A 288,358-nucleotide genomic window follows, 5' to 3' on the forward strand; every position below is an offset into this window, starting at 1 on the left:
TCACCAGTCCCTCACCCGGAGGCTCCGTGCCCTGAGGTGACGTTCCTTTGCTTTTGTGTCCCTTCCCCACCTTGGTAGTCGCTGCTGGGACCTTGGCACTGTCCTCTTTGGTTCTGGATGAGGCCTTGCTGGGTGGGTGGTGCGGCTTTTCTCTTCTGCATGCTGGCCCCTTCTTTACCTTGGCAGGTGGCGGAATCGGGTGGTCCTTGACTTCAGTAGGTGGCACACTGGCATCCCTGATGGATGCCTACTTCGATCCTCCCGGACTTGCAGGGACCACAGTGGACGACAATTTGGTGGCTGAGGTGCTGGTCTGGGCTCTAGACATCCTGACCCTAGGGGAAGGATGTGAGGGAGGTGTAGGGAAGGTGTGGGTTAGCCAGAAAATGTTTTAAAACACACTGGGACGGGAAGATGGAGGGGGTTTGTGAGTGGAGGAAGAGGTAGTGGCTGTAGGAGGTGTACGTCTGCTGAGTTTGGGTGAAAGTGCATGGGTTGGAGGCTGTTGTGAGGTGGATGGTTGATGAGTGAGTATGTGCCGGTATTTGTGTACTTTGGGAGGAGGGCTCACAGACACACTGGGAGAGGACACAGGGGACGTGTGAATGGTTGTGGGGGTGGTGATTGCACATGAGTGGTGTGTAGTGATGGGCGTGCTGGTGATGGAGGTAGTGGCTGAGGATGTTGTGCATGCAGGTGTGGGTGGAGACTAGACAGGGAGGGAGATGGAGGACTTGGAGGAGCGGGACACTGTGGAGTCAGTGGATGTTGTTGTGTCAGCATGGGTATGGTGCTTGTGTGAGTGCCTGTGGGATGTATGGTGCTTATGTTTGCCTGAGCCACTTTTGTGTGTTGATGTGTGTGCATGCTGGTCTGATGGTGTGCTTGGGATAGGCTGAGGTAGAGGGGATTGGGTCTGGGTAGTGGAAGTTGGAGGGGGGAGGCTGGACACAGGGACAATGGCTGCCATCAGTGCTGAGGCCCGAGCCTGAAATGCTCTCTGTTGGGCCGCCACTCCAGAATGAATGCCCTCCAAGTATGCATGTGTTTGCTGCAAATGCCTCTCGGCACCGTGGATGGCATTCAGAATGGTTGACTGCCCAACAGTGAGGGATCTCAGGAGGTCAATAGCCTCTTCACTGAGGGCAGCAGGGCTGACTGGGGCTGGGCCAAAGGTGCTTGGGGAAAAGGAGCTGCCCACCCTCCTGAATGAGCGGGCACGGGAAACACGCTGAGGGGCTGCTGGGAGGGCAGTGCTGGTAGGGGGTGGCAACTGTACCTGTTGTTGCGGTGGGCACAGAGGTACCCGCCACTGCAAGGGAGCTCCCATCAGAGGAGGAGTCGCTGTTGCTGGTGTCCCCTCATGTCCCCGTCGTGGATCTCCCCTCTTCCGCTGTCCCACTGGTGCCTTCAAACCCCGTACATTCACCCCCCTGGACCATGTGGGATGCAGATCCCTCCATCTCGGGTGCCTCTGCTCCTCCGCCAGATGATGCTAATGCAAACAAGGACAGGGTGACAAAACAAAAAGGGGGGGAAAGACAGAGGAGACACATGGTCAATGCCAGCAACACCACTACCGTTGGCGGACACAACACACAGGGAGCAGGCCTATGCACTAGGCCATGCACTAGCAGTTAGTAGGAAAATCACCTGCCTGCCCATAGGGGACTGTGCCTAACCCCATTTGCTGCACACCTGGAACCCAAAGGAGGCTGACTAGTTGTATATGGCCACTACCACTATTGGGGTTGGAGTGCCACAGAGCCAGCCTAACAAGGGACCTACCCTACCAACTTCGCCTGGCCCAGGGGAACATACAGCTCACATCCCCCACCCAGACACCTCGTAAAGCACGATGAGTCAGCTGAATGAGACTGTACGCATCCCTTTGTGGCTGCTGTGATGCCCTCAAGTGCCCATCCAACTCCGGATATGCCATTGCCAGGATCCGGAACATCAGGGGGGTCATGGTGCGACGGGCACCCTTTCCACATTGGGAGGCCATCCCCAGCTTGGCCTCCACTGTCTTCTTGCTCCAGCGGCGCAGGTCCTCCCATCTCTTGCGGCAGTGGGTGCTCCATCTATGATAGACCCCCAGGGTCCGCACTTCCTTGGCGATGGCACGCCAAATACCCTTCTTCTGGTGGACGCTGACCTGGAGGAATGGTACTGGGGGAAAGGAAATTACTCCCCCGTCTGGTTCCTCATACTCATTGCCCAGCAGTTCCCACCCATGCCCTGACACACATACACTCACCATCCTCACATGCAGGCCTCAGTCCCCCTCAAATGTATTTTCCATCCACCCAACTCCATACATTTGTGTCCCATGCATCATGTTCACAATTTACTCACCTGTTTGTCTGCAGGACTGTAGAGTAGCGTGTACTGGGGAGGACCCCATCCACTAGTCTCTCCAACTCCTCTGAAGTGAAGGCAGGGGCCCTTTCCCCAAACACTCAAGCCATTGTCTCTTCCAGACACAGGTCACAGCAGCACTTGCAGTGTAGGTCCTCGCCTATTGAAGGTCAGGTATCAAGTGAGTGAACTGATAGAAAATGGCGGTCATGTCTGTGGCGGTGTGTACCGTCACCGTCGGCGCACATCGTCATTGGCTCCTGGAACCCATAGGGCCCAATGATAACCAATGCTGAATTGCGCAGTGGTCTTCGACCGCCTACCGCGACGCTGCACAATGCCAGTGCAGTTACCTCATTTCCCCTTGTCCCTCCTTACAGGTCAGGCAGCCGCCATTTCAGGGTGGCACAAGGCAGGGCATCTGACTGCGTCACAGCACATTTGGGCAGAAATATGGACAGACAACGCCACACACGGATTTACTCACATTAGTGCAAAAAACACTTGAGCAACTTATTTGGTACATGACCCTCTGCTCACCATTCTCCTCCATAGGGCACATACGCTGGGGCAGATGATGAGATGGCGTCATCCTCCGGTGTACAGAACCCTAATGGACCTGTCGACAATGGAAGACAGACACATCATTTTTACCTACAGACTTGATCGTGCCACAATCCAAGAACTGTGTGCCCAACTGGAGCCAGACCTGATGTCAGCTATTCGCCATCCCACAAGTATCCCCCCTCTAGTGCAGGTCCTGGTCAGTGTTTCCTTTCAAACAACAGTGTCCATGGCATCAGGGATGTCTCAGCCAATGTTCTCTAACGTGTTATCCAGAGTGTTATCTGCCCTGCTGAAACACATGCGCAGCTACATCGTTTTCCCCCAGCTGGAGGATTTGACCACAGTGAAAGCTCTGGGACATATCCCCAACATCATTGGTGCCATTGATGGTGCACATGTGGCATTTGCCCTCCCTCGCAGAAATGAACAGGTGTTCAGAAACCGTAAAAGCTACCAATCAATGAATGTGCAGATGGTGTGTTTGGCAGACCAGTACATCTCGCATGTGAATGCCAAGTATCCTGGCTCTGTGCATGACGCTTACATTTTAAGGAATAGCAGCTTCCCTTATGTGATGCGGCAACTCCAGAGGCACCGTGTTTGGCTAATAGGTGAGCCCAAGGTCCCCACACAGTATGAATAGGTGTCTGGGTATGGGGTAGTCCCTAAGGGTTGGTGTATGTCTAGCAGATATCCCTCGACATTTGCAAGTGACTCAGGTTACCCCAGCCTTTCAGGGCTACTGACTCCAGTGAGGAATGCCAGGACAAGGGCAGAGGAACGCTACAATGAGGCATATGGGCGAACTAGGCATATTATTGAGCAGACTTTCAGCCTCCTGAAGGCAATATTCCGGTGCCTCGATCTAACAGGTGGCTATACTACTCACCAAAGAAGGTGTGCCAGAACATCGTGGCATGCTGTATGTTGCACAACCTAGCTTTGCGACGCCAGGTGCCTTTTCTGCAGGAGGATGGGCCTGATGTTGGTCTTGTGGCAGCTGTGGAGCCTGTGGACAGTGGGGAAGAGGAGGCAGAGGAAGAAGATATTGACAACCGAAACAACATCATCATGCAGTACTTCCAGTGACACACAGGTAAGAGACTGGCACTGCTCATCTCGTATCTGACTACTGTAGGACATTGTATAAGTCAGCCTTTTAACCTCTGTGTATGGACCCTGTCAGTTCACTTTGGCTTTCCTTTTCAAAGATCTGGGTACCTCATTCTGCTTTCTGCTATGTTTACTGCTGCCCAACAACTGTCATACATTGGTATGTGCAAAAGAACATTTACATTGATATTTGTCGAAGAAGATGTAATAATACATTTGTGAAAGTACAAACTGACTCCAGATTGTTTTGTGATTCAAGGGTGTTTATTTAAGTGCTAATAAGTAGAGGGGGATGTGCCATGGGCTGGGGTGATGGTGGAGGAACATCCATGGTAGAGTCCATTCTCTTTGTATCACAGGTGCATTGTCCAAGGGGGCATAGGTAGTGGAGCAATGGCAGTTCAAGGTGGACAGGGTGATATAGTGGGACAGAAGGGTGACGATCAAGAGAGTCTTATTTCCTGGCGGGGGTCTTGGCAATGTTCTCTGTCTTGTGCCCGGATCGCAGGCACCGTTTGCGGGCTGGTTCTCCTTCTGCAGTGGGTGGGGTGCTGGTGGCCTGTTGGTCCTGTGACTGAACCTCCTGTCCACTAGCGCCAGTGGACGTGGAAGGCTGTTCATCGTTCGGGCTTGTGTCAGGGGCCCGCTGGTGTGCCTCATGGTCTCCCTCACGGTGTTGCCCATGTCTGCCAGCACCCCTGCAATGGTGACCAGGATGGTGTTAATGGACTTCAAGTCCTCCCTGATCCCCAGGTACTGTCCCTCCTGCAGCCGCTGGGTCTCCTGAAACTTGGCCAGTACCGTACCCATAGTCTCTTGGGAATGGTGGTATGCTCCCCTGATGTTGGAGAGTGCCTCGTGCAGAGTGGGTTCCCTGGGCCTGTCCTCCCCCTGTCGCACAGCAGTCCTCCCAGCTTCCCTCTTGTCCTGTGCCTCTGTCCCCTGAACCGTGTGCTCACTGCCACTGACCCCAGGTCCCTGATCGTCCTGTGTTAGTGGGTTTGCCTGGGGGCCCCTGTAGTGGTGAACACACTGCTGATTGACGTGTCCTGGGGACAGAGGAATGGGCCCGCTGGGTGGTTGCTGTGGTGGTGTTTCCTGAGGGGGGAGGTTCAGTGGTGGCTTGGGCCTGTGGCAGGGGAACCGACTGTCCAGAGGTCCCTGATGGGCCGGGCTGGTAATCTTGATCCAGGCGTGCAGAGCTGCTGTTGTCACTGTGGGCCTGTTCTGTGGGGGGACTGGATATGGCTGGCACCTCCTGTCCGGTGACGTTGTGTAGGGGTCCTGTTGGGGTGCAAATGCATTGTTATTGTATCTGTGTGTGCCATCTTGTGCAATGGGTGTGTTTCCCTCTACTACTGTGCTTGCAATATCACCTTGGCCCTTATGTGAATGGTGATTGTGTGCCCTGGGTGAGTCTCTCCCTTGGACATGCTTTGGTGATGGGTGTTCATGCAGGTCTGTGATGGGTGTCCATGCATTGGTGTTGTATGCAGGGCTTGGTATTGGGATGTGTGGGTTGTGATAGTGGGGTATCTGTGAGGTGTTGGGGTGATGGGTGTGAGGGTAGGGGTAGAAGTTTGTGATGGCATGCAGGTAGAGTGGGGGGGATAAAGTAGTTAAGATTTGACTTACCAGAATTCAGTCCTCCTGCTACTCCTGCGAGGCCCTCAGGATGCATGATCGCCAAGACTTGCTCCTCCCATGTTGTTAGTTGTGTGGGAGGAGGTGGAGGTCCACTGCCAGTCCTCTGTACAGCAATCTGGTGTCTGCATACCATCTTCCTGGCAATGATTCGAATAGCTGTGGCTCTACCCGGATGATTTCCTCCACCATGACCCTGAGCTCCTCCTCAGAAAACCTGGGGTGTCTTTGAGGTGCCATGATGTGGTGTGGGTGATGTGTGAGGTGATGGGTGATGTGTGGGCTGATGTGTTGGGGTGTGTGGTGTTTTGTGCGTGGATGGTGTATGAGTGATGGTGTTGTGTTCCTCTGGATGCTGGTGTTGTCTTAGCTTTTCTGTCTCTCTTCTTCCAAAAATGTCATTGTAAGGGGTTGTGGGTGATGTGGGTGCGTGTTTTATCGTGGTGTGAGTGTGTGGGTGTGGTGTGTGTATGTGTGTCAGGTGTGTGTATTTTGAATTGTCCAATGTTGTTGTGTTTTGTAATTCAGTGTGTGTATTTTGAGCGCAGCTGTGTGTACCGCCAATGGATTACTGCGGTTGAAAGACCGCCACGTTAATTCATGGATCGTGGAACTGTGGGAGTATTCCTGTTGGCGTAACGATGTGGGTTTTGCTATTGCCAGTTTATCACTGACCTTTGTTGTGGCTGACTTGTGTGGGTGTCTGCATCGTGGAGGATTTCTAAGTGTGGGTCATAATACCCGTAGCGGATTTCCGCAGCGGACACGGTATGTTGGCAGCTGTCAGCACGGCGGTCAGCAGACTTTACCGCCAGGGTTGTAACTATACCCGCATGTTCGGATGATATATAGCGAGGGTCTGGCCTACTCGTCCTAAAGCCCCCAAGGAGTTAATAAAACGTTGATGACACCCATTGGTATCTATTGGCCACAATAACCACCCGCCAGGATGTGTCAGTGATGCATTAAACATACCATTCTGGACCCATTTGTTAAGCTGATCTTCAGTTGCATTGATATATTGTTGCCATATAGAAAACTTTGCCGGGGCAGGTATACTGGGCATGTTTAATTCCCTAATTTTAGCCAAGCCTAAACAACTTGTTTGTTGTACAGTTTCATTTAAAAAGATAATTTGTACAGGAATAAGGCATGCTCTAAACAAAGCTTCCTTTCCCCTAATTTGCCAATTTTTTGTTCCCCATCTACTTTTCAGATCGATCGATTTCAGCCAATATTCATAGCCTTCCATAGACAACCGGGAAACAAAAGATTCGGAATTTATAAATTTCGTATTGTTCATTAACATATGTATATCTTTAGTAGGTGGTACCCTAAACAATATGACTCAGCTTTTTTCACATTGTGCCCAGAAAAATATGCAAACTTTTCAGAGTATGTTTTAGAGCTCTCCTGTCGTGGAGTTGGACAATGTTCCCATTGTGTATAATTAAAAACACTTTTGGGGCTGCTCGCTCTATGTATGAAATGGTGTCCATAATAATTATTGCAAAACATACCACCATAATTTTCTTTAAATTGATAACATCTTCGTTTTCAAAGACAGTATAATATTGCAATTCAGTCATCATAAAATCAACTCTTTTCACTTCCCGATCATCAGAAACAATGTCTGGTATTACTATATCATTCATTGATACTTTGAACACATACGTTATTTGAATGACTTCCGTGGGACCATATATATCAAACATTACTTGTCCCATCAGGAATTGGTACTGTGGAAATTTTCACAAAGGATAAGTCTCTTCGGACTTTATGTGATGAAAAATGTGGTTTTAAAACCTCCTCCACCAGTTCAACTGTTGGTTTTTCAGGAAGAAAGTGACCAAGTATTAATAAGAAAAAGGTGATGACAAAACCAATCCAAAGTAGAAAGGCTAGGACAGTCAAAGAGAGCCATAGATAGTTCCATGGAAAAATAAAATATGTTTCTTTAAGCCAGTTTTTCAGCTTACGTGCACTTGACAAGTCAGCTGTCGAAGAGGCGAATGAGTCTGAGAAGTCATCGTTGAAATCAGCAAAATATCCAGAAGCAGTTCGTGCAAATGGTGGAGCCATTGTGAGTGGTGGAGTTGGTGTTTCACGTGGTGGCACACTATAGATAGCACCATCCGTCTGTGTTGGAGTTGAGTCAACTTGGTCAAATATTTCTAAATTATTTGATGCTAGTGGAACTAATGCAAGATCATCTTCCACCCTCCCCAAGCTCGGAAAGGTGTCGGTGTTGGTATAAACAACTTGTAGGGGAACTTCTTCGCCAGTAGTGAGAGGGATTCGGGAGCTACTGGATGTTCCTCTTGGTCGGCTGTGCAAGATTGGCCACATGGTGTAGTTTGACATTGTCGACGGAGACAAAACAATTTTCTTTGGCACCTGCCAACAGTGGTAGAATTGCAGTTCTGGTGCCGTGTATCCCTAGTACTGGGACTGGTGCTCGATAGGAAGGGCCAAAATCCTATTTCACAGCAACTTTCTCACGTACAAGATCCCCAACTTTGGGAATCCAGCTGGTAGATGTTACAGGCACATCCTTGATTCCTGTGGAGGCGACACTGTTAGAAGAATTATCATCCCAGAACTGTTGCAATTCCTGTAAAACAGTGACACGTTCATTTATGTCAATGGGTGTTTCTGCTGCCTCCACGCCAGGACCATCAAGATCCGGAACATACATTCCAGTTCCGAACAGGCACTCATATGAAGTACGATCCCCCAGAGACTTTCTAGGCAGATTATTTAGTGCTCCCTGGGCTCCATATAGGTGATTAAGCCAACTACGACCCGTAGCTAAGACTGGCTGTTAAGGATTGCTTTAAATCACAGTTTAATCGCTCCACGACACTATTTCCCTCGGGATGAAATGGAGACGAGTACTGGAGTTGGACCCCCAACGAAACCATGGCGTCTCTGAATGCCCTTGAGGCGAAAGCAGGGCCCTGGTCCGAATGGAAGGCCGCAACCGCATATGTACCGATAAAGGCTCGCAAATCTTTAAAAACAGTCCGAGCATCAGCCGAGTGTTGTGGCCACACCTATAAAAATCTGGAGCATGAATCAACAGCTACCAAAATATATTTGTATGCACTATCAGGTGTTAGGGGACCACAGTGGTCCAAGAACACACATTGTAATGGTTTGTTAGAAAATAAGAGGGGTGTCTGCGGCGTGCGCTTGGCAGTGGAAACTTTAATTTGTTGATAGATGTCACAACAAAGGACATACTGCTTGGTTTCTTTGTAAAGACCTGACCACCAATAACGGGCCTGCAGGATAGAAATTGTAGCCGCCACGCCAGCATGGGCAGATGCCAACCACTCATGCACTGCTTTAATCAACCCTGGTCTTATGTCTTTGTTGGGAATGTCCCTTACACCTACATCTGGTATTCTAACTTCAGCGTTCAGGCGATCTCCCATTCGGTAGGAATATTTATTAGGAAATCCTTTAGGATAGGGCACACCATCAGCCGTAGCTGTCACGGCAGCCCAAATGTCTGGGTCTGGTTTTGAACTCAAACGAGTCACTGCAGCTACAGCAGCCACTGCAACTGCTGACTTTGCGACTTCACCAGCCAATGTATTTCCAGCAACGTGTATTCCAACGCGCTTGCGTCCAAGTGTATGTACAACGAGGACATTTGGTAGCGTCTCTTTCAGATCTGCTACTTTCCCCCACAGAAGTCTGTGTTTGATGGTGTTGCCTTTCGAATCTCTGAACCAATTCTGGCGCCTATAATGCAGGTATTCATTAAAGGACTGGACACAATAATATGAATCACAAACAATCAGCGTAGGCTGTACAGGATCCGTGTGTTCCAGTGCCATCAGCAGAGCTTTTAGTTCTGCCGACTATGCTGTGCAATCCCCTAGGGGATTGTGTAAAGGTATGTAGAGGACAAAATGTATCGCCCTCCATGTAGCCACTTTCGACTGCGTAAGCAGCGGAATATTGGTGTTTAGTACCAATTGCAGGTTGTGCTGAGCCATCGGTGTACATGACTCTATGATATTGTTCAAAGGGCAAAGTATTGGTGGGAACTGGGTAAACTATTTTGTATTGTAAAAATTCTTGCGTTTGTAATTTTGGGTCAAAAATGTAGTCTACATCAGTGGCTGTCAGAGACGTAGCCCATTGTATCCAACGTGGATGTAATGCTTTTGAGTAGGGAACACTAAGGGGGTCATTACAAGCTTGGAGCGGTAACCACCGTGCGGCCACCAATGTGGCCGCACTCCCGCGGACCCCATTACAACATCCCCGCTGGGCCGGCGGGCGCAAACCTAGTTTACGCCCGCCGGCCCAGCAGGGATGCGGCCGCAACATAGGAGCCGGTTGCACCCGTCACGCTTTTCACTGTCTGCTATGCAGACAGTGAAAAGCTGCACGGGGCACTGTTAGGGGGCCCCTGCACTGCCCATGCCAGTGGCATGGGCAGTGCAGGGGCCCCCAGTGGCCCCAGGACTCCCCTTACCGCCAGCCTCTTCCTGGCGGTGCAAACCGCCAGAAACAGGCCGGCGGTAGGGGAGTCATAATCCCCAGGGCAGCGCTGCTTGCAGCAATGCCCTGGCGGATTATCACCGCCGGGGCTAAAACGGCGGGAAACCGCCGGCCCAGGCAGTGCGACCGCGGCGCTACCGCCGCGGTCGTAATACGGGTCTCCGTACCACCAGCCTGTTGGCAGTACGGACGCCACATTACCCCTGGCGGTCGGAGACCACCACGGTCGTAATGACCCCCTAGGTTTTGTAACAGCCTGTAGGGCTAGTATCAGAAAAATGACAATAATGTGTTTTCATTGGGCAAGAGGTCTTTTTTAAATGACAGCATCTATCTGCACAGCAGTGAGAATTTTCTCAGTGGGAGTAAAGCGTTGTTCTGCCGCTGAATATAAGTGTAATTTGTATGCAATCAGGACTGTCTCACCTTCATTGAATGTCACATAGGTGAAACCGATGGCCCCAGCTATTACTCTGATGACCAAATGTGTTTTGTTGTCCCTCGTGTGTAGGTGTTGTGCTGCAAGCATGTCTGTTTGCAACTCTCGATGAATGTGTGTATGTTCAATTGTCCAGAATTTACTTGAAAAATCTGGACATATTAGATCATATAAGGGTTTTATGTGTGTAGCATAATCTGGAATGTAAGTTCTGCCAAAATTTAGGAAACCCAATAAAGATTGGAGTTTTCTTATTGTATTTGGGGGTTGTAACTATGCACATTTCTCTAACAATTGTGGTGTTAGGCTCTTTCCTTCACTCGACAGCTCATATCCCAGGAACAGGACGCTGAGGAAGGCAATGTTTTTTTTTTTTAAGATGAATTTGTAACCAAATTCAGCAAATCCGACAACAATGCGGGCTACCCATCTTAAATGTTGTAGCAATTCATCATCTGTAAGATCAATATCATCTACATAGGACAATGCTTCAGGGTCTATCTCGTGCAAAATTGCAGTAACACGAGCTGCAAACAGTCCTGGGCTGTTCTTATACCCCTGAGGTAAACAACAGAATTTTTTCTGGGAGCCTAGTGCACTGAAACTTGTTAAGTCTCTACTCTCAGGCGCTATATTCTGGCAGAAAAACTATTGGAAATGTCCAGTGTTTTTATTTTTTATTTTTCACGCACTATATTGTACATTAGTGCTATGCTATGCGAGTTTTGGATAGCATAAGTGTGTGTATGACTGTTTAAATGTCTGTAGTCCAAGACTATTCTATATGAATGGTCTGGCTTAGCTACTCGGAGTAATGGATTATTCATTGGTGAGACACAGGGTTCAATTACGCCCTGGTACTCTAATTGCGTGAGTATTTCTCTCACCGGTGCTTTTGCTCATTGTTTTATAGGATACTGGGGTTGCGGTTAAGGTTCACTTTTAATTGGAATTACATGGTAGAGTGATTCTTTATCCCCTCCTACATGATTTCGGTATAATGCAGGTGCTTGTGCCAAAGCCCATTCAATGGAATAGGATTCAGCGAGTTCCTCTGGAACAAGGGGCGAGAAGGAAGGCTTAATGACTTCTTCTCCATATGGGCAGGTACGGACAAATTCAGGTGGCCAATCTTGTTCTGCCAACAAAACATCATAGATGTTTACTGCGCAATCCCAAAAGATTGCGTCTATTATATGTTCAAAGTCACCTTCTAACTGTAACGTTACTTTATATACCCTATCAGGCTTGGAGACACGCATGTTCCCAGTCTCTACTTGCATAAAGTCATCAGTTGCTTTCACCTCCAGATGCTCTAGAATATTTTGGCAAACTATTGTGACCTCTGCTGCACTGTCTAGGAGTGCTAGAGCCCATTTCTTGTTCTTCAAGAGGACCATCTTCCTGAGTGGCATGTCGGACTGTGACTGCTGTCACTTTTTTCTTTTTGAATTGTGTTTTTTTTGGGCGGGTTTCTCTTCCTTTTTAACAGAAACCTCTGAAGAGCGTTGTGATTCCTGTCTCGGTTTCACGTACTCTGTCCTTCGCTCTGATCGCCCACCTCTCTCATTTTGTTTTTCCGATGAGTCCTGAAAGGAACGAGATTGGCCTGTATCAGTATATTGATATCTATCAGGCTTTTTTATATTATCTCTGTTTCTGAGATTATACCTATTCTTGGTGGTCTCCGTACGCGGAGATTCTCCCATCTCTTTTTTAGGAGTTTGTTGCTTTTTATCCCAGTGCTTCTTATTACCCTCAGGTGCTTGCTTAGGGGAATCTTTACTTGATTTACCCTGAAATTGTGGTTTAGATGGTCTGGCCCCTAGACTATCTCGAACGGTACTAGAATAGGTCTCTGTGATTATTTTAGGCAGCTCTCATTCCTGATCCTGTTGAGGAACATCACGGAGCCGCATGCGCACTGCAAGCGCCACTGCTTCCCCTTTAAGATTTCTTAAAATTATTGAGGATACTGTCGCAAAATTGCCCATCAATTGCATCCCTAAATCTACGACCGGGGCAGCCCGTATTCATCTTGAATTTGTTTCAACACCTCCGGTAAATTGGCAAGTGTCGGTGTACCATGTGCGATTGTATAGAGCGCGGCAAACACCGTGCCCCAGGTATTACAGTTATCTACTGTAGGGACCATCCAAAAGGGCAAGCACATTGTTAATATTCTATATTTATCCTGACGTCCCGTATGGGGAAATACTGCCTCCAGCGCATTAATCTTTTGTGCTAACCAAAACGGAGTTTCCTCTCGTTTGGCGGGTACTTTACCCATAATCGAATGTACAGTCGCAGGATTTATACCTGGTGTTGCTGCATGTGGATGTTCTGGAGCAGCATGTGCTGGGTTTGTATTTAATGTTTCCATTACAAATTGTACTAATCGTCTATATATCGCTGTTAGTTCAATAAATAAATGACGAACCTCAGCTACCGCTAAATTTGCAACCGCAGAATGTGGTGTATAAGTGGACAATAAAGGCCAGGTAGTACGATCATTACTTAGAGGACCTAACCTTACTGGTAATATTGTGTGGAGTACGGCGCCATCAAGCCAATTATTATGTTCTTGATAAGATAAAGGTATTTCTAAATATGCGTATGCTCTGTATTGTCCAGGCACATTTGCAGGTGTATATTGGTGAAATGTATTTGTGTTCCCATCAACTGCTGGAAATGTGACCCAACAATAAAAAAGTTCTGTTCTATAAGCTGCATGAGCATCCACCACAAATGTGACTGGACCCCCCTGGGCCATTAGGCCATTCGTTAATAGATATGCAGTTAGAGGTTGTCTCATATTAACCACTATTTGTACCTGCTGTGGATTTGCTACTGTAGTGAGAACATAAGTTCAGAGAAGGCACAATAAATAGGGCTTTCCTTTTAATGTTCAAGCTTGAACAACCTCCAGCTGCAGGTAGGATAACCTACGCACCTGGGGTGGAAATCCTCAGTATCACGGACGTCTCCGCATACGGTATTGAGGTGTCATTATGTATAATGAGACAGAGATAGTCTGGAGTACCCTAAAATTAGAGCCTGACCAAACGTTGGCGGCACCATGTCGCGTAGGCTCTCATTATTCTAATAAGACTACTGGATTTTGAGCAGCAGAAACGCCTGCGGTTTGGGAGACTAAGGGGGTCATTCTCACCTTGGCGGTCCATGACCGCCATGGCGGAGTGCGGCGGAAGCACCGCCAACAGGCTGGCGGTGCTTCCTTGGCGATTCTGATGCCGCGGTCGGAAAAGGGGAGCCTGCGGTCTCCCGCCAGTTTCCCGCTGGCCCAGGGAACCCGCCATGGCGGCGCTGCTTGCAGCACCGCCATGGGGATTCCAACCCCCTTACCGCTAGCCTGTTTCTGGCGGTGTCCACCGCCAGAACCAGGATGGCGGGAACGGGTGCCGTGGGGCCCCTGGGGGCCCCTGCACTGCCCATGCCACTGGCATGGGCAGTGCAGGGGCCCCCTAACAGGGCCCCACAAAGATTTTCACTGTCTGCTTAGCAGACAGTGAAAATCGCGACGGGTGCCACTGCACCCGTCGCACCCCTTCAACTCCGCCGGCTCCATTCCGAGCCGGCTTCATTGTTGAAGGGGCTTTCCCGCCGGGCCGGCCGGCGGTCTTCTGGCGGTCGCCCGCCGGCCCAGCGGGAAAGCCAGAATGACCGCTGCGGTCTTTTGACCGCGGTGCGGTCTTTCGGCGGGAACCGCTTGGCGGGCGGTGACCGCCGACCGCCGCGGTCAGAATGACCGCCTAAGTCTAACCCACTGCGGGTGACACCTGTCGCTCCATTCCGGGTTTTGCTCCGGCCAACTAGCAGTGCCTCATCCCCACCAAAGGATAGTGATGATTGGGCAGCCGAGCGCATGACATACTAGGCTTCTCAGGAAAGTCGTGGTCACTCAGATCGCATCCGGTTCTCTCATTTACTATTCAGTCTCATAACTAAATGACAAACAGAGGCAGTATATGTTTCAATAATGAGTTTAATAAAACGACTGCATCTTAAATAGCAAAGCATGAGCTGCAATAACCAGGACGACACAACATGACAGTATTAGAATTGTGAAGAGAAGAGTGAAGCATAAAAACAATGCTATCATATTGTCATTATAATCAAGGGACTATTTCCTATCTAGGTTGTAATTTGAGCACAGCAGGTTAAGCTCTAATTCTGCCTTTCAGGTTTCCCTGGGAAGACATCAACCCCCATACCTGAGCAAAGTCCTGTGGTCTATGTTAGCATCTGTGGCGAAGCATTCAGCAATCAGCATACAGTCATGGTTCCCTGGCTGGAATCTCCCTCTAACGTGTAAGGGACAAGGAAGTATTTATATAATAACAAAGCTGATGTTCTGAGAAAATGTCCCTATGTAAGGATGTGTATTTTCTACGAACGTTGGAGACTAAACTTCTACCACGTTCACCGGCAATGTACCAAACTGCAGCCTTGAATGAAGCACAGAATGATCAAGAATGTCTTGTTTGAGAACAGACTGCTAGCCTAGGCAAAACAGTTAGATAGATGAAAATAAACAAGACCATAAAAATGGTTATTATAATAATAATAAAGCAAAGCTGAATAAAATATATCTAGGTTAGGGTGCACAGTGGCCTAGTGTGTTAAAGTAACGTGCATGGAGCTATAGCTAAAATGGCTACACAACAGGACAAAGTTGGTAAGGGTTTTGCTTCAGTGGGAAATCGGCTCAGCAACATTGGAAAAGGAATCTTATTGAAAATTATACAGGGGATATTGATTATTGTGGTTTGCCTAGTTGGAATATGGGGAATGTGTAAATTGTGTAAAATAATACACTTGAAAAGGACAAAGAAGAATCAGAGGAGGGAAGAAAAGAAGAGGAAAAAATTGTTTAGAGAAGATTCAAAAAGGGAACAAAAGTATGAAGGGATTGAAATGACAGAATTTTCGCTGATGCAAAAATTTGTGAGTGATAGTTTAGTGTGATGACATATTTAGTCATCAGCAGAGGGATTGCTAAAGCAGGTGTTTTAATAAAAATATTTATAAGTACTCATGTATTCTGAATAATGGATTTGCGTAGAAAATGTAATAATACAGAGAAAAATAATGCACGGATTTGAAAATGTGATGACGATGAGTGTCCGTTAATGTTCACGAAGTATAGTTTTTAATGGCTTATTAATATGAAAAATGGAGCTCATGTTTGATTAATGTAGTAATACATCATATTGAGGGTTATGCAGTATATCTTAGCTTTAAAAATTGTAGGCCTTAACTTTGCCAAGGGCCTGGCCTAGGTGCATGACCTCATGTCAATCTGTATTTCTAAACTGATTAATAAAATGTTTGCTTAGAGAACTAAGGTGTGATTTTCCACTGTGCTGATCAAATATGCTCTAGCTAAAAGTCTTTCTCATGAGAACCGCTTTCTAGAAGATGCTGTTCTTGCTAAATGTAACATTATAAGTGTAATGTGTGTGTAAGGCTGACTTTCTCAGGAGGACAACAATGAAGACACTGACCGGAGTACAAGCTGCAACAATATTGTTACCTGACGGGCCGGAGAATGAGGACATTACAAGAGAAGCCAATCAGAGACATGGGAACCAAGTACTAGTAGAAATTATAGATTTGAAGTCTTAGTTTTATGGGGCAAAGTGTGAACATGCGATCCCCTGACCAATAGGGACTTGAGAAGTAGTTTTAGGAAATCTAACTTAGCCGGACTGCACTGATGAAAAACAGCGCATTTGCCCATTTTCTTCTTGCCGAAAGGCCATTACTTTCTTGAGTTCTTGACAAGAGATGTGCTTAACTTTACCACTTAAAGACTTTGCCTTTTCTGACTTTGATGCTGAATCCTGATGCCTTGCTGACCGAACTGATGTCCTGATGACGAAGATTATCTTATCTTGCTGATTCATTTGAGGAGAGATATATTATTATTGATGCGTTTCTTAAGACTATTTGATTTTCCTTTCTAGGTACCAACCGCACTATTATGATAGAGCCATAGTTAGATGTTTTCCAAATTTGTGTTTACTAAATTGTTTTGCATGAAGCCCAACATGCTGATGCTAATCTGGTGTTAGATAAGGATCCTTACTAATGAAAGTCCGCTATAAGGAGTAACATGCAATGTATTTTCTTTTCTGAATCTAAATGTATGTTATATAGTTTGTGTAATTGTTCTTATTATTAATTTGCAGAGCATTTTTAGAATGTGTAGTGGTTCAAACTTTTACTAGATTACATTTCTTCGTCGCTTTGGACAGCCAGTGTTGTTTCTGTATGTTTCTCATTTGATTTTGAGATTATCTTACTTGGCATTAGCATTGTTAATATAGGAAAATACATATTCTAACTTTTACTAAAAGGTGCGGTCATTCATGACTGAAAGGCCATGGTGTGTGATAATTACTGACTCCAATTGATTACTAATGTTATTGATTATCATTGATTATTGATGTTAATGATTGGTTATTGATTATTTATCTACGTGTACTGAAGTTATGGTGATAACAACTTAAATGCGAGTCAAAAGGTTCATCGACCTATTTGCGTCCCCTTGTAAGTTTATTTATTAAGGTCAGGCGTGCTATCAATGTTGATGGCCCATCAGTCACACCCAAGCTCCCTTTGTGTGCCGCTGTCTAAAGGGAATGAACAAAGTCCTGCTGTCTTCCAGCCCAGACTATATTGGAGATAGGTTGCAGACATACAGAGCAAAAAGGAAGAGAATGCCAACTTTCTAATAGTGGCATTTTCAAAATTATAACATTAAAGCCGACTTTACTATTAAAGAGGATTTATCATTAAAAATTCCATACGTACTAAACATGAGATATCTACCCCTTCCCAGTCAGGAATTACAGCTTATTGAATTTGAAAAGGAATCCCCAATTGTATCCTTTGAGAGGGGAAGGCCTCACAGTAGTGAATAATTAATTTGAGAGTTTTTCACTACCAGGACATGTAAAACTTAAATGTATATGTCCTGCCTTTAAATTATATAGTGCCCTGCCCTATGGGCTACCTAGGGCCTACCTTAGGGGTGACATATATAAAAAGAAAAGTGATGTTTAAGGTTTAGCAAGAGGTTTTGAATCCCGGTCAACATGGCAGTGTATACTGCACATACAGGCTCTAACATGCTTTAGGGCTACCTGAGTGGGTGGCACAAGCAGTGCTGCGGTTGCACTAGTAGCAATTAATTTTCAGGCAATGGATAACTTTAGTGCACTTTACTATGGACTTGTAAGTAAATTAAATATGCCAACTGGAAATGTAATAATTGAACCATGTTTAGGGGAGAGAACACATCCACTTCAGCTTTGTTCAGCAGTGGTAAAGGTCTCAAAGCCTTAAGGCCAACAAAAACTAGTTCAACAAATAGTGGAAGTAAAACGTTTGGGTGTGACTCTGAGGAGAGGGCCATTTCAAACACAAGTTCTAATATTTGAGTCCTTAAATATAATAATTAAAATGAAAATACACATCCTAGGATGCAACTAGTTTTAAATAACACCCACTCTCTAACACCTCTAACTCTAACACCTACTCTGCCCCTTGTCTAGTTTTCACCTCCCTTCCTTCCTAAATTCCTTTTTTGTAACATTTACTCTAGACCTACATTTTTCTGCTCTGCTGCAGGCCAGCCGAGTCAGATTTTAGAACAATCTCAAGGACTGCTTGACAGTTCAGTTCATAATGACGGATGATTCTTGAGTCCTGGGACAGTTTTTGCCTTCCAAAAGCAGACAGGTAGCCTAAAATAAAATTTAGCAAGTTGCCTTATTCATCAATGAAGGCTGTGGCCAAAAGATGTAAAAATTCCCACATACCGGGCAGAGATCTGTGTGCATGCAATTGAAGGCAGTAATCCTTTGCCTAGCAGGAACCATCTTCAATTTGAGCACTTAGAATTAATATGTTGTTCTTCAAGAACAAACTCTGAAAGTAGGAGTGTGTTCTAGTAGACCAAAATAACATTGACCCCGACATACAGAGTTTCTGCATGCTGTTGGGTGTCATTTTGCAATTTTCTTGGGGCTAGCTACCATGTCTCGTCTAATGGTCACAGGCAAGCAAAGCAAGTGCACCACGCTTGCCCTCATTAGTGCAAGGTAATCAACACTGTGGTTCAGCAATTCTATGGTGGACAGACCGTTGGATGATGGGCTTCTGCCTGTGGCACCAGCTAAATCTTTGTTGGTTGAAACCAGTTTTCTCCTCACCTCTGAATAGGAAAATTGGAGTGCAATTTTGGCAAAGCATTTATATACTTTTCATGGCTAATATACCACTACATCAAGCACGAAATGACCCCAGTATTTTTAAACTTCCTTAAATGCTGTGGGAGACATAGAGAATCTCTGTTGTGCCGGATGCATAACGATCAAAAAGAAAGAAACTTATGCTCCCACATGCTGGACAAGGTTGCTGTAATGTTGCTGCTATCTAGTGATAAACTATAACTACAAGTGGTGATGTTGTTTTTTTATAAACCCTCACCATCTTAGGACAGAATGGTTCTGTATTAATAAAATACATTACACCATTTCATGACTATTAATATTTTACCATATATAATATGATAATATTTACCCTTCAGTATCATCCACTATGAGGCAAATTGTGTCTTAGCTCTTAGTAGTAGGAATCCAAATAAATGGTACTTCTTTAATCAACATTGGATAGACAAGGCTTTTTCGATCACACCATTATTTGATAATGCTCAACATCTTAATCTTCTTGGACCCACGCTGCTTATACCTTTAGGGGGAGAAACAATGTGATGGGCATGGTTATGATTTGGATGATTGTATAAGCATAGAGAGAGCCATCCTAAAGGCTATCTGCAGGTCACTTAACAGAAGATGGACAATGCAAGGACCCTGGGAGGCCCTTTGAGTAACCATGTGCTTTAGAAATGGCAAGAATATAATATAATAGGTTCCTTTATTTATGTGAAAGAAGTGCTCAAATGATCATGTGGTATAGGTTCACTGTACACTTTGGCCCTCATTACAACCCTGGCGGTCGGGGATAAAGCAGCACTAATACCGCCAACAGGACGGCAGTAAAAAAAATGGAGTTATGACCACGGCGGAAACCGCTCGGACAGACAGCCACTTTTACACACCGACCCCCACAGCGGTAGCAACAAGAACCGGAGCTGTAACCGCCAACAGCCAGGTGGAAGGCAATGCACTGGCAACACTATTATGACACACCTATCCGCCATCTTTTCCGAAGCGGTACCGACAACATCAAAATTACGGCGGAAACAGTACACAGAAGGCAAAGGACTCACCCCTGGAGACACAAGGAAGAACCATGACGCAATGGAGCCCGAGTTGCAGGTGTTCCATTTGCTCGTTTATCTCCTTCACTATGAACACCATCGCTAGCAAAGAAGACCACGGTGAGTACTGCCAGCTAGCACACAGGGCTGGGAGGGAGGTAAAAAGAGAGTGACACACACATGCAACACGCAACACCCCCGCCCCCAACACCATACACATAACCAGATTACATAACATAACATATTCACCCCCTACCCCTCAGGAATAATGCAAGGACAAAAGGAATTGATTAATGTGAGTGTAATAAGATAAAATTGTAGAAAATTGTGCTTCAAAATCAAAACAGTATATACATATATACAAATGGAGGGACACTCCCCAGTCCACAATGTCCGTGGGCCACAGGGCCACATCACTTAGACCAAGGCCCCACTTGACTCCTGCAAAAACATGGAAAAAACACCGCAGGGGCATCAGGTTAAAAATTCACAGGCACCTCAGGGGGACGGGGAATGGGGGGGCACGTCAGCTGGAAGATGGTACCACACCACTGGTCCTGGAGGGGGCTACATGCCCTGAGTGATGTCCTGGGGAGTGCAAGGCCACAGTCTCTCAAGTGGATGGTCTGCCCACTGCTTGGTCCGGGGGAGTGCAAAGGCACAGTCTCTCAAGTGGGTGGTTTGCCCACTGCTTGGTCTTGGGGAGTGCAAAGACATAGGGGGTCATTCTGACCCCCGCGGGCGGCGGGAGCCGCCCGCCTGGAGGGAGCCGCCATGGAGGCCATTCTGGCTTTCCCGCTGGGCTGGCGGGCGACCGCCAGAAGGCCGCCCGCCAGCCCAGCGGGAAACCCCTCCCCACGAGGAAGCCGGCTCCGAATGGAGCCGGCGGAGTGGGTATGTGCGACGGGTGCAGTGGCACCCGTCGCGTATTTCAGTGTCTGCAAAGCAGACACTGAAATACAAAGTGGGGCCCTCTTACGGGGGCCCCTGCAGTGCCCATGCCATTGGCATGGGCACTGCAGGGGCCCCCAGGGGCCCCACAACACCCCATACCGCCATCCTGTTCCTGGCAGGCGACCCGCCAGGAACAGGATGGCGGTATGGGGTGTCAGAATCCCCATGGCGGCGCAGCAAGCTGCGCCGCCATGGAGGATTCTGCAGGACAGCGGAAAACCGGCGGGAGACCGCCGGTTTTCCTGTTCTGACCGCGGCTGAACCGCCGCGGTCAGAATGTCCTGAGGAGCACCGCCAGCCTGTTGGCGGTGCTCCCGCATCCCCGGCCCCGGCGGTCCTTGACCACCGGGGTCGGAATGACCCCCATAGACTCTCAAGTAGGAGGTTTGCCCACTGCTTGGTCCTGGGGAGTGCACGCCACATTCTCTCAAGTGGAAGGCTTCTCCACTGGTTCTGGAGTGGGCCTTGTGCCCAGTGTGCTTCGTCCTTGCAAGGATGGGGTGAGTGGATTGCTTCTTCCACTGGTTCTGGAGGGGGCCTTGTGCCCAGTGTACTTCATCCTGGCAAGGATGGGGTGAGTGGATGGCTTCTTCCACTGGTTCTGGAGGGGGCCTTGTGCCCAGTGTGCTTCATCCTGGCAAGGATGGGGTGAGTGGATGGCTTCTTCCAATGGTTCTGGAGGGGACCTGGTGCCCAGTGTACTTCATCCTGGCAAGGATGGGTTGAGTGGATGGCTTCTTCCACTGGTTCAGAAGGGGGCCTGGTGCTCTGTGATGCAGCACTTGGTGAGTGTAAGGTCACAGTCTCTCACCTGGGTGTCACACCCACAGGATTTGCAGGGTCCAGGACGCACTACAGACCATGGAGGCAGGACTACGCACTGCCCGCCGGTGGTGACGGATGCTCAGTGGTGGCAGTGGCAGGGGCAGGGGTGTTTCGGGGATGCCAGTGGTGGTGGAATGCTCCAGCCCTTCCCCTGCAGCCTCGGACGGCTGCCCACTCGGGCTGCTGCTGATGGCAGTGGTGCTGGTGGCAGTGCTGGCAGTGGTGCTGGTGGCGGTTCTGGTGGCGGTGCTGGTGGCGGTGCTGTGGTGGTGCTGGTGTTGGGAATGCCAGTGGTGGGGGGAGGCTCCATCCAATCCGCTGCAGCCTTGGACGGCTGCCCACTCGGGCTGCTACTGCTGGCAGTGATGCTAGTGGCGGTGCTGGTGGCGGGAGTGCCAGTGGTGGGGGGAGGCTCCAGCCCTTCCCCTGCAGACTCGGGCAGCTGAACCGCCATGGTTGGTGTTGGGGGCTCAGTCCCAGCACCAGGCCTCCTGTCCTTCCTGCCTACAGGGGCAGGCCTCTTGCCCTTCCCAGCTGGTGGTGCACCCTTGACCTTGCCCTTGGCAGCTGGTGGTGCCTCCTTGCTTTTCCCCATGGCAGTTGGTGGTGCCTCCTTGCCCTTGGCAGTTGGTGGTGCCTCCTTGCCCTTGGCAGCTGGTGGTACCTCCTTGCCCTTGGCAGCTGGTGGTGCATCCTTGCCTTTCCCCTTGGCAGCTGGTGGTTCCTCCTTGCTCTTGGCAGCTGGTGGTACCTCCTTGCCCTTGGGAGCTGGTGGTGCCTCCTTGCCTTTCCTCTTGGCAGCTGGTGGTGACTCCTTGCCTTTTCCCCTAGGCAGCTGGTGCAGGCACACTGTCAGTGCTGATGGCTGGTTCCCTGGATCCTCACACACCTTCAGTAGCTGCCGACACTACTGTGGCCGTGGGCTGAGTGGCTGAGGTGCTATGCTGGGTTCTGACCATCCTGGCCCGTCATGAAGGACGGGGGGAGGGGTAGGAAAGAGGTCAACAGTGGAGAGGAAAAGCTTCTAGGGACAATGGGGCGGGAAGAGGGTGAAGGCTTGGGAGTGGAGGAAGAGGGAGTAGTAGTAGGAGGGGTCTGTCTGCTGTGTTTGAGTGTAGGTGCGTGGGCTGGGTGCTGTTGTGAGGTGGATGGCTGTTGGGTGTCTGAGTTCTTGCATTTGTGTTTGTGGGAGGAGGGGGCACAGACACAGTGGGAGAGGACACAGGGGACGGGACATGGATATGGGGGTGGTGACTGCTAGTGAGGGGTGTGTAGTAATAGGTGTGATGGTGATGGGGTAATGGATGATGATATAGTGCATGCAGGTGTGAGTGGAGACGCTATGGGAGGGTGGTGGACGAGGAGGAGGAGGGGGACACAGTGGAGGCAGTAGATGTTGTTGTGTCTGCATCTGGGTGGTGTTTGTGTGAGTGCCTGTCGGATGATGTGTGGTGCTTGTGTTTGCCTAAGCCACTCCTGTGTGTTGTCTTGGGTGCATGATGGTCTAAATATGTGCTTGGGATAGGTTGGGGTTGAGGGGAATGGGACAGGGTAGAGGAAGTTGGAGGGGGAAGCTAAAGACAGGGACAATGGCTGCCAACAGGGAGGAGGCCAGAGCCTGGATTGATGTCTGTTGGGCCGCCATGCCAGAGTGAATGACCTCCAGGAATGCATTTGTTTGGTGCAAATGGCCTGCCAGCCCATGGATGGCATTCACTATGGTTGACTGCCCAACAGATATGGATCGCAGGAGGTCAATAGCCTCCTCACTCAATGCCCGAGGTGCCTGGGGCGAAGGAGAAGCCCACCCTCCTGGGTTAGCCGGCACGGGAAACTCGCTGAGGGACTGCTGGGAGGGCGGTGCTGGTAAGGGGGTGGTGGCTGTACCTGTAGTTGGAGTGGGCACAGAGGTGTCCGCCACCAGCAGGGAGCTTCCATCGGAGGAGGTATAACTGTCAGAACTGTCCCCTCCTGTCCCCGCCATGGTGCTCCCCTCGCCCTCCATCCCACTGGTGCCCTCACCGTCGGTGGATTCTGCCTCATGGGCCATGTGGGATGCAGCTCCCTCCGTCGCCGGTGCCACTGCTCCTCTGCCAGATGATGCTAATGCACATAAGGTCATGGTGACAAAACAAAAAGGGAGGGGACAAAGGATACACTTGGTCAATGGCTGCCCCAACAACATCGTTGGTGTACACAGCACCCTCACACGCACTATGCAGTGCACTACCAGTCATAATGCTAGTCAACAGCCCAAGGACAGGAATACCTAACGCCAATAGCAGCATACCTGACACCAACAGACCCCTGCCGGGTAGTGAATGACTACAAACTTTATAGGAGGTTGTGTTCATCAGCCCCTGCCAAACATGGGACCTACCCTGAAATGTCCGGCCTGGCATAGGGGTACCCACAGGCCCACATCCCCCACCCAGAGACCACCCCACCATGCGCAAGTAGTAGATTTGGAAACTGTTCTCACCCCCTTGTGGCTGCTGAGATGCCCTCAAGTGCCCATCCAGCTCCCGATAGGCCACCTCCAGTGTGCGGAACATCAGGGGGGTCAGGGTTCGACGGGTACCCCTTCCTTGTTGGGAGGCCATCCCCAGCTGGGTCTCCGCCATCTTCCATGCCCAGCGTCTCAGGTCTTTCCACCGTTTGCAACAGTGGGTGCTCCGGCTGCCATAGACCCCCAGGGTCCGCACGTCCTTGGCAATGACACGCTATATACCCTTTTTCTGATGGGTGCTGACCTGTATAAAAATACACATAGAAAAAGGTATCAGCCATACCGTCCAGCCTGTTACACTCATGTCCCACTATAGCCCTCCCATCCCCTTACACACAGACATTGCCCACCATACATGCATCATGCTGCCCAGTACCCTTCCACCAACCCCCCCTTACACGAGGCCCTCACACACAGCACTACATTCATTCATGCCCCATGCATCGTGCTCACAGTATAATCACCTGTTGGTCTGGAGGCCCATACAGCATTGAGTACTGGGGTAGGACCCTATCCACCAGTCTCTCCAACTCCACAGCGGTGAAGGCAGGGGCCCTTTCCTCAGTGAATCGATCCATGGTCAGTTCCAGACACAGGTCACAGCAACACTTGCAGTGTAGGTCCTCTCCTGTTGAATGTCAGGTAGCAAGTGAGAGAACAGATAGAAAATGGCGGTCACGTCCGCAGCGGTGTGTACCGTCACCGCCGGCGTTCTGCGCCATTGGCCACTGTAACCCATAGGGCCCAATGACAACCATTGAGGAGTTACACGGCGGTACTCAACTGTCTCCCGCAACAGCGCACAACGTCAGTGGCATTACCTCATTTCCACCTGTCCATCCACACTGGACAGGCGGACGCCATTTCAGTGGGGGGAGCAGGCCATGGCACCGAACTGCGTCACAGTACACATAGGCACCATTTGGGCCTATCCAAAAGCATACTGTTACTGTCACAATATGCAAAACAGTGTACAGTTTGGAAATGTAGAATACTGACCAGCTGCTCACTCTTTTGGCCCGTAGAATACAACCGCTGCCGATGAATAGGAGATGGAGACATCCCGAGGACAGACCCCTGGTAGACTTGGCATTAATGGAGGACAGGCACATTACCCTCACCTATTGGCTGGACAGGGCCACAATCACAAAGCTGTGTACCCATTTGGAGCCAGACCTGATATCTGCTATCTGTCACCCCACTGGGATACCCCATCTTGTGCAAGTCCTATCAGTGCTCCATTTCTTGGCAACTGGTTCTTTCCAAGTGAAATTGGGCTTGGCAGCAGGAATGTCTCAGCCAATGTTCTCAATAGTGCTGACCAGAGTGTTGTCTGCCCTGATTAAAGACATGGGCAGCTACATCGTTTTCCCCCAGGTGGAGGGTTTGGCCACAGTGAAAGCTGACTTCTATGCAATGGGACAAATTCCCATCATTATTGGGGCTATTGATGGTACACATATTGCATTTGTCCTCCTCCGGAGAAATAAACAGGTGTTCAGAAATCGAAAGAGCTTTCACTACGTGAATGTGCAGATAGTGTACCTGGCGGACCAGTACATCTCCCATGTCAATGCAAAGTATCCTAGGTCTGTGCATGATGCCTTTATCCTGCGGAATAGCAGCATCCCATATGTGATGGCTCAACTCCAGAGGCACTGAGTGTGTCTAATAGGTGAGCCCATGGTTCCAACCCAGTATATGTTGGTGTATGGGTATGGTGTTGGCCCTAAGGGTTAGTGTTTGGCTAACAGGTATCCATCAATATTTGCAGGTGACTCTGGTTGCCCCATCCTCTCATGGCTACTGACCCCAGTGAGGAATCCCAGGACAAGGGCAGAGGAACATTACAATGAGGCACATGGGCAAACAAGAAGAATAATCAAGAGGACATTCGGCCTTCTGAAGGCCAGGTTTCATTGCCTCCATCTAACAGGTGGTTCCCTGTGCTACTCATCCAAGAAGGTGTGCTAGACCATCGTGGCATGCTGTATGTTGGATAACCTTGACTTGAGACTCCAGGTGCCTTTTCTGCATGAGGATGAGGCTGGAGATGAGTGGTAAGCACCAGTGGACCCTGTGGACGGTGACGAAGAGGAGGCAGAGGATGAGGACAACAGAACATCTCTCATACAACAGTACTTCCAGTGACACACAGGTAATACACTGTTACTTCACCTTCCATTGACAGTGTTGTGTTAGACATTGTACATGACAGGCTGATTTTCCCACTACTACGGCCACTTACTGTACCCTTTGGCATCTCTATTTCCAGATATCTCTGCCCCACTATCGCTCCTGGTGTGTTGACTGCTGCCCACTACAGGTCTTACCTATGTATACATTACTGTACAGTTGAATTGCAATGTTTACAGTTTGTTCAACGAATACATATTTCATTCAATTGACAGACTCCATAATTGTAATTGTTTCAAGGGTGTTTATTTAGGTGCTTATAAGTGGAGGGGGTATTGCAATGGGCTGGGTTGCTGATGGAGGAAAGTCAAGGGTAGAGTCCAGTCTATTGGTATCACAGGTGCATTGTCCAAAGGGCATAGGAAGTGGAGCAATGGCAGTTCAAGGTGGACAGGGTGACTGAGTGGGACACAAGGGTGACATTCAAGAGAGTCTTATTTCCTGGCCGAGGTCTTGGCAATGTGCTCTGGCTTCTGCTTGGATCGCAGGGACCGTTTGCATGGTGGTTCTCCTTCTGCAGGGGTAGGGGCGCTGGTGGCCTGTTCCTGTGATGGGGCATCCTGTCCACTAGCGGCAGCCGAGGTTGAAGGCAGTTCATCGTTTTGGCTAGTGTCAGGGGCCTTTTGATGTGCCAATGCCTCCCTCATGGTGTTGGCCATGTCTGCCAGCACCCCTGCAAGGGTGTCAAGGGTGGTGTGGATGTCCCTCAGGTCCTCCCTGATCCCTTGGTACTGTTCTTCCTGCAGGCACTGGGTCTCCTGCAACTTGTCCAGTTTCTGGCCCATTGTCTCCTGGGAATGGTGGCATACTCCCACGATGTTGGTGAGTGCCGTCTGGAGAGTCGGTTCCCTGGGCCTGTCCTCCCCCTATCGCACAGCAGTCCTCCCAACTTCCCTGTTGTCCTGTGTCTCTGTCCCCTGAACTGTGTGCCCACTGCCACTGACCCCAGGTCCCTGATCATCCTGTGTTTTTGGGGTGGGTGTGGCCTGGGGTCCCTGTAGTGGTGGACACACTGCTGATTGACGTGTCCTTGGGACAGTGGTATGGGCCTGCTGGGTGGGTGCTGTGCTGGTGTTTCCTGAGGGGGGGTGGCTCTGTGGTGGTATGGGACTGTGCCTGAGTTACCGACTGTCCGGAAGTCCCTGATAGGCCAGGTTGATCATCCAGATCCAGGCGTCCAGTGCTGCTGTCTGTGGGCGTCTTCTGGGGGTGGACTGGATGTTGCTGGCCCCTCCTCTCCAGAGACGTTGGATGGGGACCTGTGGGGATGTAAATGCAGTTTCATTGTTTCTGTGTGTGCCATCTTGTGCATGGGTGTGTTGCCCTCTATGGTTGCTATTGCCCTGGCAGCTTAGCCTTGTGTGAGTTGTGATTTGGTTGGCTAAGTGATTGTCACTAGTGTGCATGCTGTGGTGATGGGTGTCCATGCAGGTCTGTGATGTGGGTCCATGCATTGGTGTTGCATGCAGGGCTTGATATTGCGATGGGTGGGTTGTGATAGTGGGGTATATGTGAGGTGGTGGATTGATGGGGTGATGGTAGGGGTAGGATTTTATGATGGCATGCCAATAGGGGGGGATAAAGTAGTAAACATTTGACTTACCAGAGTCCAGTCCTCCTACTACTCCTGCCATGCCCTCAGGATGCATGATCACCAAAACTTGTTCCTCCCGTGTTGTTAGTTGTGGGGGAGGAGGTGGAGGTCCACCGCCAGTCCTCTTTACAGCTATCTGGTGTCTTGCTGCCATGGAACACACCTTCCTCCATAGTTCATTCCACCTCTTCTGGATGTCATCCCTTGTTCTTGGGTGCTGTCCCACGACGGTGACGCTGTCCACGACTCTCCGCCATAGCTCCATCTTCCTAGCAATGGACGTCTACTGCACCTGTGATCCGAATAGCTGTGGCTCTACCCCGATGATTTCCTCCACCATGACCCTTAACTTCTCCTCTGAGAACCTGGGGTATCTTTGTGGTGCCATGGTGTAGGAAAGTAGCCTCTTGCTAGCATGGTTACTCCCACTTTTGGCCTATTTGTGATTGTGTGTCAGTGTGTTTTTACTGTGTCACTGGAATCCTGCTAGCCAGGACCCCAGTGCTCATAGATAAAAACCTATATGTCAGTGTGTTTTGCCTGCCTCACTGGGATCCTGATAGCCAGGACCCCAGTGCTCATAGTTTGTGGCCTAATGTGTATGCCTGTGTAGTGCCTAATTGTGTCACTGAGGCTATGCTAATAAGAATCCCAGTGCTTATGCTCCCTCTGCTTTTAGATTTTGTCCCTGTAGGCCAGTGACTGCATTTAAAAGTTTTAATTGGCATACTGGACCCCCCTTATAAGTCCCTAGTATATGGTACCTAGGTACCCATGACATTGGGGTTCCAGGAGATCCATATGGGCTGCAGCATTTCTTTTGCCACCCATAGGGAGCTCAGACAAACCCTTGCACAGGCCTGCCATTGCAGCCTGCATGAAATAACGTACATATTATTTCACGGCCATTTTTCACTGCATTTAAGTAACTTAAAAGTCACCTATATGTCTAACCTTCACTTGCTGAAGGTTAGGTGCAAAGTTACGAAGTGTGAGGGCACCCTTACATTAGCAAAGGTGCCTCCACATAGTTCAGGGCCATTTCCCCAGACTTTGTGAGTGCAGGATGCCATTACATGTGTGCACTACATATAGGTCAATACCTATATGTAGCTTCACAATGGTAACTCCGAATATGGCCATGTAACATGTCTAAGATCATGGAATTGTCCTCCATTCCAAATCTGGTATTGAGGAGCCAATTCCATGCATCCTGGGAGCTCCACTATGGACCCCCAGTACTGCCAAACAAGCTCTCTGAGGCTTGCAGTGCAGCTACACCTGCTGCCACCTCACAGACAGGGTTCTGCCCTCCTGGGGTCTGGGCATCCCAGTCCCAGGAAGGCAGAACAAAGCATTTCCTTTGAGAGCAGGGTGTTACACCCTCTCCCTTTGGAAATAGGTGTTACAGGATGGGGAGGGGTAGCCTCCCCCAGCCTCTGTAAATGCTTTAAAGGGCACAGATAGTACCCCCTTGCATAAACCAGTCTACACCGGTTCAAGGACCCCTTCTCCCCTGCTCTGGCAGGAAACTGGACAAAGGAAAGGGAAGTGACCACTCCCCTGTCCATCACCAACCCCGGGGTAGTGCCAAGAGCTCCTCCAGTGTGTCCCAGACTTCAGCCATCTTGCTTTGCAATGTATGTGGGCACTCTGTAGGGCTCTGAGTGGCCAGTGCCAACAGGTGATGTCAGAGACCCCTCCGGATGGGTCCATACCTGATAAGGTAGCCAATCCCCCTCTCAGGGCTATTTAGAGTCTCACCTGTGAGTTCTGTTCCGATTCTGCTTACAAGTTTCCTTCAGGAATCCTCTGCAACAACTTCAGACTCTTCTGACCTCGGATCAACCACAGCCTGCTCCAAGAAACACTGTAACTGCAACAAAGTATCTACAAGAGACACTTTTCTTCAGCAACCTCAGCTGCAAGTCAGCAACTGCAACAGGTTCCATGGTATGCACACTCTGGGGACTCCCATTCTTCATCCTGCACCAGAAGAAGCAAAGAAATCTCCTGTGGAGTGACGGAGTCACTCTCCTGCTCCATGCAGGCACCTTCCAAGGTGACGACGGGTACACTGGGACTCCTCTCTTGGTAACGAGCATGCTCCTAAGGACACAGAGGGTGGACATCATTGACACAGACTGTCCTGAGGTCCTGCTGACACACTTTGGAGGAGGTAAGACCTTGCCTTCCCCTAGAACGACGGTACCCCTTTGTATTGTGTCTTCTTCGCCTCCTGAGGCCTCTGTGCACTCTTTGCAAAATTCCTTTGTGCACCGCCTGGCCCAGGTCCCCAGCACTCCACCCTGTGATGATCAACTCACTGAGTTGTTCTCCGGCGGCGTGGGACCTTCTTCTGTTGTGCTGCATTAACTGCGTTTTGCACCTCCTTTGAACCCAGATCCAGTGGCTTCGGGGGGTGGTGGCTGTAATCCCGAGCACTCTCTAAAGTGCTAAGAGCCCCCTCTTCCTCCTCGCAGAGAGTTAAGTCCCCCAGCACCCTCCTAGGTCCATCCAATGCTGTTTTGATGAAAAATGAACTTTTGCTGTAGCCAAGGCTTTTTGGCACCTTCCCACACGAAAGCTCATCTGCAACAATATTCTCGCCGTGGGACATCTTTAGCATCATGCAGGAACCCACTGGCATCTTCCTAGGGTGCATTTCTGCAGTCTTCAACTAACCAGGGACTCTTCTTGTGCACCCTCTTCTGGGTTGGCAGGGGCTCATGTCCTTCCTGGAACTTCTTTTGACTTCTGGACTTGGTCCCCTTCCTTTGCAGGTCTTCAGGTCCAATAATACAGCAGTTGTTCTTTGCAGACTTGGTTGGCTGCTGCAAAATCACAAAAACGAGGTGTAGTGTGTCCTAAGGAAACTTGCAGTATTTTACTCCTGCTTTTCTGGGCTGTGGGATGGGATAATTTAGTTACCGTGACTGTATTCTTACTCTCCCAGCGATTCTGCACACACTACACTTGTCTTGAGGGGAATTCATGATTCACATTCTACTTTTTTAGTATATGGTTTGTGTTGCCCCAGCCCTATTTTCTCCCATTGCATTCTATAGGATCTCCTGCTGTTTGCATTGTTCTATGACTATTTACTTGTCTAATTTTGGTGTCTAGTGTATACATTGTGTATAATACTTACCTCCGGGAGGAGTATTGGCTCCAAGATATTTTTGGTAGTGTGTCACCCAAATAAATACCTTTACTTTTGGTAACACTGAGGCCCATATTTATACTTTTTGACGCTAAACTGCGCTAACGCAGTTTAGCGTCAAAAAGTTTTGCGCCGGCTAACGCCATTCTGAAGCGCCATGCGGGCGCCGTATTTATTGAATGGCGTTAGCCGGCGCAAGCAGACCGGCGCTGCCTGGTGTGCGCGAGAAAAACCACGTACACCAGGCAGCGCCGGCGTAGGGGGAAAATGGCGCATGGGCGTCTTAAAATGGGGCAAGTCAGGTTACGTCGAAAAAATCGTCGTAACCCGACTTGCGCCATTTATTTTCGACGCCCATCCCCCATCAACATGACTCCTATCATTGTAAAGATAGGAGTCATGCCCCCTTGCCCAATGGCCATGCCCAGGGGACTTCTGTCCCCTGGGCATGGTCATTGGGCATAGTGGCATGTAGGGGGGCACTAATCAGGCCCCCCTATGCCAAAAAAAATTATTAAAAAAAAATAAAAAAATACTTACCTGAATGTCCCTGGGGTGGGTCCCTCCAGCCTTGGGTGTCCTCCTGGGGTGGGCAAGGGTGGCAGGGGGGGTCCCTGGGGGCAGGGGAGGGCACTGTGGGCTCATTTTGAGCCCACTTGTCCCTTAACGCCATGCCTGACCCAGGCGTTAAAAAGCGGCGCAAATGCGCCGTTTTTAGCCACGCCCACTCCCGGGCGTCTCTTTTGCCCGGGAGTATAAATACCACGTAAAGGCCTGGGAGTCATTTTTTAGACGGGAACGCCTCCCTTGCATATCATTAACGCAAGGAAGGGGTTCACGCTAAAAAATGACGCACATTCCGGGAACTTTGGCGCTATTCGCCTCTAACGCCATAGTATAAATATGGCGTTAGTTGGCGTTAGTTTAGCGTCGAATTTGCGTCGAAAAAAACGACACAAATTCGGCGCAACCAGAGTATAAATACGGCCCTGAGTATTGTCTTAACTTGTGTGTAAGTACTGTGTAACTATAAGTGGTATGGCATGAGCTTTGCATGTCTCTTAGTTCAGCCTAAGCTGCTCTGCGATACCTACCTCTACCAGCCTAAGCTGCTAGAACACTACTACTTTACTAATAAGGGATAACAGGACCTGATATAAGGTGTAAGTACCCAAGGTACCCAATACAAACCAGGCCAGCCTCCTACACATGGGGGTAGTGTGAGTGGTGTGTGTGATGATGTGTTGGGGTGTGTGCTGTGAGGTGCGTGGATGGTGTATGGGTGAAAGTGTTTTGTGGCTCTGACTCAGTGGGTGCTCCTGGCTTGTCTCTCTCTCAGGTGTCAATTTTTTTTCCATAAAGTGTTGTGGGTAGTGTGTGTGTGTTTTATATTGGTGTGGGTGTGTAGGTGTGGTGTGTGTATGTGTGTCAGGTGTGTGTATTTTGAATTGTCCAATGTGGTGTTATTTTGTATGTGTGTGTGTATTTTGAGCACGGCTGTCTGTACCGCCAATGGTTTACTGCAGTTGAATGTCCACCGCGGTGATTCATGAGTCATAATGCTGTGGGCATATTTCTGTTGGCGTAACGGTGTGGGTTTTGGTACCGCCATTTTAGCACTGACCTTTGGGCTGGCGGACTTGTGTGTGTGTCTGTATAGTGGCAGATTTCTATGTGTGGATCATAATACGCGTAGCGGTATACCGCAGCAGTCGTAGTATGTTGGCGGCAGTCAACATGGCGGTAAAATGAGGGCCCAAGTTTTTCTACATTCAGCCACATCTCCTTGCAGAGCCTCTGCAGCTCTAACCTCCTGAGGCTGTCAATGTTGCTCTGATCTAGCTCCACTGTAGCAAAAAGGATGTGAGGCAAGACTTAGGGGGTCCTTATGAACATGGCGAGATGCCACACTGACAACCATGCTGACGGTTGATGGAAGACCACCAGTGGCGGCAACAGGCACCCAGCCATATAATGATGCCTGGAGCCTCATCGCCATTGATGGCAGTGAGGGCCACCATGCGGCATGCTGGCGGTCGGTGGGGGCTGGATGCTGCTCCACCCTCACTGCCAAGTCAGTCCAGACACCGGCACGACTATAATGATGCAGTCATAGGCGTGGCAGTGTATGGAGACAAGGATGCCGGTGCAGCAGCATCCTAGGAGCGCGGTCCCTCCCGGAGAAGTGCCACAGAACAGGTAAGTGCTGCCCGATAAGTAAGGGGGGAGTGGGGTGTGTGTTGAGTTAGTGAGTTTGGACATGGCGGTGTGCGTGTGTGTTTGTGAAGGGGGATGAGTGTCTGCATGTATGAATGTGTGTGTATATCTGTGCATACATGCATGTGTATTTGGGGGTTTGAGGTTGGGGAGGCCTGAACGGAGGTGGGGGGGTGTGGGATGGTGAAGGGGGTTGAGGTGGGCCTACAGGGTGATCGGGTGACGAGGGGTAGGGTGGAGGATCTTGGGGTTTGGGGGTGGGGGCCTGTCCAGGGGCTTTGGGGAGTATTTGGGGTTGTGGCAGTGGGGGAGGGCTAGCGTGTCACATACTGGTGACTGGAATGAGTATTCTTTTCACCAGTATGCTTTCCGCCAGGGATTACCTGGCGGGGTATTTGACCAGGAAATCACTGGTGGATATGCAATCATTATCCACTGGCGGTCCAGGCTTGATCGCCAGGTCGAAAGTGGCTACCATCGGCCTGGTGGTTGATTCAGGCATGGCGGTGAGTAGTAGTGAACTGGCTGCTTTGCAGCCAGTTCACTACTGTTACCTCCATATGGCGTTCTGCACCGCCATGCCATCAGTGGTTATTACCGCCACCACCCGTGGTGCGGTCATTACCGCCATGTTGAAAATGAGGGCCTTAAATTTAAAAAAAAGAGAAAAAATAGCTAAATCACAAACTAAGGAGGATTCTGTTTAAAAAGCGAATTTGATTTAGATTTTTTGTGAATTTTTAGTTTTGCGCAAATCACTAAGTGGCATTGTACAGACTGCAAATACTGGACCCCTCCACTGAAAACCAATGTGAGAAATTGGGTTATTGGTTGGTGGGGTCAGTCTAAGTCCCACTCAGTCAGCAACCACAGTCCTTGTCAGAGAGAATCATAAAAGTCTATACATTAGCTTGTGCTTATCCCTCTGGTAGGTTGGCATGAAAGCAGTCAGGCTTACAGGCACTGAGAAAGGTATTTATGCAACACACCAATAGTAATGAAGTGAAAACACAAGACATAAAAAAATTCTAAACCAATTAAGAAAAATAGAGTAAATTGGAATCAATTAAATGTTAGCAGAATGTCATTATCTACAAATAATGCTTTCTAGAGTAGTTTATTGGTTGGATTACTAAACGCTTAGATATTCTGCTTCCTTACTCTACCAAAGCTGGGGACATTGCATAAAAGGCACTCCTTGGTTTTCCCCACACCTCCTCCTCCAAAAAAAAGAATGCAAGCGCCTGGAAAGGAGATTGAGAAAATCATATGAGGCCTCATTAAAGCAGGAATATAGGAAAGCAATAAAACACTTCCATTCGGAAATCAAATCAGCCCAATCTATCTCCAATGCCTCTAGAATCGAGCAGGCCTCAAGCTCTCCAAAGGACATCTTTCAAATACTTAAAGAAATCACACAGCCTAACACACATAGGCCCTCATTACAACCCTGGCGGTCGGTGTTAAAGCGGCGGTAACAACGCCAACAGGCCGTAGGTAAAAAAAAAATTGAATCATGACCATGGTGGAAACAGCCAACACATACAGCCACTTTGATGGTCTCTGACCGCCACAGCAGTAGCAACAAACATCACTGCGGTAACCACCAACAGACAGGTGGAAGATAAGGTTCCGCCCACTGTATTACAAGAGGCCTATTCACCAGCTTTTCCGGGGCGGTATAAATGCCATCAAAAACATGGCAGAAACAGTGTTCTGAAGGAAATCGACTCACCTCTTGACACTCAAGGAAGAACCAGGATGCCATGGAGTCCGAGCTGCAGGTCTTCCCCATGCTGGTGTATCTGTTTATATACCAGGAGCACCAACACCGGCGACGACAACAACGGTGAGTACTTCACCTGGCATACAAGGGAGGGGGGGGAAGAGAGTGACACACACACACGCAACACTTAACACACCGACCTCCACCCTCACCCCAACACCACACAAACAGATGCAACAACATTACATATACACCCCATAACCCTCAGGAATAACGCAAGGACAAAAGGAATGGAGTCAAATGAGTGTAATATTAGAAATACTTAGAAATACGTTCAGAAAGAAAAAGCAGTATTTACAATATATACAATATATAAAAAAGGCGGGACAATGCCCACTCAAAATGTCCGTGGCCCACAGGGCCAAAACACATAGGCCAAGCCCACACTTGACTCCTGCCTCAATACGGAGTGAACACTGCAGTGGCATCAGGTCAGAAACACACAGGCACCTCAGGAGGAAGGGGGGGCACCTCAGCCGGAAGATGGTACAACGCCACTGCTCCTGGAGGGGGCTCCTTGCCTACTGCTTGATCCTGGGGAGTGCAAAGCCACAGTCTCCCAAGTGGGTGGTTTGACCACTGCTTGCTCCTAGGGAGTGCTAGGCCACAGTCTCTCTAGTGGGTGGTTTGCCCACAGCTTGGTCCTGGGGAGTGCAAAGCCACAGGCTCTCTAGTGGATGCCTTCTTCCACTGGTTCTGGAGGGGGCTTTGTGCCCAGTGTGCTTCATCCTGCCAAGGAGGGACTGAGTGGATGCCTTCTTCCACTGGTTCTGGAGGGGGCTTTGTTACCTGTGATGCAGCACATGGGGAGTGCAAGGTCACAGTCACTCACCTGGGTGTCAGACCCACACGATTTTCTGTGGGCAGGATGCATGACACTCCATGGAGGCAGGACTACAGTCCATCCGCCGGCAGGGACGGCTGTACAGTGGTGGTAGTGCCGGTGCTGGTGTCAGTGCTGCCAGTGGTGGGGGAGGCTCCAGCCCTTCCCCTGCAGCCTCTGATGACTGCCCACTGGGGCTGCTGCTGGTGCCAGTGGTGCTGCTTGCGGCGGTGCAGGTGGCGGTGCAGGTTGTGGTGCTGGCCGCAGTGCAGGTGGCAGTGCTGCCAGTGATGGGGAGAGGCTCTAGCCCTCCACCTGCAGGCTCAGACTGCAGCCCACTGGGGCTGCTGCCAGTGGTGATGCTTGCAGAGGTGCAGGTGGCGGTGCTTGCAGCATTGCAGGTGGTGGTGCTGGTGTTTGTGGTGGTAGCCTCCAGGCCTTCAACTGCAGCCTCGGATGGCTTAAGTGTCCTGGCTGGTGTTCTGTGCCCCTTCCTGCCCTTGGCAGATGGTGGCGCCTTCTTACTTCGGCCAGCTGGAGTCTTTGACTTGGCCTTGCTGTCTGGTTGTGCCTCCTTCTCCTTGCTGGATGCTGTCCCTTTTTGCCCTTGACAGGTGGCGGAACCTTCTTGGCCTTGGCAGGTGTTGGTGGCACACTGGCTGGGCTGACGGGTGCCTCCTTAGAGCCTCTCACAGCTCCAGATACCACAGCAGATGTGGACTTGGTGGTTGAGGTGCTGGGCTGGGTTCTGGCCAACCTGGCCCGAGGTGAAGGACGGGGGAGGGGTAGGGAAAAGGTCAATGTTGGCTAGGAAAAGCTTCTTAGGGACATTGGGGCAGGAAGAGGGTGAAGGTTTGGGAGTGGAGGAGGAGGGAGTGCTTGTAGGAGGTGTCAGTCTGCTGTGTTTGGGAGCAGGTGCCCAAGCTGGATGCTGTTGAGAGGTGGATGGCTGTTGGGTGGGTCTGTGCTTGTGTTTGTGTACTTTGGGGGGAGGGGTCACAGACGCAGTGGGAGAAGACACAGGGGATGTGTGCATGGAAGTGGGGGAGTGGTGACTGCCAGTGACTGCCAGTGAGGGGCGTGAAGTGATAGGCTTGCTGGTGATGGAGGTAGTGGATGAGGATGTAGTGCATGCAGATGTGAGTGGAGACGCTGCTGGGAGGGAGGTGGACCACGAGGAGGAGGGGGACACAGTGGAGGCAGTGGATGTTGGTGTGTCTGCATAGGGTTGGTGCTTGTGTGAATGCCTGTGAGATGAAGGGTGGTGGTTGTGTTTGCCTGAGCCACTTCTGTGTGTTGATTTGGGTGAATGCTGGTCTGAAGGTGTGCTTGGGATAGGTTGGGTTTGATTGGATCAGGACTGGGTAGAGGAAGTTGGAGGGGGCAGGCTGGAGACAGGGACAATGGCTGCCATCAGTGCGGAGGCCAGCGCCTGAAATGCTCACTTTTGGGCTGCCAAGCCAGAGAGAATGCCCTCCATGTATGCATTTGTTTGTTGCAAATGCCTTTCGACACCCTGGATGGCATTCAGTATGGTTGGCTGCCCAACAGTGAGGGATCTCAGGAGGTCAATAGCCTCATCACTGAGGGCAGCAAGATTGACTAGGGCAGGGCCTGAGGTGCCTGGGGCGAAGAAGATGCCCACCCTCCTGGGTGAGCGGGCACGGAAAACACGCTGAGGGGCTGGTGGGAGTACAGTGCTGGTACGGGGGTGGCGGCTGTACCTGTTGCTGGGGTGGGCACAGAGGTGTCCGCCACAACCAGGGAGCTTTCAATGGAGGAGGAGTGGCTGTCTGTAGTGTCCCCTCCTGTCTCCGTCGTGGTGCTCCCCTCGCCCTCCGTCCCACTGGTGCCCTCACTGTGGGTGGATTCGGTCTCATGGCCCATGTGCGATGCAGCTCCCTCCATCGCCTGTGCCTCTGCTCTTCCGCCAGATGATGCTAATCCACACAATGACATGGTGACAAAACAATAAGGGGGGAGAGACAGAGGATACAATTGGTCAGTGCCAGCAACAACACTGCCGTTGGCGTACACAACACACAGGGATCAGCCCTATGCACTAGGCCATGCACTACCAGTTACAAAGCAAGTCACCAGCCCATGGGGTACATTGCCCAATGCCATTGGTGGCACAACTGAAACCAACAGTACCCTGCCCAGTAGTAGATGCCCACTAACACTATTGGGGTTGGAGTGCTTCAGAGCCTGCCCAACAAGGGACCTACCCTGCCAGATCGGCCTGGCCTACGGGCACCCACAGCCCACATCCCCCTCCGAGGTACAACCTTAACACGAGCAAAGTCATGATTCTGAATCTGTACTCACCCCCTTGTGGCTGCTGTGATGCCTTCAAGCGCCCATCCAACTCTGGATAGGCCACCGCCAGGATGCAGAACATCAGGGTGGGTCAGGGTATGACTGGCACCCCTTCCTCTTTGGGAGGCCAGCCCCAGCTGGGCCTCCACTGTCTTCCTTGCCCAGCGGTGCAGGTCCTCCCAGCAGTGGGTGATCCACCTGTCAAAGACCCCCAGGATCCGCACCTCCTTGGCCCTGCCAAATTCCCTTTTTCTGATGGGTGCCGACCTGCAGGAAAATATGCATAGAAAAAAGGTATTAGTCATACCGTCCAGACTATTACACTCATGGCCCACAATATCCCTCCCATCCACCTTATGCACAGAAATTGACCACCAGACATGCAGCACTCTGCCCAGGACCCCTCAGCCCCCCCAACACAAGGCTTACACACACGGCAATCCATACATTCATGGCCCATGCATCATGAACCCAGTGTACTCACTTGTTTGTCTGGAGGACCATAGATTAAAGTGTACTGGGGTAGGACCCGATCCACCAGTCTCTCCAACTCCTCCGAAGTGAAGGCAGTTGCCCTTTCCCCAGACACTCGAGCCATTGTCCCTTCCAGGCACAGGTCACAGCAGCACTTGCAGTGTATGTCCTCTCTTGTTGAAGGTCAGGTAGATAGTGAGTGAACAGATAGAAAATGGCGGTCACGTCCGGGGTGGTGCGTACCATCACTGCCGGCGTACATAGCCATTAGCTCCTGGAACCCAAAAGGCCCAATGATAACGAATGCGAAGTTGCGCGGCGGTCATCAACCGCCGACCGCAACGGCGCACAATACCAGTGGAATTACCTAATTTCCGCTTGGCTGTCCTCACAGGTCAGTGAGCCGCCATTTCAGCGGGGCACAGGCCATGGAACCTAACTGCGTCACAGCAGACATTGGCACATCAACTGACTTTCGTATTCACATGCAGTTTCTGTAAAGGGAAAAATGCATTTTTAATTTTACATATGTGTGAATATGACCCGCTGCTCACCGTTTTCCACCCTAGAGTTCAACCACTGAGGATAAATAGGAGATGGAGACATCCCCCGTGTACAGACCCCCGGTGGACCTGGCGACAATGGAGGACAGACACATTATCCTTACCTACAGACTTGATAGAGCCACAATCCAAGAACTGTTTGCCCAATTGGAGCCAGACCTGATTTCAGCTATCCGCCAGCCCACAGGTATCCCCCCTCTAGTGCAGGCCCTGTCAGTGCTCCATTTCCTGGCAAGTGGTTCCTTCCAAGCAACAGTGGCCATGGGATCAGGGATGTCTCAGCCAATGTTCTCCAACAAGGTGACCAGAGAGTTGTCTGCCCTGCTGAAACACATGCACAGCTATATTGTATTCCCCAGGTGGAGGATTTGGCACAGTGAAGGCTGACTTTTATGCCCTGGAACATTTCAATGGTGCCATTGAAGGTACACATATAGCATTTGCCCCCACTCACTCTCTGAATGTGCAGATGGTGTGTTTGGTGGACCACCACATCTCCCATGTGAATGCCAAGTATCCTGGCGCTGTGCTTTATGCCTTTATCTTGAGGAATTGCAGCAATTCCAGAGGCATTGGGTGTGGCCAATAGGTGAGCCCATGGTCCCCACTCAGTTGATGTAGGTATATGGGTGTGGGGTTGTCCCTAAGGGAGAGTGTGTGTCTAACAGTTATCCCTCAATATTTGCAGGTGACTCTGGTTACCCCAACCTCTCATGGCTACTGACCCCAGTGAGGACTGCCAGGACAAGGGCAGAGGAACGTTATAATGAGGCACATGGGTGAACAAGGAGGATAATTGAGAGAACCTTTTGCCTCCTGAAGGCCAGATTCCGGTGCATCCATCTGACAGGTGTATCCCTGTACTACTCACTCAAGAAGGTGTGCCAGATCATCGTTGCGTGTTGCATGTTGCATGTTGCACAACCTGGCCTTGAGACGCCAGGTGCCTTTTCTGCAGAGGATACGCCTGGAGATGGTCTTGTGGCAGCCTGTGGACAGTGAGGAAGAGGAGGCAGAGTAAGAAGATGTGGACAACAGAAATTTACTCATTCAACAGTACTTCCAGTGACACACAGGTAAGACATTGTAACTTCACTTTCCATTGTAGTTTTGTGTTAGACATTGGACATGGCAGCCTGATTTCCCTATATCTATGGCCACTTACTGTACCCTTTGGCATGTCTATTTTCAGATCTCTGTGTCCCACTCTGGCTTCTGGTGTGTTTACTGCTGCCCACTACAGGTCATACCTATGTATATATAACTGTATATATGAATTACAGCTGTTTACAGCTTGTTAAACTAATACATATTTCAATCATTTGACCTAATCCATACTTGTATTTGTTCCAAGGGTGTTTATTTAAGTGCTAATAAATAGAGGGGGATGTGCAATGGGCTAGGGTGATGGTGGAAGAATGTCCAGGATAGAGTCCAATCTATTTGTATCTCAGGTGCATTGTCCAAGGGGTCATAGGAAGGGGAGCAATAGCAGTTCAATGTGGACAGGGTGACAGAGTGGGACACAAGGTTGACAATCAGGAGAGTCTTATTTCCTGGTGGGGGTCTTGGCAATGTTCTCTGGCTTCTGCCTGGATCTCAGGGACGGTTTGTGGTATGGTTCTCCTTCTGCAGAGGGTAGGTTGCTGGTGACCTGTTGTTCCTGTGGCGGGACCTCCTGTCCACTAGCGGCAGCGGAGGTGGAAGGCTGTTCATTGGTTTGGCTAATGTCAGGGGCCCGGTGGTGTGCCACTACCTCCCTCATGGAGTTGGCCATGTCGGCCAGCTCCCCTGCAATGGTGACCAGGGTGGTGTGGATGTCCTTCAAGTCCTCCCTTATCCCCAGGTACTTTCCTACCTGCAGCCGCTGGGTCTCCTTCAAGTTGTCCTGTATCTGGCCCATCGTCTCCTGGGAATGGTAGTATGCTCCCAGGATGCTGGTGAGTGCCTCCTGGAGAGTCGGATCCCTGGGCCTGTCTTCCCCCTGTCACACAGCAGTCCTCCCAGCTTCCCTATAGACCTGCGCCTCTGTCCCCTGAACTGTGTGCCCACTGACCCCAGGTACCTGATGGTCCTGTGTTTGTGGGGTGGCCTGGGGTCCCTGTAGTGGTGGACACACTGCTGATTGACATGTCCTGGGGACAGAGGAATGGGCCAGCTGGGTGGGTACTGTGCTAGTGTTTCCTGAGTGGGAAGGCTCAGAGGTGGTATGGGATTGTGCCTGAGTAACCGACTGTCCAGAGATCCCTGATGGGCCAGGTTGGTCATCCTGATCCAGGCGTCCAGAGCTGCTGTCATCACTGTGGGCCTCTTCTAGAAGGGGACCGGATGTTGCTGGCACCTCCTCTCCGGTGATGTTGGGTGGGGGACCTATTGGGATGTAAATGCAGTGTTATTTTTTCAGTGTGTGTCATCTTGTGCATGGGTGTGTTGCCCTCTATGTTTGTTATTTCCCTGTCAGCTTTGCCTTGTGTGAGTATTTAATTTGTGGGCTAGGTGATTCTCTCTATTGTGCATGCTTTAGTGATGGGTGTCCATGCAGATCTGTGATGGGGGTCCTTGCATTGGTGTTACATGCAGGACTTAGTATTGGGAGGGGTAGGTTGTGATGGTGGGGTGTGTGTGAGGTGGTGGAGTGATGGGAGAGAGGGTAACGGTGAGGTTTTGTGATGGCATGCAGGTAGGGGGGGTGATAGTAATAGAGATTTGACTTACCAGAGTCCAGTCCTCCTCCTACTCCTGCCAGGCCCTCAGGATGCATGATTGCCAAGACTTGCTCCTCCCATTCTGTTAGTTGTGGGGGAGGAAGTGGGGGTCCACCGCCAGTCCTCTGTACAGGTAGTTGGTGTCTTGCTGCCACTGAATGCACCTTCCCCCATAGGTTGTCCCTCCTCTTCATTATGTCATCACTTGTTCTGGGGTGCTGTGCCACGGCATTGACCCTGTCCACGATCCTCCACCATAGCTCCATCTTCCTTGCAATGTATGTCTGCTGTACCTGTGATCCGAATAGCTGTGGCTCTACCCAGAAGATTTCCTCCTCCATGACCCTTAGCTCCTCCCCTAAGAACCTGGGGAGTCATTGTGGTGCCATGGGTGTAGTGTGAGTGATGTGGGTGAAGGTGTCTGGGGTGATGTGTTAGGGTGTGTGGTGTGAGGTGCGTGGATGGTGTATTAGTGATGGCAGTGTGTGGCTGTGGTCTTGTCTGTGGTCTTGCTATATCCTTTGTGGAAATAGTTTTTAATCGTAAAGGGTTGTGGGTAATGTGGGTGTGTGTTTTATAGTGGTGTGGGTGTGGTGTGTATGTGTGTCAGGTGTGTGTAGCTTGAATTGTCCAATGTGGTGCTGTTTTGTTAAGTTGTGTGTATTTTGAGCGCAGCCCTATGTACCGCCAATGGTTTAGCACCATTTAATGTCTGCCGTGGTGATTCGTGGGTCATAATGCTGTGGGCATTGTTCTGTTGGCGTAACAGTGTGGGTTTTGATACTGCCCATTTTTCACTGACCATTGGGCTGGCGGAATTGTGTATGTTGCTGTATAGTGATTGATTGCTATGTGTGGGTCATGATATTGTGTCAGTTATCCGCTGCAGCAGTATGTTTGGGTCAGTCAGCATGACAGTAAGCAGTACTCACCGCCAATGTCATAATGAGGCCTTAGTCTGTTGGTTGTTTGAGCTTGAAACTTAAAAGGATAGCCCATTTGGTATTTCTATCTCTGAATGCCTTCTATAGAGATGACAACCCACAGCAGTAGTAATTCCAGTAAAATGTAGATAAGCAGTGACACAATATTTACCTGCAAATGAGCTTGCTATTGGGGATGCAGATGTTACATTGGTGGCAAAATCCCACAATGCATACAGAACGGAAACAATCTATTTCTGGGTAAATTTTCCTGCAGTCAATGCTAATTCAAACACTTTCAATACATACACTGTAGCTAACACACCTACGCAAAAAGATCTTATCAATATCTAGAAATACCACTGACATATGAAGAACACTAAAATTGGTTTCAAGGCGTCCTCCCACACATATTTCAACATGTAAGATTAGGTCCTCTCAGCAATGAAGGACCATCATGGCTAGCATTGGTAACATACACACCACACCCAAATGTACAAAATATGCAAGCAGCAGATTTATGTCCCTTAAGTAATCAGAGAATACAATTCCTAATGCAGTCTTTTGAACACTGCCCTTGTGAGGGCTGCTCAAGGTGCCCAACAATTGGCGACACCAGAGATAAACCTTGTAACTATCAATGCAATTATGGGTAAGGTTCACATCAAACATTAAGAAATTGAGGGGCATATTTATACTTTTTGATGCAAAACTGAACTAATGCAGTTTTGCATCAAAATGTTTAGCACCGGCTTGCCCCATTGCTGAGCGCCAGCCGGGTGCCATATTTATGGAATGGTGCAAGCCGGTGCAAAGGGTGGGCTAGCATTAACAAAAATGGCGTTAGCCAGGTGGGGGTGGAGGTATGGGACATGTGGGTTTTGCACCAAAAAATACACAAAAAATGCCTCTAACCAGCCTAGTGTAATTTTCTGATGCAAAACCATTCATACCATATGACTCCTGTCTTAGAAAAGACAGGAGTCATGCCCACCACCCCAATCACCAGCACAGGGGACCAGTGTCTGCTGGGCATGGCCATCACATTCTGTGCCATGCAGGTTGGGCCCCAATGGCACTTTAATTTAAAAAAACAAATACTTACCTATACTTACCCTACTTACCTGGGATTGGGTCCCAAATCCTCTGGTGTCCCGCTGGTGTGGGTGTGGGTGTTCCTTGGGCTTCAGGAGGGCACCCGTGGACCCATTCAATGGTGTTTAATCACAGAAATGGCTCCACAGGTCCCCTAACGCCTGGTCTAACCCAGGCATTAAATATTTGTGCAAAGCAAGCTTTGCACCATTATTTAGCCCCTCCTCCCACCCTGCATCATTTTAGCCTGGGGGATTAATTTGAGGCTATGGGGTTAGCACCATTTTTAGATGTGAACACCTACCCTGTATCTCATTGATGCAAGGTAGGTTTATGCATCTAAAAAATGGTGCAAACTCCAATATTTTGATGTTAGATGTGTCTAATGTCAAAATATAAATATGGAGTTAGTGTTGCACCACATTTGCATAAAGAATGACACAAATTCAATGTAAATGGTGTACAAATATGCCCAGAGTTTTGGATTGCACATAAAGAAAACGAGCTAGAAGCAGTGTTTCCCCATAGGGGACCCCAAGAGATGGATCCCTTTACAGATGACTCTGCCATTTAGGGCACTTTATCCGCTGCAATGTATACCATGACACATGGTACACCAACACTTTTGAATCCTCTGGAAGTGTTAAAGTATTAAAATGAATATGAAACAAATACAAAATGAACACCGGGCTGTTTATGCCCTGGAATTTGGGAAATACATTTATGGGCAATTTTGCCACAGCCTCCTCAATTATTTCAAGTAATTTTGAAAGGGAGGCAGCAGCATTAGCAATATACCAACCACTCAAAGACATTCCTCAAATTGACCAGGAACATGAGCTACCAAAGAATAGTTCTGAGACTTGTACTAGTATAGGTTGGGATATATCAGAATCCTCTCTTGCTTTCCACAGGAGCAAGAGGACGACAGGATGCTGGCTCTCAACTTCATTCTCAACCAAGGTAGCCCAACAATAGTCAAAGCTACCTAAGGAGAATGTTGAAGTGGGGAATGGAAGAGAGAAGAAACAAGTGTCCCACAGAGACTGTGCTGTGGTACTAATGTCTACCTTGAGCAATTCAAGACTCCTCCTAATAGAAAAATAAAGACAAAGAGGGAATCAGTGACATCGCCTTTTTTGGTAAGTGTAAATGTGCATATATGTTTCTATCTGTAATTATATACATGAACAACTCCCCTCTTTAGTTAGTTTATCAGTGGGAAAAAAAGTAAATGCCAGCTGAATGAGGGTTTTTGTGTATATACGGGGGAAGAGATAGACTGCAGGTATATATGGCAAGGAACAACAGGAGGGAATAGAAAATGCACATCCTCTAGTAAAGCATACCCTAGTTTTTATTGTTCTTTTTTGTAGGAAGGCTCAAAATACTGACTACAAATTTAGACAAAATAAAGAAATGAAAAGAAAGGAGAGAATTTACATTGCTACCTATATATCATTTCTAGTCATAAGTAAAATAAATAAATAAATAAAGAGCCTTAAAAAGTGCACAGTTATGAGAACAATGTGTAACTTATTTCAATCCATAGAAACCATTAAATTCATGATGTGTTTGTTCTTTTAGTTAACCCATCAGAGACTAGAGATCATACTAAAGACTCCTCAGACAAGTTCAGATAAGTATAGTTCTGTTATTACTTTAAAGATGTGAGCGCAGAGAGCGCATTGCCCCCAGTTTGATATTTGGAGAGCATCAATGCTATGACAGGTTTTCTTCTTCTACTTTTCTGGATATCCAGGAATGGCCAACAGGAGCAAGCAAGAGAGGAAACCCACAAAGTGAACAAAAGAATTCACAGTGTGAGGAGGACCTGACAAGGAGCTGCTGAGGATGCCAGAGCAGCGTGAATCCAATGGTAGGAAGCTTCAGACAGGGAACTACTAGAATGCTAAGCAGCTTCCTGTCTGCTCCACCCCTACTGCAGCCAGAAAATGGAACACAGCTGGCATGACAGGATCGTCTGGGGGCCATTCAAAGAAGAAGAATACCAAGCAAGCACAAGAGGGTTCTAAAAACACTGGCACAAACAACAATCTAACAAAGAAAAAGTTAGATAATGAGGAGAATCTCTGCATTCAGAGACCTCAAAGAAATGTTATAACCTTAGAAATCGTGTCAATTTGAAACCCCCTGACAAGTATTAGTGCACTGAAACGTGCACTTTGCATACCTTTCAGGACTCATCCAACAAATGGACCGAGAGAGGTGGGTAGTCAGAACACAGAAACAAGTATGCAAAACCAGAGGACTCACAACGCTCATCTGACATCACAATAAAAAAGGAAGAGAAACGTCTACAGCACAAACCGCAGTGACTTTGATTAGGAATGCTACACATATCGAGAATATTACTGAAGAACAGGACGTGGGCAGTGACTCTGCGAGACAGCATGGCAGAGGTCACAATAGTATGCCAGAATCTTCTTAAGCTTCTGGAGGTGAAAGCAACTAACGCCTACCTTGAAACTGAAACTGAAATTCGCAGACAGGCATTGTTGTAATTTAGTAGCGATTAGATTAAGCATTAGCAGAAGATATCTTGTATTTAGCAACTATTGTGAACATTTCGCAGAATCCATTTTGTATTCATGGCAGCCATTTTCTCTGCCATGTGCTCGCCATGTGCTCTGTCCTACCTTTCTGTTAACTACTCTTGAAAATCTGTCTAGTGACAAGTTATATTTAGCATCTCCCACTTTCGCACATGCCCAGTAAGATCTGCAGCTGTTAGTAATCAGTAACAGACAGTAATGTGTCAACTAGTCCTTGAAAACTGTAAGCCCCCCCCTACCTGTCGACTGTGCATTTCCATATGAATTTATATGTATGTAAGTCTTGCTTCTATAATTGTACCACCTTCTTTTAGCCCCTGCGTGGGTATAAAAGTACCATGCTCTCTTAGTTCAGTGTGCTACTTCAAACATTACCGAAGGGTGCTGTTTGAACTGTAGTACCACCTCAATAAACTTTGGTGGTCATTACAACCCTGGCGGTCGGTGTTAAAGCGGCAGTAAGACCGCCAACAGGCCGGCGGTAAAAAAATTGCAATTACGAACGTGTTATCGGAAACCACCAACAAAGACAGCCCCCTTAACACTCCGACCGCCACGACGGTACAAACAAACAGCGCGGCGGTCACCGCCAACAGACAGGCGGGAGACAATGTGCCACCCACACTATTATGACAGCCCAATCCGCCACCTTTTCCAGGGCGGATTCACCGCGGATAAAAACACGGTGGTAACAGGAATCCCGAAGGGAAAACGCTCACCTCTACACACCCCATGAGGAACGAGAACGCCATGGAACCGGAACTCTAAATTCTACCTGCAATAGTCTTCCTGCTCCTCTACCACGAGCACGAACGCCGGCAGCGAAGACCACAGTGAGTACTGCACCTACGACACAGGGGAGGGAGGAAGGAAAAAACAGGGACATACACATGCAACACCCCCACCCTCACCCACTACAACACACACACTAATGCATATCAATACATCACAGTTACACCCCCGCAAACCCCCTGGAAGAATGCAGAGACAATAGAAAATGAGTGTAACCATTGTAATATATTAAAAGCAAGTAGGCAGAAATATATATATATATATATATATACACCATGTACAAAATATATACCAAGCATAGTAGTCCAGGTAGTGCTCTAAGAAAGTCTGTGGAACACTGGGACCACACGGTATGGGCGAGGCCCACACAAGATCCCCGACCATGACGGAGAGAACACTGCTGGGGCATCAGAGAGCAACTAAACAGGCACCTCAGGGGGAGGGAAAGGGGGGGCACCTCAGCCGCTTTAGTGCACAACGCCAAATCCACGAGGGGACCACATGCCCACTGTTACATCCTGGGGAGTGCAAAGCCACAGTCTCTCAAGTCTCTACAGTGGGTGGGTTGCCCACTGTTCAATCCTGGGGAGTGCAAAGCCACAGTCTCACAAGTCTCTACAGTGGGTGGGTTGGCCACTGTTCAATCCTGGGGAGTGCAAAGCCACAGTCTCTCAAGTCTCTACAGTGGGTGGTTTGCCCACTGTTCAATCCTGGGGAGTGCAAAGCCACAGTCTCACAAGTCTCTACAGTGGGTGGGTTGCCCACTGTTCAGTCCTGGGGAGTGCAAAGCCACAGTCTCACAAGTCTCTACAGTGGGTGGGTTGCCCACTGTTCAATCCTGTGGAGTGCAAAGCCACAGTCTCACAAGTCTCTACAGTGGGTGGTTTGCCCACTGTTCAATCCTGGGGAGTGCAAAGCCACAGTCTCTCCAGTCTCTACAATGGGTGGTTTGCCCACTGCCATATCCTGGGGAGTGCAAAGCCACAGTCTCTCAAGTGGATGACAGTCTTCACTGGTTCTGGAGGGGGCATGGTGCCAAGAGTGCTTCATCCTGCTAAGGACAGAGGTAGTGTATGGATCTCTCCACTGGTTCTGGAGTGGGCTTTGTGCCCAGAGTGCTTCATCCTGCTAAGGACAGAGGTAGTGGATGACAGTCTCCACTGGTTCTGGAGGGGGCATGGTGCCTAGACTGCTTCATCCTGCTAAGGACAGAGGTAGTGTATGGATCTCTCCACTGGTTCTGGAGTGGGCTTTGTGCCCAGAGTGCTTCATCCTGCTAAGGACAGAGGTAGTGGATGGATCTCTCCACTGCTTCTGGAGGGGGCATGGTGCCAGAGTGCTTCATCCTGCTAAGGACAGAGGTAGTGGATGACAGTCTCCACTGGTTCTGGAGGGGGCATGGTGCCCAGAGTGCTTCATCCTGCTAAGGACAGAGGTAGTGGATGACAGTCTCCACTGGTTCTGGAGGGGGCTTTGTGTCCAGAGTGCTTCATCCTGCTAAGGACAGAGGTAGTGGATGGATCTCTCCACTGGCTCTGGAGGGGGCATGGTGCCCAGAGTGCTTCATCCTGCTAAGGACAGAGGTAGTGGATGACAGTCTCCACTGGTTCTGGAGGGGGCTTTGTGTCCAGAGTGCTTCATCCTGCTAAGGAGGAGGCAGTGGATGGATCTCTCTACTGGTTCTGGAGGGGGCATGGTGCCCAGAGTGCTTCATCCTGCTAAGGACAGAGGTAGTGGATGACAGTCTCCACTGGTTCTGGAGGGGGCATGGTGTCCAGAGTGCATCATTCATCCCGTGATGGACTCAGTTGCGTCAGTGCCCTTGTGGCTCATGGGCCAGCGGTGCTTGAGATGGCGGTGCCCTGTTCAGCGGTGCTTGAGACGGCGGTGCCCTGTTCAGCGGTGCTTGAGACGGCGGTGCCCTGTTCAGCGGTGCTTGAGATGGCGGTGCCCTGTTCAGCGGTGTTTGAGACGGCGGTGCCTTGTTCAGCGGTGCTTGAGATGGCGGTCTCCATTGCAGGGACTCAGCTGCTAGCGGTCCTTCATGGCCCAGCGGGGCTTTTGCTGGAGGTCCTTCATGGCCCAGCGGGGCTTGTGCTGGCAGTCCTTCATTGCCCAGCAGGGCTTGTGCTGGCGGTGGCCTCCTGGGCAGGTGGGCTGGTACTGGCGGGCCCCTCCTGGGCAGGTGGGCTTGTGCTGGCGGTCCTGTCCTGGGCCGCTGGGCTTGTGCTGGCGGGCCTGTCATGGGCAGCTGGGCTTGTGCAGACAGGCCTGTCCTGGGCAGCTGGGCTTCTGCTGGTGGGCCTGTCATCTGCAGCTGAGCTTGTGCTGGGGGTCCTGTCCCGGGCAGCTGGGCTTGTGCTGGCGGGCCTGTCCTGGGCAGCTGGGCTTGTGCTGGCCGGCCTGTCCTGGGCAGCTGGGCTTCTGTTGGAGGTGGCCTCCTTGGCAGCGGGGATGATGGTGGTCTTCTCCGCCGTGCTGCTCTTCCCAGACTTGCTGGGTTTCTTGTGGCCCTTCCCCACCTTGGAAGGTGTCACAGCTGACTCCACACTCCCACCGGGACTCCTGGGAGCGGCTTTGGTGGCTGCAGTCTTCCCCCTCTCCTGCCGGGCACTGGCCAACTTCTGATGCTTCACAGGTGGGTGACTGTCTGTGCTGTGGCTCCGTGCCACACTGGCTGCCCCCCTGGTGGCCGGTGCACTCCAGATTCCGGTGACTACAAGCACCACTGGTCCCGGAGATGTTGTGGCTGAGGTGCTAGTTCGAGACCTATGAGATGGACGGGGTGGGGGAGGTGTGGGAAAGAGGTCAAGGTTGGACAGGAAAAGTTTTTTGGACACACTGATACGGGTAGCTGGAGGGGGTTTGGGAGTGGAGGAAGAGATGGTGGTTGTAGGAGGTGTACGTTTGCTGACTTTGGGTGAAGGTGCATGCGCTGGAGGCTGTCGTGAGGTGGATGGCTGTTGGGTGGGTGTGTGCCTGCATTTGTGTATCTTGGGAGGGGGCGTCACAGACACACTGAGAGAGGACACAGGGGACGTGTGAATGGTAGTGGGGGTGGTGACTGCACATGAGCGGGGTGTGGTGGTGGGTGTGCTGGAGAGGGACGTAGTGGCTGTAAAGGTAGTGCATGCAGGTGTGTGTGTGTAGACGAGAGTGGGAGGGAGGAGGGAGACGAGGAGGAGGGGGACACAGTGGAGGCAGTGGATGTTGGTGTGTCTGCATGTGTGTGATGCTTGCGTGAGTGCCTGTGGGATGTGTGGTGCTTATGTTTGCCTGTGCTTCCCTTGTGTGTTGAGGTGTGTGCATGCTGGCCTGTAGGTGTGCTTGGGATAGGCTGAGGTAGAGGGGATTGGGTCGGGGTGGAGGAAGTTGGAGGGGGAGGCTAGACACAGGGACAATGGCTGCCATCAGTGCTGAGGCCAGAGTCTGAAAAGCTCGCTGAAGTGCCGCCTGACCAGAATAAATGCCCTCCAGGAATGCATTCTTCTGTTGCAACTGCCGTTGTACACCCTGGATGGCATTCAAAATGGTAGACTGCCCAACAGTGAGGGACCTGAGGAGGTCAATGGCCTCCTCATTGAGGCCAGCAGGGGTGACTGGGGCAGGGCCTGAGGTGCCTGGGGCGAAGGTGATGCCCACCCTCCTGGGTGAGCGGGCACGGGGCAAAGGCTGAGGGGCTGCTGGGAGGGCGGTGCTGGAAGGAGGGGTGGCGGCTGTACCTGTAGATGGGGGTGGCACAGATGTTGCCGCCACCACAAGGGAGCTCCCATCAGAGGACGAGTCTGTGTCACTGGTGTCAGCTCCTGTCCCCGCCGTGGAGCTCCCCACGCCCTCCGTCCCACTGGTGAAGTCCGAGTCTGTAGTGTGGCCCTCCATGGCCATGTGGGATGCAGCCCCCTGGTGCTCCGGTGTCACTGCTCCTCCGTCTGATGATGCTAATGCACACAAGAATAGGGAGACCACAAAAAGGGGTGGGACGACAGAAGAAAAACATGTTGAGTGCATGCATTACCGCTACTGTTGGCGGACACGACAGACACAGAAGCCCCCTGCACTACGCCGCGCTCTTGGGCTCCACTGTTCAATTCCTGGGAAATGGCCTACAAGGCTATGGACGACATCTGCACACATAGATGACACAGGAGCCTGACTAGGTGTACTTGACACTCTACAGAGGTGGGGTGGGGTGCCACATGGCCTGCCTTACGGAGGGGCCTTGCCTACGGAACTCGCCCTGGCCTAGGGAAATCCACAGCCCACCTCCCCCACCCAGACACCTCCACTGCGCGCAAAGTCAGCAGAATGAGAGTGTACTCACCCCCTTGTGGCTGCTGTGATGCCCTCAAGCGCCCATCCAACTCCAGGTAGGCCACCGCCAGGATCCTGAACATCAGGGGGGTCATGGTACGACGGGCACCCCTCCCACGTTGGGAGACCATCCCCAGCTGAGCCTCCGCCGTCTTTTTGCTCCAGCGGCGAATGTCCTCCCATCTTTTCCGGCAGTGGGTGCTCCGTCTGTGGTAGACCCCCAGGGTCCGGACGTCCTTGGCGATGGAACGCCAAATATGTTTTTTCTGGTGGGCGCTGACCCACATGAAATGTATAGGGGGAAGAGTAAGTAATTACCAACTGCACCGTCAAACTGATTGGCCCACATCCCTACCCTTGCCATGTGGCCCATGCATTCACCATCTTTCATGCACACAGCACTCTCCCCTCTTCCTTCTTACATACAGCCCTCTCCACACAGGCATAGCCCATACAACATGCTCCCTGTGTACTTACCTGTTTGTCTGGAGGACCGTAGAGTAGCGTGTACTGGGGGAGGACCCCATCCACGAGTTTCTCCAACTCCTCCGATGTGAAGGCAGGCACTCGAGCCATTGTCTCTTCCAGACCGAGGTCACAGCAGCACTTGCAGTGTAGGTCCTCTCCTGTCGAAGATCAAGTATCGAGTGATTGAACAGATAGAAAATGGCGGTCACGTCCGCGGCGGTGCGTACCGTCACCGCCGGCGTACATCGTCATTGGCTCCTGGGACCCATAGGGTCCAATGTTAACCAATGCAGCATTGCGCCGCGGTCTTCGACCGCCTACCGCGACAATGTACAATGCCAGCGCAGTTACCTCACATCTCATTGTCTCACTTTAGAGGTCAGGCAGCCGCCATTTCATGGGCCCACATGGCTTCATTTTCAACTGCGTCACACATCCCTAGGCCTAGACTCAACACACATACAGGCCACCTTTTGTGTATGAATGGTGTTCTGTGTAAACTGTGGGTACGTACCTCTGAGTTGTTTGACTCTGTGCTCGCTGTTGTCCTTCATGGGCACCGTCCGCTGGGACATGTGAGGAGATGGCGGAATCCTCCGGTGTACCGACCGTTGGTGGACCTGTCAACAATGGAGGAGCGACATGTGATTATCACATACAGACTTGACCATGCCACAATACAGGAACTGTGTACCCAGTTGGAGCCAGACCTGATGTCAGCTATCCGCCATCCCACAGGAATCCCCCCTCAAGTGCAGGTGCTGTCAGTGCTCCATTTCCTTGCAAGTGTGTCTTTTCAAACAACAGTGGCCATTGCATCTGGGATGTCCCAGCCTATGTTTTCCAACGTATTGCCCAGAGTGTTGTCTGCCCTTCTGAAGCACATGCAGAGCTACATCGTTTTTCCTCAGGTGGAGGATTTGCCTACAGTGAAAGGTGATTTCTATGCCCTGGGACACATCCCCAACATCATAGGTGCCATTAATGGGACACATGTGGCTTTGGTCCCCCCCCACAGGAGTGAACAGGTGTACAGAAACCGGAAGAGTTATCATTCGATGAATGTACAGATGGTATGTTTGGCAAACCAGTACATCTCCCATGTGAATGCCATGTTCCCTGGCTCAGTGCATGACGCCTACATCCTGCGGAATAGCAGAATCCCTTATGTGATGGGTCAACTCCAGAGGCACCGTGTGTGGCTATTAGGTGAGCACCTGGGAGCAATACAGTGTGACTAGGTGTCTGGGTATGTCCCTATGAGTTAGTGCGTGTCTAACAGTTGTCCCTCGACATTTGCAGGTGACTCTGGTTATCCCAACCTGTCATGGCTACTGACCCCAGTGAGGAATCCCAGGACAAGGGCAGAGGAACACTACAAGGTGGCCCATGGGCGAACTAGGAGGGTGATCGAGCGGACCTTCGGCCTCCTGAAGGCCAGGTTCCGGTGCCTCCATATGACAGGTGGATCCATATTCTACTCACCAAAGAAGGTGTGCCAGATCATCGTGGCCTGCTTTATGCTTCACAGCTTGGCTTTGCGACAATAGGTGCCTTTTCTGCAGGAGGATGGTCAGATGGCAGTGTTGTGGCAGCTGTGGAGCCTGTGGACAGTGAAGACGAGGAAGCAGAGGAAGAAGACATGAACAACAGGGACTCAGTGATCCAGCAATATTTCCACTGAGATACAGGTAAGAGTACAGACCTGCCTACTACATGTACTTTAACACTACTACCTCTCTTCTGTCTGTTGTTTTCACCCAGTGTATCGTCACTGAGTTGTCACTTTCCCTTACGATTTCACAGATGTGGGTCCCACTGTGTGACATCTGCTTAGATTCATCATGGACTAGAGCTGTGTGACATAGGTATGTTGACATTACAATTGAAAGAGCATTTTGTCACTGTAATTGCTAATACACTATTTCAAAATCACAGACAGACTGCAGATTGTTTTGTGCTTTAAGTGTGTTTATTTAAGTGCTCAATATTGGAGGGGGTAGTGAAATGCTGAGGGGTGATGGCGGAGGAATGTCCATGACAGAGTCCAGTCTATTAGTGTCACAGGTGCATTGCCCATATGGGCATAGGAGGTGGAGCTGGGGCAGTTTAAGTATGGACAGGGTGACAAAGTGGGACAGTAGGATGACAATCAGGGTGGTCTCATTTCTTGGCGGGTGTCTTGGCATCGTGCTCTTTCTTGTTCCTGGATCTCAGGGACCGTTAGCGGGGTGGTTCTCCCTCTGCAGGGGGTGGGGTGCTGGTGTGGTGGTCCTGTGGCGGGACGTCCTGTCCACTAGCGCCGGCGGAGGTGGTGGGCAGTTCATCATTCAGGCTAGTGTCAGGGGCCCCTTATTGTGCACAGTGTCCCTCCTGGTGTTCACAAGTTCCTTCAGCACCCCTACGATGGTGCCGAGGGTGGAGCTGATGGTTCTGAGTTCCTCCCTGAAGCCCAAATACTGTTCCTCCTGCAGGCGCTGGGTCTCCTGAAACTTGGCCAGTACCGTTGCCATCGTCTCCTGGGAGTGGTGGTAGGGTCCCATGATGGAGGAGAGGGCCTCGTGGAGAGTGGGTTCCCTGGGCCTGTACGCCTCCTGTCGCACAGCAGCCCTCCCAGTTCCCCTGTGTTCCTGGGCCTCCGTCCCCTGGACCATGTGCCCACTGCCACTGCCCCCAGGTCCCTGTTGTTGTTGGGGTGGTGGGTTAGCCTGGGTTCCCTGTAGTGGTGGACACACAGCTGATTGACGTGTCCTGGGGACGGAGGTATGGGCCCGCTGGGTGGGTGCTGTGCTGGTGTTTCCAGAGGGGCGAAGGTCTGTGGTGGCCTGTGACTGGGTGAGGGCAACCGACTGTCCCGAGGTCCCCGATGGGCGGGCTGGCCATCTAGATCCAGTTGGACAGAGCTGCTGTCATCACTGTGGGCCTCTTCTGCTGGTGGTGTAGACATGTGTGGACCCTCCTGTCTGGTGACGTTGGGTAGGGGTCCTGCAGGGGTATAAAAGGATGGTTATTACATCTGTGTGTGGCATGGTGTGCAATTGGTGGTTGATCTTTGATCTTTTCCCCAAAATGTATATAATTGTGCACTTAGGGGGTCATTCTGACCTTGGCGGTCCATGACCGCCATGGCGGAGTGCGGCGGAAGCACCGCCAACAGGCTGGCGGTGCTTCCTGGGCGATTCTGACTGCGGCGGTAAAGCCGCGGTCGGAAAAGGGGAGCCGGCGGTTTCCCGCCGGTTTCCCGCTGGCCCAGGGAACCCGCCATGGCGGCGCTGCAAACAGCACCGCCATGGGGATTCCGACCGCCTTCCCGCCAGCCTGTTTCTGGCGGTGTCCACCGCCAGAACCAGGATGGCGGGAACGGGTGCCGTGGGGCCCCTGGGGGCCCCTGCACTGCCCATGCCACTGGCCCCACAAAGATTTTCACTGTCTGCTTAGCAGACAGTGAAAATCGCGACGGGTGCCACTGCACCCGTCGCACCCCTTCAACTCCGCCGGCTCCATTCCGAGCCGGCTTCATTGTTGAAGGGGCTGTCCCGCTGCGCTGGCCGGCGGTCTTCTGGCGGTCGCCCGCCGGCCCAGCGGGAAAGACGGAATGGCCGCCGCGGTCTTATGACCGCAGTGCGGTCTTTCGGCGGGAACCGCTTGGCGGGCGGCGACCGCCGTCCGCCGCAGTCAGAATTACCGCCTTAATGTCCCCCCTGAACACGCTGTCGAGGTAAGCCTCAGCAAGGCCTACTAGTGCAAGGGGTTCGCCCTTCTCTGCACAAAGTCCTCAGACCATAAAGGAAGAAGTTGGCACAGAAACTGAAATAAAAGACAAAGGCACTCATTACAACATTGGCGGTAAATGCCGCTTACCGCCATGCAGAAGACCGCCAACACACCGCAGCGGAATTCCACCACAGCTATTATGACCCACATTTCAGAATCCGCCAAAATTCAGACACCCACACAAGTCCGCCACACCAAAGGTCAGTGATAAACTGGCGAAAATAAATCCTCCACCGTCACGCCAACAGAAATACGCCCACACTATAACGACACACGAACCCACGCGGCGGTCTTTCAACCGCGGTATTCCATTGGCAGTACACATCGCCGCGCTCAAAATACACACACTTTTACAAATCACAGCCACATTGGACAATTCGAAATACACACATCTGATACACATACACACACCACTCCCACACACCCAATACAATATAAAACACACACCCACATCACCCACAAACCCCTACGACAAAACATTCCAAAAGAAGGCCAGAGAGAGACAGCACCAGCAAGAACAACAGCATCCACAGGCACACTACACCATCACCCACAGAACTTCCACACACCTCACACAACACACCTCTACATATCGCACACTTATCACCACACACTCCACCCCACACATCACCTACACCACCCCATGGCACGGCAAAGACACCCCAGGTTCTCGGAGGAGGAGCTCAGGGTCATGGTGGAGGAAATCGTCCGGGTAGAGCCACAGCTATTCGGATCACAGGTGCAGCACACCATAATTGCAAGGAAGATGGAGCTATGGCAAAGAATAGTGGACAGGGTCAACGCAGAGGGACAGCACCCAAGAAATCGTGAGGACATCAGGAAGAGGTGGAACGACCTACGGGGGAAGGTGCGTTCTGTGGTCTCAAGACACCACCTGGCGGTTCAGCGGACTGGCGGTGGACCCCCACCTCCTCACCCACAACTAACAACATGGGAGGAGCAGGTCTTGGTGATTCTGCATCCTGAGGGCCTCGCAGGAGTAGGTGGAGGAATGGACTCTGGTAAGACAAATCTTAACTATTACATCCCCCACCCTACCTGCATGCCATCACATACCCCCACCCTCACCCCCAGCACTCCAACTCCTCACATATGTCTCAACATCACAAACCACCCATCCCAACACCAAGCCCTGCATGCAACAACAAAGCATGGACACCCATCACTAAAGCATGGCCACTGCACATACCCATACACCCCCCTAAACCATCATCACACAAGGTCCCACACAGGAATGCAAGCACTGGGGTACACGGTCACCCACCCATTGCACACCATGAAAAGATCAAACGCTGAGCTATGGCATTCCTCTGGCCGAAAAAGATTGGCCACTAGGGTTTGTAAGAATGCTCCCACAAGGGGAAGATGTCAATCAGCCATAATTTTCAGTCCTAGTTTTAGATACAGTAAAAGAAGCCTATTCTGCAGATTAGGCCCTGGTACAGCCTCCAGTGCTTTACCATAGCCAAGTGGGTTGGGATAGGGACTCTCCTTATCATGTTCTACCTATATGGTCTAATCCGCCAATACAACCTCAATACCCAATAAAACTTGATGCTAAACCCCCAGTGAGGGAGATTCGCTCACAACTCAAGTACCACGGAGAAATTGAACTCTGCGTATCAGCTATGAATAACCATTTGTTTCCTGTAGCTAAGCTAAACCATTCTTACAAAATAGTATTAGATTATAGACACTAGGGCCATATTTATACTCTGTTTGCACCGAATTAGTGTCATTTTTGTTTACTCTAATTTGGTGCAAAACTAACTACATATTTATACTTTGGTGCTAGACTCCTCTAGCACCAAATTTATGGAGTTAAAGTAATTTTTTGAAAGTGGAGACCTACTTTGCCTTAATGAGATGCAAGGTAGGCGTTCCCGTGCAAAAAATTACTCTATGGCCTTAACGCCATATTTAGGGCCATATTTATACTCCGCAGCATATTTATACTCTGTTTGCACCGAAATAGTGTCATTATTTTTTTACTCTAATTCGGTGCAAAACTAACTCCATATTTATACTTTGGTGCTAGACCCATCTAGCACCAAGGCCCTGACTGAAACTTTTTTTGCACCGCATTAACGTCATTTTATGACACAAAAGAGGCGCAAACTTACAAAATATTGGCCCTTATTTATACTTTTTGCTGCAAAACTGCACTAACTCAGTTTTGCACCAAAAAGTTTAGCACCGGCTTGCACCATTTCTGTGCACCAGCCGGGCACCATATTTATGGAATGGTGCAAGCCGGTGCAAAGGGTAGGCTAGAGTTTAAAAAAATTACTTTAGTCGGTAGGGCTGGCAGTATAGAAGAAGAGGGTTTAGCACCAAAAAATGGCTTTAGGCAGGTTAGAGTAAAAAAAAATGAATCTAACCAGATTAGCATCATTTTATGGTGCTGAACCTACCATGCCACATGACTCCTGCCTTAGAAAAGGCAGGAGTCATGCCCACCACCCCAGTGGCCAGCATAGAGGACACGGGTCCCCTGGGCATGACCATTGCACCCGGTGCCATGTATGGGGGCCCATTTCAGGGCCCCCTATGGCACTTTCAAAAATAAAATGCACTTACCTGTACTTACCTGGGATGGGGTCCCCCAACCTCGCAATCCCTCTAGTGTGGGTGGGGGTGCCCCTAGGGCCTAGGGAGGGCACCTCTGGGCTTATTCCATGGTGTTCCACCATGGAAATAGGGCGACAGGTCCCCTAACACCTGCCCTGACCCAGGTCTTAAAAAATGGGGCAAAGCAAGCTTTGCCCCATTTTTTGACCCCTCCTCCCTCCCTTGCACCATTTTTAGATGGGAGTATAAATATGGTGTTAAGGCCATAGAGTCATTTTTTTGCACGGGAACGCCTATCTTGCATCTCATTAAGGCAAGGTAGGTTTCCACTTCCAAAAAATGACTTTAACTCCATAGATTTGGTGCTAGACAGGTCTAGCAACAAAGTATAAATATGGAGTTAATTTTGTACTGAATTAGAGAAAAAAAAAATGACGCTAATTCAGTGCAAACAGAGTATAACTATGCCCCTTAGCGTCAAAAAATGATGTTAATCTGGTCAGAATCATTTATTTTGACTCAAAACTGCCTAACGTCATTTTATTTTAAGCTAGCCTACCCTGTGCACCGGCTTGCACCATTCCATAAATATGGTGCCCAGCTGGTGCTAAAAAATGGTGCAAGCCGGTGCAAAACTTTTTGGGGCAAAACTGCCTTAGTGCAGTTTTGCACCAAAAAGTATAAATAAGGCCCTTAGGGGGTCATTCTGACCCTGGCGGTCGGTGACCGCCAGGGTCACCGACCACAGGAGCACCGCCAACAGGCTGGCGGTGCTCCGTCGAGCATTCTGACCGCAGCGGCTCAGCCGCGGTCAGAAACGGAAAGTCGGCGGTCTCCCGCCGACTTTCCGCTGCTCGGGAGAATCTTCCATGGCGGCGGAGCGCGCTCCGCCGCCATGGGGATTCTGACACCCCCTACCGCCATCCTGTTCCTGGCGGGTCTCCCGCCAGGAACAGGATGGCGGTAGGGGGTGCCGTGGGGCCCCTGGGGGCCCCTGCAGTGCCCATGCCAATGGCATGGGCCCTGCAGGGGCCCCCGTAAGAGGGCCCCACAAAGTATTTCAGTGTCTGCAAAGCAGACACTGAAATACGCGATGGGTGCAACTGCACCCGTCGCACCTTCCCACTACGCCGGCTCCATTCGGAGCCGGCGTCCTCGTGGGAAGGTAGATTTGCCCTGAGCTGGTGGGCGGCCTTTTGGCGGCCGCCCGCCAGCCCAGGGCAAATCTCAAAATACCCTCAGCGGTCTTGCGACCGCGGAGCGGTATTTTGTCGGGGGAAGACTGGCGGGCGGACTCCGCCGCCCGCCAGTCTCAGAATCACCCCCTTAGTCTCACACACACACACAGACACATATTTGCCATTTGAAGTTCACATAGCACAGTTCTTATGAGCGACATTGTGTGTAAAAAATTCAAAACAACCCTGGATATTTCCAACAGGTTTTTCCGCCAGAATCTAGTTCCTGAAAGCCGAGTTTTAAACGTCTTTTCAACATTAGATTCTCAATGTTGCCTTTGTTGACCTCCTCAAGGGTATACAAACAGTCCAGGATTGCTCTCAGCCTGTGTGATATCAATTATACATAATATTGATCGTCAGGCATTGTCATATGTAGATTGCATTTATGTGACAGATGACAACCTCAACATACATCTGGCCAGGCTAGATCACATTGTAGTGGGATTTGCTGACCATGGTTGTTAGAAATGGAGTCTCTAGTTGGTGGTGATTTTCACCCTGTACAAGTAGGGACCCTCACTGTTGTCAGGGTAATTGAGTCACACAGCTAGGATAACCCCTATGCATCCCCTTGGTAGCTTGGCTCAAGTAGTTAGGATTATCTCAAAGGCAATGTCTAAAGTATTTGTACACTAGTTTAGAAAAGTAGACAATATTTATCTTAGTAAAACAATAATAAAATGACAAAAATCCAACATACACAAGTTGAGATACCAATTTTCAAAGATTAAGGCCCTCATTATACCCCTGGCGGTCGATGATAAAGCTGTGGTAATACCGCCAACAGGCCGGCGGTAAAAAAAATGAAATTATGACCATGGCGGAAACCACTTACACAGATAGCCACTTTAATACACTGACCGCCATGGCGGTAGCAACAAGCATTACGTTGGTAACCGCCAACAGCCAGGCGGAAGACAATGTACCGCCTACACTTTTACAACAGGCCTATTCGCCACCTTTTCCGGGGCAGTACCAACGACATCAAAAGCATGGCGGAAACAGTGCACAGAAGTGAAATGACTCACCCCTGGACACTGAATTAAGAACCACGCTGCCATGGAGCCCGAGTTGCAGGTGGTCCCCATGCTTGTCTATCTCCTTCTTCACCATGAATACCAACGTCGGCGAAGATGACCACGGTGAGTACTGCCGCCTAGCCCATATGGGATGGGGCAGGAAAAAGAGAGTGACACACACACTCAACACGCAGCACCCCCACCACAACACCCTACACACAAACAGATGCAGTAGCATTACATATCCACCCCGTACACCTCAGGAATAATGCAAGGACAAAAGGAATTGATTTAAGTGAGTGAAATAAGATAAAATACTGGAAATATATCCTTCAAAATCAAAACAGTATATACATATATAAAAATGGAGGGACACTGCCCAGTCCACAATGTCCGTGGGCCACAGGGCCACATCACATAAGCCAAGGCCCCACTTGACTCCTGCAACAACATAGAGAGAACACTGCCGGGGCATCAAGTCGAAAATACACAGGCACCTCAGGGGGGCAGGTAACGTGGGGCACCTCAGCCGGAAGATGGTACAGCACCACTGGTCCTAGAAGGGGCTACATGCCCATCACACTGTCCTTGGGAGTGCAAAGCCACAGTCTCTCAAGTGGGTGATCAGCCCACTGCTTGGTCCTCGAGAGTTCAAAGCCACAGTCTCTCAAGAGGGTGGTCTGCCCACTGCTTGGTCCTGGGGAGTGCAAAGCCACAGTCTCTCTAGTGGGTGGTCTGCCCACTGCTTGGTCCTGGGGAGTGCAAATCCACAGTCTCTCAAGTGGGTGATTTGCCCACTGCTTGGTCCTGGGAGTGCAAAGCCATAGTCTCTCAAGTGGGTGGTCTGCCCACTGCTTGGTCCTGGGGAGTTCAAGGCCACAGTCTCTCAAGTGGAAGGCTTGTTCACTGGTTCTGGAGGGGGCTTTGTGCCCAGTGTGCTTCATCCTGGCAAGGAGGGGATGAGTGGATGCCTTCTTCCACTGGTTCTGGAGGGGACTTTGTGCCCAGTGTGCTTCATCCTGGCAAGGATGGGGTGCGTGGATGCCTTCTTCCACTGGTTCTGGAGGGGGCTTTGTGCCCTCTGATACAGTACATGGGAAGTGCAAGGTCACAGTCTCGCACCTGGGTGTCACACCCACAGGATCTGCATGGGCCAGGATGCACCACAGTCCATGAAGGCAGGACTACACACTGCCCTCTGGTGGTGACGGCAGCTCAGTGGTGGCAGTGGCGGGGCTAATGTCGGGGATGACAGTGGTTGGTGGGGGGAGGTTCCTGCCCGTCCCCTGCAGCCTTGGACGGCTGCCCACTCGGGCTGCAGGCGGTACTGGCAGTGGTGGGGAGAGGCTCCAGCCAGTCCCCTGCAGCATCGGACGGCTGCCCACTGGGGCTGCTGGCGGTGCTGGAGGTGGTGGGAGGAGGCTCCAGCCCATCCATCGCAGCCTTGGAAGGCTGCCCACTGGGGCTGCTGGCAGTGGTGGGGGGAGGAGCCAGCCCATCCCCTGCAGCCTTGGACGGCTGCCCACTAGGCAGTGATGCAGGTGGTAGTGCTGGTGGTGCTGCTGGTGTTGGGAATGCCCATGGTGTGGGTAGGCTCCAGCCCATCCCCTGCAGCCTCAGACGGCTGCCCACTGGGGCTGCTGCTGCTGGCACTGTTGCAGGCAGTGATGCTGGTGGCAGTGCTGGTGGCGGTGCTGGTGGTGGGAATGCCCGAAGCGGGGGGAGGCTCCAGCCCTTCCACTGCAGCCTTGGACAGCGGAACCTCCATGGTTGGTGGTGGGGGCTCACATTTAGTCCCTACACCATGCCTCCTCACCCTCTTGCCTGCAGTGTCAGGCCCCTTGCCCTTGCCCTTTCCAGCTTGTGGTGCCTGCTTGCCCTTGACCTTCACAGCTGGTGGTGCCTCCTTGCCCTTGTCCTTCACAGCTGGTGGTGCCTCCTTGCCCTTGCCCTTCACAGCTGGAGATGCCTCCTTGCCCTTGTCCTTCACCTTGGCAGCCGGTGGTGCCTCCTTGCCCTTGTCCTTCACAGCTGGCGGTGCCTCCTTTCCCTTGTCCTTCACAGCTGTTGCCCTTCACAGCTGGAGGTGCCTCCTTGCCCTTCACAGCTGGTGGTGCCTCCTTGCCCTTGCCCTTCACAGCTGGTGGTGCCTCCTTGTCCTTCCCTTTGGCAGCTGGTGCAGGCACACTGTCAGTGGTTATGGCTGGTTCCCTGGAGCCTCTCACACCTGCAGTAGATGCCGACACTACTGCGGCCATGGACTGGGTCGCTGAGGTGCTAGCCTGAATTCTGATCACCCTGGCCCGACGAGAAGGACTGGGGGATAGGGAAGAGGTAAACAGCAGAGAGGAAAAGCTTCTTAGGGACACTGGGGTGGGAAGAGGGTGAAGGTCGGAGAGTGGAGAGTGGATGAAGAGGGAGTGGTTGTAGGATGTGTCAGTCTGCTGTGTTTGGGTACAGGTGCAGGGGCTGGATGCTGTTGTGAGGTGCATCGCTGTTGGATGTCTGAGTGCTTGCGTTTGTGTACTTTGGGAGGAGGGGGCACAGACACACTGGGAGAGGACACAGGCGACGTGTGCATGGATGTGGGGGTGGTGACTGCCAGTGAGGGTTGTGTAGTGAGAGGCGTGGTGGTGGTAGTGGATGAGGATGTAGTGCATGCAGGTGTGAGTGGAGACACTACTGGGAGGGTGGTGGACGACGAGGAAGAGGGGGACACAGTAGAGGCAGTAGATGTTGGTGTGTCTGAATCTGGATAGTGTTTGTGTGAGTGCCTGTGGAATAATGTGTGGTGCTTTTGTTTGCCTGAGCCACTCCTGTGTTGTCTTGGCTGCATGCCAGTCTGAATGTGTGCTTGGGATAGGTTGGGGTTCAGAGGAATTGGACTGGGTAGAGGAAGCTGGAGGGGGGAGGTTAGAGACAGGGACAATGGCTGCCATCAGGGAGGTGGCCAGAGCCTGGATTGATCTCTGTTGGGCCGCCATGCCTAAGTAAATGCCCTCCAGGAATGCATTTGTTGCAAATGGCCTGCCAGCCCCTGCATGGCATTCACTACGGTTGACTGCCCAACAGAGATGGAGGAGGTTAATAACCTCCTCACTCAGGGCAGCAGGGCTAACTGGGGCAGGGCCTGAGGTGCCTGGGGCGAAGGAGAGGCCAACCATCCTGGGTGAACGGGCAAGGGAAACTCACTGAGGGGCTGCTGGGATGGCGGTGCTGGTACGGGGGATGGTGGATGTACCTGTAGTTGGGGTGGGCACAGAGGTGTTCTCCACCAGCAGGGAGCTTCCATTGGAGGAGGTATCACTGTGAGAACTGTCCCCTCCTTCCTCCTCTGTGGTGCTCCCCTCTCCCTCTGTACCACTGGTGCCCTCGCCGTCAGTGGATTTGGGCCTCCCGGGCCATGTGGGATGCAGCTGCCTCTGCTCCTCCCCCAGATGATGCTAATGCACACAAGGACAGGGAGACAAAACAAAAAGGGGGGAGACAAAGGATACCCTTGGTCAATGGCTACCCCAACACCGCCTTTGGTGTACACAGCACCCTCACACAGGAAACAGGCCCAGGCACTATGCAATGCACTACAAGTCGCAATGCTAGTCACCAGCCCTAGGACAGGCATACCTAAGACCAGTAGCAGCATACCTGAGACTCACAGACCCCTGCCCAGTAGTGGAGGCCTACTAGCTTGGTTGGAGGACTTTCACATCAGAACCCTGCACAACATGGGACCTACCATGTAATGTCCTGTCTGGCCTAGGGGCACCCACAGGGCCACATCCCCCATACGGAGACCACCCGACTATGGGAAATTTGCTTCTCACAATCAAAAGAAGCCATGGTGTTATTTATGTAAGAGTAAAGGCAATTGGGCAAGTGATTCCACTTGTCCAAAGAAAAACAACAAGGCTCCCACTACCACTACCATAACTGCGCCTTCTAGTGCCCATAGTAATAGCAGTGGTGGTGGGAAGTCTACTACAAATAGCCAATCAAAGGGTGTAGCTGGGCTCACCATTGGTAGTGTAGTTGGGGTTGGGCTTGTTAGGGAGACCACAGAGGCTGTTTGAGTCTCTGATGGTGGTATTGACTTTGCTACCTTGGTTACTTGTCTCCTTAATATGGGTAAGTAAGAGCAACTTCCCCTAATAAATGGTGTTGAGGTTGAGGCCTACAGGGATACAGGAGCCAGTGTCACTACCAACACCTACTTAGTCAGCAATACCAAGTGACTGATGCTCATAACAACACTCTTAGCCACCCCATGGCTGTTGTGAATCTCAACTGGGGACGGGGGGGTTACTGACCTAAAGAAAGTTGTGGTAGCCACTGATTTACCTGTAGACTGCCTACTAGGCAATGATTTGGAGAAATCAGCTTGGGCTGAAATGGAGTTGGAGGCTCATGCAGCAATGCTGGGCATTCCAGGGCATATCTTTGCTCTCACAAGGGCTCAGGCCCAGAAGCAAAGAGGACAGGGAAGCTTGGATCCTGGAACAATGGACCAAGTGCTCCCAAAAGCTAGGGGTAGAAAGTGTAAATCCTTGCCCACTATCCCTCCCTCTCCAGAAGATTCCCCTTTCGAGGAAGAGGAATCCTCTCCCTGTGCAGAACCTACACCAGATGAGCTGGCAGCAGACACTGCTGAGCTTTTGGGTGCAGGGGGGCCTGCTAGGGAAGAGCTGAATGTGGCACAGCAGACCTGTCCACACTAGAGGGCTTGAGACAGCAAACTGTCAAACAGCAGAATGGGGATATAACTGATAGCCATAAGGTCTACTCGGAAGATAACCTCCTGTACACTGAGTCAAGGCACCCTAAACATGGGGCTGCCAGGAGATTGGTCATCCCTTTGCAGTTTAGGGAGTGCCTTCTGACCTTGGCACATGACATTCCTTTTGCTGGGCATTTGGGCCAGAGTAAAACTTTGGACAGACTTGTTCCATTGTTTCACTGGCCTCACATCTCAGAGGACACCAAGGAGTTTTGTCGCTCCTGTGTGAACAGCCAAGCCAGTGGCAAGACTGGTGGCACACCTAAGGCCCCCTTCATTCCACTCCCTGTGGTTACGGTGCTCTTTGAAAGGGTAGGGGTTGACATAGTTGGCCCCCTTGACCCTCCAACAGCTTCAGGCAATAGGTTTATCCTTGTGGTAGTGGACCATGCCACTAGGTATCCTGAAGCAATTCCCTTAAGGACCACTGCAGCTCCTGCAGTGGCAAAAGCCCTCCTGGGAATCTTTTCTAGAGTGGGTTTCCCTAAGGAAGTGGTGTCAGACAGAGGTAGGAACTTCATGTCTGCATACCTCAAAGCTATGTGGAAGGAGTGTGGTGTAACTTATAAGTTCACTACTCCTTATCATCCACAAACAAATGGTCTGGATGAGAAGTTTAATAAAACTCTCAAAGGTATGATTATGGGACTCCCTGAAAAACTCAGAAGGAGATGGGATGTCCTGTTGCCATGCCTCCTTTTTGCTTACAGGGAGGTACCCCAAAAAGGAGTGGGCTTTAGACCCTTTGAACTCCTCTTTGGACACCCTGTAAGAGGTCCCCTTGCTCTTATGAAAGAGGGTTGGGAACAACCTTTAAAAGCTATAAAGCAAGATATTGTAGACTATGTACTTGGCCTAAGATCCAGAATGGATGAGTACATGAAAAAGGACAGTAAAAATGCCCAGGCCATCCAACAGCTCCCAATGCAATGGCATGACCAGAAGGCTGTCCTGACCCGGTACCACCCAGGACAGAAGGTGTGGGTATTAGAGCCTGTGGCCCAAGAGCACTCCAGGTAAAATGGAGTGGACCCCATCTCATTGTTGAAAAGAAAGTTGCGGTCACCTACTTGGTAGACCTGGGCACTGCCAGGAGTCCCTTTAGGGTGCTCCATGTCAATCGCCTGAAACCTTTCTATGACAGGGCTGACTTAACCCTGCTCATGGCAACTGATGAGGGGCAGGTAGAAGAGAGGGACCCTCTCCCTGACCTCTTCTCCACCACTGAAGCTGATGGCTTAGTGTAGAGAGTGGTGCTTGCAGATTGCCTTACTGCAGAGCAGAAGGAAAACTGTATGAATACCCTAGGCCAATTCTCTGACCTCTTCTCACTGACACCAGGTACCACTACCTGGTGTGAGCACACAATCAACACTGGAGACAGTTTACCTGTCAAAAGTAAGATTTATAGGCAGCCTGACCATGTCAGAGATTGGATAAAACAAGATGTACAGAAAATGCTGGACTTAGGAGTGATCGAGCCTGCAGAGAGCCCATGGGCTAGCCCAGTGGTGCTTGTCCCAAAACCTCACAGTAAAGATGGAAACAGAGAAATTAGGTTTTGTGTTGACTATAGAGGACTCAATCAGTTAACCAAAACTGATGCTCACCCTATAACCAGGGCAGATGAGCTCATAGATACACTGGCTCCGGCCATTTATCTAAGCACTTTTGACTTAACTGCAGAGTATTGGCAGATTAAGCTGTCAGAAGATGCTAAACCTAAAGCAGCATTTTCTGCCATTGGAGGGCACTAATAGTTCACTGTTATGCCCTTTGGTTTGAAAAATGCACCTGCCACTTTTCGGGGGTTGGTGGACACAGTCCTGCAAGGTTTGGAAGCTTTTAGTGCAGCATATCTAGATGATATAGCTGTCTTTAGCTCCACCTGGGATGAGCACCTGGTCCGCCTATGGAAAGTTTTGGAGGCCCTGCAAAAGGAAGGCCTCACTATCAAGCCTTCAAAGTGCCAGATAGGGCAGGGGAAAGTGGTTTATCTGGGCCACCTGGTAGGTGGGGAACAGATTGCACCACTACAGGGGAAGATCCAAACTATTCTGGAATGGCCTTCCCCTACAACTCAAGCCCAGGTGAGAGCCTTCTTGGGCCTCACAGGGTACTACAGGAGGTTCATTAAGAACTATGGCTCCATTGCAGCTCCTCTTAATGACCTCACTAGTAAGTAGATGCCTAAAAAGGTATTGTGGACAGCTAGCTGTCAAAAGGCTTTTGAGGAGCTAAAACAGGCCATGTGCTCTGCACCTATCCTAAAAAGTACTTGTTATTCCAATAAATTAATAGTACAGACTGATGCTTCTGAATTAGGGGTAGGGGCAGTTCTATCACAGCTTAACACTGAGGGCCAGGATCAACCTGTTGCTTTTATCAGCAGGAGGTTGACCCCTAGAGAAAAGCGTTGGTCTGCCATAGAGAGGGAGGCCTTTGCTGTGGTCTGGGCACTGAAAAAGTTGAGGCCATACCTGTTTGGTACTCACTTTATTGTTCAAACAGACCACAAACCTCTATTATGGCTTAAACAAATGAAAGGTGAAAACCCTAAATCGTTGAGGTGGTGCATCTCCCCACAGGGAATGGACTTTACAGTGGAACATAGACCTTTGAGTATCCACTCCAATGCAGATGGAGTCTCCAGATATTTCCACTTAGACAATGAAGACTCATCTGGGCAAGGTTAGCCTTATTGTCCCTCGTTGGGGAGGGGGGTTGTGTAGGAAAGTACCATCTTGCCTGGCATGTTACCCCCATTTTTACTTGTGTGTCAGTTTGTTTTTGCCTGTCTCACTGGGATCCTGCTAGCCAGGACCTCAGTGCTCATAGTTGTGGCCTAAATGTGTGTTCGCTGTGTAGTGCCTAACTGTGTCATTGAGGCTCTGCTAATCAGAACCTCAGTGCATATGCTCTCTCTGCCTTTAAATTTGTCACTGCAGGCTAGTGACCATTTTCACCAATTCTAATTGGCACACTAGAGCACCCTTATAATTCCCTAGTATATGGAACCTAGGTACCCAGGGTATTGGGGTTCCAGGAGATCCCTATGGGCTGCAGCATTTCTTTTGCCACCCATAAGGAACTCAGACCAATATTACACAGGACTCCCACTGCAGCCTGAGCAAAATAACGACCACATTATTTCACATCCATTTTTCACTGCACTTAAGTAACTTATAAGTCACCTATATGTCTAGCCCTCACTTGGTGAAGGTTAGGTGCAAAGTTATTAAGTGTGAGGGCACCCTGGCACTAGCCAAGGTGCCCCCACATAGTTCAGAGCAATATACCAGTACTTTGTGAGTGCGGGAACACCATTACACGCGTGCACTACATATAGGTCAACACCTATATGTAGCTTCACAATGGTAACTCCGAATATGGCCATGCAACATGTCTAAGATCATGGAATTGTCCCCCCATGTCAAATCTTGTATTGGGGTGCCAATCCCATGCAACCCCGGGGCTCCAGCATGGCCCCCAGGTACTGCCAAACCAGGTCTCTGGGGTTTTCACTGCAGCTACCGCTGCTGCCAACCCACAGACAGGCTTCTGCCCTCCTGGGGTCTGGGCAGCCCAGTCCTAAGAAGGCATAACAAAGGATTTCCTCTGAGAGAGGGTGTTACACCTTCTCCCTTTGGAAATAGATGTTAAGGGCCTGAGAGGAGTAGCCTCTCCTGGCCTCTGGGAATGCTTTGAAGGGCACAGATTGTGCCCTCCTTGCATAAACCAGTCTACACCGGTTCAGGGAACCCCCAGCCCTGCTGTGGCGTGAAATTGGACAAAGGAGAGTGGAGTGACTACTCCCCTGTCCATCACCACCAAAGGGGTGGTACCCGGAACTCCTCCAGTGTGTCCAAGACCTCTGCCATCTTCAATCCAGAGGTGTGAGGGCACAATGGAGGCCTCTGAGTGGCCAATGCCAGCAGGTGACGTCAGAGACCCCTCCTGATAGGTGCTTACCTCACCAGGTGGTCAATCCTCCTCTGAGGGCTATGTAGGGTCTCTCCTGTGGACTTTTCCTCAGATAACAACTTGAAAGAATTCACCAGAGTTCCTCTGCATCTCCCTCTTCAACTTCTGCCAAGGATCGACCGCTGACTGCTCCAGGACGCCTGCAAAACTGCAACAAAGTAGCAAGAAAACTACCAGCGACATTGTAGTGCCTAATCCTTCTGGCTTTCTTGACTATTTCCTGGTGGTGCATGCTTTGGGGGCTTCCTGCCTTCATCCTGCAATGAAAGCCACGAAGAAATCTCCCGTGGGTCGCAGAATCTTCCCCCTGCTCCAGCAGGCACCAAACTTCAGCATCACCGGTTCTCTGGGCTCCCTCTCATTCTGACGAGTGTGGCCCCTGGAACACAGGTGGTGTACCCAAGTGACCCAGACTGTCCAGTGGTCCAACTGACGAAATTTGGAGGAGGTAAGTCTTTGCCTCCCTTCTCCAGACAGCAATCCTGTGCCCGACGTGAACTGCATCTGCTAGGGCTTCTGTGTACTTTTGCAAGGAATGCTTCAAGCACATCCTAGCCCAGGTCCCCGGCACTTCGTCCTGCATTGCTCAACTCCCTGAGTTGAACTCCAGCTTCGTGGGACCCGCTTTTGTAGTGTTGAGATGACTGCCGTGCTCAGTCTACTTGAACCCATGTTCAAGGACTTCTGCGGATGCTGCCATCTTGTGCATGGGCTCTGTGTGTTGCTGAGGGCCCCCGTCTTCTCCCAATTGGCGACATCCTGGTCCTTCCTGGGCCTAGGCAGCATCCTTTTTCTTCAACCATGACCTTTGCAGCTAGCAAGGCTTGTTTGCAGTCTTTCTCCAAAGAAACAACGCTGCATACTCCAGCACTCCGTGGGACATCTTCTACACAAAGGAGAAGTTCCTAGCTCCTTGCGTTGTTGCAGAATCTTCAGCTTCTTCCATCAGGAGGCAGCCATTTTGCACCTTCATCCAGGGTTTAGTGGGCTCCTGCCCCACCCGGACACTTGCACGACTCTTGGACTTAGTCCCCTTCCTTTGCAGGTCTTGAGGTCCAGTAATCTGTCTTCAGTGCTTTGCAGTCTGTTGTGGTCTCTGCAGAATCCTCTATCAGTTTAGTGTGTTTCTGGGGAAGTAGTATCACTTTACTCCTACTTTTTAGGGTCTTGGGGTGGGGTATATTGTACACCCTTAGTGCTTTGGTAATTTTGCACCTAACCTTCACTAAAAGAAGGTTAGACATATAGGTGACTTATAAGTTACTTAAGTGCAGTGTAACATGGCTGTGAAATAACGTGTGCATTTTTCAAACCAAAGGGCATAACACACACACACCCAAACGAGGGACAATAAGGCTAACCTTGCCCAGATGAGTCTTCATTGTCTAAGTGGAAATATCTGGAGAGTTTTTCTGCATTGGAGTGGGTACTCCCAGGTCTATGTTCCACTGTATAGTCCATTTCCTGTAGGGAGATGGACCACCTCAACAATTTAGGGTTTTCAACTTTCATTTGTTTAATCCATAATAGAGGTTTGTGGTCTGTCAGAACAATAAAGTGAGTACCAAACAGGTATGGTCCCAACTTTTTCAGTGCCCAGACCACAGCAAAGGCCTCCCTCTCTATGGCAAACCAATGCTTTTCTCTAAGGGTCAACCTCCTGTTGATAAAAGCAACAGGTTGATACTGGCCCTCAGTGTTAAGCTGTGATAGAACTGCCCCTACCCCTAATTCAGAAGCATCAGTCTGTACTATGATTTGTTTGGAGTAACAAGGGCTTTATAGGACAAGTGCAGAACACATGGCCTGTTTTAGCTCATCAAAAGCCTTTTGACAGCTAGCTGTCCACAATACCTTTTTAGGCATTTTCGTGCTGGTGAGGTCATTAAGAGGGGCTGCAATAGAACCATAGTTCTTAATGAACCTCCTATAGTACCCTGTTAGGCCTAAGAAGGCTCTCACCTGGGTTTGAGTTGTAGGGGGAGGCCATTCCATAATGGTCTGGATCTTCCCCTGCAGTGGTGCAATCTGTTCCCCACCTACCAGGTGGCCCAGATAAACAAGTTTTCCCTGCCCTTTCTGGCACTTTGAAGCCTTGATAGTGAGGCCGGCCTTTTGTAGGGCCTCCAAAACTTTCCATAGGTGGACCAGGTGATCATCCCAGGTGGAGCTAAAGACAGCTATATCATCTAGAAATGCTGCACTAAAAGCTTCTAATCCTTGTAGGACTATATTCACCAACCTCTGAAAAGTGGCAGGTGCATTTTTCAAACCAAAGGGCATAACAGTGAACTGATAGTGCTCTCCAATGGTGAAAAAGGCTGTTTTAGGTTTAGGACCTTCTGTCAACTTAATCTGTCAATACCCTGCAGTTAAGTCAAAAGTGCTTAGATACTTGGCAGAGGCCAGTGTTTCGATTTGCTCATCTGCCCTGGGTATAGGGTGAGCATCAGTTTTGGTTACCTGATTGAGTCCTCTGTAGTCAACACAAAACCTCATTTCCTTTTTACCATCTTTACTATGAGGTTGAGGGACAAGCACCACTGGGCTAGCCCATGGGCTTTCAGAAGGCTCAATCACTCCCAGATCTAACATTTTCTGTAGCTCTTGTTTTATGCAGTCTCTGACATGGTCAGGCTGCCTATAAATCTTACTTTTGACAGGTAACCTGTCCCAAGTGTCGATTGTGTGCTCACACCAGGTAGTTGAACCTGGGATCAGTGAGAAGAGGTCAGAGAACTGGTTTCAGAGATTTATGCAGTTGTTCTTCTGCTCTGCAGTAAGGAAATCTGCATGCACAACTCTCTACACTAAGCCATCAGCTTCAGTGGTGGAGAAGAGGTCAGGGAGAGGGTCACTCTCTTCTTCCAGCCCCTTACCAGATGCCATGCGCAAGGTTAAGTCAGCCCTGTCATAATAAGGTTTATAAGGTTTTAGGTGATTGACATAGAGTACCCTAAGGGGACTCCTGGCAGTGCACAGGTCTACCAAATAGGTGACCTCACCTTTCTTTTCTACTATAAGATGGGGTCCACTCCATTTGTCCTGGAGTGCTCTTGGGCCCACAGGCTCCAAAACCCATACCTTTTGTCCTGGGTCGTACTGGGTCAGGACAGCCTTCTGGTCATGCCATTGCTTTTGGAGCTCTTAGCTGGCCTGAAGGTTTTTCCTGGCATTTTTCATGTACTCATCCATTCTGGATCTTAGGCCAAGTACATAGTCCACAATGCCTTGCTTGGGAGCTTTTAAAGATTGTTCTCAACCCTCCTTCACAAGAGCAAGGGGACCTCTTACAGGGTGCCCAAAGAGGAGTTCAAAGGGACTGAAGCCCACTCCTTTTAAGGGTACCTCCCTATAAGCAAAAAAGAGGCATGGGAACAGGACATCTCATCTCCTTCTGAGCTTTTCAGGGAGTCCCATGGTCATACCTTTGAGAGTTTTATTAAACCTCTCAACCAGACCATTTGTTTGTGGATGATAAGGAGTAGTGAACTTGTAAGTTACACCACACTCCTCCACATAGCTTTGAGGAATGCAGACACGAAGTTACTACCCCTGTCTGACACCACTTCCTTAGGGAAACCCACTCTGGAAAAGATTCCCAGGAGGGCCTTTGCCACTGCAGGAGCTGTAGTGGTCCTTAAGGGCATACCTTCAGGATACCCAGTGGCATGGTCCACTACCACAAGGATAAACCTATTGCCTGAAGCTGTTGAAGGGTCAAGAGGGCCAACTATGTCAAGCCCTACCCTTTCAAAGGGCACCCCAACCACAGGAAGTGGAATTAAGGGGGCCTTAGGTGTGCCACCAGTCTTGCCACTGGCTTGACAGGTCACACAGGAGGGACAAAACTTAGTGTCCTCTGACATTTAAGGCCAGTGAAACAATGGAACAAGTCTGTCCCAAGTTTTTTTCTGGCCCAAATACCCACCCAAAGGAATATCATGATCCAAAGTCAGAAGAAACTCCCTATACTGCAAATGGATGACCAATCACCTGGCACCCGCCGGGCGGAGACCGCCAAAAGACCGCACCGCGGTCAAATGACCGCGGCGGTCATTCTGACTTTCCCGCTGGGCCGGCGGGCGACCGCCAAAAGGCCGCCCGCCGGCCCAGCGGGAAAGACCCAGCAACGATGAAGCCGGCTCCGAATGGAGCCGGCGGAGTTGCTGGGGTGCGACGGGTGCAGTGGCACCCGTCGTGATTTTCAGTGTCTTCAAAGCAGACACTGAAAATCATTATGGGGCCCTGTTAGGGGGCCCCTGCACTGCCCATGCCAGTGGCATTTTGTGTTGTAGATACACAAGTTCATATAATTTGAGTTTCATACTTTAACGATATGGTTTCAGATAGGTAAGCACATGGAGTGATTGACATGAATACATTTAAGGCAATAAGAAAGCCTATGCCAAGATGTATTATACTAAATAATTATTATTTACTGTTATGCAGATACTAGAACCATTTAGGACACAATTCTGGATAACCTGCACAGCAGGTACTTTTTGGATAGGTCACAAAGGCAAGGGTGTTAATATGGAGACTTCACTTGTGTGTGCATGCTAGTCGCACAATATATGGATTTGCAACACTAAGGTGATCTAGTTATCGTTTAGGACCGGTTATTTTATAAGGGGATTTCCACCTAATAAACTATGGAATAGACTGGATATGAGCACATACTCAAGTTTATATATTCGGTATTGATAAAGAGTAAGAAGTAAGCAATGATAAATGGGTTATGTATTCAAAGTTGAATGATTAATGTGTATTATTGACAGCTGTTAGAAGCCCTAAGGAAGTCTAAGGGGAAACACATCCCGGATGAAACATGTGTTGGCTTGGCTGTAACTGTCTGTTACGAAGCATTAAAGAAGAACATTAAGAACACATCTTGGAACGCGTACTGAATTATTACTCATCTGTGTATTACAAAACGGACTTGAGTGCTTTCTGTTGTTTACCTATATGATATAACTGGTACAGTAGGAGCTTTGCATGTCTCCTAGTTCAGCCTAAGCTGCTCTACAATAGCTACTTCTAACAGCCTAAGCTGCTAGTACACTACTAATCTACTAATAAGGGATAACTGGACCTGGCACAAGGTGTAAGTACCATCAGGTACCCATTATAAGCCTGGCCAGCCTCCTACAGTAAGACACTGTAACTTCACCTTCCATTGACAGTTATGTGTGGGATATTGTCACTGGCAGGCTGATTTTCCCACTACTATCGCCACTTACTGTATCGTTTGGCATGTCTATTTTTGGATATCTGTGCCGCACTCTGGTTCCTAGTGTGATGACTTTAGCCATCTACAGGTCATACCTATGTATACATTACTGTGCAGTTGAATTGCAATGTTTACAGATTGTTAAACGAATACATAGTTCAATCAATTGACAGACTCTATACTTGTATTGTTTACATGGGTGTATATTTATGTGCTAATGAGGGGAAGGGGTATTGCAGTGGGCTGGGGTGGTGGTAGAGGAGAGTCCAGGGTAAAGTTCTAGTCTACTTGTACCACAGGTGCATTGTCCAAGGGGGCATATGAAGGGAAGCAATGGCAGTTCAAGGTGGACAGGGTGACAGAGTGGGACACAAGGGTGACATTCAGGAGAGTCTCATTTCCTGGCGGGGGTCTTTGCAATATCCTCTGGCTTTTGCCTGTCTGCCAGCACCCCTGCAATTGTGACCAGGGTGGTATGGATGTCCCTCAGGTCCTCCCTGATCCCCAGGTACTGTCCCTCCTGCAGCCGCTGGGTCTCCTGCAACTTGGCCAGTATCTGGCCCATCGTCTCCTGGGAATGGTGGTATGCTCCCAGGATGTTGGCGAGTGCCTCATGGAGAGTCAGTTCCCTAGGCCTATCCTTCCCCTTTCGCACAGCAGTCCTCCCAGTTTCCCTGTTGTCCTGTGCCTCTGTCCCCTGGACCATGTGCCCACTGCCAATAACCCCAGGTCCCTGATCATGCTGTGCTTGTGGGTTGGCCAGGGGTCCCTGTAGTCGTGGACAAACTGCTGATTGACGTGTCCTGGGGACAGTGGTATGGGCCCGCTGGGTGGGTGCTGTGCTGGTGTTTCCTGAGGGTGGATGCTCTGTGGTGGTATGGGACTGTGCCTGGGTAGCCGACTGTCCAGAGGTCCCTGATGGGCCAGGTTGGTCATCCTGATCCAGGTGTGCAGAGCTGCTGTCATCACTGTGGGCCTCTTCTGGGGGGGGACTGGATGTTGCTGGCACCTCCTCTCCTGTGACGTTGTGTGGGGGACCTGTGGGGATGTAAATGCAGTGTTATTGTTTCTGCATGTGCCATCTTGTGCATGGGTGTGTTGCCCTTTATGGTTGTTATTGCCCTGACAGCTTAGGCTTGTGTGAGTGGTGATTTGGTGGGCTAGGTGATTGTCTCACGCGTGCATGCTTTGGTGATGAGTGTCTATGCAGGTCTGTGATGGGTGTCCATGCATTGGTGTTGCATGCAGGGCTTGGTTGTGGGAGGGGTGGGTTGTGATGGTGGGGTGTGTGGGAGGTGGTGGAGTGATGGGAGTTAGGGTGAGGGTGGGGGTATGTGATGACATCCAGGTAGGAGGGTTGAAAGTAGTAAAGATTTGATTTAACAGAGTCCAGTCTTCCTGCTATCCCTGCCAGGCCCTCAGGATGCAGTATTGCCAAGACTTGCTCCTCCCATGTTGTTAGTTGTGGGAGAGGAGGTCGGGTCCACCGCCAGTCCTCTGTGCTGTTATCTGGTGTCCTGCTACCACGGAACTTACCTTCTCCCGTAGGTTGTTCCATCTCTTCCTGATGTCATCCCTTGTTCTTGGGTGCTGTCCCACAGCATTGACCATGTCCACTATCATCCTCCATAGCACCATCTTCCTGGCAATGGATGTATGCTACACCTGCGATCTGAATAGCTGTGGTTTTACATGGATTATTTCCTCCACCAGGACCCTTACCTCCTCCTCTGGGAACCTGGGGTGTCTTTGTGGTGCCATGGGTGTAGTGTGTGTGGTGTGTGTGAGGGTGTGTGGGGTGATGTGTTGGGGTGTGTGCTGTAAGGTACGTGGGTGGTGTATGGGTGATAGTGTTTTGTTGCTCTGTGGGTGCTGTTGGTCTGTATCTCTAAGTTGGCAATATTTTTGAGTTGTAAGGGGTTGTGGGTAGTGTGTGTGTGTGTGTTTTATAGTAGTGTGGGTATGATGTGTGTATGTGTGTCAGGTGTGTGTAGTTTGAATTGCCCAATGTAGTGTTGTTTTGTTAGGTTGTGTGTATTTTGAGCATGGTGGTATGTACCACCAATGGTTTACTGCGGTTGAATGTCCGCCACAGTGATTCGTGGGTCATAATGCTGTGGGCGTAGTTCTTTTGGTGTAACGGTGCAGGTTTTGCTACCACCAGTTTATCACTGACCTTTAGGCTGGCTGACTTGTGTGTGTGTCTGTATAGTGACGGATTGCTATGTATGGGTCATAATATGGATAGCGGTAAACCGCTGGCGCGGCGGTATGTTAACGCAGTCGGCATGGCGTTAAGCGGGACTTCCCTCCAATGTCATAAGGAGAGCCTAAATGCAGTATATCGTTTAGAATCACAATAGCTCCAACTGAGGCTATCACACCTGCTTGATAGGGTCGCTTCCAACAGTCCATCACCAACTGTGAGGGAGTGCAGGCCGGCTACAAAGTCGTATAGAACCTGGTTACAGTTGTGAGAAATTAGCCTCTTTCTAGCATGGTTACCCCCACTTGTGACCTGTTTGTGAGTGTTTTTCAGTGTGTTTTTACTGTCTCACAGGGATCCTGCTAGCCAGCACCCCACTTCTCATAGTTAAAACCCTAGTCGTCAGTATGTTTTGCCTGTCTCACTGGGATCCTGCTAGCCAGCACCCCAGTGCTCATAGTTTGTGGCCTAATGGGTGTGTTGTCAGTAGTGTTTAACTGTGTCACTGAAGTTCTGCTAACCAGAACTCCAGTGCTTAGGCTCTCTCCACTTCCAAATGAGTCACTATAGTTTGGTGACTTCATATTCCAATTCCAATTGACACACTGAACCCTCTTATAAGTCCATAGTATATGGTACCTAGATACCGCAGGTGTTGAGATTCCAGGAGATCCTTATGGGCTGCAGCATTTCTTTTGCCACCCATAAGGAGCTCAGACAAACCCTTCTTCAGGACCGCCAGTGCAGCCTGTGTGAAATAGTGCACACACAATTTCACAGCCATTTTCACTGCACTTAAGTAACTTACAAGTCACCTAGATGTCTAATCTTCATTTACTGAAGGCTAGGTGCAAAGTTACTAAGTGTGAGGGCACCCTTGCACTAGCAAAGGTGCCCCCATGCTGTCCAGTGCCTATTCCCTGGACTTCGTGATCACTGGGATACCATTACACGCGTGCTCTGCATATAGGTCAATACCTATATGTAGCTTTACAATGGTAACTCCAAATATGGCCTGTAAGGTGTCTAAGATCATGGAATTGTCTCCTCATTCCAAATCTGGTATGGGGGCAGTCCCGTGCATCCTGGGGCTCCACCATGGGCCCCCAGTACTACCAAACCGGCTCTCTGAGGCTTGCACTGCAGCTACAGCTGTTGCCACCTCACAGACAGGGTTCTGCCTTCCTGGGGTCTGAGCAGCTCAGTCCCAGGAAGGCAGAACATAGCATTTCCTTTGGGAGGAGGGTGTTACAGCCTCTCCCTTTGGAAACAGGTGTTACAGGCTTGGGAGGGGTAGCCTCCCAGAGCCTCTGGAAATGCTTTGAAGGGCACAGATGGTGCCCTCCTTGCATAAGCCAGTCCACACCAGTTCAGGGACCCCCAGTCCCTGCTCCGGTACAAAACTATACAAAGGAAAGGGGAATGACCACTCACCTTTCCATCATCACCCCAGGTGTGGTTCCCAGGGGTGGTTCCCAGAGCTCCTCCAGTGTGTCCCTGGTGATAGCCATCTTGTTTTCCAAGGTGTGGGGACATTCTGAAGATCTCTGAGTGGTCAGTGCCAGCAGGTGATGTCAGAGACCCCTCCTGATAGGTGCATACCTGGATAGGTACCCAATCCTCCTCTCAGGGCTATTGAGGGTCTCTCCTGTGGGTTCCTCTTCAGATTCATCTTGCAAGACTTCTGCAGGAAACCTCTGCATCCTCTGCTTCAGCTTCGGACCATCGGATCAACTGCAGACTGCTCCAGGAACCGCTATAACGGCAACAAAGAATCCAGGACCACTCCTGTGACCTGCAACTTCAGCTCCAGCCAGCATTTGCAACAGTTTGCAAGGTGTGCATGCTCTGAGGACTCCCTGTCTTCACCCTGCACCACAAGAGCCGAAGGAATCTCCTGTGGAGTGAAAGAGCCATTTCCTTGCTCCTGCAGGCTGCAGGCACCTTCCAAGACAAGGACTGGCTCTCTGGGATTCCTCTCCTGATGACGAGCATGCTCCCTGGAACACAGGTGGTGGACCCATCCGACCCAGACTGTCCTAAGGTCCAGCTGTCCAAATTTGGAGGAGGTAAGATCTTGCCTTCCTGGTTTGCGACAGTACCCCTGTGCAGCATGTCATCTCTAGCTCCTTGGGCTTCTGTGCACTTCTTCCAAGAATCCTTTGGGCACAGTGTAGCCCAAGTCCCCAGCACTCCATTGTGCAATGCACAACTCACTGAGTTGTTCTCCGGCAGCGTGGGACCTTCCTTTGTTGAGCTGCACCAACCGCAATTTGCACCTTCTTTGTCCCCGTGTCCTGGAACTCCTGTGGGTGCTCCCTGGTCATCTGTGGGCTCTCTCCAGTGTTGGGTGCCCCCTCTGCCTCCTCAGTCTTAGTTGAGGCCCCCAGGTCCCTCCTAGGTCCAGGCAGCACCAGTTTGACGCAAACCGCAACCTTGCTTGAACCAAGGCTTGTTGTATGAATCCAGCAACGCAAACAGCCTGCGTCCAACATTGTGACGTGGGACATCTCCTGCACCACATAGGAACCCACAGCCATCTTCTTTGGTGCTCTTCTGCTGACTTCTTCTAACCGGGAGTCCACTTTTGCACCATCTTCTAGGTTGGCAGGGGCCTCTTGTCCTTCCTGGAATCTTCTGTGACTTCTGGACTTGGCCTCCTCTCTTCACAGGTCTTCAGGTCCAGGAGTCCACCATTTGTTGCTTGCAGTGTTGCTTGGTCCTTGCAATCACTCTAATCACGACTTATAGTGTGTCCTGAGGAAACTTGCAGTACTTTACTCCTATTTTCCTGGGCTCTGGGGTGGGCTATTTACTTACCTTTGGAGTTTTCTTACACTCCCAGTGCCCCTCTACACACTACACTTGCCTAGGGGGGAATTCGTGATTCGCATTCGACTTTCTTAGTATATGGGTTGTGTTGCGCCTAGGCCTATTGCATTCTATTGTATTTTCTACTGTTTGCATTATTCTGTGACTATTTACTTACCTGATTTTGGTCTCTAGTGTATTTATTGTGTATATTACTTACCTTAAGGAGTATAGCCTCTAAAATATTTTTGGCCTGCTGTCACTAAAATAAAGTACCTTTATTTTTGGAAACACTGAGTATTGTCTTTTATTGTGTATGAGTTCTGTGTAACTATAGTGGTAATGCAGGAGCTTTGCATGTCTCCTAGTTCAGCCTAAGCTGCTCTGCTACAGCTACCTCTCGACAGCCTAAGCTGCTAGAACACTGCCTATATTTCACTAATAAGGGATAACTGGACCTCGTATAGAGGTGTAATTACCTAGGGTACACACTGCAAGCCAGACCATCCTCCTGCAACAGTACCTTAGAAAACAATGTGGAAACAGAGATGCTGTACTGTGTTGGGGTGGTGAAGCATCGCTAGAGCAGGTGCAGTGTTGGTTCCTTCCTGCCACCGGGAGGTGATGCATTGGTTCCTTACTGCTCGGCAGGGGAGGTGAGGCATCGGTTCCTTACGGTTGCATGGGAGGTGAAGTGGCGTTGGTGGCGAGGCACCAGTTTCTCACGACAAGGAATGGTTAATGAATCCAACAGATCAAGACATGAGGCACCTACTTTGCCGTATTGTGATTACATCACAGGACCACAGGTGTTTCAGCAGAGTCAGGTGACATGGCATTCTGGAGTCACACTGTGGTGATGCTAAGCCTGTGTTATAGGTCACGGTCATTGCACTCAGTGGTGACCCCCATTCTGGTGCAGGTAGCGGTGAGGGGTCAGAGAGCAGTACCGGTTCCAAAGTCATTCAAAGTTGATGTACTAGTTTCTTCCTTGTTGTATTAGAACTCACTACCAAGGGATCTAGCACCACTTGGCAAGTCAGGGCTCTCAGTAAGAGATCCCAGTTGCGGACAGATTAAGGCCCTCATTTTGAACATGGCAGTAATGACCGCACCGCCGGTGGTGGCGGTAATTTCCGCTGATGTCATGGCGGTGCAGACCACCATGCACAGCAGCCAGTTCACTATTACCCACTGCCAGGCTTGAATCAACTGCCGGGTTGACGGTAGCCACTGTCAACCCGGCAGTCGAGCCAAGACCGCCAGTGGGATAATGCCAGGTAATCCCTGGCAGAAAGCATACTGGTGACTGGAATACTCATTCCTGTCACCAGTATGTGACACACTAGGCCCCCCCAAACCCCTGGACACCCCCCAAGCCCGTGGACACCCGCCAACCCCCACCCACGAACCCTGAAATCCTTCACCCTATCCCTCCTCCCCGATCACCCTGTAGGCCCTCCCCAACCCCTGTCTCCATCCCCCACGCATACATAGACATACACAAACGCATTCATACACGCAGACACATATCCCCCTTCATAATCAAACACGCACAGCCCCATGCATGCACTCACTCTCTCAACACACCCCCCTCCCCTCTCGGGCAGCAGTTACCTGTTCTGTGGCACTGCTCCGGGAGGGAAAGGGCACCTAGGATGCTGCTCCTCCTGCATTGCCATGTATCCATACACCTCTCGCCTATGCTGGCATCATTATAGGCATGGCAGTGTCTGGACTGATGTGGCAGCGAGGGTGGAGCAGCATCCACCCCCGCCAGCGATGGCCAGCATGCCGCATGGTGGCCCTCAGGCTCCAGGTGTCATTATATGGCAAGGTGCCTGCCGCCACCACTGGTGGTCTTCTGTTGACCGTCAGCATGGTTGTCGGTGGAGCATCCCGCCATGTTCATGACCGTCTAAGTCTTTGATGTCCCTGAGACTTCTTAACAGGAGGCAAGCTCAGTCCAAGCCCTTGAGGAAACTTTGTGTAGGAGGCTGGCCTGGTTTGTAGTTGGTGCCAAAGGTACTTACACCTTATACCAGGTCCAGTTATCCCGTATTAGTGAAATGTAGTCTGTGTCTAGAGGCCAGGCTGTCTAGAGATAGCTGTAGGCAGAGCACCCAAGGCTGAACTAGGAGGCATGCAAAGCTCTTGCAAATACAACTGTAGTCACACAGAACTCACACACATGAAAGACAATACTCAGTTACAAAATAAAGATACGTTATTTTAGTGAGACAATGCCAAAAAATACCTTAGAGACTATACTCCCTTAGAAAGTAAGAATTATACATGATATATACACTAGTAACCCGAAACAGGTAAGTACACAGTCAGTGCAAATAGTGATAATCACAATAGGTTGCAATGGGCCTAGGGGGAACACAAACCATATTCTAAAATAGTGGAATATGAAAGTTGGTTTCCCACCTAGGCAAGTGTGGTGTATAGGGGGGCGATGGGAGTGTAAGAAAACACCAAAGGTAAATAATAGACCCCAACCCAGAACTCAGGAAAACAGGAGTAAATCACAGTAAGTTTCCTAAAACACACAAGAAGTTGTGATAGAAGATTATGCAAGACCCAGAAGAGACTGCAAGACACCATCGAAGGACTCCTAGACTTGAAGACCTGTGGAAGAAGGGGACCAAGTCCAAGAAGCACTGAGGAGTCCAGGGAGAAAAGGAGCCCCTGCTAACCCGAATGAAGGTTCAAAAAAAGAACCACCGGTGAGAAGACAAAGTTAGTATTGCACCAAGAAGACAGATGTGGGTTCCTGGTTGGTGCAGAAGATGTCCCACGCTGCATGGATGAATGCAGTCTGGTTTGCATCGCTGGATTCTACCAACAAGCCTTGGCACACACAAAGCTCGCACTTAGCGGAAAATGGCACTGCCTAGGACCAGGAGGGACCTGGTTGCCTCTACCCAGGAGGGGGAGTCAGAAAGGGCTCCCTCCAACTCTGAGAGCCCTTAGAAGACTAGGCAGTGCACACAGGCGGCCCACAGCATGGGGACAAAGAAGGTGAAAATGAAGGCCCATGCAGCACGACACAAAGGGATCCCAACCTGCCGGAGAACCACTCAGGAAGCTGTGAGACACAGGATGGAGTGCTGGGGGCCTAAGCTGTGCTGTGCACAAAGAACTTCTTGGAAGATCGCACACATGCCTTGGCAACTGCAAGTCACGCAGTGCACGGGGGTACTGTCTTGTTTAGGGAGGCAGGCTCTTACCCCCACCAAAGTTGGACAGCTGGATGTTGGGACTGTCAGAGTCACTTTAGTCCACCACCTGTGTTGCTGGATCTATGCCTGTTTTATGGAGAGGGGACCCAAGCCACTGGTTGTCACTGCAGAGAGGTGTCTGCTGAAGCAGGGAAGTGACTCTGTCACTCCAACAGGAAATTCCTTCGGTTCTTCTGGTGCAGGCTGCAGACAGGCAGTCCTCAGAGGATGCACAACCTGGAAACTGTTAAAGTTGCTGGCAGGAGCTAAAGTTACAATGTTGCAGAAGTCATCTTTGCTTCTTTGTTGCAGTTTTGTAGAGTTCCTGGAACGGTCAGCTGCTGTTCCGTTGGTAGAAGATGAAGTAAAGGATGCAAAGGATTCCTGCTGTAGTCTTGCAATCTGAATCTGAAGAAACACCCAGAGGAGAGACCCTAAATAGCCCTGAAATGGGTATTGGTCACCTAACCAGGTAAGCACCATTCAGGGGAGCTCTCTGCCGTCACCTGCTGGCACTGGCCACTCAGATGCTTCCAGAGTACCCCACCACCTTGGAATCCAATATGGCAAAACCCAGAGACACTCTGGAGGAGCTCTGGACACCCTCCCTGGGGTGGTGATGGACAGGGAGTGGTCACTCCACTTTCCTTTGTCCAGTTTCGTGCCAGAGCAGGGACTGGAGGGCCTTGAACCGGTGTAGACTGGATTATGCAAAGAGGGCACCATCTGTACCCTTCAAAGCATTTCCAGAGGCTCTGGGACCTTACCCCTCCCATGCCTGTAACACCTATTTCCAAAGGGAGAGGATGTAACACCAAGGTCAACTTGATTTGTTATCTCTTTTTGCAATTTCGTTTTTTCCTGATTTATTTTTTACTAAAATCCTCATTCAACATGTCTCTGGCTGGGTCTCAAGCAGGAGATAAATATTTTGATCTGGCCATGCTATAGACCTACACTGTTAAACAGCTGAGGGTGTTCTGCAGGGATATTGGTGTACCTACTGACAAAGCCCCCAGGAAGGAGAAATTCCAAATGGAGCTGAGGGCCTGGGCAGAAGCCCATTCAGATGAGAATGTTGAGGAGGAGGGTCCAGAAGATGGCCCCTCAGAGGATTTTTTGCCATCAGTGGATGAAGTTACCACTGCAATTGTGCCCGATGCCAAACCAGAGAGCAGTGTCTCTGATCAGGGTTTGACGGCAGAGGAAAGGAGAGACGAGAGGGAAATTCAATTGCAAATGGCAAGGCTGAAAATTGAAGCTCAACAGGAGGAAAGGAGGGCAGAGAGAGAAGCCAAACAGGCTGAAGCTGAGAGAGTAGCCACTCAGGCTGCAACTGAGACTGCCTTGGCTGAGAAGAAACTTTTGTTTGCTCGTGAACGGAGTCTCAAGGAGCTGGAGATCAAGGCGAGACAGTCTGAGTCTAGCAGTGATGGTGGCAGCATACATGCAGGACCTGTTGGGGAGAAAAATGGGTGGAAACCATACCTTATCCAGATTTGAGAAGAAACCAGGGTGCTTTTATAAGAAGTTAGGGAAGTTCATCCACAAATGCTTAGAGTGCTGCCAGCATGGACACTCTAAGGGCTACTCCCAGTGTTCGAAGAAAGCACAGTCCACCACTGGACAGACACCTTGGTTGGCTAGTGTAGCCCTCAGGGGGGGAGATGGTCCCAGTTAGCTTTGGGGGCAGACGGAGGGTTCCCTAGTATCCCTGGGAGATACAGAGATGGTGCCTAAAGCCCATATGTCTGCAAATACTTCAAAGTATAGGCAGTGGGTTACCATTGATGGGAAAAGGGTGGAGGCTCTGCGTGACACAGGAGCCAGTATGACTACTGTCAAAAGTCAGCTGGTGTCAGCAGAGCAGATAGTCCTTAATACATTCCACCAGGTCATAGTCGCGGACAATCATGAGAGTCACCTACCGGTGGCTCTGGTTCCCTTTGAGTGTGGGGGGGGTCTCTGGTACTCTGAAAGTAGCTGTGAGTCCTGCCTTGCCTGTAGATTGTCTGTTAGGCAATGATCTTGAGCATACTGCCTGGAAGGAGGTAGAGCTCAGATCGCACCTGGAGATGTGAGGTTTGCCTGAGTGGGTCTGCATGACCACAAGGTCCATGGTTGCCTGGGAAGGGAGTCAAGGGCGTCTGGAGCCTGGAGCAATGGCCCAGACAGCTGCAAAGAGGAAGGGCAGGAGGCACAGGAAACTCACCTCAAATGTTCCTACGGTGGTCGACGGGGCCCCTGAGGAGGAGAAGGCCCGGAGGAGGAGGAGGCCCCTGAGCCAACTGGAGAGGATATAGCTGACCTGGGCAACCTGCCTGAACTTGTTGGCTGGCAAGTAGAGGGTGGGCCAACCAGGGCAGAATTCTGGAAGGTGCAGAAAGAATGCCCCACTCTTGAGGGTCTGAGGCAACAGGCCACAGCACAAGCAGCTGGTGAAGCCTCTGGCGATCACCACATCTACTGGGAGAATAATCTTTACAGTGATCCCAGTGTTCCGGCCATTGGGGCAGCACATGTGCTGGTGGTCCCCCTGTGTTACCGGGCCTTCCTACTGGGTCTGGCTCATGACATCCCCCTGGCAGGACATTTGGGCCAAGACAAGACCTTTGCCAGGCTTGTCACCCACTTCCATTGGCCTAGAATGCGGGTAGCCTCAGATACCTTCTGCAGGGCCTGCCCCACATGCCAGGCTAGTGGGAAGACAGGGAAAAGGCTTAAAGTCCCCCTGATCCCACTCCCCGTCATTGGCACCCCCTTTGAAAGAGTGGGCTTCAACATCATTGGTCCCTTGGACCCCAAAAGTGCCTTGGGCAACAGGTTTATCCTGGTTTTGGTGGACCATGCCATACGCTATCCAGAGGCAATACTTCTGAGAACAGTGACTTCACCTGTGGTGACCAGTGCCCTGATGGGAATATTTACCTGTGTGGAATTCCGTAAGGAAGTTGTGTCTGACAGAGGCACAAACATCATGTCTGCATACATGAAGTTTATGTGGGATGAGTGTGGGGTGATGTACCGGTTTACCTCCCCTTATCATCCTCAATCCAATGGGCTTGTTGAGGGATTCAACAAGACCCTTAAAGGCATGATCACTGGCCTACATGAGGCCATGAGGCATAAGTGGGACGTCCTCTTGCCATGCCTGCTGTTTGCTCATAGAGAGATAGAGAGGTGACCAAGAAGGGGGTGGGGTTCAGCCCCTTTGAGCTTCTCTATGGTCACCCTGTCATGGGACTGCTAAGCATAGACAAGGAGGGCTGGGAGAATGCTTCCAAGACACCTCCCCAGGATGTGGTCAGCTACATGCTGACCCTCTGCAACCAAACCCAAAGATTTTGGAAGCAGGCCAAGAGTAACCTTCAGGCCAGTCAAGAGGTGATGAAGGAGTGGTATGACCGGAAGGCCACTCTGGTTCTCACTTGGAGACAGGGTTTGGGTGATGGAGCCAGTAGAGCCTAGGGCTTTCCAGGACCGCTGGCCTGGCCCATTTGAAATCAAGGAGCAGAAGGGGGAGGCTCTAGGAGGCTGGCCTGGTTTGTAGTGGGTACCTTGGGTACTTACACCTTACACCAGGTCCAGTTATCCCTTGTTAGTGAATGTAGTAGTGTTCTAGCAGCTTAGGCTGATAGAGGTAGCTATAGCAGAGCAGCTTAGGCTGAACTAGGAAACATGCAAAGCTCATGCAATTCCAATTATATTTACACAGTACTTACACACAAGTAAAGACAAAACTCAGTGTTACCAAAAATAAAGGTATTTATTTGGGTGACACAGTACCAAAAATATATTAGAGACACTACTCCTTCTGGAGGTATGTACTATACACAATATATACACTAGACACCACAATTAAAGTAAATAGTCATAGAAAAATGCAAACAGTAGGAAATCCTATAGAATGCAATGGGAGAAAATAGGTCTAGGCGCAACACAAACCATACACTAAAAAAGTGGAATGTGAATTACAAATTCCCCCTAGACAAGTGTAGTGTGCGCAGAATCGCTGGGAGAGTAGGAATACAGTAAAGGCAAGTAAATTACCCAACCCTAGAGCCCAGAAAAGCAGGAGTAAAGTACTGCAAGTTTCCTTAGGACACACTAGACCTCGTTTTTGGGATTTTGCAGCAGCCAACCAAGTCTGCAAATAACAACTGCTGGATTATTGGACCTGAAGACCTGCAAGGGAAGGGGACCATGTCCAGAAGTCTAAAGAAGTTCCAGGAAGGACAGAAGCCCCTGACAACCCAGAAGAGGCTGCAAAAGAAGAGTCCCTTGTTAGTAGAAAACTGCATTAATGCACCCTAGGAAGATGCCAGCACATTCTGTGTGATGCAAAGGATGTCCCACGGTGTGAAGATCGTTGCAGATGAAATTTTGTGTTGAAAGGCACCAACAAGCCTTGGCTATGGCAAAAGTGTGTTTTTCATCAAAATGGTGCTGGATGGACCCAGGAGGGACCTGGGGGCCTCAACTCTATGTAAGGAGGATACGGGGGCTCTCAGCACTTTAGAGAGCCCTCAAGCTGCCAGCCACCACCCCCAGAAGCTGCAGGATCTGGGTTCAAAGGAGGTGCAAAATGCAGTTGATGCAGCACAACAAAAGAAGGTCGCACGCCACCGGAGAACAACCCAGGAAGCTGAGCATTGCAGGGTGGAGTGCTGGGGACCTGGGCCAGGCTGTGCATGAAGGAATTTTGCAAAGAGTGCACAGAGGCCTCAGGAGGTGAAGAAGACACAAAACACAGGGGTACCATCGTTCTTGGGGATGGCAAGATCTTACCTCCTCCACATTGCGTCAGCAGGACCTCAGGACAGTCTATGTTGATGATGTCCACCCTCTGTGTCCTTAGGAGCATGCTCATTGCCATGAGAGGAGTCCCAGGGTACTGGTCATCACCTTGGAAGGTGCCTGCTTGGAGCAGGGGATTGATTCTGTCACTCCACTGGAGATTTCTTTGGTTCTTCTGGTGCAGGATGAAGACAGGGAGTCCCCAGAGCGTTCACACAGTGGAAACTGTTGCAGTTGCTGATTTGGAGCTGAGATGGCTGAAGAAAAGTGTCTCTTGTAGGCTCTTTGTTGCAGTTACAGAGTTTCTTGGAGCAGGCTGCAGTTGATCTGAGGTCAGAGAATGCTGAACTTGTTTCAGAGAACTCATGAAGTAAACTTGCAAGCAGAATCTGAATTGAACCCACAGGAGAAACCCTAAATAGCCCAGAGAGGGGGATTGGCTACCTTATCAGGTATGGACCTATCAGGAGGGGTCTCTGACGTCACCTGCTGTCACCGGCCACTCAGAGCCCTCCAGAGTGCCCCCCACACCGTGCAAAGCAAGATGGCTGAAGTCTGGGCACACTGGAGGAGCTCTGGGCACCACCCCTGTGGTGGTGATGGGCAGGGGAGTGGTCACTTCCCTTTCCTTTTTCCAGTTTCCTGTCAGAGAAGGGGAGAAAGGGTCCCTGAACCAGTGTAGACTGGTTTATGCAAAGAGGGCACCATCTGTATCCGTCAAAGCATTTCCAGAGGCTGGGGGAGGCTACCCCTCCCCAGCCTGTAACACCTATTTCCAAAGGGAGAGTGTGTAACACCCAGCTCTCAGAGGAAATGCTGTGTTCTGCCTTCCTGGGACTGGGCTGCCCAGAACCCTGTCTGTGATGTGGCAGCAGCTGTAGCTGCAGTGCAAGCCTCAGAGAGCTGGTTTGGCAGTACTGGGGTTCCATGGTGGACCCCCCAGGATGCACGGAATTGGCTCCCCAATACCAGATTTGGAATGGGGGAAAATTCCATGATTGTAGACATGTCACATGGCCATATTCGGAGTTACCATTGTGAAGCTACATATAGTTATTGACCTATATGTAGTGCACGCATGTAGTGGCGTCCCCACACTCTCAAAGTCTGGGGAAATGGCCCTGAACTATGTGGGGACACCTTTGCTAGTGCAAGGGTGCCTTCACACTTAGTAACTTTGCACCTAACCTTCAGCAAGTGAAGGTTAGACATATAGGTGACTTATAAGTTACTTAAGTGCAGTGAAAATGGCTGTGAAATAGTGTGTGCACTATTTCCCGCAGGCTGCAGTGGCAGACCTGTGTAAGGGTTTGTCTGAGCTCCCTATGGGTGGCAAAAGAAATGATGCAGCCCATATGGATCTACTTTACGCCCAATTCCCTGGGGACCTAGGTACCATATACTAGGGACTTATAAGGGGGGTCGAGGATGCCAATTTAAATTGATAAATGAAGTCATTGGACTACATTGATAAATTTAAAGGCAGAGAGAGCATAAGCACTGAGGTTCTGGTTTGCAGAGCCTTAGTGACACAGTTAGGCACTACACAGACATACACATTAGGCCACAAACTATGAGCACTGGGGTCCTGACCAGCAGCATCCCAGTGAGACAGGCAAAAACATACTGACGTACATGTGAAAAATGGGGGTAACATGCCAAGGAAGATGGTACTTTCCTACAGAGGCCACTTACCTTGTGGACCTCAAGACCCCTAGGCACCCCCTAAGGGTTCTCCACCATAACTGACTCAAACCTCATTTTGAGAGGTCTGAGGTCAGTATAATCCTTGTTAAAGATGAGGGCATGATAGAGGAGAGTGAACCTCTCCCCGACCTCCTCTCTGCCAAAGAAGGTGATGGGTCAGTGGAGGGTGTCAATCTCTCTGACTACCTGACTCTAGATCAGAGCGGAGACTGCTATGAGTTGTTAGAACAGTTCTTTTTCCTGTTTTCCCTTACTCCTGGACCCACCCATCTGTGTGTTCATGACATTGACAGTCCCCCTATAAAGAACAACATTTACAGGTTGTCAGATAAGGTGAAGGCCAGCATCAAGGGGGAAGTCTCCAAGATATTGGCCCTAGGGGTTATTGAGAAGTCCAGCAGTCCCTGGGCCAGCCCTGTGGTGCTGGTTCCTAAGGCTGCTGCCCCCGGTGCAAAGCCAGAACTCCAGTTCTGTGTGGAATACCGGGGTCTCAACTCAGTCACACGGACTGACGCTCACCCCATCACCCGACCTGATGAGCTTGTTGACAGGCTAGGTGCTGCCTAGTTCCTGAGTACTTTTGATCTCACATCAGGGTAGTGGCAGATCACCTTAACTGAGGGGGCTAAAGAGAGATCTACATTTTCCACACCTGATGGCCATTACCAGTTCCGGGTGATGCCCTCTGGGTTGAAAAATGCCCCCGCTACCTTCCAACGGTTGGTTAACGGGGTCCTAGATGGCAAGGATGCCTACTGCTCAGCCTACCTTGATGACATAGCTGTCTATAGTTCCAGCTGGGAGGATCACCTGCTCCACCTCAAGGAGGTGCTTCAGGCTCTGCAACAGGCAGGCCTGACCATCAAGGCTAGTAAGTGTCAGATTGGGCAGGGTTCCGTGGTGTACTTGGGACACCTAGTAGGTGGTGGCAAGGTGCAGCTACTTCAGGCCAAGATAGAAACTATCAAGGTCTGGCAACCACCTAGAACACAGACCAAAGTGAGAGCCTTCTTAGGCCTCACTGGATACTACCGTAGGCTTGTCAAGGGCTATAGTACCATTGTGTCACCCTTGACAGAACTTACCTCCAAAAAGCAACCTAGGTTGTTGAATGGGGCAGAGACTTGTCAGAAAGCCTTTGACTTCCTGAAGGAAGCCATGTGCACAGCCCCCGTGCTCAAGGCCCCTGACTACTCCTAAGAATTTATTGTGCAGACAGACGCTTCAGAGCATGGCATAGGGGCTGTTCAAGCACAGCTAAATGAGGAGGGCTTATACCAACCAGCAGTCTTTTTTAGCAGAAGACTATTACCACAGGAAGAGAGGTGGAGTGCTATTGAAAGAGAACCATTTGCTGTGGTCTGGGCACTGAAGAAGCTGAGACCATACCTGTTTGGGACTCACTTCCGGGTTCAGACAGACCACATGCCCCTCAGATGGCTCATGCAGATGAGGGGTGAGAATCCTAAACTCTTGAGGTGGTCCATTTCCCTGCAGCACTGATTGTGCCACCCACTTAAGTAGCCCCTTAACCTTGTCTCAGGCCTGCCTTTAAAAGCCCTGTGTGTGCAGTTTCGTTGCCAATTCGACTTGGCATTTAAAAGTACTTGCCAAGCCTAAAACTCCCTTTTTTCTACATATAAGACACCCCTAAGATATGCCCTAGGTAACCTATAGGGCAGGGTGCCGTGTAAGCAAAAGGCAGGACATGTACCTGTGTAGTTTACATGTCCTGGTATTGTAAAACGCCTAAATTCGTTTTTACACTGCTGTGAGGCCTGCTCCCTTCATAGGCTATCATTGGGGCTGCCCTCATACATTGTTTTAGTGGTAGCTGCTGATCTGAAAGGAGTAGGATGGTCATATTTAGTATGGACAGAATGGTGATACAAAATCCTGCTGACTGGTGAAGTTGGATTTAATATTACTATTTTAGAAATGCCACTTTTAGAAAGTGAGCATTTCTTTGCACTTAAATCTTTCTGTGCCACGTCTGGCTGGGTTTAGTTGACAGCTTTTTGCTCATTTTCTCAGACACACCACACCCACAGGATACTCAGCCTCACTTGCATACATCTGCATTTTGAATGGTCTTCCTGGGCTGGGAGGGTGGAGGGCTGGACACTTGCATGTCAAAGGACAGTAGCCTACCCTCACACAAATTACTGCTACACCTCCTACTGGGACCCTGGCAGACAGGATTGAACTGAAAGGGGACCTTGTGCACTTCTTAGCCACTCTTTGAAGTCTCCCCCACTTCAAAGGCACATTTGGGCACATAAACAGGGTCTCTGCCCCTACCAACTCAGACCCGTTCTGGAGAAGAAACTGGAACCAGAACCTGCATCCTGCCATGAAGGAAGGCCTGGCTGCCCAAAGGAGTCACCTGACTGCTTTCTGTGAAGGACTGCTGCCTTCCTGTTGCCCTGCTGCCCTGCTGCTCTCTGGCTGTGGTGAAGAAGTGTTCTCCAAGGGCTTGATAGAGTTTGCCTGCTATTCCTTGAAGTCTCATCTCTACAAGAAGGACTCCTTGTGCGGTGAAATTTGGCACACAGCCTGCGGGAAAGGACGCACAGCCTGCACTGTGGTGAAACATTTACTGCACGCCGAACCGGAATGACGCAGCCCGACTTCACAATGAGAAGATCAACGCAGTACCAGTGTAACCACTGGAAATTCGACGCATGGCCTACCGGATCAACGCACAGCCAAGCCGAAATGACCCAGCCCCACTTCCAGAGAGGAATCAACTCAGCGCCTGCCGTGCAGTAGAAAATTTGACGCAACTCCCTCCGAATCGACGCAGCTCCTGTGACTTTGTCCTGCCAGTGCAGGGAATCCACTCATCATTCCCGGGGCGTCTGGAAACCCTGCAACCTGAAGAGCATCCATGACTGAGCTCACAGCAGTCCTTGAGTGGAAACTAAACAACACATCGCTGTGTGTGGCCCGAGAAATCAATGCACATCCCTTTGTTTCCATGCATCTCCTCCTCTGCGGTTCTTTGCAGAGATTTTTCATGCAAACCAGGTACTTTGTGCTTGAAAGAAGTTCTGTTTGCTTTGAAAAGACTTAAGACAGTTTATATCACTTTTCAGTGATATCTCAACATTTACTTATTGCCTCTTTAATCTGCATTTATCCAGATAAATATTATATATTTTTCTAAACACTGTGGGGGCCAGGGTCGGCGGGAGCATCGCCGACAGGCCGGCGGTGCCCCGCAGGGCATTCTGACCGCGGCGGTTCAGCCGCGGCCAGAAAGGGTAAACCGGCGGTCTCCCGCCGGTTTACCACTGCCCTTAGAATCCCCCATGGCGGCGCAGCTTGCTGCGCCGCCATGGGGGATTCTGACACCCCCTACCGCCATCCTGTTCCTGGCGGTTCGCCCGCCAGGAACAGGATGGCGGTAGGGGGTGCCGCAGGGGCCCCCGTAAGAGGGCCCCACAAAGTATTTCAGTGTCTGCCTAGCAGACACTGAAATACGCGACGGGTGCAACTGCACCCGTCGCACCTTCCCACTCCGCCGGCTCAATTCTGAGCCGGCATCCTAGTGGGAAGGTTGATTTGCCCTGGGCTGGCGGGCGGCCTTTTGGCGGCCGCCCGCCAGCCCAGGGCAAATGTCAGAATCACCGCAGCGGTCTTTCGACCGCGGTGCGGTGTTCTGACGGCGGTACCTTGGCAGATGGCCTCCGCCGTCCGCCAAGGTTAGAATTAGGGCCTGTGTGCTGTATTTTTATGGTGCTATATGGTGTTGTTGTATGATTTATTGCACAAATACTTTACACATTGCCTTCTAAGTTAAGCCTGACTGCTCAGTGCCAAGCTACCAGAGGGTGGGCACAGGATCATTTGGATTGTGTGTGATTTACCCTGACTAGAGTGAGAGTCCTTGCTTGGACACAGGTAACCTGACTGCCAACCAACAACCCCATTTCTAACAGTGAGGTTAAATAGTTTACTAACTTTTTACTCTTCTCCCTAACCTTTTGTTTCAATATGTCTGTTGTAGAGGCTACCGCGAGGGGTGTTAAAACCACTTATAAAAGTCTGAATTTAAAATGTCTGAGGGGTCTCTGCTTGTTCAGAAGCTTAGGGTTTGGGAGCTCCCAAGAAACCTTCCCAGGATGTGGTCAGTTACATACTGGCCCTCCACAACCAGATGCAGAGCTTCTGGAAACAGGCCAAAAGTAACCTTGAGGCCAGGCAAGAGGTGATGAAGGAATGGTATGACCAGAAGGCCACCCTGGTAGAATTCTCACCTAGAGACAAAGACCCTCATTACAACCCTGGTGGTCAGTGATATAGTGGCGGTAATACCGCCAACAGGCTGGCGGTAATAAATATGAAATTATGACCACTGCCGAAACCGCTCAGACAGACAGCCACTTTAACACACCGACCGCTAGGGCAAAATCCACAGCCACGAATGGGGTAACTGCCTACAGCCAGGCCAGAGGCAATGATCCGCCCAATGTATTATGAGACACAATTCCGCCACCTTTTCCGGGGAGATACCAAGTACATCAAAAGCCTGGCGGAAACACTGCACAGAAGGGAAACGACTCACCTCTGGAAACTCAAGGAAGAACCACGCCGCCATGAAGCCCGAGTTGCATGTGTTTCCCATGCTCTTCCACATTCTGCTCCACTACGAACACCAACGCCGGTGAAGACAACCACTGTGAGTACTGCCGCCTAGCTCACAGGGGAGGGGGGGAGAAAAATAGAGTGACACACACACTCAACACGCAACACCCCAACCCCCAACACCATACAAACAAGCAGATGCAATAACATTACAGATTCACCCAGTACCTCTCAGGAATAATGCAAGGATAATTAAAATAGAGCAAAAAGAGTATAATAAGATAAATATAAGAGGAATACGTGCATCCAAATAAAAAAGTATATACATATTCACAAATCAAGGGACACTGCCCAGTCCTCAATGTTAGTGGGCCACAGGTCCACATCACAAAGTCCAAGGCCGCACCTCACTCCTGCAACAACACGGAGAGAACACTGCAGGCACCTCAGGGGGACGGGGACTGGGGGGGAACCTCAGCCGCAAGATGTTGCAATGCCACTGGTCCTGGAGGGGGCAACATGCCCATCGCTCTGTCCTGGGCAGTGCAAGGCCACAGCCTCTCAAGGGGGTGACTTGCCAACATGCTCTGGAGGCAGTAACATGCCCTGTGCTTGGTCCTGGGGAGTGCAAGGCCACAGTCTCAAGTGGGTGACTTGCCCACTGGCTCTGGAGGGGGGAAATGCCCTGTGCTTGGTCCTGGTGAGTGCAAGGCCACAGTCTCTCAAGTGGGTGACTTGCCCACTGGTTCTGGAGGGGGCACTGTGCCCTGTGAGCTTCATCCTGGGGAGGATGGGGTGAGTGGATGGCTTCTCCACTGGTTCTGTAGGGGGCATTGTTCCCTGTGAGCTTCATCCTTGGAAGGATGGGATGAGTGGATGGTTTCTCCACTGGCTCTGGAGGGGGCATTGTGCCTTGTGATGCAGATCTTGGGGAGTGCAAGGTCACAGTCTCTCACCTGGGTGTCATACCCACAGGATTTTCAGGGGCCAGGCCGTACAGCAACCCATGGACGCAGATCTTCACACTGTCCACCGGCGGTGACGGCTGCTCAGTGGTGGCAGTGGTCGTGCTGCTGGTGTAGATGGCAGTGGTGGGGGGAGGCTCCATCCCATCCCCTGCAGCCTCGGATGGCTGCCTAATGGGGCTGCTGCTACTGGTGGCAGTGCTGGTGCTGGTGGTGGTGCTGGCAGTGGTGGGGGGGAGGCTCCAGCCCATCCCCTGCAGCCTCGGACGGCTGCCCACTTGGGCTGGTGCTGCTGGTATGTGGTGCTGGTGGTGGTGATGGTGGATCTGCTGGAAGTGGTGGGGGAGGCTCCAGCCCATCCCCCGCAGCCTTGGATGGCTGCACCATCATGGTTGGTGGTGGGGGCTCTGACTGAGTCCCAGCACAAGGCCCCTTGTCTCTACTGCCTGCTGTTGCAGGCCCCTTGCCCTTCTTTCCTGCAGCTGGGGCTGCCTCCTTGACCTTCCTTCCTGCATATGGGGCTGCCTCCTTGCCCTTCCTTCCTGCAGCTGGGGCTGCTTCCTTACCCTTCCTTCCTGCAGCTGGGGCTGACCCCTTTCCCTTCCTTGACGCACATGGGGCAGGCACCCTTTTTGTCTTGCTGGCTGGTGGCCTGGACCCTTTCCCACCTGGAGTAGCTGGGGGCACTACTGTGCTGTGGACTGGTTGGCTGAGGTGCTTGCCTGGGATTTGACCACCTGGCCTGACATGAGGGACGGGGAGGGCTAGGGACGAGGTCAATGCTGGCGAGGAAAAGCTTCTTAGGGACTTTGGGGCCGGAAGAGGGAGATGGTTTGGGAGTGGAGGAAGAGGGAGTGGTGTAGGAGGTGTCAGTCTGCTGTGTTTGGGTGCAGGTGCATGGGCTGGATGCTGTTGTGAGTGGATGGCTGTTGGGTGTCTGATTGCTTGCATTTGTGTACTTTGGGAGGAGGGGACACAGACACAGTGGGAGAGGACACAGGGGACAAGTTCATGGATGTGGGGGTGGTGACTGCCAGTGAGGGGTGTGTACTGATAGGTGTGCTGGTGATGGTGGTAATGGATGAGGATGTGGTGCATGCAGGTGTGAGTGAAGACGAAACTGGGAGGGAGGTGGAGGAGGAGGGGGACATAGTGGAAATTGTGGATGTTGGCATGTCTGATTCTAGATGTTGCTTGTGTGAGTGCCTGTGGGATGAAGTGTGGTGCTTTTGTTTGCCATGTCCACTCTTGTGTGTTGTCCTGGGTGCCTGCTCATCTGCCTGTGTGCTTAGGATAGGTTGGGGTTGAGGGGATTGGGATTGGGTGGAGGAAGTTGGAGGGGGGAGGGTGGAAACAGGGACAATGGCTGCCATCTGTGAGGAGGCCAGAACCTGGATTGATCTCTGTTGGGCCACCAAGCCAGTGTGAATGCGCTCCATAAATGCATTGGACTGTTGCATTTGGGCTGCCAGCCCCTGGATGGCATTCACAATGGTTGACTGCCCAACAGAGATAGATCGCAGGAGGCCAATAGCCTCCTCACTCAGGGCAGCAGTGCTAACTGGGGCAGGACATGAGGTGCCTGGGGCAAAGGAGATGCCCACCCTCCTGGGTGAGCAGGCACGGGCAACTCGCTGAGGGGCTGCAGGGAGGGCGGTGCTGCTATAGGGGGATGGCGGCTGTACTTGTAGCTGGAGTGGTCACAGAGGTATCCACCACTACCAGGGAGCTTCCATCTGAGGAGGAATCTGTGTACGAACTGTCCCCTCCAGTCTCTGTTGTGGTGCTTCCCTCGCCCTCTATCGCACTGGTGCCCTCACCGTCAGTAGATTCGGCCTCCTGGGTCCTGTGGGATGCAGCTCCCCACTTCGCTGGTGCCTCGCTCCTTCACCAGATGATGCTAATGCACATAAGGACAGGGTGACAATACAAAAAGGGGGGGAGAGACAAAGGATACACTTGGTCAATGGCGGCACCAACACCACTGTTGGCGTACACAACACACTCACACACAGGGAACAGCCCTACTCATTAGGCAATCCACTAACAGTCACAATGCTAGTCACCAGCCCATGGATAGGGACCTCTAACACAAATTGCAGCATACCTGTGAGCCACAGACCCCTGCCCAGTAGTGGATGCCTACTAGCTTGGTTGGAGGACTTTCAGTTCAGAATCCTTCACAACATGGGACCTTCTCTTCAATGCCAGGCCTGGCCTAGGAGCACCCACGGGGCCCACACCCCCCCACCCGGATACCACCCTACCAGGCGTAAGTTGTAAATTAGGGCACTGTACTCACCTCCTTGTGGCTGCTGTGATGCCCCCAAGCACCCATCTAGTTCCGGATAGGCCACCGCCAGTATGCGGGCCATCAGGGGGGTCAGGTTCGACAGGCACCCCTTCCTCATGTGAGGCCATCCCCAGCTTGGCCTCCACCGTCTTCCGTCCCCAGCGTCTCAGGTCCTCCCACTGTTTCTGACAGTGGGTGCTCCACCAGCCGTAGATCCCCAGGGTCCGCACGTCCTTGGCGATGGCATGATATATAACCTTCTTTTGATGGGCACTGACCTGCAGGGAAATAGACACAGGGAAAGGTATTAGTCCGACCGTCCTGCCTGTTACACTCATGGCCCACCATGCCCCTTCCCATCCCCATTAGCACAGACATGGCCCACCATACATGCTCTACGCTGCCCAGGGCCTATCCACCAACCCCCCACCACATGAGGCCTTCACACACACAGCACTCCATGCATTCACGCCCCACACATAGTACTCACGGTGTACTCACCTGTTGGTCTGGAGGCCCATACAGAAGTCAGTACTGGGGTAGCACCCCATTCACCAGTCGCTCCAGCTCTGCTGAGGTGAACGCAGGGGCCCTTTCCCTAGTAACATGAGCCATGGTCGGTTCCAGACACAGGTCACAGCATCACTTGCAGTGTAGGTCCTCTCCTGTTGAAGGTCAGGTAGCAAGTGAGTGCACAGATAGAAAATGTCAGTCACATCCGCGGCGGTGCATACCGTCACCGCTGGCCTACATCACCATTGGCCACTGAACCCCATAGGGCCCAATGATAATCAATGAGGAGTTGCACAGCGGTTCTGGACCGCCTCCCGCAAAGGCGCACAATGTCAGCGGAATTACCCCATTTCCACCTGTCCCTCTATACAGGACAGGAGGACGCCATTTTCAGGGGAGGGTGCAGGCCCTTGATTCTAACTGCGTCACAGTACACAAATGCACTATTTTTGACATCTCCAACAAAATAATGTTACAATCACAATATACATGGAACTGCAGTGGTTGGAATGTAGAGATAATGACCAGCTGCTCACTCTTTTGCCCCATAGATTGCAACCGCTGCAGATGAATAAGAGATGGAGACATCCCCCCAGGTACAGACCCCTGGTGGACTTGGCAACAATGTAGGACAGGCACATTATCATTACCTATAGACTTGACAGGGCCACAATCACAGAGCTGTGTGACCAATTTGAGCCAGACCTAATATCTGCTATCCCTCACCCCACTGGGATCTCCCCTCTTGTGCAAGTCCTATCAGTGTTCCATTTTCTGGCAAGTGGCTCTTTCCGAGTGACAGTGGGCTTGGCAGCAGGAATGTGACAGCCAATGTTCTTAACAGTGCTGACCAGGGTGTTGTCTGCCCTGATTAAACACATGTGTGCTGACCAGAGTGTTGTCTGCCCTGATTAAACACATGTGTGGCTATAGTTTTACCCCAGGTGGAGGATTTGGCCACAGTGAAAGCTGACTTTTTATGCAATGGGACATATCCCCAACATCATTGGGGTAATCAATGGAACATATTGCTTTGCAAAACCCCCCGCCTCCCCCCTCGTCGAAATGAACAGGTGTTTAGAAATCAAAAGAGTTTTCACTTCATGAATGTCAGGTGGTGTGCCTAGTGGACCAGTACATCTCCCACGTCAATGCAAAGTATCCTGTGTCTGTGCATGATGCCTTTATCCTGAGGAATAGCAGCATCCCAAATGTGATGGCCCAACTCCAGAGGCACAGGGTGTGGCTAATAGGTGAGCCCTGGTTCTCACCCAGTGGATGTTGGTGTATGGTGTAGGCCCTAAGGGTGAGTGTGTGCCTAACAGTTGTCCCTCGATATTTGCAGGTGACTCTGGTTCCCCCAGCCTCTCATGGCTATTGACCCCAGTGAGGAATGCTGGAACAAGGGCAGAGGAACGTTACAATGAAGCACATAGGCAAACAAGAAGAATTATAGAGAGGACCTTCGGCCTCCTGAAGCCCAGGTTTTGTTGCCTCCATCTAACAGGTGGATTCCTGTGCTACTCACCCAAAAAGGTCTGCCAGATCATAGTGGCATGCTGTATGTTGCATAACCTTGACTTGGGTCGCCAGGTGCCTTTTCTGCAGGGCGAAGAGGATGGAGATGGCCGTGTGGCAGCAGTGGATCCTGTGGACAGTGAAGATGAGGAGGCAGAGGATGAGGATGAGGACAACAGAAGTGCAATTATTCGTCAATACTTCCAATGAGCCACAGGTAAGACAGTGTTAATACACATATAATTGACAGTTTGATGTGTGACATTGTCACTGGCAGACTGTGTATTCCTACTTCTGTACCCACTCACTGTACCCTTTGGCATCTCTTTTTGCAGATGTTGGTGCCTCACTATTGCTCCTGGTTTGGTCAGTGCAGCCAACTGCAGGTCTTTCCAATGTAAACATTACTGTACAGTTGAATTGCAATGTTTGAACCTGGTTAAACAAATACATTTTGAAAACATTTGACATGCACCATAATTGTATTTTATCAAAGTGTGTTCATTGCAGTGCTCTGAAGAAGAGGGGGTAGTGCAATGGGCTGGGTTGATGATGGAGGAAAGTCCAGGGTAGAGTGCAGTCTATTTGTATAGGTTCATTGTCCAAGGGGGCATGGAAAGCAATGGCAGTTCAAGGTCGACAGGGGGACAGAGTGGGACACAAGGGTGACAATCAGGAGAGTCTTATTTCCTGGTGGTGGTCTTGGCAATAGTCTCTGTCTTTTGCCTCGCTTGCAGGGAACATTTGCGGGGTGGTTCTCCTTCTGCATGGGGAGGGGTGCTGGTGGCCTGTTGGTCCTGTGGCGGGTCCTCCTGTCCACTGGCAGCAAACGATGTGGAAAGCTGTTCAGTGGTTTGGCTATTGTCAGGGGCCCGGTGGTGTGCCACTGCCTCCCTCACACTGCTGGTCATCTCTGCCAGCACCCCTGCAAAGGAGACCAGGGTGGTGTTGATGTCCTTCAAGTCCTCCCTGATCCCCAGGTACTGTCCCTCCTGCAGCCGCATGTTCTCCTGCAACTTGTCCAGAATCTGGCCAGGGGTATCCTGAGAATGTGGGTATGCTCCCAGGATTGTGGTAAGTACCTCGTGGATGGAAGGGTCCCTGGGCCTGTCATCCCCCTGGCGCACAGAAGTCCTCCCAGCTTCCCTGTTGTCCTGTGCCTCTGTCCCCTGAACCATGTACACACTGTCATTGACCCTAGGTCCCTGATTGTCCTGTGTTAGTGGGGTGCCCTGGGGTGCCTGTAGTGGTGTACACACTGCTGATTGACGTGTCTTGGGGACAGAGGTATGGGCCCGCTGAGTGGGTGCTGTGGTGGTGTTTCCTGAGGGGGGAGGCTCCGTGGTGGTGTGAGAGTGTGCCTGGGTAATTGACTGTCCAGAGGTCCCTGATGGGCCAGGTTGGTCATCCAGATCCAGGCGACCAGAGCTGCTGGTATCACTGTAGGCCTCTTCTGTGGGGGGGGGGGGCTGGATGTTGCTGGCACCCCTTTGCCAATGACATTGGCTGGGTTACCTGTAGGGATGTAAATGCAGTGTTATTGTTTCTGTGTGTGACACATTGTGCATGGATGTGTTGCCCTCTTTGGTTGGATTTGCCCTGGCAGCTTTGCCTTGTGTGAGTTGTTATTTGGTAAGCTAGGTGATTCTCTCTAGTGTGCATGCCATGGTGATATGTGTCCATGCAGGTCTGTGAGCAGTGTCCATGCATTAGTGTTGCATGCAGGGCTTGGCATTGGGATGAGTGGGTTGTGATGCAGGGGTGTGTGGGAAGTAGTGGAGTGACTGGAGTGATGGTGAGGGTGGGGTATGTGATGGCATGCAGGTAGGGGGGTGATAGTAATAGAGAGTTGACTTACCAGAGTCCAGTCCTCCTGATACTCCTGCCAGGCCCTCAGGTTGCATGATTGCCAAGACTTGCTCCTCCCATGTTGTTAGTTGTGGTGGAGGAGGCAGGGGTCCACTGCCAGTCCTCTGTACAGCTAGTTGGTGTCTTGCTGCAATGGAACGTACCTTCCCCCGTAGGTCGTTCCACCTCTTGCTGATGTTGCATCTTGTTCTGGGGTGCTGACCCACGGTGTTGACCCTGTCTACAATCCTCCGCCATAGCTCCATGTTCCTAGCCATGGATATCTGCTGCACCTGTGCTCCAAATAGCTGTGGCTCTACCCGGATGATTTCCTCTACCATGACCCTTAGCTCCTCCTCAGATAACCTGGGGTGTCGTTGTGATGCCATGAGTGTGGTGTGAGTGGTGTGGGTGAGGGTGTGTAGGGTGATGTGTTGGCGTGTGTGTTGTGAGGTGCGTGGGTGGTATATAGGTGATGGTGGTGTGTGGCTCTGGTTATGTGGGTGCTCTTACTGTCTCTCTATCAGTTGGCAATGGTTAGTAGTCATAAAGGGTTGTGGGTAATGTGGGTATGTGTTTTATAGTGGTGTGGGTGTGGTGTGTGTATAGGTTTCAGGTGTGTGTTGTTTGAATTGACCAATGTAGTGTTGTTTTGTTAGGTTATGTGTATTTTGAGTGCAGCGAAAGGTACCGCCAATGGTTTACCACCATTGAATGTCCGCTGCGGTGATTCATGGGTCATAATATTGTAGGCATTGTTCTGTTGGTGTAACAGTGTGGGTTTGGATACCGCCAGTTTATCACTGACCTGGGACAGCACCCCAGAACAAGGAATGACATCAGGAAGAGGTGGGGCAACCTACGGGTGAAGGTATGTTCCACAGCAGCAAGACACCTGATAGCTTTACAGAGGACTGGCGGTGGACCCCCACCTCCTCCCCCACAACTAACAACATGGGAGGAGCAAGTCTTGAGAATACTGCATCTGAGGGCCTGGCAGGAGTAGCAGGAGGACTGGACTCTGGTAAGTCAAATCTCTATTACTATCACCCCCTACCAGCATGCCATCACAAACCCCACCCCTACCCTCACCCCCCTAACTTCACCATCTCACATACACCCCACCATCACAACCCACTCATCCCAATGCCAAGCCCTGCACACAACACCAACGCATGGACAACAATCACAGACCTGCATGGACAACCATCACCACTGCATGCACACTAGAGACAATCACCTAGCCCACCAAATAACAACTCACACTAAGGCTAATCTTCCATGGCAATATCAACTATAGAGGGCAACATACCCATGCACAAGATGACACACGCAGAAACTATAACACTGCATTTACATCCCCACAGGCCCCCCACACGTCACCGGGGAGGAGGTGCCAGAAACATCCAGTCCTCCCCCAGAAGAGGCCCACTGTGATGACAGCAGCTCTGCATAAGGATAACCAACCTGGCCCATCAGGGACCTCTGGACAGTCGTTTACCCAGGCACACTCCAATGCCACCACCGACCCTCCCCCCTCAGGAAACACCAGCATAGCACCCACTCAGCGGGCCCATACCACTGTCCCCAGGACACGTCAATCAGCAGTGCTTCCACCACTGGACCCCAGGACACCCCACAAACACTGGACGAGCAGGGACCTGATGTCAGTGGCAGTGGGCACACGGTTCAGGTGATAGAGGCACAGGACAATAGGGAAGCTGGGAGGACAGCTGTGCGATAGGGGGAGGACAGGCCCAGGGAACCGACTCTCCACGAGGCACTTGCAGGGATCCTGGTAGCATACCACTATTCCCAGGAGACGATGGGCCAGATACTGGACAAGTTGCAGGAGATCCAACGGCTGCAGGAGTGACAATACCTAGAGATCAGGGAGGACTTGAAGGTCATAAACACCACCCTGGTCAGAATTGCAGGGGTTCTGGCTGACATGGCCAACACCATGAGAGAGGCAGTGGCACACCAACAGGCCACTGACACTAGCCACACCGATGATCAGCCCCCCACCTCCGCCAACGCTAGTGGATAGGAGGCCCCATCACAGGAACAACAGGCAACCAGCACCCCTGCAGAAGGAGACCACTGTGCAAACGGTCCCTGTGATCCAGGCAGAAGCCAGAGAAAATTGCCAAGACCCCGCCAGGAGTATGGAGTATGTCAACTGATTTAAGTATGTATTCGTTTAACAATCTGTAGACATTCCAATTAGACTGTACAGTTATGTTTATATAGGTATAACCTGTAATGTGCTGCAGTCAATACACCAGGAGCCAGAGTAGGGCAGAAATATCTGTGAATAGACATGTCAAAGGGTACAGTAAGTGGCCATAGTAGTGGGAACAGCAGCCTGCCAGAAACAATTCACTCCACAAAACAGCAATGGAAGGTGAAGTTACAGTGTCTTACCTGTGTGTCATTGGAAGTACTACAAATGATAGTTGTTCTGTTGCCCACATCCTCATCCTCTGCCTCCTCTTCATCACTTTCCACAGGCTCCACCACTGCCACACACCCATCACCAGCCACCATCCTCCTGCAGAAAAGGCACATGGTATCTCAAGGCCAGGTTGTGCCACATGCAACATGCCACGATGATCTGGCACACCTTCTTTGGTGAGTAGCACAGGGATCCACCTTTCAGATGGAGGCACCTGAACCTGGCCTTCAGGAGGCCAAAGGTGCGCTCAATAATTCTTTGCCCATGTGCCTCATTGTAACGTTCCTCTGCCCTTGTCCTGGCATTCCTCACAGGGGTCAGTAGCCATGAGAGGTTGGGGTAACCAGAGTCACCTGCAAATATCGAGGGATACCTGTTAGCCACACACTCACCCTTAGGGCCAAGCCCACACCCATACACCAGCATCCACTGGCTGGGGACCACTGTGTGGTATAGGCATTGGATGAGTTCAGCCTGATTAGAATGCTCACTAGCTTTGCCTTGGGCTGAGGTCATCCATGATATAAGAGTAGAATGTGGAATGGTCTGGAAGGAGAGGAGATCACTGTGAAGAGAGCTGTTGGATTAGCTGGATGGTGGATGAGATGTTCAAATAAAAGAACCTACAACTTCTTTCTGGAGACTATTGACTTTTTTACACCTTTTACACATGGGCTCACCTATTAGCTACACCCGGTGCCTCTGAAGTTCAGCCATCACATATGGGATGCTGCTATTCCTCAGGATAAAGGCATCATGCACCGACCCTGGATACTTTGCATTAACATGGGAGATGTACTAGTCCGCCAGGCACATTATCTGCACGTTCGTGGAGTGAAAGCTCTTTTGATTTCTGAACACCTGTTCATTTCCCCTGTGGGGGACAAAGGCAATATGTGTGCCATCAATTGCTCCAATGATGTTGGGGATATGTCCCAATGCATATAAGTCCGCTTTCACGGTGGCCAAATCCTCCACCTGGGGGAAAACAATGTAGCTGCGCATGTGTTTAATCAGGGCAGACAATACTATGGTTAGCACTATTGAGAACATTGGCTGTGACATTCCTGCCGCCATTGCCACTGTCACTTGGAGTGAGCCAGATGCCAAGAAATGTAGCACTGATAGCACTTGCACAAGAGGGGGAATCCCAGTGGGCTGATGGATAGCTGAGATCAGGTCTGGCTCAAATTGGGCACACAGCTCGTGGATTGCGGCCCTATCAAGTCTGTAGGTGAGGATAATGTGCCTGTCCTCAATAGTGGCCAAGTCCACCAGGGGCCTGTACACAGGGGATGTCTCCATCTCCTAATCATCCTCAGCGGTTGTAATCTAGGGGGTAAAACGGTGAGCAGCTGGTCATTTTCATAAATATCCTCAGAGTAAAATGCAATGCATGTTGTGACAAAAACAGTATGTTTACGTGTAGTTCCTAAATGTGCTCCTATCTGCTGTGACGCAGTTATGTGCCATGGCCTGCCCCCCACTGAAATGGCGGACGCCTGTCCTGTGTGGAGGGACAGGTGGAAATGAGGTAATTCCGCTGACATTGTGCGCCGTTGCAGGAGGCGGTCGAGGACCGCTGTGCAACTCCTCTTTGGTTATCGTTGGTGATGTACTCCGGCGGTGACGGTATGCACCGCCGCAGACATGGCGCCATTTTCTATTGTTCACTCATTTGCTACCTGACCTTCAATAGGGGAGGACCTACCCTGCAAGTGCTGCTGTGATCTGTGTCTGGAAGCAACCATGGCTCGAGCCTCTGGGGAAAGGGCCCAACCCTTCACCGCTGCGGAGTAGGTGGTGGGTGGGGTCCTACTCCAGTACCGATTGCTTTATTGGCCTCCAGACCAACAGGTGTGTACACTGTGTGCACGATGCATGGGGCATGAATGCATGGAGTGCTGTGTGTGAAGGCCTCATTTAGTGGGGAGGGTGGTTGAGGGGTCGTGGGAAGAGTGCTGCATGTATGGTGGTCAATGCATGTGTGTAAGGGAATGGGAAGGATATGGTGGGCCATGGGTGTAACAGGCCAGACGGTATGACAGATCCCTTCTTATATGTTATTTCTTCTGCAGGCCAGCGCTCATCAGAAAAAGGGTGTGTGGCGTGCCATCGCCAAGGATGTGCAGACCCTGGCGGTCTATGGCAGGTGGAGCACCCACTGTCGCAAACGGTGGGAGGACCTCAGACGTTGGGCAAGGAAGACAGCAGAGGTCCAGCTGGGGATGGCCTCCCAATGAGGAAGGGGTGCCTGTCGAACCTTGACCCCCCCTGGTCTTCCGCATACTGGCAGTGACCTATCCGGAGTTGGATGGGCTCTTGAGGGCATCACAGAAGCCACAAGGGGGTAAGTACAGTTTCCAATTCTGTAAATTGTGTGTGGTGGGGTGTTCTCTGGGTGGGGGATGTGGGCCTGTGGGTGCCCCTAGCCGAGGTTGGACATTGCAGAATAGGTTCCATGTTGGGCAGGGTCTGTTGCACTCCACCCTTAAACATGCTAGTGGGTATCTACTACTGGGCAGGGATCTGTAGGTCTCAGGTATGCTGCTATTGGCGTTAGGCATTATTCTCCATGGCCTGGTGACTGGTAGTGCATTGTCTAGTGCATAGGGCTGTTCCTTATCTGTTGTGTACGCTAACAGTTGTGTTGTTGCTGGCATTGACCAAGTGTATCCTCTGTCTCTACCCCCTTTTAGTTTTTTCACCCTGTCCTTCTGTGCATTAGCATAATCTGGCGGAGGAGGAGAGGCACCGGCGACGGAGGGAGCTATATCCCATGTGGCCCATGAGGCTGAATCCACCGATGGTGAGGGCACCAGTGGGACAGAGGGCGAGGGGAGCATCACAGTAGAGACTGGAGTGAACAGTTCTGACAGTGATACCTCCTCTGAATGAAGCTCCCTGGTAGTGGCGGACACCTCTGTGCCCACCCCAGCAACAGGTACAGCCGCCACTCCCGTACCAGCCCGCCCTCTCAGCAGGCTCTCAGCGTGTTTCCCGTGCCCTCTCACCCAGGAGGGTGGGCATCTCCTTCGCCCCAGGCACCTCAGGCACTGAGTGAGGAGGCTATTGACCTCCTGCGATCCATCTCTGTTGGGCAGTTAACCATCGTGAATGCCATCCAGGGGCTGGCAGGGCATTTGCAACAAAAAAATGCATTCCTGGAGGGCATTCACTCTGGTGTGGCGGCCCAACAGAGATCATTCCAGGCTCTGGCCTCCTCCCTGATGGCAGCCATTGTTCCTGTCTCTAGCCTCCCCCCTCCAACTTCCTCTACCCAGTCCCATTCTCCTCAACCCCAACCTATCCCAAGCACACCGTCAGACCAGCATGCACCCAAGACAACACACAGGAGTGGCTCATTGAGTGTCGGACATCCTGCCCACTGCAAATCTCGTGGGTCTGATGAGACTGTGACCTTGCACTCCCCAAGATCTGCATCACTGGGCACAGATCCCCCTCCAGAACCAGTGGAAGAAGCCATATACTCATCTCCTCCTTACCAGGATGATGCACACTGGGCACAATGCCCCCTCCAGAAACCAGTGGAAGAAGTCATCCACTCACCCTCTCCTTGCCAGGATGAAGCACACTGGGCACAGACCACCCTCCAGAACCAGTGGAAGAAGCCATCCAATCACCCCCTCCTTGCCAGGATGAAGCACACTGGGCACAAAGCCCCTTCCAGAACCGGTGGAAGAAGCCGTCCACTAACCCCCTCCTTGCCAGGATGAAGCATACTGGGCATAAAGCCCCCTCCAAAATCAGCGGGGAAGCCACCCACTAGAGAGACTGTGGCTTTGCATTCCCCAGGACCAAGCAGTGGGCATACCTCCCACTTGAGAGACTGTGGCTTTGCACTCCCCAGGACCAAGCAGTGGGCAAACCACCCACTTGAGAGACTGTGGCTTTGCACTCCCCAGGACCAAGCAGTGGGCAAACCACCCACTTGAGATACTGTAGCTTTGCACTCCCCAAGACCAAGCAGTGGGCAACCCACCCACTAGAGAGACTGTGGCCTTGCACTCCCCAGGACAGAGTAATGGGCATGTAGCCCCCTCCCGGAGCAGTGGAGTGGTACAATCTTCTGGCTGAGGTGCCTCCCTTCCCCTTCCCCCTGAGGTGCGTGTGTATTTACGAGCTGATGCCCCTGCAGTATTCTCTCAGTATTGAGGCAGGAGTCAAGCGGGGCCTTGGCCTATGTGATATGGCCCTGTGGCCTACGGACATTATGGACTGGGCAGTGTCCCTCCATTTGTATATATGTAAATACTGTTTATAATTTGAGGACGTTTTTCAGGATTTTGATCTTACTACATTTACTTCAGTCACTTCCTTTTGTCCTTGCATTCTTCCTGAGGGTTACGGGGTGAATATGTAATGTTACTGCATCCGTTTGTGTGTATGGTTTTGGGGGTGGGGGTGTTGCGTGTTGCATGTGTCACTCTCTTTTTTCTCCCCCTCCCCTTTGTGCTAGGGGCGGTACTCACCGTGGTCGTCTTCGTCGGCGTTGGTATTCCTGGTGTAGGAGGAGGTAGACCAGCATGGATAACACCTGTAGTTCGGGCTCCATATTGTCGTGATTGTTCCCTGGTTGTCCATAGGTGAGTCATTTCCCTTCTGTGTACTGTTTCCGCCGTGCTTTTGATGGCGTTGGTACCACCCCCGAAAAGGTGGCGTATAGGTGTCTCGTAATACAATGGGCGGAACCTTGTCTTCCACCTGGCTGTTGGCGGATACCGCTGCGGTGCTTGTTGCCACCGCCGTGGCGGTCGGTGTGTTAAAGTGGCTGTCTATGTCGGCGGTTTCCGCTGTGGTGATAATTCAATTTTTTTTTATTCCGGCCTGTTGGCAGTATTACAGCCGCTTTATCACCAACCGCCTGGGTTGTAATGAGGTCCTTAATCTCTGCAAAGAACTCCGTGTGTGACACAAATCGACGCACAGCCTGTCGTAATCGACAAACAGCTTGCCCTGCGGTGAGAAAATCACTGCACGATGGACCGGAACTACGTAGTTCGGCTCCCCGAGTGGACATCAACGCAGCATCCGCGTTGCAACTGGAACTTCGACACAGGACCCACTATATCAACGCATCAGTAACCCTGAACAACACAGCTTGACTTTATGTGAGAAGAATCAATGCTTCATATGCCATGGAATGGAAATTTCCCCTGCATTGCTCACCGGATCGACACAATTCCTGTGACTTCATCCTGCACACCCAGGATTTCTCTGCATCATCCCTGGGGCATCCAAATACCCCGCAACCCAAAGAGGATCAAAGTCTGCATGCCAGAAATCGACGCAAAGCACTTTTTGGGTGAAAAAGCATTGACACATCGTCTGTGTGCGCCCGGGGAAACGACGCACACTTCCACATTTTCCACACATCTCCTCTGCGGTCCCGTGCTGATAATTTAGACGCAAACCAAGTACTTTGTGCTTGCAAGAGGAACTTATTTCTTTTTAAGAACTAAAGACTTTATTGATCATTTCAAAAGTGATATTTGCATTTTGTATTTATCCATTCTTGATCGTTTTGTCCTTATTCTCCTCAGATAAATATTCTATATTTTTCTAAACCGGTGTGGTGTATTTTTGTGGTGTTTATATTGTGTTATTGCATGATTTATTGCACAAATACGTTACAAATTGCCTTCTAAGTTAAGCCTGACTGCTCAGTGCCCTGCTACCAGAGGGTGGGCACAGGATAATTTGGATAGTGTATGACTTACCCTGACCAGAGTGAGGGTCCTTGCTTGGACAGAGGGTAACCTGACAATCTGATTCTGAAAAGTACAATACAACACTACTGTATTTGCCTCTGCTTGTTAAAAATATGTTTGTGGAGATTAACTGTACCACTAAACTTTTATTTGTATCTTCTTCTTTATTTCTTACTTCAGCACTCAAGGGGAAAAAGAGGGCAACAGCTTTGGTGGGTCCAGGAGGAGAGGTTGCCATTACTTCTACTGCCACCACCAGTGCGGATGCTGGTGGATCTGCTGGCCCCAGTAAGTTTTCCTGTTTTATTATTTTTATTTCCCTACATTTATTTTTATTTTTCACCTCTCCTTATTTCAAATTATTTTTCTTTTAGTTTTACTGTGCCTGCCTACTTTTATTGTACCTATTTTCTTTCTATGTAAGCTGTGTTAAATTTTTGTTTTCCCTGCAATTATCTATTTATTTACCTGTTTCTTCTGTACCTGACTTCCTCCTGTCTGCAGTTTGTATTGGCTTTCTTCTGCGTTATTACTATTTATTAAGCTTAGCTTTCCCTTCTCCCCTTATATATCTTGCAGAATGGTACTTAGGGCCATATTTATACTTTTTTACGCAAAATTGCGCTAACGCAATTTTGCGTCAAAAAAATTTGCGCCGTCTAATGCCATTTGGATGCGCCATGCGGGCGTCAAATTTATACTTTGACGTACGGCGGCGCAACCAACAGGTGGGAGTCATTATTTCGTGACGCACACAGCGTCGGTCTGTCGTAAAGGAAACCAACGTAAATGCGACGCACATCACTGTGGGTCGATTTACGACAGCGCAATCGTGAAAACGCCGTTTTTTTTTACGCAATTGCGTCACATTTTTGCGCGAAAACTGCCCTTTCAGGAGAGGAGACCCAAAATGGATCCTAGATGCCCCAATAGACCCCAGGAGGATGAGAGCAGACCAGGAACCAGCCAGGAGGAAGCATACAGGACCCAGGACATTTAAAAAAAAAAAAAAAAGTGTCGCTTCAGTGCAGAGGAGCAGGAAATCCTGGTGAAAGAGGTGACGGAACACCAGCACCAACTGTTCATCACCTCCAAATTGCCACTCAGTAAGAGAGAGGCCATCTGGAAACAAATTGTGGACAAGATTAACAGTGTGGCTGAAGAACGCCGGACAGTCACCGAGTGTAAGAAACGCTGGCATGACTGCAAACGTAGGACCAAAGAGAAAATGGCCAGGAACAGGAAGGCAGCAATGCAGACTGGAGGGGGGAGTCCAGCACAACAGGAGGCCCTGGAGCACATGGAGGAGATGGTCGCAGCCGTCATCCCGGAGGAGATCGTCACAGGGATTCAAGGACTGGACAGCGCAGACTACCACGACACTACGCACATGCAGGGTAAGTCGCATGGGGAATCATAATACAATAATGGGGACTGTAAGCAGGGGGGGGATACCTACTACACAATGCATGTAAGTCAGCACATATATGAAGTGGCATGGGGAAAGGGGCACGGCAGGGGGGCATGCCCAGTACTGACCGAAGCTGGGGCACGACAAAATACAGCAACCACAACAGTCCCACGGGGACATCCTGTAATTACAACAAGAGAGCCAAGGGAAAGCAGTGACAGGTGGGAAGGACACTACCTCAAATCCACATCCAGGCACTTGTATTGCAAAATCTATTCTACATCAACTAGGTCCCTATCTGTAATGCAGTAGCAAATACAACAACTGTAACTTAACTGCAAACACAGTTGACAATAACACCTCTCATCTCTGTGCAGCTATAGTACCAAATGGCAGAAACCCCACCCTGGAACATACATACCTAAATTAGGGGGTGAGGGTGACATCTGCAATTACTCCTAGAAATAAGACAAAGGTAGCAGTACACTCAAATGCCGAATGTCCATAACTGACACATACATAAGCCTAAGTAAAAAGCAATAGGAGCCACACAGCACTAACGATACACACATGCTGCATACGTCAGGGTCCCTCACGTGCCTGGCTAACAAGGCTACATCACTAATGTCATACTGCTCAGACAACAACATTGAGGAGGGGACACAGGCAACTGGTCACTGAAACACACCTGCAAAGTCGGACAAACAAATAGGACCTTCATACGATAAACAGGCCAATCCAATTCAAAACACATCACCCAACATCATCTCAAAACATCAAGAATGTTTACATCCATACCACATCCTAACATTGACATGCATAGGTAATGCCACGTTACATGTACAGATCATGCAATGTGAATAAAAAGTGTATGGGGCAGGGCCTGAGAGGCAAGTGTGCTGGCAGGGCAGTCACAACACCCACAGTCAGTCAAAGTGTAGTGTGGCAAGTGAAACGTATACTTTGCGCATTAGCCTCAGGCTGGAGGCCTTTGTGCATCTTACCCTGAAAGTACTTATACTCATTTGCTCACATCTAAGTGCCTCAAAGCAATTTGCACTAAATGATTCTCATTGCCCTTCCTATCAGTTAATGTAGCAAATAGTCAGTCCTAAGGTGTTGTCAATTAGTCAAATCACACTGTTTTGCCTACTTCTGCACTGGAGTTTGCCAGAACATATTCACTCTGTGCCCCAGTCAAGGATACCGTCTGGTACGTTGCTGATAGATGTGGTAGGGGTCAAGGTTTGGCATTCCTGCTTAGGGAAACTTTGTCATCACCATGACATATGTCTTTTACATTCACTCCCTTGTCCCAAGACACGCATGGGGGAGTTTCCAAATAGAAAATAACAACTAGATGCTGCCTGCCTTGCTGCTGATGCACAACCAGATCCTAGCCCATTCCTCTGATATGAGGGATGATGTCTCCCCTGTGATTCTGACAGGCAACCTCCAAACTTAACAAGCTGTGCTATACATAGAACATGCAGGGGGGGAGTAGAAACAGTTAGGCACCATGAAAGCTGTGTACTAATGTATTACTCTCCTGCGGACTATTTCAATTCTAACAGTGTGTATTGTTTGTGTAAATGGGGCTCACACCTAAATTCCTACAAGTCAGTTGTACAATGAAACTTCATATCAAACTAATACTGTCTATGTCATTTGTGTATGGGAACCTACCGAAAAAGATACAAATGTGTAGGACCTGAGTGACCACCACTTCCCTGAGAAGTTCCAAAGATGTCATGCGCTCGGATGTCTAAACATTCCTTTGATGTGGGAGACCAGAGGCACTGCTAGTTAGTCTTAGCTAAATTGAATATCTGGGTGACAGAGTTATTTTCAAGTGGGTCAAACTTAGTCCCCCACACCATTAGCTATCCTGCTGCCTAGAAAGCCAAGAATCACATGTTGGATAATGAGAGCCCACCCTACAAAATGTCCCTCCATAACAATAGTGAAACACCGAGTGAGGAGTAGGAGAAAAAAACACCTATTCCTAAATAATTACAAAGCAACACCTAGAGGCGACCTGGCAGACATGTCTGAAAGATCCATATCAAACATGTGACACACAGGTGGGCCATAGGCCTACAACAATGCCCTATGACGGACAGCAGATACCTAGACAAACACAGAGTACAATGTTAAGGCATCCAAAGGCTTGTATCTTACTGCAAAATTGTCACAACACAGACACACTAATTGTACCCTGTTTCATTGCAGAGGAACACGGATCTCCTGCTGATATGCCTGTCCATGAGTTCCCTGATGACATGGATGACGACACCATCAACCTCCCACAAGAGACCATTGACATGGTCCTTGAAAGCCTCCAAACCCCACCTTCAGTCACAAGGAGGAGCACAGAAGAAGCAGCCACCACAGGAGAACCACCCGCCACCCCAATTGTAAGACCTGCCAGCTCCAACACAGCTGAGGACTCTGACGACACTGGCACCAGCTTCGAAAGAACTGTCGTTGGGGTCCAGCGGGAGCTGGCCAAGGAGGTGCGGGTGGGGATGCAAAATATGGCAGCCAGCCTTGAGGGGGTGCGTTCGTGCATGTTGTCAACTGCTGATCAGGCAGCTGCAATGCAAGCCAGAAATTTTCTCTTGGAGGACATTTCAAAAACACTGAAGGAAATTGGCACAGCTGTCATCCAGTTGACACAACAACTCAAACTGCAAGCCACTCAACGTGTGCACGAATGCAACATAGAACCCCTCAGGGCTGACCTGGCTGCCTACCATCGGGATGTGGCTGCCATTCTGAAAAACCAGCAGGCCCTCCTTGCTGCAGTACTGCCCTTCCTTACTCAACAGGGATCAGCCCCCGGGATGTCTGCCTCCATGTCTTCTAACACTGAGGTGTGTGTTGCCCCTTCACAACCAACAACAACAAGGACACACCAGGCAACACACACATCAGAAGAAGAAGACATGGAACAGATAACATTCACACGCAAGAGTACCCGGAAGCCCTAGTCCCTGCACCATGCCCTACTCTAACCAAGGTCCTACGTTTTGACACATGCCAGTCTCACTACAACTAACCTCAATGACTGTTCAGCAATCCACTGTATGACTTGTCCACCTTGCCAGTGAATGTTTCTCTCCTACCATTTGGCATTTCATGTTCCTCTGCACTGTCTGTGACATCACCCCAGCATGTCAGGAGCATCATCCACACCCCTTCTGTAGGATCACCATGTAATAATGCACCAGAAAGGAGTCAGCAAACATGGTGAATGGACATTTTGCACAACACCACTTATAAATAAATATCACTTGCACACCTATTGTGTCTCTGTGTCATTTCAAAATTCAACTGTGCAGTAGCTAACTCCAAAGTGGCTGTGTGGAAACCATGTCCATTCTCTATACTACTGTCCTGATTTCATGTATACTGAATCATCTGTGCAGTGGCCAGGATTGCATCATAGCTTTACTATACTGAGGAAAATAACTGATGAAGGGACTAAGCACACACAATCATGCTTTGTTGGACAGAATGATGCACCATCTATAGCTATTCTACACAACTAATGGTGGCTGAGAAATGTAGGCACCATGCAATACTAAAATTTGAAATTATGCTGTAGAATGAAAGGAATGATAAACAAATTACACTGCATCAATCACCCTTACGGCATATACTTCCATGAAGGAAAGTCATGCTGAATCAGTACACGCTGTAGGTCAGCAATGATAGCAACAAGACAAAAGTGTGAACAAATCATCATCTATAAAGCTCTCCATGAACTTCACAATGCTGTCCGACCTATCTATTTACCTACAATAACAAGTCTGGAAGCACTCTTTGTGAAGTAGGATACATTCCAACCCCAAACCTTGATGATCAATGCACACTACCAATGGTGGCTCTCCAACATGGTGGATACTTACCAAGTTAGCACACGGGTAGCTGGCATGTTAAACCTCATAAGCCTGGGGATAGGGAGCATGGAACACAAATGTCATACTTAACATTTCTGCTACACTGATGTCAAGGCCATGAAAAGGTAGCACCTAACGCATCAGGTAAAGGGTTAACAAATTTTTTATTTAAAAGTAGTAATAAAAGAGGCAACTAAGGGAAAGGTAAACCTACACTAATCTAACCTGACTACTACTAACCCACAACTGTCCCTAACTAACCTAAGCTAAACTTACTCTACACATGTAACGAAACGATCTAAACATCAACCCCCCACCCACCATTAAGAGACAAGACACATGCAGGACAACACTTACTAACCTACACACATACTATACTATCCTAAACAAACATATATTTTTGTGTATTTTTTTTATTTTTATATTTATATATTTTTTTGTATTTTTTTTTATTAAACAGGAATCCCAACATTGCCCCCCACCCACACAAAAATATTAGATAGAAAGTATAAGGACCCCCCACCCTCTTACCTAACAATAACTAAGCTAATTACCTATACTTATCCTATAACTAACCCCCCAAACCCAACTAACAGTATGAAAAGAGGAAAGAGGGGAGAGGGGAGGGGTAAAAGTTCAGGAGGGCAAAATAACTAAAGATTTGCCCTCTGAAGTGTGCGCCGGATGGAGCGCACCTTCTTTTTAACCTCCACCATGTCCTCCGTCAGGTTGTCCACCTTTTGAATTAACCTGTCCAGTTTCCTAGACAATGCCTAGAAGGCTGCAGGGTCAATTGGAGGGTCACTGCTGGTCTGCGTGCCGGTGGAGGTGGAGATTGTCGCTGGAGTGGAGTGGCCATGGGACAGCCCTGCTCCCAACACACGGCTGGGTCCAGGTCTTGAGGAAGATGGCTGGTCCGTCGCTGGGTCCCCTTGGGCAGACCTGGTGGTTGTAGGTGGCACCGTTGATGGAGCCTGTGGTGTGGCATACCACGCCCCGGAGGCCCGATCGGAATTGTATCTGCGGGCCATCCTCCGATACCCACACTGCACCTGCAGGATGTGCCTGTACCTCATGGCCCTGTGCTCAAAATGGTTGCGCTCTGCGGCACTCAGGTTTGCAGCTGTGAAGAGAAAAGGGAAATATTGAGCATTGAATTTACAGTGGGTTGAATCCCACAATGGCTCATTTGTCCATTACTAGAAATATATTGTATGCAGCAATTGTTACAACATAGTTCACGGAAATGCTCAGAGGAAGTACATGTGAATCATACATCCCTAAGGTCATATCACACCTAGCATATCCATGTCTCTACATGATGGATGACATCACCCTAAACTACTCATCCAAATCATACCTAAGGCATTTGACATTATGGCACCAGCTCTTCCGCATACTGACTTCAGTACATATGTCATTCTATGTGATTACACTCACACTCCTCACTCAATAGCATTTTTAATTAGTTGTGTGCTAAGATTGAACCCCTGGCCCAGAATCATGTGTCCACACTAAGGGGCATATTTATACTCCGTTTGCGCCGAATTAGCGTCGTTTTTTTCAACGCAAATTGGGCGCAAAACTAACGCCATATTTATACTTTGGCGCTAGACGCGTCTAGCGCCAAAGTATGAGGAAAGAGCGTCATTTTTTAGCGTGAACTCCTTCCTTGCATTAATGAGATGCAAGGTAGGCGTTCCCGTCCAAAAAAATGACTGCGCCGCAAATGCGTCGTATTTATACTCCCGGGCAAAAATCACGCCCGGGAGTTGGCGGGGCAGAAAACCCCGCATTTGCGCCACTTTTTAACGGCTGGGTCAGGGCAGGCGTTAAGGGACCTGTGGCCTCAAAATGAGCCCACAGCTGCCCTCCCATGCCCCCAGGGACCCCCCCTGCCACCCTTGCCCACCCCAGGAGGACACCCAAGGATGGAGGGACCCACCCTAGGGACATTCAGGTAAGTTCAGGTAAGTATCATTTTTATTTTTTTTAATATTTTTTTTTGGCATAGCGGGGCCTGATTTGTGCCCCCCTACATGCCTCAATGCCCAATGACCATGCCCAGGGGACATAAGTCCCCTGGGCATGGCCATTGGGCAAGGGGGCATGACTCCTGTCTTTACTAAGACAGGAGTCATGTAAATGGCGCTAGGGCGTCGTTTAAAATGGCGCAAATCGGGTTTAGACGTTTTTTTTGCGTCAACCTGACTTGCGCCATTTTTAAGACGCCCTAACGCCATTTTTCCCTACGCCGGCGCTGCCTGGTGTACGTGGTTTTTTTCCACGCACACCAGGCAGCGCCGGTCTGCTTGCGCCGGCTAACGCCATTCAATAAATACGGCACCCGCATGGCGCTTCAGAATGGCGTTAGCGGCGCAAAACTTTTTGACGCTAAACTGCGTTAGCGCAGTTTAGCGTCAAAAAGTATAAATACGGGCCTTGGTGTCAGATGTAGGAATTTAGGAAAATCAACTAGCAAATTGCAAAGCAGAACGGTGTCTCTGACACCGTCTGCGAGTCGCTATGGGGTCCCTAAAACCCACCTCATTAACATCAATGATGTGGGTTCCAAGTTGCCCCACCTTAGCAACATGGGCACTCACGGGGATGGTGGCCTGCTGGGACCAGCAGAACTCCATAGACGTGACTGTTTTTAAATTAAGCAAGTTATTTCTCCCCAAGTGTAGGCCGTTTACCGGAAAGAAAAATGACCTGCAATTATTTTTAAATCACAACAATTGTACTTGGAAATTTTCACGGTAATTATTGGTCCCTTAGACCACTGGCTTTTTTGCGCAGGATTCTTTTAGTCCACTCACAGAGGCTGAAGCTTTACAATGAGGACCCCTTCCAGTCAGCAAGGTGGTTACCATCCACTTCAAGTGGATGATAACAGCTACTCACTTTGCAACCACGTACTCGGTTGCAAATGGGATTGCCTACCACTGTGATTTGCAAGTAGGTCTGGTAAATCCCTTCATTATATCAATTTTTAAAAGCATTTTACTCATATGTACATGACCACCAAAGACATTTTGGATTAGGAAACAGACGTTTGCAAATCCCACACAGATATTTATGCCATTTGCAACGTGTAGACATTTTTCTCACTCTGGCCCAAGGTACTAACTCAAGTCACAAAAGGTGTTAAGGCCCGTATTTATACTCTTTGACGCTAAACTGCGCTAACGCAGTTTAGCGTCAAAAAGTTTTGCGCCGGCTAACGCCATTCTGAAGCGCCATGCGGGCGCCGTATTTATTGAATGGCGTTAGCCGGCGCAAGCAGACCGGCGCTGCCTGGTGTGCGTGGAAAAAAACCACGTACACCAGGCAGCGCCGGCGTAGGGAAAAATGGCGTTAGGGCGTCTTAAAAATGCCGCAAGTCAGGTTGACGCAAAAAAAACGTCTAAACCCGATTTGCGCCATTTTAAACGACGCCCTAGCGCCATTTACATGACTACTGTCTTAGTAAAGACAGGAGTCATGCCCCCTTGCCCAATGGCCATGCCCAGGGGACTTATGTCCCCTGGGCATGGTCATTGGGCATTGAGGCATGTAGGGGGGCACAAACCAGGCCCCCCTATGCCAAAAAAAAATATTAAAAAAAATAAAAATGATACTTACCTGAACTTACCTGAATGTCCCTGGGTTGGGTCCCTCCATCCTTGGGTGTCCTCCTGGGGTGGGCAAGGGTGGCAGGGGGGGTCCCTGGGGGCATGGGAGGGCAGCTGTGGGCTCATTTTGAGGCCACAGGTCCCTTAACGCCTGCCCTGACCCAGCCGTTAAAAAGTGGCGGAAATGCGGGGTTTTCTGCCCCGCCAACTCCCGGGCGTGATTTTTGCCCAGGAGTATAAATACGACGCATTTGCGGCGCAGTCATTTTTTGGGACGGGAACGCCTACCTTGCATCTCATTAACGCAAGGAAGGCGTTCACGCTAAAAAATGACGCTCTTTCCTCATACTTTGGCGCTAGACGCGTCTAGCGCCAAAGTATAAATATGGCGTTAGTTTTGCGCCGAATTTGCGTCGAAAAAAACGACGCTAATTCGGCGCAAACGGAGTATAAATATGCCCCTAAGTACGTGTAACATACTGGTTGCTACAGTCCTAGGTACCCTGTTTCACAGTAACATCCCAGTCCTTGTGGGTGGTGTGGGAAGAACAACCAACAATCCCATGTTCAATGCACACCCAGGAGTGTACAGAAAGTGCAACAATTATGTGCCTTCACACACAACACCTATGAAGGGCTAGCAACACGTTGTAGTCAGCCCAACCTTGTCACATCCCAGGTCCACACATGTCAAAATGTTATGACTTAGCCCAACATAACATACTATTAGTGAGGCATGTTTAACAACACACACAGGGGAGGTAGTACACCCATTCACATGATTCAACTGAACACCTAGGGCATTGCACTCAAGTCACACACACTTCGAGTTCACCTTGTGGAAGTACATGCCCATGGAAGATCCAACCTACAGTGTACCCATTCCATTCTCAACTAGGAAGAAGCACTTGTCATCAATGCCATGTGCCTAAGCTATCTGGGAGACTGTCAGTCTGATATGCAGACTCAGTTCATGGCAAGTCCCTGACCAAATCTAACATTGACCTGTCTATTCGAAATGAGTCATACCATTCCCAATTGCCGCCATAATTGAATGGGCTACAGCCCCTCAATCTGAGAGATGACTACGTATTGCTTTGCAGAAACATAATTCTAATTTGATATCACACTAAAAGAACAAAGCCAATGAACGGCCAGCACATCAAATCATGAATTCTCTTGAACACACAGTAATCCATCATGCGTCATTACCAAACAATGTAAATAGCACTCAGGCGACACTCACTGTAGGTATCGGGGTCGTCAAAATGGGCCACCTCTCCCACGGTGTACGGGGCTGGTCCACCTGTAAAGCATGAAACAAAGATTATACTCAGACTGGGTGAACAGACAAAAGATTTCTGTTACAATGACACTGTGTGAAAATGACATGGTAATGATAGACTTTCACACATGCTCATCCTGCATGGATCACTTTGTATTCAACATTAACATTGGATGAGTCTCCTGCTCCAGTGTCACACCCTACTACACTCATGCAGTGGTCAGGACAGTCAGGTGTCGTCCAAGTTAATCCTCCATTAGTATGCCCCAACAATAATGTTATCCATACATCTCAGCATGTGCATCCCCAAGAGACATTCCAAAACTGGTTCCATGAGGACTGCATGACCACTCACAATTAAACAGGCTATTTGGACAGGGTCAACAGACAGCAACCAGACACACATGTGACATATGTGTGATCAACATGACTAACTTCATGTGACGTGACGGCAACACACATGTATAGCATCATCATGTGTTTCCAATTTTCTGTCTAGCTATGGCGTCTGCATCTGTAGGTATGTTGTTTCTACATGACGTACTCACTGGCCATTATGACCAGTGGAGTACAAATGGAGCCGTTCACGTGTTGCTTTTCTGACACGAAGGCAACACTACATTACATGCAGCTACAGGCATCTGGTATGTGTTGCAAAAATGATCCTTCGGACTGGTAGCATAGGTCTTCATACACATTCTGCAACAAATACACATTAGGACACATATGTATACCTTTGTAGCGCAGCATTTGAAACATTTTGGGACGCAGAGAGGGGGCGACTTAGCATAATACAAATAGATGTTGAATTTATAAAGCTGTCATTGCGTGTACATGTGTTGCAAGAATGGGGATTAATGTGTATAACCATGGGCCTAGGTTTCCCTGGCATTACACACACTCAGCTACTTATTTTGCAGATTTGCTAACAATCATCACATGTTCACACACCGATTTCTGTCATTCCCATGTAATTGTTTTTTACTCACCAACATGGCCACCAATCTGGAGTCCCAGGTGGTCCAGCAGGTCCTGTTCCCTGGTGATCAGATCTGCCCAGCGGTGCTTGAGTTGGTGTACATTCCTGAGACTCCCATAGACCCGGACCAGGTGATGGCGCACCTTCTCCCACCGGATTTTCCTGGCCTCCGTGTGATACCCCTGTATCACACGGCCCCCAGCTTCCAGCATTAGTGGGAGGAAATGGCTTACGAGCCATATGAACCCCCCCAATTCGTCTTCCCCCATCCTGGACAGACGAGGCCTACCTGACATATTGAGAGGGATGAGAATATACCAACAAAATATAAAATATAAAGGGGGAAATGGGGAAAGGTAGAGGTGTGAAAGAAAAAGGAGAAGTAGAAAAATAGCCCAACTAACCCCCCAAACTATGCTACCCACAACAGACTCCCACAGCCAATACAAACTATCACAGGTATAGACAAAATTACACTAAACAGACTGAGACAATGTGATACAACAATAATAGATTGACACTAAGACAAAATACAAGGCACACAGGACACTAGAGCAGTAAAACACAGGACAACACCTTTCACACAACCACACAGTCTAGAGAAATCTGAGACTGCAAAGTGAAAGTGAAAGTTACCTCCCAGTACAGATTTTGTAAACAGGATATCCTATTACATCACTTCCTGCATAAAATGGCCGCCGTTTTTATTTTCCCGTTATGCGTCATATTTTCACACATACACAGTTGTGCGTACATTTTTTATGACGCATTACAGTGCACATGATGCGGAGTGAAAAAATATATGAATATTAATAATTAATACTGTACATGAAATGACCAATATATTGTGCATGTAGCGTCAATTTCACCACGCATACATCATGGGCGTCGTTTTTTTTACACGTACAGTGGTGCACATGGTGCGGAGTGAAAAAATATGATAGGAATAATAATAATTAATACTGTACATGAGATGACCAATATATTGTGCATGTAGCGTCAATTTCACCACGCATACATCATGGGCGTCGTTTTTTTTACACGTACAGTGGTGCACATGGTGCGGAGTGAAAAAATATGATAGGAATATTAATAATTAATACTGTACATGAAATGACCAATATATTGTGCATGAAGCGTCAATTTCACCACGCATACATCATGGGCGTCGTTTTTTTTAAACGTACAGTGGTGCACATGATGCGGAGTGAAAAAATATGATATGAATATTAATAATTAATACTGTACATGAAATGACCAATATATTGTGCATGTAGCGTCAATTTCACCACGCATACATCATGGGCGTCGTTTTTTTTACACGTACAGTGGTGCACATGGTGCGGAGTGAAAAAATATGATATGAATATTAATAATTAATACTGTACATGAAATGACCAATATATTGTGCATGTAGCGTCAATTTCACCACGCATACATCATGGGCGTCGTTTTTTTTACACATACAGTGGTGCACATGATGCGGAGTGAAAAAATATGATATGAATATGAATAATTAATACTGTACATGAAATGACCAATATATTGTGCATGTAGCGTCAATTTCACCACGCATACATCATGGGCGTCGTTTTTTTTACACGTACAGTGGTGCACATGGTGCGGAGTGAAAACATATGATATGAATATGAATAATTAATACTGTACATGAAATGACCAATATATTGTGCATGTAGCGTCAATTTCACCACGCATACATCATGGGCGTCGTTTTTTTTACACGTACAGTGGTGCACATGGTGCGGAGTGAAAAAATATGATAGGAATATGAATAATTAATACTGTACATGAAATGACCAATATATTGTGCATGTAGCGTCAATTTCACCACGCATACATCATGGGCGTCGTTTTTTTTACACATACAGTGGTGCACATGGTGCGGAGTGAAAAAATATGATAGGAATATTAATAATTAATACTGTACATGAAATGACCAATATATTGTGCATGTAGCGTCAATTTCACCACGCATACATCATGGGCGTCGTTTTTTTTACACGTACAGTGGTGCACATGGTGCGGAGTGAAAAAATATGATATGAATATTAATAATTAATACTGTACATGAAATGACCAATATATTGTGCATGTAGCGTCAATTTCACCACGCATACATCATGGGCGTCGTTTTTTTTACACGTACAGTGGTGCACATGGTGCGGAGTGAAAAAATATGATAGGAATATTAATAATTAATACTGTACATGAAATGACCAATATATTGTGCATGTAGCGTCAATTTCACCACGCATACATCATGGGCGTCGTTTTTTTTACACGTACAGTAGTGCACATGATGCAGAGTCAAAAATATTAGGGGATGTAAATAATAATTTGAAGGTGAAATATCAAGACACTTTTGGATACATTTGTATCTGACTCTGCATTGTGTGCACTCATGTACGTGAACAAATTATGACGGCCATGCTGTATGCGTAGAATATGGAGCAAATTTATCCAAATGTCTTCATGTGTTTAGCTTTGGAAAGGTGATTTGTCATGGTCAAACGGTGCGATGTGAGACACATTTGTGTTTGTATATGACAAATGTCCGTACTTTTATGTATAGACGGCCTTCACACTGTGATGTTTGGGATACGTTAACTAATGTATTGACCATATTTGACAACATATTTGGTGTAATTGCTGATGGCTATTTTGAAATGATGTTTTTGATACCATTATGTATTCCGTCTCCAAAATGTCCCCACCTTTATGATGGGGATGCTTTTATCTGTAGTCCTAACAGGGAGTGGGAGAGTCACTTTCAGTTTTTATGGGGCTGACCATGTCCCATTATGATTTTGTGTTTCATATTTGTGTAGGACTTGTGACATGGAGGCCACACATGTGCCTTATGCATGTGTTTAGTTCACAAGTACATGAGTCTTGTATGTTTTGGGGGTGGTAGAGGTGGAGTTAGGCCCCCAGCACCCTAGGATTTGACCATCCAGAATAGCTACTGTATCCATGGAGTATTTTTATCATATCTTGGCAAACCTGCAGCAGCGGGCGAATGTAAGGCCATATGGTATGAATGACTGTTGACCATTCATTCATCTCATTAGCCCATTTGACGTTTGCAGTAATGATGATTTGGAGCTAAGTTGCATACCATTTTCATATGACTAAGGGGGTCATTCTGACCGTGCCGGTCAGCGGTCGCCGCCCGCCAAGCGGTTCCCGCCGAAAGACCGCAGCGGTCATTCTGGCTTTCCCACTGGGCTGGCGGGCGACCGCTGAAAGTCCGCCCGCCAGCCCAGCGGGAAACACCCTTCCCACGAGGACGCCGGCTCAGAATGGAGCCGGCGGAGTGGGAAGGTGCGACGGGTGCAGTTGCACCCGTCGCGAATTTCAGTGTCTGCAAAGCAGACACTGAAATTCTTTGTGGGGCCCTCTTACGGGGGCCCCTGCAGTGCCCATGCCATTGGCATGGGCACTGCAGGGGCCCCCAGGGGCCCCGCGGCACCCCCTACCGCCATCCTGTTTCTGGCGGGAGACCCGCCAGGAACAGGATGGCGGTAGGGGGTGTCAGAATCCCCATGGCGGCGGAGCGCGCTCCGCCGCCATGGCGGATTCTCAAGGGCAGCGGGAAGTCGGCGGTACACTGCCGACTTCCCGTTTCTGGCCGCGGCTGAACCGCCACGGTCAGAATGCCCATCGGTGCACCGCCAGCCTGTTGGCGGTGCTACCGCCGACCTCCGCCATGGCGGTAATTACCGCCAGGGTCAGAATGACCCCCTAAGTTTGCAAGACTCTCAGCGTTCACGATGTGATAATGCGAAGATTGTTTTGCTTGTCTGTGTCCCTTTCTGCATAAACTGGTTTAGTGTCATGTTACAATCTTCCTGCTAGGTTCAAACTGGGACACAACTGTGATGGTCTACTTTCAAATATTAGGTTGGTTGTATGACATATGTGTACATGTGTGTGGGAATGTGGATCCAGTATGACCTGTCTGTGTGTATGTTGTCACTGTAACTTCAAGGTCTCCTCCTGAGTTAGTGGCAGCTGATGTTGTTGCAATTGTGTATTGCTCACATCATACACTTGAGAGAAGCCATTGATGACATGTTCACGTACACATGGATGGTCCCACCCTGTCTCTGAACACGTGTGATGTGACTTGCAAATGATCTCCAATTTTGGGCTGGATGAGAGACTGTTTCAGTTGTTTGGATCCGGCATGTGTAATTGTCACATTTGTACTCTTATTGGGCTCTGTGTATGGTAATGTAACATGTCACATCCTACCATCTGTGCATACAGTTGTGATGTTTATTTTTGGTGTGATGAATTTTAATGGCATTCTTGATCAATGAGACGACATTCATCTTCAGCTATTTCAAACTAAAGGTGGTCAGAAATGAATAGGCCAAAGCATGATGTGGTGTTTGTTATCTGTGTTTATTTACAAGTGTGGAATACAAGTGATTATAATAACTTAAGTAAAAAAATTGTTCACAAGCTGTTGGCGCCTACGCACTCCTGCTGCGGTGTTAGGTTGTTCCCCCTCCTGTTGCAGGCAAGCATCCTCCTCATCATCATCCTCAGGCATGTCTGGATCCGGTTCAAGGAGGGGAATGTTCCTTTGTACACAAATATTGTGTAATATGGCACAAGTGAGTATGATTTTGCAGACCATCTCTGGGGAGTATAGTAGGCTTCCGCCAGTGATGTCAAGGCAGCGGAACCTTGACTTTAGGATCCCAAAGGTCCTCTCCACAATGCTGCGGGTCCTCTTGTGGGCGTCATTGTATGCCCGCTCAGCAGCAGTATTTGGGTTCCCATATGGTGTCATTAGCCAAGGCTGGATGCCATACCCCTGATCAGCTGAAAGAGAAACACAGAATGGTATCAATTAGATGTAGGAGGCACTGTTGTACGTATCTTTGATGGCAGTAGTTGTGTTGTGTTGTCTGTGACTATTTTGTGTACTAATGTGACAACCTATGGTTGTTGGTGGAAACTTTGGCATTGTTTTTTTTCCTTGGCTGAGCAAGTGTTTGTTGTCTAACTGTTTGTCAGCAGGATGTATTGGTTTCTCAAGTACAGTGTACCCTCCCTTGCATTGTGACTTGTGACACAGGTGTCCGTGTGTCCTCACTTGGGGTGTGATGATAGTTCCATGCAGAGTTGAAACATGAAAGGGTATTAGAAACGTTCATATGAACATAGCCAGGCCATCCCATCCCTTAAAAGTTATGCATTGTATTAGTGTACAGGTTATTGTGAGACTTCCAATTTGCAAGGTGACATTTAGGCAACCACAGTCATGAATGTCTTCACACTAAGCTGTGGAGTAAATTCAAATGTGTGAGAGGTTCAATGGTGACTTGTGACACATGGCTAGTGATGTGAGTACCTCAGTGTGTTCCTGGCTAGGTGTTGCTATTGTGGTGTATGTGTTGTTTATCCTAGAGGGTTTCTGTGCAGTGAGTATATAAGTAGATTTTTGTCCTTACCAACAAGTAGTCCATTGCCATACCGTCCATCCTGGAAGTGTTGGTTGATGGTGGAGTGACGGAAGATGAATGCGTCATGTACACTCCCAGGATATTTAGCCACAATGTTGCTGATCAGTCCTTGGTGATCGACTATGGCCTGCACGTTGATGGAATGTGTGTGCTTCCTGTTGCGGTAGAGGTGTTCACTCGCAGCAGGTGGCACTAGGCGTACGTGTGTGCAGTCGATTGCACCAAGGACGTGCGGAAAGCCACTGATGGTGTAGAACCCCTGTTTAGTTTCCTGCTGCTTCTGCACTGTGTTAGGGAAGCAGATGTGGCGGGGTGTCAGTCCAATGATGGCATCCAGTACTTTAGGCAGGAATGCGGAGAAAGATGGTTGTGAGATTCCACCAACCAGGGCACCAGTTGTCTGAAACGAGCCACTTGCCAGCAGGTGAAGTACGGCAAGCAGCTTTGTTTCGGTTGGGATAGTGCGTGGAGTCACTAAAGTGGGGGCCAATTGCTGTTCAATATTTGTCAGCAGCTGCTGAATGGCCTGCCAGTTCAACCGGTACCTCTGGATGATGTCTCGTTCCCTGAGGCCATGCAGGGTTGTTCATGGGCGGAATATCCTCTCCTGCCTTCTGCGCTGTCTTTGGGGTCCCTGCTGTTGTTGTTGTGGCTGCTGTTGTTGCTGCAGGGCTCTGCGTCTACGTGCACGTTGAAGAAAAAGCACCTCCATGTCTCCCTGTTGCTGCTCTGCTGCTCTGCTGCTCTGTTGTTTGTTCTGTGTGTTCTGATTAAGTACAGGTGTGTTTGCCCCATTTTAACGCCTGCCCTGACCCAGGCGTTAAAATGTCCCGCTATTCGTGCTTTGCGCCATTTTTTTGTGCCACCTGCCGCGCGGGAGTGATTTTTGCCCTGGAGCATAAATACCACGCACCATTATGTGCGTCTGTTTTTGGACGGGAACGCCTACCCTGCATGTCATTAACGCAGGGCGGGGTGCCGCTTCCAAAAACTGGCGCACATAGCGCCATTTTCCTGGTGCGCCGGATCGGGCGTCAGGGTTTAAATATGGGGCAACGTTTGCGCTGAAAGTGCGTCAAAATTTTTGACGCACATTCGGCGCAAACGGAGTATAAATATGGCCCTTAATACTAAGAGGACAGATTTTTAGGACAGGGACCCTACCGACAAGATTGCATGCCCAAGTCAGCTTTTCTACATTTTTGTGAAGGTTTTCTTTTCATTGCTCATGCCCATTACATTTGCCAACCAAGACTTCATAATAGATTCTCTAGGATTAACTAAAGTATTCTACCCCTTTATTGCTCTTCAGTGATGTAGCTGAGTTCTGCCCCTCCATTACAAACATTTTTGCAGTTTATTTGTCTTCTTTGCTTTTCTAACAACGTACAAAATTCCTATGGTGGATGATAGAAGAAGATAGAACTGTAATGATCTATTGAGGTTGTATTTATTTTGTTGGTACTACTTTGTGCAATGTTTTTTTCAGTCGCACCGACCACTGGTGCCTGGGCCAGTGGCAGCACCAGCATGCCAGACGTGGCAGCGGTAGGAGGGGGAGAAACGATGACAGCAGAGACGGGAGCTGGTGAGTCATATTGCTCTTGCTCATTGACAATTACTGTTACACTGGCTTCAATGCCATTGCTTGTGAAACATCTTCTTTAGCAGCTGCAGAAAAGATTCAGTTATTAATCTTAATGGCCTCTTCTCTCTGCAAATCAGCAGACAAAAGCTCATCATAATGATTGAATGGAGGCTAAAAATGACGGCTTGATGGAAAAACAAAGGTTGGACAGCTAAAAGAAAGAATGGGTAAAATGGTGTATGAGTGAAAGGATGTGTGGGTGAAAGGAAAAGAAAGATGCATAGGTGAAAGATAAGACATGCATGGGTGGGTGGAGATATATGAAAGGGGTGAAGGATGCTTTAGTGGGTGAAAGAAGTAGGAATGAGTATGCTCAGGTGAGGAATTGGTGCATGGTAATTCCCAATACATGAGTAAATGGATGGATAGATGAAAGAAGGGTGTTTGAAAGGGTGAATACTGAATAGGTGAGTCTATGGATGGACAGGTGGATAAATATGGGTGACTGGACCAAAATACTGAAAGACTGGATGAGTGTAAGCTTAAATCAAATGGTGGGTATGAAAGGGTGAATAGATTAGATGACTGAAATGATGAGTATAGCTTTGCTTGGAGCAAGAAGAAATAAGGGAGCTGTTGTGGAGAGGGACTTTCACCTAATTTGCTTAGTTGGTTTGCCTGGTTATCAAAGCTTTGGTTCAAAGAGGGGGTATTTTAATTTCCTATGTTCTCCCTTAACTCCCTTTAGTTGAAGCAAGACAGATATGTATCCACCCCCCCATCATTGTCATCCCTCCCTCCCCATTAGTCACCAATGCTATTCTGATGTAACTGCAGCATGGCAGTGTACTACTGTGTTTGCTGTACAATGTGTGCATCTGCTTCAGTTAATGCAGCGCTTACAAAGTTCTTAATGTATTAAAACTTAAAAAGGTGCTTCCTTTCCACCCCAGTGTCCAGTCTGTCAGTTGCTAGTACTTTATTTTTGTCAAAGTTCTGTCCCAGCCACCCAAAAGATTTTAAAATCCCTTTTGGCATGCACCACATTCATGTAAAAGTGAACATTTCATGGCTTCCATAATGGATTCATGCAAGTTCAAATGTTATCCTTTTGACATTCGGATGTCAGCTTACCTACAGTGGGGCAAGTGTGGGTAAAAAACTGGCCTGTGACTCATCGTAATCAACCACATCAAATGCTGTACTTTTAAAAAAAATGTTTGGAAAGACCACAGTTTATCATTTGTCATTACCTTTTTCTTTCCTGCTATAGCTACTCCTAGTGGACACCATCTAACTCGCCAGAAGATAGCAGCCCGACTCTGGCAGCAGACCCTGGAGGGCATCCAAACTGAATATCAGGAGCTAGTAGCCCTCAAGAGAAGGCAGACGAGGCCGAGTCAGCACTCATGGCTGCCAGACCTAGCCCCTCCAGCCAGCTGCCAGCACCTCCATCCTCTCAGCAACAACACCATTGCAGCCGTCTGCCATCAACCTATCCGAGTTCAACCACTGCTGCACCTCTCCTCATGCCAGGAATGCATATTTCAATGCTGTGTCCTGCAACACCTTGCATGACTGGACCACCGGGTGGCAGACATTGAGCCAGCCCTCAATGATACCAGACCCTACTCTGAACGTAGGCATGCCCTCTTTGGCCCCTTTTAAAAAAAAAAATTGTTTTGGTGGGATGGACACGTGTTGCGGTTAGAGAGGGTGAGGAGGGAGTTGGGGTGGGATTTGACTTTTCATTGGACTTTTCAGTGGACATTTTTGGGAAGGGGACATTTTGTTTGGGGAAAGGGTAAGCCTGTTTTGAGTGGAAAAAGTTGGTATTGTATTTTGTACATTAATAAGGGGGATCATTTATTTAACTTTGTTAGACTTTTCATCCTGGCGTGGTCCCCCTTAACTTTGTGCCTCTGTTTCCCAGGTTGTTGATGTGTGCTAGACTCTGTTTTTGCTGTTTTTATTACTCTGGGCACTTTGCCACCACTATCCAGTGCTAAAGTGCAAGTGCTCCTATACAAAATGTGTATGTAATTGATTCATCCATGATTGACATCTTTGATTTACTGGTAAGTCCTAGTACAGTACACTAGAGGTACCCAGGGCCTGTAAATCAAATGCTACTAGAAGACCTGCAGCACTCGTTGTGTCACCCACCTTAGTAGCCCTGTAATCATGTCTCAGACCTGCCACTGCAGTGTCTGTTTGTGCAGTTTTAAACTGCCAATTCGACTTGGCAAGTGTACCCACTTGCCAGGCCTAAACCTTCCCTTTTTCTCTACATGTAAGACACCCCTAAGTTAGGCTCTAAGTAGCTCCATAGGCAGGGTGCAATGTATGTTTAAGGTGGGACATATACTAATGTGTTTTATATGTCCTAACAGTGAAATACTGCTAAATTCGGTTTTCACTGTTGCAAGGCCTATCCCTTTCATAGGTTAACATGGGGGCTACCTATAACTGTGATTAAAGTGTAGATTCCCTTTGGGAGCGGATAGACATGTGGAGTTTGGGGTCTCTGTGCTCACAAATTAAAAATACATCTTTTAGTAAAGTTGATTTTATGATTGTGTGTTTGAAAATGCCACTTTTAGAAAGTGAGCATTTTCTTGCTTAAACCATTCTGTGACTCTGCCTGATTATGGATTCCCTGTCTGGGTCAGTTTCACAGCTGGGCTGTTTGCACCTCTCTCTAGACAGTGACACAAATGAAGCTGTGGTGTAGCTTGTATATCCTGATGAGCCATCTGTGCTAGGAGGGAGGGGAGGAGTGGTCAATCACACCTGAAAGGGCTGTGCCTGCCTTTACACAATGTAGTCTCCAACCCACTGCTGTGTGTCTGGGGCCTTGCCTGGGCAAGGCAGGATTTCACAAACAAGAGAGACTTTTCTTTGAGGTAAGCCTACTTCAAAGAGCAAAATGGGTATAAGAAGAGCACCCAAAACCACAGACTTTAGATCACTTCTGGAAACTAAGAGGAACCTCTGCCCAGAGAAGAGCTGAAGAGCTGAGGAAGAAGAGCTGCCCTTCCTGCGACTTTGATTTGTGGAACTATCCTGCAGTTGCTGCTTCTGCCTGTGCAAGAGGACAAAGACTGGACTTTGTGTGCCTTCCTGCTTGTGAAGAACTCTCCAAGGGCTTGAAACTGAACTTGCCTCCTGTTGTTGAAGTCTCAGGGACAGCAAAGACTTCTCTCTGCCAGCACCTGAAGACTCTTCTGAGACTCCTGCCCTGCCAATTGGTGTTCCATCCAGTTCCTTGGGCTTTGACAGGTGAAGCTGGTAGACCAATGTTGGAAATCCACGCACTGATCGCTGTGTGGGGACATTTCCGACGCAACCTCCGAGAGCGGCTAAAGAAACAATGCGCCGCCAGCTCCACGGCTGAAATCGACGCAGCACTTGCAGCGTGGCTAGGAAATCGACGCACGCATCTGGGGATTCGAAGCTCGGCATCGCTGACTGAGACTGCAACGACACATCATCGCAATAGCGGAGAAACTATGCAAGCCTGCACAGACCTGAGGTGTTTTGTCCGGATCGACGCATCTCTCTCCTGCAGGGAAAGAAACGACACACGCCGATCATACCGAAGAAGGAGAAATAACGCACAACCTTGCTTGCATGTGAGAAATCGATGCACTGCCTACCTTTTTCGACACACAATTGCCCTGGTGGGTTATTTTGACGCGACCCAGGTACATTTTCACACTAACAGCCTTATCGTTGTGTTTAAAAGAATATGAAGCCTCTTTTTGCATTTTAATTAATTAACTTGACTTCTGTATGCTGGAGTTTTGTTGTTTTGGTCTTGTTTTGTTTAGATAAATATTTTCTATTTTTCTAAACTTGTGTTGTGTCATTTTGTAGTGTTTTCATTAAGTTACTGTGTGTGTTGGTACAAATACTTTACACCTAGCACTCTGAAGTTAAGCCTGCCTGCTTGTGCCAAGCTACTAAGGTGGTGTTCGGGGGTTAGCTGAGGGTGATTCTCTTTTACCCTGAATAGAGTAATGGTCCTTGCTTGGACAGGGGGTAACCTGACTGCCAACCAAAGAGCCCATTTCTAAAACAAATTATGTCTCAGTCAAATGTGTATTTTGGTGTTTTAGATTCCACTGCTGTCTTTTAGTGTAGCCAGTTGTTTAAATCTGCTAAAAGAAGCATATGTTATTTTTTCATTTGGTTACCCTTGCTCTATTGCCATTAAATGGGCCATCACATTATCATTACTTTAGGAAGACTAAGACCACAATGACAGTATATGACACACAGCAAAGAATACCTGATATAATAATAAAATCTAGCAATATCAATTTCTTCAGAGCAATGGTCATAAAAACGAAACTTGGAAAATTAAATCATGGAGTCAGGAGAAGTGGGCTCAGACTCGAGTGGTTGGACCAGGTTAAGTGTTTATGGAACACACACACAAGGCATGAATGATGAGTTGATTAGACCAGGGTGGAATATTGCCCAGGTAGAAGAAGACAGAATGTCATGCAGTGAGTTGGTGTTGCTTTCACCACATGCGCCCCAGCAGTTGTATGATTTATTTATGGAGTAAAATTAAGTCAAACCTCAATTAATCACACAGCCCTGGGGAAGAGGGTTAGGAAAATGATACTGTATTGCTAAATTGGGCAAAGCATCTCCATTCTTCTTATATTGTGGGTCACTCTTGGATGCCTGTCTGAAGTCTGAACCTATCTGGTAGGTAAGCTGGAGTCTTGAGCTTTCGCCAAGTTTTTTGTTCATGTAGGAGAGGACTAGGAGAAGGGCTGCATATTGAGGAAAAACAGTAGCTGTATCATAGAGTAAAGGAGAAGGACAAAAGGAAGCAAGATATGCGGAGTCAGGAGTGTGCCAAAAAGACTCAGAGAGAGAGCAAGAACATAAGGAGTTTCACGTTTGAGCCAGTACTGCAGCAAACACACACTCCATAGCATTTCCAAATCAATGCACCTATCTCCAGCTTATAAAGCTGAGTTAGTACTAGGCCTCAGAGCCTTCACCATCCTCATGGTTTCTCTTTGAAGTCCATTATTTTCTACTAGCAGTTGAGGTAGTCCCACCCTGAGTCTCTCCATCTTCCTCCTCCAGATTCTGAGTAACTCTGTACTAGTTCCAAACCGAGCAAGATAAACCCGTGAAGTGCACTGCAGTTGAAATGAAGAGCAAATAGAGAAACAGAACTGGAGTATTTTGTGTAGATTTGTGTTTGGTAACTAAAGTGGCTGGTCTGTTTTGAGGAACCAGAAAAAAAAGACTGGACCCTGCAGGTAAAGTTCACTAAGTTTGAAAGGCTGATAACATTCAGGGAAAAATGTCTACCCATCAGCCTCCAAACATCGCAAATCCTCAGGAACAAGTTTACAAATTTCTTACCCTCTGTGCATACAGTTGTGATGTTTATTTTTGGTGTGATGAATTTTAATGGCATTCTTGATCAATGAGACGACATTCATCTTCAGCTATTTCAAACTAAAGGTGGTCAGAAATGAATAGGCCAAAGCATGATGTGGTGTTTGTTATCTGTGTTTATTTACAAGTGTGGAATACAAGTGATTATAATAACTTAAGTAAAAATATTGTTCACAAGCTGTTGGCGCCTACGCACTCCTGCTGCGGTGTTAGGTTGTTCCCCCTCCTGTTGCAGGCCAGCATCCTCCTCATCATCATCCTCAGGCATGTCTGGGTCCGGTTCAAGGAGGGGAATGTTCCTTTGTACACAAATATTGTGTAATATGGCACAAGTGAGTATGATTTTGCAGACCATCTCTGGGGAGTATAGTAGGCTTCCGCCAGTGATGTCAAGGCAGCGGAACCTTGACTTTAGGATCCCAAAGGTCCTCTCCACAATGCTGCGGGTCCTCTTGTGGGCGTCATTGTATGCCCGCTCAGCAGCAGTATTTGGGTTCCCATATGGTGTCATTAGCCAAGGCTGGATGCCATACCCCTGATCAGCTGAAAGAGAAACACAGAATGGTATCAATTAGATGTAGGAGGCACTGTTGTACGTATCTTTGATGGCAGTAGTTGTGTTGTGTTGTCTGTGACTATTTTGTGTACTAATGTGACAACCTATGGTTGTTGGTGGAAACTTTGGCATTGTTTTTTTTCCTTGGCTGAGCAAGTGTTTGTTGTCTAACTGTTTGTCAGCAGGATGTATTGGTTTCTCAAGTACAGTGTGCCCTCCCTTGCATTGTGACTTGTGACACAGGTGTCCGTGTGTCCTCACTTGGGGTGTGATGATAGTTTCATGCAGAGTTGAAACATGAAAGGGTATTAGAAACGTTCATATGAACATAGCCAGGCCATCCCATCCCTTAAAAGTTATGCATTGTATTAGTGTACAGGTTATTGTGAGACTTCCAATTTGCAAGGTGACATTTAGGCAACCACAGTCATGAATGTCTTCACACTAAGCTGTGGAGTAAATTCAAATGTGTGAGAGGTTCAATGGTGACTTGTGACACATGGCTAGTGATGTGAGTACCTCAGTGTGTTCCTGGCTAGGTGTTGCTATTGTGGTGTATGTGTTGTTTATCCTAGAGGGTTTCTGTGCAGTGAGTATATAAGTAGATTTTTGTCCTTACCAACAAGTAGTCCATTGCCATACCGTCCATCCTGGAAGTGTTGGTTGATGGTGGAGTGACGGAAGATGAATGCGTCATGTACACTCCCAGGATATTTAGCCACAATGTTGCTGATCAGTCCTTGGTGATCGACTATGGCCTGCACGTTGATGGAATGTGTGTGCTTCCTGTTGCGGTAGAGGTGTTCACTCGCAGCAGGTGGCACTAGGCGTACGTGTGTGCAGTCGATTGCACCAAGGACGTGCGGAAAGCCACTGATGGTGTAGAACCCCTGTTTAGTTTCCTGCTGCTTCTGCACTGTGTTAGGGAAGCAGATGTGGCGGGGTGTCAGTCCAATGATGGCATCCAGTACTTTAGGCAGGAATGCGGAGAAAGATGGTTGTGAGATTCCACCAACCAGGGCACCAGTTGTCTGAAACGAGCCACTTGCCAGCAGGTGAAGTACGGCAAGCAGCTTTGTTTCGGTTGGGATAGTGCGTGGAGTCACTAAAGTGGGGGCCAATTGCTGTTCAATATTTGTCAGCAGCTGCTGAATGGCCTGCCAGTTCAACCGGTACCTCTGGATGATGTCTCGTTCCCTGAGGCCATGCAGGGTTGTTCATGGGCGGAATATCCTCTCCTGCCTTCTGCGCTGTCTTTGGGGTCCCTGCTGTTGTTGTTGTGGCTGCTGTTGTTGCTGCAGGGCTCTGCGTCTACGTGCACGTTGAAGAAAAAGCACCTCCATGTCTCCCTGTTGCTGCTCTGCTGCTCTGCTGCTCTGTTGTTTGTTCTGTGTGTTCTGATTAAGTACAGGTGTGTTTGCCCCATTTTAACGCCTGCCCTGACCCAGGCGTTAAAATGTCCCGCTATTCGTGCTTTGCGCCATTTTTTTGTGCCACCTGCCGCGCGGGAGTGATTTTTGCCCTGGAGCATAAATACCACGCACCATTATGTGCGTCTGTTTTTGGACGGGAACGCCTACCCTGCATGTCATTAACGCAGGGCGGGGTGCCGCTTCCAAAAACTGGCGCACATAGCGCCATTTTCCTGGTGCGCCGGATCGGGCGTCAGGGTTTAAATATGGGGCAACGTTTGCGCTGAAAGTGCGTCAAAATTTTTGACGCACATTCGGCGCAAACGGAGTATAAATATGGCCCTTAATACTAAGAGGACAGATTTTTAGGACAGGGACCCTACCGACAAGATTGCATGCCCAAGTCAGCTTTTCTACATTTTTGTGAAGGTTTTCTTTTCATTGCTCATGCCCATTACATTTGCCAACCAAGACTTCATAATAGATTCTCTAGGATTAACTAAAGTATTCTACCCCTTTATTGCTCTTCAGTGATGTAGCTGAGTTCTGCCCCTCCATTACAAACATTTTTGCAGTTTATTTGTCTTCTTTGCTTTTCTAACAACGTACAAAATTCCTATGGTGGATGATAGAAGAAGATAGAACTGTAATGATCTATTGAGGTTGTATTTATTTTGTTGGTACTACTTTGTGCAATGTTTTTTTCAGTCGCACCGACCACTGGTGCCTGGGCCAGTGGCAGCACCAGCATGCCAGACGTGGCAGCGGTAGGAGGGGGAGAAACGATGACAGCAGAGACGGGAGCTGGTGAGTCATATTGCTCTTGCTCATTGACAATTACTGTTACACTGGCTTCAATGCCATTGCTTGTGAAACATCTTCTTTAGCAGCTGCAGAAAAGATTCAGTTATTAATCTTAATGGCCTCTTCTCTCTGCAAATCAGCAGACAAAAGCTCATCATAATGATTGAATGGAGGCTAAAAATGACGGCTTGATGGAAAAACAAAGGTTGGACAGCTAAAAGAAAGAATGGGTAAAATGGTGTATGAGTGAAAGGATGTGTGGGTGAAAGGAAAAGAAAGATGCATAGGTGAAAGATAAGACATGCATGGGTGGGTGGAGATATATGAAAGGGGTGAAGGATGCTTTAGTGGGTGAAAGAAGTAGGAATGAGTATGCTCAGGTGAGGAATTGGTGCATGGTAATTCCCAATACATGAGTAAATGGATGGATAGATGAAAGAAGGGTGTTTGAAAGGGTGAATACTGAATAGGTGAGTCTATGGATGGACAGGTGGATAAATATGGGTGACTGGACCAAAATACTGAAAGACTGGATGAGTGTAAGCTTAAATCAAATGGTGGGTATGAAAGGGTGAATAGATTAGATGACTGAAATGATGAGTATAGCTTTGCTTGGAGCAAGAAGAAATAAGGGAGCTGTTGTGGAGAGGGACTTTCACCTAATTTGCTTAGTTGGTTTGCCTGGTTATCAAAGCTTTGGTTCAAAGAGGGGGTATTTTAATTTCCTATGTTCTCCCTTAACTCCCTTTAGTTGAAGCAAGACAGATATGTATCCACCCCCCCATCATTGTCATCCCTCCCTCCCCATTAGTCACCAATGCTATTCTGATGTAACTGCAGCATGGCAGTGTACTACTGTGTTTGCTGTGCAATGTGTGCATCTGCTTCAGTTAATGCAGCGCTTACAAAGTTCTTAATGTATTAAAACTTAAAAAGGTGCTTCCTTTCCACCCCAGTGTCCAGTCTGTCAGTTGCTAGTACTTTATTTTTGTCAAAGTTCTGTCCCAGCCACCCAAAAGATTTTAAAATCCCTTTTGGCATGCACCACATTCATGTAAAAGTGAACATTTCATGGCTTCCATAATGGATTCATGCAAGTTCAAATGTTATCCTTTTGACATTCGGATGTCAGCTTACCTACAGTGGGGCAAGTGTGGGTAAAAAACTGGCCTGTGACTCATCGTAATCAACCACATCAAATGCTGTACTTTTAAAAAAAATGTTTGGAAAGACCACAGTTTATCATTTGTCATTACCTTTTTCTTTCCTGCTATAGCTACTCCTAGTGGACACCATCTAACTCGCCAGAAGATAGCAGCCCGACTCTGGCAGCAGACCCTGGAGGGCATCCAAACTGAATATCAGGAGCTAGTAGCCCTCAAGAGAAGGCAGACGAGGCCGAGTCAGCACTCATGGCTGCCAGACCTAGCCCCTCCAGCCAGCTGCCAGCACCTCCATCCTCTCAGCAACAACACCATTGCAGCCGTCTGCCATCAACCTATCCGAGTTCAACCACTGCTGCACCTCTCCTCATGCCAGGAATGCATATTTCAATGCTGTGTCCTGCAACACCTTGCATGACTGGACCACCGGGTGGCAGACATTGAGCCAGCCCTCAATGATACCAGACCCTACTCTGAACGTAGGCATGCCCTCTTTGGCCCCTTTTTAAAAAAAAAATTGTTTTGGTGGGATGGACACGTGTTGCGGTTAGAGAGGGTGAGGAGGGAGTTGGGGTGGGATTTGACTTTTCATTGGACTTTTCAGTGGACATTTTTGGGAAGGGGACATTTTGTTTGGGGAAAGGGTAAGCCTGTTTTGAGTGGAAAAAGTTGGTATTGTATTTTGTACATTAATAAGGGGGATCATTTATTTAACTTTGTTAGACTTTTCATCCTGGCGTGGTCCCCCTTAACTTTGTGCCTCTGTTTCCCAGGTTGTTGATGTGTGCTAGACTCTGTTTTTGCTGTTTTTATTACTCTGGGCACTTTGCCACCACTATCCAGTGCTAAAGTGCAAGTGCTCCTATACAAAATGTGTATGTAATTGATTCATCCATGATTGACATCTTTGATTTACTGGTAAGTCCTAGTACAGTACACTAGAGGTACCCAGGGCCTGTAAATCAAATGCTACTAGAAGACCTGCAGCACTCGTTGTGTCACCCACCTTAGTAGCCCTGTAATCATGTCTCAGACCTGCCACTGCAGTGTCTGTTTGTGCAGTTTTAAACTGCCAATTCGACTTGGCAAGTGTACCCACTTGCCAGGCCTAAACCTTCCCTTTTTCTCTACATGTAAGACACCCCTAAGTTAGGCTCTAAGTAGCTCCATAGGCAGGGTGCAATGTATGTTTAAGGTGGGACATATACTAATTTGTTTTATATGTCCTAACAGTGAAATACTGCTAAATTCGGTTTTCACTGTTGCAAGGCCTATCCCTTTCATAGGTTAACATGGGGGCTACCTATAACTGTGATTAAAGTGTAGATTCCCTTTGGGAGCGGATAGACATGTGGAGTTTGGGGTCTCTGTGCTCACAAATTAAAAATACATCTTTTAGTAAAGTTGATTTTATGATTGTGTGTTTGAAAATGCCACTTTTAGAAAGTGAGCATTTTCTTGCTTAAACCATTCTGTGACTCTGCCTGATTATGGATTCCCTGTCTGGGTCGGTTTCACAGCTGGGCTGTTTGCACCTCTCTCTAGACAGTGACACAAATGAAGCTGTGGTGTAGCTTGTATATCCTGATGAGCCATCTGTGCTAGGAGGGAGGGGAGGAGTGGTCAATCACACCTGAAAGGGCTGTGCCTGCCTTTACACAATGTAGTCTCCAACCCACTGCTGTGTGTCTGGGGCCTTGCCTGGGCAAGGCAGGATTTCACAAACAAGAGAGACTTTTCTTTGAGGTAAGCCTACTTCAAAGAGCAAAATGGGTATAAGAAGAGCACCCAAAACCACAGACTTTAGATCACTTCTGGAAACTAAGAGGAGCCTCTGCCCAGAGAAGAGCTGAAGAGCTGAGGAAGAAGAGCTGCCCTTCCTGCGACTTTGATTTGTGGAACTATCCTGCAGTTGCTGCTTCTGCCTGTGCAAGAGGACAAAGACTGGACTTTGTGTGCCTTCCTGCTTGTGAAGAACTCTCCAAGGGCTTGAAACTGAACTTGCCTCCTGTTGTTGAAGTCTCAGGGACAGCAAAGACTTCTCTCTGCCAGCACCTGAAGACTCTTCTGAGACTCCTGCCCTGCCAATTGGTGTTCCATCCAGTTCCTTGGGCTTTGACAGGTGAAGCTGGTAGACCAATGTTGGAAATCCACGCACTGATCGCTGTGTGGGGACATTTCCGACGCAACCTCCGAGAGCGGCTAAAGAAACAATGCGCCGCCAGCTCCACGGCTGAAATCGACGCAGCACTTGCAGCGTGGCTAGGAAATCGACGCACGCATCTGGGGATTCGAAGCTCGGCATCGCTGACTGAGACTGCAACGACACATCATCGCAATAGCGGAGAAACTATGCAAGCCTGCACAGACCTGAGGTGTTTTGTCCGGATCGACGCATCTCTCTCCTGCAGGGAAAGAAACGACACACGCCGATCATACCGAAGAAGGAGAAATAACGCACAACCTTGCTTGCATGTGAGAAATCGATGCACTGCCTACCTTTTTCGACACACAATTGCCCTGGTGGGTTATTTTGACGCGACCCAGGTACATTTTCACACTAACAGCCTTATCGTTGTGTTTAAAAGAATATGAAGCCTCTTTTTGCATTTTAATTAATTAACTTGACTTCTGTATGCTGGAGTTTTGTTGTTTTGGTCTTGTTTTGTTTAGATAAATATTTTCTATTTTTCTAAACTTGTGTTGTGTCATTTTGTAGTGTTTTCATTAAGTTACTGTGTGTGTTGGTACAAATACTTTACACCTAGCACTCTGAAGTTAAGCCTGCCTGCTTGTGCCAAGCTACTAAGGTGGTGTTCGGGGGTTAGCTGAGGGTGATTCTCTTTTACCCTGAATAGAGTAATGGTCCTTGCTTGGACAGGGGGTAACCTGACTGCCAACCAAAGAGCCCATTTCTAAAACAAATTATGTCTCAGTCAAATGTGTATTTTGGTGTTTTAGATTCCACTGCTGTCTTTTAGTGTAGCCAGTTGTTTAAATCTGCTAAAAGAAGCATATGTTATTTTTTCATTTGGTTACCCTTGCTCTATTGCCATTAAATGGGCCATCACATTATCATTACTTTAGGAAGACTAAGACCACAATGACAGTATATGACACACAGCAAAGAATACCTGATATAATAATAAAATCTAGCAATATCAATTTCTTCAGAGCAATGGTCATAAAAACGAAACTTGGAAAATTAAATCATGGAGTCAGGAGAAGTGGGCTCAGACTCGAGTGGTTGGACCAGGTTAAGTGTTTATGGAACACACACACAAGGCATGAATGATGAGTTGATTAGACCAGGGTGGAATATTGCCCAGGTAGAAGAAGACAGAATGTCATGCAGTGAGTTGGTGTTGCTTTCACCACATGCGCCCCAGCAGTTGTATGATTTATTTATGGAGTAAAATTAAGTCAAACCTCAATTAATCACACAGCCCTGGGGAAGAGGGTTAGGAAAATGATACTGTATTGCTAAATTGGGCAAAGCATCTCCATTCTTCTTATATTGTGGGTCACTCTTGGATGCCTGTCTGAAGTCTGAACCTATCTGGTAGGTAAGCTGGAGTCTTGAGCTTTCGCCAAGTTTTTTGTTCATGTAGGAGAGGACTAGGAGAAGGGCTGCATATTGAGGAAAAACAGTAGCTGTATCATAGAGTAAAGGAGAAGGACAAAAGGAAGCAAGATATGCGGAGTCAGGAGTGTGCCAAAAAGACTCAGAGAGAGAGCAAGAACATAAGGAGTTTCACGTTTGAGCCAGTACTGCAGCAAACACACACTCCATAGCATTTCCAAATCAATGCACCTATCTCCAGCTTATAAAGCTGAGTTAGTACTAGGCCTCAGAGCCTTCACCATCCTCATGGTTTCTCTTTGAAGTCCATTATTTTCTACTAGCAGTTGAGGTAGTCCCACCCTGAGTCTCTCCATCTTCCTCCTCCAGATTCTGAGTAACTCTGTACTAGTTCCAAACCGAGCAAGATAAACCCGTGAAGTGCACTGCAGTTGAAATGAAGAGCAAATAGAGAAACAGAACTGGAGTATTTTGTGTAGATTTGTGTTTGGTAACTAAAGTGGCTGGTCTGTTTTGAGGAACCAGAAAAAAAAGACTGGACCCTGCAGGTAAAGTTCACTAAGTTTGAAAGGCTGATAACATTCAGGGAAAAATGTCTACCCATCAGCCTCCAAACATCGCAAATCCTCAGGAACAAGTTTACAAATTTCTTACCCTCTGTGCATACAGTTGTGATGTTTATTTTTGGTGTGATGAATTTTAATGGCATTCTTGATCAATGAGACGACATTCATCTTCAGCTATTTCAAACTAAAGGTGGTCAGAAATGAATAGGCCAAAGCATGATGTGGTGTTTGTTATCTGTGTTTATTTACAAGTGTGGAATACAAGTGATTATAATAACTTAAGTAAAAATATTGTTCACAAGCTGTTGGCGCCTACGCACTCCTGCTGCGGTGTTAGGTTGTTCCCCCTCCTGTTGCAGGCCAGCATCCTCCTCATCATCATCCTCAGGCATGTCTGGGTCCGGTTCAAGGAGGGGAATGTTCCTTTGTACACAAATATTGTGTAATATGGCACAAGTGAGTATGATTTTGCAGACCATCTCTGGGGAGTATAGTAGGCTTCCGCCAGTGATGTCAAGGCAGCGGAACCTTGACTTTAGGATCCCAAAGGTCCTCTCCACAATGCTGCGGGTCCTCTTGTGGGCGTCATTGTATGCCCGCTCAGCAGCAGTATTTGGGTTCCCATATGGTGTCATTAGCCAAGGCTGGATGCCATACCCCTGATCAGCTGAAAGAGAAACACAGAATGGTATCAATTAGATGTAGGAGGCACTGTTGTACGTATCTTTGATGGCAGTAGTTGTGTTGTGTTGTCTGTGACTATTTTGTGTACTAATGTGACAACCTATGGTTGTTGGTGGAAACTTTGGCATTGTTTTTTTTCCTTGGCTGAGCAAGTGTTTGTTGTCTAACTGTTTGTCAGCAGGATGTATTGGTTTCTCAAGTACAGTGTGCCCTCCCTTGCATTGTGACTTGTGACACAGGTGTCCGTGTGTCCTCACTTGGGGTGTGATGATAGTTTCATGCAGAGTTGAAACATGAAAGGGTATTAGAAACGTTCATATGAACATAGCCAGGCCATCCCATCCCTTAAAAGTTATGCATTGTATTAGTGTACAGGTTATTGTGAGACTTCCAATTTGCAAGGTGACATTTAGGCAACCACAGTCATGAATGTCTTCACACTAAGCTGTGGAGTAAATTCAAATGTGTGAGAGGTTCAATGGTGACTTGTGACACATGGCTAGTGATGTGAGTACCTCAGTGTGTTCCTGGCTAGGTGTTGCTATTGTGGTGTATGTGTTGTTTATCCTAGAGGGTTTCTGTGCAGTGAGTATATAAGTAGATTTTTGTCCTTACCAACAAGTAGTCCATTGCCATACCGTCCATCCTGGAAGTGTTGGTTGATGGTGGAGTGACGGAAGATGAATGCGTCATGTACACTCCCAGGATATTTAGCCACAATGTTGCTGATCAGTCCTTGGTGATCGACTATGGCCTGCACGTTGATGGAATGTGTGTGCTTCCTGTTGCGGTAGAGGTGTTCACTCGCAGCAGGTGGCACTAGGCGTACGTGTGTGCAGTCGATTGCACCAAGGACGTGCGGAAAGCCACTGATGGTGTAGAACCCCTGTTTAGTTTCCTGCTGCTTCTGCACTGTGTTAGGGAAGCAGATGTGGCGGGGTGTCAGTCCAATGATGGCATCCAGTACTTTAGGCAGGAATGCGGAGAAAGATGGTTGTGAGATTCCACCAACCAGGGCACCAGTTGTCTGAAACGAGCCACTTGCCAGCAGGTGAAGTACGGCAAGCAGCTTTGTTTCGGTTGGGATAGTGCGTGGAGTCACTAAAGTGGGGGCCAATTGCTGTTCAATATTTGTCAGCAGCTGCTGAATGGCCTGCCAGTTCAACCGGTACCTCTGGATGATGTCTCGTTCCCTGAGGCCATGCAGGGTTGTTCATGGGCGGAATATCCTCTCCTGCCTTCTGCGCTGTCTTTGGGGTCCCTGCTGTTGTTGTTGTGGCTGCTGTTGTTGCTGCAGGGCTCTGCGTCTACGTGCACGTTGAAGAAAAAGCACCTCCATGTCTCCCTGTTGCTGCTCTGCTGCTCTGCTGCTCTGTTGTTTGTTCTGTGTGTTCTGATTAAGTACAGGTGTGTTTGCCCCATTTTAACGCCTGCCCTGACCCAGGCGTTAAAATGTCCCGCTATTCGTGCTTTGCGCCATTTTTTTGTGCCACCTGCCGCGCGGGAGTGATTTTTGCCCTGGAGCATAAATACCACGCACCATTATGTGCGTCTGTTTTTGGACGGGAACGCCTACCCTGCATGTCATTAACGCAGGGCGGGGTGCCGCTTCCAAAAACTGGCGCACATAGCGCCATTTTCCTGGTGCGCCGGATCGGGCGTCAGGGTTTAAATATGGGGCAACGTTTGCGCTGAAAGTGCGTCAAAATTTTTGACGCACATTCGGCGCAAACGGAGTATAAATATGGCCCTTAATACTAAGAGGACAGATTTTTAGGACAGGGACCCTACCGACAAGATTGCATGCCCAAGTCAGCTTTTCTACATTTTTGTGAAGGTTTTCTTTTCATTGCTCATGCCCATTACATTTGCCAACCAAGACTTCATAATAGATTCTCTAGGATTAACTAAAGTATTCTACCCCTTTATTGCTCTTCAGTGATGTAGCTGAGTTCTGCCCCTCCATTACAAACATTTTTGCAGTTTATTTGTCTTCTTTGCTTTTCTAACAACGTACAAAATTCCTATGGTGGATGATAGAAGAAGATAGAACTGTAATGATCTATTGAGGTTGTATTTATTTTGTTGGTACTACTTTGTGCAATGTTTTTTTCAGTCGCACCGACCACTGGTGCCTGGGCCAGTGGCAGCACCAGCATGCCAGACGTGGCAGCGGTAGGAGGGGGAGAAACGATGACAGCAGAGACGGGAGCTGGTGAGTCATATTGCTCTTGCTCATTGACAATTACTGTTACACTGGCTTCAATGCCATTGCTTGTGAAACATCTTCTTTAGCAGCTGCAGAAAAGATTCAGTTATTAATCTTAATGGCCTCTTCTCTCTGCAAATCAGCAGACAAAAGCTCATCATAATGATTGAATGGAGGCTAAAAATGACGGCTTGATGGAAAAACAAAGGTTGGACAGCTAAAAGAAAGAATGGGTAAAATGGTGTATGAGTGAAAGGATGTGTGGGTGAAAGGAAAAGAAAGATGCATAGGTGAAAGATAAGACATGCATGGGTGGGTGGAGATATATGAAAGGGGTGAAGGATGCTTTAGTGGGTGAAAGAAGTAGGAATGAGTATGCTCAGGTGAGGAATTGGTGCATGGTAATTCCCAATACATGAGTAAATGGATGGATAGATGAAAGAAGGGTGTTTGAAAGGGTGAATACTGAATAGGTGAGTCTATGGATGGACAGGTGGATAAATATGGGTGACTGGACCAAAATACTGAAAGACTGGATGAGTGTAAGCTTAAATCAAATGGTGGGTATGAAAGGGTGAATAGATTAGATGACTGAAATGATGAGTATAGCTTTGCTTGGAGCAAGAAGAAATAAGGGAGCTGTTGTGGAGAGGGACTTTCACCTAATTTGCTTAGTTGGTTTGCCTGGTTATCAAAGCTTTGGTTCAAAGAGGGGGTATTTTAATTTCCTATGTTCTCCCTTAACTCCCTTTAGTTGAAGCAAGACAGATATGTATCCACCCCCCCATCATTGTCATCCCTCCCTCCCCATTAGTCACCAATGCTATTCTGATGTAACTGCAGCATGGCAGTGTACTACTGTGTTTGCTGTGCAATGTGTGCATCTGCTTCAGTTAATGCAGCGCTTACAAAGTTCTTAATGTATTAAAACTTAAAAAGGTGCTTCCTTTCCACCCCAGTGTCCAGTCTGTCAGTTGCTAGTACTTTATTTTTGTCAAAGTTCTGTCCCAGCCACCCAAAAGATTTTAAAATCCCTTTTGGCATGCACCACATTCATGTAAAAGTGAACATTTCATGGCTTCCATAATGGATTCATGCAAGTTCAAATGTTATCCTTTTGACATTCGGATGTCAGCTTACCTACAGTGGGGCAAGTGTGGGTAAAAAACTGGCCTGTGACTCATCGTAATCAACCACATCAAATGCTGTACTTTTAAAAAAAATGTTTGGAAAGACCACAGTTTATCATTTGTCATTACCTTTTTCTTTCCTGCTATAGCTACTCCTAGTGGACACCATCTAACTCGCCAGAAGATAGCAGCCCGACTCTGGCAGCAGACCCTGGAGGGCATCCAAACTGAATATCAGGAGCTAGTAGCCCTCAAGAGAAGGCAGACGAGGCCGAGTCAGCACTCATGGCTGCCAGACCTAGCCCCTCCAGCCAGCTGCCAGCACCTCCATCCTCTCAGCAACAACACCATTGCAGCCGTCTGCCATCAACCTATCCGAGTTCAACCACTGCTGCACCTCTCCTCATGCCAGGAATGCATATTTCAATGCTGTGTCCTGCAACACCTTGCATGACTGGACCACCGGGTGGCAGACATTGAGCCAGCCCTCAATGATACCAGACCCTACTCTGAACGTAGGCATGCCCTCTTTGGCCCCTTTTTAAAAAAAAAATTGTTTTGGTGGGATGGACACGTGTTGCGGTTAGAGAGGGTGAGGAGGGAGTTGGGGTGGGATTTGACTTTTCATTGGACTTTTCAGTGGACATTTTTGGGAAGGGGACATTTTGTTTGGGGAAAGGGTAAGCCTGTTTTGAGTGGAAAAAGTTGGTATTGTATTTTGTACATTAATAAGGGGGATCATTTATTTAACTTTGTTAGACTTTTCATCCTGGCGTGGTCCCCCTTAACTTTGTGCCTCTGTTTCCCAGGTTGTTGATGTGTGCTAGACTCTGTTTTTGCTGTTTTTATTACTCTGGGCACTTTGCCACCACTATCCAGTGCTAAAGTGCAAGTGCTCCTATACAAAATGTGTATGTAATTGATTCATCCATGATTGACATCTTTGATTTACTGGTAAGTCCTAGTACAGTACACTAGAGGTACCCAGGGCCTGTAAATCAAATGCTACTAGAAGACCTGCAGCACTCGTTGTGTCACCCACCTTAGTAGCCCTGTAATCATGTCTCAGACCTGCCACTGCAGTGTCTGTTTGTGCAGTTTTAAACTGCCAATTCGACTTGGCAAGTGTACCCACTTGCCAGGCCTAAACCTTCCCTTTTTCTCTACATGTAAGACACCCCTAAGTTAGGCTCTAAGTAGCTCCATAGGCAGGGTGCAATGTATGTTTAAGGTGGGACATATACTAATTTGTTTTATATGTCCTAACAGTGAAATACTGCTAAATTCGGTTTTCACTGTTGCAAGGCCTATCCCTTTCATAGGTTAACATGGGGGCTACCTATAACTGTGATTAAAGTGTAGATTCCCTTTGGGAGCGGATAGACATGTGGAGTTTGGGGTCTCTGTGCTCACAAATTAAAAATACATCTTTTAGTAAAGTTGATTTTATGATTGTGTGTTTGAAAATGCCACTTTTAGAAAGTGAGCATTTTCTTGCTTAAACCATTCTGTGACTCTGCCTGATTATGGATTCCCTGTCTGGGTCGGTTTCACAGCTGGGCTGTTTGCACCTCTCTCTAGACAGTGACACAAATGAAGCTGTGGTGTAGCTTGTATATCCTGATGAGCCATCTGTGCTAGGAGGGAGGGGAGGAGTGGTCAATCACACCTGAAAGGGCTGTGCCTGCCTTTACACAATGTAGTCTCCAACCCACTGCTGTGTGTCTGGGGCCTTGCCTGGGCAAGGCAGGATTTCACAAACAAGAGAGACTTTTCTTTGAGGTAAGCCTACTTCAAAGAGCAAAATGGGTATAAGAAGAGCACCCAAAACCACAGACTTTAGATCACTTCTGGAAACTAAGAGGAACCTCTGCCCAGAGAAGAGCTGAAGAGCTGAGGAAGAAGAGCTGCCCTTCCTGCGACTTTGATTTGTGGAACTATCCTGCAGTTGCTGCTTCTGCCTGTGCAAGAGGACAAAGACTGGACTTTGTGTGCCTTCCTGCTTGTGAAGAACTCTCCAAGGGCTTGAAACTGAACTTGCCTCCTGTTGTTGAAGTCTCAGGGACAGCAAAGACTTCTCTCTGCCAGCACCTGAAGACTCTTCTGAGACTCCTGCCCTGCCAATTGGTGTTCCATCCAGTTCCTTGGGCTTTGACAGGTGAAGCTGGTAGACCAATGTTGGAAATCCACGCACTGATCGCTGTGTGGGGACATTTCCGACGCAACCTCCGAGAGCGGCTAAAGAAACAATGCGCCGCCAGCTCCACGGCTGAAATCGACGCAGCACTTGCAGCGTGGCTAGGAAATCGACGCACGCATCTGGGGATTCGAAGCTCGGCATCGCTGACTGAGACTGCAACGACACATCATCGCAATAGCGGAGAAACTATGCAAGCCTGCACAGACCTGAGGTGTTTTGTCCGGATCGACGCATCTCTCTCCTGCAGGGAAAGAAACGACACACGCCGATCATACCGAAGAAGGAGAAATAACGCACAACCTTGCTTGCATGTGAGAAATCGATGCACTGCCTACCTTTTTCGACACACAATTGCCCTGGTGGGTTATTTTGACGCGACCCAGGTACATTTTCACACTAACAGCCTTATCGTTGTGTTTAAAAGAATATGAAGCCTCTTTTTGCATTTTAATTAATTAACTTGACTTCTGTATGCTGGAGTTTTGTTGTTTTGGTCTTGTTTTGTTTAGATAAATATTTTCTATTTTTCTAAACTTGTGTTGTGTCATTTTGTAGTGTTTTCATTAAGTTACTGTGTGTGTTGGTACAAATACTTTACACCTAGCACTCTGAAGTTAAGCCTGCCTGCTTGTGCCAAGCTACTAAGGTGGTGTTCGGGGGTTAGCTGAGGGTGATTCTCTTTTACCCTGAATAGAGTAATGGTCCTTGCTTGGACAGGGGGTAACCTGACTGCCAACCAAAGAGCCCATTTCTAAAACAAATTATGTCTCAGTCAAATGTGTATTTTGGTGTTTTAGATTCCACTGCTGTCTTTTAGTGTAGCCAGTTGTTTAAATCTGCTAAAAGAAGCATATGTTATTTTTTCATTTGGTTACCCTTGCTCTATTGCCATTAAATGGGCCATCACATTATCATTACTTTAGGAAGACTAAGACCACAATGACAGTATATGACACACAGCAAAGAATACCTGATATAATAATAAAATCTAGCAATATCAATTTCTTCAGAGCAATGGTCATAAAAACGAAACTTGGAAAATTAAATCATGGAGTCAGGAGAAGTGGGCTCAGACTCGAGTGGTTGGACCAGGTTAAGTGTTTATGGAACACACACACAAGGCATGAATGATGAGTTGATTAGACCAGGGTGGAATATTGCCCAGGTAGAAGAAGACAGAATGTCATGCAGTGAGTTGGTGTTGCTTTCACCACATGCGCCCCAGCAGTTGTATGATTTATTTATGGAGTAAAATTAAGTCAAACCTCAATTAATCACACAGCCCTGGGGAAGAGGGTTAGGAAAATGATACTGTATTGCTAAATTGGGCAAAGCATCTCCATTCTTCTTATATTGTGGGTCACTCTTGGATGCCTGTCTGAAGTCTGAACCTATCTGGTAGGTAAGCTGGAGTCTTGAGCTTTCGCCAAGTTTTTTGTTCATGTAGGAGAGGACTAGGAGAAGGGCTGCATATTGAGGAAAAACAGTAGCTGTATCATAGAGTAAAGGAGAAGGACAAAAGGAAGCAAGATATGCGGAGTCAGGAGTGTGCCAAAAAGACTCAGAGAGAGAGCAAGAACATAAGGAGTTTCACGTTTGAGCCAGTACTGCAGCAAACACACACTCCATAGCATTTCCAAATCAATGCACCTATCTCCAGCTTATAAAGCTGAGTTAGTACTAGGCCTCAGAGCCTTCACCATCCTCATGGTTTCTCTTTGAAGTCCATTATTTTCTACTAGCAGTTGAGGTAGTCCCACCCTGAGTCTCTCCATCTTCCTCCTCCAGATTCTGAGTAACTCTGTACTAGTTCCAAACCGAGCAAGATAAACCCGTGAAGTGCACTGCAGTTGAAATGAAGAGCAAATAGAGAAACAGAACTGGAGTATTTTGTGTAGATTTGTGTTTGGTAACTAAAGTGGCTGGTCTGTTTTGAGGAACCAGAAAAAAAAGACTGGACCCTGCAGGTAAAGTTCACTAAGTTTGAAAGGCTGATAACATTCAGGGAAAAATGTCTACCCATCAGCCTCCAAACATCGCAAATCCTCAGGAACAAGTTTACAAATTTCTTGAACTCCCTCCCTCACTGTCAGTCGCCACATACATCAGTCATCACTCACAAATTCACAAACACTCAATATATCACCACTCATTGGTGCAAAGAGTTACTTTAGTACTGGTAGTAGTTATCTCTTCCAGTCCAAGCACGGTGGTTGAACAAAATGTCTCCTATTTGATGGTATCAATTCAAAAGATTGGAATTTGAAATTGGCACACATAGGCCCTCATTCCGACATTGGCGCTATTGACCGCCTACCACCACGGCGACGGCCGCCAACATACCGCCGCTGTGGCTACCAACCGTCTACGCGTATCAGAATTCTGGCGGAACACCGCTGACGGTCATAGTGGTGGACGGCGGTAAGGCAGCGCTGCTGACACAGCACCGTCACTCCAGCAAAACACCGCTGACCGTATCATGAGCAATGATATGGCCTGGCGGTGTTTTGCTGATGGATGCTGCTGCTGACAGCAGTGCCGCAGACTGTCTCCAGCCTGAGGACCCCCTGCAAGCAGGTAAGTCTGGTTCTCTGACCAGAGAGGGAGTTGGGGAGTGTTGTGGGTATGTTGGGGGGGGGTGTTTGTATGTTTTGGTATGTGTGCATGCGGGTGTGAGTCTTGTTGGATGCATGCGTGAATGAGTGACTGTGAGTGTTGTGTGTTGTTAATGCATGTGTGTGACAAGATATGTTGGTGTGTGTTGGTGTATGTGGGTATGCATGCATGAATGTTGGTGGGTATGCATGTGTGCATGTGTGTATATGGGCGCACATGTGGGTGTGTATATGTGCGGGGGCAGGAGACGGATGGGGAGGGTGGAGGAGGACTCTGGGGGGAGGGGGGCCCTATCAGTGCCAGGGAAGGGATTCACTGGCACTGATAGTGCCTACCGCCATGGTTTTCATGGCGGTAAGTTTGGCATGAAAACCATGGCGGTAGGTCGGGTTGTAATTCTGAGGGTGGGTTTGTGACGGCTGCCGGGCTGGAGACCAAAGTCTCCAGCCCAGTGGCCGTTACCACCCTGGCGAATGGTGTGTTAAAGTGGCGGTTTTGGATGGTGGTAACCGCCAGGGTCGAAATCCCTTTTTTTTTTACCGCCAGCCTCTTGGTGGTATTACCGCCACTTTAACACTGACCGCCAGGGTTGTAATGAGACCCATAATCTTTTAGTTTAATCAGTGATCTTCTATGGCAGCCCTGCTAGGTGAAAATAGGATAGGCAATGGCATGTGATGGAGGCAGGCATCAGTTCCAATGTCCTGAAGGGTACATGGGGGCTTCTTAACTGCACACATGTCCAACTCAAATCTTGGCTTATATGTGACTACAAAATGGTGGGGTGGCATAAATCACACACAAACATAGGCCCTCATTCTGACCCTGGCGGTCGGTGATAAAGCGGCGGCCAAGCCGCCAACAGGCCGGCGGTCTAAAATATGCAATTCTGACCCTGGCGGGAACCGCCAACACAGCCCGCCAACTTAACACTCCGACCGCCACAGCGGTACAAACAAACAGCGCGGCGGTTCCCGCCAACAGCCCGGCGGCAGACAAAGTACCGCCCACCCTATTACGACCCACCAATCTGCCACCTTTTCCGGGGCGGGAGCACCGCCGATAAGAACACGACGGAAACAGACTACGAACGGGAAAACGCTCACCTCTACGCACTCCACGCGAGATTCCGGCAGTATGGAGCCAGAGTTACAGGTCATCCCCGCACTCCTATTCCTCCTCATATACCAGGAGCACGCCCGGCGGCGCGGAAGACATCGGTGAGTACTGCACCTACGACACAGGGGAGGGAAAAGATTACCGGCACACACCCACCCACCCACACCCACTACAACACACACATCAATGCATTCCCACAGATCACTGTCACAACCCACAAACCACCCCCCTCCGAAAACATGCAAAGACCAAAAGAAGAGATCATAAACGGGCAGATATATTGAAATATGTACTCCATTAATCCCAAAAAATAAATAAACTATGTACAAAATATATACAGCTACTAAATGTAGTCCAACCACTGTCCGTGGATCACAGGGGTCCTGTGCAAAGGGGCAAGGCCCAGTCCCACGACAAGAACTCCACGGAGAGAACACTGCAGGGGCATCAGAAAGAAAATAGGACAGGCACCTCAGGGGGAAGGGAAGGGGGGGCACCTCAGCCACTTGAGTACACGACGCCAGATCCACGAGGGGACTCCATGACCACTGGGCCATCCTGGGGAGAGCAAAGCCACAGTCCAAACAGTCCATACAGTGGGTGGCCTGCCCACTGGGCCATCCTGGGGAGAGCAAAGCCACAGTCCATACAGTCCATACAGTGGGTGGCCTGCCCACTGGGCCATCCTGGGGAGAGCAAAGCCACAGTCCATACAGTCCATACAGTGGGTGGCCTGCCCACTGGGCCATCCTGGGGAGAGCAAAGCCACAGTCCATACAGTCCATACAGTGGGTGGCCTGCCCACTGGGCCATCCTGGGGAGAGCAAAGCCACAGTCCATACAGTCCATAACAGACCCCACTGCCACTGGAGGAGGCAAGTTGGCCAGAGGACATCCTGCAGCCCTGCCCGAGATAGATCCTGCCCTGCCACGTCTGCCAAAGGGCCAGCGGTTCTTGCCCTGAAGGGCCCAGTTCAGCGGTTCTTGAGACGGCGGGGCCCAGTTCAGCGGTTCTTGAGACGGCGGGGCCCAGTTCAGCGGTTCTTGCCTTGAAGGGCCCAGTTCAGCGGTTCTTGCCTTGAAGGGCCCAGTTCAGCGGTTCTTGAGACGGCGGGGCCCAGTTCAGCGGTTCTTGAGACGGCGGGGCCCAGTTCAGCGGTTCTACCCTTGAAGGGCCCAGTTCAGCGGTTCTTGCCTTGAAGGGCCCAGTTCAGCGGTTCTTGAGACGGCGGGGCCCAGTTCAGCGGTTCTTGAGACGGCGGGGCCCAGTTCAGCGGTTCTTGCCTTGAAGGGCCCAGTTCAGCGGTTCTTGCCTTGAAGGGCCCAGTTCAGCGGTTCTTGCCTTGAAGGGCCCAGTTCAGCGGTTCTTGAGACGGCGGGGCCCAGTTCAGCGGTTCTTGAGACGGCGGGGCCCAGTTCAGCGGTTCTTGCCTTGAAGGGCCCAGTTCAGCGGTTCTTGAGACGGCGGGGCCCAGTTCAGCGGTTCTTGAGACGGCGGGGCCCAGTTCAGCGGTTCTTGAGACGGCGGGGCCCAGTTCAGCGGTTCTTGCCTTGAAGGGCCCAGTTCAGCGGTTCTTGCCTTGAAGGGCCCAGTTCAGCGGTTCTTGCCTTGAAGGGCCCAGTTCAGCGGTTCTTGAGACGGCGGGGCCCAGTTCAGCGGTTCTTGAGACGGCGGGCCCAGTTCAGCGGTTCTTGCCTTGAAGGGCCCAGTTCAGCGGTTCTTGCCTTGAAGGGCCCAGTTCAGCGGTTCTTGAGACGGCGGGGCCCAGTTCAGCGGTTCTTGAGACGGCGGGGCCCAGTTCAGCGGTTCTTGCCTTGAAGGGCCCAGTTCAGCGGTTCTTGCCTTGAAGGGCCCAGTTCAGCGGTTCTTGAGACGGCGGGGCCCAGTTCAGCGGTTCTTGAGACGGCGGGGCCCAGTTCAGCGGTTCTTGCCTTGAAGGGCCCAGTTCAGCGGTTCTTGCCTTGAAGGGCCCAGTTCAGCGGTTCTTGCCTTGAAGGGCCCAGTTCAGCGGTTCTTGAGACGGCGGGGCCCAGTTCAGCGGTTCTTGAGACGGCGGGGCCCAGTTCAGCGGTTCTTGCCTTGAAGGGCCCAGTTCAGCGGTTCTTGCCTTGAAGGGCCCAGTTCAGCGGTTCTTGAGACGGCGGGGCCCAGTTCAGCGGTTCTTGAGACGGCGGGGCCCAGTTCAGCGGTTCTTGAGATGGCGGACGGTCTATGGCCAACTGCTAAATGCCTGGTGGTGCCCTCCTGGGCAGCGGGGATGGTGCTCCTTCACTGCCCACCTGGGCTGTGGGTGGTGGGGCCCTCCTGGCCAGCTGGGCTGGGTCCTCCCGGGGCAGCGGCTATGGGGGTTGTGGGCTCCTCCTGGGCAGCAGGCCTGCTGCCTGACCTCTCCAACTTGCTGCCCTTGCCCTCCTTAGTCGTCGGCCTGTGGCCCTTTCCTCCCTTTGGAGCTGTGGCTGGTGACTGTCTCTGGGTGGTGTCCGGGGGGGATGTAGAAGGCGGGCTCCTGCGGCGCCCCTTCCGCCTTCTGCTCCTCTTCCCAGGGGGTGGGCTGGCTGTCCCCTTGCTGCTGGGCGAAGATCCAGACATGCGGGCTGGCGGGCTCCAATACCCCTGCACCCTTGTCAAGGGGGCTGCAGGGCTGGTGGTGGCTGAGGTGCTCTTCTTACCCCGACGAGAAGGAGGGGGGGGCTCAGGGTCAGGAAAGAAGTTAGTAGTGGCGAGGAAGAGCTTCTTGGGACACTGGAGAGTGGTAGGTACAGTGGGAATGGGAGTGGAGGGAGAGGATGTGGTTGTAGGTGAGTCACGTTTGCTGTCTTTGGGTGCAGGTGCAGGAGGGATAGGCTGTCGTGAGGTGGATGGCTGTTGGGTGGGTGGGTGGCTGCGTTTGTGTGGTGTGGAAGAGGGGGTGACAGACACAGTGGGAGAGGACACAGGGGACGTGTAAATGGCAGTGGGGGTGGTGACTGCACGTGTGCGGACTGGAGTGGAGGGTGTGCTGGTGATGGAAACACTGGCTGATGGTGAGGTGAATGGAGGTGTGAGTGTAGACGTCACAGGGAGGGAGGAGGGAGACGAGGAGGTGGGGGTCACAGAGGTGGTAGTGACTGTTGGCATGTCTGCATCGGAATGTTGCGTGTGTGAATGTCTGCGTGATCTGTGGTGCTTATGTTTGGATGAGCTTCTCTTGGGTGTTGAGGTGTGTGCAGGCTGGTCTGATGGTGTGGGTGGGACAGGCAGAGGAACAGGAGACTGGGAGGAGGGAGTTAGTAGAGGCAGGCAGGAGACAGGGACAATGGCTGCCGTCAGTGCTGAGGCCAGAGCCTGGAACGATCGCTGATGGGCAGCCTGACCCGAATGAATGCCCTCCAGGTACGCATTGCTGCGATGAACCTCCCTCTCCACCCCCTGGATGGCATTCAAAAGGGTAGTCTGCCCAACAATGAGCGTTCGGAGGAGGTCAATGACCTCCTCACTGAGGGCAGCGGGGGTAACAGGGGCAGGGCCTGAGGTGCCTGGGGCGAAGGAGATGCCCGGCTTCCTGCCAGAGCGGGCACGGGGCGAACGCGGAGGGGCTGCTGGGAGGGCGGAGATGGTGCGCTGGGTGGCGGCTGTACCTGTAATGGCGGGGGGCACGGATGGTGCCACCCCCGCAAGGGAGCCCCCTTCCGAGGACGTGTCCGTGTCGCTGCAGGCTCCAGTCGTCCCCGTCGTGGAGCTCCCCTCGCCCTCCGTCTCACTGGTCCAGTCTGACTCTGTGGCATGGCCCTCCTGGGCCATGTGAGATGCAGCTCCCTCCTGCCCCGATGCCACTTCTCCTCCGCCTGATGATGCTGATGCACACAAGCACAGAAAGACAAACAAAAAGGGGGGGGGAGAGAGAAATAAAGGGATATTGATTACATGGATCTCCGGTACAGTTAGCGGACATGACAGACACAGATGCCCCCTGCACTAAGTTGCGCACTTGGGGTACGCTACGCATTCCGTGGAACATGCCCTACACGCCTAGAGTTGACAACTGCACCCATGGATGACACGGCCCAGGGATGGCTGTACTGACAAACTACTGAGGGTGGTGGCTGGGGACACAGGGGCTTACGGGGGTGCCCAGCCTACAGATATCGCCCTGGCCTAGGGGGACCCCCAGCCCTCCTCCCCCACCCAGACACCTCCACTGCGCGACAACAGAGTAGATAATGCTTGTACTCACCCCCTTGTGTCTGCTGTGCTGCCCTCACGCGCCCATCCAATTCAGGGTAGGCCACCGCCAGGATCCGGAACATCAGGGGGCTCAGTTGACGGCAGGCACCCCGCCTACGTTGGGAGGCCATCCCCAGCAGAGACTCGGCGGTCTTCTTGGTCCCGCGGCGGATGTCCTCCCACCTCTTGCGGCAGTGGGTGCCCCGTCGATGGTGGACCCCCAGGGCCCGGACTTCCTTGGCGATGGCACGCCAAATCCCGATCTTCTCATGGGCGCGGACCTATGTGACACGTACAGGGAGGGAGAAATACCACGTTCAAGTTACTCAGCATTTTCCTTTCCAGTGGCCCAACGCCCCCCATCCCCGCCAGGCCCCCCGCCAGGCCCCCCGCCATGCCCAACATGCCCCCCATCCCCGCCAGGCCCCCCGCCAGGCCCAACATGCCCCCCATCCCCGCCAGGCCCCCCGCCAGGCCCAACATGCCCCCCATCCCCGCCAGGCCCCCCGCCAGGCCCCCCGCCATGCCCAACATGCCCCCCATCCCCGCCAGGCCCCACGCCAGGCCCAACATGCCCCCCATCCCGCCAGGCCCCCCGCCAGGCCCCCCGCCAGGCCCAACATGCCCCCCATCCCCGCCAGGCCCCCCGCCATGCCCAACATGCCCCCCATCCCCGCCAGGCCCCCCGTCAGGCCCCCCGCCAGGCCCAACATGCCCCCCATCCCCGCCAGGCCCCCCGCCATGCCCAACATGCCCCCCATCCCCGCCAGGCCCCCCGCCAGGCCCCCCGCCATGCCCAACATGCCCCCCATCCCCGCCAGGCCCCCAAGCCAGCCAGTGGCCCCAAATCCAGATTGAATTAAACTCACTTGTTGGTCTGGAGGACCGTAGAGTAGCGCATACTGGGGGAGGACCCCATCCACAAGTTTCTCCAACTCCTCTCCAGTGAAGGCAGGGGCCCTTTCCCCAGTCGCAGCAGCCATTGTCCCTTCCAGACCGAGGTCACAGCAACACTTGCAGTATAGGTCCTCTCCTGTGAAAGTTCAAGTCGCAAGTGGATAAGTAGATAGAAAATGGCGGTCACGTCCGCGGCGGTGCGTACCGCGGCGGTGCGTCCCGCCACCGCCGGCGCCCTTCGCCATTGGCTCCTGAAACCCATAGGCTTCAATGTTAACCAATGCGGCTTCGCGCCGCGGTCTTCGCCCGCCGCCCGCCGCGGTGTGCCACGCCAGCGCATTGACCTCACATCCCATTGTCACACTTCACAGGTCAGGCAGCCGCCATTTCCAGGGCCCACATGGCTCAATTTCAACTGCGTCACACAGGCCTAGGCCTTGCAGAGCCACTCAGACACGCCATTCACTGCATAGAGAATCGTATACTGTGCTAGCTGTGAGTACGTACCTGTGGGTTGCCTGACTGTGTGCTCCATGTTGTCCTTCCTAGGCACCGTCCGCTGGGTTGGGCGAGGAGACGGATGAATCCTCCCGTGTACCGACCGCTGGTGGACCTGTCGACAATGGAAGAACGCCACATTATCCTGACCTACCGTCTTAACCGTGCCACTATCCATGAACTGTGTGCCCAGCTGGAGCCCGACCTGATGTCCCCCATCCGCCAACCCACAGGGATTCCCCCTCTGGTGCAGGTCATGTCAGTACTACATTTCTTGGCAAGTGGGTCATTTCAGACAACCGTGGGAATTGCTTCCGGGATGTCTCAGCCCATGTTTTCAAAGGTGTTATCCAGAGTGTTGTCTGCCCTGATGAAATCCGTGAGGAACTACATCATTTTCCCTGAGGTGGGCGAATTGGCTACAGTGAAGGGTGATTTCTACGCCCTTGGACATATTCCCAACGTAATTGGTGCCATTGATGGGTCCCATGTGGCTTTGGTTCCCCCAAGAGACAGGGAGCAGGTGTACAGGAACAGAAAAAGTTTCCATTCAATGAACATCCAGGTGGTGTGTTTGGCTGACCAGTACATCTCGCATGTAAATGCCAAATTCCCAGGGTCAGTGCATGACGCCTACATCCTCAGGAATAGCAGCATCCCTTACGTGATGGAACAGCTACAGAGACACCGTGTATGGCTATTGGGGGACTCTGGGTACCCCAACCTGTCGTGGCTACTGACCCCAGTAAGGAATCCCCGGACCAGGGCAGAGGAACGGTACAATGAGGCCCATGGGCGTACTAGGAGGGTGATCGAACGCACCTTTGGCCTCCTAAAGGCCAGGTTTCGCTGCCTGCATATGACCGGTGGATCCCTAATGTACTCACCTAAGAAGGTGTGTCACATCATCGTGGCCTGCTGCATGCTTCACAACCTGGCTTTGCGCCGCCAGGTGCCTTTCCTGCAGGAGGATGGTCGAGACGGGGGTGTTGTGGCAGCGGTGGAACCTGAGGAGAGTGACGAGGAGGAAGACGACGGGGCTGAAACAGACAACAGGGACAGAATCATTGAACAGTACTTCCAATAGGACACAGGTAACATTTCAAAGATAATTTAGTAAATGTTAACTACTCTGCAGCATCTCTGCTGCCTGTCTATTTGCCCCAGTGTATGATGACTGAGTTTTGGCTTTTCCCTCCCTATTTCAGATCTGGGGTCCCCACTACGAGTCCTGTGCTTCGTTTCCCCATGGACTACAGCTTTGTGGCAGCTGTTTGTTGACTTCACCATGTACAAGGACATATTTGCACTGTCATGTCAATTACAATCTATTGAAATCACAGCCAGACTCCTGATATTTTGGTGCAAAATAGGTGTTTATTGAAGTGCTCAAAATGGGATGGGTGGTTTCAAGTTGGTGGGGGCTATGGTGAAGGAATGTCCATGGCAGAGTCCAGAGTAACAGTCACACAGGTGCATTGTCCAGAGGCCTGTGGAGAGATGGAGCATGGGCAGTTCGAGGATGGACAGGGTGACAATGTGGGACAGTGGGATGACATCAGGTGGTATCCATTGCTGGCGGGGGACTTGACATCCTACTCTGTCTTGCGAGATCTCAGGGCCCTCTTGCGGGGTGGTTCTTCTCCTGCAGGAGGTGGGGGTCTGGTGGGCTGCTGCTGTGCGGGGGCCTCCTGTCCACTAGCGCCGGCGGAGGTGGATGGCTGTTCTTGGTCCAGGCTAGTGGCAGGGGCCCTTGGGTGTTGTTCAGTGTCCGCCCTGCTGTTTACGAGGTCCTGCAGCAGCCCTACCATGGTAACCAGGGTGGTGTTGATGGCTCTGATGTCCTCCCTGTACCCCCGATAGTGTTCCTCCTGCAGCACCTGGATCTCCTGGAACCGGGCCAGTACCGTCGCCATCGTCTCCTGGGAGCGGTTGTATGCTCCCATGATGGTGGTGAGGACCTCGTGGAGAGTGGGTTCCCTGGGCCTCTCCTCCCCCCCCTGTCGCACAGCTGCCCGCCGAGTTGCCCTGTTTCCCTGGGCCTCTGCCCCCTGGCCGGTGTGCCCACTACCACTGCCCCCAGGTCCCTGTTGTTGTTGGGGTGGTGGGTTATCCTGGGTGCCCTGTAGTGGTAGACACACCGCAGATTGACGCGCCCTGGAGACAGAGGCATGGGCCCGCTGGGTAGGAGCTGTGCTGGTGTTCCCAGAGGGGTTAGGGTCTATAGTGGCCTGTGCCTGTGTGAGGGGAACCGACTGTCCAGAGGTCCCCGATGGTCCGGGCTGGTCATCGGTGTCCAGATCGACAGAGCTGCTGTCATCGCTGACGGCCTCTTGGGTGGGGGGTGTGGATAATTCTGGCCCCTCCGCCGCGGTGTGTTGGGTCCTGCAGGGGTATAGAGGTATGGTTATAGTTTCAATGTGTGGCATATGGGTGTATCTGTGGGTTCCCGTGTCCCCAAGTGCTGGCATTCGTGTGTGGGGGCTTTGGTGAGGGTGGCTTGTGGGGGGGATGTGTATATGCATTGGGCATGCTTTGGTGATGGGTGTCCATGCTTAGTGGACGCATGCAGGCCTAGGTTTTGGGATGTGTGGGTTGTGATGGTGAGACATTGGCGGGGAATAGGTGTGCTGGGGGTGGGGGTGAGGATGGTGGTGGGGGTGAGGATGGTGGTGGGGGTGAGGGTGGGGGTGAGGATGGGGGTGGGGGTGAGGGTGGGGTTCGAGGATGGGGGTGAGGGTTGGGGTCTGATTTGGCATGCAGGTGGGGGGGAAGCAGTATTGAAGCTTCAACTTACCAGTATCCATTCCTCCGCCGACTCCTGCGAGGCCGTCAGGATGCAGGATGTTCAAGACTTCCTCCTCCCATGATGTGAATTGTGGGGGTTGAGGTGGGGGTCCTCCGCCAGTCTTCTGCACGGCGATGTTGTGCCTGGATACCATGGAACGCACCTTCCCCCGTAGGTCGTTCCATCGCTTCCTGATGTCTTCCCGATTTCTGGGGTGCTGTCCCACTGCGTTCACCCTGTCGACAATCCTCTGCCATAGCTCCGTCCTCCGGGCAATGCTGGTGTATTGTATCTGTGTGCCGAACAGCTGGGGCTCTACACGAACGATTTCCTCCACCATAACCCTGAGTTCTTCGTCTGTGAAGCGGGGTTGTCTTTGGGGTGCCATGGGGTGGTGTGTATGATGTGTGGGGTGGAGTATGTGTATTTAAGTGAGTTGAGTGTGGTGGTGTGTGTTGTTTTGTGTGTGGATAGTGTGTGGGTGATGGTGTTGAGTGGCTGTGGCTGTTATGTTTTGGATGCTGGTGTCTCGCTCTTGTCTTCTTTACGAATTTTTAAGCGTAGGGGTTTGTGGGTGATGTGGGTGGGTGTTTTATATTGTATTGTGTGTGTGGGAGTGGTGTGTGTATGTGTATCAGGTGTGTGGGATTCAAATCGTCCAATGTGGGTGAGTTTTGTTCGTTTGTGTGTATTCTGACCGCGCCGGTGTGTCCCGCCAATGGAATACCGCGTTTGAATGACCGCCGCGTGGATTCGTGGGTCGTAATGGCATGGGCGTATTTCTGTTGGCGTGGCGGTGGAGGTTTGGTCACCTCCACCTTTCCGCCGACCGCTGGTCTGGCGGTCTGTTGTGGCGGTCGGATTTTCGGAGGTTTGCCTTCTGCGGGTCAGAATGACCGTGGCGGGTTTCCGCGACCGCGGCGGGATTATGGAGGATTTCTGACCGGCGGTAGGCGCCTTTTACCGCCGAGGTCAGAATGACCACCATAATGTTTAACTTTTTTTTGCACAGAAAGAAAGACAGAAAGAAGTTCAACAAGAAATAATTTAAAAGTTCCATGGTGGCACTTGCATAATCAGTCTGGGCAGTAGAGTTTGTCCTCAAACTCTGGTGGTTCACTCAGAGGTTAGTCAGCTAAAACTCTTGAGGCAGATTTAAGGAAAGTAGCGCTGCACCCAGTGCAGCACCACTTTCCTTGTGCCCCTTAGAGACCCCTAGCACCACCATGTTTGTACCATATTAAAATACAGAGCACCATGGCACTGGGTAGTGTCATTCTATGTGCAATAGTGTTATTTTATGTGACGCTGTTGATGTACTCTGCAGGAGTAGAACCAAAATGTTGGCACTACTCCTGAAGAGTACATAGGGGGCCATTCTAACTAATGGTATGCACTTGCTCTGAGCAGGTGTTAAAAGTGCTCAAACAATTAGCGCAAGGAAATCTCATAGATTTCCTTGTGCCATTTTTTTCAGCCCCCCTAACAGGGGAATGCCCCCCTTGCATACATTATGCCTAGAGCAGGCATAATGTGACACAAGGGTTTCCACAGTGGTGCAATGCAAGCTATGCAACACTTTGTAAATATGGCGTGTGAGAAATGTCACCATAACGCCACATTTGCGTTGAAACAAATGTCACAAATGTGATGCAAGGTGGCACTAGGGGCTTATAAATATGCTCCTTGATTCTGACCAATCATCCTGTAGTGTTTTAGGATGGTGCATTTAGGTGGTATAACATGCTGGTTCATTTTAATCATCTCTCCACGTTTTGTGGCAAGAGGCTGATCCTTCTCACTGTTACAACTGCACCAACTGCACTAGCAGCATGTTCAGCAGACACACTGGCTACTGGAGAAGTCAGACACTTTATTGCCAGCCTGTTGAGCTCTGGCCATTAGCACATCTTCCCATACCAATATACCAATGGGTTTTGATCCACATACACCTCTTTTGGGTCGTCCAGAAATTCCAAGAACATCCTAAGAATGGTCTTTGGTATTGCCACCTGCTTGACCGCTTTTTCCTTCACCTCTGCACAGGACTTAAGACCAACCACTTGAAACAAAGCCAATGTAGATGTTGGGTCCGATTCTATTGTGGCTGTTGTCACAGGTTTTCATGTTGGTGGGGTTGGCGGATGTGAGACAAGATGGCCGTCTCTGGAATGTGAAGGTGGCACCTCAGAATTGCAGAGTGGGACTCAAGTTCCAGCCGTTCTTCTTCCTTTCATTCATAATAATGTTTTATTGCAAAATGTTTTAATGTAAAGATAAACCCAATTCCCCCCAACACAAGAGAGATTGCAGGTAATGAACAAAACAATTACAATTACAAATCTCTAAGTTCAATCCATCATAAAAAGTGCAGTAGGAAAAGTACAACAAATAAGGTACAGTAAATAAAGTGTCAAGGGCGAAATGCAGCTAGCGATTCTTGGCCCCTCACCTTAAAATCTGGTTCAGATATACAAGAGTTTATACTCATTAAAGTAAGTCATCAAAATTTTACAAAGTGACTGCAATCAATTATTCAATATACATCCATGCCCACTCAGAAAAAAGAGACCCAAATATCGAGCCCCCACTTCCTTTGACCTTCAGTTGGTACAGTGTTAGGGTTTGTGCACAGCAAAGAGCATGTCCCCTCTCACTGCACTAGTGGGTTCTGTAATAGCTCCCTTTTAAACTTACTATTGAAAGCCTTTCTTGTTATCTCACCTTCCCCCCCCCCAGGCTTCTGTGTATGTTGCTTACTGTGCTGTTTTGCTTTTACCAAGGCTTCTTTAAAACACTCCGCTCTAGGCCATGTGTTAATTTAACTCATTTGCATAATAACTGAACCTCTGCACACCTTTCAAGAACATGTGCAGCATGTGAGGACCACACCCAGCTCTTCAAACCACACCCAGCTCTGCACACCTTTCAAGAACATGTGCATCATGTGAGGACCACACCCAGCCCTGTCTATAAAAGGCAGCCCCGAGCCTCACCCAGTTCTTGTGCTCGTCTACCTCCCGCTTACCTGAGGACAGATCCCTCGGCGCTGGCACTCCTGCTCTCTACAGACTTTCATTGGCTTCAATGGGCGCAGCTGCTGGCTCTTCCTTCTTCCGGTTTCCGGTTCCTCCTTGCCTCAGCCTCTCTCCTACAAGCAACCTGCAAAAGAGAAAGAAGACAAGGTTAGACTGATCAGTATCTCTTGCCAGCAACAAGTAAGTGCAAAACTTTTATTACCTGAAAGAACTTTGACAACAATTTCTGGATTCGTGGATAGACAATTTGAAACAAGATACCTTCCACGAACATTGTGATTCAAACTCTTTGTTACAAGAATACTTTGCGGAACTTTGTGAGGCAAACAGTAAATCAAGGACTTGCACAAATTACATGCTGTATTTTGACGTAAAAGTACAGTATTTGTTTTATAAAAGATTCTGGAAATATGGGAAAAGTGAGTCTGCTATTGGGAATTTAGGCTTTAGTTATATTAAGATGAATGTTTGTATTGGTAATTCTGATAACGGTATTTGTTTAATGTTTTAGAAGCTTTAGAGTAATAGAAAGCACATCCCAGAGCAGTAACACATTCCAAACCTGGAAACTAGAGACCAGGATCCAAGAGGTACTTTTAGAAGAAAATTTTTAATAAATAAAGGGATAGTCAGGAACCCAGTTAGGAATAGGTTGTACTTATCTGTTCTTTGTTTATGTTTCATTAGGCACTAGTTTCTACACAAGTCAGAGAGGGCCGCAGATTTGTGCAGCACTTCAACAGTGGAAACGCAAGAACGGTGTTGTCTCTTTATTTTATTTTATCCACTTCCCCCCTTCCCTTGAGCTTCTGTTCTTAGTGCACTGTTTTAAAAACTAGTGTGCTGGAACAAGCAGTTTCAGGGTGGGGTCGGATTGTCTTCAACCTCCATCAGAACTGAACAAGGACTCAGGTGAGCTGGGCTTTGACAGAAGCACAAGCCTTAAAAAAAAAAAAAAAAAAATCAGTTCTGGTGGACGATGAATATCGGGGAAGAAATAGAGATTGACGTCACGGATATGGCGCAGGCCCTAAATGAGGATTTGGTTCATAATGAATCAGTGTCTGGCATCTGGCAACATATGCAAGAGGAAATAGACAGATTAAAGATGGAGAATACCTCTTTAAAACAGGATTTAAGCAGGTATAAATTTAGGGTATCTCAGAGGAACACAGCTTTTACGCCTTTGTTTAAAATCAGAGACAGGGGCGCCATCAAAACATACAACTTTGCCTCCCCCAGTTGAGGTCGCTGTTAATCTTCCTAATGCTGTGCCCTTAGCAGCACCTGAATGTTTTCATGGAGATAGTGACAAATTCCATGTTTTTATCAATCAATGTCAATTACACTTCGTTTGTAAGCCACAACAGTTCCCTACTAATGCTACGAAAGTGGCATTCGTCTTGTCTTATTTGGGTGGCACAGCAGCCAATTGGTCAATTCCTTTCGTGGAGAGAGATGATCCCATCCTCCATAATTGGAATCAATTTAAACGTACCATGACCAGCCTTTTTGCAAAACACACTTTCATGCAGGCAAGTGATAATGAGCTTTTAAATCTTAAACAAGGTAACAAGGATTTATTGACCTATCTCACTAGTTTTAATCGTTTACTCACCGAGACACAGTGGCCAGAAGAAAAGGGTGTCTCCCTTTTCTATAAAGGTTTGAGAGACGAGTTAAAAGACGCGCTGACTCATATCGTTGATTTGCCAGAAGACTATTCGGACTTTGTAGATTTAGTTGTGAAATTAGAACATAGACTAGGAGAAAGAAAGGGAGATAAATACAAACTGGAATCACGGTTAACTTTTATTAGACACAAGAAGAAAGACCCAGATAATAAACTCCCTGAACCTGAGCCTATGCAAATAGGGACACTCAGAGGTCCACTCACATCAGAGGAAAAAGAAAGAAGGAGAAAACTTCAATTATGTTTATATTGTGGAAGGGCAGGTCACTTTGCCAGAGAATGTCCAGTAAAGCCTAAAAATCCATGAAAGGGTGCTGTTTCCTCCACCTCCTTAACTGAATCGGGAAACGATTAAGCTCGACAAGGGGAGAGGTTACTTGTTCGAGAAAACATCTTAATCAAACCTCTAATGCTGCAGCCTTCATGGTACCGCACATACCTAGACATTTCATAATTCAGGTCGTTTTAATTGTTACTACCCAAGTGAGGCATTCTCTCCCTGTCCTACTAGACTCAGGCGCAACAGGAAATTTTGTGGATAATAAGTTAGCTGAAAACTTAGGACTTCCTATGTGCCTAAAGCCTTGTCCAGAAGCAGTATGTGCAGTGGATGGGTCAGAATTGACCTCGGGATTAATCACAAAAGAAACAAGTCCACTTGTTATGGTCTGTAAGAACGGGCACACAGAGGTGATTAGCTTTGATCTGATAGATACTCCTAATTTTGGTTTGATTCTCGGGGTACCCTGGTTAACAACTCATAACCCAAAAATTGATTGGGTGAATAGAACTGTTACTTTGGATTCCTCTTTCTGTAGAACCAATTGCTATCAAGAAGCAGGTACAGAACAGAGCACAGTATTACACTGTGCTAGTGTTACACAAGATGAACCAAGTCTCCCTCCTGAATATTCTGACTTCAAAGACGTCTTTGATCCAGTAAAGGCTAGTGCGCTGCCCCCACATAGGTCTTATGACTGTCGTATAGATCTTATCCCAGGGGCCCCTTTACCTAATAACAGAGTATATGCTTTGACTGACGAAGAAACCAAATACTTAAGAACCTACCTAGATGACCTACTACAGTCTGGGTTCATCCGTCATTCCACATCTCTGGTGTCATCTCCACTCTTTTTTATCCCGAAGCCGGATAAATCCCTGCGCGCGTGTATCGATTATAGAGGACTAAATAAGGCTACAATAAAGAATAAATATCCTCTTCCTCTAATACCGGTGTTGTTGGATCAATTAAGACATTCTACTGTATACACTAAACTAGATCTGCGGGGAGCTTACCACCTGGTCCGAGTAAAAGAGGGGGATGAGTGGAAGACAGCTTTCAAGACAAAGTTTGGTTTATTTGAGTACACAGTAATGCCCTTTGGGTTATGTAATGCCCCTGCGACCTTTCAGTTCTTTATAAATGAGGTCCTACACGAATTCCTGGAGGTTTGTGTCATAGTATACATAGACGACATCCTCATTTACTCTAAGAACTCAGAAGAACATACCCAACATGTTCGTGCAGTATTATCAAAGTTAAAAGAAAATCATCTGTTTGCTAAGTTAGAAAAGTGTACTTTTAATGTCAGCAAGGTGGACTTTTTAGGATACTGCCTGTCACCTCAAGGAATAACTATGGATGTAAAGAAAATCAGTGCTATTGCTGATTGGCCAGAACCATCCTCTGTAAAAGATATTCAGAAATTTCTGGGTTTCGCCAATTTTTATAGGAGGTTTATTGCACATTTTGCAGACATTGCGGCCCCAATAACTACCTTGTTGCGGAAAGGGCAACGATTTCTTTGGACTGATGAGGCGGCACACGCCTTTCAACTCCTAAAACAAAAGTTCACTTCAGCCCCAATTCTGAAACATCCTGATCCTGACTTGCCTTTTTTTGTTGAAGCGGATGCTTCACAAGTAGCTTTAGGAGGAGTTCTCTCTCAACGAGATGCAGTAGATGGCCAGTTACATCCTATAGCCTTCTATTCCAAAAAGTTATTACCAGCTGAACAAAATTACACTGTGGCTGAAAGGGAACTACTAGCTATCAAAGTAGCCTTTTCAGAATGGAGGCACCATTTAATGGGAGCCAAGTACCCAGTTACAATCTTTTCTGACCATAGGAACCTACAGTTTTTTGGATCACTTAAAGCACTAACACCACGTCAGATGCGCTGGTTAAATTTTTTTAGCACATTTGACTTTGTAATAACCTATAGACCAGGTGCACAACAAATTCAATCTGATGTGTTATCTTGATACGGACATACCTCAGACATGAAACAAGATAAAATAGGAGAACCCATTATTCCTCCCCAAAAGTTTTTGGCACCAGTACAACAGAAGGATTTCATCACAGATCTATATAATGCACACATGCAAATAGCACCTCAGAATTGGTTAAAGGATTCCCATAACACAATACAACGAGGTTTATTGTATCACGACAACATGCTGTTAGTGCCCACCTCTGAATTACAAACACAGGTGATAATTTGGCATCACGCCTCACCGTTGGCAGGTCATCCTGGTTGGGTAAAAACCCTGGAAAATGTGCAAAAACACTTTTGGTGGGACACTATAAGAAAGGACATTAAGCAATTTGTCACTACCTGTCCAATTTGTGCAAGACATAAATCTTCTCATAAGGCCCCTGACGGCTTGTTAATACCAATGCCAACACCCAAACAACCTTGGCACACTGTGAGCGTAGACTTTATTGTAGGTTTACCACCTGTAAAATCTTTCACAACAGTGTTGATTATAGTGGATTTTTTATCTAAAATGGCACATTTTGTACCATTACGGAAATTACCCACGGCGGCAGAATTTGCCGATATTTTTATAAGGGAAATTGTGCGTTTACATGGTTTGCCAAGCAAAGTGGTGTCAGACCGAGAGAGCCAGTTCAACTCTAAATTTTGGAAAAAATTATGTAAAAAACTGAAAATAGATGTGGCATTATCCACTGCTTTCCACCCAGAGACAGATGGCCAGACTGAACGACTGAACCAAACCTTACTTCAAACGCTACGTTGTTTATTGGCTGATTATTCTAGTGAATGGTTGGAAGCTCTCCCTGGAGCGGAGTTTGTTTATAATAATACTGAGCATTCAGCTCTACTTTGCTCACCATTCTATTTCTTGCAGGGGTATCATCCAAGAGCTATACCCATTTTGTTAGAAGATTCTCTGTTACCTACAGTAACGGATAGACTAACGAGGTTAGGTGACATACAAGACAAAGCCAGGAAACATTTATTAAAGTACAAGGAAAGCATGAAAAGACACGCAGACAAACACAGATCTGAGGCCCCAATGTATAAAATCGGTGACAAGGTATGGCTCTCCACAAAGAACCTAAACATAGAGGGATCCCGAAAGCTGCAACCACGTTTCATTGGACCCTTTAGTATAACTGCCATAGTAAACCCGGTAACAGTAAAATTAGATTTACCAAAAGAATATCCAGTACATACTACATTCCACGTGTCCTTGCTTAAGCCGTACAATCCAAAAACCCGACCTGAACCACCACCTCCACCCATACCAATTAAGGGAAATCTAGAATATGAAGTGAAAAGCATAAAAGACTCAAAAAGAATTAGTGGACGTCTGTTTTATTTAGTAGAATGGAAAGGATATGATGAATCTGAGAATTCATGGTAACCAGCATCATATGTACATGCCCCACAGCTGATTAGACGGTTTTATTTAAAAAATCCAGGAAAACCCCGTCCTGTAGGAGGGCCTTTGAGGGGGGCAACTGTTAGGGTTTGTGCACAGCAAAGAGCATGTCCCCTCTCACTGCACTAGTGGGTTCTGTAATAGCTCCCTTTTAAACTTACTATTGAAAGCCTTTCTTGTTATCTCACCCTCCCCCCCCCCTAGGCTTCTGTGTATGTTGCTTAATGTGCTGTTTTGTTTCCACATTGGGCCTTGCTTTTACCAAGGCTTCTTTAAAACACTCCGCTCTAGGCCATGTGTTAATTTAACTCATTTGCATAATAACTGAACCTCTTCACACATTTCAAGAACATGTGCAGCATGTGAGGACCACACCCAGCTCTTCAAACCACACCCAGCTCTGCACACCTTTCAAGAACATGTGCAGCATGTGAGGACCACACCCAGCCCTGTCTATAAAAGGCAGCCCCCGAGCCTCACCCAGTGCTTGTGCTCGTCTACCTCCCGCTTACCTGAGGACAGATCCCTCGGCGCTGGCACTCCTGCTCTCTACAGACTTTCATTGGCTTCAATGGGCGCAGCTGCTGGCTCTTCCTTCTTCCGGTTTCCGGTTCCTCCTTGCCTCAGCCTCTCTCCTACAAGCAACCTGCAAAAGAGAAAGAAGACAAGGTTAGACTGATCAGTATCTCTTGCCAGCAACAAGTAAGTGCAAAACTTTTATTACCTGAAAGAACTTTGACAACAATTTCTGGATTCGTGTATAGACAATTTGAAACAAGATACCTTCCACGAACATTGTGATTCAAACTCTTTGTTACAAGAATACTTTGCGGAACTTTGTGAGGCAAACAGTAAATCAAGGACTTGCACAAATTACATGCTGTAGTTTGACGTAAAAGTACAGTATTTGTTTTATAAAAGATTCTGGAAATATGGGAAAAGTGAGTCTGCTATTGGGAATTTAGGCTTTAGTTATATTAAGATGAATGTTTGATATTGGTAATTCTGATAACGGTATTTGTTTAATGTTTTAGAAGCTTTAGAGTAATAGAAAGCACATCCCAGAGCAGTAACACATTCCAAACCTGGAAACTAGAGACCAGGATCCAAGAGGTACTTTTAGAAGAAAATTTGTAATAAATAAAGGGATAGTCAGGAACCCAGTTAGGAATAGGTTGTACTTATCTGTTCTTTGTTTATGTTTCATTAGGCACTAGTTTCTACAGAAGTCAGAGAGGGCCGCAGATTTGTGCAGCACTTCAACAGTGGAAACGCAAGAACGGTGTTGTCTCTTTATTTTATTTTATCCTCTTCCCCCCTTCCCTTGAGCTTCTGTTCTTAGTGCACTGTTTTAAAAACTAGTGTGCTGGAACAAGCAGTTTCAGGGTGGGGTCGGATTGTCTTCAACCTCCATCAGAACTGAACAAGGACTCAGGTGAGCTGGGCTTTGACATACAGGGCTTTGTCAAACTTATATGTAGCCATCATTCTAGCAAGCCACTGTCTAAAGGAAGGGGCATCAAAATCCAGCCAACAAGAAGAAACGCATAGCTAGAATACTGGCAGGGCCATGAATACAAACATACGGGCTCCGGTGGGGATACCCTCTTCCTGCACTCTGAATAGTATCAGCTGTGGAATTAACAAGATTTGCAAATTAAGTTTGCCATTCAAAATTACAGAAATTTTGAAAATAATATCTACAAGCCCCGGACAGTTGGCAAACATATGAGTTAGATCAAAGACGGCATCTTAAGCACCGAGATCCCTTGTCTCTACCCACTGCACATCTTCTTGCATGTATTATATAGATCAAAACAAGTCTTCTAATGTTGGGCTAACAGATTGGCAGACAAAATGACAGAGGTACTTTCTCAAGATCGTCCTTCATAGTTTGGTTAAGCAAGCCATAGATTTGCCCGATTGGTCAAGGTCAGGCCCTTAAAAGTAGATCTACCAACTGTACCCAGTAAAATCTAGTTGGACCCACCTCCCTTCCGGCTAAGGAAATCCCTGAATTGCACACATTTGAAGAATTCCTTATGTCCAATTGAGAATTCGTGAACCAGATCCTCAAAAAAGACCAGCCCCACACCAGAGAAAAACTCCCCCAACTGGACGAGCTCCAACCATTCCCAACACGAGATACAAGGATCTTGAAATATATTTGGAAGGGAGGAGTTATTAGTAATGGGAGTAGAATCATTGAACTGCCCAATGCAGAGATGTTTACACACTCTGACCTGTACCTTGAAAGAACATAACACAGACTTAAAGCACACCTTTTTAAAATACCCAATTTTGACTTGCATCAATAGACAGACCCAGGCCTCTTTTCCCAAGAGAAGAACAAACAAGGAGGGAACACTGCCAGCTGCTGACAAGTCTCAACACTCCTTTTGGAGCAAAACTTGACATTGTTATAGAATGGCAGCCCAGTAATATAGTTTTAAATTCACGACTGCCTCTGTCCATTCGGAGGGTTAAAAGCTTTAAGGCTCTCCAAATCCAACTGTAAGACCATAAAAACCTTGACATCCTAGCTTCCAGCCTTCTGAACCAGCAGCTCTCAACGTCTAGTGGGCTGGATTGGAAAAAATGTAAACCAAAGGGAGAAGCAGCATTTTGAGAACATTACAGCCACCAACTAGACACAGATGTAGATTATTCATTCATGCAAGATCCTTTCTGGTTTTCTCAATTAATGGTTCCAGATTTAAGCAGACAATACAAACAACATCAGAGGAAATATTAACTCCTAAATGTATTGCTCTTTCAACTGCACAAGATTCACTCAGAGAGACTGACCTGGTAATAACAACCTGAATCTTATGGTTGAGCTGGTACCCCTAAAATCACCCAAACTGACTAGATGTTTGTATAGTCATTTTAGTGATGCCTTTAGGCACGTTATTTTAGCAACTAGGCCTGCCACTTATGCCCTTTAACATAGTTACATTTTATCCTGCTTCAATTTTTACTTTTCAGTATTGGCCACATTTGTGGTGCTTTTTTATTTTCCTTATCTAGTTGTTCGTTCACCTAGGAAAGTGTTGCGTTCCTTAATTAAGATATTCTTCTCACTTTGTGCTTTCCTCAATGCTGCAGCGTGAAAGTGTTGCCAGCAAAGTGGTACACTGTGTCTCCAGTATTCATGGAAACATACGCATCCTTGAGTGAGGACATTTTCCCAGAATATTAGTTGCTTTGTTATAAAACCACTTCCAACAAAAACCACACTTTAAAAAGAAAAAAGAGGCAGGAATTGCTCTGCGAAATGCCACTCAGGATAAGAGGTTTATAGCAGAACAGGAATTGGGCATTGGCACTGCTAGACATCGTGGCAGAAGTCACAATAGTTCGCCGGAATCTTCAAGAGCATCTGGAGGTGAAATCACATGATGACTTCTTTCAAGTTGAGACTGCAGACATGCGCGTCTCCACATTCAATAGGGTGAACAAATTAAAATGACAACTAGAAGGCGACATTGAGCGTACAGTAGACGCCATCTTTTGGGATTGCTTTGTTACCTTTTATGATATCTTTCTGGACAAAAGGGAGATTTTTGAGAATTTGACCATAATGTCATATGTGGGGAAGTGGTAATTGAAACCCTTTTCTTGGCCCTTGTTCCCAGAGAGCTCAGGGAAGCTTACGGCAATGACTGGGCTAAGGCATAGGCACCTGCGTTATATCGCAACCCCATTGGGCGGGATGAAGATAACCCCTACCAAATAATAACAATCAGATCCGAACCCCAACCTCAACTTGAATGTTCAATAAAGCATGAACCTAGAGCACCTGTGAAGGAAATCCTCACATAGCAAGAGTAAAAGGGAGTCATTGAAGCTTGTGTCTCACCAATGAACAATCCATTGTTCCCCGGAGCCAAACCGGACCATTCATATAGAATAGTCTTAGATTACAGACATTCAAATGGTCATACACGCACATCTGCCATTCAAAATACACACAGTCAGCACTAATTAACAATATAGTACGCAAAAAATAACCCTGGAAATTTGTTCCACTGCACATGCCCAAATCCTGTACCTTATTAACTGTACCGCCAGTGTCGTTACGGGGAGGGGGGGATTTTACTTTTATGTGAGGTTTTAAATGGCCTAATGGGGGGCTGTGTAAGACTGCCCTCGTAGTCAACTTTCAAGGGATCAGGTTCGCTTGCCCTTCCTCTAACTTATCGTCGTTGAAATGATCAAAATTACTTACCCAGTTTCCTCGGCGGTCTCTACATCTAGATGCGCTTTCAGGCATCCTTTTCTGTCTCAGGTTGTCTTTTGTATAGTTATAGTGATGATCCTCTCTTCCTGATGTAATTAATCCCCCACTGTTAGGGAGAACCAAAGTTCCCCTTGTCTCGGCCCCCATAGTTAAGTCAATGGAGGTAAGTGCTTCGCTTCTCCTAGCCTCCCCACTGGCCCCTTGATGTATACAATTACATCCACGCTGGTGCACAAGATTTCCCTTCATGAGACCTATTAATACTAGGACCAACCCCTTGACTTCATCCACTCTCTGGAGGACTGTAGCCAAGTTGTCTTTGCTGGCTGATGACTCAATACCTTCTGGGTCAAGCTGAGGGTTTGGTGGGGTGGCAATAGGGATAACTATTCCAGCTGAAGACTGGGGCGCACTCATGAGCGTGGGCAAGTCCTCTTTTCCCGACAGCGGCTCAAAGCGACTGGTGCACAATAGGTTTGGAACCACCTTAATCACCAGGCTCAGAGGAAGAAAAGATGGTGTATGCAGCGCAGGTGGGGAACCCTTCTGAGATGCTGGGAGACTTGTACTAAGTGTAGAACTGGTTTCGTTTGTTGGGTCTGGGTGATTTTTGGGAAAATCCCCACAACCTAGAGAGACATCACAAAAATGTTTTAAAGTCATTTTATTGATATTATGTCAGGGACAACTATGTAATCTGCAAATCGCATGGTTGTTTAATTAATTCTTTTATCGATTTTAAATGGTTCCCACAGTTTGAACTTTGTTTGGATATTATACTGGATTTGCAGGGCAAAAGCTTATATGCAAGATTTCGGTTTGGATCTCTACCTCTGATGTCATTGACCCACAGCTGGGGGCAGACCACTCTTCCCGATATATGTCCCGTCTGTGGTGGTACCTCAGAAACTATTGAACACTTCATGTTCTTCTGCCCAGCATACTCAATCCCACGGTCAAAATGGATCCACAAAATCTGTAGGGTCATGGGATTAAAAAATTGTTTTTCGACTATAAGTGTTCTAAAAAGTCAACTCCACTGACGCAATTCTTGCAGTAAGCAAGTTTTTAGTGGCAGCATGGCATATTCGTCACTGTCTTTTAAAAAAACAAGGATCCACACAACCAACCTAGACAAGACTTTTATGTGCAAATCTGATTTTACTTAATGTATTAAATGTTTTATATTAGTTTATTGATGTTTGTATTTAAATATGATCACCTATTGTACTTTGTTGCTTCTATGGTCAATTGACCGAATAAAGCTGATGATGATGATGAACCCTGGATATTTCCAACAGTTTTTTCTGCCAAAATATAACACCTGAAAGTATGGATTTAACACATTTTAGCACTTTAGTCTCTCAGAAAAGTTTTTGCTGTCTCCCACAAGGGTATAAAAAGAGTCCAGGACTGTTCTCAGCTCGTGTTACTTCAATTTTACACGACATTGATCCTGAAGCATTGTCCTAAGTAGATGACATATTCCTTACGGATGATGATCTCATGAAACATGTAAGACCGGTGTCCTGCATTGTTGTAGGATTTGACGAATTAGGCTATAAATTAAATTTAAAAAAACAAAGATAGCCCTCTTTAGTGTCCTGTTTACAGGATATGAATTATCAGATGAAGGCAAGAGCTTAGTGCTCCAGTTTTTAGAAACATGTGCACAACTGAAACCACCAAATACTATCAAAAAGCTCCAGTCACTATTGGACTTTTACAACTTTGGCAGAACTTATATTCCATATTATGCACAATGCATTAAACCATTATACAACTTATGATGTCCTGACTTTTCAAGCAAATATTGGACAGTCAAACACATGCACATTCTCACAGCATATAAGAAGACATACACAAAGCAAAAGACTTACACACAAGAGACAACAAAGCACACCTGGTCATCAGAGTAATTGCTGGTGCCATTGGTTTCCCCTCTGTAACATTCAATGAGGGAGTGACCATCCTGATTGTCTACAAATCACACTTAGATTCCATAGCTGAACAACGCTTTGCTTCCACAGAAAAAATTCTGACTGCTGCTCAGAAGGCTATCATTAAGAGAGACCTCTGGCCCAGGGGAAGCACATCCTTGTCATATCCCCTATCCCAGCCCGAGACTATCACAGAAACCAGTGTTCCTTATTCCAAAGCACTACATCCACGTTGGATTTAATGGGCAACGTCTCTGATGGCCACTGATTGACTATATTTTTTACCCAAAATTACAAACTCAAGAAGTTTTACAATAAAACTTGAATACTCTGTTCCTGCAAACACATTGCCTATTTAACAATATTAAATAATTATCTACACTGATGGTCAGCCCAGCCCGCAGTAGGCACTAAATATCAATACTCTGCCGCTTGCGCTGTCGTGTGTGACTAAATGAAAGATGGTGAATTCCATCCACAACACACTTACACACACCCCTTACGGGACTGCACTGCACAGTTAGCAGAGCGAAAGGCTCTGGTGATGATATTGGAACACACTGATCCAGAACAGTCAACATTAATCATCTGTGATTCGAATAACTGTGTCCAGTTGTTCACTGAATATCTGCATTACTGGCTCCAGAATGGGTTCAGAGACACAAAAGGCAATATCATTAAGCACAGACTCCTTTGGGGGAAAGATGCAGATCTGAAAGAAATGCTACCCAATTTCCATGTAGTTCATTCACTGGGATATCAACATGTTGGAATATGCGTTGCCGGCTATACATTGGATGATGGAGGGGCCAAGTCAGCAGTAGCTATGGCTTCTGTTGCTACAATGACTCATTCACAGACGAGGTTAGATGATGACACGCTGACTGCTCTGAAAGCTTCAGCTGAAGGCAAGCCCATGTCAAAGGCATATACTGCCAATTATTCCCACCGCATATCTAGCCCTAATACTTCCCTAGTAATAATACTTGAGGTGGGCAATCGTGTTATCCCCAAACAAAATCAAATACCAGAGTTGATCAAAGCAGTGCAGGAGGGAGTTGCTTCTGCCCATGATGGTGTGGCGGCTAAAATGTCACTATTATAAGAACGCTACTGATGGCCAGGTCTATACAAAAAGACCAAGCAGTATGCCCTTTGCTGTAACATCTGTCAGCAAATAAAAGGGTCCACCATCAAACACCCACCGCAGACACCCCTCCTAATTTCTAACAAACCTCTGCAATGTGTGTTCTTGGACCACTGTGTCCCCTGACTTACCTGATAGTGCATACAAATACATCTTAGTCACTGTTGACTCATGTTTCAGATTTCTAATGGTTTGGCCACAATGCTCAGCTGATGCTCAAACTGTTATGAGAGATTTGCAAGTCTTTAACTGCACATATGCAGTTGCGGCTTTCCACTCGTACCAGGGCCCTGCTTTCGCCCCAAGGGCATTCATGGACACCATAGCTTTGTTAGGGGTCTAACTGTATTATTTGTCTCCATTTCATCCCAAGGGAAATAGTGTCATAGAGCAAAGAAACCGGTATTTAAAGCAATCCTTAACAGCCAGAGTATTAGGCATAGGTCATAGTTGGCTTAATCACCTGTATTGTCCACCGAGCTTCTAATAATTTGCCCAGAAGTTCCCTGGGGAGCATTCCTCATATAAATGCTTGTTTGGAACACAAATTTATAATCTAAATCTTGATGGTCCTGGCACAGAGGTGGCAGATATACCTTTCGCCATAAATAAGAGTGTCGCAATCTTGCAGGACTTATAGCAGTTTCGCGACGACAACTCATCTGCCAGTGCTGCCTCCTTGGAATAGGGAATGCACCAATAACACCTACTGAATAATTTCAAAACTTGAGGTTCTAGTGTGTGAAAAGGTTGTTGTGAAAAAGGAGTTTGGTTCCTCCTATTGTGCACAGATTCCAGTCCTGGGAATACACGGTAGCAGAACTGTCATTCTGCCACCACTGCCTAGTTCTGAAGAAAATCGCTTTGTCTCCATCGACAAAATCAAGTTACGCACAGCAGACCTAGAAGAATCCTGAGTAGCACCCGAATCCCTCTCACTACAGACCAGGAGGTTCTTCTACAAGTTTTAAGCAGCAATGCTGACACCTCTACGAGCTTGGGGAGGGTGGAAAATGATCTTTCATTAGTCCAATTAACTTCTTCTGCGACAAATAATGTCAACAATGTTAAGAAATTCTACTCAAATTCTACACAAACGGATAGAATAGTCTACTATGAACCACCAAGGGAGTCTTCTGCCAGCTCTCCTCTTCCAAACACAGCTCTAGTTTTTGCACAAACTGCTTCTGGATAGTTTGCTGACGTCAATGACATTTACACCAACTCATCTGCTTCTTTTATGACAGAACTGTCAAGAGCATGTAAGCTTATAAATTGGCTCAAAATTAACTATTTTATTTCCACTTTGAACTATCTGTGGCTACTATTAACTATACTGGCCTTCCTTCTTTGGATTGCATTTGTCATTGTCTTTTTCTTATTAACACATGATCATTACGTTCCTGAACGCTCTACAGTTGAATTGGTGGATGAGGGCCTAAAACCACATTTTACCTCCCATAAGGTCCACAGAGACTTGTCCCTAGTGAACATTTCAGCCATGCCAATTCCTGATTGGATTGTTTGGGATAAAGTACCCTTTGACATATAAGGCCAGACAGAGGTTTTTCAAATTCCTTATGTATTTAAACTTTCCATGAACAATGTAACAACACCTGGAGTTGTTTCTAATGATTGGGATTTAAAAACAGTTGATTCTGTGCTATCTAATTTAGAATATTTTACTGTGTTTGAAGATGTGTATCAGTCAAAAGAAAGCTATGGAGATATGTTCTGTTACAATTATTATGGTCATCATTACATTCACAGAGCAAGCACCCTGAAGACTATTTTTATTTTTTAATTATACACCATGTGAACAGTGTCCAACTCCGCAAATAGGGAGTTCTAAAACATGTTTTGATAAATTTGCCTATTTTTCTTTGCTCAATGTTCAAAATGCTGCATTGTATTATTTTAGATTGCCGGTGTTAGAAATGCAACATATCCTGTGAACTGACACCAAACTGATTTATTCTGATTCCTTTGTTTCTCGGTTGGCTATAGAAGGCTATGAATGTTGGCTGAAGTTGGGTGACTTAAAAAGTGTGTGGGGAACTAAAAATTGGCAAATAAGGGGAAAGGAACCTTTATTTAGAACATGCCTGATACCTGTTCAAATGATATCATTAAATGAAACAAGTTGTTCAGGCTTGGCTAAAATAAAGGACTTGAATATGTATGCCCAGTATCCTTGTCCCTGCTAAGAATTACAAATGACAAAAACATATTAATGCAACGGAAGACCAACTCAATAATTGGGTCCAGAAGGGAACATTTAACGCATCACTTTCACATCCTGGTGGGTGGTTATTGTGGCCAGTAGACATTAATGGTTGTCATGGACATTTTGGAAACTCCATGGGGGTTTCAGAACAAATAGGCAAGACCCTCGCTATGTGTCATCAGAACATTTGGATATATTACCAACATACAGTTTAGGGAAACTATGCCAGCAAAGGTTATAAAGTCCCTTATTGGATGCTGTTAAAGAACATTTGTCTCCTGTCTAATGATACAGATTTGCAGAATTTCCTGTTGGACCACAGAAGACAACATAAAAAGTGCTTCTTATATGCAGTTTACAATGAAATGTGAAAACGTTCCCAACAAGAAGCTGCTGCTCGTAAAGGCAAATAGATAAGGAAGATTTAGAGAAAGCAATAGCCATGGTAGATAATGGAATTAACACCTTGGCTGACCACACATACACATTAAACAATATTGTCCTCTTCAATAGACATTATACAAAGTGACATGTCATTTCCACAACATGGACAGAGCCAGCTTAGGTCCATTATGCAGTTGGGTTGGACACTACAGACACTGAAATCTGGCTGCATTCCCTGGCAACATGTAAGCATGAGGGGTATATTTTCTACATTTAAGTTGATGCTACAGCAACAAATAATGGCTAAAAAGGAACCAACTTATGTCATGCTAAGCATCAAGAAATTTGAAAAATTGCCTTTTACTGTGAAATACCATCTGCTGAATGGTTAATACACAGGTTCATTAATCTGCCTATTTCAACACTGAAAATCACATCCTGCTTGAGAAACATTCCTGTAGGCAGATATAAAAGGTTAGGAGACAGTTACATCCATGAGGTGTGGGAGCTTCTCTTTTTGTACAAATGTTTGAATGGCATTTAAGAGGTATCTCTTAGTAGTGTAAAATGCAAGACTTCTGTGAGCTATTCAATGGTTTGTAAGCGGCTGTCCTTGCAAGGGGCATGTAATGCATCGGCAGCAAAATTGGCTTGCTCTCTGAATGGAGGTCCAGTCTCCTTGAATAGACCTGTGTTTCAGGTGCTCTCTAATGGAAGCTATGTGCTTCTTAGCAATGCAAACTGGAAAAGCTCATGTCTTTTCAGTCTCCCAAATTGTCACCTTTTGCAAGAATGTTCTTTTCCTCCTACAAAACAGACAAAAGTAGCAAGTATGTGGCCTCACATTGCTACTTCAATTTTGAATTTTGACACGTTGAGCAGACTAAAAGTTTTAATGTTTCAAAAATATGTAGTGCTGACATCTGCATGCAAGATCTATGTGCTTCAAGTTGAAAGGTTATCTGCTGAATAAAGTCCTTTTTAAATACAAACCTTCTGAGACCCTTTGTGAACTCATGGGATGAATATTTAACGTATCCAGTACTACTGGGATTGTACATTTCTTTAAGGCTGTTGGTTCTGGTTTCGTGCACACCTTCTCCTCTATATTTGGATTAATACCTTCAGCCATATAGTCTATATTTTCAAGATTTTTGGGGGGAATTTCCGATTACTTTGGCTATAATAGGAGGCATCTTGGTGTTGGTATTTTTAGTTGCAATGGCTGTCCAATCACAACAAGGAGGACTGAAAGTTCTTTCACCAGCAGAACTGTGTCATGAACGCATGATGCAGTATTGTAGAGCACGACTCCTTGAAGAACTGGAGTACAACTGGTCTCTGTCATTCAGACCAGTTTTGGATTGTGTGCACCCCGTGTTTCGATGTCCCCGGTGCCTTTTCAAATGTGCTTTAAAAGTTTGTCTTTCTACATGGTGCTTGCTTTCATCGGACGCTGATCTGTTGATCTTCTTGCTAAGGGCTGATTACCAGACATGCGTGTTGAGGGTGCGTTAGCTAAAGGAAGCTGTCTATGAGTTGCCCTTCATGAACAGAATGCTGCTACCTCAGCTGGAGCTCAGGCTTTGGAACATGAGTGTTCTTTGGTTTTCCTTGGCAATGATTTGGTTACCTTAAAAATTGCCGAAGTGGAACATTTCCTTGCTTCAATTGTCCCTGGAGTAATTGGAGATTTTAAAAATGATATTGACTTTTAAATTTAGTTTTGTTGGCGACACTGCTGATATTTTGAATTGTCCCCTTCCAATCATTTATATACTCAAGTGTCTTTTAAACTTATCAATATTGAAATTCATATACATATATTTAAAGAATAGCATTTTAGTTGCTTTTATATTATTATTATTAGGCTTATTTACCACACTGGAACCAGCAGGGGGAGACTGTTGTATAGCCATTTTAGTGATGCCTTTAGGCATGTAGTTTAGCAACCATGCCCGCGGTTTGTGCCATTTAGCACAGTTACATTCAATACTGCTTTGTTTTTATTATTTCAGCATCAACCTCATTCGTAGTGTTGTTTCATTTTCTTTATCAAGTTGTTCTTTCACCTAGGAAAGTGTTGCGTTCCTTTGCAAGATATTCTTCTCACTTTGTGCTTTCCTCAAGGCGTCTCCAGTATTCACAGAAACATGCTCATCATTTTGTGAGTACATTTTACCAGAATATTAGTTGTTTTGTAATAAAACCACTTCGCTGTCTGATGCACGTTAGCGGGAGATTCCAGCCAGATGACCACAACCACATGAGGACTGACTTTGCCACAGCTGCTTGCGGAGACTATTGGTCCCTGGCCTACATGTGGAAGGTGTCTCTCTAGATAACAGACTTCATTGCTCAGGTATGGGGGATTATGTCTTCTCAGGGGGGAATCTTGAAGGGCAGATTAGGGCTTATCAGGCTATTCTCTAACATAGCTCAGGTAGGAACCACATATATTAGGCATAGTGACAGTATGGTGGGACTTTTCTTGTGTTTCACTTTCCTTGTCACCATTTTGCTTCTAGCATGTTTTGTCATCCTAATTATTGCAATTCATACCATTTTATCTAAGGTGCAGCTAATTCAATAAACCTTATTGAATCATTCTCTGAATCATTCTCTGAAAAGGATGAGATCTGATACACCAGGATTTCCCTGAGAAGTCATTCTTGTCATGCGCCCAGGTGCCACAATCATCCCTGTTCTTGGACAGAGATGAGGCTCTGCTAGTTGGCCAGAAATAGATTAGGCCAACAGTTGTCACATTGTGTTGGACTGGGCTCAGTTCCCCACAATCCAGGTGATGCTGCCACCGTAATCCAGCAACCTAATTAGGGTAATGAGAGTCTACGCGACAAGCCAAGTCCCTGATGTCTCGCAGAGTACTATTGGGGCACCACAGCAGTATCATCTGCCTATGCCAGGGACTTGGTGTCCCAACTGTTCAGCTAAATAGGAGCATTCTTGGAATTAGCCTCCAATCTGTGAATAAGTGGACCAAAATAATAGCAAAAAGTAAAGGGGAACACAACACCCCTGTCTTGTCTCCCTTTGTATCTTGATAGATTCGGACTGCCCTCCCTCTACCAACACTATAGCCATTGTATCTTGACATAGAGCCTGAATGACTTTGATAAATCCAGGTCCAATACCCATTTTCCGCATAGCTTCCCACAGGTACTGCCAAGAGACCCTGTCAAATGCTTTCTCAGCATCTAATTAAATCAGAGCCATAGGGTCTCCGGCCGTATCTGTGGTGTCAAAAAGCAAGATAATATGGCAGGTGTAATCAGTCGTACCCCTTCCGGGAATAAAGCCATGTTGCCTAGGCGATACGATCTTTTCAATAACACTAGACAGGTGCCTATCCAAAACCTTAGAATAAATCTTAGTCCCAATTAATCAGCGTAATTGGATGATAAGAGCCAAGTTTTTGCACAGGTTTGCGCTTTTTAGGAAAAACAATGAAATTGGCCATAGACAACAATGATGGAAGAGGCTTGCTATTTTGAACATGCAGAAAGAGATCTAATAAGTACACTTTGATAGACGTGGAAAATACCTGATAAAACTCAAGAGGGATACAATCTGACCCGACTGCTTTTCCTGACGTTGAGCTAGATATTGCCAATAGGATTTCACCTCATGAGATGGGAGCTTCCAATGCCTATCGGTCGGATCTATCTAACACACTGAGAGGTATTCCCTCCTAGAATTCCTGAACTTCACTGTCTTCCCAGTCCAGACCATCTGTATATAAGTTTGAGTAAAACGTTTGAAAGGCAGCCACTCTTCTACCAGTTCTCCTGATTCCTTAACAATTCACCTCTTGCATTGTGAAACTTCACTTTCATAAAAAGTAATGAAAGTGTGAACGATTTTTTGTCGCATGGCTGAAGTAGGGTTGCACATATGTATTCTTAGGAGATTATGGGCCTAGTAATGAGTTTGCCAGATGGGATAACCCATCCGCCAAACTCCCGACAGGGTATCTGTTGCCGTAGTGGCAACAATCCTGCCAGACCGATTACAAGTTTTCTGCTAGGCTGACGGGTGGAAACTGAAGTTCCCATCTGTCAGCCTAGTAGAAAACAGGCAGCGGCATTGTCTCAGCTCAAAATCGATTCTGCGGCAATGCTGTCACCTGCACGGTGCGCCAGCACTCTCGCAATGTCCACTGTCTGCATAGCAGACAATGAACATTGTGAGGGTGCTGGGTAAGGGACCCCCTGCACTGCCCATGCCAAGTGCGTTGGCAGTGCCGGGGCCTCCTGTGGCCCCCTGTACCTGTTCTCCACCAGACTTTTCATGAGGTGATACCGCCATGAAAAGGCTGGTGGAGAATGAGGTTGTAATCCTCAGAGCAGCACTGCATGCTAGTGGATTCCTAACCAGTTAGGATCACTGATCCCAGCGGAGATGGCGGACCTCTGGCGGTCTGAACACCAGGGTCTTAATGTGGCGATCGGACTGCCACAGCAGCGGCGGTCCTGACTGTCTCCACGAGGCTGGCGATCTTAAGACTGCCACCCTCGTAATGAGGCCTGTGCCTTTTGGCAGCCTTCCTTGCATTACAAGCCAAGTGATGGCTTATGCTCTCAACCAAGAAATATGCTTCTGGGTTTAAGTTCACATCCCCTAATGTAAACCTTTCAGACATCTTCTTTAGCTGCTCCTGGAGCAGATGGAATAACGGGAGAGCTTGGCCCATTGTACTATCTTCCTTGCTAACTTCCGCATGAAAACCACAAAAGAGAGCAGCATCTGTGTGAGGCATTTGTCTTGAACCCATTTGTCTGCATCTATGATCATTGCTTTGCCAATAGCACACACTCCTCTTTGAACAACATAGTAATTTATCTGTTTGTACTGCTCAAACAGATGTGGCAACATATAATAGGTTGAGTTCCAACGTATTGGTACCTTCTGTATCAGGGCTTTGACTGATACTCTGTCATCACACTGAATAATCCACAACTGTTTCCGGGCTTTAAAAGAGTAGCTGAAATGAGTGCAGATGCACCTGCAGGTGGTCAGTATGTTGCTGACTATGGGGGTCATTACAACATTGGCGGTAAATGCCGCTTACCGCCATGCAGAAGACCGCCAACACACCGCCGCGGAATTCCGCCACAGCTATTTCGACCCACTGTTTGGAATCCGCCAAAATCCAGATACCCACAAAAGTCCCCCACACCAAAGGTCAGTGATAAACTGGCGATAACAAAACCTCCACCGTCACGCCAACAGGAATACGCACACACTATCACGACCCACGAATCCACGCGGCGGTCTTTCAACCGGGGTATTCCATTGGCGGTGCACACCGCTGCGCTCAAAATAAACACACATCTACAAAACACTACCACATTGGACAATTCCAAATACACTTTTGATACACATACACACACCCCTCCCACACATCCAATACAATATAAAACACACACCCACATAACCCACAAACCCTTACGACCAGAATTGCGACAGAAGGCCAGAGAGACAGCACAGCATAGACAACCCCACCATACAGAAGCACACAACACCATCACACATAAACATCCACGCACAAAACACCATCACACCCCTAAACATCACCCCACACATCACAACACACACCACTTCACACATCACCCACACCACCCCATGGCACCGGAAAGACACCCCAGGTTTTCTGAGGAGGAACTCAGGGTCATGGTGGAGGAAATCATCCGGGTAGAGCCACAGCTATTCGGATCGCAGATGCAGCACACCACCATAGCTAGGAAGATGGAGCTATGGCGCAGAATCGTGGACAGGGTTAACGCAGTGAGACAACACACAAGAACACGGGATGACATCAGGAAGAGGTGGAACGACCTATGGGGAAGGTACGTTCCGTGGTCTCAAGACACCACATCGTGGTTCAGAGGACTGGCGGCGGACCCCCACCTCCTCCCCCACAACTAACAACATGGGAGGAGCAAGTCGTGTCAATACTGCATCCTGAGGACCTCGCAGGAGTAGCTGGGGGAATGGACTCTGGTAAGTCAAATCTTTCACTACTTCCTCTACCACCCTACCTGCATGCTATCACATACCCCCACCCTCGCCCTCACCCCATCACTCCAACTCCTCACAGATGTCCCACTACCACAGCCCACCCATCCCAACACCAAGCCCTGCATGCAACACCAAAGCATGGACACCCATCACCAATGCATGGCCACTGCACATACCAACACACACCCCTAACCAATTATCACACAAGGTCCCACACAAGAATGCAAGCACTGGGGTACAGGGTCACCCACCCATTGCACACCATGGCACACACAGATGCAATAATTATGCCTTTACACCCTTGCAGGACCCCTACCCAACGTCACCGGACAGGAGGTTCCAGACATGTCCACCCCACCCACAGAAGAGGCCCACAGTGATGACAGCAGCTGTCCTACTGGATCTAGATGACCAGCCCGGCCCATCTGGGACCTCAGGACAGTCGGTTCCCCTCACACTGGCACAAGCCACAACAGAGCTTCCCCCCTCTGGAAACACCAGCACAGCACCCACCCAGCGGGCCCATACCTCTGTCCCCAGGACACGTCAAGCAGCAGTGTGTCCACCACTACAGGGAACCCAGGCTAATCCACCACCCCAACAACAACAGGGACCTGGGGGCAGTGGCAGTGGACACACGGTTCAGGGGACAGAGGCACAGGAACACAGGGTAACTGGGATGGCTGCTGTGCGACAGAGGGAGGACAGGCCCAGGGAACCCACTCTCCACAAGGCCCTCTCCAGCATCATGGCAGCCTACCACCATTCCCAGGAGACGATGGCAACAGTACTGGCCAAGTTTCAGGAGACCCAGCAACTGCAGGAGGAACAGTATTTGGGGTTCAGGGAGGAACTCAAATCCATCAATACCATCCTGGGCACCATTGTAGGGGTGCTGAAGGAACTCTTCAACACTAGGAGGGACACTATGGCATAACAAGGGGCCCTTGACACTAGCCAGGACGATGAACTGCCCACCACCTAAGCCGGCGCTAGTGGACAGGAGGCACCGCCAAAGGACCACATCACCAGCAGCCCTCCCCCTGCAGATGTAGAACCACCCTGTAAGCGGTCCCTGAGATCCAGGACAAAGACAGAGAACAATGCCAAGACCCCCGCCAAGAAATTAGACCACCCTGATTGTCACCTTTTGTCCAACTTTGTCACCCTGTCCATCCATCAACTGCCCCAGCTCCACTTCCTATGCCCCTTTGGACAATGCACCTGTGATACTAATAGACTGGAATCTGCCATGGACATTCCTCCACCATCACCCCTGACCATTTTACAACCCCCCACTATTTAGCACTTAAAGAAACACCCTTAAATCACAAAACTATCTGGAGTCAGTCTGTGTTTTCGAAAATGTGTATTTGCAATAACTGATGAAAAATGCAATATCCATTGTATTGTCAACATACCTATGTCACACAGCCCTAGTCCATGAGGAAACAAAGCAAATGTCACACAGTGGGACCCACATCTGTGAAATAGAAAGGGAAAGTGACAACTCAGGGTCCATACACTGGGTGAAAGTGACAGACAGATGAGAGGTAGAACAAGTGTATCAGATGTAGCAGGCAGTGATGTCTTCTTACCTGTGTCTCACTGGAAGTATTGATGGATCACTGTGTTTCTGTTGTCGATATCCTCTTCTTCTGCTTCCTCGTCTTAACTGTCCACAGGCTCCACAGCTACCACAAGACCTCCATCTGGACCATCCTCCTGCAGAAAAGGCACCTGTCGTCGCAAAGCCAAGTTGTGAAGCATACAGCAGGCCACGATGATCTGGCACACCTTCTTTCTTGAGTAGAATAGGGAACCACCTGTCATATGGACGCACCTGAACCTGGCCTTCAGGAGGCCGAAGGTCCTCTCTATAGCCCTCCTAGTTCGCCCATGGGCCTAATTGTAGCAAACCTCTGCCCTTGTCCTGGGATTTCTCACTGGGGTCAGTAGCCATGACAGGTTGGGGTAACCAGAGTCACCTGCAAATGTCAAGGGACAACTGTTAGACACACACTCACCCGTAGGGACAACCCCAGACCCAGACACCTAGTCACACTGTAGAGGGTCCATGTCCTCACCTAATAGCCACATACGGTGCCTCTGAAGTTGCCCCATCACATAAGGGATGCTGCTATTCCTCAGAATGTAAGCGTCATGCACTGAGCCAGGAAACTTGGTGTTCACATGGGAGATGTACTGGTCGGCCAAACACACCATCTGCACATTCATTGAATGGTAACTCTTCCGGTTTCTGTACACCTGTTCACTCCTGCGGGAGGGACCAGGCCACATGTGTCCCATCAATGGCACCAATGATGTTGGGGATATGTCCCAGGGCATAAAAGTCACCTTTCACTGTAGGCAAATCCTCCACCTGAGGGAAAACGATCTAGCTGTGCATGTGTTTCAGCAGGTCAGACAACACTCTGGACGACACGTTGGAGAACATAGGCTGGGACATCCCTGATGCTATGGCCACTGTCGTCTGAAAAGACCCACTTGTCAGGAAATGGAGTACTGACAGCATCTGCACTAGAGGGGGATACCTGTGGGATGGCAGATAGCTGACATCAGGTCCGGCTCCAACTGGGCACACAGTTCCTGGATTGTGACACGGTCCAGTCTGTAGGTGACAATTACATGTCGCTCTTCCATTGTCGACAGATCCACCAGCGGTCTGTACATCGGTGGATGCCGCCATCTCCTCACCTGCCCCAGCGGAGAACAGCGAGCAGAGGGTCAGCCAACACTGAGGTACGAAAACACAATTTCATTGCACACATTTTTCAATCCACTATGTCCCTGTCTTAATGTGTATGCAAGGCCTAGATATGTGTGACGCATTTAAAAATAATTCCATGTGGCCCCCTAAAATGGCGGCTGCCTGAGCTGTAAGTTGGGACAAGGGGATAAGAGGTAACTGCGCTGGGGTTGGACACCGTCGTGGTAGACGGTCGAAGACCGAGGCGCAATCCTGCATTGGTTAACATTGGACCCTATGGGTCCCAGGAGCCAATGACGATTTACGACGGCGGTGTCGGTACGCACCGCTGCGGACATGACCGCCATTTTCTCTCTGTTCAATCACTTGATCCCTGAACTTCGACAGGAGAGGACCTACACTGCAAGTGCTGCTGTAACCTCAGTCTGGAAGAGCCAATGGCTCATGTGTCTGGGAAAAGGGCCCCTGCCTTCACCACGGAGGAGTTGGAGAAACTAATAGATGGGGTCCTCCCCCAGTACACGCTACTCTACGGTCCTCCAGACAAACAGGTAAGTACACTGTGAGCACGCTGTATGGGCAATGCCTGTGTGGAGTGGTGTGGATGGAAGATGGGGGGGGGAGAATGAGGCGTGCATGAAACGACGGTGAGTGCATGTGCGTCATGGCAAGGGTAGGAACGCGGGCCAATGAGTGTGACGATCCGGACGGTTATATCTTATCCTTTTCCCCTGTACTATTCCTGTAGGTCCGCGCCCACCAGAAGAAGGATATTTGGCGTGCCATCGCCAAGGAAGTCCGGACACTGGGGGGTCCACCACAAATGGAGCACCCACTGCTAGAATAGATGGGAGGACATTCGCCGCTGGAGCAAGAAGATGGCTGAGCCCCAGCTGGGGATGGCATCTCAACGTGGGAGGGGTGCCCGTCGAACCATGACCCCCCTGATGTTCCGGATCCTGGCGGTGGCGTATCCGGAGTTAGATGGGCGCTTGAGGGCATCACAGCAGCCACAAGGGGGTGAGTACACTCTCATTCAGCTGACTCTGCGAGCATTACGAGGTGTCTGGGTGGGGGAGGTGGGCTGTGGGTTCCCCTAGGCCAGGGCGAATTTAGTAGGCAAGGTCCCTTCGTAAGGCAGGCCATGTGGCAGTCCACCCCACCAGTGTTCAGAGCCAACTACACCTAGTCAGGCTTGTGTGACTTCCATGTGTGCAGCAATCGGGCATAGGCCTTGTACCCCATGTCCCTGTGATTAATTAGGGAACTCTAAGTTCACGGCGTAGTGCAGAGGTCTTCTGTGTCTGTAGTGTCCGCCAACGGTAGCAGTATTGCATGCACCTAACATGTCTTTCTTCTGTCTCCTCCTCCCCTTTTTTTGGTCTCCCTGTTCTTGTGTGCAATAGCATCATCAGGCGGAGGAGCAGTGGCACCAGAGCAGGAGGGAGCTGCATCCCACATGGCCCTGGAGGGCGAGACAATGGAGTCTGAAGGCACCAGTGGGACAGAGGGAGAGTGGAGCTCCACGGCGGGGACAGGAGCTGAGACCAGCGACACGGACTCCTCCTCTGATGGGAGCTCCCTTGCAGTGGCAGGCCCCTCTGTGCCACTCGCAGCTACAGGTACAGCCGCCACCCCCCTACCAGCCACCCCTCCCAGCAGTCCCTCAGCGTGTATCCCGTGCCCGCTCCCCCAGGAGGGTGGGCATCTCCTTCGCTCAAGGCACCTCAGCCCCTGCCCCAGTCAGCCCTGCTGCCCTCAGTGAGGAGGCCATTGATCTCCTCAGATCCCTCACTGTTGGGCAGTCTACCATTCTGAATGCCATCCAGGGTGTAGAGAGGCAGTTGCAACAGACGAATGCATACCTGGAGGGCATTCATTCTGGTCAGGCAGCCCAACTGCGAGCTTTTCAGACTCTGGCCTCAGCACTGATGGCAGCCATTGTCCCTGTGTCCAGCCTCCCCCCTCCAACTTCCTCCACCCAGATACAAACCCCATGTACCTCATCCTATCCCAAGCACACCATCAGACCAGCATGCACACACCTCAACACACAAGGGAAGCTCAGGCAAACATAAGCACCACACATCCCACAGGCACTCACACAAGAATCATACCCATGCAGACATACCAACAGCCACTGCCTCCACTGTGTCCCCCTCCTCCTCGTCTCCCTCCTCCCTCCCTGTCACGTCTCCACTCACACCTGCATGCATGACATCTTCATCCACTACATCCATCACCAGCACACCCATCACCACACACCGCTCACGTGCACTCACCCCCCCATTACCATTCACACATCCCCTGTGTCCTCTCCCAGTGTGTCTGTGAGCCCACCTCCCAAGGTACACAAACGCATCCACACACCCACCCAACAGCCATCCACCTCATGACAGCCTCCAGCCCATGCACCTTCACCCAAAGTTAGCAAACGGACACCTCCACTCCCAAACCCCCTCCATCTACCCGTCCCAGTGTGTCTAAAAAACTTTTCCTGTCCAACCTTGACCTCTTCCCCTCACCTCCCCCACCCCTTCAGTCCCTTAGGGCACGCCTTTCCAGGTCCCAACCCAGCACCTCAGCCACCACATCAGCGGGAACAGTGGTGCCAGCAGTAACCGGCTTCTGGAGTGCGCCAAGCAGCAGGGCAGCCAGTGTACCAAGGAGCCGGACCACGGACAGTCTCCCACCTCAGAAGCATAAGAGGTTGGCCACTGCCCGGTGGGAGAAGGGCAAACACCTGCCACCAAGGGCTCTCCCAGGACTACAGTTGGGAGTGGGAAGACAGCTGCGCCACTATCCAAAGTGGGGAAGGGGCACAGAAAGGAAGGGAAGTCGTCGCCAACCTGCATGGCGGACAAGACCGCCACCAGCACCGGTGCCTAGGACACTGCCACCAGAAGCACCGCTTCCCAGGACACGGTCACCAACAGCACCGCTGCCAAGGACACCGCCGCCACCAGCACCGCTGGCACACCGCCGCCAGCAGCACCGCTTCCCAGGACACCGCCGCCAGCAGCACCGCTGCCAAGGACACCGCCGCCACCAGCACCGCTGCCAAGGACCCTGCCGCGACCAGCACGCTCACTGAGCCACCCACCAGCACCGCAGGCCAATGAGCGCCACAAGCACTGCCGCTACTGAGGCCGCCCTGAGCAGGATGAAACACTCTGGGCACCAAGCCCCCTTCAGAACCAGTGGAGAATCTCATCCACTACCTCAGTCCTTGGCAGGATGAAGCACTCTGGGCACCAAGCCCCCTCTAGAACCAGTGGAGAATCTCATCCGCTACCTCAGTCCTTGGCAGGATGAAGCACTCTGGGCACCAAACCCCCTCCAGAACCAGTGGAGACTGTTATCCACTTGAGAGACTGTAGCTTTGCACTCCCCAGGATAAAGCAGTGGGCAACCCACCCACTGGAGAGACTTGAGAGACTGTGGCTTTGCACTCCCCAGGATAAAGCAGTGGGCAACCCACCCACTGGAGAGACTTGAGAGACTGTGGCTTTGCACTCCCCAGGATAGGGCAGTGGGCAACCCACCCACTGGAGAGACTTGAGAGACTGTGGCTTTGCACTCCCCAGGATAAAACAGTGGGCAAACACCCACTGGAGAGACTTTAGAGACTATGGCTTTGCACTCCCCAGGATACATCAATGGGCATGAAGCCCCCTCGTGGATCTGGCGTTGTGCGCTCATCTTGCTGAGGTGCCCCCCCTTTCCTTCCCCCTGAGGTGCCTGTTGTATTTCTATCTGATGCCCCTGCAGTGTTCTCTCTGTTTTGATCGGGTATCTATTGTGGGCTTCGCCCATGCATTTTGGGCCCAGTGGTCCACGGACTATAAATGGTGCAATACCTGGACTTGTATTCTTAGTGTATATATTTGTTATTAGTGTATACATATTTTTGAGTACTGTATTTTTATTGATTACAATGGTTACAATCATTTCCTTTTGTCTTTGCATTCTTCCGGGGGGGTTGGGGGGTGTAAATGTAATGTATCAACATGTATTTGTGTGTGTGTTGTAGTGGGTGAGGGTGGGGGTGTTGCGTGTTGCGTGTGTGTATCACTATCTTTTCCCTCCACCCTCCCCTGTGTCGTAGGTGCAGTACTCACCGTGGTCTTCGTCGCCGGCGTTCATGCTCCTGGTAGAGGAGCAGGAAGACCAAGGCAGGTAGAATATAGAGTTCTGGCTCCATGGCGTCCTGGTTCCTCGTGGGGTGTGTAGAGGTGAGCGTTTTCCCTTCCAAGTCCTGTTTCCGCCGTGTTTTGGTTTACGGTGAATCCGCCCCGGAAAAGGTGGCGTATTGGCCTGTTGTAATACTGTGGGCGGTACTTTGTTTTCCGCCTGTCTGTTGGTGGTTACCGCAGCGGTGTTTGTTTGTGCCGCTGTGGCGGTTGGAGTGTTAAAGTGGCTGTCTATGTTGGCGGTTTCCGCCGCAGTCATAATTCAATTTTTTGTACCGCCGGCCTGTTGGCGGTCTTACCGCCACTATTACACCAACCGCCAGGGTTGTAATGAGGGCCTATGTCTTCTTTTGAAAGAAAGTATTGAAAACCCGGGTTGATGCAGTGCGCTAAACACAGGAGCTTGAAATATGTACTGTGTGCCATGAACCTGACTACGTTACTACCATTGTCCATGACAACAAATCCAATTCAAAGCCCTTTGTGTCACAGCCATTCAGACACCTTGTTATTAAATTAGTCCACGGTGTTTGCAGCTTTGTGTGATTTCTCCATGGCAGGCATGGCTACTGTTGTATGTTGCCGAATGCTCTTCTTGGCCAGGACCTGTAGAGAGTGTTTGCTTTACCCCACAAAAGAGATCCAGTGTGCAGTGATGCACATGTAATCAGTCGACTGAGAACTAGTCCAGATGTCTGTCGTCTGGTTGATAGTGTAGACAACATTTTTCTGCAAAGCTTGTCCAACCAACTCCAGCTCATCATGATGCAGTGCTGGAACAGTAACTCTGGGAAGATAGGTCTGACTTGGAACCTTCCATTTCAGGCAGACAGCTGCACAAACTCTAAGAATCCCACTCTTTCATTAAAGAAAAGAGGGGAAGGTCAAGTGCTAACATTTTTGCCAGCTTCCCATTGTACAAACATGCCATTGGGTGGTTGCGGTCATAAGGCCCCTTCTGACTAAACCTACTAGTAATAGTAGCCTGGATTTTCTTCTTTTGCGGAGCCATTGATGCAGGCGACTTTCGAGTAGTAGGTGTTGGTAGACTCAATGTGCATCATGGGGCAGTTACTAGATGCCATGGTATCTCACTCATTTGTGAGGTAGCTGAGGCAGATGATCCTGGTGCACTGCTGGGGACTGGGCTGCTTTGAGAGAGGATGACGTCACTCTCTTATTCCTCCCCTTTCACCATGATTTGACCAGTTGTAGCTGATGTTTCCTGTCTGTACTCACCTTCACCACTGCTTTCAGCCATTTTTTTAAAGTGCTCATCCCACCGAATTGCATGATGATTTTTATATATGTTGGCTGACCTCCAGCACTATAATGTGAACAAGACTTACCTTGATGAACACTTGTGTGGCAAATGGAGCATATCACAATGTTCTACTCCTTTTGTCTAATCATAAAAAAGTCCCAAACTGGGGAGGATCCTTTCTTTTGGGCCATTGCCAATGCATGAAGAAGAACTGGAGGTAGGTGGATGTGTTGATTGCCTCTCTGCAATGCATACTAGCTAGGTACGGGTTGGTGCAGGTCTCTGCTAGGGCTTTACAAATATGGGAGCTGGTGGTGCTGCCATTGCCACATCCTTTGGAGCCGGTTGGATAACGTAGGACTAATCTGTGTCAGCTTTCACAATGACTGTCTTGTCATCATCATCCTCATCATCCTCTTCCATGATTCTAAGGCTTTCTGGAACTTTTATGGTCCCTTGCCTCTACTAGTATCTCCCAGACTCTGCCAGGGTCCACTCCATGTCCCTATCATCACCATTAGAAGTGGTGCTTGGAGAAGATGGTGAAGTAGTACCCTTCATTTTTTTGCTGGAGATCAGCCCTTGATTCTAAAAGAGAAGGTTCTTGCTTGACAGAATGTATCACTTCCTGTTCTGCTCCAACTTCGGGCTGTGGCTGCTGTCCACTTTGCTCTGTTTCCTGGAACAATAGGGTACTACTTTTTGAAAGGGACAAATACAATTCAACATCACTACTTGTTGGTGTTGCCGTGATTGCAGTGGCTACCTCACTGACAGACACAGTCTTGGGCTTGTGTTGTGGTGGTGATGTTGATGCGGAAGTACTCCGAGGTTCCTCCCCAAAGTCCGGTGTGGCAGGCACCCATCTCCCAAAAAAGGTTTTGGTTGGCATGCCACTGGCGGAAAGCTGCTTCTTCTCACTGACCACTTTTTTGGGTGCAACTTTCCAACAATCATTTCAAATCATACAGCACAACACACAGATCTTGCTCTTTGCTTTATCTCCAATTGTTTTAAAGGAGACACCGGGGGTAGTCAGAGAGAGGTGCATGGATAAAGGAAATAATCTTAACCTATGGCAGCAAGGTGGTCCAGGGGAAATGGAACAATCATTACCAAAATGAATTATGCTGTTGATTTGTCTGCCGTGCTCCGCAGCCAGGGTGTCCTGAAGGAAATGAATTTACACCTAAGAAACGGAACGTTGTAGTGCAGATATGAATCTTTGGTAGATGGATGGATTCAGGGATGGAGGGATGGAATTAATTGGATAGATGGATCAAGACTTAAATAAAAAGAAATTAAAAATCAAATTATAAAAGTAAAAAAGTCATTAAAAAATAAAATATAAAAAGATAAAGCAATAAAAAAATAAAAATAAAAATAAAAAGGTAAAACAAAATTATAAAAAAAAATAAAAAAAATAATAAGAAATAAAATAAAAATGGAATAAAAAATAAAAATAAAAAATAAAAAAATAATAATAGATAAAAAATGATTAATAATTAACGATGTTTGTATGTAAGCCTATGCCAAAGACACACTGGCTGCACAGTGTAGGCACAGAATGGTTGCCATCCACATGGTCAAACAACAACAAGGAGCAAGTAGGAAGCATGGAGAACGAAGAACACATGAAAGGCTATGGCAAAGGATGCTGGATGGATGGATAAATGGCTGCCAGACAGCCAAATAGTAAAAAAAACAACATCAAGGAGCAAGGAGGCATGACAAACAAAGAACACATCGACGCCTATGGCAAAGGGACACTGGCTGCATGCACAAAATGACTGCCAGCCACATGGTCAAACAACATCATCTTTTGTGATCAAATATTACCCCCCAGCATATATAAAACAATATATATATATATATATATACATATATATATATATATATATATATATATATATATATATATATATATATAGCACCGCAATGACTGTGGTGAACCTGTCCAACAGAGTATTGACTAAAGAGGAGGAAAGTCTCCTAGCCCTAGGCTTATCATTCTGCCCTACCAATAATTTTGATTATGTTCAGACTCGGATAGATCTTTTCCATTTTGTAAGGAAATTAAAATTAAAAAAATGATACAAAAATAAAGTGGTAGGTGAAACTGTTTTGATGGAAAAAGACAACACTAGCAAACTATGCATCTCAGATATTGATCTGTTACATACATTATCTGTGTTGGATGATGATATGTATGCACATGATGATCCATTTGTGAATTTGGATAACTTGGGTATAGAAACAGATATTTCATGCCCTAGTCCATTTAAGCCCACATCTACCTTTTTACCGGCTGTTCAGAGTGAAGCTATTCAAGTATTTGAAAAAGATATGATAAATCAATTCAAGAAAATGAGATATGGTTCTAAGAATAAAAAATATGATAATCTTTCCCATTCACAAAAATTGGCTCTGGATAGTTTAAAGAGAGATTCAAGTATTGTTATTCGTGAATCTGATAAGGGGGGGAATGTAGTTGTCCTGAATAAGAGTCAGTATATACAAGAAGGAGAGCGACAGATGAGTGATTCAAAATGTTACATTTGTGCTAATCTGATAGAGCTCAAAACATCCATTCTACAGTATCATGGCCTATTGGCAGAGTGGAGAGACAGGGGTCTATTGGAGTGGGATGAATCTCGGTTTCTTAAATGTGATCAACCCAAGATTCCGGTCCTCTATCTTTTACATAAGCTGCATAAGAGCAAGCAAAGTCCTCCTGGTAGACCGACTGTGTCAGCAATAGGATCATTACTTGAGGACACTTCAAGATATATAGATTTTAGGCCTTTTGTGGAAAGTTTACCTTCCTATGTGAAGGACACTACACAATTTTTAAAGATGCTGGATGGCCTAGGAATGGAGGATGATTTTCTGTTTTTAACATTGGATGTTACGAGTTTATACACATGCATCCAACATGAATTGGGCGTTACAGCGGTTAGACACTACTTGAGAGCAAGATCTATATCACATCTAATGCATACTGAAATGATCTGTGATATGATCTGGTATTGCCTCACCAACAACTTCTTTTTATTTGATGATCAGATATACAAACAAGTGCAAGGGACTGCTATGGGTACATGTTTTGCTCCCAGTTACGCAAATCTCTTCATGGGGTGGTGGGAGGAACAGGTGTCTTCTGATATAGCAGATTATGAAGACAAAGTTATGTTGTGTTGCCGGTATATAGATGATATTATCATCATCTGGAAAGGTGATGTAGAATCAGCACTAAACTTCGTGGAGGTTCTAAATGATAACAACTTGAAATTAAGTGCGCAGCACAGCAGTACATCTATTCAGTTTCTGGATGTAGAGGTGAATGTAGAGAATGGTTTGGTGCATACAAGACTATATAGGAAGATAACAGCAGGAAATAGTTTATTAAATGCTACGAGTGCCCACCCACCGAATTTGATTAAAAGCATTCCATATGGCGAGTTACTGAGAGCAAAACGAATTTGCAGTACTAATGAAAAATACCAGCAGGAATGTATGATCATGTGTACTACATTTAAAGAAAGAGGTAATAGCGATAGTGTCATCATGCAGGCTGTAAAAAAAGTAGAAGGATGCTCAAGATTAGAGTTATTATATCGAGCACAACATCATACTATGACTGACAAAAAAATTAGGTTTGTTACGACCTATTCAAATCAGGTATATAATCTAAGACAGGCACTAATCAAAAGCTGGCATATTCTTCAGACAGATCCAGATCTAGAAGATTTCATAGGAAATGCCCCAGCGTTAACGTATCGAAAGGGCAGATCATTTCGGGATAACCTTAGTCAGAATATGGTGGTGAGTAGTAATATTTCTGACAATGTGAGACCCAAAGTGACAGGGTTTTACTGTTGCCATCAATGGAAAGCATGCAAGTACAGTAAAGATTGTAAAAATGTAAGACTGGGTAGTGGACAAAAGGAATATGAGATCAAGGGATTCTTTACCTGCAATACGGACTTTTGTGTATATTGTTTGAGATGCCGATGTGACAAAATATATGTGGGAAGTATGATACACAAGGCGAAAAAGAGAATGTTGGAACATGTAAGGGCTATTCGTAGTTACCCTGTGGCCCGACACTTTCATGAGATGCATCAAGGGGATGAAAGGTTACTTAGTTATCTGGTGTGTGATCAAATTAAACTAAACTCTAGGGGAGGTGACAGACAGAAAATGTTACGTATTTTGGAATCCAAGTATATCATTAATTTTATGACTCTCTTCCCTAGAGGTTTGAAGTTAAGTGAAGAGATGAACACACATCTGGGTAGATAAAAGTTTTTCCGGATATTTTCCTCTTTTTCTTTTTCTTCTTTTTTGATAATATTTAATGATTTAACTGAGCTGTTTTTGTAAATATATGGCATTTTAAGGGTTATTTTGGGGGTTTGTGGACTCAAAACATACAATTTTGGTGGGAAATATTAATTAATGACAGATATTGCTCAAGACTATGGGGACCTTGTTTGGATTGAGTTAATAGTGATATGAATATTCAAGTATTTTTGGTGTAATTGACTATGGCCTATGAATTGGTATACATTTGGGATGAATTATAAGTCTTATTTAATCGATTGATTTAAGTACTTATATGGATTTATCATGTTTATGAGTCCTTACAAGATGGTTCCCACCTTTTCAAAAATTGTATGGATGCATTGAAGATTAGGGGGTCATTCCAACCCTGGCGGTCGGTGTTAAAGCGGCGGCCAACCCACCAACAGGCAGGCGGTAAAAAAAATGGAATTCTGACCCTGGCGGGAGACCGCCACTTTAACACTCCGACCGCCACAGCGGGACAAACAAACAGCGCGGCGGTCACCGCCAACAGACAGGTGGGAGCCAATGTACCGCCCACCCTATCACAACCCACCAATCCGCCACCTTTTCCGGGGCGGTAGCCCCGTCAATAAAAACACGCGGAAACAGACATTACGAACGGAAAACGCTCACCTCCTCACACTCCACGAGGAATCTGGACAGCATGGAACCCAAACTACCAGCTATTGTCTTCCTGCTCCTCTACCAGGAGCACGAACGCCGGCGCAGAAGACACCGGTGAGTATTGCACCTACGACACAGGGGAGGGGGGAGGCAAAAAATTACGGGCACACACATACGCGACACACCCACCCTCACCCACAACTACATACACATCAATGCAGAGCAACAACTCAGAGTGACACCCCCAAACCCTCCGGAAGAATGGAAAGACAAAATAAAATGTTAATGAATTTTGAAGTATATTGAACGGCTAAGTTAAAAAATATATCCAACATCTATAACTCTATATACAAATGTAAATTGTCCTGTGCAAATTGGGTATCAGCCATTGTTCGTGGGCCAATGGGCCTAAACACATGGGCAAAGCCCACACACGATACCCAAATCCATTGGAGAGAACACTGCAGGGGCGTCAGATAGCCAAACTACAGGCACCTCAGGGGGAAGGGAAGGGGGGGCACCTCAGCCAGATGAGTCCACGACGCCAGATCGACGAGGGGCCTCCATGCCCACTGTTCAATCCTGGGGAGTGCAAAGCCACAGTCTCACAAGTCCAGACAGTGGGTGGATTCCCCACTGTGCCATCCTGGGGAGTGCAAAGCCACAGTCTCACAAGTCTCTACAGTGGGTGGATGGCCCACTGTGCCATCCTGGGGAGTGCAAAGCCACAGTCAATCAAGTGGATTACAGACTCCACTGGTTCTGGAGGAGGCATGGTGCCCAGAGTGCTTCGTGCAGCCCTGCCCGACACAGATCCGGCTCTGCCCCTTCTGCCAATGGGCCAGTGGTGCATGAGACTGCGGTGCCCTGTCCAGCGGTGCTTGACTTGAAGGGCCCAGCGGAGCGGTGCAGAGACGGCGGTGCCCAGCGGGGCGGTGCTTGACTTGAAGGGCCCAGCGGAGCGGTGCAGAGACGGCGGTGCCCAGCGGAGCGGTGCTTGACTTGAAGGGCCCAGCGGAGCGGTGCTTGACTTGAAGGGCCCAGCGGAGCGGTGCTTGACTTGAAGGGCCCTGTTCAGCGGTTCTTGAGATGGCGGTGCCCTGTTCAGCAGTGCTTGACTTGAAGGGCCCTGTTCAGCGGTTCTTGAGACGGCGGTGCCCTGTTCAGCGGTGCTTGTCTTGAAGGGCCCTGTTCAGCGGTTCTTGAGACGGCGGTGCCCTGTTCAGCGGTGCTTGTCTTGAAGGGTCCTGTTCAGCGGTTCTTGAGACGGTGGTGCCCTGTTCAGCGGTGCTTGTCTTGAAGGGCCCTGTTCAGCGGTTCTTGAGACGGCGGTGCCCTGTTCAGCGGTGCTTGTCTTGAAGGGCCTTGTTCAGTGGTTCTTGAGACGGCGGTGCCCTGTTCAGCGGTGCTTGACTTGAAGGGCCCAGCGGAGCGGTGCAAAGACGGCAGTGCCCAGCGGAGCGGTGCTTGACTTGAAGGGCCCAGCGGAGCGGTGCTTGACTTGAAGGGCCCTGTTCAGCGGTTCTTGAGACGGCGGTGCCCTTTTCAGCGGTGCTTGACTTGAAGGGCCCTGTTCAGCGGTTCTTGAGACGGCGGTGCCCTGTTCAGCGGTGCTTGACTTGAAGGGCCCTGTTCAGCGGTTCTTGAGACGGCGGTGCCCTGTTCAGCGGTGCTTGTCTTGAAGGGCCCTGTTCAGCGGTTCTTGAGACGGCGGTGCCCTGTTCAGCGGTGCTTGTCTTGAAGGGCCCTGTTCAGCGGTTCTTGAGACGGCGGTGCCCTGTTCAGCAGGGCTTGTCTTGAAGGGCCCTGTTCAGCGGTTCTTGAGACGGCGGTGCCCTGTTCAGCGGTGCTTGTCTTGAAGGGCCCTGTTCAGCGGTTCTTGAGACGGCGGTGCCCTGTTCAGCGGTGCTTGCCTTGAAGGGCCCTGTTCAGCGGTTCTTGAGACGGCGGTGCCCTGTTCAGCGGTGCTTGACATGTGTCTCCAGGGCAACAGATCCGGCCATGACATGGATCTCACTCGCCACCCGACATGTGGCTGCCGTGCCCATCGTGCACATCTGTCTTCTCGCTTGCGGGGCCCTCCTGTGCTGCCGTTCCGGGCCCATGGGTGTCCTCCTTCACCCCTGGAATGGGGCTGGTGGGGCCCTCCTGGGCAGCTCGCCTGCTGCCGGAATTGTCGGGCGTGCTGCCCTTGCCACCCTTCCCTGCTCCTCTGTGGCCCTTTCCTCCCTTTGTCGGTGTGCCAGGTGGCACCCCACTTCCTGACGGTGCCCGGGTAGTGCCCTTGGAGCCTGCTGTCTCTGGCCTCTCGCGCCGGGCACTGGCTTTTTTGGCTTTCTTTCCAGGGGGTGGGCTGGCTGTATCTTTACTGCTAGCCGAAGTAGCTGGCCTTGAAGGTGTTGGACTCCAAAATCCTTGGACTATTGTCCTTGTAGGTCCAGGTTTTGTGGTGGCTGAGGTGCTGGTTGGAGTCTTATGAGATGGAGGGGGTGGGTCAGGTGATGGAAAGAGGTTAATTTTGGACAGGAAAAACTTTTTTGGAGCAGTGGGAAGGGTAGGTGTAGTGGGTATGGGAGTGGAGGAAGAGGATGTGGTTGTAGGTGAGTCAAGTCTGGTGTCTTTGGGTGCAGGTGCTTGTGCTGGAGGCTGTTGTGAGGTGGATGGCTGTTGGGTGGGTGGCTGCCTGCGTTTGTGTGGTTTGGAAGAGGGGGTGACAGACACACTGGGAGAGGACACAGGGGACGTGTAAATGGTAGTGGGGGTGGTGACTGCACGTGTGCGGAGTGTTCTGGTGGGTGTGCTTGTGATGGACGTAGTGGCTGATGATGTTGTGCATGCAAGTGTGAGTGGAGGCGTCACAAGGAGGGAGGAGGGAGACAAGGAGGAGGGGGACACAGAGGAGGCAGTGGCTGTTGGCATGTCTGCATGTGGCTGTTGCTTGGGTGAATGCTTGTGTGATGTGTGGTGCTTATGTCTGGATGAGCTTCCCTTGGGTGTTGAGTTGTGTGCAGGCTGGTCTGTAGGTGTGTCTGGGATAGGCAGAGGTACAGGGGAGTGGGACTGGGTTGAGGAAGTTGGAGGAGGGAGGCAGGAGACAGGGACAATGGCTGCCGTCAGTGCTGAGGCCAGAGCGTTGAACGATCGCTGATGGGCAGCCTGACCCGAATGAATGCCCTCCAGGTATGCATTACTCCGGTGCACCTCCCTTTCTACACCCTGGATGGCATTCAAAAGGGTAGACTGCCCAACAATGAGCGTCCTCAGGAGGTCAATGACCTCCTAACTGAGGGCAGCAGGGGGAACTGGGGCAGGGCCTGAGGTGCCTGGGGCGAAGGAGATGCCCACCTTCCTGGGTGAGCAGGCACGGGGCGAAGACTGAGGGGCTGCTGGGAGGGCGGAGCTGGTGCGCTGGGTGGCGGCTGTACCTGTTGTTGCGGTGGGCACGGATGTTGCCGCAACCACAAGGGAGCTCCCTTCCGAGGACGTGTCTGTGTCGCTGGTCTCACCACGTGTCCCCGCTGTGGAGCTCCCCTCGCCCTCCGTCTCACTGGTGAAATCCGAGTCGGTTGCATGGCCCTCCATGGCCATGTGAGATGCAGCTCCCTCGTGCTCCGATGCCACTTCTCCTCCGCCTGATGATGCTAATGCACACATGAACAGGAAGACCCCCAAAAAAAAGGGGGGGGAGAAAGAAAGACATGTTGAGTGCATGCATTGGCGACACAGTTGGCGGAGAGGACAGACACAGAAGCCCCCTGCACTACGCCGCGCACTTGGGGTACACTACTCGATCCGTGGGACATGGCCTACAAGCCTATGGACGACTAATCCACACATAGGTGACACAGGGCCATGATTAGCTGTACTAGGCAACCTACAGAGGTGGGGGGCAGGGGCACAGGGCCATGCCTAACAGAGGGACCTAGCCTACGGAAATCGCCCTGGCCTAGGGTTAGCCACAGCCCTCCTCCCCCACCCAGACACCTCCACTGCGCGCAAAGTCAGCAGAATGTATTTGCACTCACCCCCTTGTGTCTGCTGTGATGTCCTCACACGCCCATTCAAATCGGGGTAGGCCACCGCCAGGATCCGGGACATCAGGGGGGTCAATTGACGAGTACCACCCCTCCTACGTTGAGAGGCCATCCCCAGCAGAGCCTCCGCGGTCTTCCTGCTCCCGCGGCGGATGTCCTCCCACCTCTTGCGGCAGTGGGTGCCCTGTCTGTTGTGGACCCCCAGGGTCCGGACGTCCTTGGCGATGGCACGCCAAATGTCGATTTTCTGATGGGCGCTGACCTATGTGACATGTACCGGGTGAAAAAAATAAACAATCATTTTCTGCATGCTCGATGTGAGTGGCCCCCCATCCCCACCCTTGCCATGTGGCACATGTTCTCATCTGTCGTTTGATGCATGCCTCATTCGCTCCCCTCCCCACCATCGTTCATTCACCCCACTCAACCCAGGCATTGGCCACAAAGCATGGTCCCAGTGTACTTACCTGTTGGTCTGGAGGACCGTAGAGTAGCGCATACTGGGGGAGGACCCCATCCATGAGTTTCTCCAATTCTTCAGAAGTGAAGGCAGGGGCCCTTTCCCCAGTTGCAGCAGCCATTGTCTCTTCCAGACCGAGGTCACAGCAGCACTTGCAGTATAGGTCCTCTCCTGTGGATGATCAGGTATCGAGTGATTAAGCAGTTAGAAAATGGCGGTCACGACCGCGGCGGTGCGTACCGCGACCGCCGGCGCACATCGTCATTGGCTCCTGAGACCCATAGGGTTCAATGTTAACCAATTCGGCTTTGCGCCGCGGTCTTCGACCGCCTCCCGCCACGGTGTGCCACGCCAGCACATTGACCTCACATCCCACTGTCGCACTTCACAGGTCAGGCAGCCGCCATTTCAAGGACCCACATGGCTTAAAATCTACTGCGTCACACATACCTAGGCCTTGCATCAACACTCATACAAGCCATTCAATGCATTGAGAATCGTGTACTGTGCAAGCTGTGGGAACGTACCTGTGGGTTGATTGACTCTGTGCTCCATGTTGTCCTTCCTAGGCACCGTCCGCTGGGACTTGCGAGGAGATGGAGGAATCTTCCCGTGTACAGACCGCTGGTGGACCTGTCGACAATGGAAGAAACACATGTCATACTGACATACAGGCTTGACAGAGCCACTATACAGGAACTGTGTGCCCAACTGGAGCCAGACCTGATGTCACCCATCCGCCAACCCACAGGGATTCCCCCTCTAGTGCAGGTTCTGTCAGTACTCCATTTCTTGGCAAGTGGGTCATTCCAAACTGCAGTGGCCATTTCATCAGGGATGTCACAGCCTATGTTTTCCAAGGTGTTGTCCAGAGTGTTGTCTGCCCTGTTGAAATACATGCGGAGCTACATTGTTTTCCCTGAGGTGGGCGATTTGGCTACGGTGAAGAGTGATTTCTATGCGCTTGGACATATTCCCAAAATCATTGGTGCAATTGATGGGACACATGTTGCTTTGGTCCCCCCCAGCACGAGTGAACAGGTGTACAGGAACAGAAAAAGTTATCATTCCATGAATGTCCAGGTGGTCTGTTTGGCTGACCAGTACATCTCCCATGTAAATGCCAAGTTCCCTGGGTCAGTGCATGACGCGTACATCATGCGAAATAGCAGCATCCCTTACCTGATGGAACTACTTCAGAGACACCGTGTGTGGCTAATTGGTGACTCTGGTTACCCTAACCTGTCATGGCTACTGACCCCAGTGAGGAATCCCAGGACAAGGGCAGAGGAACGGTACAATGAGGCCCATGGGCGTACTAGGAGGGTGATCGAGCGGACCTTCAGCCTCCTGAAGGCCAGGTTTAGGTGCCTCCATATGACAGGTGGATCCCTAATGTACTCACCAAAGAAGGTGTGCCATATCATCGTGGCCTGCTGTATGCTTCACAACCTGGCTTTGCGCTGCCAGGTGCCTTTCCTGCAGGAGGATGGTCCAGATGGTGGTGTTGTGGCAGCTGTGGAGCCTGCGGAGAGTGAAGAGGAGGAAGACAAAGAGGACGACACAGACAACAGGGACAGAGTAATACAGCAGTATTTTCAATAACATACAGATAATAATCAACATCGGAATTTACATTTACTTAAAGTCTCCGGCCTCTCTACTGTCTGAGTTTCCACCCAGTGTATGTTCACTGAGTTGTGTCTTTCCCTTCCAATTTCAGAGATGTGGGCCCCACTCTGTGACCTCTGCTTTGTTTCCCCATGGACAACAGCTGTGTGACAGTGGTATGTTGTCATCACAATGTAACTGGACATTTTGGCACGGTTCTGTGTAATACATTTGTTCAAAAATACAGGCAGACTCCAGATTATTTGTGTGCAATAAGTGTGTTTATTAAAGTGTAAAATTTTGGGAAAAGGTTGCAATTCGGTGATGGGTGATGGTGGAGGAATGTCCATGGCAGAGTCCAGATTTTCAGTCTCACAGGTGCATTGTCCATATGCCTGTGGAAGGTGGAGCAGGGGCAGTTTAAGGTTGGACAGGGTGACAATGTGGGACAGTGGGATGACAATCAGGGGGTATCCTTTCCTGGCGGGGATCTTGGCATCCTACTCTGTCTTCTTCCTAGATCTCAGGCACCGCTTGCGGGGTGGTTCTCCTTCTGCAGGGGGTGGGGTTCTGGTGGCCTGTTCTTGTGTTGGGGCCTCCTGTCCACTAGCGCCGGCGGAGGTGGTAGCCTGTTCTTGGTCCATGCTAGTGACAGGGGCCCTTTGTGGTGCCACATGGTCCCGCAATGTGCTGACAATCTGATTGAGAGCCAGAACGATGGTGCCCATTGCGGAACTGATGATTCTGAGTTCTTCCCTGAACCCCATAAACTGTTCCTCCTGCAGTACCTGGATCTCCTGGAACCTGGCCAGGACCGTCGCCATCGCCTCCTGGGAGCGGTGGTATGCTCCCATGATGGAGGAGAGGGCCTCGTGGAGAGTGGGTTCCCTGGGCCTGTCCCCCCCCTGTCGCACAGCAGCCCTCCCAGTTCCCCTGTTTCCCTGGGCCTCTGTCCCCTGGACCGTGTGCCCACTACCACTGCCCCCAGGTCCCTGTTGTTGTTGGGGTGGTGGGTTAACCTGGGTGCCCTGTAGTGGTGGACACACCGCTGATTGACGTGTCCTGGAGACAGATGCATGGGACCGCTGGGTGGGTGCTGTGCTGGTGTTCCCAGAGGGGGGTAGGTCTGCTGTGGCCTGTGGCTGTCTGAGGGGAACCGACTGTCCTGAGGTCCCCGATGGGCCGGGTTGGTCATCTGGGTCCAGGAAGACAGAGCTGCTGTCATCACTGTGGGCCTCTTCTGGGGGTGGAATGGACATTTCTGGACCCTCCTGGGCGGTGTCGTGGCGTTCGGGTCCTGCAGGGGTATAAGAGTATGGTTATTGCTTCTGGGTGTGCCATAGCGTGCAATGGGTGGGTGCCCGTGTACCCCAGTGCTGTCATTCCCTTGTGGGGGCTGTTGTGACGGTGGTTTGGGGGGGGATGGGTATGTGCAGTGGGCATGCTTAGGTGATATGTGTCCATGGTTTCTGGTCGCATGCAGGGCTTGGTGTTGGGATGGGTGGGTTGTGATGGTGAGACATTAGCAAGGAGGATGTGTGATGAGGTGGGGGGAGGGCGGGGGTATGATTTGGCATGCCGGTGGGTGGGGGGGAATGAAGTAGTTGAGATTCGACTTACCAGAGTCCATTCCTCCGCCTACTCCTGCGAGGCCCTCAGGATGCAGGATCGCCAAGACCTGTTCCTCCCATGTTGTAAATTCTGGGGGTTGAGGTGGGGGTCCGCCGCCAGTCTTCTGCACTGCGATGTTGTGCCTTGATACCATGGAACGCACCTTCCGCCGTAGGTCGTTCCACCGCTTCCTGATGTCGTCCCGATTTCGTGGATGCTGTCCCACAGCGTTGACCCTGTCCACTATTCTTTGCCATAGCTCCATCTTCCTGGCAATGGTGGTGTGCTGCACCTGTGCCCCGAAGAGCTGGGGCTCTACCCAAACTATTTCCTCCACCATGACCCTGAGTTCAGCGTCTGAAAACCTGGGGTGTCTTTGGGGTGCCATGGGGTGGTGTGGATGAGGTGTGGGGTGGCGTTTGTGGTGATGAGTGTGGTGCGTGTGGTGGTGTGTGGTGTTTTGTGCGTGGATGTTGTGTGGGTGATGGTGTTGTGTGCCTCTGTGTGGTGGGATTGTCTATTCTGTGCTCTCTCTCTGGCCTTCGTCAATAATTTTGGGTCGTAGGGGTTTGTGGGTGATGTGGGTGTGTGTTTTATATTGTGTTGGGTGTGTGGGAGTGGTGTTAGTATGTGTATCAGGTGTGTGTGTTTCGAAATGACCAATGTGGCAGTGTTTTGGAGCTGTGTGTGTATTTTGACCGCGGCGGTGTGTACCGCCAATGGAATACCGCGGTTGAAAGACCGCCGCGTGGATTCGTGGGTCGGAATGGAATGGGCGTATTTCTGTTGGCGTGACGGTGGAGGTTTGGTCATCGCCAGTTTTTCGCTGGCCGTTGGTGTGGCGGACTTTTGTGGATGTCGGGTTTTTGGCGGTTTGCCTGTTGCGGGTCAGAATGACCGCTGCGGTTTCCCGCGGCAGCGGCGGTGTTATGGCGGTCTTCTGACCGGCGGTAAGCGCCTTTTACCGCCGAGGTCAGAATGACCACCTAAGTCCTTTTTTTATGTTTATGGGTTTTGTACTTAAACATGCTGTATTGAGTACTTCCCCATCCGTGAACAAGGCTACGGCTGAAACGCGTTGGGAGGAAGTCTTTTTTGTGCTTCTGATAATAGATTTTTTTTGCAACTACCGAAGGTGTCTTGGTTTTTTCCTTTAAATGGTTAAGGAAGTATTGGATGCAATTTAATGGGATTCCCGATCCCGTGCCAAGACCGGTACGTAGAGCCTCGATATTTCGGGAACGTTCTGCTGAAAAAAATAATATATATATATATATATATATATATATATATATATATATATATATATATATATATATACATATATATATATATATATATATATATATATATATATATATATATGTATATATATATGTACATATATATATATGTATGTATTTATAGATATATATATATATATATTTTTTTTTGTGAAAAAAAATGAAATGTAAACAATAGCCAACATTTTACATTTAAACCAATTCCCATCCTTACCCTAAATGATGTTTTAAAAACATATACAAGTAAATCATTTATTTCATGCAGTGATTACTACTAGTACTGGCCTGGGCCGACTGGCTAAATGGCACTTGCGAAATCTATGTCACATACTAAAACAATATGTAGAAAAGGTACTGAGATGTGCAAAAATGTTTAAAAAAGGAGAAAAATCAATGAAATGTAAAAAAAAATCAAATAAAAAGTAGGCCCATACTTAAACTCCAGGCTACCCACGACTATACGTTTTCAAAATCAAATTAAAGTACAAAGAAATACTGGTGAATGCCCAAGAAAACAAACAACACCCTTATTCAATAGTTTTACAACTTACTGTCACGAAAACAAAGTCCCTAAATCCAAAGGTATATCCAGGAGACAAAGAGAGTGATCCTTCCACCTCGAAATCCAAGGGGATGGACAAAGCACTGGGAGGAGCCTTCTGGACAGGAACAGGTAGTTGGAGTCTCTGACACACTTCCTTCCTGTTTAAAGAAAAAAAGGCTTCCCAATCTGAAAAACACATTACAGGGTCCACTAGAGAAGAAAATCTAGTCACAAAGATCTTTTTGACTAGATATAGTGGCTCTCGAATAGAAAATCTAATTCAGATGTGAGTTCACGCTTGCAAGTGGCCAGTTTTAGCCGTTGGAGTGGCTGGAAGCCATGCAAGAAAATGCAAAGTCTTGCGTAAACTCGCTAGCAGCCCAGGAGTATTGTCATGCTTGGGAGAAACCGCCAAAACCCAATCTTGTGAGCGTGAACAAATTCGGCTCCACGCCAGAGTGCGAAATTCATGGACCTCCGTGCTACTCCGTGTTGCGGAGAGTGCCCCAATTCTGGCAAATTACAGAGTTCTATGCCAAGGCCTAGTGTTTTACTGTTGTACACCCCCGCCATGTGACATTTTCTGCAGTCAGAATCACCTGTTCATGCCAAGTGAGGTGACTATTTGTCATATGATTTGTTCAAGTATAGGCCATGAGGATTTCAATTGAGTGTGGGACAATGACAATGAGGAAATGACCCATCACAATACCCTGAGTCTGCTGAGTGCTCCAACTTACAGCAGCGACTACTTTGACTCAGCCAGGAAGCACAGCAACCACTGGATTGAGTGCAGCCAAAATAATATCCCCCTAGCGACTTCACCTCCCTGTATTTCAGTGATAATTTAGACAGTGTGCATTTGTCACATTTGTGGCAATGAAAAATTAACCCCTTGTTCTGGTCTTCTATTCCTAGAGTTGGCACCTTACAAAGTAAATTTCTGAGCTCCATGAAGGCTTCCATGCATTCTTCATCAATGGGTAGTGGGTGACTTACATCATTGTGCGTAAGCCTCTGTACAAGGGAAAAGATGGCTATCCTCTGGTGATGGCAACCCACAATTCCCAAGAAACTTCTTACCTCTTTCTCTGTGGAACGGTACTTCATCCTCAAGACTGTGAAGATGCACTCATTCTCTCTCTTCTCTCTACTACAATTTATCAGGGAAAACTGTGTGTCTATTTTCTGCAAGATGATTGAGTAGGGCAATCTCGTAATGCCTGTACACTTCTTTGGTCAAGCAGATTGTCAACGTACTGCACCAATGTCAAACTTTAGGGAAACTGTTAGGTCTCTAGACTCATCTTCATTATCTTGTTAAGGTTTAAGGGGCTTTCTGTACACCCTTGAGTAAGTATTCCTAGTTTTTTGCCCTGAGATGTGCTCTAAGGGATACACTTTTTCCAAATCAAAATTACTACTTTTCAACCCTTCCTAAAATGATGTGGGGAATTGATAACTTCCCCAAATATTCCAGGACCGGAGATAGAATAATGTATAATCCTATGGGAGTATTTGGGGAGAAGTTACTCTTTCCCCAAATATTCTTGGATGTGGGTTAGAATAGTAAATGTGACCCTTCAGTTTCCACCACACCCACTACTGCCTGAAGGTGCAGTTTAGGGAAAGAAAGGAAAAAGAGCCCTTGAGGAGCTCTACACCTCACAAGAGACAATCTCTAGAGTTGCACCAAGTATAAAATCCTCCTCCCCTCCTAGTCACGGCAGTGGGCCTCTTGAACATCATAGGGACTTCGGAAGCATGATCGCCAACCATAAAAGGGTTCTGCTGGACTCTGGGATTGGCCTATCAGTTCGGGCCTTTATTCTGCATCCGCAGTTGCATCGTATGGGCTTGAGGCACATTCAGCCTTCTGTATCTCTGGTTCTGTATATTGTGCATTGGAGCCTTTGGCATTGGGGTTTCTTCCTGTATTGCCCCATCTTATGATAATACAGTTTGAACTTGAGTATTGTATTGCATACTGTCAGGATAATATCTACATTCCCTCCTTCAATGGCCAGCCTTGTAAGATGTGGCCAGGGGTAACTTTCTTCAAAGCACTATATTCGTACCACTGACATTTCCTCTGCCTTTAATTGCACAACCACATATTTACATTGCACATACTGAATGCAATTCTCTGCATGTTTGCACTCTCACCAAAAGCAGATTTGAGACTTGAATCTATCACCACTGAGACTCTAGGACTGCCATTCTGTGCCAACTTTGCCTAGGCAATCAAGTATCTCTCCTTCAAGCTTCTCTGCATCTTGAGTGTCACTAGACTATGTTTTATATTGAAGGATCACATCAAGGGACTTTGGGGCAGATTTAAGAGCCCCTAGTGCCTCCTTGCGCCACATTGGTGTAATTTTTTTACTGCTAATGTGGCCCAGGAAGGCCAAAAACGCTGTGCCAAATTTACAAAGTGGCACAATGCATGAACTGCGTATTTGTAACATTTTTCTCTACATTATGCCTGCTTCAGGCTTTATGGGGTTCATTCCGACCCCGGCGGGCGGGAACCGCAAAAAGACCGTACCGCGGTCAAATGACTGCGGCGGTCATTCTGACTTTCCCGCTGGGCCGGCGGGCGACCGCCAGAAGGCCACCCGCCGGCCCAGCGGGAAAGCCCCTTCAACAATGAAGCCGGCTCCGAATGGAGCCGGCGGAGTAGAAGGGGTGCGACGGGTGCAGTGGCACCCGTCGCGATTTTCAGTGTCTGCACAGCAGACACTGAAAATCTTTATGGGGCCCTGTTAGGGGGCCCCTGCACTGCCCATGCCTGTGGCATGGGCAGTGTGGGGCCACCCGTTCCCGCCATCCTGTTCCTGGAGGTATTTACCGCCAGGACCAGGATGGCGGGAAGGGGGTCGGAATCCCCATGACGGTGCTGCAAGCAGCGCCGCCATGGCGGATTCCTTGGGCCAGGGGTAAACCTGCGGGAAACCGCCGGTTGCCCTTTTCTGACCGCGGCTTTACCGCCGCGGTCAGAATGGCCCTGGAAGCACCGCCAGCCTGTTGGCGGTGCTTCCGCGTTCCCCGGCCTTGGCGGTCATGGACCGCCAGGGTCGGAATGACACCCTATGTCTGCAAAAGGGGCATTCCCCCATGAAGGGGGGGCGAGGGGTGAAAAAATGGCACAAAGAAATTGAAGCAATTTCTTTGCATTATTTTTTGGGCACTTTTAATGCCTGCTCAGAGCGGGCGTTAAAAGGAGGCATACCGTTGTTTTCAATGGGCCTCAATCGGCTTTGAACGATTGGCATCATTATTTCTGATGCTAGTCCTGCAAAGCTCCGAAATAGGGGGTTATTACAACTTTGGAGGAGGTGTTAATCCGTCCCAAAAGTGACGGTAAAGTGACGGATATACCACCAGCCGTATTACGAGTTCCATAGGATATAATGGTTCCTGGGTCATCCTCAAAATTTTGGGACAATTCATCTCTTTCTGCTGTACCTTTGTTTTCAAATTTGCAGTCACAGTGTCTATCATATTTATCATATACCAAAGGAGAAGGGTTGCTGGCATTCAAAACTCTCAGAGGCTCCTGGGTAGGCCAGTATATAGCTCTCTTGCATATCATCCAAATGTTTTTCGCAAAAAGCACCTCAAAGAATGTGTCCAAATTCTCTCATAAAAGTTTCAAGATAGTCACATGTCTATCCACCTAGGTGGGCCATTTGTCTTGATTCTATGTCAGCTTTGGAAAACTGTTTGTGAAATGGTAGAGGACCATGGGACATGCATGCATGCGCCTCCCTGTACCTCTCACAAAGGGCACTCCTATGCTTCTACCCATCAGTGTTTTTGCCCTTCTAGACCTCTGACATTACTCTTTCTTTGCCACTTTTGACCTTTCCTTCTTTGACCATTGGTCCTGGAATTTTTCCTCCTCTTCCTATTTTCTGATACAATTCTTAGGTCTGGTCTAGAATATCTATGTTGGCCAGAATCTGAGTTTTCGTTAGTCCAAAATATTACATTTCAGAGTAACATCTCTATCACTTTCATTGGTTAACATTTGTCACTGTTGAAAGCGGCATCCTTGGAAACTGTACCATCTATGCTTTGTGATTGAAAAGCAGATTGTCGGAAAGTGAGCAGACTCTGACTTCCACAATAATGCTTTTAGTGTAATGCATGAACCTCACACTACTATACTCTTTTTATTATGAGTGCCCTCTACATCCTATGAGGGGACGTTGAGTGTTTTAAGGGAGGGCATAACTGCCATACATGAGTGATTCACTTGTTCTGCAAAACCCATGGCTCTGCATCTCATTAAGTAGTGGAGGAATCCGCAGGTTTCTTACCATGGAACTTCAGCTGACTCCGCTGTTGGCACCCATTTCCTAGTGCCTTAAATTCTGAAGGGTTAGTGGAGTCATTACCTCAGAAAGCCCTATTTAAGGCATGCCTTTTAATATGAATTTTCCTACCTGGGGCCGCACTGCAAGACGTGGTGGTCTCGTAAAGAAAAATTCTTCAATGGCCACTATCAGAATGAAGTAAACTCCCTGATCGCCTGTGCATATTTTATTTGTATTTAAGAAAAAATCTGCTTTATATGATTTTTCCTCAAATATAAAAAGCAAATCACCATCTTGTTATACCACTGACCACCATCAAATTGTTGCTGAAAATACTCCTGCTGTGTCAGCACGAGCACTTTCGAGAAAACAATCACTGCCAAGCCAACAGACATATCTTGTTTTCATAAACCATCTTCTCTCTGTGAGTAGAAGTGGGGCCTCAGTCCCCCTCCTTTCCCAGAAAATGTGCAGATCGCTGTCTGGGTTGTTGCTTTAAAGTCCTTGAACTAATCATCTACGGGAAAGAAATGCCGTACATGTGCATTTTCAGGGAACTGAATGAGCAAAAAAATAAGTACAGTGAGCTAAATCAAGAGATCTTAGTAGATGAGTCAAAAAGTCACAAGCCACGTGTCTTCAACACATGGAAGACATTTGGGGCCAGAAATACAAAATCGAGGGTTTGCGATTTCCTAATAGCGAATTTTAACGATTCGCTATTAGGAAATCGCAAACTGCACTGCACAAAAGTGTTTTTAACACTGTTAGCAATTCCCAGTGGATTGCAAATGGAACTGCCTCATCAATATTCCTGAGGCAGCTTGCAGTTTACAACCCACTGTGAATGGCTACAATAAATGTGGCCTGCTGGGGTCAGAAGACCACCATGTCTGTGAGCGCTTTGTCAATAAGGCATTTTTTGGAAAATGCAACACATTTTCCTAACAAAAAGAAAAGTGAAGTGGGACCACTGCCTGCGCTGCACCCAATGCATGCCGGTCTTCCACCTATCCCCCTCTCAGCAATATGCAGGAGCATTTCCATGCTGAATGATTCTGAATGTTGCTGCTCTTTACAACATGATTGTTGTGTATATTGACATACAAATTGGCAGTCGACATTGGAAATGAGTGGTGACCAACATGTCTCTGTAGGATATCTGAGGAAAATAGTAGAGCAGTGAAGTTTGGCAGCTAATGAAGGAGAATGCTGTGAATAAGCGTGGTGTGGCCATTTTACAAAAATAGGAGATCCCTAAAGAAGACATAAGATTGAGGACCACCTATTGTTTTGTTGCAAAACGCTCACCTGCCACCACATAAATCTGAGCATCGTTTTGTTAGATGAACTTAAATAAACCACCATCATTTCTAATCAGGATTGTTACTGGTGCTACTGCCTTTGATTAAAGGAGCTAGCGCGAGATGGAAGTAGAATCCGTGCAGTGCAAGTGAATGTATGGGAAGCAGCCAATTTAGGAAATAAAACAAGATATCGGCAGCCACTAAAATCTCATGCCGTGACAGAAATCATGACCACCTCTTTAAAGGCATTATAATCACGTATATAGGACTTCACTTTGTATTCATGCCGTTACCCCAAAATATTCCAAAGTTGGTAAGATCTTGAGTGGAGGTGTTCTTGAGTGTAAACATTGAAAGTGACAGCAAGAGGATAGGATCAAAAGAGTAAAACTAAATGATCTTGGCCTCCTGGTTAGCAGTTAACAGCATACCTAACACAGGTTGTCTTAGAAAAATTGTGGAACAAGCAAAATCCAGACAACTTTTACCACACCTACATTGTGCTGTTTGCAGTAGAGTATTGGATACTGAGGTGCACTTTCAGTGGATTGCCATCATTTCCTTGCAGGAACTCAAACAAGTCTCCTCCGAAGTCAAGGCAGCAAAGATGGTGGACAAACCTAAGGCAAGCTCCTTGACCAATGCCCCTATTATCTTCACCCACATTTCCTCTTGTTGACCGCCCTAGGGGCTGCATGGGCAGCATGAGACCTTGGAAGAATGCAATGGGTTGATGTGGCAGCTGGCACAGGCATCCTGCAAAGGAAGTGGCTGAGTCTGCCTACCCTTATGTCTAGGGCTAGCCTACCAGACTGTTTTGATGGTTGGGCCTGGCACTCCATAATTTATGAGCCAAACCTGTGAAGCATAGAGGGCCCATTGTACACCTATGCTGCCGGAGGGATACATGCTGTTCGGTGGGAGCCTCTCCTCTCTCAAGTGATAACAATAGGTGACTACCATGGCAGGCGTATGATGGCCTAGAGCATCAGCTTCTCTCCCTCTGCACTCTGCACGCCACCCTAGAGATTTGTTCATTCAGGGGAGAAGGACTTTGCATTTGCCTATGAGGCTCCATTGTGGATAAGACTGGTGCACTGGAGGTAAGGAGGGAGCTCATATGGATGACTACATAACACTGCTTCCCAGTTGTGCTTGATTGAGAAGATGAATCCCTTACCCTCCTTTGTCTCATCACTGCTCTTGTCCTCCTTCTTTGGCCCTGCTTTGGGACGGGTCCTTATGTTCTCCAACAGGCCTCTGCGCCACTTGAAGTGTGCTGGTGTCTCAACAGTAATGCATCAAGACCCCCATCCAACTCCTTTGTTGTTATGAGTAACAGCATAACCAGCCTGGACACATGGAAGAAGAAATTGATCTGTTGGGTGGGTGTACTGCAGAGATGCTTTTGGGGTTCATAAAAGAACTAGGACTCTGCAACAATACTTACCTTGCTCTGTCTGATGAGTTAATCACTGCCCTAACTAGCTGGCCCTACCCTGCTGGTACCTGATAAGCAACACCCACTGCATTGAGGACTGTGTCTTCCACTATGTTGGGCTACTCATGCTAGATTCACTGGCTGCTCTTTCTTTAGGAGGCATGTGGCAGGTAGCAGGCTCAGCAGCAGCTACATGCAGACCATTGCTCTATTTCGACTTCCTTTTACTTGAGCACAGCTCCCTTCCTGCCTCACCATGCTGGGTTGCCTGCAGCCAAGTACCGCTGCAACCCGGGAGACTGAAATCAGATAAACTAAATCTCCAGTCATTGATGGAACCGCAGGTTCTGTAAGCAATGAACTCCCTCAGAGTGATAATTCGTCCAGTCCTTATAAATTACTTATACCTGGACACGTCGGAGGTCGGTGAACCTTTTAGCCGAGTTGGGCTCTCCTCATCCTAGAATAGTCGGATCACTTAAATCTATAATCAATAACTATTGTAGTCGAGACCCAATACTCTATTACTAGATCAAAATAACACGTTAGGAATCAAATAATAGTTGGTATTTCGACGCAACATGACCTTTCAGTCATGAATAACCACACCAGTTTATTAAAAGTTCATGAGTTTATTTCCCTATATTAACAAAGCTAAAACAATATATATGAGTCTCAAAATCAAATGATATACGTATACGAACATTACTAGCTGTCCATAACGGCGGAAGAAACGCAATCTACGCAAAATCTGAATTATGATACACTCGGTTATGGCAATGCAAATCACTAATATGAGTAATTGAATTTGACTAATTGCATACATCGGTCAGCATAACAAGATTTCAATTCAACATGGTGCATCAAGTGAATACCTCAACTAACCTCTAATTAGCATTGGCATGTGGAACTTCATGCAAAACAAATTTAGTCAACACAAATTTGGAAAACTTCTAGCTTGGGCCCTATCAAAATAGCAGTTGGTACCTAAGAAGGAAAACACAATGCTTAATACAATTATCCTTTCATAATTACCAAATACAATCAGCATTCAAGAAAGTCTTCGTCCTTCAGGTACCGGTTCGATCAGCATGGGGCAGGATTCAAAGGGGCAGAGTTAAGGGCAAGTTTCCTTGCAGCAGCAAGGAGAATGGGGCAAAGTTACTGCATGGGCAAGACGGGGCAAATTAAAGTTAAAGTCTCTAGGATGAGAATTCTTAAAGTCTCTTTCTCTGGAATAGAGAAAAGGGCATCAAGATGTCGTCCAAGATGACGTCTGGCGTTTGGCTTCTAAGATGGCATCAAGGAAAAATGGCTTACTTCTCTTTGTCCAGTGGGTTTAAGTAAGAAACATTCCAAATTCTTCAGAGTCTTCCATTGGAGGGTTCATAGGGTGGCTTCAATTTGAACAATGAATAGTGTCTTTCTCCTAGTACTCTTTTATACATACATTGTCCGTGGAGCCTTGGAACACAAGTTGCAACAAAGTTTGCCAATTATTTCGGTATCAGTGCTATTATTGTCCGCACCTGCAGGAGCTGACCTTGCATCAAAAGGGATGCAACCAGCCTAGCACGAACCCTTGAGATAAGTGTATTAGTCATTTCTACTGGAAAAACACAGAATAAGGCCTTTTTGTTAATAAAATGAAAACCTACGCAGTTAAATTAGAGACCAGGCGACTAGGCCAAAGCCTTTACTAAATTTAAGCTAAGCATAAAACAGTTTAAACAAGAAATCATAGAACACATTTGCAATTATGACGGATTACTACAATTTTCAATTCCTCATGATTAATTAAGCTCGTTTATAATAATGGCGAACTACCCCGAGGGCACAATTTCCCACGTACATTATTTTCTTTACTAAAATCACACTACATTATACGATTTTGGTTACATGATATATGAATATATGTTGGTCCTTCTTTTTCTGCGTCATCAATCCCTCCTCTGATGACTAATTATGTCATCATATCAAATCTACCCACAAATTTTATTCCATTAAAATTCTGTTTTAGTAATTTCGCACTTCAGTCAATTCCCTCTTTCTTTTGGTTCCCTTTGATTTTTCTCTGTATATTTCTACCATTTTATTTTGTTCTTTCTCTTCTCTTCTCCTTTTCTTTTGTTTCTTGTTTTCTTGTTTTCAATATTTTAATAGCTTTCCATATTCCCCAAATACCTAATAAACAAATTAATACTATTAATATTCCTTTTACTATTTTCAGTAATAATCCATTCCAAATGTTGCTGAGCCAATTTCCCACGGAAGCAAATCCTTTTCCAACCTTCTCCCATACTCCTGGTTCTTTCAATTCTTTCAAATCCGAACTTTCGTTAGTTAAATTTGTAAGCATTTTTCTAATTTGTCCGCTGTTGTCCGGAATATAAGTACAACAGTGACGTGTACCAAGCATTTTGCAAACGCCGCCATCCTTTGCTAAAAGAATGTCTAAGGCAAGCCGATTTTGAAGAGTCATAGCACTTTCTGCAGCAAGTTCAGCATCCATCAGGATTATAGCTCCTGAGAATTTTATCAGCATGTTACCCACAATAGTAGACAACTTTTGTATTTTAATTGAATTCAATATGACTCCCACTGAAGGAATCATTGCTCCAAATATATCTCCCACCACACCAGAAGCTGTCTCCCTTTTCTGAACATGGTGTGATTCAGACAGCTTTGGAAACTTCTTTAAGTCGTCCAGTTGATAAACCTTTGGGAACACTATTCCCAAATAACATCTCCCATACCATCCTTTAGGAAGACGATAATAGGCGTTAAGTCCACAAATATAATATACCCCTTGAATAACTGGGTCTTGTCCATTCAGCATGAACGTCCATTTAGGTTGGAAAAAAAACGGATATTTACATTCACTCGTTCCCACAAAGACTGTGTCATAATATGATTTATGTCTATGCACACAGAATTTCCCTACGTGTAATGTATCTAAAGCTATTTTCCCTTGTGTCTTTATTGTGTCAAAAGCATAATTATCTACAGATGTCTTCTTGTGTAATTCCCTTTCTAATTTCTCCTTCCCCTCCTTCCTCCTATCGTCAGTGTGATCTAAAAAAACTTTTCTCAATCGGTGAAAGCAAGCAGGTTTTCTCTGTGGGCGTGAGCTGTGTGGAAAGGTGACAATGGCTCAAAGAAACCACTCATTAATTTTATATAATAATCTCTTGCTACCTTGCTCAAATACTCTATTATGGGGATATATGCAAACGTAACATCCTGATTGGAATAAAAGTACTGAATATACTCCTGGCCATAAAATCTGGTCATTATCAAACTACATGTAATTCCATACGTAAGAGGCATGCTATGATATGTCACCCCTTCCACTACTGAGGTAGGTATTTGTGTGCATACATAACAATCTTTCCCATCTATAGTCTCAACATATTCACTCAACAAGCGATAGAAAACGTTGGACGAAAGTTCCTTCTTATCATGCAAATGCCTTCCGTCTTGTTCGAGTTTCTTCAAAGGTGTTAGTTCAGTAGTAGGTTTAGAAGTAGAAGCATAATTTGTTCCTTTCTCATTCTTTCCATGCATTCCAAGAACTTTAGCTATAATTGTTAGTACACATGCAGTTATTAGACCTATACACACGTATTTACAACACTTCATCTTATTTCACTGTGTAGTGTAGCCTGTCATGATCTATATAGAATCAGAAAGTTGAAGACACTTTTATCAAATCAGATTTGCAGGTATATATTAATATAAAGCTGAACGAGTTCAATGTTCACACGGTTTTCTTTAGCAGCTTAGTCTCTTATCGGTTTAGCAGCCTTGTCTCAAAATCGGTTTCAAAGTCAATCAAGTTAGCAATGTCTTAGCCGGTTCAAAAGTCAATCAGGTTATCAATGTCTTATTCGGTAATGTTCATGGAATTTCACTTCTCAAGTGCCAAAGTGAAGTTCTGCTTCTTCGTTCTCAAGACTGAGAGATAGGAATTCGTCTGACCAAATGTTAGTGGCTATGTATGCCCACTCCGGACCAGAATATCTTCTGCTCGGTATTCTTTTCCTTTTCAATTTTGCCTCTCCTTTTGATTCTCTCTCTCTGGTACTTTCTTCCTTGGCCGGGTCTTTCTCTTCACTTGGTGATGTTATTGCGACAGACACTTCTTTTCTTTTCTCTTTCAACTTTGGCCCTTCACTTTCGTTTAATATTTCCCTAGTTCTTAATTTCACTGGCGATATGCTTTGTCTCTGTTTCGCACTGCTTTCACCTGACGGACCGGCAACCGGTTCTGGAAGAGGTTGGACGATTTCACCCTGTCCCGCCTCCTTTTCTTCCCCTAGGAGGTCAATCAGGTTTTATTTTTCTTTGCCTGTATCGTTTGCTTCTGGGAAAGCCCTCCTCTGATCAGGCTCTCCTGCTCCTTCACCTGTCGCAGGCTCTTCGTCACCTTCAGGATCTTTGTCACTTTCTGATGTTTCTCCTCCGACCTCCTCAAATGGGTCAGCTGCTTCTTCTTCCAAAAATATTTCTCCTTCTTCTACTTCTGCTTGTTCGCCTCCAGGTTCTCTTTGTCTTGTCTCGGTACCTGGTACTTCCCTGCCAGTTGCTGGTAATTTCAGCCCTTCGACTTACTCTTCTGTGGGGCACGTCACCCTTTTCGTGTGACTGGTGTGAATCCAGTTGGGAACTCCCGCACACTTCACAGCGATGGTAGTTGTCAGAATCACTTGGAAAGGTCCTTTCCAACGGGGTTCCAAACACGACTTCCTCATGTGCTTCTTTAGCACGACCAGTCACCTGCTTTCAGGGCGTGTCCTGGACCTTGGATCGGTGGCAAGGTGGTTGCCTCCACCTGGTGAGAAAAAGAGCGTACCACATCAGCTAAACCTTTGCAGTAGTCCAATACCATATCATCTGTAATATTCAAAAGAGCATTTGCGGGAACTGCTGGAAGCCTCATGGCTCTGCCCATGAGGATCTCATGCGGGGACAGTCCAGTCTTTCTATCAGGGGTGTTTCTCATTGACATTAACACCAAGGGCAATGCGTCAGGCCATTTCAAGTTTGTTGATGCACATATTTTCGCCATCCTCAATTTCAATGTGCATTCATTTGCTCCACTAGTCCTGATGCTTCAGGGCGGTAGCTACAATGCAATTTTTGCTCAATGTTCAGCGCTGCACACAGTAATTTTATCACTTCGTTATTGAAATGACTTCCCCTATCTGATTCTAAGGAGATCGGGAATCCGAAACGTGGTATTAGTTCTCTCAAGAGTAGTTTTGCAACTGTGAGACTGTCATTTCTGCGTGTAGGGTATGCTTCAATCCAGTGACTAAAAATACACACAATCACCAACACATACTTCAAGCCTCCATGCACAGGCATCTCAATAAAATCCATCTGCATCCTACTGAATGGACCACCTGCTCTTCCAATGTGGCTCAAATTTACTACCGTTCCCTTCCCTGCGTTCATTTGTTGGCAAATGACGCAAAGATGGCAAACTGCTTCAGCAACTTGACGGAATTTGGGATTAAACCAATCAATTTGGAATAGCCTAACCATGGCATCCCTTCCAAGATGGGCTTGTCTATGATACAGTCTGGCCAACTGCGTCAAAAGACTGTTTGGTAGAACCAATCTCCCTTCACTTGAAACCCACAAATCGTCTGGTTTCTTTACGCATTGTAATTTGCTCCATGAGAGTTTCTCATCTTCACTAACATAGTTCTGTAGGGATTTCAATTCATCGATTGTATCTACAACCTTTAGAGCAAAAACTTCACTTGGTTCAAGTTCTGGCTCATTTATCAAGTTCCATTCGTCTCTGAGCAATATACAGATCAATGCGCAAAACCTTGCGACTTGATCTGCATAACCATTTCCCAAAGAAACATAGGGGTCATTCTAACATTGGCGGGAAAAGCGGCCGCCATGCGGCCGCAATAACGCGGCCCCCATTCCAACATTCCCGCTGGGCCAGCGGGCGCTAACCATGTTAGTGCCCGCCGGCCCAGCGGGAATGAGGCCGCAACACAGGAGCCGGTTCCTAATGGAGCAGGCGGTGTTGCGGCGGTGCGACGGGTGCTGTTGCACCCGTCGCAATTTTCACTGTCTGCTATGCAGACAGTGAAAAGCAGGCCGGGGCCCTGTTAGGGGGCCCCTGCACTGCCCATGCCAGTGGCATGGGCAGTGCAGGGGCCCCAAGAGGCCCCAGGACACCCCTTACCGCCAGCCTCTTCCTAGCGGTGTAAACTGCCAGAAACAGGCTGGCGGTAAGGGGGTCATAATCCCCAGGGCAGCGCTGCTTGCAGCGCTGCCCTGGCGGATTATCACCGCCGGGGGAAAATAGGCGGGACACCGCCGTCCCCGGCGGTGCGACCGCGGCGAATGGGAAATGAAGCACCGCCAGCCTGTTGGCGGTGCTTCCGTCATTCTTGCCCTGGCGGTCCAAGACCGCCAGGGTCAGAATGACCCCCATAGTCTTGTGATTTTGAGTGTGCACTGCATTTTACCACTGCAACTTCTCCCGGTAACCGGATGGTGTGTAACAGTTCTCTTATTCTTTCGCCATTTTTCACTGGTGATCCTGAAGAGGTCATGAAGCCTCTTTGTGACCACAACTGTCCATAATCATGCACTATTCCAAATCCGTACTGACTGTCAGTATAAATGGTGACTTAATCCGGAAAGTTGGCAAGCTCTAGTAAGGGCTACTAGTTCCGCTACCTGTGCAGAGTAAACTCCTTGAAGCCAAGATGCTTCCAGAACACCTGTTATTGTACATACAGCATATCCTGCTTTCAATATTCCTAACCATCAACAAAAATAACTTGGTTGTTTTCTTCCAATCGGATGTCTTTGATGTCAGCTCTTGGTTTTGTACAAAATTCAGTCACCTGAAGACAGTTGTGCACGATGTCTTCAGCGTTCTCAATTTCGACATTTTCACTGGGAAACAAGGTTGCTGGATTCAACGTAGTGCACCTTTTCAGATGCACATTAGGTGAACCCAAAATTATTGTCTCGTACCTTGTAAGCCTAGCACCGGTCATGTGCTGTGTTCGGGAACGTGTCAAAAGTATCTCGACTGAGTGAGGGACCATGACTGTTAAAGGATGTCCCATCACTATTCCTTCGCTTTGATTTAGGCTGAGACCAACTGCTGCTACGGCACGCAAGCACCCTGGCAGTGCTGCTGCGACCGGATCCAAAGTAGCTGAAAAATATGCTACTGGTCTGCTTACGCCACCATGGGCTTGAGTCAAGACAGACAAGGAACATGCATCACGTTCATGACAAAACAATGTAAAAGGCTTTGTGTAATCAGGCATACTTAAAGCTGGAGCCCTGCACATACATTCCTTTAATTCAATAAAAGCATCCATCTCATCCCTTTTCAGCACTATTTCATCCAGCGCATCTTTCTGGGTCAGTTTCAGCAAAGTTTTGGCTAGAGTTGAGAAATTGGGAATCCATTGGCGACAGTAGCTCACCATTCCCAAAAACTTTCTCACCTCTCTTCTCGTCTTCGGTGGACTCACTTGAAGCACGCTTATTATTCTCTCTTTCATAATTCTTCTTGACCCTTTCTCTATTTGGTGACCCAAATATTTCACTTTCTTCTGACAGAACTGTAATTTTGAAGGGGACACTTTGTGTCCGTTCCTTCCCAAATGGTTCAATAGGGCAATGGTGTCAGCTGTACAGTCATTTTCTGTTTTGGACGCGATCAGCAAATCGTCAATATACTGTACCAAGGTTGATTCAAATGGTAATTCCAATGATTCCAAATCTTTCTTTAGAATCTGATTGAAAATTGATGGTGACTCCGAAAATCCTTGAGGAATTCGACACCAACTGTAGACTCTGTCCAAAAATTTGAAACAAAATAGAAATTGGCAGTCCTCATGAAGAGGCACAGAAAAGAATGCTTGTGACAAGTCGATGACTGAGAACCACTCAGCATCACAGGGAATTTGAAACATTATCACAGCTGGATTTGGTACTACTGGACAACATTTGACTATTATGTCATTTATTTTCCTCAAATCCTGAACAATCCGGACCTTTCCACTCTGTTTTATTAGTCCCATGATTGGTGAATTACATGGACTACTCAGCACTTCTTTCAGTACTCCCTGTTTCACAAACTCGTCAATGAGTTGGGTGACTTTCATGAGGGTGTCTTGTGCCATATGGTATTGTGGGGTCTGGGGAAAATTTACATTGGATTTTACTGTCACTTTCACTGGTTCTACTCCTTTGACCAATCCTACTTCTTTCCCAGTCATATCCCACACTTCCTTTCCGACTGTTTCCTGTAATTCAGCAGGAATATCTGCTTCGGTGAGCATTGGATAAAGAGTAATCAGGGGATACTCTTCATCAACAGTTTCCACTTTGTGTCCTCTTAAACTGTCCTCTTCTTCCTCATCACTGTTTGTCTGAATTTTGATTCCATCATTTGAACACATAATCGAGCATCCCAATTGACACAATAAATCTCTCCCCAATAATGATATCGGGCTTGAGTCACACACCACAAATTTATGTGACCCTTGACAGTTACCAATTCTGACTTGCACTGGATCTGTGATTGGGTTTGTCAGGTACCTATTTGCTACTCCCACTACTTGAACTGTTCTCCCTGAAAGTGGCAAATTTGGTACTTCGATGCTTCTAACTGTAGAGCGTGTAGCTCCGGTGTCAACCAAGAACGAAACCCGGTGACCCATAACTCTTCCTTCCACATACGGACCCTTTTGATCAACTTTCATGGATGCTGCAAGCATACAATTTCCCTCCTCATCTGAACTTTCACTCTCCCACGCATTGTTTATTCCATTCTCACTGTGTAACGGGAATTGGTGTACTGTGTCATTTTGGTTCATCCCTTGACCCGCGACCTGTTGAGGAAGCATTGCTTGTTGCTGATTCATTGGTGCCAAGGGTATTTGCATTTGCTGATTAGGTACCGTAGGAAACTGCTGTTGCATCGGCTGCAACTGTGCCATTTGTGCACGGGGCATTTGCACCTGTTGCGGTTGTATGGGTTGTAAACCCTGCATCTGATTTATATCATTTTGAACATTTGTATTTGGACCTCTCAATTGCGGTCCTCTCATATTCTGAAATGCATTGACATAATTGTTTTGCTGACCTACACCTTCCTGCACCATCATTGGGCACTCCCGTTTCCAATGCCCGACGATTCCGCACGTGTGACCTGGCATCACCTTCTTCATTGCCTGTATACCATTTGGAATCATAACAGTATTTAATCAGGACCATTATTCACAAAACCTCCTCGGCCTCTGCCTCTCATTTGTGGCTGAAACATAGCATTTCCCTGCTGTTGCTGCTGCTGCAACTGTTGTTGAAAACCTTGTAAACCTTGCAAACCTGTCTAAGCTGCTCTAAGCTGCATCACCATCACCTTTTCTTTCAACCTTTTCTGCTTCGTCTCAATCTCATCACTACAGTATTTTGCATAGTTCAACACTTCGTCGATCGATTTTGACTGCCAACAAATCAAATGCATTTTAATCATCTGGCTGATCTCGGGTCTCAACCCTTCCACAAATCTGAACACAAAATGGAGCATGTCCTTTGCCTCAAACGTGTCCGTGCCACTGTAATTTTTAAACGCTTTCAACAATCTCTCATAATACGCATGTATTGACTCTAGCTTCTTGTGCCGTTCTATCAATCCTCTGCCAATCCACATTTTTCGACGCAACCTTTGTTTTCAAGTGCTCAATCACCTTATGGTATAAATTAATTACCGTAGGTGATGGTGCACCTGTGTCCCTATCCCTTTCTGGTTCACTTGTCGGCCAACCTACAGCCCTCTTGCAATCTTCCCACAAATCTGCCGGAACCACAATTTCGAATAAGGTGTTCAGGTCTTCCCAAAGACATTTTGCGAGTTTCACAAATCTATCTGTTTGTTGATACCATTCAATCGGTTTCTCTCTCAATTTAGGGAAATCATCCGTAAAGGATTGAATATCGCACCTGTGCCACGGTACATGTACAAGTTTTCCCCCTGCTGTTTCTCTCATTGGCAACATGGTTATCAGGTCGTCATTCTGTTGTGCTTTTTCATTCCGATCTGGGGTACTTTCTTTCTTATTGTCCTTTTTCTTAACCCATCTACTTTCCCACTTGTCTAAACATCTCCAGACCTGTGCGCTCTGCAGTATCTCCTTAAGGTGTGTTTTCATCCCTGCAGATCTCATGTGCTCAAAGTCTTTTGTCTCAAAGTCTAGCCTGTAACTTCTGCTCAGGTGTTTAGTCTTACCTATATCGATTTCGTTCCTATCTGCAATTTCTTGTAACTTCTTGTGTATGCTGCTCACTTCTCTTGTAATCCTAGGGCACATGTATCTCAGCTCTTCTTCTGTGTATGATTCTAACCTATTCAGACCCATCGTTCCCTCTACTAGTTCGTCTGCTTCCATGCCCAATCTTATTTTATTCAGGTATTCTTCTCCCTTCCCGCTGGGTGTACTCTGTGGGGAGTTCAGACTGTTGAACCATTGTGTTAGCTGTTGTGCGTTCAGTCCCATCAATGTAGCACTTACATCAACTGCTACTGATGGTTGCTGTAACGTTTCAGTTTTTGAAGTTAACGGTATTATTAGTGGTGGATTGGTGGATTCGACCTTACCACAGCTGACGGAGCACAAATTGGAATTGGACTAAATTCTGACAAAGACACAGATCCATTTGGCAGTGTTCCTACCAGAGTCGTTTCTGGAGTGTTTTCTATGCATCTCCTCCCTGTCTCATTTTGTGTCATTACCCCTTGACCGCATACGTTTGGGTTTGCCTGTATATACAATGGTACTGGTGGACCTCCAGTGATAGGCAGAGATATTGCATCTGGATTCTGTCTGTTCCCCGAATTCTGTGGCATGTTAATCCCCACGTTATGGTTCATCATTGCTGGCATACCTAGCTGGCTCTCTGTTACTCGAGTGTACCTCGGCATTTCTTGTACCTACTTTTGAGGCATCAAAATTTGTGTTGATTCAGCTTGAATCAATGTCGGTCTTTGATAGTTCTGTCCTCCCTGCGCCATTAAATCAGAAGTCATTCCCAGATTATGCTCATCACAGCAGCGCCTTTGAACCTGCGGCTGATAAATATCGACAGGTTTCAATTTAGGCACGTCAGGATATATTCTCTGAATATGTGGTATTTGTGGTGCAAAGGGCATATCGGAACTGCTCTGCCTCTGTGATATTCTCAAATTCGGTGTCACATTACCTTGTATTGGTTCTGGAGGGGCAGTACTAATGCTTGAGCCTTTTTCGCTTTCCACATATGGTGGCGGGCGAACATTTAGTAATTGTATAATGAACTCCTCATCGTCTGACTCGTCTGATCTTTTCGAATTTCTGTTGCTTTCTCTATCTCTGGACTGACTCCTGTTTGTTTTATAGGTAGCTTTCCTTCCTTCAGTCTCTGCTTCTTCAGTAATTGCTGGAAACAATTTAATTCCCTGCAGTACGTCTGATCTCCAAACCTTTTGTGTGCTATCCCATCTAGCATCCGCTAGTGTCTTTTCTACTTTTTTTATTCTTGTCTCAAATTTCTTTTGTTGTTGGTTTCTAGCTATTAGCTCCCAAATTGCTAATGCCTCAAACTGTGCTGGTCTTGGAGGTACTTTCATGTTGTATAGCGCAAATATTAGATTCTCTAAAACCCTTAGATTAAACGACCCATGGATAGGGAACGCTACACTTCCACATTTTTCTGTTAATTTGCACCATTGCTTTAGCCAAAGACATGGTGCGACACCCTTTTCTTCAATCACGATGTAAGCTGGTGTACCCTCAGGCGGTGTTTCTTCTCCCATATTTGCTTTAATATATACATCTCCCCTCAAGGCACTCTTGAATGCTTTGAAAAATTTAATCTTTCCGTCTTTTATTTTTCTAGAATATGTAATCAATAAGTGACTTTAATTCCCGGAATACTCTTCGCTTGCCTTTCCCCACCAATTGCGCTTCACTGACTGCGTCCAATCCGCACGCAACCCTTCTCACCAACCAACCTATCCCAGCGCAGCTCCTAGTGACGTCACACTCACACACTGCGGCTGACAAAGTCCCGCGGCTTGTCCTCCTTCATTCAGCTTCACTCAAAACTCATTTCTGCAATGTATCGCGAGCACTAACCAAAAAGAAGAAAACAAATCTGTCGGTTTACTATAGGAAGCGTAATACAATTGCTTCAGAAACCTTAGGGATTTTTCACTAGCCTCTGCAGTTATTCCATCTTTCTTGGTTTCCCGCTCTGGCAAGCAAAATTTGACCCGCAAACTTTACTCTCAACTGATCAATGAACTATTCTAGTGCACCTTAGAATTCGTCAAATTTCAAAGTCGAAAATGTTCTTTCATTCTTCAATATTCATACTAACTCGTTGACCACGCCCGATCAACCTATTAAACCGAACAGATTACAACATCAATCAAGTGTTTCATACACTTTTCTACATACTCCGGAGTCTCTTGACCTCGCAGGGCCCGTCTCAACATCAACAACCATGTGGACAATTTTTCCTGCACAAAGCGCTACACACATGTGAAATTCGACGACTTCCCTACTCTCACACTTTGGAGTAACACTCCTCTAAAATCTCTTAACTGGAGTTCGTAACCCCCTAAAATCCTCACAAACTTCTCAATTAATCTGCGGCAATAAGCTGTGCAAGCGCAAAACCCTTACTTCTCTCATTCCGTCACTAGAAACGCCGAAAACATTCTCACACCTCCATTTCTTCCATTCGCAAGCTCCGAGATTCTGGGAAAGTCATTGGGGATTTAGGGCATCATCATCTCTCCAACTTGTTTCATCAAAGAAAATTCTAACTTGACTCTGTCTATTGTTCGGATGAGGTCCCAAAGGGCGTAACCATCAATCTCTGCTACCATCTACTGATAACGCGTCCAGTCCTTATAAATTACTTATACCTGGACACGTCGGAGGTCGGTGAACCTTTTAGCCGAGTTGGGCTCTCCTCATCCTAGAATAGTCGGATCACTTAAATCTATAATCAATAACTATTGTAGTTGAGACCCAATACTCTATTACTAGATCAAAATAACACGTTAGGAATCAAATAACAGTTGGTATTTTGACGCAACATGACCTTTCAGTCATGAATAACCACACCAGTTTATTAAAAGTTAATGAGTTTATTTCCCTATATTAACAAAGCTAAAACAATATATATGAGTCTCAAAATCAAATGATATACGTATACGAACATTACTAGCTGTCCATAACGGCGGAAGAAACGCAATCTACGCAAAATCTGAATTATAATACACTCGGTTATGGCAATGCAAATCACTAATATGAGTAATTGAATTTGACTAATTGCATACATCGGTCAGCATAACAAGATTTCAATTCAACATGGTGCATCAAGTGAATACCTCAACTAACCTCTAAGTAGCATTGGCATGTGGGACTTCATGCAAAACGAATTTAGTCAACACAAATTTGGAAAACTTCTAGCTTGGGCCCTATCAAAATAGCAGTTGGTACCTAAGAAGGAAAACACAATGCATAATACAATTATCCTTTCATAATTACCAAATACAATCAGCATTCAAGAAAGTCTTCGTCCTTCAGGTACCGGTTCGATCAGCATGGGGCAGGTTTCAAAGGGGCAGAGTTAAGGGCAAGTTTCCTTGCAGCTGCAAGGAGAATGGGGCAAAGTTACTGCATGGGCAAGACGGGGCAAATTAAAGTTAAAGTCTCTAGGGTGAGAATTCTTAAAGTCTCTTTCTCTGGAACAGAGAAAAGGGCATCAAGATGTCGTCCAAGATGACGTCTGGCGTTTGGCTTCTAAGATGGCATCAAGGAAAAATGGCTGACTTCTCTTTGTCCGGTGGGTTTAAGTAAGAAACATTCCAAATTCTTCAGAGTCTTCCATTGGAGGGTTCATAGGGTGGCTTCAATTTGACCAATGAATAGTGTCTTTCTCCTAGTACTCTTTTATGCAAACATTGTCCTTGGAGCCTTGGAACACAAGTTGCAACAAAGTTTGCCAATTTTTTCGGTATCAGTTCTTTTATTGTCCGCACCTGCAGGAGCTGACCTTGCATCAAAAGGGATGCAACCAGCCAAGCACGAAACCTTGAGATAAGTGTATTAGTCATTTCTACTGGAAAAACACAGAATAAGGCCTTTTTGTTAATAAAATGAAAACCTACGCAGTTAAATTTGAGACCAGGCGACTAGGCCAAAGCCTTTACTAAATTTAAGCTAAGCATAAAACAGTTTCAACAAGAAATCATAGAACACATTTGCAATTATGACGGATTACTACAATTTTCAATTCTTCATGATTAATTAAGTTCGTTTATAATAATGGCGAACTACCCCGAGGGCACAATTTCCCACGTACATTATTTTCTTTACTAAAATCACACTACATTATACGATTTTGGTTACATGATATATGAATATATGTTGGTCCTTCTTTTTCTGCGTCATCAAGAGCTGCACCAACCAAGCGTAAAGGTATGCTGGATGTAACTAGGACAACAAGAGTGAAAATAGATGCCAACACCATCAGTTGTGGCCTCCTAAAGAACACCAAAAGTGGCTGGCTGAAATGGTCACCGGAGCACATGCTGTTGGACCTGCATCCCAAGACATCAGACTTGCAACTGCAGATACAAGACTTAATAGAATAAGTTCACTTCCTAGAGTGTGGTTCAGAGGGCTGATGAGTTCCTGGTTCAAGGGCTTTGTGGTGCATCGCATTGTCTTCTCCACTGAAAGGGCACACTGAGTACAAGCACACAGCCTCTTCCTGATGCTTCGCTTAGACCAATTGTTGCAAAATTGCAGTACTTCAAGAAACAAGATGAAATATTATGAGCGGCAAGTCAGGAAATACGCAATCATCAACTCATTTGTGTGGAATATTAGAGGTGATATTAATTGATTGTTAGAAGGTACACAGGACAGGTTACATCCACCCCTTCAACAACCCCAGGTAGTCTTCAAACCAAAGCAATGCCATAATGGTTTATGCAATGACGCATGACAAATGTGTGGAGGCTGTGAAATCCAGGGACCAGACTCTACTCATTTCAACCCCCGTAGCATGACCTTTATTTGAGAATGGACTAAGTTCCCATCACCACTTTGATCTGCCCGCTTGTCTCCTTCTCCAACTATCCAGATTGGACTGCGTCTGCTAACACCTGTCTGCTTATCGACCTGATTTGAGGCAAAGTTCATCCTCCTATCCTCTTATAGTGCCTTCAAGGCTGCATGCAAGTGGACGCAGCATTCAGCGGTAGTCTTGTTGAAGAATACATGATTGTTTCGAGGAGAAGAGAGGAATATTATCTTCCATAGTAATAGAGGGGGACTTTCAAACTAGTAACAAGACGTTGCAGTATCTATGCTGTAGTGGGTAAACAGAGCAATTAAGCACTAGTTGTGCAAGGTTGAAGTAATAACAAATCTGATAGGCGATGCCACACAGCGACACTCTGTCAGCAACACACATTTGGAGCAGGCCACCCTGACCAAGAGACTGTGATGTCTAGGCTATACCACTTACACTGCGCGGGGTCACACTGAAAAGGAAATGAAGAATTAATAAAATACTTATTAAGCACATCTTGGCACTAAGAGAGTGAGTGGAAAACGTATAGAGATAGCAACAGTGTCTTACAGACTATTCGGAACTGAGCTTAACAGATGGTTCACAATTGTCTTTATATATTTTTTTTTTCTAAAACAATGAGGTAGTTAACAACTGTATGTATATTTAGGCCCATATTTATACTTTTTGATGCACAACTGCGCCAACGCAGTTGTGCGTCAAAAATTTTACCGCCGGCTAACGCCATTCCAAAGCGCCATGCGGGCGCCGTATTTATTGAATGACGTTAGCCGGCGCAGCTGACTGGTGTGCGTCAAAATAAATGACCCACACCAGGCAGCGCCGGAGTAGGGGAAAATGGAGCTTGGGCGTCAAAAAATGGGGCAAGTCAGGTCTGAGGCAAAATATTGGCCTCAACCCGATTTGCGCCATTTGTTTTGACTCCCAACCCCCATTGAAATGACTCCTGTCTTAGCACAGACAGGAGTCATGCCCCCTTGCCCAATGGCCATGCCCAGGGGACTTATGTCCCCTGGGCATGGTCATTGGGCATAGTGGCATGTAGGGGGGCACAAATCAGGCCCCCCTATGCCACAAAAATAAAATAAAAATACTTACCTGAACTTACCTTAAGTTCCCTGGGATGGGTCCCTGCATCCTTGGGCGTCCTCCTGGGGTGGGCAAGGGTGGCAGGGGGTGTCCCTGGGGGCATGGGAGGGCACCTCTGGGCTCCTTCCGAGCCCACAGGTCCCTTAACGCTTGCCCTGACCAGGCATTAAAAAATGACGCAAAAGCGGCTGGATGTCATTTTTTCAGGCCCGCCCACTCCCGTGTGTCATTTTTGCATGGGAGTTTAAATAAGGCGCACATGCCTTAGTGTCATTTTTTAGAAGGGAACGCCTACCTTGCATATCATTAACGCAAGGTAGGTGTCCATGCTAAAAAATGACGCAAACTCTAAGATCTTTGGCGCTAGATGGGTCTAACAGCAAAGTATAAATATGGAGTTAGCTTTGCGTCGGATTTGCGTTAAAAAAAACGACGCAAATCCAGCGCAAACAGAGTATAAATATGCCCTTTAGATTTTTGTGAACAAGAGGAGACTGCTATTGGTGTGGCTCGTGAACTGAGAAAATACACATGTGCCTATTTTATTACTCCGAACTGCACTAGAGGAAACCTTACACCCCCACCAAGACGTTGATGCAGCTTCGCCCTGATTGTATTGACACCCAAACCAGGTTGTTCCCCTTCTGACTCCTCTTCTCATAGAATGTAACCATCCTGAACTTCAGCTGTAAAATCCTCAGCAAGATTTCTAGCAGGCAATATACAGCATGCGCTTTATAATATGATCCATCTGGATCTAAGTGGTTTTGTGCCTGGGTAGTGCATGTGTTTGAACATTAGGAGACTGTACAGAATAATGGAAGTGACTTCGTCGGTGTGATCTCACTAAGACTGACTGGTCGTCAACCTGGAAAAGGCTTCTGATACCCTTGATTGAGAGTACCTGTTTAGAATGCTGGCCAAATTTGGCTTCAGGGAGCATACCATATATTTGCTCAGGCTACTCTACATGTGTTCTACTGTTAGGCTCCGGTTGGGAAAGTTAATGGCTGATCCCTTTAAAATACATAGAAGGACTAGGCACGGGAGTCCCTTGCCTCCTTTACTTTTTGTGCTCACCATGGAGCCAGGGGCCATCAGACTGAAACTGTTGGTGGGGTGCCTTGGGTGTCCCACTGACTGACAGTCCCCAAGTGGTGTCCCTTTATGCTGACAACAGCATCCTCTATATCAGAGACCTTTGGGATGACCATGTAGATTTAGCTAGGACCATTAAAGCATTTGGCACTGTTTTTCGGATGCATGTTAATTAGTCATTTTTGTCTATTCCCGCTGCCCTCAACACTACTGCATAATCAAAAAGGAATGCATCTCCTTCCATAACTTGTAGATTAGGATACATCAGGCTGACCAAGGACCTCTCCCAAGGTGTCTCACAAAACAAAGTCTACCGCCAGGGCACAAATTACATTTTGGAGCACTCTTACACTGTAGGTCATGGGACACATCGCATTATCTAACATGGTCAAGTTGCCTCGCCTCTAGTATTATTTTGCTAAACTTTCCCTCTTAATTACAAGAACATTCTTCTAACAGATTTTTTTGGGGTGTTCATGTGGCACAATGGTCAGCGCAGGGTCACTTCTGCAAAACGGTAAGTCACTGTTGCCCAGGGCGGGCAGACGGCTTCAGACTTTGAGCACTATTCCCTAATGGCCCATCTAAAATTGACAAGTAGCTGGCATTTTCAGATCTCACTTGGGAAAACATGCACTAACGAACTCAACCTGCACCTCAGGGAGTTATGTGAGCTCCTGCTCCCTGGCACTAAACTGGGGAGAAGATAGCCCAGTTACTACATCCTGTGCTGAGTTGCTTCATACCAAGCCTGCTGATCACTAAATACTTCACATGCTATGACCCAGCTATCACCTTGCTTGGCTGACCTAAGCAACCAGGCCCACACCTGGCTAGTGAGCTAAAGTATTGGGAAGATGAGGGCATTATGTATCTGTGAGATCTATTTCAGGGAGGCCAGCCTCTCTCTTTTTAAGTACTTTGGGAAAAGTTCGATTTACATTGGTGAAAGTTCCTCACATACTGAGTCCTAGTTAATGTCCAGTGGGTCAAAAGATTCATCACTAACTTGTCCGGATTGACAATGATTTGACTGTCCATCTCCTTTTACTCTTTAATCCCCAGGGGATCCCGTCCCCTTTGAAAATGGTGGAGGAAATATATTTTAAGAGAAGGCAGTGGTCCCAGTGGTCACTGGGTTTAGTTGACAGCTCCTTGTGCATTCACTCAGACACACCCCAAACACAGGATACACAGGATACTCAGCCTCACTTGCATACATCTGCATTTTGAATGGGTCTTCCTAGGCTGTGAGGGTGGAGGGCCTGCTCTCACACAAAGGACTGCCATAACCTCCCTTACTGGGTCTCTGGCAGACAGGATTGAACTGAAAGGGGACCTGGTACACTTCTAAGCCACTCTTTGAAGTCTCCCCCACTTCAAAGGCACATTTGGGTATATAAACAGGGCCTCTGCCCCTTCCACCTCAGACACTTCCTGGAGAAGAAACTTGTAACCAGAACCTGCATCATGCCAAGAAGAACTGCCTGGCTGCCAAAAGGACTCACCTGCCTGCTTTCTGTGAAGGACTGCTGCCTTGCTGTTGCCCTGCTGCCTTGCTGCTCTCTGGCTGAGGTGTAGAAGTGCTCTCCCAGGGCTTGGATAGAGCTTGCTTCCTGTTCCCTGAAGTCTCAGAACCAAAAAGACTTCATCTCTTCAAGAAGGACTCTTTGTGCGGTGAAATTCGATGCACAGCCTGACAGAAATGATGCACAGCCTGCACCGCGGTGAAAATTTCACCTCCCGCCGAACCGGAAAGACCAGCCCGACTTCGCTATGAGAAAATCGACACAGAGCCAGCGTAGCAACTGGAAATTCGACGCATGGCCCACCGAATCGATGCACAGCAGAGCCGGAACAACGCGGCCTGACTTCCAGAGAGGAATCGACGCAGCGCCTGCCATGTGATAGAAAATTAGATGCAACGCCCACCGGATAGACGCAGCTCCTGTGACTTCGTCCTGCCAGCACAGGAAATCCACGCACCGTCCCCGGGGTGGCTGAAAACTCAGAGAGGATCCACGACCGAGCGCCGGAAGTCGATGCACAGCGATCCCTGCGTGGAAACTAAAAGATGCATCGCCATGTGCGGCCCGAGAAATCGAAGCATACCCCTTTGTTTCTACGCTTCTCCTCTTCTGCAGCCATTTGTAGAGATTTTTCACGCGAACCAGGTACTTTGTGCGTGAAAGAGACTTTGTTTGCTTTTAAAAGACTTAAGACACTTTGGGGGTGATTCTCACCCTGGCGGGCGGCGGAGGCCGCCCGCCAGAGTTCCCCCCTCCAAAATACTGCTCTGCGGTCGCAAGACCGCTGAGGGTATTTTGGGTTTTGCACTGGGCTGGCGGGCGACCGCCAAAAGGCCGCCCGCCAGCCCAGTGCAAAACGGCCTTCCCACTAGGACGCCGGCTCAGAATTGAGCCGGCGGAGTGGGAAAGTGCGACGGGTGCAGTGGCACCCTTCGCGTATTTCAGTGTCTGCATAGCAGACACTGAAATACAAAGTGGGGCCCTCTTACGGGGGCCCCTGCAGTGCCCATGCCATTGGCATGGGCACTGCAGGGGCCCCCAGGGGCCCCGCGGCACCCCCTACCGCCATCCTGTTCCTGGCGGGAGACCCGCCAGGAACAGGATGGCGGTAGGGGGTGTCAGAATCCCCATGGCGGCGGAGCGCGCTCCGCCGCCATGGAGGATTCACAAGGGCAGCGGAAAACCGGCGGGAGACCGCCGGTTTTCCGCATCTGACCGCGGCCGAACCGCCGCGGTCAGAATGCCCTGCGGGGCACCGCCGGCCTGTCGGCGGTGCTCCCGCCGACCCTGGTCCCGGCGGTCTCTGACCGCCGGGGTCAGAATGACCCCCTTTGGGCCATATTTATACTTTTTGACGCAAAACTGCGCCAACGTAGTTTTGCGTAAAAATGTTTACCGCCAGCTAACGCCATTTCTTTGCGCCGCTCCGGTGTCAAATTTATACTTTGACGCACGGTGGCGCAAACCAATGGTGTGAGTCATTTTTTTTTACTCAAACCGATGCGTCACGTCATAAAGAAAAACAACGTTAACGGGGCGAAAATGACGGCGCAAACCGGATATGCGCCGTTTTGACGCAATTGTGTCAAAAAGCGGCACAAACACAGCAAAATGTGCTAAGGAGAGCCACAATGGATCCCAGATGCTTGCACAGACCCCAGGAAGATGACAACAGACCAGGAACCAGCCAGGAGGACCCACACAAGACCCAGGACAGTGAGAAGAAGAAAAGAAAGTGTTGCTTCAGTGCAGAGGGCAGGACATTCTGGTGAAAGAGGTGACGGAACACCAGCACCAACTGTTTGTCACCTCAAAGTTGCCAATCAGTAGGAGAGAGGCATTATGGCAACAAATTGTTGACAAGATAAACAGTGTGGCAGAAGTACAGAGAACAGTCATTGAGTGCAAGAAACGCTGACATGACTGCAAGTGCAGGACCAAGAAAAAGATGGCCAGGAACAGAAAGGCAGCACTGCAGACTGGAGGTGGGAGTCCAGCACCGCAGGGCCCCTGGACCACATGGAGGAGATGGTGGCATCCGTCATCCCTGATGAGATCGTCACAGGGATTCAAGGACAGGACAGCGCAAACTACCAGGAGACAACACAGATGCAGGGTAAGTCGCATGGGGAATTAAAATGCACAAATGTTAATTGTAAGTAGGGGGGTGGACATACCTACTACACAATGCATGTAAGTCATGATATTCAGGGAGTGGCATGGGTAGCGGGGCACGGCACTGGGGCATGGCCCATTCAGAAAAAAACCTGGGGCACAGTACTACACTACAACAACAACCTTTGCATGGGGGTATGCAGCCATGCCAAGGATGTTGGAAAGGAAAAGCCAGTCCAGTAGGGTAGGGTACAACGTAAAACTGTCCTCCTGTCACACGTCAGCTGGTATTCTCCCTACATGAACTAGGGCTCAATTAACAGTCTCAGGCCATATCTACAAGTGGAATTTAACATTAACAACAGTTGCCACTACCACCTCTGCAGTGTGTGCAGGTCAAGTAGCTAATGGCAGTAAAGTCCCCATGGATCAAACACACCCAAATTAGAGGGTTCAGGATGACAACTTTAACAATCCCCTGTAACCAATAAAAAAGTTTCAATCCTGTCAAATGTGATTGTCCATAATTGCTACAAACCCGTGCCATTGTCATAAACATTATGAGGTACACAGCACTAATGTCATACTCATTCTGCATATGTCAGGGTCCACCCTGTGCCTGGGTCACAATAGCTCCAATGACACCATGCAACATCCCAAATGTCACACTTCTCAGACAACAGCATTGAGGGGGAGGACATATGTCACGGGCTAGTGAAATTCACCCTCACAGTCAGAAGAGGAGATGGAACACTGCTAGGACCATCAGTGCAATCCAATGTAGCACACATTCCCCAACATCAACATTGCACACTACCAATGCTGACATATGTAGTGTGCCATGCCAATGCTATACATAGTGTATGCTAGGTCTCAGCAACATATAGCTGGATGTGAAATATCTGAGACTGGCTCAGTTCCAGATTGTGAAGTGTGGTGCTAGTGCCATCAGAACAACCACAGCCAGTGCAAGGCCTCACCATGAGAATGGAAGTAGACGGAGGGTTGAGTAGGACAAGAAGGTGGCAATTCACAATTTGGCCAGAACCAACACCTAGAGGATGTGATGCTGACAAGTCCCCAAACTGACCACAATACATGTGACATGCAGGTGGGGCATAGACCATGGGAGAATGCTAATATGAAGGACAGGAGTAATGACCTGGAACCAAGATCACAATGTGCAGCAAATAGGAAGGCAGGCATGTCACATTACAAAACCCACAACACAGACACACTAATTGTACCATATCTCATTGCAGAAGACGATGTCTCTCCTGGGGATATGCCTGTCCTGGACTTCCCTGATGACATGGATGACGAGCTGACAATCATCAGCCAGCAGACCCCTCAAGATGTCCTTGGGACCCTCCAGACCCCACCTTCAGTCACAAGGAGGAGCACAGGTACAGCAGCTATCACAAAGGACCCAACCACCACCCCAAGTGTACGACCTGCCAGCTCCAACCCAGCTGAGGACTCTGATGACACTGGTACCAGCTTTGAGAGAACTGTAGTTGGAGTACAGCGGGAGCTGGCCAAGGAGGTGCGGGTGGGGATGGAAAATGTGGCAGCCAGCCTAGAGGGTGTGCGTTCGTGCATGATGTCAACTGCAGAACAGGCAGCAGCCATGCAAGGGCAAACCGCAATCTTGCATGAACTCGCAAAAAAGTGTGATGGAAGTCAGCACATCTGTAAGAGAGTTGACACAACACCTCCAAAAACAATCCTGTCAGCGCTTGCACGAATACAATATTGACCCCCTCAGGGCGACCTGGCTGCCTACCACAGTGATGTGGCTGCTATTCTTAAGAACCAGCAGCTCCTCCTTTCTGTAGTACTGCCCTTAATAGCCCCACAGTTGGCATCTACTGGGATGTCTGACTCCACGTCTTCAAACACTGAGGTGTGTGTTGCCCCTTCACAGAGGAGACAACACACACATCAGAAGATGAAGATGTGGAACAGATCACCTTCACTCGTAAAAGTACCCGGTAGCACTAGTCCCTGCCACATGGCCACCTATAACCAAGGTCCTGTGCTTTGTAACATGCCAACCTTGCAACAGCTGTTCACAAGCACTGTTCTCCAGCCCACTGTTTATCTTGTCACCCTGCCCTGTGATTGTCTCTCACTAACTCATTGGCAAATCCTGTCCCTCTGCACTGTCTGACACTTCACCCCAGCATGTCCAATGACATGTCCTTTTGCACTTGTGTAGGATCACAATGGAAGGTGTCACACTAATGGACTCACAATCATGGACAATGTACATATAGCACTACAGCACTTTAAAATAAATAGGACTTACACAACAACTTTGTCTCTGTGTCATGTGACACATCAACCGTGATGGAGACCAGTGACGTTTACCTCAGGTCAATGATTATAGAATGTCAAAACAACTGACCTGAAAGAATGTTGGCTGACAACTATGCACTGTGGCCTGGATTGTACCATCATCTGCCCTTCCTGAGGGTTAATTATGAGGGAAATAGAAACTATACAGTACAATGCTGTGTTGGAGAGAATAACGCTTCCTCAAAGGATGCCTAAGCCAAAAATTATTGCCTTCAACTTTTTCTTCAAGCCAATATTTACGTATGTGATATTTGACCCAAATTTTTCCTAAAACACATCATACAGCATGAATGGATGTGTCTGAGTGTACGTACAAATAAGTAACCTGGCTGAACAATGTAACAAAAGATAGGTGTGAGTTAGGTATACCATACTACATGAGATCATACTACCACTCACCTTATAAGGTTTCACTTTAACATCAGGCTGCAGGCAGACTTAACACAGTGTCCTCAATACCAAATCTGGGCGCAAAGTATGTGAGATTGAAAACATACATCAAAAATTAACAACCCTTTGGGATCCATAGTAACCTTGAGTGGTGGGTGCAATGCATGGCAGATTCTTGGCAAAGTAGCTCTGGTGTAGCTGCCAATGTAACAGGATTGGGATTTGGTTGCAGGATGGGACACAAATGCAAGTACTAAAGAGACACTGTTCACCCATGCCAAGGCCCTGATCCCCAAGCATGTGACACATACTGTAAAGGATTACCTAAATATGTATTTAACATTAAAAACAAAAAATAATAGAACCTGGGGAAACACCTTACCTAACCTATCCTAACTACACATTACCCACAACTGGCCCTAACTAACCTAAGCTAAACTTACTTATCACATTTAACGAAACACTCTAAACATCAACCCCCCACCCCCCTTATAAGACGGGACACATGGAGGATAACATATACTAACCTAAACACATACTATCTTATACTAAACAAATATATATTTTTGGGAATTTTTTTAAATATTTTTTGTATTTTTTCTTTTTTTTAACACCAAAACCCCAACATCATCCCCCACCCACACACATAATAAAAAACAGATATTAAAAGTATCATAATCCCACCCCTCACCCACTACTACTAACTAAACTAACAGCCTATTCTAAACTAAAACTAAGCCCCTTAAACCCACCAATGAAAAGGATCAGGAAAGAGGAGGGAGGGGAGGGAATCATGGCTGAGGGTAACAAGTTTACAAATTCGCCCTCCGCATGGTCTTCTTTATGGCACGCACCCTCCTATTCACTTGTGCCACCTCCTGCTGCAGCCTGTTCATTTTCCTTAACATACGGTCAATGTCACATTGCATTTGCTGAAAATCTGCTGGATCAATGACTGCAGCAGGGATGGTCTGGGTGCCAGTTGAAGATGTATGTCCCCTTGTTGGTGCCATGCGTGTGAGAGGAGGTGCAGGTGGTGCTGTGATAGGTCCTGGAGTAGTGGAGGTTGACGGTCCAGTAAAGATGCCTGCTATGGTTGGTGCCACCTGGGTGGTGGTGGTGGTGCTGGTGTTGGTGGCTGTGGTGGACACAGAAGGGCCCCCTTGGGCAAATACCCTCCACACTCTGGAGGCTCTTTCATGGCAATAACGCCTTGCCATGTTGCGGAACCCAGACTCAACATCCAGAATGTGGCGGTACTGCATCGTCCGGTGATGAAACTCCTGAATCCGGATCGGATTCATATTGGTAGCTGTTAAAAAAAATATAAAACCAAACATTAGGTACTTCATTGTGTGATATGGCTCCAGAAGTAAATAGGACAATACATCTAATGTACCAGAAACAGGCCATATCATCAATAAGATCACTGATTGTCCCTGAGGAAGTACATGCCAATGCAGCCTACACATGTGCTATCAAACAGCACAGCAATGCTCTAAAAGATGTGTAACAACTTAAATGACCAATGCATCATTGTTCAGCCATTTGTCACATAAAAGATGCTGCAAGTCCTCCACATGTGACAGGCCAACTAATGACTAACTTCTGGATGACAATCAAGGGCCACAAGATCTGTGAGTTGTAAATGGAATTGCCAGGATAGAATGCAATTGCTAATCATGAGCGGGTATCCTAGTTTTGGACAAGTGATTTACAGATTTACATGTCTGTGTACTAAACTTGGATCAACAGTCCTAGGTACACATTTCCTAATCCTCTGCCTGTGCCTGAGGGGGGGATGGACAAGCAACAAATACTTTCCAACAACTAGGACACCCCGGAAGCTTTGGACAGCTGTAAATGGCTTTGGGCAGTCCACCACAGGTAAGGAGGATGTCCAACTAGGATACACCCAAACCTTGGACAATCCCATCCACATTTATGTTTGGAAATGCAGACAATTGTCAACATCATTTCATACCAGTAACACATGACTTACAACAAGAAGATAGATGCAAGCACACATCTGGCCATGAGCTGCATGCACACCTATGACATTGTACTCAAGTGCCACATACACGTAGCACAACATGTGGAGCTACATGCTGCTAGGAAGTCAAACATACAGTCAAACATGTTCATTAGTGAACAGGGAGGCTCAAGTCTATAGGTAAGACTTTGGCATCCCTAATCTGTGAGATTCGGGGTCTGACTTGCTGACTAAATCATCAGTATGGTCCTCAGCTAAATTTTCTTAATAAATGTTTTATCCACAAAAGTCACCCTATTCACATGGCCGTGCCTACAAGGCTGCACTACAATCCCAAAATATGACTATACGCTAATGATTGCCTAACTCAAAGATGGAAAAAAAATGATACTCCACTCAAGAAACATATCCGATCATTTACCAGTGCATCATACCTTGCTATGTGTCCAACACACAGGAGTCAATCACACAACAGCAGCAAACACAACACAGAACAGAAATAGCAACACTACTGGAGATGTCTGGGTCCGCAAATCGAGCCACCTCTCCGATAGTGTAGGGGGCAGGTCCACCTGTAAAGCATTGAAGGGAGAAATGTGCTCAATGTCTGTGCACTGTACAACACTTCCAGACACAATAACTGTGTGTAAGATTTAAGCAGAAAGTCAAGCCTCTCAGGCATGATGATACTGCAACCAACATACCACTGAAATCATGTACAGACCCGAGCACTCCAGTGAGTGATACGCTCATATCTGCACACATGCAGTGGCCCTAACTATCGTGTGGTGGCATACATGCACCATCATTTGTTTGCAGACTCATTTATGAAGTGTACTCCTCTCATCATGTGTATCACTGAGAGACATGCAAAGCCACTTTCCTGGAGGACTGCAATACCAGTCACTCAGCTATTGTGGCTTGGGCATCAAAGGACAATCCTTTACTGGGTGACACACCTGTGGGTTGAATTAAGGGCATAATTTATCATGTTTTCTATGGTCCCTTACATGTAGCGCCTGTTTTGTGCCTAGGTTACATATGCTACATTAAAAGGGTACCCAGAGCCACATATGCCCCCTTTGACACCATAATGGCAGGGATCCTGTGCATTATTTGGTCCCAGTTTGAGGCTAGCCACGGATTGACCAGTTTTCATATTTGGATACAACAAGGAGACATATGTTGACAGTGTATACTGTATTCATCCATGGCAGACTGCATGGGCATAGGTGTAGTCATTGCTCCTGAAATGTGTCTCTCATTGCCCTGTTTACCCAATATGGGTTTCGGAATTCACAGATGAGCCAAATTCATCATCTTACATTTGCCAATTTGGTTGATCAGTGTATATATAGCAAACTGACACCGTGATATTATTAATTCATGGTTTAGCAAATGTACCAGTGTGTCAATCATGCTGATGTAGTTTTCAATTTGTATGTACCTTCGGAATGAGAGCAGACACAGGAATGCTGGTCTACTGATCTTAGAATACACCCATGTCAGTGATAGCCTCCATACTGGGAGGTTAGTTATTAAACATATGCTGCACTTGATCAGCATGGGTGTGCCAAACTAAACTAGCTAAGTATTAGTCAACTTTATATGTATAATGGAATTGGTCAGTGGTCCCCTGCATGACATCATGCACTTCATCCAATGTGATCATGCATTCCCCAACGTCACGTATCCCATGATGATCCCATAACTTATGAGAAGTACATGGCAATAGAGTAACACAGATGGCAAATGCATTAGCTCGGGCCAGCTATTGTGACTAAGATGAATCTACAACACACAGGTACAATGTACAGAGGGCCATGGATAGTTGTTACCCCTCAATTTGTATCATTTGCTTCCTTTTATGTGCCACAGCTATGGTAACTTGCACCAAACATTTTGATATGAACCCGTGTGCATTACTTTTGGCATCCATCCCTAATTTAATTGTGGTGCAATCAAGTCCAACTATCAGCCTAAGATGTCACCTGAGGTCAGATATAACTTGTTATGTATGTGTCAGAATCCAGTTCAGACATGTATCATAAATAATTGAGGGACACATTATTTCTTGAAAATATCTGGATGAAAAACATGTCTTTCCTGGTACACTCACATACCATGCCTAAAACATATGTCAAAGCCACATTTGCATCATCTATTGATGTGAAGGCAGCACTAATTTACAGGCTCCTGTTGTGTTTTGTAAGTTAGTGCAGCTGTTGTGTCAACAAATTATGGTAATGTGTAGCAATTATTTTTATAACTCATGGCAACTGTATGTTTAACTTGCATTTCACATGTCCAAAAACATTGCCTGCAGCATATGAACAAATCTACTACTGTCACTACAGAGTATTTAAAAGTGCACATTACTCTGGAGTGTACTCACCAACAGAGCCACCAATCACAATCCCCAGGTGGTCCAGCAGGTCTTGCTCCCTGGCAACCAGGTCAGCCCAACAGTGTTTCAGCTGGTGGTCATTGCGCGGTGTGTTGTAGATTCTTTGAAGATGGTACAGGACCTTTGCCCACCGGAGCCTCCTTGCCTCTGTGTGATACCCCTGTATCAAATGGCGACCTGCTTCAATCATTAAAGGGAGGAAGTGGCACACCAGCCAAATAAATCCCCCCAGCTCCTCCTCTCCCATCCTACCAAGACGTGGCCTACCCAACATGCTTGAAAAAAAAGATGTAATAAAGGGGTACAGAGGATAATGAAGGGAAAGTAGGAGAGGGAAATGAAAACTAATTAACAGTAAAACAGCCCAACTATCCCAAGGCTAACACTACCCACAACAGACTCCCAACAGTACAAAGACAAAATTAGACACCAAAAATGACAAAAATACACTTACACAGGATAACAGAGACACTTGGGAAACACCAAAAGACAATTTAAAGACCACACAGGAGACAAATTCACAATATGCACAGGGAGACAAGTCTAAACACAGCCACACAGTCAGGAAAAATCACAGACTGCAAAGTGAAAGTACACCCACTGTACCAATTTTGTAAATAGGATATCCTATTACATCACTTCCTGCCTCAAATGCGGTGCGTTTTTATTCTTATGCGTCAAAATATTATAATGCTTACAGTCTGTGCGTCATTTTTTTGTTACGCACAAGCTTAGAAATTACTCTACATCCATATTTTCAATTATTTTTCATACTTAACCAATTTCATGGGGTACAGTGTGGGAATTAATGCTCAGGGCCAATGGATGCATCATGGCAGTGAGCATCATTTCTCCACGCATATGCAGCATTTTTTGACGCATGTGCGTCCTTTTTGATGCATATGTGTCAACATTTCTGTCTTTTACCAGGTTTGGGTCATTTCTCAATTTTAATGGTACATGACAGGTGTGACTATACAGAGATAGGCTGTTTGCATCTACATTGTGCATTCCGGTGTATGGGCACATGTGACAGATCAAACTACTGCGGACAATGATCCTCTAGTTGTTGTACCGGATTTGCACTCTTCACTGACGCAATAGATGGCCAAACGTGTGGAATACAAATTGGTATTACCCAGTTTGGGCATGTTGTGCGTCAATAGAGGATAGCAAGGCTACGCAACTCAATACAGTAGCTCATTGCCTGTGTGTCAATGTGTGTGAATTGGCTCTTACTAATGTAGTTGTCCCACTGTGTGAACATCACAGGACGCATTTCCTTAAATGTGCTTGTATGCATGTGTTCTCAATGTGGCCAACCATCAGATGCTATTCAGTGTGGAAATGCGAAAGGAAATGTGTTTGTCATAGACATGGCAACAAATGCTGTGTGAACTTCCCAGGTTTTTTGAGACATAAGCATCGCCAATGACAAACCATGCACAGGATAGTTAGAAGACGGTTGATCATGGCAATGTTGCAAGACTAGGCCATCACACGTCCTGGAATGTTGAATACCACTTCCTGTGCACTTGTTTGTATACTACCCATGAGTCAGGCATTGGAAAATGCTATGTGGGTACGTTGTTTGTGACACTGAGTCCCAAAACCAATCCACAAATGTCATGTCATGCCACAGTTTGCGTCATATAAATGACCTAGGTTTCTCCTGTGGCAGTGGAGGACCAGCAGACCAAGCAGCACGTGTGCACATATTTCCAGTGGTTAATTGCACAAAGGTGTCCAGTTCTAGTGTGTGGGGCCACCTGTAGCCTGTGTCATCATTGGGGTCCATGTTGTCACAGTTACGTGCAGGTCCACTCATGAGTATGTGGAGCCATTTCCTGCATTTACAAAGTTTCCTTCACAGCTGAATTGAAGGAAAGCCAAAGAGGAATTGAGACACATGGGGATAGTCCAGCTATGGCACTGCATATGTTTTATGAGACTGACAACAGGGCAACCTTGGTGTGCTGACAAAGTTAATGGATCAGGAATTTTAAATTGGCAGGTTTCATCACAATATTTGTACACAGGGTGGCCTCTAAAATTCCCACTGCAGCTGGGAACATCAGTGCCTCTGTGCTGATTAATCTCACAGCTATTCACCACGCAAGCCCCATCAATATGTTGGGGGCAATGTGAATCAGTGTGTGGACTGTCAGGGTACAAACATGTGTTGACATTTCATGTACATTATCTAAAGTTGTTTGTTGTGCTGGAGGCACCTTACCCAATCCATGCATACAGCCATGGTACATTGTCACTATTTGACACTCATGCATACATGAAACCCAGACAAGGTATGGGCCATGATTAGGCTACTTGAAGACAAGTTCCACCCCATGATACGATAAGTAAAATGATTACGCTATATTGAGTATTCATTGTAGACCTACATGGCACAATACCCCAGGAGGTGAGTGAGGGCATGGGAAGCAACCTTGGGACAAATGTAGCCACAGGGAACCTTTATGGTGATGCAAAGATAGGAACCAGTCAGGCTAACAGGATGCAGGGCCAATCAGGAACAAAAATGAACAAGGCAAATACACAGTGAGCAGACTGAGACTGGTCAAAGCTGGAACAACACTGTGGAAAATGAAAACTCTATTTGTCCTGTGTGTCGGAACGTAACACAATAACTCACGGCCTGTGTTACCCAGGTGATATATACGGCAATGCATAACAGTGTTATACATACTGTATAATGGCAGTTTCTATGCCGTTGCAGGCAGCTGCAAGGGCAGTGCATGTTCAAATGGCTGGTCTGCACAGAGGTGCACACAGGTGTGTGCAGCTTCAGTCTCTCACAAGTCCTGTAGGAGAGAATCAAGTTCAAAGTGCCAACAGTACCTTTCACATGGGAAGCAATGGACAGGTGATTACAGGTCCTACAGACTACAAAGCAGTGCATTATTCAACCAGAAGTCCATGCAGACAGAAGAACAACGACTATGGCATACCATACTAAAGAGGGAAGCACACTGGAGTCAGAATGTGAGTCTGGGTGTGTGTAGATGAGGGATTATCGGGGTACAAATATTCCATTTCCAGGGCCCCCTCAAGAAGGGTGGGGAGAGACAGAGAACATGGCAGTGACAGGACTTATGACCTGGGATGGCATGTGCAGGGGATGTCTTGTGAGCAATGCTAGTCATACCTGGGGCACTCGTGCTATCCATTTGCTGCTTACATGGATTTCATGTCACACATACTCCTTGCAAAGATAGCTGATGTCACACTTACTCCTGTCAAGGGTCATGGTCATACCTTCGTGTTACCAATGCTATAACACATCCACTGCCTCATGCATGAGGCATTTTTTTTCCTTAATGAATGATGGTGTCTTAGTTGTGTGCCATATGCTGCAATGAATCATGTTGCCAACATGTATGTGTGAAATAGCTGTGCTCCTCTGCTATTGCCCTTCAAATGTGAAATGGACAGGATATATGTCATTTACAGTGTGTGTGAAGTTGGGTGAACATCCATACCCATCAAATGTGATGTGGATTTTTCTGAATCCTAATCTGTATTTCTGCATTGCTCCATGAGGCTAAACTCTAATTATGATTCTTAGGGATAACGTGATGCAAGAATAATTACCCAGACCATGATGTACTGATTAGAATAGGTGTCTATTGACATATGGTAAGACAGTGGTGATGGTGAGTAGAGTTCAAAGAAATTTTGGACAATGTGTTGTCTCCGATGCAATCCTGCAGCTGTGTTTGGATGGTCCCCATCATGTTGATGGGCAACGTCCTCCTCTTCCTCCTCTTCAGGCATTTGTGGGTCGGGTTCATATAGGGGAATGTTCCTCCTTACAGACATGTTGTGCAGGATGGCACAGGTCAAAAAGATCTTGCAGACCATTTCAAGTCAGTATAGGAGGCTGCATCTGGAGAAGTTGAGGCACCTTAATCTTGACTTCAGGATGCCAAAAGTCCTCTCCACTATGGTGCGTGTCCTCCTATGTGCCTCATTATAGGCACGCTCTGATGCTGTGCTTGGGTTTGCAAATGGGGTCATGATCCATGGCTGGATCCCATATCCCTGATCAGCTGAAAGAGAAAATGAGTGAGAGAATGTTGATGCTGCTCGCACCATGAAAATCATTTTGCATGGCAGTTGTTCTCTTGTAATGTCTGTGACTCATCTGTTTTTGTGTTATTGTGTGGAATCCTAGGCTTCTAGGATGTACCACCAGCATTGGGTTGTTTCATTATCTGAACTGGTGTTTGGCTGATTGACCGGATGTCAGCGGTATTTTTGTAGAGTTGCAGTACATTGTGTACTCCCTTGCATTATGTCATGTGAAAGAGGTGTCCATGCGTCTTAACTGGGGGGGTGACATGATACTTCCATACACAGAATTAATTCCACAGTGGTGGTAACACGGTTGCATCTATATGGCATGGACATCCCCTCCAATTTAACATATGCAATAGAATTAGTTGAACATCAGTGAGGCCCTTAGATTTGGCCAGGTGACAATGTACAACACATCTCCATAAGTTGTCAGCACTGACGTGTTGACAATTGACTATGCACAAATATCCCATGTGTGACTAGTTCTCTGCAGACCTATTTCTCTGCCCTTGCCTAGTCGACTCAGGTTCAAACGTGTATTTATGCTACTGAACATGTTCTAGTTCAGCTGGCTAACTTGGTTGTGAGGTTGTCATTTACAGTGTCAGAAGGTCCATATGCTTGTACATCTTTTGTGTATATGTGTAATTGTCTCAAACTGTATGTGTAGGAATGTGCACTTTCAATATTGCCACATCAATATGTGTTCTCAGCACAGTCCACTTGCTTATTGGTAGTGGGCAATGTCAGAGCAGGATTGATGTGAGATATTGGTACTGCCTCAATGATTCCATGTCACCTTCATTGTAGTCATCATCATCATGCTATGTGTGTCATGGTGTTTGACCTGCAGCGAAACGCATTACACACCCTTTACACAGTACTTATTGCTTGGAAGGGTGTTTGATTGAGTGTTATTGATGTGATATTGAAAGATTAATCTTCCAAGTTGTACTGCCAGTTGAGGCCATGTCATTGTCATTGTGTTGTTTTAAATTGTTCCCTTGTGTCTGTGGAGTGGCATCTGTTGTTATTTGGATCTGTCATTTTTCCATAGGTGTGTATCCAAATGGGTCAGGATATCACACATGCCTAGCAGTATCACAACCTCAGTGTCTTCCTGGTCATGTGTCAATGTAGTGGTGTATGTGTTGTTTGTCCTAGAGGGTTGCCGTGCAGTGTGTATATACGTAGGTTTCTGTACTTACCAACAAGTAGGCCATTGCTATATCATCCATCCTGGTAGTGTTGATTGATGGTGCAGTGACGGAAGATGAATGAATCATGTACACTCTCAGGATACTTTGCCACGATGTTGGTGATCAATCCCCGGTGATCGACAAAGGCCTGCACATTGATGGAGTGAGTGTATAGATGTTCAGTTGCAGCAGGTGGCACAATGTGTACATGTGTGCATTCAATGGCACCAAGTGCGTGTGGGAAGCCATTGATTTAATAGAAGCCCTGTTTGGTCTCCTGCTGCTTCTGCTGTGTGTTGGGTAAGCTGATGTGGTGGGGTGTGAGGGAGATGATGGCATCCAATACCTTGGGTAGGAAGTCAGAGAATGAGGGGTGTGAGATCCCGGCAACCAGGGCACCAGTGGTTTGAAAGGAGCCACTTGCCAACATGTGGAGTACAACTAGCAGCTTGGTTTTTGGTGGAATGATGGGGGGTGTCTGCAAGCTGGGTGCCAACTGTGGCTCAATGTTGCGCAGCAGCTGCTGAATGGCTTGCCAGTTGAGTCTGTACCTCTGGATGATGTCTTGTTGCCGGAGTCCCAGAATAGTTGTCCTGGTGCGGAATATCCTCTCCTGCCTTCTGCGTTGCCTTTGGGGTCCCTGCTGGTGTGGTGGAAGCTGCTGCTGTTGGTCCTGTGCTCAGCGTTGGCATGCATGCTGGATGAAAAGCACCTCCATGTCTTCCTTTTGGAGCTCTGCTTTTGCTTCTGTGTGTTTTCCTTAAGTACTGGTGTGTTTGCCCCATTTTAACACCTGCCCTAACCCAGGCGTTATTTTTTTACGCAAATTGGGCTGTGCGTCATTTTCAGACTCTCGGCTGTGTTGGATTTTTCCACGGTAGCATAAATATGGCGCACAGGTGTTTAAGTCATTTTTTGGACGGGAACGCCTACTTTGCATGTCATTAACACAAGGCGGTTTCACGCATCCAGAAAATGACGCACACAGCGGAATTTTGGCATTCGCGGGGTCGGGCGTCATTGGATAAATATGGTGTACGGTTTGCGCCGAATGTGCATCAAAAATTTGACTCACATTCAGCGCAAACAGAGTATAAATATGCCCCTGTATATTACTTTTCAGTGATATCTCTACATTCACTTATTGCATCTTTGATCTTTTTGATCTGCATTTATCCAGATAAATATTATATATTTGGTGTATTTTTGTGGTGCTGTATGGTGTTGTTGTATGATTTATTGCACAAATACTTTACACATTGCCTTCTAAGTTAAGCCTGACTGCTCAGTGCCAAGCTATCAGATGGTGGCCACAGGATAATTTGGATTGTGTGTGACTTACACTGACTAGAGTGAGGGTCCTTGCTTGGATAGGGGGTAACCTGACTGCCAACCAAAGAACCCATTTCTAACACTCATTTTCTCTCTTTTTGTGCTTTCAACCTAATTCTAGTTTGTGGCGGAACATGTGAAAGCAGGATCCAGGAAATCCATAGATGTCTGAAAGGTAGACAGAAGTCTGAATTCAGCAAGGGGTCTGTTAGAAATGGGGTCTTTAGTTGGCAGTCAGGTTGTCCCCTGTCCAAGCAAGGACCCTCAATCTAGTCAGGGCAAAGGAGAAACACACCTGACTAACCCATGCTCACTCCCTTGGTAGCTTGGCATGCACAGAAAGGTTTAACCCAGAAGAAATGTGTAAAGTGTTTTGTACCAACACACACAGTAATAGAGTGAATCATTACAAAATGAACACCACATAGGTTTAGAAGAAATTTAAATATTTATCTAAGTAGAACAATATCAAATGCAATAAAAATGCCCAATACACAATTAAAAATATGACTTTAGCAATTAAAGACACAAAAATAGTGCCTAGAAGCACCATTGCTGCAAATTTGATGTCAAGCGGCATTGTGACGGAGTCGTTTCCCACAATGCGATGTCACTGGTGCCGTTTACGAAGTCACACGGACCCCTAGGTACAGTACCTTCGCAAAAGTATGGAAAACAGCTGTTGCACGGAGTTGGGGGTCACGGTGTCGCTGGTAATGATGTGGCGTCGGTTTTGGTGCTGCGGAGCAGAGGACAGGAGGTGTCACGAAGAGGCGTCGGGTACTTTCTGTGGAGCGGTGGAGGAGAGGCGGATGTGGTGCAAAGTGCTGGATCCATGCATTTCCAGGGGGGTCGATATCCGGCTGTTACGTCATGGTGTGCTGAAGTCAGGTGTCATGGACATCGGTGATACTGCACTTCGGGATTTACGGAGTTGCAGACTTCGGCCAGGCTGCTGCAGCATCGGGCCTGCAGGGTGGTCTCACACTAACGAGAACCACGTCTTCAGGTGCAGGCAGCAAAGTGGAATCTGGCAGCGGCATCAGTCCGGGGGTCGTCCGCAGTCGGTACACTTGCTTTTTCTTGATTTCCCACCATCTTCTCCCTTCAAGGGCCCAGCAACTGTATTAGGCACCACTTGCCAGGTCAGGAGTCTCAGCAGAGAGTCCAGGTGCTGGCTGTGGAAGTTTGTGATGGCCCTGAGATTTCTAAACAGGGGACAAGCTCAGTCCAAGCCCTTGGAGATTCTTCTGAAGCAGGAATATACCACAAAGTCCCAGTCTTTGTCCCTTTTCACAGGCAGAAGCAGCAACTCCAGGATAAGCCAACAAAGCACAGTCAAAAGCAGGGGCAGCACTCCTCCTTAGCTCTTCAACTCTTCTCCTTGGCAGAGGTTCCTCTTGAATCCACAAGTGATCTAAAGTCTGGGGTTTTGGGTCCAATACTTATACCCCTTTCTGCCTTTGAAGTTGCCCAACTTCAAATAAAAGTCTCTGTTGTTTACAGGATCCTGTCTTGCCCAGACCAGGCCCCAGACACACACAAGGGGGTTGGAGACTGTATTGTGTGAGGGAAGGCACAGCCCATTCAGGTGTAAGTGGCCACTCCTCACTCCAGTCTATCCCAGGTGGCTCATCAGGATATGCAGACCACACTCCAGCTCCATTTTTGTCACTGTCTAGAGGAGAATCACAAACAGTCCAACTGTCAGTCTGACTTTCTAAAAGTGACATTTTCAAACTAACAATCGAAAAACAATCGAAAAACCAACTTCACTAACAGATGTATTTTTACATTGTGAGTTCAGAAACCCAGAACTCCACATTTCTATCTGCTCTCAAAGGGAAACTGCACTTAAAGAACATTTGAAGACAGCCCCATATTAACGTATGAGAGAGATAGGCCTTGCAACAGTGAAAAACGGATTTGGCAGTATTTCACTGTTAGGACATGTAAAACACACAAGTGCATGTCCTACCTTGAACATAACCTACCTTAGGGGTGTCTTAAATGTACAAAAAGAGAAGGTTTGGGCCTAGAAAGTCAGCACACTTGACAAGTTGAATTAACAGTTTAAAACTGCACACACATACACTGCAGTGGCAGGTCTGAGCCATGTTTACAGGGCTACTTGATTTACTGGCCCTGGGCACCTTTAGTGCACTTTAATAGGCACTTACTAGTAAATCAAATATGCCAATCATGGAAAAGCCCATTACACATACAATTTCGCATAGGGAGTGTAGGAAGGTAGCCTCTTTCAAGCCTTGTTACCCCCACTTTTGGCCTGTTTGTGAGTATATGTCTGTGTTTTTACTGTCTCACTGGGATCCTGCTAGCCAGGGCCCAGTGCTCATAGTGAAAACCCTATGTTGTCAGTATGTTTGATATGTTTCACTGGGATCCTGTTAGCCAGGACCCCAGTGCTCATAAGTATGCCCTGTATGTGCTCCCTGTGTGGTGCCTAACTGTATCACTGAGGCTCTGCTAACCAGAACCTCAGTGTTTATGCTCTCTCTGCTTTTAAAATTGTCACTGCAGGCTAGTGACTAATTTTACCAATTCTGATTGGCACACTGGAACACCCTCATAAATCCCTAGTATATGGTACCTAGGTACCCAGGGTATTGGGGTTCCAGGAGATACCTATGGGCTGCAGCATTTCTTTTGCCAACCATAGGGAGCTCAGGCAATTCTTACTCAGGACTGACACTGCAGCCTGAGTGGAATAACGTCCACGTTATTTCACAGCCATTTTACACTGCACTCAAGTAACTTACAAGTCAGCTATATGTCTAACTCTCACTTAGTGAAGTTTAGGTGCAAAGTTGCTTAGTGTGAGGGCACCCTGGCACAAGCCAAGGTGCCCCCACATTGTTCAGGGCAATTTCCCCAGACTTTGTGAGTGCGGGGACACCATTACATGCGTGCACTACATATAGGTCAATACCTATAAGTAGCGTCACCATGAAAACTCCGAACATGGCCATGTAACATGTCTAAGATCATGAAATTGTCACCCCAATACCATTCTGGTATCGGGGGGACAATTCCATTCATCACCGGGGCTCCAGCATAGAGCCCGGGTACTGACAAACGAACTCTCTGGGGTTTTCATTGCAGCTACCGCTGCTGCCAACCCTCAGGCAGCCCAGTCCCAGGAAGGCAGAACAAAGGATTTCCTTCCCTTTGGAAATAGGTGTGAAGGGCCAGGAAGGACTAGCCTCTCCTGGCCTCTGGAAATGCTTTGAAGGGCACAGATGGTGCCCTCCTTGCATAAGCCAGTCTACACCGGTTCAGGAATCCCCCTGCCCTGCTCTGGACAAAGGAAAGGGAAGTGACCACTCCCCTGACCAGCACCTCCCAGGGGAGGTGCCCAGAGCTCCTCCAGTGTGTCCCAGACCTCTGCCATCTTGGATGCAGAGGTGTGAGGGCACAATGGACAGCTCTGAGTGGCCAGTGCCTGCAGGTGATGTCAGAGACCCCTCCTGATAGGTGCTTACCTTTCTCTGTAGCCAATCCTCCTATGTGGGATATTCAGGGTCTCTCCTGTGGGTATCTCACCAGATAACGAATGCAAGAGCTCACCAGAGTTCCTTTGCACTTCCCTCTTCGACTTCTGCCAAGGATCGACCGCTGACTGCTCCAGGACGCCTGCATAACCACAGCAAAGTAGCAAGAAGACTACCAGCAACATTGTAGCGCCTCATCCTGCCAGCTTTCTCAACTGTTTCCTGGTGGTGCCTGCTCTGAGGGCTGTCTGCCTTCACCCTGCACTGGAAGCCAAGAAGAAATCTCCTGTGGGTCGACGGAATCTTCCCCCGGCCAATGCAGGCACCAAAATTCTGCATCACTGGTCCTCTGGGTCCCCTCTCATCCGGACGAGCGTGGTCCTTGGAACACAGGAGCTGGGTCCAAGTGTCTTCGACAGTCCAGTGGCCCTTCTGTCCAAATTTGGTGGAGGTAAGTCCTTGCCTCCCCACGCCAGACAGTAATCCTGTGTACTGCGTGAACTGCAGCTTCTCGGGCTTCTGTGCACTTTTGCAAGACTTCCTTTGTGCACAGCCTAGCCCAGGTCCCCAGCACTCTGTCCTGCATTGCCCAACTCACTGAGTGGGACTCCGACGTCATGGGACCCCCTTTTGTGGTTCTGAGTTAACTGTCGTCTTCAGAGCTTCTAAGTGCTTGTTCAGGTGCTTCTGCGGGTGCTGCCTGCTTCTGCATGGGCTCTTCGTGTTGCTGAGCGCCCCCTCTGTCTCCTCCTCCAAGGGGCGACCTCCTGGTCCTTCCTGGGCCCTGACAGCACCCAAAATCCTCACCCACGACTCTTGCAGCTAGCAAGGCTTGTTTGCGGTCTTTCTGCGTGGGAACAACTGTGCATCCTCCAGCACGTCATGGGACATCTTCTGACCAAAGGAGAAGTTCCTGGCACCTTCCATTGTTGCAGAATCTTTGGCTTCTTCCACCCGGAGGCAGCCCTTTTGCACCTTCATCCGGGGTTTAGTGGGCTCCTGCCCCCCCGGACACTTGCGTGACTCTTGGACTTGGTCCCCTTCCCTTACAGGTCCTCAGGTCCAGGAATCCATCTTCAGTGCTTTGCAGTCAGTTGTTGTCCTTGCAGAATCCCCTATCTGGTCTTTACTGTCTTTCTGGGGTCTTGGGGTGGGGTATCTTGGACACCCTTAGTGTTTTCTTACACTCCTAGTGACCCTTTACACACTACACTAGGCCTGGGGTCCACTCGTGGTTCGCATTCCACTTTTGGAGTATATGGTTTGTGTTGCCCCTAGGCCTATTTCTCCCTATTGCATTCTATTGTATTCTACAGTGTTTGCACTACTTTTTTAACTGTTACTTACCTGATTTTGGTTTGTGTGTGTATATTTTGTGTATAATACTTACCTCTTAAGGGAGTATATCCTCTGAGATACTTTTGGCATATTGTCACTATTATAAAGTACCTTTATTTTTAGTAACTCTGAGTATTGTGTTTTCTTATGATATAGTACTAAGGGCCTCATTCCGACCCTGCGCCGCCGGCCTGGTGGGGCCCGCCAAAATACCGCTGCGCGGTCAAAAGATCGCCGCGGGTATTCTGGGTTTCCCGCTGGGCTGGCGTGCGACCGCCAGAAGGCCGCCCGCCAGCCCAGCGGGAAACACCCTTCCATGAGGATGCCGGCTCCGAATGGAGCCGGCGGAGTGGAAGGGGTGCGACGGGTGCAGTTGCACCCGTCGCGATTTTCAGTGTCTGCATGGCAGACACTGAAAATCTTGGTGGGGCCCTGTTACGGGGGCCCCACGACACCCCATACCGCCATTCTCTTCCTGGCGGCCAAAACCACCAGGAACAGGATGGCGGTATGGGGCTCGGAATCCCCATGGCGAGGATTCCCCAGGGCAGCGGGAAACCGGCGGTACACCGCCGGTTTTCCGTTTCTGACCGCGGCTGTACCGCCGCGGTCAGAATGCCCATGGGAGCACCGCCAGCCTGTTGGCGGTGCTCCCGCGGTCGTTGGCCCTGGCGGTTTTTACCGCCAGGGTCAGAATGACCCCCTAAGTGATATAAGTGGTATAGTAGGAGCTTTGCATGTCTTGTAGTTTAGCCTAAGCTGCTCTGCTATAGCTACCTCTATCAGCCTAAGCTGCTACAACACCTCTAAACTACTAATAAGGAATAACTGGACCTGGCACAAGGTGTAAGTACCACAAGGTACCCATTGTAAGCCAGGCCAGCCTCCTACAGGGAGCACTTGCACTGGTAAAGTGCCCAGAGTAACACAAACAGCAAAAACAGCACACAGCAACAACCTGGGAAGTAAAGGCAAAAGGTTAGTGGAGACAGCGCCAAGGATGCCCGGTGTAACAGGGTCATATGTGTAGATCCATCAAGGTTTTCCCAAAGAAACTAAGGGCCATATTTATACCTTTTGACGCACAACTGCGGGCCCACAGGTCCCTTAACGCCTGCTCTAACCAGGCGTTAAAAAATGATGCAAAAGCGGCTGGACGTCATTTTTTAAGGCCCGCCCACTCCCGTGCGTCATTTTTGCACGGGAGTTTAAATAAGGCGCACATACCTTAGAGTCATTTTTTAGAAGGGAACGCCTACCTTGCATATCATTAACGCAAGGTAGGTGTCCACACTAAAAAATGACGCAAACTCCAAGATCTTTGGCGCTAGACGGGTCTAACGCCAAAGTATAAATATGGAGTTAGCTTTGCGTCGGATTTGCGTAAAAAAAAACGACGCAAATCCGGCGCAACAGAGTATAAATATGCCCCTTACTGTTGAAATATTGAAAATGAGTAGGAAAAAACAGTCATTTGGTACAACGTTCTCATCTGTAACTTTTTGTCGCAATGGCCGATTTACAAAATCTATATACCATTACATCTGCTAGATCCTTCTGGTTGCAGGATATGAAGGATCTGTAGGTTCTCCAAAAACCGAGGTAGCCAGACCAAACTATGGAGCTACAGAGTACAATAGTTTTTTATTGATTTTTAATTGTGTACTTAGTATAGACCAATTAATATGGTGAATTATGTACAGTAAAAAAAAGGTACCAAGGAAACCTCCGTATTTCTGAAAACAACTAGTGCCATCAACAGGATGTGGGCAAACATGCAACTTGGAAATATCACATTTTCCCGCTAAAAAATATTTACTGCGAAGTGGGTAGCTGTGGATTTTGGGCCACAGCTCAGAACCTAGGGAAACCTAACAAACCTGCATATTTTTTAAAACTAGACATCTGACGGAATCCATGGTGGGTTGGCTTCGACCAGGTAACCCAAAATCGCTTGAAACCTCAAACTTTGTCTAAAAGAAAATAATTTTCCTCACATTTGTGCAATGGTAAGTTCTGGAATCTATGTGAAGCCACATACGTCCTACCACACAGCATTCCTCTAAATCTCTCAATAACAGTGGTACCTCACTTGTGTTAGTAGGCCTAGTGCCCAGGGCAGTAAAGCGCTCAAAATGCAACATAGACACATCACTTTTTTCACCCAAAACTGATCCTTTTCTGCAAAGTGGCTAGCTGTGGATTTGACTCCTAACTCTGCTGGCACCTAGGGAACCTAGCAAACCTGCACATATTTGAAACTTAGACACCTGAGAGAATACAGGGTATGGTGACTTGCATGGCTCTTACCAGTTTTTTTTTTATACCCAGGATCCCTTGCAAACCTCAAACTTTGACTAAAAAAACACATTTTCCTCTCATTTCTGTGCAGGAATATTTCTGAATCTGTAGGGGTCCACAAATTTCATTCCACACATATCCTGATAACCTTGTTATCTCAATTTTGTGGGTGGGCAAAGACACCACCACACAAAAGACCCCAAATCTCTACATGGAGAGATCAGTGATAGGGCCAACTGTTGTATACCAGTCTATGCTGGGCTGCCACACATTCATACCTACCACCCACAGACATTTATGAAAACTAGAAACTCAGAGGATTCTAGGGTATATTGCCTACATGAATTCCTTAAGCATTTCTTACCCACAATGCCCTTCAAGCCTCACACTTTCCTCGAACTTTGGCTAAATTTACAAATTTTTCTGACATTTCTGTGATGGAAGCTTCCAGAATAAGGAGGAATACATGAAATTACTACACCCAGGTTTCCCCCAGTTGTCCAGATTGAAATGCTACCCTAGTTGTGTAGCTGGACCTTCTGTCCTTGACAGGAACTTATCATACCAAGGTAAATGAACATTCCACTGTGGGACTTCCATTGACCCTGGTTTGAACCGTTCTTTTCTCGGCCAATAGGCCCAGCCACACAACTGAGGAAGCCTTTTTCTTGAGACAAGTGGGGAATTTTGTGGATCCCTCCTGATTCTGGAAGTTTCCATTACAGAAATTCAAAGAAAATGTGTTAGTTTAGGTAAAGTTTGAAGTTTACAGGGCATTGTGGGTAAGAAAACATCATGGGATGTAATTAAAGTACCCCTTCTGGACTCCCCAGGTGTCTAGTTTTCATAAATGTGTGGGTTTGATAAGATTCCCCTGGTGGTGGCCGGGCCCAGGTCTGCTTTATGCAGTTAGCACCATTGCCTAATCTGGTTAGTTTTTTAATAGGAAAAGTTCATGTTTCCACATTACGTGGTGGACTCTAGCCCACCATACAAGAAAAGTAGTGATTTATCACAGCTAATGGGGCAGTGCTGGGTAGTAGGCATTTTGTGGATACCTATGCATTATGTATTCAGGACGTTCACATTATATAAATGCAAGGAAAATTTTGATGTAGGCAGAATCTGAGATATGCAGAGCATCATGGAATCCACTTAAGGCATACCACTCTGGATTTCTCTCGATGTTTAGTTTTCCAAAATATCTAGTTCTAGTACTTTTCTACCTAAGCCCAAAAAAGAGAAGACATTCACCATGGTAAGTGGGACGATTCTGAGATTTAGCTCTACTCTCCTGGTCAATATGTAAAAACGACACCAGAAATAATGAAATACCCTTGCACTTGTATGTGGGATGGGATGTTGTAGTCCAAAGAAAAGCAGAAAGAATTTTAAGGCATTACGGGTGAGAGCAGGGCCTGATATCAGGATAGATCAGACCCACCCTTTAATTTTATATAAAAAATAGTCCTGTCATCCAGTCTGCTTTCTGCCCCTTGGAGGCAAATAGAGGACACCTTCTCTGTCCTCTGGGGAGGACAAAATACTGGTTTGTGCCCTTTAAGCTGGGACTTTGGTCTAATGTCAGAGTGAGATGCCCATGCCCCTTTATTTTACTCCATATTTAAATTCCCTGGTGTCCAGTGACCTTTCTACACCAAGGGGGTAGATTAAGGGCAGCGTCCCTAGTTTGGATAGACTTTTTACCTTCCCCCCAGGGGGGTTACAAAGACACTATTGTCCCTTTTGGGGTGGGAGTATGGCTTGATGCCAGGGTGGGACCATGTCTCCTATTGTTTGTTTTGGTGCTATTTTGAGTTCCCTGGTATCTAGTGAGCTTTCCACACTCCCACAAACACATGAGCAAATTAAGGCCAAACCCCCTATCTGTCCCTGTGGGGAGGCAAAGGAAGATGGGTTTGTCCCTTTTGAGGGTGGGGGTGTGGGCAATACCAGACTACAACACCCCAGCCCAATTACGTTGCCCCAAATTCAAAATGCCTGGTGTCTAGTGGGCTTTCTTCCCCCCAGGTGGCATACTGTAGGTAGTTACTCCTCATTTAACCCCTGGGGGGGGCAGAAATTTTGTCTGACCCGTATCTGGGTTGGTGGTATGTCCATGCCCAGAGTGGGCAGCCTCCACCTCTATGTTTGGTTTTAAAAAATTTACCCTGGTGTCCAATGAGCTTTCTGCCTCAAAATGCCTGGTGTCTAGTGGGCTTTCTGTCCCCCCTGGGGCCAATCAAGGGTAATTACCCAATCAGTCTCCTGGGGGGCAGGTGGTGTGGGGGAGTGCAAGGCCCTGTCTAAGGGGGCACTCCATCATATCCCTGTGGCCTACTGGGTAAATCCCTGCTTGGGCATCACTATCCGGTGGTGATTCCAAAACATGGATCCACTTGGCAGAGATCATTGGAATGGAACGATTCTCCAATTTCCAACAATACCTCTCTCAAAGCAATCAGTGCTCAGGGGCTGACATATGCCCCTGAGCGGTGATTCAGTGAAAGTAAAATGATCCCATCTACTTGTTTTACTTTGACTTTACTGTAATGGGGACAGTTCGCCTTGCATGCTGATCATCATTTCAGTAAAAAAGAAGAAAAACTCTAAGACTGCTCAGGAAGCTCTTCCTGACATTTAGGGAGTTTTTTCCTAGTGCCTGGTGGCCATTGATTGATTTCTCTGTCTAGAACCACCATGCATCACATGGTGGAACTTGGCAGGGCTAACCAGCCACTGTCACAACACCCTAAGTATAGCAACGCTATTGTACCTGTGAAGTTATGGCCTATGCCAGAAAGGAGATCATATCTGTGTTTCACACCGGTAGTACTGTAGAGTCTCCTGCTGGTTTCCTGCTGGCATTTCCCTTGATTAAATAGAGTAGGGAAACAACATGGTTGGTGGGACTGGAGCAACACCAAATTATGGTGCCATTGACTCCCCTAAATTGTAAATAGTACTTTGTTGTAAACTCCCAACTAACAACCTCCTCAGTCAGTTATAAAAGTGCTGTCTTACCTTGCTGATTGTTATGATGTAGCAGTTGATATCAGGTATAGAGTTTCAGCACAATTACCTGAATTAGCTGGGTTCCTCATTCTTAAACTACCGTCAAAGTATGGTCATACACTTCATTGTTATTTTCCTCCCTCTGAGGACCCACCTGGTACGCAGCTGAGAGTGAACACTAGCAACAAGTGAATGGTGTTTTGGAAGGCTATGAAAAAGTTTTATTGCATAGATTTCTCTTATTCATGTTATACCTCTTTTGCAGGAAAGCATTGTTCTTGTGCTGCATGAAGTCTGTTGGACTATGATAAACCTGGCGTCCTACGGGTGGTTTCCCCTAAATCTTTTGTTTTCTGACCTCCTGTTTTTCTTAATTCGTTTTAGCTGGCTTTAGGACTCTGGGAACTTTACCACCGCTGACCAGTGATAAAGTGCATATGCTGGTTCCCTAAAAACATTAAACAATTGGCTTATCAACAGCTGGAATATTTATTTCACTTATAATTCCCTAGTCAAGTACACTACATGTGCCTAATGTCACACACTCACCTGGCAACAACCACGTGGATGACACTTGAGCCGATGCTGGACCACGACTCTCTTCCAGGAAGAAGCTGGACTCAGGGACACTATTCCTAGATTCCATTTCACTTCCAGAGGAGGAAGGGACACAATAATAAAAGAACACTTGTGTTTCACATTTTGCTCCAGCGGCAGTACTACTCTGCTTAACAGTATTGTCACTCCTGCGACCTTCTGGTCATGTGAAGGTGAATGTTTACAGGAGCAGCACTTCTGATTTTCGTGATAGCACAATACACTAGGGACAACAAAAAGAGGCAATTACTATTTATACCCAAGTCCTTCTGCATGTTGATGGTCATCCTGAGCAGGATAGGAGGGAGGAGCTAACACACCTGTATGGGCTGAGTCTTGAGCCCTCACAAAGGGCTGCCTAATCCCCTGTGGTGTGTCTGGAACCTGAAAAGGAAGGGCAGGGGTTTTGTACACTTCAAAGGCCTCTCTATGAAGTACTCCCCACCTGAAAGGCACCACTGGGTATAAGAACTGGAATTCTAACCTTACCAAATCAGTACACCTCTGCACTTGAGGAAATTTTGCCAGGAATAAGGACTGCTGTGCTTCTGAACGGCCTGTCGCTCTGCTGGAAATCTGCTGGATTTTTCTGGACTCCTGCTTTGCTGTGCCTACTCTACTGCCTACTGCCCTCCTTGCCTAGGATTTAGAATGACTGAACCTGCATCTCTACAATCCCAGGACCAAAGTGACTCCAAGGGCTTGTTGGCTTGCCTCCTGTTATGAAGTCTCAGAGACACCAAAGACTTCACTCCACTCTGCTACAGCTTCTGGACTCTGCCAACTGTGAGCCATGCCCTGCCAAGTGGTTCCATTCCAGTCCTGGCCCTTAGGAAGTGGGTTCAACAGCTTTTTCTACAAAAAACATGCATAAACGTCACTGTGCTATTTGGAACTGCTGCCTCTCCATTCCATGCTGGTGCATCACCTCTGTCACTGAGGACAAGGAAATTGCAACGCCGACTGCCCGGCTTCGAATTTGCACATTGCCTTCACATCGTCGGCTGCGCTGCTAGACAACAATGTTTCGCCTTCATCACCAAGGGTTGGCTGACATCGTATCCCTGAATTCTTGATCCAAAATTACGCATCACCTGCGGATCACCTCCTCTGCTTCTCGCATCAATTCTCGAACTCCAATGCATCCTCCATCCTGAAGGTACTTTTTCAGCTGGACATGGTTGTCCCTGTATCTGACCCACCCTCCATTACGGTTGGTGTGGCTTCTCAGATGTGATCTGGTTCAGCATGATAGCCCTGGTTGGCGCTTTATGCTTTTAAGCACTATGGGGCATATTTATACTCTATTTGTGCCAGATTTGCATCATTTTTTTACACAAATCCGGCGCAAACGTAACTCCATATTTATATATTGGTGCTAGACATGTCTAGTACCAAAATATTGGAGTTAATGTCATTTTTTGCCTGCGGAAAACTACCTTGCATCAATGAGAGGAAAGGGAGTCGTTCCCGGGCAAAAAACGACTCTAAGGCCCTAGCGCCTTATTTATCCTCCCATGCAAAAATCACGCACGGGGGGAGGAGGGGTCCAAAAATGGTGCAAAGCTTACTTTGCATCATTTGTTAACGCCTGCGTCAGGACAGGCGTTAGGGGACATGTGAGCCTATTTCTATGGTGGAACACCATGGAATAAGCCCATAGGTGCCCTCCCCAGGCATCAGGGACACCCCCACCCATACCAGAGTGACAGCGGAGGATAGGGGAACCCCATCCCAGGGAAGTGTAGGTAAGTACAGGTAAGTATTGTTTTTTTACGTGCCATCGGGGGCCCTGAAATGGCCATGCCCAGGGGACCCTGGTACCCTGTGCTGGCCATTATGGTGGTGGGCATGACTCCTGTCTTTCCTAAGATAGGAGTCATTTGGTATGGATGGTTTTGCATCAGAAAATGACTCTAGGCAGGTTAGAGTCATTTTTTTTTCACTCTAACCTGCCTAACATAATTTTTTGGTGCAAAAATCCCTTCTTCCATACCGCCAGCCCTACCCAACTAACATCATTTTTTTACGCTATCCTACCATTTGCACCGGCTTGCACCATTCCATAAATATGGTGCCCGGCTGGTGCACAGAAATGGTGCAAGCTGGTGCTAAATGTTTTGGTGCAAAACTGCATTAGTGCAGTTTTGCACCAAAAAGTATAAATCAGGGCCTATATTTACAGTTATTCTTTCAAAAATCATATCTCAACTTCTACATAGTGGATCTTTGTTATTTTTATCTGGTTTTGTTTATTCAATTAAGCTCTATACGCTCTATTCTTCCAATTTGGTGTCAATTATGTCTGTGTGGTGTTTTTACTGTTTTACTGTTTTAAGAGTTGCACAAATATTCACAACTCATTGCCTCCTAAATGAAGCCTCCCTGCACTGTGCCAAGCTACCAGAGAGTGAGCACAGTTCATCTATGGTGTGTATCTGATTTACTCTGACTAGGATTAAGGCTCTTACTTGGACAGGGTGCATACCTTTGCCAACCACAAACCCAATTTCTAACAGACTGTTTCTGAGGTAAATGGAGTAGTATCACCATGGGAAAGCCCCCACCACAATTTCAAGTTTCACAGCATGTGACTCTGTACCAGGTGTCTCCCTTTGTGTTTTTTTTCTGTACACAGATACTTTCTGCTGAAAGCTGGAGGGAAGTGTGCACAGAAACACAGCTGGGATTTGGAAAACATTCAGTGATGGCCTGGTAATATGAATCAGCACCTCTTGCCATAATAATTTTGTGCACTGCTGCACTGCACTACTAATGATAGGACACTGTGACCAATCCGGTGTGTTGCCCTTAGGCAAGCAACTTCTCTACATGGTGACCAGCATTCCAAAATCCTTGTCACCTCTCCCTAGATGTCAAATAATGCTGCCTGTGAATGGTGGATTGCAAATATGTCTCTGACTTAATTCTATAAGAATTAAGCAGCCCTTTCATGCATGCACACAGCCCCGAATGTTTACATCTGGTTTGCTGTATGCATGGTGATGAATTGACACTTTGCACCTGAGCAAGTGGGTTCATAGAGTTAGATACTCACATCCATGAATATAATGTTTTACCTCAAGGAAAAACACTTCTGCAGAGAAATGAATTGTGTTTTCACCTTCTTTAACCCCTTAGCTGCCAGGCCTCCCCCCGGTGCTGAGCTCTTTTTTGGTTATTTGGGGTAGCTCGGGTTAGGCCTTCGTAACTTTTTGTCCACATAAGCAATGCATGCTAAATTTGCGTCCTTTTTTCCAACATTCTAGGGATTCCAAAGACACCCAGAGTTTGTTGGTTCCCCTGGAGGAGAACAAGAAATTAGCCAAAATACAGCGAAAAGTTCATTTTAAAAAAAAATAATGGGAAAAAGGGCCGCCGAAGAAGGATTGTGTTTTTTTCCCCTCAAAATGGCATCAACAAAGGGTTTATGGTGCTTAAATCACCATCTCCCCAGTTTTCAGGAACAGGCAGACTTGAATCAGAAACCCACATTTTTCAACACAAGTTTGGCATTTTACTGGGACATACCCCATTTTTACTATTTTTTTAGCTTCCTTCCAGTTAGTGACAGGAATGGGTGTGAAACCAATGCTGGATCCTGGAAAGCTAAACAGTTCTGAAAACTAGACAACATTCTGAATTCATCAAGGGGTCATTTGTGTAGATTCTACAAGGTTTTCCTACAGAAAATACCAGGTGGAATTAAAAACTATTGAAATTGAGCTAAAAAAACTGTAATTTTTCTCCATGTTTTACTCTGCAACATTTTCCTGCAATGTCAGATTTTTGAAAGCAATATACTGTTACGTCTGCTGGCCTCTTATGGTTGTGAGGATAAATAGGGCTTCTAGGTTCATCAAGATGCCTAGGTACCCAGAGCCAATAAATGAACTGCACCTTGCAATGGGTTTTCATTCTATACCAGGTATACAGCAATTCATTTGTTGAAATATAATGAGTGAAAAATAGGTATCAAGAAAACCTTTGTATTTACAAAATGGGTACAAGATAAGTTGTTGGGAAGCAGTGGTTATTTTCACATCTCTGAATTCCGGGCTGCCCATACTAGCATGTGAATTACAGGGCATTTCTCAAATAGACGTCTTTTTTACACACTGGCTTACATTTGGAAGGAAAAAATGTAGAGAAAGACAAGGGACAATAACTCTTGTTCTGCTATTCTGTGTTCCCCCAAGTCTCCCTATAAAAATGGTACCTCACTTGCGTGGGTAGGCCTAATAGCCCTGACAGGAAACGCAACATGGACACATAAAATTTTTACGTTTAAAACTGACGTGTTCTTTGGAAAGTGTCTAGCTATGGATTTTGGCCTCTAGCTCAGCCAGCACCTAAGGAAACCTACCAAACCTGTTCATTTTTTAAAACTAGACACCTAGGGGAATCCAAGATGGGGTGACTTGTAGAGCTCTCACAAGGTTCTGTTACCCAGAATCATTTGCAAACCTCAAAATTCAGCCCAAAAAACACTTTTTTCTCACATTTCGGTGACAGAAAGTTCTGGAACCAGAGAGGAGCCACGAATTTCCTTCTACCTAGTGTTCCCTCAAGTCTCCCGATAAAAATGATACCTCACTTGTGTGGGAAGGCCTAGTTCCCGCTACAGGAAATGTCCCAAAATACAAAGTGGACACATCACATTTTCCCAAAGAAAACAGAGCTGTTTTTTGCAAAGTGCCTAGCTGTGGATTTTGGCCTCTAGCTCAGCTGGCACCTAGTGAAACCTACCAAACCTGTGCATTTTTTAAAACTAGACACCTAGGGAAATCCAAGATGGGGTGACTTGTGGGGCTCTCGCAGAATCCTTTGCAAACCCCAAAATGTGGCCAAAAAAACACTTTTCCCTCATATTTCGGTGACAGAAAGTTCTGTAATCTGAAAGGCGCCACAAATTTCCTTCCCCCCAGTGTTCCCCCAAGTCTCCCGATAAAAATGGTACCTCACTTGTGTGGGTAGGCCTAGTGCCCGCGACAGGAAATGCCCCAAAACACAACATGGACAACCTCACATTTTCCCAAAGAAAACAGATCTGTTTTTGCAAAGTGCCTAGCTGTGGATTTTGGCCTCTAGCTCAGCCGGCACCTAAGGAAACCTACCAAACCTGTGCATATGTGAACACTTGACACCTAGGGGAATCCAAGATGGGGTGACTTGTGGGACTCTCACAAGGTTCTGTTACCCAGAATACTTTGAAAACCTAAACATTTGGCCCCAAAAAAACTTTTCCCTCACATTTTGGTGCCAGAAAGCTCTGAAATCTGACAGGAGCCGCAAATGTCCTTCCACCCACTGTTACCCTAAGTCTTCCGATAAAAATGTTAACTCACTTGTGTGGGTCGGCCTAGTGCCCGTGACAGGAAATGCCCCAAACACAATGTGGACACATTACATTTTCCCAAATAAAACAGCTGTTTTTTGCAAAGTGCCTAGCTGTGGATTTTGGCCTCTAGCTCAGCCGGCACCAAGGGAAAACTACAAAACCTGTGTATTTTTTAAAACTATACACCTAGGGGAATCCAAGATGGGGTGACTAGTGGGGCTCTCACCAGGTTCTGTTACCCAGAATCCTTTGCAAACCTCAATATTTGGCAAAAGAAACACCTTTTCCTCACATTTCGGTGGTAGAAAGTTCTGGAATCTGAGAGGAGCCACAAATTTCCGTCCACCCATAATTCCTCCAGTCTCCCAATAAAAATGGTACCTCACTTGAGTCCGTAGGCCTAGTGTCCGCGACAGGAATAGATCACACAACGGTCAATGTAGGTCCTTACATGAGGGCAACTGTTGACCCTGGGGTGATCCATTCCTGATGCCGGCACTAGGTACAGGTACTCAAGTAGGGTAGTGTTTTTATCAGGACAGGTGGGGAAACACTGGGTGGTAGGGATTTTGTGGATCCCAGCATATTCCTGTAGTTTGTGTGACAGAAATTCAAGAAAAAAATGTTTTTTTATTCAACATTTCAGCTTTGCAGGGTATTCCTGGTAAGAAAACGTTGGGGACTCCACACAAGTCACACCTCTGTGGACTCCCCCAGATGTCTAATTTCCAGAAATGTCTGGGTTTGGTATGTTTCCTTATATGGCCGCCGAGCACAGGACCAAAAACACAGGGGCTTGCCTTGCAAAACCAGTTTGTTTTGTGATAGATAATTTTGATTTCTCCACAATATGATCTGGGTGGTGGAATTTGGGCTAAACTAAATTGGGGAGCTCCCAAGAAAACACTCTCTCTCTGTGCTTGCCTTCGCATGCACCTGCTCTAGTGTCCTGTTGCGCAGACTGTGCTTGCAAAGGGACAGCAGGACTGTCCTCATCACCTCCCTCATAATCACTGGAAGAGGAGTTATCGAATGGGACTCCTCTGACTGAAAAATCACCCCCACAGTCTGAGCCATTGTCCTATCCCTCATATGCTGTCTCAGTATCTGCTGTCTCTGTCTCTGATCCTACGTCAGAGCTGTCCTCTATAACCTGAGTGAGGGCTTGAGCAGCAGTCATCCAACGAGATGCCATCTCTGCTACTGGCTAAACTGTTGCTCTAAAACACTAGCCTACGTAGACAGTCACAAAATTGCTGGTGTGTGTGTGTGTGTGATACGTGCAACAGTAGAGGTCACCTTACCTTCCCTTTTTCCCTCAATCAGCACGTTCTTTCAAGACACTCAAAAAACACCTTGTCAAATACCAATCATCACAGTCTTTAGCACCTCTGGTGCCCAGTCCAACAATCATTATTGGTACTCCAACTCCCATGACCTCCTCCTTGGATTCCCTCACTACCACCCAGCAAAAGTGCCCTTCATCTCTCCATAGCTCCCCCGCACATACATTTCATTTGTATTATAGCACAGGTAATGGCTGACTTTACTAATGTATTCAGCTATTTACAAAAAATACAGATTTGATCTTTGCAGTAAGCATATAAACCTTCTGTTCTACTTTATGGCATCAAAACTGTCACTAGACAAAAGTGTGATCCTTTTGTAGCAGAAATATAATCACAAGACTTACTTGACTTTTTTATTGCTGCCTAAAAGCTACAGTTGAAACGCTACAGTTGAAGTATGTGCATTGCTTAGAAGACACAAGCTGCAACCGCAAGACAACTGTTGGCGAATATAAATATATATATATATATATATATATATATCACTTTTGAATTTGGGTCCGGTTTTCCTGGGGCCCGATCGCAGCCCCCAGGGAAACCACACGCACATTGACAAAAGTGATATCTCTCTCTCTCTCTCTATATATATATATATATATATATATATATATATATATATATATATATAGCTGGCTTCGTAGGGGGCAACCAACCCTGCAGGCCAGCCTCAGGTCTTAGGCGAAGCATCCAGGTTAACATCAAACAGCACAGAATGCTAAGGCACCAGTTCAGAGAACATCCAAGCATTTCTTCACAATGTAAAAAGCATCTCCCACAGAATCCTCCTGACGCGTTTCGGCAGGAATGCCTTAATCATAGGTAAGTAGTTGCAGTTTTCCATAAAGCCAGTGCTTTCAACTTGTGACCCATGTGACTTAATAATAAGAAACTACATTTCCCACAGTACACCATGTTGTTATATCCTTTACACTGCAATACTTAATCTTAATTTATTCTGGCATGGCGTAAAATATACCACAGTTACAGTCAAAATTCATAATAGTGCATTTTTGTAGAACTGCAAGACAACTGGTGGCGAATATATATATGTATATATATATATGTATACACATGTATATACATATATATGTATATAAATATATATATATATATATATATATATATTTATATACACATATCTATCCATCTAGATAGATACATTTATCTACATATATAGATATCTATATATAAATATATAGACCAATATTTTTTTAGTAGTCGTATGGTTTCCTTCGGGGAAACCATAAAACTGCTAAAAAAAATATTGTCCCCACAGGGGGTCGCCCTGCTCACGGTCGACCCCCTTTCAATGTTTTTTTTTTTTAATGTAGCCCCCCCCCAGGGGATACCTACCTTTTTTTTTAGTAAAATATGCACGGGGTGGCCCGTTTGCCCAGGGGGCTGACACCCCCAATTGAAATCCCTAGTGTCTAGTGGGCCAGGAAACCAGTTCAGGAATGCCTCGTTTGTATTGGGAGAGTCTCCCCTTTCAAACGAGGCCTTCCCAAATGCCGGGAAGGCCGTTTGGGGTTGTTTTCCCCATTGAAGCAGGAAGCGGCTTGCAGACGCTTCTTGCTCCGACAGAGAAAACAAAACACTGATGTCAGGGCGCCCCATGACGTCACAAAGGGGCTGGGGGAGATACGGAAGATCTTCCGTGTCTCCAGTGGTATTTTTTTAAAAAGAAAAAAAAAATGCCCAGATGATTTTTTAACCCCCTCCCTGGTGTCGCCCACTGGTCGTGACACACACCAGGGAGGTAGTATGGGCATTGGCCAGTGGCCGACACCCGCACTGTAGGGGTTAAAAGACTAAGAACAGCTCTTCGCTTGTGTACATTGATCATGCTCACCTATTTCCAGCTCCTAACTCTAAGAAACATAGGCCCTCATTACAACCCTGGCAGTCGGTGTTAAGGCGGCTGTAATACCACCAACAGGTCGGCGGTAACAAAAATGGAATCATGAACACGGCGAAACCGCCAACACATACAGCCACTTTAACACTTCGACTTCCATGGTGGTAGCAACAAACACCACGGCGGTAACCGCCAACAGCCAGGCGGAAGACAATGTACCGCCCATCCCATTACAACCTGCCCATCCGCCAGCTTTTCTGGGGGGTTACCAACACCATCAAAAGCACTGCAGAAACAGTACTTTGAGGGGAAACCACTCACCTCTCGACACTCAAGGAAGAACCAGGACGCCCGAACTACAGGTGTTACCCATGCTGGTGTATCTTCTCATATACCAGGAGTACCAACGCCGGCGACGATGACCACGGTGAGTACTGCACCTATTACACAGGGGAGGGGGGAGGAAAAAGAGAGTGACACACATGTGCAACACCCCACCCCCACCATCACCCCAACACCATACACACAAACACATGCAACAATATTACATATACACCGCTTAACCCTCTGGAATAACGCAAGGACAAAAGGAATGGAGTAAAAATAGTGTAATATTAGAAATTTAGAGAAATATGTTCATAAATAAATAAACAGTATGTACAATATAAACAATATATACAAAATGAGGGACAATGTCCACACAAAAAAAGTCTGTGGCCCACTGGGCTATGACACATGTGCCAAGCCCACACTTGACTCCTGCCTCAAAACTGAGAGAACACTGCAGGGGCATCAGGTCAAAAACACACAGGCACCTCAGGAGGAAGGGGGGGTACCTCAGCCGGAAGATGGTACTACGCCACTGCTCCTGGGGAGTGCAAAGCCACAGTCTCTCAAGTGGGTGGTTTGCCCACTGCTTGCTCCTGGGGAGTGCAAAGCCACAGTCCCTAAAGTGGGTGCTTTGCCCACTGCTTGTTCCTGGGGAGTGCAAAGAAACAGTCTCTCAAGTCTCTCAAGTGGGTGGTTTGCCCACTGCTTGGTCCTGGGGAGTGCAAAGCCACAGCCTCTCAAGTCTCTCAAGTGGGTGGTTTGCCCACTGCTTGGTCCTGGGGAGTGCAAAGCCACTGTCTCTCAAGTTCTCAAGTGTGTGGTTTGCCCACTGCTTTGTCCTGGGGTGTGCAAAGCCACAGTCTCTCAAGTGGGTGACATGTTCCACTGGTTCTGGAGGGGGCTTTGTGCCCAGTGTGCTTCATCCTGCCAAGGATAGGGTGAGTGGATGCCTTTCGTCACTGGTTCTGGAGGGGGCTTCGTGTCCAATGTGCTTCATCCTGCCAAGGATAGGGTGAGTGGATGCCTTTCTTCACTGGTTCTGGAGGGGGCTTTGTGCCCAGTGATGCAGCACATAGGGGGTGCCAGGTCACAGTCCCTCACCTGGGTGTCAGAGCCACGAGATTTGCAGTGACTAGGATGCATGATAGTCCATGGAGGGAGGGCTACAGTCCATCCTCCGGCGGCTACGGCTGCACAGTGGTGGTAGTGCCGGTGCTGGTGGGGGTTCTGCCAGTGGTGGGGGGGAGGCTCCAGCCCTTATCCTGCAGCCTTGGACTGCTGCCCACTGGGGCTGCTGCTGGCAGTGGTGCTACTGTCAGAGGTGCAGGTGGCAGTGCTTGCTGCGGTGGTGGCCGCAGTGCAGGTGCCGGTGCTGCCAGTTGTGGGGGGGGAGGCTCCAGCCCTTCTCCTGCAGCTTTGGACAGCTGCCCACTAGGGCTGCTGCTGTTGCTGCTGACAGTAGTGGTGCTTGCGGCGGTGCGGGTGGTGGTGCTGGGCACGATGCAGGTGCCGGTCCTGCCAGTGGTGGGGGGAGGCTCCAGCCCTTCTCCTCCAGCCTCGGACGGCTGCCCACTGGGGCTGCTGCTGCTAACAGTAGTGGTGCTTGCGGCGGTGCAGGTGGCAGCGCAGGTGGTGGTGCTTATGGCAGTGCAGGTGGTGGTGCAGGTGGCGGTGCTGGCGGTTGTGCTGATAGCCCCCAGGACTTCACCTGAAGGCTCAGATGGCTGAAGTGCCTTGGCTGGTGTTTTGTGCCCCTTCCTGCCCCTGGCAGATGGTGGTATCACCTTGGGTCTGGCAGCTGGAGTCTTTGAGGTGAACTTGCTGGGTGGTTGTGGCTCCTTCCCCTTGCTGGATGCTATCCCCTTCTTTACCTTGCCAGGTGGCGGAATGTTCTTGGCCTTGGAAGGGGTTGGTGGCACACTGGCTGGGCTGACGAGTGCCCCCTTTGAGCCTCTGACAGCTGCAGACACCACAGTGGACGTGGACTTGGTGGCTGATGTGCTGGGCTGGGTTTTGGACACCCTGGCCCGAGGTGAAGGACGGGCAGGGGTAGGGAAGAGGTCAATGTTTGCTAGGAAAAGCTTCTTAGGGACATTGGGGTGGGAAGAGGTTGAAGGTTTGGGATTTCAGGAAGAGGGAGTGCTGGTAGGAGGAGTCAGTCTGCTGTGTTTGGGTGCAGGTGCATGAGCTGGATGCTATTGAGAGGTGGATGGCTGTTGAGTGGGTGTTAGCTTGCGTTTGTGTACTTTGGGAGGAGGGGTCACAGACACAGTGGGAGAGGACACAGGGGACGTGTGCATGGATGTGGGGGTGGTGACTGCCAGTGAGGGGTGTGTAGTGATGGGCGTGCTGGTGATGGAGGTAGTGGATGAGGATGTAGTGCATGCAGGTATGAGTGGAAATGCAAGTGGGAGGGAGGTGGACGACAAGGAGGAGGGAGACACAGTGGAGGCAATAGATGTTGGTGTGTCTGCATGGGGATGTGCTTGTGTGAGTGGCTGTGAGATGAAGTGTGGTGCTTGTGGTTGCCTGAGCCACTTCTGTGTGTTGATTTGGGTGAATGCTGGTCTGAATGTGTGGTAGGGATAGGCTGGGGTTGAGGGGACTGGGACTGGGTAGAGGAAGTTGGAGGGGGGAGGATGGATATAGGGACAATGGATACCATCAGTGCGCAGGCCAGAGCCTGAAATGCTCTCTGTTGCACCAGAGTGAATGCCCTCCAGGTATGCATTTGTTTGTTGCAAATGCCTCTCGACACCCTGGATGGCATTCAAAATGGTTGACTGCCCAACAGTGAGGGATCTCAGGAGGTCAATAGCCTCCTCACTGAGGGAAGCAGGGCTGACTGGGGCAGGGCCTGAGGTGCCTGGGGCGAAGGAGATGCCCACCCTCCTGGGTGAGCGGGTATGGGAAACACACTGAGGGGCTGCTGGGAAGGCGGTGCTGGAAGGGGGGTGACAGCTGTACCTGTTGTTGGGGTGGGCACAGAGGTATCCGCCACCGCCAGGGAGCTTCCATCGGAGGAGGAGTCTCCAGTCTGTAGTGTCCCCTCCTGTCTCCGTTGTGGTGCTCCCCTTGCCCTCCGTACCACTGGTGCCCTCACCGTCGGCGGATTCGGCCTCCAGGCCCATGTGGAATGCAGCTCCGTCCGTCGCCGGTGCCTCTGCTCCTCCGCCAGATGATGCTAATGCACACAAGGACAGGGTGACAAAACAAAAAGGGAGGGGGAGACAGAGGATACTCTTGGTCAATGCCAGCAACAACACTACGATTGGTGTGCACAACGCGCAGGGAGCAGCCCCATGCACTATGCCATGCACTCCCAGATACAAAGATAGTCACCAGCCCATGGGGTACATAGAATAACGCCATCAGCTGCACACCTGAAACAAACAGGGCCCTGACCAGTAGGAGATTCCCACTAACTCCATTGGGGTTGGAGTGCTTCAGAGCCTGCCCAAAAAGGGACCTACCCAGCCATGTTCGCCCTGGCCTAGGGGCACCCACAGTCCACATCCCCACCCAGGTAAAACCTTAACGCACGCAAAGTCATGATTCTGAATTTGTACTCACCCCCTTGTGGCTGCTGTCATGCCCTCAAGCACCCATCCAACTCCAGATAGGCCACCGCCAGGATGCGGAACATCAGGGGGGTCAGGGTACGATGGGCACCCCTTCCTCGTTGGGAGGCCAGCCCCAGCTGGGCCTCCGCCGTCTTCCTTGCCCAGTGGCGCAGGTCCTTCCACCGTTTGGTGTAGTAGGTGCTCCGCCTCTCAAAGACCCCCAGGGTCCGCAACTCCTTGGTGATGGCACGCCAAATACCCTTATTCTGATGGGTGCTGACCTGCAGGACAAATACAGCAGAAAAGGGATTAGTCATACCATCTGGACTGTCATACTCATGGCCCACCATATCCCTCCCATCCCCTTATGCACATACATTGCCTACCCTACATGCAGCACTCTGCCCAGGACACCTCAGCCCCCCATACATGTGGCTTACACACACAGCACTCCATACATTCATCGCCCACTCGTCATGGTCTCAGTGTACTCACCTGTGTGCCTGGAGGACCATAGAGTAAAGTGTACTGGGGTAGGACCCCATCCACCAGTCTCACCAACTCCTCCGAAGTGAAGGCAGGGGCCCTTTCCCCAGGCACATGAGCCATTGTAGCTTCCAGACACAGGTCACAGCAGCACTTGCAGTGTAGGTCCTCTCCTGTTGAAGATCAGGTAGCAAGTGAGTGAACAGATAGAAAATGGCGGTCACGTCAGCAGCGGTGAGTACCATTACCGCCGGCGTACATCACCATTGGCTCCTGGAACCCATAGGGCCTAATGTTAACCAATGCGAAGTTGCACGGTGGTCATCAACCGCCGACCGCAACAGCGCACAACACCACCGGAATTACCTCATTTTCACTTGTCCCTCCTCACAGGTCAGGCAGCCGCCATTTCAGGGGGCACAGGCCATGGCACCTAACTGCGTCACAGCAGACATTGGCACATCAACTGACTCTCTGATTCACATACTTGTTCTGTAAATGAAGATATGCATCATTATTTCAATAGATGTGTGAATATGACCCTCTGCTCACCGTTTTCTTCCCTATACTTCATCCGCGAGGATGAATATTAGATGGAGACATCCTCCAGTGTACAGTCCCCTGGTGGACCTGGCGACAATGGAGGACAGACACATTATCCTAACCACCAGAGTTGATAGGGCCACAATCCAAGAACTGTGTGCCCAGTTGGAGCCAGGCCTGATTTCAGCTATCAGACACCCCACAGGTAGTGCAGGTCCTGTCAGTGCTCCATTTCCTGGCAAGTGGTTCCTTCCAAACAACAGTGGCCATGGCATCAGGGATGTCTCAGCCAATGATCTCCAACGTGTTGACCAGAGTGTTGTCTGCCCTGCTGAAACACATGCGTAGCTACATCGTATTCCCCCAGGTGGAGGATTCGGCCACAGTGAAGGCTGACTTTTATGCCCTGGGACATATCCCCAACATCATTGGTGCCATTGATGGTACCCATGTAGCATTTGTCCTCCCCCGGAGAAATGAAAAAGTGTTCAGGAATAGAAAAAGCTATCACTCTCTGAATGTACAGATGGTGTGTTTGGCGGACCAGTACATCTCTCATGTGAATGCCAAGTATCCTGGCTCTGTGCATGACACCTTTATCTTGAGGAATAGTAGCATCCCATATGTGATGGCTCAACTCCAGAGGCACCAGGTGTGGCTGATAGGTGAGCCCAAGGTCCCCACCCAGTATATATTAGTGTATGGGTATGGGGTTGTCCCCAAGGGTGAGTTTGTGGCTAACAGGTATCCCTCGATATTTGCAGGTGACTCTGGTTACCCCAACCTCTCATGGCTACTGACCCCAGTGAGGAATGTCAAGACAAGGGCAGAGGAACGTTACAATGAGGCATGTGGGCTAACAAGGAGGATAATTGAAAGAACCTTCAGCCTCCTAAAGGCCAGGTTCAGGTGCCTCCAGCTGACAGGTGGATCCCTGTACTACTCACCCAAGAAGGTGTGCCAGATCATCGTTGCATGTTGCACGTTGCACATCCTGGGTGCCTTTTCTGCAGGAGGATGAGCCTGGAGTTGGTCTTGTGGCAGCGGTGGAGCCTGTAGACAGTGAGGAAGAGGAGGCAGAGAATGAAGATGTGGACAACAGACGTTCTCTCATACAGCAGTACTTCCAGTGACACACAGGTAAGACATTGTAACTTCACTTTCCATTGCAGTTTTGTGTTGGGCATTCGACATGGCAGCCTGATTTCCCTATGTCTATGGCCACTTACTGTATCCTTTGGCATCCCTATTTTCAGATCTCTGTGCCCCACTCTGGCTCCTGGTGTGTTTACTGCTGCCCACTAAAGGTCATACCAATATATATATAACTGTACTTATGAATTGCAGTGTTTACAGATTGTTGAACTAATACATATTTCAATTAATTGACCGTCTCAAGACTTGTATTTGTTCCAAAGCTATTTATTTAAGCTCTAAGAGGTTGAGGGGGATGTGCAATGGGCTGGGGTGATGGTGGAGGAATGTCCAGTTAGAGTCCAGTCTTTTCGTGTCACAGGTGCATTGTCCAATGGGGCATAGGAAGGGGAGCAATGGTAGTTCAACGTGTACAGGGTAACAGAGTGGGACACAAGGGTGACAATGAGCAGAGTCTTATTTCCTGGCGGGGGTCTTAGCAATGTTCTCTGGCTTCTGCCTGGATCGCAGGGACCGTTTGCGTGGTGGTTCTCCTTCTGCAGGGGGTGGGGTGCTGGTGGCCTGTTGTTCCAGTGGCAAAGCCTCCTGTCCACTAGCGCCGGCGGAGGTGGAGGGATGTTCTTCAGTGTGGCTAGTGCCAAGGGCCCGTTGGTGTGCCACTGCCTCCCTTGTCACGTAGGCTCTCATTATTCTAATGAGACTACTGGATTTTGAGCAGCAAGATCGTCCACAGTGTGGGAGACTGAGTCTGACCCACGGTGGGTGACACCTGTAGCTCCAAATCTGGGTTTTGCTCCGGCTAACTAGTAGTGCCTCATCTCTCCTGAAAGGTAGAGATGATTGGGCAGCCGAGCGCATGACATATCCTACTCCTCAGGGAAGTCGTGGTCACTCAGCTCGCATCCGGTTCTCTCATTCACAATTCGGTCTCATATATAAATTACAATGAAAGCAGTATAAGTTTTAAAGACTGGTTTAATAAAACAACTGCATTTTAGTTAGCAAAGCGTGAACTGCAATAACCAGAACAACACAACATAACAATATTAAAATGGTGACGATGAGAGTGAAGCATAAGAATAATGCTATCATATTGCCACTAAAGTCGATGGACTATTTTCTATCTGAGTCATAATTTGAGCACAGCATGTTACGCTCTAATCCTGCCTTTCAGGTTCCCCCGGGAGGACATCAACCCTCATACCTGAGCAAAGGCCTGTAGTCTGCGTTAGCACCTTCAGCGAAGCATTCAGCATACAGTTGTGGTTCCCTGGCTGGAATCTCCCTCTTAAAGTGTAATGGGACTAGGAAGTGTTTTTATAATAACACAGCTAATGTTCTAAGAAAATGTCCCTACGTAAGGATGTGTATTTTCTACGAATGTTGGAGACTAAACTTCTACCACGTTCATCGGCAATGTACCAAACTGTAGCCTTGACTGAAGCACAAAGTGATCAAGAATGTGTTGTTTGAGAACACAGTGCTGGGCTAGGCAAAACAGTTAGATAGAAGAAATTAAAGCAAGACCGTAAAACTGGTTATTGTAAAAATAACAATGCGAAGCTGAATAAAATATATCTAGGTCAAGGTGCACAGCGGCCTATTGTATTAAACTAACGTGCATGGAGCTATAACTAAAATGGCTACACAACACCCTCATGGTGTTGGCCATGTCAGCCAGCACTCCTGCAATGGTGACCAGGATGGTGTGGATGTGTTTGAGGTCCTCCCTGATCCCCAGGTACTGTCCCTCCTGCAGCCGCTGGGTCTCCTGCAACTTGTCCAGTATCTGGCCCAAGGTCTCCTGGGAATGGTGGTATGCTCCCAGGATCCCTGCAAGTGCCTCATGGAGAGTGGGTTCCCTGGGCCTGTCCTCCCCCTGTCGCACAGCAGTCCTCCCAGATTCCCTGTTGTCCTGTGCCTCTGTCCCCTGAAATGTATGCCCTCTGCCACTGACCCCAGGACCCTGATTGTCTTGGGTTTGTGGGGTTGCCTGGGGTCCCTGTAGTGGTGGACACACTGCTGATTGATGTGTCCTGGGGACAGTGGTATGGGCCCGCGGGTGGGTGCTTTGCTGGTGTTTCCTGAGGGGGGAGGGTCTGTGGTGGTAAGGTACTGTGCCTGCGTACCCGACTGTCCAGAGGTCCCTGATGGGCCAGTTTGGTCATCGTGATCCAGGCGTGGAGAGGTGCTGTCATCACTGTGGGCCTCTTCTGTGGGGGGACTGGATGTTAGTGACACCTCCTCTCTGGTGACGTTGAGTGGGGGGTCCTGTGGGGATGTAAATGCAGTGTTATTGTATCTGCATGTGCCATCTTGTGCATGGGTGTGTTTCCCTGTATGGTTGTGATTGCCCTGTCAGCTTGCCTTGTGTGAGTAGTGATTTTGTGGGCTAGGTGATTCTCTCTAATGGGCATGCTTTAGTGATGGGTGTCCACGCAGGTCTGTGGTCGGTGTACATGCATAGGTGGTGCATGCAGGGCTCGGTATTGTGATGGGTGGGTTGTGATAGTGGGGTATATGTGAGGTGGTGGAGTGATGGGGGTGAAGGTAGGGGTAGGAGTTTGTGATGGCATGCAGGTAGGGTGGGGGATATAGTAGTAAAGATTTGACTTACCAGAGTCCAGTCCTCCTGCTACACCTGCGAGGCCCTCAGGATGCATTATTGCCAAGACTTGCTCCTCCTATGTTCTTAGTTGTGGGGGAGGAGGTGAGGGTCCACCGCCAGTCCTCTGTATGGCTACCTGGTGTCTCGCAACCACAGAATGCACCTTCCCCCGTAGGTCGTTCCACCTCTTCCTGATGTTATCCCTTGTTCTGGGGTGCTGTCCCACGGCGTTGACCCTGTCCACGACTCTCTGCCATAACTCCATCTTCCTTGCAATGGACGTCTGCTACACCTGTGATCTGAGTAGCTGTGGCTCTACCCGGATGATTTCCTCCACCATGTCCCTTAGCTCCTCCTCTGACAACCTGGGGTGTCTATGGGGTGCCATGGTTGTGGTGTGAGTGGTATGTGTGAGGATGTGTGGGGTGATGTGTTGTGGTGTCTGTTGTGAGGTGTGTGGATGTTGTATGGGTGATGGTGTTCTGTGGCTCAGATTGAGTGGGTACTCCCAGCTTATCTCTCTCTTTGTTAGCTATCTTTTTTTTCATTGAAAGGGTTGTGAGTAATGTGTGTGTGTGTTTTATAGTGGTATGGGTGTGGTGTGTGTATGTGTGTCAGCTGTTTGTAGTTTGAATTGTCCAATGTGGTGGAGTTTTGTAAGTGTGTGTGCATTATGAGCGTGGCGGTGTGTATCGCCAATGGTTTACTGCGGTTGAAAGACCGCAACAGTGATTCGTGGGTCCTGATACTGTGGGCGTATTCCTGTTGGCGTAATGGTGTGGGTTTTGGTACCGCCAGTTTATCACTGACCTTTGGTCTGGCTGACTTTTGTGGGTGTCTGTATAGTGGCGGATTTCTCTTTGTGAGTCATAATACCCATAGAGGTATACCGCTGCGGTCACAGTATGTTGGCGGCCGTCAGCAGATCGGTAGGCGGCATTTACCGCCAATGTTGTAATGAAGGCCATAATGCTGGTTCTCTGTATTCACTGAATATAAAATAATGAGACGACATTACAACAGGCCAATCCTTTGGCATCAGATTCACGTTTTAGGATGCTCCTCAAATAGTATAGATTGCAAGGCACAGTTGAATGTGCAAGAAATTCAGGGGCATATTTATACTCTGTTTGCGCCGGAATTGCGTCGTTTTTTTTGACGCAATTCCGACGCAAAACGAACTCCATATTTATACTTTGGCGTTAGATGCGTCTAGCGCCAAAGTCCATGGAGTTTGCGTCATTTTTTAGCGTGGACCCCTACTTTGCGTTAATGATATGCAAGGTAGGCGTTCCCGTCTAAAAAATTTACTCCGAGGCATGTGCGCCATATTTACACTCCCGGGCAAAATTCACGCCCGGGAGTGGGCGGGTCAAAAAAAATGACATACGGCCGCTTTTGCGCCGTTTTTTAGCACCTGGAAAAGCCAAGCGTTAAGGGACCTGTGGGCTCGGAAGGAGCCCAGAGGTGCCCTCCCATGCCCCCAGGGACACCCCCTGTCACCCTTGCCCACCCCAGGAGGACACCCAAGGCTGGAGGGACCCATCCCAGGGACATTAAGGTAAGTTCCGGTAAGTATTTTTTTATTTTATTTTTCGTGGCATAGGGGGGCCTGATTTGTGCCCCCCTACATGCCACTATGCCCAATGACCATGCCCAGGGGACAGAAGTCCCCTGGGCATGGTCATTGGGCAAGGGGGCATGACTCCTGTCTTTGCTAAGACAGGAGTCATTTCTATGGGGGTTGGGAGTCGAAAAAAATGGCGCAAATCGGGTTGAGGCGAAAAATTTGCCTCAGCCTGACTTGCCCCATTTTTTGGCGCCCAAGCTCCATATCCCCCTACGCCGGTGCTGCCTGGTGTACGTCATTTTTTTCCACGCACACCAGGCAGCACCGGCGGCTAACGCCGGCTAACGTCATTGATTAAATACGGCGCCCGCATGGCGCTTCAGAATGGCGTTAGCCGGCGCTAATTTTTTTGACGCAAAACTGCGTTAGCGCAGTTTTGCGTCAAAAAGTATAAATATGGCCCTCAGTTCTCCAAACCAGTAAATACTTAGTTCGACTCAGAATCTCCTGTTTGGATTCATAACTTTGGGCTTCCTTCTTTTCAGTTTCAATGTGGGTTTCCCATTTTTCCTTTCTAGTTTGTTAACTTGTTTTTCCTTTGAGGATTAGCTGATTTTCCTAATAGCGGTCACGCTGATAGGTTTGCTTTTTTCATACTGCTTCATAGAAAATGTTTGTGGGTGCTGACTGTGTCGATCCAGGCATACTTTATTACGTTAGTAACTCTTACTTGTTATTTCCAGGGGCTTTAGTTATAGCAAATTTACATGGGTCTAAGCATCACAGAGCTGCCCAAAAGAACAAAAAGAAGACTGAACAACCAGAGATGAAATGGAGATTGACTATAGGATGTGCCTGTTTACTTGAGTAAAGCTATTCACACGAAGATTTACTCTCATAACTAAGAGTTAATCTCAACTTTCTGCTATTCACCATTTCTGAGTGGAGATTTATTTAGATTATCTCTGACTTCTGAAATGTTTTGTATTTAGGTTAATTGTATGTAGATATATGCTAATAATCTGACATGGATCTGGACCTCTTGAACCTAAGTCAGACAAAATTGACTGTATTATACAAAATGCTCCTGGATACATGCACCTCCTTTTGTACTCCAGTACACTTTAGTACTATAGAATGTGCCACAGACACTTAAATGGGCCCTTTCTGCAATATGGATAGTGCCAGGGCACCTTGAGCATAATCCCAATGCGGCGTGCCCTCATTTGCTTTAGAAATCGTCACATCAACGAACATTCCAGTGTTCAAAATCACTATTGACTATATATCATTCAAAATAAATACATGCATTATTTTACAATATACAGACATGTCTGAAAATAACTGTATAGTGACCTTCTGCTAATGTAAATATAGTATATAGTTTTCATTTCACTTTTGTTTTTCCCATTGTGGGAGCACTGTGATTGATTTAGTGTAATTCACCAGAAATGCCTTCCACTATCAGCCCTTCTTAGAACCGTGCTTTCCCAGCATTTCAAAGATTTCATTAATTTCATCCCCTAAAGATTTGATGTTCCCGTGCAGGGTGTTCTGTGATGTTTTGACATCCATCGTCCCTTCTGCGGCGCGATGATTCTGACATATTCTGCTAACACCCAAACTGGCTCGAACATCCCGATCTGCCTTCCCCGAACACACTGAACCTCTCCATCTGTTCCATCCGTCATTAAGCAAAACCTCCTTCCACAGATCAGTGAGTGTGTTCGAGGCAGAAAGAAAAGCTCTTCATGGAAGAGAGGGGCTTCCATTCCTGTTTCATCAGCATTAAGGACGATAGAGACAAAGTGAAAGACATTGGTGTGGGATTGTTTACTGTAAATAAAATAAGTACTCAATTTGAGCTGGTGGCAGGTGGGGACCACCCCACTCATTTTTGAGGACTGGCACCTATTTTAGCTCAACAGATTTTGATCCAGACCAAGAGAAAGGACAACACAAAAGGGTATAATAAGGAGGAAGAGAACGTTGGCAAAACAGTGATAAAGCAGTGATAAAAAAAAACCTGCAAGAGATAAAGAGCTTTGTAGTGTGTAGTGGTGGACTAAAGAGGTATGCGTACGAATAAGAGTATGCAGCCTTGGTGTTGGGCACCCTTACATTTGATAGCGCCTGCTGCGGGTTTCTGAACAACACGGTCTGCTACTACTTATTGTAAAAGTTAGGCAGTGGATAGCATGGGGTGATCAGAAAGGGTTTTCTGAATACATTTCCAAAGATCAGTAGAACATCTGCACGTGTCCACCTTTTAGATTCAACCTGGCTGTTCTGTCTCTTAAACACTATTAAGTGTGACATTTTCTTGCACACCAGAAAAATGTACAGGACTGTTAGAAGTCAACTATTGTAAGTCAGAAAAAGTTGCAGTTTCAGTTTGTTTTAGCCTTGCCCTCACCTTAACTCTGATCCCTCCCCTACCCAAATTCAGATCTCTAGCCAAACCCCAGATCCAACCCCAAACCCATCAATTATATTGTAACCCACACTCTAAAACTATTTCCACCATACCATCCGATGCCCTGCAGCACTCCCAAAATGCCAGTACAAGATATCAAGAGGTGAATGAGTCCTTTACATTTTGTTTTTATCTTGTTTCATTTGGTCTGTGCTTGGAGGCAGTGACAAAGATCTCTTGCAAATAGCTGCTTATTCTTTTTACATGGAAACTGATGTATGCATCTCCTCTCAGTAATTGAAAATTCAGGGAATTTTAAACATGAAGCAAGTGGCAATCTTTCTGTGGTACACATTGTGAAAGACAAGGTTGTAAAATGTCATGTTTTCTAAAAAAATTTATATCTGGGACGGTACACATAAGGCTCCTCTTTTTTTAAAAAATTCAGTAGCGTGGTAGAGCAATGTTTTAATAGGACCGAAACAAACCACTTGGGTGATGAGCGAATAATACATTTACGCGGAAACCTGCTTTCCACACATTATCGCTTCTGTGCCACATAGGTGTAGTAGTAAAAGTGCACATCAGGAGCACATTTTGTGGTTATTTCAAGGGGAAAACATGGCCTCTGTAAGTGGCAGTACCCTACAACACCGTGCTTTAGCCATACATTTGGAACACTGTGCTTCGGAGTGCTCCACTGGATAAATACTCCTATGCCAATCTCCTGCTGTACTAGGGTTGCTCATTTGCTGCACTTGTTCTATCTCAAATGTTTGGATTTCTCACAATCCCTAAGGATCCAGTGATGTAACATTGATTGCAGCACCCCTTCTCCGAAAATGTACTGTTCTCAGATGAGGTGCAAACTGCCACATAAACAAAGGAGAGTACAGTAGTGAAAAACTGAGTGGCAGTTTAGAAGAGCAGAGGTGGTAAGGGATCCCCTAAAGCTGTATGTAGAGCATGAGTTTACCTCAATTCCTGGATTCCTCAAACACCTGTGTGCCCTCCTAAGGGTTACGATCAGGACTGCTATGACTGGGTGCCACTTCCTTTCTGGCATCGAACCAAGCTGTCTCCTGCTAATTTGATGTATCCCTGCATCTCCCTTATCATTCAAACTAACTATTTTGGAGGTAATTGTGACAAACATTTCAGATGTGCTGGCGACCACACGTTAGAAGCACGGATTAGCACAAGATAGAGTAGCATAATTATTCATGTAATAAGTGAACTAATTCTAACACGAGATAAACGACTGTCTTTTCCACTCAATTCACACTGTTACAATTTTATGGCAAGACCGGAGGCTCCTATTATGCAGTAGTCTTTTATTTATTTCTAATAGCAGCTCCAGTCAAGAATAACTACAAATCCCATAAGGCAAACAAAGAGCAGTCAATGGGAAAGCAAAAGTAGTTTCCAGAAGTGCACTAATCACTGACAATCCCCTGTAATAATACCTATCTTGACTGAGAACAGCCCTCTTTTCTTGTGCGAAACTCAATGAGAAGTAAACAACGGAATAATAGAACAGCAAATACAGAACGTCAAACAGAGCGATAACATTTCTTGCAGGTTGAACAAAAGACTCTGGAGGAAGCCCGGTAGGTTGTGACGATCCATCCCTTGAAAGTCCTTGAAAGGCATGCCATAGAAGATACCGTACATGAAGGGTCTCTAGGAAAAGGTCTGCTGTGTGAATGTAGAAGCTAAAAGGGAGGGTAACATCACAGTGTTAGAATTTGTAGCGGCGGGATAATACTCGCCTCTGTGTAAGGTTTTCTGAAGGAAATTAGTAATTGGGTAGAGGAGGACTTTCTGAGACCGGCTGTCTGTTGTTCGTAAACTTTTAAACATTGACCCACACAAAGTTCGGGGTGATCAAGAAAAAAAGGATAAATACTGAAGAGAGGTTAGTTTTTGTACGTCTCAACACATTAAACATAACTCCTGAGGGAGTAAAAGCTGTAACATCTAGGGCTCTAACATCAGATAGACGTTTGAAAGACACTAAACATAAAAGCATGGCCAGCTTAGCCGACAACTGTTTCAATGATAGCAAAGAATTGTCAGGCCAAGAAATAAACAGTTTTAGCACCGCATTAACATCCCATAAAGTACTGTATTTAGGTTTCGGAGGATTGGAAAATGTTACTCCCTTTAAAAGACGGCAGACTGAAGGGTGTTCTCCAACTGGCTTTCCTTGAAAGTAATAATGAGTAGAAGAAATAGCTGACCTATATAAATTAATAGTACGGAAGGACTTACCCTTACTGGCTTCTGCATAATACTCGCCTCCGTGTCTTTAATAAAATTAAGACTTTCCTTCATAAATTACTAGGAAAATCTACATTTTGCAATTTAAGTCTGTGCATTTGATATTTGATCTGACAAACTTTAGGTATATGTCTATTGAAATGCACCATAACAGGACACAGATCATGGGTCAGTGCATCGTGATATATAATATAAATGCAGTTAATTTGTTATTTATAAATGTACATTCCAGAGCGAATGGGGTTGAAGATGTCAGAGCGCAGTAGTGTTTAACCGGAACAAATCAGAAGCACAACATTAGAAAATGCAAACTTTAAAGTAATTCACACAGTGCCAAAAAACTCAGTTTGTAACATTGTCGTGGCACAAAAAGCTTCTACCAGTTATATGTCACGTCATGTTAGGTTGTGCCCTGGTATTTCAGTTTATTATTTTGATTAATTCTTTCATACCTTTAGGCCATAGGAGACTATAAGGATTTGTTACACAATAGAATGTTGAAGATTATGGCCCAAATTTACTATACTTTGAGCTGGTGCAAAGTCTCGCAGGTGTATTTACTATTTGAGCACTGAAAAGGCATCCATTTTGCATTACAAAATGACCTGTATGCTCCTTTGCATAGTGTTGCATCAAAGGGGTAAGCAGGGGTACAGACACTCAGAGGCTCAAATAGTGAGCCAAATCTATCAAGATAGCCAAACCAGGTTTTGTGTCAAAAACGAGTGCCTTCTTGAAGGAAGTAGACGTTAAAGTGGTGAAATGTGTTTTTTTTTCTTCTAAAAAATAAAAAGCTCACACAATGCAAGTGCACATTTCTTATACAATATGTGGGCTTCCTCTGAGTTTTAGTTGAGTTTTAGTTTTAGTGGGTGCCGTTTTTTGTGTGTTTTTTTTACCAAATGAGTATACTTCCAGTACATTCCTGAGCTAGACAGCACACTCTCGCCTCTGCACCATGACGCAAGGCAGTGTGTCACTCAAGGCTGCCTGTTTGTTCACCAGCAGATCGGATGAGACGAATAGCAGGCCAAGCTTTGCTTTCCCCCTTATGGAATGCAGCACATTTGGTTGCTGCACTGCATTGCATGAAAACTTAGCAAATATGGACCTGTCAGCTTCGACGGAATCAGCCCTAACCTCTCAGCATGCTGTATTGAAGCACAGTGACAGCCTAAACTGGTCATTAGATGAGCAAAGTAATCAATCTGAGAATAAGGGAGGAGTTTGCATAAGAAGGAGAAAGAGAGCCAATGACAATGGATTACTTGTGAAAAACACAACTAGTTCCAGCTTTAACAATAACAGAGGGAGGTGAGCTCCAAGTCAGACTAAATTCTAATTATGAATAACAGGAATATTGATGTAGTATTCCCACATCAGATTTCAGATACTACAGGTAATTTTGAGGTGTGGGAATACTGTAGTATTCAGAACTTTCCAATGAGAATTTGAGACTTACAGTGGTAATTGGTGTTTGTGCACTCGATTCATGCTTTTTAGATGTATGTTTCACCTGCTATTGGGGCCTCTGCTAGAAGTATATGTTTGAGAGGGCATGGCCCTCAGTGATGACCCAACGTTACAGCTGTGCACTCAGGGTGCATTCTCACCCAAATATTTGTAGGGTAAATGGTAAAGTATGCAAGATTTTAAAGCAGACAATCCCTTTGGGTTCTTTTTCATTTCTAATGTGATTCTATTTGGAGGAAACCATGGATTTTTTGTTTTTATAAAAGATGTACGTATCAAAGTACACTGAATCTGCTTTTCACAACCCAACTTTAAATTCCATCAATTAGGTTTGATTCAAAGTAAGAGGATGTGAAGTTATAAACTTGTATGACTTGCACATTTGTGTATTTTTTTAAACTGTCCAAGCACTGCGAAATGCAATCCTTGCAATTTAAAAATAAAACAAAATAAGCTGCTCTTTGCTGGAAGTCTTTCCTCCCATGCTTCATTTCATGAGGTGGCTTATTTTCCTGTCCAGCCTCCACACTCCACATTCTTCTACTGAAAGAAGTCCTACCTGGGACATTCTTCATTAGAAAACCAACACTCCTATGAGGCAAATAACCTTCCTTCAGACAAAGCTAAGAAACTGCAACTGTCTTGGTGAAGGTTATAAAGTTTCTTAACACAACCTCAGCTTGAGAAAAAATATGAAATTTCATCTATTTCATGAGCAAGGAAGTTTCCTAATTGTGCCTAGGATCACGAATAACGTTTTAATTTCACTGACCTTTAATTTTAAATACATTTACCTGTATTTTGGACATTATTCATCATGGATGTTTTGGGAGATTAGTGATAAACAGAGTGTTTAAAACATTTTAGGGCTTACGAAATGGGAATAACTAAATAAAATTTAAATGCAATTTTACAAGGGGAGTTGGGAAGGTCAGGCAATGAAGTTCACTATGAAGTTGTGGCAAAAGGTTGATAGTTAAATACATTTGGCCTAAACCACAATTAGTCAAAGCTGCTTGCACATTAACCTTTGTGTGTTGAGAATGGAACGGTTCCATCCTCAGCCATGGTGTGTGTGTGCAGAGGACAGAACTATTCAGTCATAGCACCCATCCACGGGGAAGTGCTGCTGCCCCCCTGTGGCAACTCATTTGCCCCCCCCTCCAACCAGGAATGGATGTTGAAGCACTTCCGCTGCCACCCTCAATATCCGCCCCCATGGCATCTGATGATGTTAGCACATGCACAACATGGCAATGTCATTAGAAGCTGCAGAGGAAGCGCTGGAGGCCATTAGGCTTCCAGCATGTTCTGGAAGCAGACACAGTGCAGGTAAGTGCTTCTCTTGAGGGGTGTGTGTACTGAAATGCAGACATAGGGAGAAGAGGAGGCATTTTTCCTTTCCTCCTGTGTCTGTATTTCTTGGATTCCCACTCCACGATTGGGTGTGGCTGCGATCGTAGAACAGGAATTCAAACCCACTAGACACCAGGGATGTTGTTCTGTTTAGAGAGCGGCCCAATGAGCAAGGGTCGCTCCCTTGGTGGGACTTATAATTTGTCCATGTTTCAGACCCCAGAGGCTAGATCAGCTGTTTTTTTGTCCGATCTGCCCCCGGGGGGAAGGCTCGAAATCCACTAGATTCCAGGGGTCTTGTTATTTAGGCAAATTTCAGGGAGCACCCTCTTATGAGAGGGTTGCTCCCCTGGGGGCATTACCTTTCCATGTCCCCCCCCACATCTCACTCGAGGCTAGTTTTGCTGTTTTTTTAGGCCCTTGTTATTTAGGCAAATTTCAGGGAGCACCCCCTTAGGAAAGGGTCACTCCACTGGGGGCATTACCTTTCCATGTTTCCCCCCACCCTTCCCACAGGGCTAGTTCTGCAGTTTTTTCCAGCCCATCTGCCCCCAAAGATGGCAGAACATGAGTAGACACCAGGGGAACCTTCTGTGTGTTTTATAATGTTAACTGTTTTGTTTCCTGTCACCATTTGCATTTGTGATTGCAATTTTTTATTTCTTCTTTTATTCTAGTGCAAACCTTTTGATTTCCTTTGCTGTGACTCTTGCTTGCGGTTTCAGCACTGGTAGATCTGCAGTTTGTGTAGTTGCATGATTTTGGTAAGTAAAAGCTTTTTTTTACTCTAAACAAGTATAATTTCCCAGCATGAGTGTGTTTTTTGTGAATGGTGTAATAATAGCAGCATGTTAAGCTTCTGTTTCATTGTGTGTGAAATTCTTCCTGGATTTGTGTACGTTGTGTATTGTGCTGTCTTCTGAGTATTTTAGTTTTTGTTTTTCCTTTCTAGTGGGATATTGTTGGTGCTTGCTGTGTCTGTGCAAAGTAGGTGCAGGTGGTCCTGAATCTAGCTGTCTCTGGCAAGTGAGTGGTATTGTTTTTGAGTATATAGGTCTTTTGTGCTTTGCTTTGATAGACGTTTCTTTACAGATCGCCAGTAGTTTTACTTTCCATTTGATAAAGCCACACTTTGTTTATTTTACACAGTGTTGGTTATTGTTCATTTATTTGTCAAGTTACTTTTATTAGTAAGGATTATGGCTATCCACAGGATTACAGCTCAGCAGCTTGTTGGCTTGCTTTTTCATACTTTCTCTGACCATAATTATGAGACTGACTATGCATCTGAGGCAGAGGAGGCAGTCCAAGACTCTAGCAGTTAATTTTTAGTTTGAGGGGAATCATCTGAAGATGAAGCCTCTCAGTGTGAAGGAAGTTCCTCTTTAAGAGGAGGTCACCGATGTACTGATAGTGCAGCAAGAGGCAGCTGGATTGCAGCCTGGGGCTGAAAGGCATCCCATTGGAAGCTCTGAACTTTCAGATGCCATAAACATGGTAAAGCCGAAGTTGCTTGCCTTTACTGGTGTTGCAGGGTGTAGAGTGAATACTGAAACTTTCAGTTGTTTATGGACAATGTATTTTTGATGAGATTGTTGACCAGACTAATTTGTGTGAGGAACAATATTTGAGGGACAGCAGTGCCAGACCTAAGCCACATTCTAGAGGTAGCCGGCGGGCTCCAACAAATCTGGATGAGTTGAACACGTACTTGGGTTTAACTTTTTTGATGCTCTTGATAAGGAAGCTGTCTGTGTCTTCATATTGGTTTACTAGTCCCTTGATGGCAACTGCTATATTTTCTGCAACCACGAGTCGTGATCAGTATTTGCTTCTGCTTCGGATGCTGCATTTCTTTTCATAATGCTTCAGCATTGCCACAAGCTCACCCTGATTGTAACTGTCTATTTAAGATTCAACCTGTTCTTGATCACTTTGTAGATCAATTTTTAGAGATCAATGTTCCAGAGAAAGAGATGGTTGTGGATGAGTCTTTAGTCCTGTTCAAGGGCCGTTTGGTTTTTAGGCCTTACATTCCTAGCAAGAGGGCCTATTATGAATGAATATATATTCTGACTGAGAGTAGGACCGGATATGTCTATAATTTCCGAGTGTACACAGTATTGACCCTCTGATTGTCCGTCCACTTTTGGAGTTAATAAGAAAATTCAGTGGGAACTTGGAAGACGATTTTTAACAAAGATCACCATTTATACTTAGATGTTGTCCAAAGTGGACATTGTTGCTTGTGGTGCAGTCCACACTGACCATAAAGGTTGCACAAAAGAGCTTGTTTGTGAAAAAAGCCTGAGACGGGACAGTGCAGTGCCTTGCTTAGTGATGAACATCTAGCTGTGAAGTTTGCAGACAGGAGAGATATCTACATGCTGACTATAATCCATGTTGAAAGTTCTGGAAATGTGACTGTTTGGGGTCAGGTTGTTGAAGTGTGCAAACCTGTCTGCATTTCAGACTACAATAACAGATGGGGGTGTTGATAGAGTAGATCAGAGGTTGGAGCCTTACACTGCTGTCCATAAGGTATTCATTTGGCATAAAAAGTTGGCTATCAATTTATTTCATTTTGCAACATTTAATGCTTTTGTCATATTCAAGGATTGTTCTCCAGCTTCA

Source organism: Pleurodeles waltl, chromosome 6 (genome assembly GCF_031143425.1).
Source record: "Pleurodeles waltl isolate 20211129_DDA chromosome 6, aPleWal1.hap1.20221129, whole genome shotgun sequence".
Classification (NCBI taxonomy): domain Eukaryota; kingdom Metazoa; phylum Chordata; class Amphibia; order Caudata; family Salamandridae; genus Pleurodeles; species Pleurodeles waltl.